The sequence below is a fragment of the Passer domesticus genome, chromosome 7 (assembly GCF_036417665.1).
Source record: "Passer domesticus isolate bPasDom1 chromosome 7, bPasDom1.hap1, whole genome shotgun sequence".
In the NCBI taxonomy this organism is placed as follows: domain Eukaryota; kingdom Metazoa; phylum Chordata; class Aves; order Passeriformes; family Passeridae; genus Passer; species Passer domesticus.
In genome coordinates, this window is record NC_087480.1 from 32765672 (window position 1) to 33040518 (window position 274847).

The 274847-nt window shown below is 50.9% G+C and overlaps 14 protein-coding genes and 1 long non-coding RNA gene across 37 annotated transcripts in view; 9 read left to right on the forward strand and 6 right to left on the reverse strand.

Moving 5' to 3' along the window:
• The first annotated feature begins 931 nt into the window (after window positions 1–931).
• NOTCH2 (notch receptor 2) lies at window positions 932–83389 on the forward strand. 3 transcript variants are annotated; one of them, XM_064427485.1, is made up of 33 exons: window positions 933–1088; window positions 10447–10528; window positions 20216–20475; window positions 21147–21482; window positions 27212–27334; window positions 40322–40555; window positions 41348–41503; window positions 42541–42729; window positions 43875–43988; window positions 45077–45190; window positions 48421–48654; window positions 49140–49250; window positions 50895–51087; window positions 52552–52697; window positions 53201–53320; window positions 53414–53566; window positions 56340–56568; window positions 58922–59123; window positions 61649–61802; window positions 62732–62916; window positions 63714–63846; window positions 66392–66637; window positions 68559–68671; window positions 69203–69732; window positions 70467–70814; window positions 71044–71186; window positions 71967–72177; window positions 72799–72895; window positions 73399–73567; window positions 77750–78051; window positions 78368–78515; window positions 78772–78869; window positions 79750–83389. In XM_064427485.1, exons 1-33 carry the CDS (start codon window positions 1007–1009, stop codon window positions 81088–81090), a joined length of 7296 nt encoding a protein of 2431 aa, XP_064283555.1. In that variant the 5' UTR covers window positions 933–1006; the 3' UTR covers window positions 81091–83389. The 3 variants fall into 3 exon arrangements, 2 of the variants coding, with proteins under 2 accessions (XP_064283556.1, XP_064283555.1); XM_064427486.1 differs by lacking the exons at window positions 52552–52697; window positions 53201–53320; window positions 53414–53566; ... (15 more) ...; window positions 78772–78869; window positions 79750–83389 and having other exon boundaries at window positions 932–1088; window positions 50379–51022; XR_010366011.1 differs by lacking the exons at window positions 49140–49250; window positions 50895–51087; window positions 52552–52697; ... (17 more) ...; window positions 78772–78869; window positions 79750–83389 and adding an exon at window positions 47211–47528 and having other exon boundaries at window positions 932–1088; window positions 48421–48554.
• Window positions 83390–86164: 2775 nt separating this feature from the next.
• Window positions 86165–88032, forward strand: REG4 (regenerating family member 4). The gene is made up of 6 exons (XM_064426361.1): window positions 86165–86314; window positions 87019–87094; window positions 87216–87313; window positions 87394–87531; window positions 87611–87716; window positions 87864–88032. The coding sequence occupies exons 2-6, from the start codon at window positions 87031–87033 to the stop codon at window positions 87935–87937; spliced, it is 480 nt and encodes a 159-aa protein (XP_064282431.1). The 5' UTR covers window positions 86165–86314; window positions 87019–87030; the 3' UTR covers window positions 87938–88032.
• A 493-nt stretch (window positions 88033–88525) lies between these two features.
• HMGCS2 (3-hydroxy-3-methylglutaryl-CoA synthase 2) lies at window positions 88526–92375 on the forward strand. Its single transcript, XM_064426394.1, has 9 exons — window positions 88526–88616; window positions 89399–89815; window positions 90076–90201; window positions 90473–90637; window positions 90708–90876; window positions 90961–91131; window positions 91645–91751; window positions 91841–91966; window positions 92047–92375. Exons 1-9 carry the CDS (start codon window positions 88526–88528, stop codon window positions 92151–92153), a joined length of 1479 nt encoding a protein of 492 aa, XP_064282464.1. The 3' UTR covers window positions 92154–92375.
• Window positions 92376–92843: 468 nt separating this feature from the next.
• Window positions 92844–96482, reverse strand: PHGDH (phosphoglycerate dehydrogenase). The gene is made up of 12 exons (XM_064427487.1): window positions 96244–96482; window positions 95845–95996; window positions 95600–95665; window positions 95470–95524; window positions 95295–95393; window positions 95072–95204; window positions 94846–94994; window positions 94485–94637; window positions 94231–94363; window positions 93895–94022; window positions 93471–93699; window positions 92844–93145 (listed from the first exon to the last, which is right to left on the reverse strand). The coding sequence occupies exons 1-12, from the start codon at window positions 96379–96381 to the stop codon at window positions 92988–92990; spliced, it is 1593 nt and encodes a 530-aa protein (XP_064283557.1). The 5' UTR covers window positions 96382–96482; the 3' UTR covers window positions 92844–92987.
• A 3589-nt stretch (window positions 96483–100071) lies between these two features.
• PDE4DIP (phosphodiesterase 4D interacting protein) lies at window positions 100072–136302 on the forward strand. 10 transcript variants are annotated; one of them, XM_064427498.1, is made up of 44 exons: window positions 100072–100318; window positions 107490–107668; window positions 108112–108222; window positions 108651–108727; window positions 109542–109665; window positions 109742–109896; window positions 110177–110294; window positions 116151–116270; window positions 117759–117878; window positions 118119–118211; window positions 118310–118525; window positions 119038–119196; window positions 119567–119680; window positions 119894–120031; window positions 120321–120500; window positions 120703–120897; window positions 121220–121363; window positions 122347–122425; window positions 122938–123026; window positions 123221–123337; window positions 123789–123926; window positions 124244–124359; window positions 125023–125150; window positions 128988–129076; window positions 129192–129340; window positions 129430–129745; window positions 129837–130005; window positions 130126–130242; window positions 130322–130796; window positions 131031–131266; window positions 131482–131533; window positions 131801–132018; window positions 132179–132373; window positions 132928–133152; window positions 133307–133438; window positions 133535–133654; window positions 133743–133920; window positions 134002–134126; window positions 134350–134451; window positions 134584–134756; window positions 135003–135146; window positions 135222–135360; window positions 135461–135507; window positions 135736–136302. In XM_064427498.1, exons 1-44 carry the CDS (start codon window positions 100072–100074, stop codon window positions 135766–135768), a joined length of 6591 nt encoding a protein of 2196 aa, XP_064283568.1. In that variant the 3' UTR covers window positions 135769–136302. The 10 variants fall into 10 exon arrangements, with proteins under 10 accessions (XP_064283568.1, XP_064283562.1, XP_064283567.1 ...); XM_064427496.1 differs by adding an exon at window positions 107273–107331 and having other exon boundaries at window positions 100147–100318; window positions 134584–135146; XM_064427492.1 differs by having other exon boundaries at window positions 134584–135146.
• Window positions 136303–136487: 185 nt separating this feature from the next.
• PRKAB2 (protein kinase AMP-activated non-catalytic subunit beta 2) lies at window positions 136488–141534 on the reverse strand. 2 transcript variants are annotated; one of them, XM_064427511.1, is made up of 7 exons: window positions 141373–141534; window positions 140972–141138; window positions 140035–140128; window positions 139360–139474; window positions 138057–138190; window positions 137716–137784; window positions 136488–137367 (listed from the first exon to the last, which is right to left on the reverse strand). In XM_064427511.1, exons 1-7 carry the CDS (start codon window positions 141532–141534, stop codon window positions 137290–137292), a joined length of 819 nt encoding a protein of 272 aa, XP_064283581.1. In that variant the 3' UTR covers window positions 136488–137289. The 2 variants fall into 2 exon arrangements, with proteins under 2 accessions (XP_064283581.1, XP_064283580.1); XM_064427510.1 differs by having other exon boundaries at window positions 139354–139474.
• Window positions 141413–149595, reverse strand: LOC135304747 (flavin-containing monooxygenase 5-like). 2 transcript variants are annotated; one of them, XM_064427501.1, is made up of 9 exons: window positions 149446–149595; window positions 148126–148314; window positions 147889–148051; window positions 147089–147231; window positions 146650–146849; window positions 146211–146560; window positions 145796–145868; window positions 145242–145713; window positions 141413–141550 (listed from the first exon to the last, which is right to left on the reverse strand). In XM_064427501.1, the coding sequence occupies exons 1-8, from the start codon at window positions 149590–149592 to the stop codon at window positions 145356–145358; spliced, it is 1623 nt and encodes a 540-aa protein (XP_064283571.1). In that variant the 5' UTR covers window positions 149593–149595; the 3' UTR covers window positions 141413–141550; window positions 145242–145355. The 2 variants fall into 2 exon arrangements, with proteins under 2 accessions (XP_064283571.1, XP_064283569.1); XM_064427499.1 differs by lacking the exon at window positions 149446–149595 and having other exon boundaries at window positions 148126–149414.
• Window positions 149596–149673: 78 nt separating this feature from the next.
• On the reverse strand, window positions 149674–156039 carry LOC135304748 (flavin-containing monooxygenase 5-like). 5 transcript variants are annotated; one of them, XM_064427502.1, is made up of 10 exons: window positions 155268–156039; window positions 153766–153923; window positions 153380–153568; window positions 153143–153305; window positions 152759–152901; window positions 152227–152426; window positions 151605–151954; window positions 151217–151289; window positions 150664–151005; window positions 149674–149797 (listed from the first exon to the last, which is right to left on the reverse strand). In XM_064427502.1, exons 2-10 carry the CDS (start codon window positions 153895–153897, stop codon window positions 149761–149763), a joined length of 1629 nt encoding a protein of 542 aa, XP_064283572.1. In that variant the 5' UTR covers window positions 153898–153923; window positions 155268–156039; the 3' UTR covers window positions 149674–149760. The 5 variants fall into 5 exon arrangements, with proteins under 5 accessions (XP_064283572.1, XP_064283574.1, XP_064283573.1 ...); XM_064427504.1 differs by having other exon boundaries at window positions 154102–156039; XM_064427503.1 differs by having other exon boundaries at window positions 153766–153985; window positions 154102–156039.
• A 430-nt stretch (window positions 156040–156469) lies between these two features.
• Window positions 156470–160183, reverse strand: PLPP6 (phospholipid phosphatase 6). Its single transcript, XM_064427512.1, has 2 exons — window positions 159689–160183; window positions 156470–158015 (listed from the first exon to the last, which is right to left on the reverse strand). Exons 1-2 carry the CDS (start codon window positions 160059–160061, stop codon window positions 157645–157647), a joined length of 744 nt encoding a protein of 247 aa, XP_064283582.1. The 5' UTR covers window positions 160062–160183; the 3' UTR covers window positions 156470–157644.
• Window positions 160184–160324: 141 nt separating this feature from the next.
• Window positions 160325–166372, forward strand: FAM78B (family with sequence similarity 78 member B). The gene is made up of 2 exons (XM_064427507.1): window positions 160325–160743; window positions 162283–166372. The coding sequence occupies exons 1-2, from the start codon at window positions 160481–160483 to the stop codon at window positions 162803–162805; spliced, it is 786 nt and encodes a 261-aa protein (XP_064283577.1). The 5' UTR covers window positions 160325–160480; the 3' UTR covers window positions 162806–166372.
• A 1301-nt stretch (window positions 166373–167673) lies between these two features.
• PRDX6 (peroxiredoxin 6) lies at window positions 167674–175922 on the reverse strand. The gene is made up of 5 exons (XM_064427513.1): window positions 175766–175922; window positions 173841–173997; window positions 169437–169583; window positions 168821–168967; window positions 167674–168286 (listed from the first exon to the last, which is right to left on the reverse strand). The coding sequence occupies exons 1-5, from the start codon at window positions 175855–175857 to the stop codon at window positions 168155–168157; spliced, it is 675 nt and encodes a 224-aa protein (XP_064283583.1). The 5' UTR covers window positions 175858–175922; the 3' UTR covers window positions 167674–168154.
• TADA1 (transcriptional adaptor 1) lies at window positions 175905–189784 on the forward strand. Its single transcript, XM_064427508.1, has 8 exons — window positions 175905–176042; window positions 176250–176341; window positions 177367–177432; window positions 183402–183499; window positions 185560–185769; window positions 186718–186869; window positions 187721–187883; window positions 188830–189784. Exons 1-8 carry the CDS (start codon window positions 175969–175971, stop codon window positions 188980–188982), a joined length of 1008 nt encoding a protein of 335 aa, XP_064283578.1. The 5' UTR covers window positions 175905–175968; the 3' UTR covers window positions 188983–189784.
• Window positions 189785–217143: 27359 nt separating this feature from the next.
• Window positions 217144–226139, forward strand: TNFSF4 (TNF superfamily member 4). Of its 2 annotated transcripts, none has more exons than XM_064426362.1 (3): window positions 217144–217341; window positions 223043–223085; window positions 224999–226139. In XM_064426362.1, the coding sequence occupies exons 1-3, from the start codon at window positions 217144–217146 to the stop codon at window positions 225334–225336; spliced, it is 579 nt and encodes a 192-aa protein (XP_064282432.1). In that variant the 3' UTR covers window positions 225337–226139. The 2 variants fall into 2 exon arrangements, 1 of the variants encoding a protein (XP_064282432.1); XR_010365551.1 differs by lacking the exon at window positions 217144–217341 and adding an exon at window positions 220729–220892 and having other exon boundaries at window positions 224999–225091.
• Window positions 226140–248166: 22027 nt separating this feature from the next.
• Window positions 248167–253247, forward strand: LOC135304114 (uncharacterized). 5 transcript variants are annotated; one of them, XM_064426364.1, is made up of 4 exons: window positions 248167–248278; window positions 248589–248835; window positions 251060–251090; window positions 252375–253247. In XM_064426364.1, the coding sequence occupies exons 2-4, from the start codon at window positions 248674–248676 to the stop codon at window positions 252722–252724; spliced, it is 543 nt and encodes a 180-aa protein (XP_064282434.1). In that variant the 5' UTR covers window positions 248167–248278; window positions 248589–248673; the 3' UTR covers window positions 252725–253247. The 5 variants fall into 5 exon arrangements, 2 of the variants coding, with proteins under 2 accessions (XP_064282434.1, XP_064282433.1); XM_064426363.1 differs by lacking the exon at window positions 248167–248278 and having other exon boundaries at window positions 248447–248835; XR_010365552.1 differs by lacking the exons at window positions 248167–248278; window positions 248589–248835; window positions 251060–251090 and adding an exon at window positions 251185–251271 and having other exon boundaries at window positions 252375–252514.
• A 20651-nt stretch (window positions 253248–273898) lies between these two features.
• The window catches only part of LOC135304115 (uncharacterized), a 1129-nt gene continuing 180 nt past the window's right edge, over window positions 273899–274847 (forward strand). The window contains exons 1-2 of the long non-coding RNA XR_010365555.1: window positions 273899–274308; window positions 274389–274847. The exon at window positions 274389–274847 is cut by the window's right edge and continues 180 nt beyond it. This is a non-coding gene — a long non-coding RNA (uncharacterized LOC135304115). The remainder of the gene's footprint in view (window positions 274309–274388) is intronic.

The window sequence follows — 274847 nt, forward strand, 5'->3', positions numbered from 1 at the left end:
TCTTCCGTGGGAACACAGGTCTCCTCTGGGGCTTTTGCAGCAGGAGCAGCTGTAGGGGTGAGCCGTGGGGCAGTGAGTTGTCCGTCTGCTCCAGGAGCTCCCCTGCTCACTGGGGTGAGCCTCGGTGCCGAGGCTGGTTTGGATTTCCCATCCCGCTGGCACACTCCAGATCTGCTGCCTGCACCCCACATCTGAGCAAAGGGCAGCGCAGCGTGTCTGGTGGAGAGCCCACTGTCCTCTCCTGTGGGCACCTGCCACCGCCGCCATCCCGCTGGGGCACAACGTGTGCTGCTGCCCTCGCTCTGCGCTCCCCCGCCCTTGCTGCCCTCGCTCCCATCCCCACCGCCCCCATCTGCCGTGACCCCCACGGTGCAGCCCTCAGTCCCCGTGGCCCCCATCGCCTCCATCCCCGGGTCCAGTCCCGCTCCCTCATTTCCCCATCCCCGGGTCCATCCCGGGTCCATCCCCGGGTCCATTCCCAGTCCATCCCGGGTCCATCCCCGGGTCCATTCCCAGTCCATCCCCGGTCCATCCCCGGTCCATCCCGGGTCCATCCCCGGTCCATCCCGGTCCATTCCCGGTCCATCCCGGGTCCATCCCCGGGTCCATGCCGGGTCCATCCCTGGCCCATCCCCGTGTCCATCCCCGGATCCATCCCCTGGGTCCATCCCCGGTCCATCCCCGGTCCATTCCCGGGTCCATCCCGGCCCATCCCCGGGTCCATTCCCGGTCCATCCCGGCCCATCCCCGGGTCCATCCCGGGTCCATCCCCGGGTCCATCCCCGGGTCCATCCCCGGGTCCATTCCCGGTCCATCCCGGCCCCGCTCCCGCCCCGTCCCCGCCCCTCAGTCCTGGCGGCGCGGGCGCCCCCTGGCGGCGGGCGGGGCGGGGCGGGGCGGGGCGCGGCGGAGGAAGCGGGGGCGGCGCGCGCGGCCGTGTCCCTCCGCGCGGGGCGGGCGCGCAGATCCCTCCGCCGAGCCGGTGGCGGCGGGAGCGGCCGTGGCCATGGCCCGCCGAGCGGGGCCCGCGCTCGCCGCGCTCCTCGCCCTGGTGCTGGCCGTGCTCCGCCGCGCCGAGCCCGCCGCCGGTGAGTGCCGGGGGGCGCGGGGGCCGGGGGAGAGGCTGCGGCGGGGCGCCGAGCGAGGAGCGGCGCGGGGGGGACCGGCCGCTCTCCGCCGGTCGCCTCCCCCGCGCTGCCGCCGGGGAAGGGCAGCCGCGGCCGGGTGACATCGCGCGGGGGGCCCGGGGCCGCCGGGGGCGGCTGAGCCCCGTGGGAACGGCGCTGCCGGAGCCGCTGCCCCGCGGGAGCCGCCCCGGGCCGCCCGTGCCAGGGATGCGCCGGCCCCGGGGAGCGGCACCCGGGGGGCAGCGGAGGGGTCACGGCGCCCGTCGGCTCGCATACCTGCGAGCAAGGCTGCTCAGCCGTGTCTCATCACGCGAACCTTTGTTGGGGACATTCCTGCACACGCGGAGGGAATCTCTGCGTCCCCTCCTGCTGCTGCTAATCGGTCCGGGCGCGATAGAGCCATGTGTGCACATCTGAGGGAAGTGCCGCTTTTTGTCGCTGTTCCCTCTTGCACGCTGGGTGTGAAGCTCGTCCGGAGCGCTGGTTCGCAGCCGAACCGGGGGTTCTGGTGCACATCTCGTGGCGTTTCCAGCGGCTCCTGCTCCCGGAGCAGAGCTTGTGCAGTCTCGCACCGCGTTAAAGCTATCGAGCACCAGCGGTCATTGATTAATTGCGTGCCTTCGCATTCCTTCTTTTTACTCTTGAGAGGTTAGATTGGTCTTCGGATGACTTGTGAAGAGTGTAGCGATGGGAGAAAGTTAGTGCAACTCGTTTAGGGATGAGCAAGGAAGACACTGGGGTTTTCAGTACTTTTGTTGTTCACTATGGTTTTGGAGTGGAAATTGTTGAATGCGGAGTTTTGACCACTTCTTGCTGGTTTGGATGCGGAGTAGTTGGGTCGGTCAGTCGATCTGTTTTGACTTTGAAATGGTCACATTAAAAATGGTCAGTATTTGTCGCCTGGGAGAAATGTTGCTGGGGTTTTTTTTCCAGTAATTCCCTCTGAAAGCCGATTTCATTTTGCTAATATGTTGCAAGAAGGTGGTTGGAGTTTAAAAGAAAAAACTGTTTCACAAATGTGTTTTGGCTAGGTTTGTTCAAAAGGAGAATTAAAGGGCCTTTCAGGGGTAGGTATCTTAGAAACATGTTTTTGTGGTAGCATGGACTTGTGGTGCATAGTAGCACTGTCATTTCTGGAAATGGCTTACACAGTCCAGTATGATGGCAAAACACTGATTTTGCAAAGACTAAATGTCTCATCCACTTAGTGAAACTACACTTTCATACAAACAATTGAGCAGCTTATTGCTGGCCCTTTCCCTGAGGGGCCGAGAGAAGTAGCTGTGGCATCACCTGATGTCACTTGCCCGGGTACGCACACCTGAGGTGGCTGCGGTCCTCCCATGCTGCCGAAAGTTTTTGCCTTTGTTCGTGAAATCCCTTCCTGGTGCTGAGCAAAGGCTGCTCGGCAGAGGTGACAAATCCAGGCTGAAAGTGACTCCTGCTGTTGTGAGATCCTGACCTGCATCTGGTCAGTGTCACTCCCTGGGAGTGGGAGCTGTGCCTGCAGTTAATGGGAAAGGGAAAGATGAAGTCACCGAAAGGGTATTTTCGGGTGCATATTCAACCGGCTTGATGCTCTTGTGCAAGAGAGGGCAGGTACCTGATGTCAGCCCTCTTGGTCAATAGGAAGGAGGCTCCTGGATGCACGGAGCGCTATGGTTTGGACTGCTCAGCCTTGTCTCATCATGCAAGCCCCATGGTGCAGCAACTCGCTTTTCCAGTTTGGTTTTGCAAAGGGCTGCACTTGGAGGTGCAGTAAGCTGGGGTGGGGCAGCAACACCTGCGCTTTTGGTGAGGATACTTACCTGGTAATTGCTGTGAACCATTCCCTTCTCTCCTGGCAGAGGGATCCCGGCTGTCAAGCCCACCCTAATTACCGCTGTAGTTAACTCCGGTGCTCTGTTTCACCAGGCTGCTGCCTGCCAGCCCGTGTTTCTAGCAGGTTACAATCCACTTTTAATCGGTGCTGTGCTGGCGTGGACTGCAGTTTGAGATCTTCAGTGAAATTTGGAGGACTTCAGATAACGCTGACAGTGCTGCTCTGCTTGATATGGATTTGCTTATGGGAGAGCAAGTTCGACTTGATTTTTTGAAGGTGTTGCCATCTATCAAATTTGTTCTTATCAAAGATGCTGATTTAGACTTTCAAAAGAAAGCGTTATGAAAATCTGGCTAACTCGCATCACTTCCTGCAGGGCATCACTTAGTCAGATTATAAATACGTGAAGATCCTCCCGCTCCTGTTCTCAGGACTTGAATCCTTGGGAAAGGAGGACTCACGCCTCTGGTGGCATTTGGCATTTGAATCTCTTTCAGTGGATGGGTTGGGTTTTGTCAACTTCCACAGCTACTTCCCTCTCTATATATATTTTTTAAATTATTTGCTGCTGTTGCAATAAGTGTGTGATTGCCTTCAGTAGATCCTGTTTGGGTTCTCCCATTTCCAAAACTGGTGTCTGTGCCATGAGAGAGTATGGGTGGCTGGCCTTTGAACCCAGGGTGAGGAGTAGGTGGAAAAGCAGTAGCAGGACTCTGGCAGCCTGTTTCTTCTGGGAATCTCTCAAAATCAAGCAGTTATTGTAACTGTACAGGTAGTACAGTAACTGTGCAGTAGCTCCAGGTGTAACATCGTTTCCTTTGAGTTTGTACTCTTGGCTAATGACTCTTCAGTGGAGCATTGACACAGTGATTATTGTCACCCCTCCTTTGGACACCTTAGGGAATCATCATCCACGTTGTGAGAAAAAGAGCTTTCCTAAGCACATGTTAAAAAGTCATTTTATGGATTTTTTTATGTCTTCAGTTTCTCTGAATTCACTTTGAAATCGTCCCTCCAACAGAAGTCGAGGTCTTAGTGCTTATATCATTCTAAGCAGGGTCATCTGAGAGCTGCAGAAATAATCATTGGTTCTGTTTAGAAAATAGTCTGTTCCTAGGGCACATGTCCTTTTTTTAGACTGCCATGGGGATGAAAAAGGAGCTTTGTGTCTCGGCATGGCACGGGCGCCTGCTGTTTGTTCCGTGCAGCAAGCCTTGCTCCCGCTCTCTGCAGAAGCGCTGCCCGGGATAACATTTCTGCACGGGCAGACATGCTCGGCGTTCACATTCATAAAGATTTAGTGCTGCAGAATGACGGAACACTTGGGAGAAGAGGCGAGCATGGCTCCCGCCTGCCAGATTGCCATGGAAACACCAATACCTCTTCAGCTCTTTAATTGCCTTCCCTACACTTTTTTTGTTGAAAACTTTTTTTTTTCCCCCTCCTAACTAAGTGCTTTATGTTGCAGTTCTGGATTTTAGGCATTTTGGCTTTGTTTGGAAAGCTGCAAGTGGGGGAAGGCAGAGAACAGTAGCTGTGTGAGGAGATGGAGAACATGGCGACTGATAGTCTTTCAAACTGTTACAAGTTTATCCTAAATTCAGTATCTATTACAATGTGAGTTTTTTATCGATAGTTTTTCAGCAGCAGCAGTGTCACATGAGCTGTAGCTGCATCTGATATACATATCAGCGTTCCTGCAGCTTCCTGGGCTTAAGACCCCAACAGTGAAAGACTTCAACTGTACCTGTGAATCTACAGGATGGTTCCCAGCTCTGTTCTTAGGAGGGTTAATTAGTCATTTTTGCTGGTCCTAGGTGTTTGGAAGAGACATTTGAACCAGATGATGACAGGGCATGGGGTTCTGCATGTCTGAGAGCTCCGTGTAGTCAGATTGGCTGTTGGCCTCCTCAAATTTAAAAAAAAAAAAAAACAACCCAACAAAAACCCCAAAACTGATTAATTTTTTCACGTTTGCAGGCTTGTACTTCTTAAACAAGTGGAATTCTCTTCTGAAATCCACGTAAATATTTTAATTTCAAATTTTTTTGCACTTGTCTGGAGTGTTAGTGAAGGAAACCAGTTTAGATATTAAAGTTTTCTCTCCCAAAAGGTGCTGGGTGTTGGTTGAGTGCCTTCACACTTCTCTGAGCTCTGCTTTGCTTCTCAGTTGATGAGTCTTGCATTATCCAATTGATTTCAGGCTTTTGTGTGTAAAAACAGTGGAGATGTCTTAATCTGATTAAAGCAATTCAGTTTACAGACTGTTTCCATGCCCTGTAGACAAGCTTTGTCTTTAACTACTACCCTCAGTGTGTGAAGTGCTAACTGGTCAGCTTGTTTAAATTCCCCAAATGTTAATGGTTTCTAAATCTGAGCTGGGTATAAAGCTTCACTGCTTTTTCACAGTAAGGATTTTTACCAGTTTGCTTCCTTCCCCCTCCATGTGCCTGCCATAGGATGATCTGTTCTTCAGAAAAAAAAAAAAGAAAAAAAGAAAAAAAAAAGCCATTTTCCTATTTTCAGCTAGCTGGTATTTACTAGTGGTTTCTTTCCTGCTATATAATCTCACTGGAGCTGTAATCTCTTGAGGTTAGTGAACAGCGTAATTAGTCCTTTGTGGTTTTCCTTCAAAATTTGGTTATCTTTGGTTATTCTCCCCATATGTACAGTGCTGCTTACTCCTTACCAGCTCTTCCAGCAGTTGTGTGTTGTGCTGCTGTGGAAGCATTTTGTCCCTTTCTGCACATGGAGGACCCTCCTGCAGAACGTACCTCATGTTTCAGCATTAACTGCTTTTTTCACGCTCTGTTTTTCCTGAAGGGAATCAGCAGCTGTCTTTCTCTCCCTTGGAATTTGAGAGCCCCCTGATTTGTTGTGTAACTGGTGTTTCTGGCCACGCTGATGGTCGTCCTCTTCAGAGCAGATCCACCTCTGACAAGCAGCCCTGAGCATGGGATTTTCCATGCCTCATCTTGTGTTGCTGTTGTTTGAGGGCTCCAAATCCTTTTTCCTCCTCTCCCTTCACACATAATGGGTAGCACAGTTGAACTGACAGGCTGATTCTCATGAATCTCAATCGAGACAGAAAATTCACTGGCTGCATGAGGGTTATAGAAACCTATTTTGTCCTTTACTTTCTGTCTAGTCTTAAACGCCTTTTTAGCTTGACTTTTTTCCTATGTTCAAGTAGGTTGTTTTCCACCCACTCCCACAAGAAAGCTTTTGAACCTATGGGCAAGCTTTAACCATGTAGGACAAAGGTCTTCGTTCTGATTCTGAGTTTCTATGAATGTAGTGAAACACTTATGGACAAAAAGAGGAGAGAAGCACATGCAGTGTCCTCCCGGGAGAAAGCTGTACCAGCAGCTCAGCTGTGTTCTCTTCCAGGACATCGCTCTTCCCTTACTTAAAATAAAACCTCTGGTCAGAGCCTGCACCTTCTGAAATGCAGGATAATCAACCACAAAGCTACAGGAAGTCAGCTTTATATTGTCTCTTTCTCACAGCATTAATTGTTTTGGTATTTTTTCATATCTGTTTCTGCTTGACTTTCTCTGAACTTGTGGGCAAGGAGTTTATTGGCATTACTTTCCTTTGGGTAGTTAGAACAAAGCCCTTTCAGACTTGCTCTGGTTATGGCTTGAGTTCCCTATAGCAAAGTTCTCTCAAAAGCTGAACTCTGACACAGCTTCTGATCTTAATCCTACACTATTTCGTTTAAATTTATAGCCCAGAAAATATTTGAATTTATGGTAGGCAGATGACGTGTGGAAACCAAATCACAACATCCAGGTCATCTTGGCATCGTAAAGAACACTAAGGCAGAAACAAAACTTTTCCCCCTAGATTTTAACTGTCTCTTTAGCCAAAAAGAAAAATTAAATCTAGGCATCATTGTGCCCCAGTTGTGAGCTTCAGAATGTCAAAAATTGCAGCATTCCCTATAGTGTATCTTGTGCTCATTTTACAGCAGTGGTTATGTGGTTTTTCCCCTGGCCTTGGAAAATGGTCTTGGTAGGATGTGAAATGTCAGGTTTTGAGTTTGCATCTCAATGCAGGCAAGGATTGGTATGGACTCCAGGCTGGGTGCTATCACTTCAGGTGTTGGTCATGCCTGCACTCAGGAGCCCTTTCCTGAGAAGTCCTCCAGCCTTGGCTGCAGTGCCTGCTGCAAACTGGGTGCTCCTTCCTGGGGTGGCCTGCTCTCTCCAGGAGAAACCAGTCTTTTGAAGACAGGGGCTGTCTTACCAATATCCCTGTAATATGCCTAAAATTCATGAGCCTAACCTACCTTCTGGCAGGCTATGTCAAGCCAGAAAAGCACCCAACAATTCGCCATTACTGTTTGTGTTAAACACAGAAGAAAACTGTCAAAAGCAGCTGTCAGAGCCTTGACAGTGTGCTGATGCTGTCTATATACAGCTTCTAGAAAAGTGGCTTTATCTCTCCCTGGCAAGGCTGCCTTCTCTCATGCTGTACACACCAGAGTATTTCCAGTTCACACAATGCATGTAGCAAAACAAACTTTTTGTGCTGGCTGAGGTAGAAGGTAGTTTCTGGCACTTTCGACTCTTGATCTCAACGTGGTAGGGTAGCGGAGAAGTAGCTTTTGAAGTGATTCGTGTTGAAATGCCTTGGTTTTGCATGTATTGTGAAATTTTTATGAAAGATATAGTGAAATACAGGAAGACAGTGCTTTGTGCACAGAAATGCTAATTTTACTGTGAGAACTGTAGTCTTCTATTTCCCTTGTGATTTCTTTTTTTTTCCAAGAGGTCACATGACTCTAATACTTATTTTAATATAGAATATGGCTACATTTACATTCACTTCAGCTGTAGTTGCATTTCAAAGTATTTCTATTCATCTAAAGCTGAAAAAGTATGAAGTATTTTTGTGTTTGTTTTCTTAGCTTTTTTCACTTCTGAATTACTGTAGACAAAATGTATCCCATTGTCTCTGTGAAAGAGCTCTAAAGGCTGGTAGTAGCTTAATGACCTGCTAAACAGTAGTTCAAGGTGGGAATAATTTGTCAAAAACTCCAGGAAAATTAATCATTACTTTGCTAAAGCCTCTCTGCTGTGTCTGTATTTGCAAACCAAGTTGGAATCCTTGGTTGGGATCCTTGCTGTGACCCCATCAGCCTCTTGTTCCCCTCTGCGTGGCTGTGCTGGAAGGTGTTTTTGGCCAAGTGCTGGTTAAGCTTTTACTATGTGGGTTACAAAATCAACTGGCTGCTCAGTTCTCACTGGGGACGGGGGTACTCGACGAGATTACAAAATTGTGTTTGAAAGCATGAGCACAAAAGAAATAATCCTCTGAGTATTTGCTTCACTGGCTCGATTGGTGTGAAAAGAATGGAAATTCAAGGTGGTGAGATGAGAATACCAAGGCTGGTTCCCCTCCTGGCTCTCTGAAACGTGGCAGGGCTCTCTTCAACCCTCCTCCACCTCCCTGGAGTGGCCTGGGTGGTGGGAGCCCTGGAATCCCCACACTTTCCCTTGGACACAGAGCAGTTTCTCTTGGACACGGTGTAACCGAGCCCTGCTAACTAGAGCTAATCTTTGCTGTGAAAACAAGCTGCTGCAGTGTTAGACAGCAGCAGATGAAGTTTGGAGTCAAAGCCGTGTGGATGTTGCGGTTAAATGGGATAGAAATGGTCAGACAGGTGCAAGTCAGCCCGAGTGTTCCTGCCTGCTGTGGGGGGAATGCCGTGCACAATCCCTGTTCATATTTCTGTCGCTTGGTAACCCTGACCTCGGGGGTTATCTGAAAGGGGCTCCGAGTGGAATTTTGTTCATTTCCTGAGAGCTCTGCAGAAGCTGCACCATCCAAGTGCCCCTTTTTCAGAAATCAAGTTAACAGCAACAAGCATACTTATATTGTGGGAAACACTGATAATTTTCCCGGGATCTGGGTTGAATTTAACTGTATTCTCTGTAGGGATTGCAAGCATGAAACATTCCTATAGTGCCTCGAAGTGTGTGTGACCTGTTTATGTGCTCCAGGGTTATTGAGAAATAACACTTCAAGCCCTGGACAGCAGAACCAGAGTCTGTTCCAAGCTGTCCAGTTGCTGGACTGAATTTGGTAGGGTTGCAGGGAGAGCTAGTGGGACTGCTGTGTTAACTCTTCCCAGTCCCAATCCTTATTCACCAGCAGTGAATCGACCTCAGTGGTGGTTTGCACCAGTTTTCTCTGATGCTCCTTGCTGAGTTTGTATTGAAAATTTAGTACCACTCGAGGAAAGGAAAACCATCTTTATTAAAAAAAAAAAGGTGGGGGGACAGTCAACCCTCCAACAGCTGGCTGACAAGTGGGCAGTTTAGGTGGTTGGATATTATTGATGCCTTTAGGTGCCTTTAATTAAGGTTGGTTAAAGGCCTTCCCAAATGCAAAAAGGTTATGGAAAAAGAGGGTCTGTAAAGGCATGGAAGGGCGTGAGTTTGGGGCCAGGAGACAGAACTGGAGGCTGGGAAGAGCTTGTAACTTCTTGGTCTGTGGATAAGCTCAGGACAGGACCCAACTGATCTGGTTCTGAGAGCTTTATCTGGTGGTTTGGTGCTATTCAAATGGCAGGCTGTGGTCTAGGTGGAATGGCTCAGTTTTTGTGGTTCCAAAGTGCCCTTTGCTTCTGCAGAGTTTCCATAGTTCCCACCCTTCTGGTCACTTTGGAGTGCTGCTTCAGGTTCCTGTGAAGGGAAAAGCACTTGCCAGAGCTGGAGGTTCCATCAGGACAGACCTCACTAGAGCTTCCTGTAGACTTGGATAAAAACTGGGGCTGACCCTGAGCTGTGTCATACTTAATGCCTTTTTAAAAACACAGTAGCAGAAATGTCAAGTGTGAGTTACAGAGGATCTCCTTAGAAATACCAAATTCTTTGCTGAAAGTTGTCAACTGCTCTGGTGTTTTCCACTTCTTTGCAAACACGATCCTGTCTGAAGTCAGAGGGCCACAACAGTACATGTTGCAGCAAATTCTGGGTTGCTGGTGACACTGAGCAGGTCAGCTCATGAGGGACAGATGCCCCTGTTTCAGTGCCAGGAGCCCCTAGAGACAGTAAAGCAGAAGGAAAGGCTTTGAGATTAAATATTCTGGAAGAAGGCTTAAGCGTAGCTGCTTTGTATTTCAGAGAATTTCAGTCCAGAATTTTGATCAGAAAGTAGTAACTGAGGACACTTAACCCCAAGTACGCAGGTGCCGACACGAATGTCTTTGGAGCTTGCTGAAATTCCTGCACACTTTGCTTTGAAAACCTACCTTCAAGAAATTCTGGAAAGATTTGGTTGCCTGATGAACAAATCTGTATTTGATTCTTCTTTCAGTCTGGCTCTTTTGATGCTGCCAGAGATGAAATTAAACTATGTGATAGTGTCTTTGTTTTTGTTCCAGTCCTATAAAATTTTCTTTCCCCTGAATACGCTAATGAAGCTTTGACCTGACATGTATTGTAGCTATGGGTTTGATGGTTGTTTTCTTTTCTTCTCTTTCAGCTCTGCAGTGTATGGATGACTCCAAGCCATGTGTTAATGAGGGAAAGTGCATTCCGTATCAAAATGGTACAGGATATTGCAAGTAAGTTGGTTTCATTTCTAATCAATTTAATTACCCACTTTCTTTCCTTCAGGACCTTGGCCAGAAAGAAAATGTGAATTTTTAAGCTTTTCTTACAGGGTTCTTTCAGCACAACAGTTTTAGCACAGTTGGTGTTTCTTTATACTGCATTAGTTCTTGTGTGCTAGCTTTTTGTAATAGAGGAGATCTGGGTTTCTTGTTCAGTATTTGGGTTTGGATCTCGTCAGTTGGATTTCTTTGTGCTAGGTTGGGAACTGAGGCCAAGCCCATCGTAGAGGTAAACTCTGTACCTTGTTTCCAGTCCCACAAGCTAAGTTGAAACTTGCTCTCCATCTTAATAGCTCACCTTACTTTATAGAACTCCAGCCTCAATTTAAATATTTTTGAGGTTTTTCAGAACTATTCTGCACTCTGAAGTGTGCCAATTCCCTTCTACTGCTTGAGAGCAAGTAATTAATGTGAGTTGCTAGAGCACTCTTAACAACCCCCCCAACCAAGCATCCACATTTGTTTGCATCTTGTAAATTGATTTTGGTAAATGCTGACACCCATCTTCACTTTGTTGCTGCATGGGAAGCTCATCAGCAGGAGCTTTGGCGGGGTGTGTGATATCTGGAGAACATCACATCTATTTAAATGCAATTCACCTTTCAAATTGCAGCACTTAGATTTTTTTTTTTCTTTTTAAATAAAGTGCTATTTTGCCAAAAGATGAATTCTGTTTGTTTGGTTGGGTTAATTTACCACGTCTGCAGTAACTGGTTTATTTTCTAGAGGTTGTTTACTTCATCAGTTCAAGTTGTGTCATTGTCTAGCATGCTAAGACATTATCTTAGTGCCACATTCTTTAAATATTAGTGAGTTTTCTCCTGTTGATTTGGCTTGGCTAACACAGAGCTGTGCTCCTCACACTTCTTTACACTTCCATCTTCCCTAACCACAACCTTTAGTTCTCTATTAATGTGGTACACAGAGCTCAATGTACTGAAATTGCACCTGTGGCACACAAAAGGGAAGTCATAATGTAATTGGAGGTTCTCCTCAGGTTCAAATCAATACTTGATGTGCAGAAAGGCCACAGAAAAGCAAATATGTAACTTGTTATTCCCTGTAAGTTTCTTCTGAAATTTCTAACTCTTGCTGGTTCCTAATTTTTCCTTTCCAGGCTTTTATATTGATGTCAGCTTAAAGAAGCTGCCCTTCTGAAAAGAGAGCAGGAGATTTTCCTGGTTTTCACTTGTATTTTAAGACTGGAACAAGAAATAGTTATCTTCTGTAGGTCTTTCTGGTATGTACTTAGGCTTGTTAGTCTGGAGCCAAAGTATGTAGATCACAATAAAGGTAATAAACAAGACTGGTATTGATGTTGGTGCTGCTTTTACCTTCCTCGGGACATTTTCTCCAACTTGCATGTTCCTCTTAGCCATGTCTTAACAATTGTTTTTTACAGCCTCTGTTGGTTCATCTGATTAACTTCTGCACTATTTGTAGTGCAGTCCAGATCTTGACGCATTTCCCTCATTACAATGGCAGCTTTGACCAGTGTTACATTTTTTTAGCACACATTTACAATAATAATGTTGCCTTCCTCCTTGTTGTGCAAAGTGTTCTTGCTGGTTTTAAACCTACCCCTCCTTCAAGAAACAGCTCAGCTCCTTTGCAGGTGCTGTATTAACTGGAAAGGCTAACAAAGAGCTGTATACAGAGATTAGTAAGTGTCTTTTAGTTCTGGCTCAAGAGCGCATTTTTGCAGAAAGGAAGGAACAAAGTAGCAAAACCCACCTCAATTGTGCAGTCTCTACCTTTAGCAAGCTGACTCTTAGCATCCTGTTTTGGTTTTAACTTTTTTTTTTTTCTTTCCTGCACTATGAGGAACTCTGAATAGGGGAACTTTCTCTCTGGTTTAGTAACCTAAATGGCTTTCTAAATTTTTGATGGTTGTGACAGTAGAAATGTTTTGCTCAGGAAACTGAATTTATTACTAAAGCAAGTGGCTTGGCTTCGAAGTCTGCAGGATCTCTCAATGATTAGCAGCATCTCCACCCCTTCCACTTTCTTAAAGTTATCTGCAGTACTTCCTTTGCTGGGCAATAAGTTATTATAACTGGCTCTCTTCCTCTTTCTGTGTCTCCTCTTGGCTGAGTTGTTTGTTGTAGTGTGTGGTCGGGCCATCCCATCGGTCTTGCCGTCTCCTAGGTGAGCTGCTGAGGGAGAACCTGCATCAGCAATAACCAAATGTGATAAGATATGAGTAAGCACTGATAACAAAACACCTAGTCTAGATATTTGGCCCAGCAGTGGATGGCAGCATGTTGCTGAAGCAGCTTCCTTTAAACATCCTGTAGTATCTACTCCATTAAAAGAGAAAGCTGTTCTTCTGCTGAGAAACCTTCATGGTGGTGTGTCTGGCATCTGTTATGGGAACAGTGACTGTGACCCCTGTAAGGAAGCTGGGGTTGGAGCTTTATCAGATTGCTCCTGTGAGTGCCCTTTAAGCAGCTCTGTTCCCCTGGTGATGCTGCTGGCCCATGGCTGTCCTTCTGTGGCACTGCTCGATAAAGTTCCTGACCTCCTCTGACCTTGATTTTATATTTAGAAAATTACACATTCCTGTGTTTGCATCTTCCAAAGACAGATTTTTTTTTTTTTGTGTGGGAGCTCTTTTCTACACTCATTCAGTGACTCCCATGGTGAGGATGCAGGCCTTATTCCACAGAATATGCCTTTATCTGCAGCAGCACTGAAGGGCCCATCCTTCCAAGCTTTCTTGGTCCTGCTTTGACAAAAGGCAGGTTCAGTTTGGACTTTGGCTTTGCTTTGCATTGTGATGGGTGGGGTTTTTTTTCCCTCAAAGCATCTCTAAGCAGCCTTTTACACACTGCAGTGTCAAACGTTTAGGAACCTTCTTGTATCCTCTCATCCAAGGAGAAACAGGGTAACAGGACCTCGTTGCTTAATGCCAATTGTGACCATCACAGCAAACCAATTTCTTGTCTCCCTGCTGCTGGATGACTGGGAAGCAGTAGTGGGAAGAGTCCATGGGACAGTGCTGTGAGCTTGCAGCATTTCTGCATTGCAGCAGGCTGGGGAGGAGGGTGTGGGCACAGGGAGCTGCTTCAAGGACACGCAGAGCAGGGATTTTGGCATCGCTGCCTGCTGTTTTCTGAGCACAGGGATCTGCTCTGCTGCAGGTGGACGCAGGATGGGGCAGTGCCTCTGCTTGGAATGGGGCAAGGCCCAAGAGCAGAGAGCCTCTTGACTAATTTCCCCGTGTTCCACAGCTGTGGCCTCTCCCAACTTCCCACGCCAGTGGCAGGGAGCAGAAGCAGAAGTGGGAAGGGAGTTGACAGAGGGGTGCTGCAAGGTGTAGGGAGGAAACTGGGCCTTGCTACTTCTTGTGCTTGGCAGGCTTTGAGGACTGAGTCTTTGACCTTAGGACTGTTGCAATTTGTGTATCCAGAAGGGATAGCTGTGCCTCTGTGAAGCCAAGTGCTGCTTTGACACTGAGGTCCTCTGTTACTCCTGATGGTGTGAATAACCCCAGAGCTGTGCTCAGTCAGATGGGGATGCTGGAGTGCCAAAAGGACAGTCTCCTGCAGCACATCCTTTCCTGCCCCAAGCTGCCAGGGTTTGCACAGGTTTGTGTGCCTCTGTGTCTTCAGTGAGCAGCGTTTCTCTCACTGTGTGCTGAAGTTTGTGCACCTTTTCCACAGCATAATACAGTTTATGTGTAGACTGGCAACAGGCAGACCTCTAAAAAATGCTGAACTCAAAGCAGCAATGGCATGGCAGCAAGGGGCTCCTATCTTAATTCTAGCTGCCAGTAACTTCAACCCCCTTGCAAGGTTTTTGACCTACCTTTCCTTCAAGATGGACCTTCATAAATGAATTTTAACTTGTATTTAAGAGGACTTCTGGGGCTGAAGGCAATAATCAAGACTGCAGAACTGCTTCTGAGACTGCATCTGATATCTGCTTAGGATCTGTCTTGAGAGACTAATCACTCCTCGGCTAGTGAATGGGGAATACCCATAGGAGACCTTGTAGCAGGATGAGGTCTGAGAGTTTTCCAGAACAGGCTAAATGCAGAAGTTGAGAAGTTGTCCCTTTCTGAGAATGGTCTGCCCTTTTCTGTTTCCATCTGTCTCCTTTCAGAAGTTAAAGGAGACCCTTGAGACCAAGGCAGAGGAAAAAGGGCAGAGTACATGCACTGCTAGCTTAGATTCTGGGAACAAAGTAGTGATTTTCAGTCACAATTTTTTATTACCTGTGCGCACCAAAAGCTCTTCAGAGCTCTGATGGGCCAAAATAGCTGAATTAAACCGTGTCTGTTCAGACTGTGGCTGCTGTTGCTGCACTGTGGAGTGGCTCTCTGCAGAGGCACTTTCTGTGGGCTGGGAACAATAGCTGTGTGCTGCTTTAAAGGCAGGGCAGGGAGGCCGTCCCATCCCATCGCTCGCATTCAAAGTATGACGCATAAATGGGCGCCTTGAGACATGGGAAGGAGCGTTTGTAAAGCTAACCAGAGAATCCTGTTCTCCCTCCTGAGAGGAGGTGTAGGTGTGGGAGTCAGAACCCGGGAGCCAGAGGGAAGTCTGGTTAAAATCTGTAACAGAATAGCTGGGACCCTTCTCGCCTCAGTCATCAGAGGGAATTTTTTACCCTGGTCAATGAAGCCTCTTCCAATCAAAGTGGAGGGAGAGTTGGGTTGGAGGGGGGAGAGGCAGGACTACAAGGAAATGCTTCCCTTTGCTTTTTAAATTAAAACCATCTGCTTTCTTCTGTGCATCTCCAGATGATATCATGGGCCTGAGTAGAAAACTCCCATGAAAATCAAACATCTGGAAGTCTGGTTAAAATTGTCTATAAGGTGCATTTGAAGAGACTGTCTCATGAATGTGCCCAGGCAGACATAGCACAGCAGATGAGGAAGTTTTTCCAACAGACCAGACATATTTTCCAGAAGTCTATTGAAAGCAGGAGAAAACTAAGTTTTGGAAGGTAACTTTGGTGTAGCTCTGTCGCAGAAGAACCAAAAGCACTGCTTTTGTGAGTCTTCTACTTTGATCTGCAGCATTAGGTTGTTAGAGTGAACGCAGCTCTCTGGATTTGTGGATACTTCAAATTTGGATAAATACCTTTGTTTTGTTCCTACGTCTCTTGTTTAGCTCCATGAGAGCCTGAGCTAAGGCAAATGCAGGCTGGAGCTGAAAAGGAGGAGGGGAAAAAAAAAAAAGGCTGAGCTCTAAAGTATTTGTGCTGGAAAGTAGCCCAGAGAGAGTAAAGGAGAAGCTTTAATTAGAAGCAGCTGCATAGCTGATGCAGCCCACAGGACATTTTCCCATTTCAAACTCTCTAGCTTTCAGAAATCATGATTTGAATTAAGTTGTATGTGAAATTTGTTCTTAAAAGATTAAATTCCTGTTGAAGTAGGCTAAGAGACCTCATGTGCTTCCAGAAAGTGCCAGAACAAACTTCATCTTCCTGTTTCTTTTTCTGAGTGTTAAATGGAAAACTGAGGAGAAACAGTGGCTTTTATTTGGAAAAGATTTGGTTTCCTGTTCTGATCATGTCATTTGGAGCTGACACAAGCTGCTACAATTTTAAGCTGCTCTGTAGACAAGTGGGGTTTTTTTCCTCTCCTAAAGAGAACTTGAAAGAGTAGGTTGGGATGAGAGCAGAGCAGGGGTGGTGGGAAGCTGGAGCTGCTGTTGAGTTTAATCATATCCTATAAAAATGTCTGGACTTAGACTGCATGTTTTCAGTGTTTGCCTCTGTTCTTAGAGAAACGCTGTGGTGCCCAACATGAATCAGGAGCAAATACTTGCAGTTTTGTCTACACCAACATTTAGAACTAAATTACTAGTATTTGTGCCTAGAAATGTTTTTGACAGGAGACATGGTTGAAAATCTGGACTGTAGGTTTTTTGTTCTTTAGCGTTCAGAAAGGATTGCACTGAATTGCTGGAGGGCAAAATTGCATCACTCTGTGACCAAGCACTTCTCCAGGAGGAGAACAAAATGGTGGGTTCAAGGGCCATGGATACCTGACCTACCACCTTTCCACAGGCAGGCATGTTCCTCCTTCCAAGTAAAGAGAGCTGAAGTTAAAAGAGCTTTTGCTGTTCCCTGTCGGGAGCACTCCCCCATGTTTTTCTGATTAGCCTCAGAAGATACCAGAACAAGCCTGGTCTTGGAGTGCTCTTCAACTTTGTACCAGAACATTTGTGTACAAAATGCTGGGCTGTTTGTGGGTGATGGTTGTCTCAGAGCACATATCTCAGCTTTCCTTTTAATTCATACCAGTAATACTCTTAATCAGTATTTAGGCTGCCTTCTCCCTCTTGTCTAGGGGCAACAGCCAAATGCACCTTCCAGTGTCCCTGAGTGTTAGGGGTTGGAGAGAATACATATTTTGGGAGTTTATTTACTTGTGGACAAAACAGAGATGTTCCTCTAGACTTTCTGGTTTGCTTTACAGCCTTTCAATGAAAAAGCGCTTTAGCACTCAAATTCTAGGTGTGTTTTGGTTTATTTTGTACTTGCTGGTGGAGTTGGAGGAGCTCTGATGAGATGGCCTAGGCGGGTTCTGTGAAGCTCTGGTTTGTTGCTCTTTCCCTCGTGGCAAAGAGAGCTACAGGTGCCTGTGCTATCTGAGGAGCTTGGTGCAGTGATGACCCCGGGAGAAATCCCTGTAACCAAGGCTTGTGAGGCTCTGGGGCTGAAGTTCAGCTTGTCTTGACACAGCCGTGGGCTGCACAGCCATGTCCAGAGAGGTGGCTTGGCTGTGGCTGCCCAGCCAGCCCCTGAGCAGAGGCAGAGCTGTGTGTGCAGGCTCTGGTGCCGTGGGAGCTGAGCCGTGCTCCAGCTCCTGGCACAGCTGTCTCTGCTGGCTGCCAGATCTCGGTGGGATCCAGCTCCTACAGAGCCGTGCTGTAGCCCGCTGGCGTTTGGACTGCTTTCCAGCCTAAGCAAGGGAGGTTTTGGATGTTAAAGGAAGCCTATAGCCCGCGTGGTTTGGGCCCAGAATAGCCCAGGACTGCTTCTCGTGTGATGTGGCTCACGCTGACCCACAGCCTTGGGCTGCTCACCGAGCATGGCACAGGAGGCAGAGGCTATTCTGCATTGCCACTGTCTCAGGATTTGCTTTCTGTGACTTCATTAATCCTGCCGTGCCCTGCAAAATCTCTCCTTTCATGTCTGCTCTTGGGTATGAAGTTGAAAGTATTAAGGTATGGTGAAAGGAGCCTAATTTGGGTGTGTGCAATGGTAAATTACAATTGTGCATGTATGACTTTCCTGCTTTAGACAGATGGCTAAAGCTAGTTAATAAATTTTAACATGAGAAAAAACAGTTGTGGTCATCTAGTAATGACCCCTTGCATAACTTGGATAATAACCTCTCTGAATAGCTTTGTTTGAACTAGCGTGCATACTCTCCCTGAAACAGCCAATCCTGGTGTTCTTTTAAACAAGCATGAGTGATGGAGAAATTCCACTACAACCTTAAATGCGTTGTTCCAGTTGTTTCTCTCCACTGCTGAGAGACTGTGTCTGAAAATAAAGATACTACCCTATTTCTAATTTCAATTAATCTTAAAGTTTTAAATGCTCAGTTCTGTTATCCCAGATCTTGTAGATTAGGAATTATTGTTAAATCCATGGATTTCATAGTGGACACTTGGAGCTTTTGATCAACTGTCTCGTTCCCTTTTCCCTTTGCTAAATAGACTGAGCCACCTGAGCTTTTCATTGTGGCCAGAGTTTTCTATTAATCATTACTCTTGGCTTCTTTGAATTCATTTGAGCTCTTCCCTCTTAAAGAGCAAACTCCAGAACTGATGCAGTGGCTGTACCAAGCATTTATCAGGTGTAACCTAATCTCATTTATTCCTTCTTGATATTTGCTGTTTGTACATGTAAAGTATCCCTGGCCAAACTGTCGCACTAGAAATTCACATTTATTGGCTGTTAGGAATCCCCAGAGCAAGTGTTGTTGGCAGCTCAGTTTCCTGTTTTGGGGGGGATGACCTGTATGTTTTGTTTCTAGGTGTATGACTTTGCAGTGCTAAAGTGCATTTTGGGTGCTGACTGCCTTGTTAAGCATGTTGCTACTCTCTATCAACAACTTGTCTTCTACCTACATATTTAATCAGCATTGATGTTTTCCATTGTTAGTAATCAATAGATGTGTTGAATAGCATGGGAACAAAGGCAGATTCCTGTAGGATTCTGTTAAACACAACTTCATGTCCATTCTTTGATTTTTCAACTGATTTTTAGAGCCTGTCTGGGTAGTTGTGGAGTTTTGTTGTAATGTTTTTTGTTTGGGTTTTATTTTTCTTTTTTTTTGAGGGGTTTTTTTGATGGTGGTGGTTGTTGTTGATGTTGATGTGGTTTTGCTTTTTTCTTCCTCCAATCTACCATACACTTTTAAGTGCATAAGGAAAAAAGCAGTCTTTTTACTGTTACATTCCTGCTTGGGGACTGGAGACTTTGTGTGTTTCTAGCAGTTGGAATCTCCTCCCTTCAGATATGAGTAACTCACTGATTTAATAATTACCCCTTTCCTGATCTGGAACAAAGCGTATCTGATGTTCATCTCTGGGGTTTTTTTTACAATTACATACATGTTCTCTTGGGTTACTCACCAGTTACAGCAGGCAGCTGTGCACTACAGAAAGAGCTGCTAGGGCACAGTCCTGTGTGTTAGATGCTATTTTTATCCAGTATGTACCCTTTCTGCTACCTGGGAGAAGCCAGTGGACCTGGGGGGGCCACGGAGGTGGGCTTTGCAGGCTTGCTTGCCTGGATCCTGTGTCTCTGGAAGTTAAATGGTAAATCTATAGTACAAAGGCCAGTTAAAAGATGGATTACAGCTGACAAGCATAGTCAGACTGTATTGACATAAGTTTAGGTTAGAGAGAAGTAACTGCAATTATTCTGCAGTTGGAGATCTTTGTATAAAATACTGCCCTGGCTGTAGATAGCGTGTGTGTACTCGTTTTTCTGTGGGAGACAGAGGAACAATGACCTTGTCGTTAGGGTGCTCGCCAGGGGCGTGGGAGACCTGACTGCAGTGCTTGTGTTGCTATTTGAGTGCAGGCTGCAGCCAGCCCCAGTCCCAGATGCACTTATCAGCATGAGGATAACAGTGTATTCCTGTCTCACGGGAGCCTTGTGCAGAAAGAGCTGCTGCACATCTCCAGGTCCCCAGACACTGCATTTGTACAATGTTTATAAATATTCTTGGAAGATGGATAATACCTGGTGTTAATGCCTTATTAAACTGCTTGGTTTTCTTCTAAAAAAGGGTGCACGTTAGAATGGGAGTAGGTGCAAGGAATTGTTACTCAGCAGTTCTTTAACTCTTAGGCTTTTACTGAAGCTTTGAAGGGAAGTGCAAAAACAAGGTTCTGCATTTGATACAGCCCTGATTGAATGTGGTATTTATTTTGCAATGAGCGATTTCACCATTTGCCCTTAAGTTTTCAGTGGTCTCATTTGAGACGGTCCCACAGGAAGTCCCTGTTACACGTGTGACGTCAGCCTTTAGGTTTGTTAGGGTCACCATCAACTATGGCAAACTTCAGGACTTTTGGTGGTCGTGGGACTTCATTCCTGGAATCTTCCCAGAACAGCAGGGCTTCAGGTGGGATGGCTGCATTCATTTATCTTCTCTTGCAGGTGTCGAGAAGGCTTTCTGGGAGACTACTGTCAGTACAGAAACCCCTGTGAGAGCAACACCTGTAAGAACGGGGGAACCTGTGAAGCTGCATCCCTGATAGGAAAACCAACCTGCAAGTGTGCTCCAGGATTCACAGGGGAGGAGTGCCAGTACTCGGAATCTCACCTCTGCTACGTGTCCCAGCCCTGCCTGAACGGAGGCACTTGTCACCCCCACGGCCAGGACACGTATGAGTGCGTCTGCCTTCCAGGTTTCACAGGTGGGCTTCTGCAGCTGTGCTCCAGACCCCCTCCTTTGGGAACAGCTTCACCCTGGAGTATTCTGGGGCAGTTGTAATATGCTCTCAAGTTTTCTAGCTCCAGCACAGGAAATGAGAGGAAGTCTAAATGACTTCATGACCAAAAAAAGCAAAGGGGAATAGGGAATCAGACTCCCTACCCTTTACACGTAAGCACAAAAATATTTGGATCTTGTGGGGTTGTCCACATGGGAAAACTGAATGCAGAAACTACTCTGGAGTGGCTGTTAAACTTTGAATTCAGAGTCCAGTTTCTAAAAAAAAAAGGCAAATTTGGCCAGCAAAATCTCTCTGTGGGAAAACAATATTTTGATGCCTGAAGGGAAGTATGGAGATTTATTCCTTTCAGTCTTGAAGGGGAGGTAGAAGAAGAGTGACTGTCAGTGTGTGTAGTATGACTTCAGGTCATTTTTATAAATCACAACATTCTATATATTGCTGCAACCCAGTAAATGGCTTCATACTGTAACCACAAATTCATTTCCATTTCAGATATAATAGGGTAAAAAGCAGACATCAGTTTTCCTGTAGCAATGTAAGGATTTAATTCAGTAAAATTTTTGAGGCAGCGTTAAAGAGGTATTGTGTTCTACAGAAATAACTTCTTGTTAATCTGCCTTGATTTCCTAAAGGAAAGGAATGCCAGTGGATTGATGCCTGCACATCTCAGCCTTGTGCCAATGGAAGTACCTGCACTGTGTCAGGGAATAAGTTCTCCTGCAGCTGCCTGGCGGGCTACACTGGCCAGAGGTGCGAGACGGACGTGAACGAGTGTGCCACGCCGGGCCTGTGCCAGCACGGTGGCACCTGTGCCAACCTGCCCGGCTCCTTCCGCTGCCACTGCCGGCCGGGCTACACGGGCCACCGCTGCGAGAGCGTCTACGTGCCCTGCTCCCCGTCCCCCTGCCTCAACGGGGGCACCTGCCACCAGACCAGCGACTTCACCTTCGAGTGCAACTGCCTGCCAGGTGAGGCTCCACAGAGCTCGCGTTCGTAGCCTTGTGTCTGCTCTGCCAAGAGCTCCTCTGGGGTTTCTGCGTGGTGTCAGCTGGAAGGGACAAATCTCAGCAAGGTGGGGAGCTCTGCAGGAGGTTAATTGCTGACAGGACACAGAAAGGAAGGAAGGGGAAGACTGTTAGAAATTACAAATTTCTTTGGAGCCCAGTTAGAGTGAGAGGATCATGGGTAAAGACTGCGAGGTAGATTCAAGGAGATTAGGGTGGTATATCATAACACCCATTTAGAATGTGAAATTCTATGTACATAAGCATCTACAAGTACGTAGTTTTGTGTCAGTGAAGGTCTCAGTTAACTTCAGTGTTTGAAGAACGCACATGTGTCTTTTCCCTTCTCCATCTATAGCCCTAAGACACATTAAGTTCTATTCTTTTCTGTTTTTTCCTTCTCCAGTTCCTCCAAATCTGAGAGGATATCAGTTCCAACTCACCACACCCTATTTGTCTCTGGATAAATTTTGATTGCTTGTTTTCTGATGCTGGTGGCTGCCCTGAGTTCATGCACAGCAGGGATGATATGCTAGCTCAGGATCAGGGGTTGCACTGGTTTTGTCACCTCTGCAAGTGGCCATGTGTCACCTGGTTGGGATGCTGGTTTCATCCTGTCCTCCTCCCTGTGCACTTGTCAGCCTTGACCACAGGGCCCTACTAGTTGTCTTTGCATATTCAGAGTATTTTTAGGCTGATATTTTTTTTACTGAGTAATTCAACTCCATGGGAAACTGACTGTTTGGAAATGCTTTTGACTAGACTTCCTACTTGAGTGTATTGCAGTTTGGCACACACAGACTCGGTGTGTGGTAATCTAGAAAAGTAAACTCTCTTCCCTTAAGCATGTCTCTGCTGTTATTGGTGTGAAAGATTCAGCTGCCCTATACTGTTTGGGATGAATATAGAGTGGCTGTGTTCTCATGAGGATCATCTGGAGTCACAGGTCTGTGTGGAAAGGGCATTTAGAACTTGTGAAAACTCTTCTCTTTTTGAAGACCCTTGTCTTGAGGTGTTGGCTCAAATGACCTTAAAATGTACATTACCAACCTTAGTGTCTGCACAATGACTTTCTGGGTTGTCTGAGCAAGCATGTGACTTTGAAGAATTTAGCAAAGTCAGTCTAAAAGTAGAAGGTGGATCATTATTTTTGAAAGCAATTATTCAAATTATGCTTGGAGGGAGAGTGCTTTGAAAGAGTCTTTGAAAATGCAGTATCTTAACTAACCATTGCCCTGGAGGAATTTATTGCTTCTCTGATTTGCATCTTTTTAAAATGAAATTATAAACCAAGTATCTCTGGATTAACAGTCTTGTCCAGAAATTCAGCATTTCCTTTAAAGTCAGATCTGTTTAGGCAGTTCAAGGACTTAAGGCCTCATGCAGGGGCAGTGTGGTGGGAGGAAGAGGAGAGAGATGAAGTTGGAAGGACTTGATCTTGTCAAGCTGATGAGACGGTTTGCTTTAGAGATTCTCTTACAGGGGCACGAGACTGAGTAGGAGCAGATTTTCCCTTAGACAAGTGTGTGGGCTGAAATACGGTCAGGAAATGGAAATGAGATTGCTGTAGTAACAGTTACACACCTACACTCCTCACACGTTTTGGATTATTAGCTGTCTTTTTTGACTTGTTACACAGTGTGTATAGTGGGGGTGAGTTAATGTGGCTCTGAGAGCCTTTACTTTTCTATTTCCTGTATTTGTTTAAGTTGGCCATGCTGTTTTGCTAGCTCGATTTTTTTTAAAAACAGTCATTTGAAAAACAGCAAAAAAGGGAGCTGTTGGAGAGGCCCAAATGCTTACATTAAACTCTCTGATAAAGGCAGGGCACCCAGCCATTTCTTTCCCCCCTTAGTGCAGAGCATGCAGAGCAGAATTTCTAAAGTGTTGGAAAAGGTTCTGTCTGGGAAGGAAAGGTCAACAGAAAGAGAAGAGAAATGGTGGCTTGTCACGCCTGGGGAGGATGTGAACAAGGCCTGCTCCTCTGGAAGACAGTGCCAAGATTATGGACAAGAAATTCCACTTCAGACTCCCTCTCTGAATTGGAGCAATGCCCAGGATACTGTGACTATAAATGGAATTGCTCTGGTCCTTCTGGACTGCCTTAAGATGCTGCCATCCCTGAGTGTTCTGGCCACAGAGGCAAGAGACAGTTACATCTCAAACTGCTGGAGTGGTTCTTGATAGGATTTTGCGTCTTGTGACCTGTAAAAGTACTTTGAAGAAACTGTGCCCCAGCAGCAGTTTAGGCATAATTAGGCTACTACTGCACTGGCCTTGAAATGGGTTCTTGTTTCCTGAAAATGTTTCCTTCTTAGCTTTTCAGTGAGTTTAATTTATTTGTAAATACAGTTAGGTGAGAATGAGAGCTTGAAAAAGTAGGAAGGACCTAGAACCCAGAGCTGTGTGTCACAGCTACTTTTTCTGCTGTCACACGAGTACTGTTTATGTACAGTGTAGTCCAGCTGCTATTTAAAATTCCCAGGTTCCCATGTCACTTGTGGATGTACACAAACAAATCCTCCATTAGGTAATCCATGAAGTCATGTGTGTTAAGTCAGCATTTGGTGGCAAGCATCAAGTGAAGTTACGTATATGCACTACTGTTATTGCATCTGTCTGGAAGGTATCCTCATTTTTTATCCGTTTGGCTTAAAAATTTTTCCTCTGGGCTTTGTTGATTTAGGTAGGAGCAGGATTGTAGGCAAGTGAGCCTACAATGTTAGGTCAATCATAACAATGTAGTAGTGAAAAAAAAATTCATTGTAGGAGACGTAACCTGAAGCATTACCAACTCCTTTGAATATAAGAATGAGCTCGTAGTTATAAATATTTGACAAAAAAGGACTTCATTTGGCAACTAACCTTTAATGGAATGTTAAACAAGTCAATAGAGGAAGTTCTTAGCTGGGAAAGTGATTATTCATTGTTATCCATCAAAATAATTACCCATTAACTAAGATAAGGACCCTAGGGAATTCCAAGGGCTTGTTCAGGAAGCGATCTGTCAGGCTGCAGGAGCTGTTTGTGAGAGCTGCAGCACTTCCTGGCAAGAGGAAGTCACCTCACGCCGGTTCCTGGCCAAGCATCATGCCGTGCCACCAGCGGGACCGACGCACACGGAGCTCCCCGTGCTGGGGCTTGGGCATGGGCATCTTCCCCTGAGCTCTGAGCTTCTCCGTGGCTGCAGCCCTGGGGTTCCAGCTGAGGTGGGTGCCCCTCTGCTCCAGGTGAGCAGCCCAGCTTAGTTTTAGCTCCTGCATCCCTGATTTGCTGTCAGCAGGCTCTAAGTCTGGAAATAACATGACATTTTTCAGGCATGATTTCCTGTCCCCGGTACTAACTGGCCCTGAAACCGGCCTAGAAAGTGTGAGGTGTAATTGATAGGTTGAAATAAGGCTAAAGGACTAAGGTTTGGAGGGAATTGGATCAGATGCTCTGCAACAGGGTGGAGATTTCAGATGACATAGGACTAAAGTTATCTGCTTGTGTCAGTCTGTGTACTAGGGGAAGAACAACATGCTGTTAGCAGTGGGAACACTTTTCCCCTTGAGATTCTCATTCCTTAGTTTGATGTGCTTTGAGATATGGAGCAAAAGTCAGGATATGGATTGCAAAGTGCTCTCGTGCAGGGAGAAAACACAGGACAACATGTGAGTCCCAGCACAGGGGGGAGCAGGAAACAGTGTCAGGTGTCCAAATACATTAAAACAGTGAACTCAGTGGTTTTCTGGAGGAGAGTCAGGTTATATAACTGCAAAATTAGATACTGGGACCCAGCTAGAGAAAAGCTCACATATCTCAGAGCAGCTCTTTTGTAGTATAACTGGTTAAGATGTGAAAATATAGAATGGCTTGGTGAGATTTTAGTAGTGGGGTGACTTCCATGCTTTATTCTGCAAATAGTTGAGTCTTTTTAAAATATGTGTGAAGTGCAGTGAGAGAGTTTAAATGCCTGCTGTCAGAAATTTGTTTACTAGAAAGTAGGGCTGGTCTTCATATTATACAAACCAAAGAGATAAGAACTTAAACCTTTTGTCTTTGTGGTTGTGGGTGTATTTCCATGCTGATCACGTGGTGGCATGAGTGCAATATGTGGTCAGTGGGATGATTCCTCCCAAGTTGAAACACAAGCTGATAGGACACCCCTGTGTTTTACAGCTGAGCCTTTGCTCAAGCTTGGTAGCTTTATACACTTTTAAACATGGGGATCTAAAGCTAATTGTTTTCCCTGGTGGTTGTTCCTCAGCAACTTTTGCCAGGAATGTGCTGCTGTAATGACTGGGACTCTGGGAAAGCATGTTATATTTCCTATTTGTTTTAAGCTTCTCTACTGTCATGAAATTTCTAGGATCTTGAGTGGAGGTTGAAAGGGCATAGAAGGGATGGAGTAATATTGAAGGTCTTGTAGTTTGGGTGTGTTTTTTTTGTTTGTTTGTTTGGTTTGTTTGTTTTGTAATGTTGAGTCTGTCATTCCTTGCTGATGCTAATGCACTTGATACAGCTTGGAACTTCCCAGTTCTTCTGTAGAGCTGGAGGAGTTCAAGAGGTGGGAATGCACATGAATCACCTCAAGTCTCCTGAGAGCAGCAGCGGTCTGGAGAAGCTGGTTCAGGGCTTTATAGTCTCCACCTCATCTACCACACAGCATGATCTATGTTGGACCAGATGTTACTGAGAGGGTCTGTGTGACTTGACACAGATGTTATGGAAGCATCTGGAACAGGGCCTCAAAAGTAGAGGGGTTAAAGCATGATTTTGGATGAGAGAACTGTGTCATGTTAATATTGCATTCCAAAGCAGTGAAGAGGCAGGGCTGGTGTTTTAAATTAACATGGGTGTTCTGGAATCATTTACTTCATCCACATTAGCATGCATTCCACTTGTGCTTTGATAAATAGCTCTCTCATCCAGCAGAAATGGCAGGTTTATTTAATGAAGCATGAAATAAATCAGCAGGGGAAATCAAGGGGAAGACACATCACTGACAGCTCCCTTCCCTAATGTCCCCACTTCTCCTTCTTTGAAAAGGAGAGGGAGCTCTAGCAAGAATATTTTGTCAGTGTGTTCATTAGGAGCCTGGATTTTCATTGGGGAAGGGTATCTGATTTCTTCTGTTTTTCAGACAGGTTTAGTGTGTAAGCATCGCTTGGGTGGTGGCTGATTTGTGGATTGACTGACTTGTCTAACACTGAAGAGAGCCAGATCTGGACTTTAGAAACTCCTTTTCAAAGGAAAGACTTTTCTTTGACGTATCCAAGGCAGACTGTGCTGAGGTATCCATGAAATGAATGCCAGCACTTTTTTTTGCCATGGGAAAAACTTGTCCTGGCTGATGCTTGGTGGGCATTGACAAGTTTATCTCATGGTAATCAAAATGTCTTGGTCTTCACTTTGTTTGCTTTGAATGACAGTGCTCCTCAGTCACTGAAAGAGAAACTCCTCGTGTCCTTTGGGTTGTGAAAGCACAGTTGGCCATCTACCCATGGTGGAAGTGTTTTAACTGTGTCACCTGACCCGCATGCTGTTGGCAAAGGCATTCAGCAAAGCCCTGCTGGGGGGGGATTCATCAGGATTAGGTGAACAGGGCAAATGTTTAAGGAAAAGAAAAGGAGGGGAAGCTGCGTGAGGGGTGAATTCTCCTCAGAAGAGGTTGGGAGCCTCTTTCAGCCTGCTGTTGTTTCTCTGCCCAGGTTTCGAGGGGACCGTCTGCGGACACAACGTGGACGACTGCCCCAACCACAAGTGCCTGAACGGGGGTGTCTGCGTGGACGGGGTGAACACCTACAACTGCCGCTGCCCGCCCCAGTGGACAGGTACGTGCAGGGCTGCTGGGGCAGGGGCCAGTGCAACCCTTCAAGGAAAAGCTGTCGGCATCAGAAGCGCCACAGCAAGGGAGAATCTCCGCACGAGTTGCGCTTCTTGGGTGGATTTGCACTTTGTAAATGGAGAAATGTTTTCCAAAAGCACAAAGCGTGGCTTTGCTGTTACAGCTGTGGGCATTTGCTGATACGTGTAGGGGTATTTCTAAGTTGGGGTAATGATCATGTTGATTATAGTAGTGCTGCTGAGAAGCAGGACAAATCTGAAAGGTAGGGGAAAAAGGAGAGAAAAGCAGTGTATATATGGGAAGCTTATGGTTTTGCTACTGTTATTTTCCTGCTTGAGTTATTTTTATCTAGCGTTCTCTGACTAGCAAAGCTCTTTTTGTTTCATAAATGAGTCTGGTTTTACTCTGAGTCTGAAGGGGAAAAAAGCATGAATTTCAAGAAAGTGTTATGCACAATATAAGGAAGCAGCTTACAGGAAACTCAGTGTCGTATTTAGTTGCAAAATGTGTCCATACCTCAAAAATAAACAAACACCTCCGGTTATGGGCTGATTTTTTGAGTCATACTAGTCTTTCTTAGCTGACGCACTTTTTCAGCTGAGTGTGGTTTTGCCCTTATTTGAAAGTCATAGGACAAAAAAAAAGACCTAAAACCAGTTTTTTAAATGCCTTTTTCCTCAGAGAACATTAATTCTGGTTGTAAAAATTTTGTCATTAAATGCAAAGGAGGCTGCCAGTTAAGAACCCTCATTAGCTTAAAACAATTATGTATTCTTAAATGAAGTGAAAACCATGTAAGAGTGAAGTGCTCCACAGCTTGCATAGCTCTTTGAAACTATGTGCAAATAGGAGAAAATGAGTCCTTCCCTCAATGAGCAAGTGTCCTTGCTTCTGTACTACTTCTCCATGTCCTGAAAGCCTGCAGAAAGTGAAACCTGTAGAGGAAAACATGAGAGCTTGGGTGTGGAGACAACAAACCCTTAGTGACCCCTATAGTCTTGCTCCATCCCACAGAAATTATAACCCTTGTTATGATTTCTGGCGCCTGTCAGTAGCAAATTAATCTGTCTTACTCCCAAGCACAGAGGGTGTAATGATCATGAGTATACAGTCTCCAAGGGATTATTCTGGCATCAAAAATTTAGCTTGGCTTACAGGATTTACGTGGATGTCTTCTGTCAGCTAGGGATGATTTCTGCAACTCCCCTGGAAGAGACCTTGGTCTCTCTATCACAAGCTATAGGCTGTGATTCTGTTTGGTTTTGTGGTAGATTGTCTCCCCAATCAATTCTTCGCAATGCAGTTGTGGTGGTTCCCTCTCTGAACCTCTCATGGGTTCTGAGTAGCAATGGGAAAAGTTATGACAGTGTTGTGGCCTTTCTTGTGCCGTCTTTCTCCTCTGTGGATGGCACTTCCAGAAAACCTTGTGTGTGTGAAGGATGCTTCCTTCCAGGGAAACCCTGGAAAGAGAGAGGAGCTCCCCCAGCATGAGGTTCCTGTGGCTCTCTAGCACAGTTTAATGGAATGGGCTTTCTGAGAATTCCTTGTTTATGGTGCAGCTGAGGTTATCAGTGCAGCAGTGGTTTTAGGTGATGGCTTCTCAAGGCTGTTGTCTTTCTAGGATTAGGTCAGTGTGGAAATAAAAATGATCTCACAATTTAGGAAGCAGCAGCTTGGCTGCTTGAACAATGAAGGTTATGGAACTGTCCTGTCTGAAATGCACAGTGCAAGTTTCTATGACTCCTCTCTGTCATCTCAGTAGCAATTTTTGTGAAAGAGGCTTTTTTTTTTTCTTCTGAATGTATTCAAATCCCTTCCCTGCATCTTCAATTAGAGATCAGGGAGGTAAGGAAAGCACTACACATCCAGCTTGGAGACGTGAGAGGTGACACTGAGGCAGGGCACAAACCTGGGAGGATGGATAGAGGACTTCTGCAGTAGTTTGGAGAGAAAGATGATGTTTTTTAAAGGTTGAACTGCAGTTGGTGCTGACAGGAGTATACAATAAAACATCAGTTATTCAGCAGTAAGGAAATGCATAACTGCAGGTCCATCCTTTACACACAGGGGGTTTATAACATTTTAAATCATCTCTAAGGTAAGTAAAGAGGGGAGAGCTGAGCAAGCAACTCTTTTGGAGTCTGTCCTGATAAATGTTATAGCTCAACAGGGCTAAACTGTGAGAGTAAGCACTTCAGAAAAACAAAAGCTTCCAATGAGATCGTGAGGTTAGAGGACATTGTGTAGTGTTTTAAAAAAAAAAATCCCAAATACCCATATCTGTAAGGAAACATTAGCCAAAGATGAAAGATGTTAAATTTTCTAAGAATACCTGACAGTGTAGATGTGCTGTCTTTGTAACAGTCTCTGCTTTGAAATACTTGTCAACTCTTATTGGGGAATATTTGTTTGTAGTTTTAGTCTCAATCTTTGTGCTGTGGGTGATGTTCTCTAGTGTTTATTAATATGGTTGGTGCTTCATGGCACAGAGAAGCAGTCCCATTCCTTGCTAGAAAAATCAAGAAGTTGTACTGCATCTGATCAAGACAAGTTTTGTGTAAAGTAGGATTGAAGCAACCTTTACTGAAACAGAATCTGTCCCAATTCTTTTTGGTAACCATCTGCCTCTTGTAATTCCCTGACAGGTGGTAGGCTGGGCTACATAACTATGCATTTTTTTTTAAAAATACTCTTTTTTTCTGCTTGCTCCTACCCTTTGTGATGCTGTTTGCCTTCAGTCTTATTTCCTGCTCCTCAAACAGAGCTCACTGCTCCTTTTCTGTTGAAGTGCCTGCCTTCTCATTCTCATTTTGCTGTTTTTTCCGGAAAGATAAAATCTTGCCTTTCAAAAACAATGATGTGAAATTCCTGCTGTCACCAGTGGTTTTGTCACCTTCAAAGTTCTCATATTTCTTATGTTTACAGTGATTATCAATCTCATAAATTTCGAACTGGCAGGGCAGTCTCGGGTGTGCTTGGGTGAAACTGCCCCAGATCTTTCCTGTTGCTGAATGCTAACTGATTGTGGGTTTGTTTGAAGATGGCTTTATCTTGTCCCAGGACAGGGCCTTTGTTAGAACCTGTGTGTGTTGGGTCCTTTCAAAGCACAGTGGTGCAGATGTGTGATGGAGCTCCTCCTTTCCTTGGAGACAGTCCTGGATGCTTTTGTGAACGTGTGAAGTCTATTCCCTGTGCATGACAGGCCAGAGAATTTGGTGTAAGTGTGCTTTGAGTCAGTTACCCAAAAATCCTGGCTAATATCAGGATAAAGTGCCATGTGAGGACTGTTTTATGCTGCTGTTCTTCAGCCTCATTGTGGTCTGAGGAGGAATGTCATTACCTTCTCTCCCTGCTCACAGACACTCTTCCCTTTCCCTTAAGCCAGCTCTGGGGTTTGTTGGAGTGTGCCACTTTCTCACTAATCTAGTAAAAAATCCTTTCCAGCTGCTTTTTCTTCCCCCCTTTCTTGCCTTTTATCTTCTTTTTTTTTTTTTTTTTTCCCCCTGGGATCAGGAATTCAAATTCACAGAGCAGTCTCACGGTGAGTGGGTGCAGAGGGAAGTGATGGCAGTCCAGGGCTGAAAGTCATATGGAAGATTAGGGTGTCCCTCTGCACACATGGGGGAACCATCTGAGAATTTAAAGGCTACTCAGTCATTCTAGCTACAATTCATCTAAAGAAACAAAGCAGGTTTAAAATGCACCTGTTGATTCTGTTGACTAACCTGTGCAACTTTGGGTCTAGAAAGATGTCTTGGGTGCCTAAGTGATTATCAGTACTAAATGCTATGAATGCTTATGTTTTTCTTGTATGTCTAAGAAAGACTCCTGCTCCCCTGGAAAGTCTGCAGTGTTTTCGAGGCTCACCATGCATCTGGTTTTGGCCCAAATCATGTTTCAGAAGCAGTGCACAGTTAAGTCTCTTGCACAGTTTGCTGCATCAGAAGCTGGGGGATGAGTCTCTGGCTTTGGGGGACTCTGTGCCACTCTCAAGTGGGTTTTGGAAGATCTGCATTATAGTGCTTCAGATGCAGGCTTGGCCTGCTCACTCCCTTTCATTATTTCTACCCTGTGGCTGGGAAGGCGAGACTCCCATGGCAGTTGTATTTATTTAGGCTTTGTTTTCCCCTGAAAAGAGGGCTCCAGTGAACTGTATATTTTAAAATCTAGGCGACCTTTGTCTCTAAGGGAAGCACACTGTGCTAACAGCTGACTCCACCAAAGAACTCCAGCTTAAGCAGCAAATGTTTGTCTTGAGCAGAAAAGCTCTTCAGGCAGCAGTGCTGTGCTTTTTAATTAAAATAGCTGTTAGCTTGGTCATATGCTCTTAAACACTAGCACAAGGGTTACTTTTTCTGCAGAGCTTTAGGCAGGAATTTTCAAAGTGGGGTGTTAAGAGTTTTATTCCCATTTAATTAGAGTAATATTTGCTCCCTGCCTTGGTTTTCTTTGAAAGTCCCAGTCTTAAACTCTAGGCGCACTGACTTTTCTAAGAAGGGGGATAAACATCAAAAGGCCAATATATAACATTTTAATGTAAGGTCACGTGCTCTGGTATTTTGTTTCTTAAAACTTTCTTTGCCAAATACCACTTTCCTCAGCTTCTGTGTCACCAAAGTACACAGTGACAAGTCATGTTAGTTTAGTGTTCCAAAAATGCTGCCTTCTTGGAGTACTTAAATGTAGAGGAACTAACTCTGACAATGGGTGACATGGATGATAAATATTGAACATGCCAGTCTCCTAAATCATTAAATATACATACTTGCATTTTTACAGAGAGTGTTGATGGTTATGTGCCAGAGGGCCCTGTCAGGGCTGTTCTCTTGTCCCTCCTGGTGATCCTAGATGACGTCCCAAGACCTTTGTGTGAGCTCAGGGAGGCTGGGTCACGCTCCCATGAGAAGTGCCGTCATCTTCCCCAGCAGTGCAGCGGTGATCAGCTTTCTGGTGCCTTCCAAGCTTTATTAAAAAGCAGAGTGGCCTCTTTGGTACTGGCTGGGATCTGTCTCTGCCGAGCTTGATGAGTTGGCTGGTGTCACTGTGGTGGTGTCTCCCAGAGACAGCTCTGACAGAGGCCAAGAGGGATCACGGTTCGCTTTCTTCTGTCATGTTTGAACTGGCAGATACAAAGGGAGCAGGGAGCACGTGGCAGCCTCCAGAGCTGGCAGCTCCAAGCTTGAGTGTACAAATGATTCGAAGTGCTGGACACAAACAGACTTTATCCTTTATGTTGTTGTTTCTCTTGTGGCCCTTGATCTCGGTGTCGTGCGGAGGGGGTGGATTCCAGAGGCATTAAAAGTTACACCCTCAGTCCTTGATCCGGTATGGATTCTGGAACACCTACCACAGCCTCCTGTTTGCTTGGTGCTGCTTTTCATTCCCTGGCCTTGGGTGGGAGGCAGCAGCAATAAAACACCTGAGGTGTGAACAGCTGAGCTGGTCTGATGACAGACTGCCCTCACGCCTTTGGTGCCCTTCCAGCTGGGGAAACTCTCAGCAGTCAGATGTGCCAGATGATCGCTTGTGGAGATGTCCTTGGGTTTTCAGTACCTCTTTTATGTGCTTGGCACTAAAACAAGATGGGCCAGACCCCTCTGGTGAGACTGGGTCGGTGGATGTCTGCTGTGAGACCAGACTAATAGGTAACGCTTGTTACATCTCCAGCTGACTTGTTTCTGGCAGTTTCTGTCCCTTCCCTTGTACTTAAAATGAGGTGATTTGTCTTTGTGTAATTACTGAAGATGGGTTGCTGAGATAGCTTGAGAATATGAAGCTTTCATTGTAAGTTTTGGCTCCTGCTGTCAAATTTTTTTTGCCTTGCAGATCTTTTCACTTGTTTGGTATTTCCCTGATTCACTGGATTTTCCAGAGGAGGTAAAGAGAAGGACAGAGCAGAGAGCAGCTTGGTGATGTGTATTTCCTGTGGGTTACTTCTCTGTCCTGCTGCTGTCCCCAGTCACTTCACCTGCCACCACCATACTAAACCAGTCTGTCATTAGTGCATCAGTTTTAATGAATTTTTAATGACTTGTGTTCTGATCATTTGTATTGCTGCCTCTGAAGAGCTTGGTCAGGACTGCTCTCCCTACCCAGTAGTCTGTGGGGAGTGATTTAGGGCAGTATTTAATGGATCAGGCCGTGCATAAGTCTCTTAAAGCCCAGAGTTTTGTATTTGGGGCTTGTAAAATCCCTTGTAAAAGCCCATTAGTTCCACTGCATGCTTCCCAGTGTGGTTATGAAATTAAACTCTTTTCTCTACCATATTAGCCTAAAATAAACACAGATGCTTGCTGTGCTCATTACAATTATATATTTGTCTTCAAGTATCCAAATTCTATATTAAACTATTAAATTTTATGGTTTCTTTGATGGTATTTGACATCTATTTGAGATCAAATGAAAGCAAAACCAAAACCCCAACACCTAAGGTTTGGGAATGGCTGCTACTGCTTTGCTGCTCTGGAAGAAAGATGCTGTGAGATCCTGGGGAAGGAGTATATTTTTGAGAGCTGAGATGCTTGTTCTTTTAGAAAACTCATGAAAGGTGAAAATAGTTTGCTTCAGTCCTTTTTTCTGGGGGAATGACTGTAAAACTCAAGCAGGGAAGACATTTACTAAACACACATGCGACTCTGGCAGGTGCAAACAGTGCAGTCCATGGAATTCTGTGTGCCTCTGAAGCCATCCTTGGAACTGAAAATATCAGTCTCATTTGCTGGATTGCCTGCAGGGAGGTGTGGAGGTGGCTTTGTTGAAGGGGCTAGAATTTGGATGTGATCCGGGCATCACATTTGAGATCCCTTTTGGTATTGCTTGTTTATTGGGACATTTTAGTCTGGATAAAGACTCTCTCCTTCAGAGAAGTTTGCAGTTCTCTGCTTTGAGATATCTAGTGTCAATAAAGTAAATTATGTAAACAATCAAATATTTTCTTTTGTAGACTGCCATCTTCCCTGCAATAACTGATATATTGCACTCTTTATTAGCTCTCTTTCTCCCTTTGTGGGTAGCAATTTCTTTATAAATAGTCTCCTAGGAAGTTCTTCTCTCCAGTGGTCTGTCAGGCTATGAACTCTACCTCTTTTTTATTCAGAGGTGGTGGCTCCAGTACTGCAAAATGTATTCCTGACAGAGGCTGTGCCATCCCCGTTGCACAACCAGTGTTTGCATTAGTTATTGTTCCTTGCAGTCAAATGTCTGCTCAGCGGTGTTTATTTTGCTGATTAAAGCTGTGATTGAGCAGAGCTCCCTGCTGAGCTCTTCTAGGGAAGCTGGTGTTTCCTCAAGGAGTGCCTAACCCAAACCTTCTGCAGCAAGTCTGCTCGCCTTTGTATTTTGCTTGGTGTTTGTGCCTCAGCCTTGCCTGCTGTTGCACTGCCCAGCAGTGTCACTTGGTTGAATCTGTCTGAAATACCTGGCCTCCTCTTGGAAAAGAGAAATGTTATTTTGTTAAAGCCACCACTGCCTACTGTTTCATCACTTCTAGGTCACTAATTAGACACTCCAGTGCCTGTGTGCATTAAATGTTGCTGAACTGTTTCAAGGAGTATGGATAGTTCTGTGGGTTATGGATTGAACTGAATGCTTTTACAAATACATAATGCAGAAACATGGGAGCTGGAGTATTTTTCATAGATACCATTTTCCTGGAAGGCTCAATGGTTCCATGCAATTTTTCCCTTTCTGTTTGCCAAGAAGGCTCACACAGGAGCATGAGGAAACTGAGCTTTGAGCTGCTGGATGCATGTTGGGTTACACTGTCAATGCAGGCATTTTTCTTGCATTGCAAGAGAGAACTGGACAGAGGAGTGTCCTTCTCCAGCCAGCAGTGGCCTGCCAGCTGGCATCCTCCATGTGCACACGTGTGGTTGGAGAGGGGAAGAAACTGCCTGGTCCTTTGGAGTGTGGCACTGATGACCTTCTGCCACGATTAGATTTGGTCATGTATACAAATAGTGTTCCTTATCTCTTAGCCCCTTCTTGAGTCTTGATAAGGTGCCATTCACTTTCTCACTTAGTAGCCTTTGAAACTTGGATTAAAAATACAAACTGTTCTAATGAGCCATGCCTTTTTGAGCTACACTGGTTGTATTCAAAACCCATACAGCAATCTTTGGAATACTTCATGAATTAAACTACTCTTTCAAAGAGTTTTTGTCTAGATGTGGTTTATAGTTCCCAGGTAGCCCTTTCAGGAGAGCTAGTGACCTCCTCCCTGTGTGCTGTGTCTGACATAAGTGACAAACTTCTTGAGCTACGGAGTGGATGAAGACATAAAAGCTTCTTGAAACCTGATGCTCCTTTTCCAGTGAGTCTCTTAAGACCTCAAGCACCAGTTTGTGATTCTCAGCAAGTTGCCTTTCCAGTATCACTAAACTGGTAAGATGTTCTGACTTCCAGTTCAGTCTGAGCCCAGTACTGGGATGGTTGTGATTTTGAGAGAAATGGGATATTGCCATCTCCTCTCAGCTCAGTTTTCAAGGAGCTGATATTTTTTTTTTTCAGGAAAGTATTTGCACCCTTTGCCCTACAAAATGTTTTTAGTGATTAAACTGTATTAGATCTGCTGTCAGGAGCTTTAGCCTCTGATATTCCAGCTGTGCATCGGCAGACTTTCCTGCTGTTAAGAGGCCAAGAAAATGTTCTCCTTTTTGGAAAGTGTTCTTCCAAAGATGAAGTCCTCTGCTTGAACTGTCTGAGGGTCCTGCATTAGGCTACAGGATCAATGCAGGTGGAGTTGAGGTTAATGCAAGCCCTCTGAGGTTTGGTAGAATCAGCTTTTTGGAGATGTCTGGTGCTGCTTTCCAGGGTGGCTGTTTCACTGGCTGCTTTGTTCAAGCTAATGCTCCTCACTTTCGGTGTAGCATTGTTCTAATTTTGTCTGCTGCTTTACCTGTATAAATCAGGCTTTTTCTTTCCAACATAAAGAAGGAGAAGGGCTGGCTGTTTCTCATCAATGAGATCTGGTACAACTACTTGAGGGAGGCCTTGAACCCTGTGTCTGCCAAAAGAGAAGCTCCTGGAGTTCCTTGCAGTTCCTGAGGCTCTGGAAATGGGAGCAATCAAAGCAGCAAACATGTCTGACTTACTCCATATGGCTTTTCTGAGGGGAAATATGCAGGAAGTAACTTAGTTTCATAGTGGGCAAAAAGTGCTAAGAGTTGAATGCTGTTCCCTTTTTCTACTTCTAGTTTTCAATTTTGAAATACCACATGGACTTGCTGTTTACTTTGTACAAGGTCACTTAGAACCTGAGTCGGCATTTTACTGATTTCCCAGGCTCTGCAAATATCAAGGTCAGGCTAGGTTTTCATTACCTTCTTGGAGTAAGTTGTGTTTCCTTTCTTTTTGTCTTTTATGTCTGTTTCCCCATTTCCATCAAAATATTGTACTGTAAGTTTATTCACACTTCAGTAGTTCAGCCTATGTTTACTGTGTGTCTTTTAGAAATGTAATTGAAACTAGTGAGAGCACAAGGAAAGAAATACCTGCACAAACACACAGCTAGATGAATTAACATTCAGTGGTTGTAGCATTCAGAAGTGGCTTGGGCTATGGACATGTGCATTACACTGTGCAGTTTGTACAATCCATAATGGACTTTGCCCTTGGAAGTTGAATTTCTGTTTTGCGAATGAAAGACTTGATTCTTCCTAAAACTCTTAACAAGCAGAAAACAAACTTGCCAGCTACATGGCTACAAATAAATATATTTATTTTGTTACAGTTAAGACAAAGCAGCATGTCATAATTAAATTGTTTCAGAAATGAGAACTCTTTCCGCTTTATTTTAAATCTAACTAACCTGGTAGAGAGAAGTCTTCAATAAGGAACAAGATATTTTCATTAAAATATTCAATAGTAAAATGCAATAGTTAATTGTTCATTTATGCCTCTTAATATATTGAATTGGATTTCCTTTGTTTTTAAAACAAATTGCATTAAGGTGCAGCTATGATTCATAGTCATAATTAAACACAGATACAATTGTATTGCAAGAGGGGCATTAGAAATTGGAGAAGCCAAGTGAGACCAGATTCAAGGAGCTCAGATCTGGCATATCTTTAAAATACAGTTCACATTCTTGTAGAAGTTTAAGGTCTGTGTTCTTCTCTTGTGGAGACATTGATGAACCTTTTAAAAGTTTGTTTTAGTTTAGGGCTGCAGAAAAATGGAATAGCCAAGAACATAGGGTTATTGCAAGGACATCAATGATGTCACTTGGTGCTGTCCTTGCTAGAAGCAGAGAGTGAGTACTAGTAAAAAAAAAACTAAAACAAGGCCTAGGTGTTGGGTATTACCAATGACACTCGAAATGGGAAGTCAGAACCAAGCCCTGATAGTTTATATGGGTGATTAGTCAGCCCATCTTTGCTTAAAAAAAATCACAAACAACAACAAAAAACATTCCCCGACAGCAAAAAAGATACAAATTAACAGCACGTACTCCCATGCTCAATCGCCCTTGCCAAAAGCCCAGAGAATGCTATATTTTGTATATGGAGTTGTGGCATTTTCTATATGGAGTTGTGGCATTTTGTATATTTAGTTCTGTTCAGCCAGTCAAAAGGCAAATGATCTTTTGAGGCACCACCCTGTGGAGTGCTATGGCTGAAAACCTCTTCGTGCTTTGGTGGCAGCAGCTCAGGCTGGCTGAGCCAAAAGGATGTGAGCGCTGTGAGGCCTCCTCAGAGAGGGAGTGCTTTGATCTGGGCTGGGCCCCCTCCAAGAACAGAAGGAAAATCACTTTTACAATAAGCAAATAACGTCTTGATTATTTTTTCCTGACGGGAGTGGATTGTGTTGAGCTGCGCGATACGCGTGGCTGCTCAGAGCCAGCCCCGGCTCTCTGACTCTTTCCAGGGTGGCCACTGATAAGCCAGCACTGAGAGCTCCTGAACAAACCACTTGTAGTGTGACAAATGCATGCTTGATTTGTTCATAATGCACAGAGGTGTTTTGCAGATAACAATAGCAAGGGATCAAGTTCTCTCCAACTCTTTCGCTGAGCAAACTGGGAATTGAAGATTAATTCTGGAAACTCTACTGTAATTATCATGGCTGTCAAAATTTTGTTATGGTTTTCCAAGTGATAAAATTGTTGTTGTGGAGTAGTCCTACCAAAGAATGGAACATAGGCACAGAACGCAATTGTGCAACTTATTCAACTTATTCTTTTAATCATTTTATTTCTTTGCCCCTAAGTGGGAAAAAAAATAATTCCAAGTCTCACAGGATCAAAGGCTAGGATGTATCTAAGTACTTTGAAAACAAAAGGAATCATGAGTGTAGTAGATGGAGATGGTTACATTTGGACGCTTTTGGATTCCTGCTCAGGATAAATGTTTGTTTGGTGTATTGGAGGAGGGTGTGTCTGTGCTCTTGCATCATTATTTCTGTGCAATTAATAAACAATGTGACTTACCAACATCTGATAACTATTTTTAATTTGGAAAGCCTGAATAAACTGGAGCCCAGGTGCATTGGCAGAGAAAACTTGTGGCCTGCTCTTGAATTTCTTATTCTTGGAATACCAGGGGAATTCCATGCAAATGTAAATGTGCAGCAGATAGAATAGCTGGGGAAGAGAAATCTTGTGGTAGAAGCACATTTACTGAAGAGCGTTGAAACAAATAACAGAAGACCAGTGCTGCTGGAAGCCAGTGAGAGATGGTGTCAGCTGGGCAAGAGGGGAAGGTCACATCAAACAAATCAAATCTCGCTCTCTGACAAAGGGCCATTTTCTGATGCTGTGTGTATCCTATCAATGTTTTAGGAAGGGTGGCAAAAGCAAGTTACCAAGAAGTGTTAAAAAAAAAAAGGCAAACTTGCAGTGCTTAGAGAGTTTTTAATGTAACTGAAAGGAGAGAAATAGTTTATCAAGAAGAAGATTGTGGACTGTGACCAGTACTCTGTGGTTGCACATGTGTACCCATATGCCAGCCTGGGAAGAAAAGGGCTGGTGCTCGTGAGGTTTTATCTGCTCAGGAAACTCAAAATTACTTGAAACTTCAGCTAAACAATTTTGGCTTAAAAGTAAACTATGCAACTTTAATGGGGAAGATGAATAATTGTTGAAGCAAAATATTATTGCAAGTGGTAGGTTCTCCAGATTTTGATGTAAAAGCAAGATGGACTTCAGAAAAAAAACCCCAACTTCACTAAATGTGAATTGCAGAGCTTTCTATAGATGTGTCTGTAAAGTTCAGCATCCTCTGAAAATCATTTCATTCTTACTGGTCCTTTGGTCCTTTTCCTTAAATCTCCCTGAGAGTGTACATTTGTTTTCTTCTCTCTAATATCTCCAGTAAGAACATTTCTAGACTACTTATTTTGTTACTGGAAAAAAAAAAAAAAAAGAAAAAAATGTCTCAACAACCAAGAAACCCCCAAGTATTTGTGGTTGTCTGTACAATACCTGGGGCAAGGCAAATTAATATTTCAGCTGGAAGAGTTTTAAGAATTCTGTTCTTCCTCACTGAGTAATCATCATTGAATAATTATACAGGAAAGAATTAAGTTCTCCTGACAGGTGTGACCTTGCTGCTGACCTATTGATTCTCTTTGGCCAAGATTTTCTTGTCATGCCATCTTTTCTCTTAGTCCCTCTGGCTGCCCTGCAGGCAGCCCTTCGTTCTTTTTGCTTCTCACCTCCTCGCAGATGTATCTCCAATGTGCTGCAGGCTGCCTGCCGGCTCTTGCACTGTGTGTGTTTAAAGTCACTATTTTTAAAATCATTCTTTCAAAGTCATTTGCAGCCCAGCTCCTGCTTTGGGGTCGTTTAGGAATGCTGGTTGTCTTTGCCTGATTTGATGACAGTGCTGTGGAAGTTCTGGCACTGGAGGTTGCTGAATTGAGGAGCAGCAATCAGGGGACTGAAGCATTCCCTTTGGTCACATTGTCTGTGCAAGAACCTCTGTGAGTCCGAGCATTTGAGGTGCCATTAAACCTGCTTGTTTCTGTGCCCCAGGCCAGTTTTGCACCGAGGATGTGGATGAATGCCAGCTCCAGCCCAATGCCTGCCAGAACGGGGGCACCTGCACCAACCACAACGGGGGCTATGCCTGCGTCTGTGTCAACGGCTGGAGCGGGGACGACTGCAGCAAGAACATCGACGACTGCTTCACTGCCTCCTGTGCCAATGGCTCCACCTGCATCGACAGGGTGGCTTCCTTCTCCTGCATCTGTCCAGAGGGGAAGGCAGGTGAGGGCGCATGACTTGCACAAGTCTGGCACTGGGGTTTATGCTCTTGTTTAAAGCGGTGTGGGTTTTTTATGCACTTCGCCACCAGGAGGGAAAGCACTGTCTGTGAGCAAAGAGCTGTTAAACCCCTCTAGCCTGGGACAAAGAAATATTTGTGCCAGACTAGAAGACAACCTTAGTACAATTTAGGTTGCAAGGAAAAATCTTTTTCTAGCCCTTAGCAGAATCTGTATTTGCTTGAGAAGTTGCACATGAGTGTGACTTGCTCTATGGTTATTATAATTATTGTCTGAATCCAGAAAGCAAATGTAGATATTTTTACATGATTGTGTTTAGGACCTGTGCGTCCTAACTGGTATAGTGGAAAATTTTCTGGTTTAGGTTAGATGAAAGTGTATCTCCTGACTACATGGAAATAAAAGTGATCTGCATATCTGAATTAAAGTGAACTTCATGTGCACCTTTTCAGATGTCAGAAAAATTATCATGCTGCTTTGAGAGAAGAATTAGTTAACTGCTCCAAGGCTGAGATTTTGATAATGGTCAGCCATTTTCCTGCTTCAGAAGTGCTGGAGACGCCTCTAAAGTAACATAATTTGTATTTAAATATGGTGTTCTATAAGTGTGTGATGAATTCCCTATGGTGGCTCATGGGCTCAGGCCTGTAAGATATTTACTCAAGTTTCTCACTGTGGCAGTCTCTATCTGAAATACCAGGACACAGAATTTATGTAAAATACAGTTTGACTGCTGTGTCTCTCTATTTTAATAAACTCTTGGATGCTTCTTTAGGTCTTCTGTGCCACTTGGATGATGCCTGTGTTAGCAATCCATGCCAGAAAGGTGCTCTCTGTGACACCAACCCTGTGAATGGAAACTACATCTGCACCTGTCCCCAGGGCCATAAGGGAGCAGACTGCACTGAGGATGTGGATGAATGTGCAATGGGTGAGTTCCTGTTTGCTCTCTGTGAGTGAAGGAATACACATTTTGTCATAGCTTCTCCATATACTTGTGACTACTTCTGTGCCCTCCCCCTTCCTTTTCAGTGTCTTGAGATGCATTTTAAAGCTTGTGTGAGACCTGGGGGAAAGAGATGAGCTGGAATAGTTGTCCATGTTTGAGCTGGAATACGAAAATCAGGGGGATTCTTGAGCAAGAGGGCTTTAGCACTGTGTGGGGAGTGCCTGCAAACAGATGTGATAATTAAGCTGTCCCTTAGAACTGCAATGAAAGCACGGCAGTTCGTGTGGGAGCTGTTGCAGCTATGGCCTGGGTAGGAATATATCAAGGCTCTTTGACAGCCAGAATATGGCTGGATCTTTTGAGTGCCTTCCAAGACTGGTGACCACGTGGGCTTTTAAAGCTGTAGTTCTCTGATAGCATGCTGTTGTGTTGTTTTGGGGATTAACTGGACTCTTAGAGACTTACTTACAGTTTTGTGAGTGCTCGTTCATGCTTCTAGAGAGTGATGCGTGAAGGTAATGCCTAACCAGCACATGGAAGGGTTGGAAAGAAGCACTTCTTTGAATTTCCTTCCTCAGTCTGCCTTGGACAAGAGTGCTGTTCCCTTTTGAGAACACAAGAAGGACAAGTTTGGATGTTTTGTGGCTGTGGCGGCATCTTGTCGGCCTCAGGAATGAAGTAAATGTAAAATGTGATCTGGAAATAAAGCCTTAAAAACATTTAGTTCTCTAATCCCTGCTAGCTGATACTTTACTCTTAAGAGCTGTCGCTAGTAATATGGAGCAGAGTTACTCCTCTGGCCCCTGATGGTGACAGCAATCCTTCTTTTTGTCCCTGACAGACAGGAAACTGCCACTGTTTTCTTCAGTGGCCTTGCCCCAGCGGGATGAACAATCTTTCCCCAACATTACTTGCCAGAAAGGAATGCCCATGAAAAGACCACGACTAATAAAGAATGCTGTGGCTTTCCTGCTCTGGGGAGAGGTTTTGACACACACCCGTCTTCACTTTCCTTGCAGCAAACAGCAATCCCTGTGAGCACGCCGGGAAATGCGTCAACACCGAGGGCTCTTTCCACTGTGAGTGTCTGAAGGGCTACACGGGACCTCGCTGTGAGATGGACATCAATGAGTGCCACTCAAACCCGTGCCAGAACGATGCCACCTGCCTGGATAAAATTGGAGGATTCACGTGTCTCTGCATGCCAGGTGAGGCAGTTCTGACAAAGTGGGACTTGCAGCATGGGAAGAGAGCAGGAGGCAGAGCTCAGGGAGGGCTGCCAGCTCTGCTCACGTGGAGCACAAAGCTGCAAAGGGCTGAGGCTAAATGGTGGCAGAGAGCCTGCTGTGGTGGCACCAGCCAGGTGGACCTGGCATTTGTGTGTGGGAGGGAGAAAGCAATTAGAGGGCTGAGAAAGAAACCAGTCTCTGCATCAGCAAGGAAGTTAGCCTTCTGAGCTGAGCATGTGTGAAAGTGTTTGTTACTACACCTGGTAAAGTGCATGTGCAGAGTCTTCTCTTCGGGAAAGCAAAGCAGGTGCAACCTTTAAAAGAGTGACTGTGTTTTGAGGTACGCATATGATGATTTTGGATAATGGTGTTTGGGGTTTTTCTTTGCTTAAAATACCCCAAATAATGTGAGCTCCCATTGAACTGAGGAAGTCATTGTAAAAAAAGCTACTCAATTGAAATTGCACTTGTAAAACTTGCATGGCCAATGTAACCAATGACCAATGTTAGACTTCTGTTGTGCCCTCTGATAGAAATGGGTGAAAAAACAAAAGGATGCAAGTTCGCAGTTGCGCAGACTTATGAAGTACTAAAAACATAAATATAAATAAAGAATTGTGACCCCTGCAGGAGATCAGATGATACCCTGACAATTAGAATGAGTTTTTATTAATATAGTATTTATTAATATATAGTATGTTTTGAAAGGTGGAACAGGAAAGGCTAGTACCAAGTATTTCACCCTTCTTAATGTTTTTCTTGTACTCTACCATTAGCTAAAAGCCCTTGAGCTAAAACTATCTGTTGTATTTGTTTATATACCTTTTACAAAGTAATTAACATAACCCCTTCTCAAGTGGAAGAAAACATTAGATGTGAATTCAGCTTTGACTTCTGCTATTGCTGGTTAGGTGAGCATCTTCAGCAACAGTGAAACCTACACAATCGGCATCCCTTTTTAGCCTCTGGTGTGTGTTCTTACTTCATAGTTTCTGTCCAGACTGCAAACTTGCAATCAAACTCAGCTTAGACTTTCAGCACTGATATAAGAGGCAGTTACACTCTCAAGGGCACTTTCTACAGCCTTTAGTCACCTCTTCTTACTTATTTTTATTTTTTAACAGGTTTTAAAGGAGTTCACTGTGAAGAAGATATTGATGAATGCCTAAGTAATCCCTGTGTGAACAATGGAGTGTGTCTTGATAAAGTCAACCGCTTCCTCTGTGTCTGTCCTCCTGGTGAGTTCTCATTTCTGGAAGCTTTTCCTGCTTCACCCTACCAAGAACTGCACAGATCTTGTGGGTGAAATGTTTCTTGTGAGTTTCTGCTGTTCTTAGGGCAGTGAGTGAGCGAGTTGCAGTCACTATGAAATCAGAATAGTTTCATGTTGGTTGCAATAATATTGTTCCTGTAACTGGGTAAGCACCGACAAACACACACTTGGGCAGCTGGCAACACGAGCTTCTCTTGTTGTGGAAACTATAGTGAGATTCTCAGCACATTTTAAAGATCAGACCCTCTGCACATTTTTGTCTTTTTCTGAGCTTTTTAGGCAGAAGATGGTTTTGCATCAGTATAGTTTATGGTGCTTGCATGAGGAGTGAAATTAATTTGGCTCCACTAGAAAAGAAAAAGAGCTGAGCTGAGGGATCAATGTTAGCTGTAGAGTGAACATCACCTGTTTTCTTCATGGCTTACAAGAAATTTTGAGTTCAGAATTTACATGACAAAAGCCTACTCTGCATCCCTTCTTATTGACTAATGATGTTCAGGCTCTTGCTTTGGTTCCTTCCTCCAAGAAGAATTCCTCATGTTTTTTTCCCCTCAAACTGCCCAAGGATCTGCATCACCTGACATCACCTGTCAGTACTTTGGCTATTTCAAGAACTGTTTTGAAAGTTCCAGTACTATTTTGCAGCACATTCCACACTGCTGTAGTAATTCTAGTCTGAAGGCTCTAGTGATGTATGCACTGTTGTTTTATTTTTAGCCACTTCCTTTGATTGCCTTAAAGATTTTTATTAGTGGGCTCTCAGCTTTACAGGCGGGCATACTGTCCAGTGGTGGGACACCACTTGAGCTCCATCTGCTTTATTTCTCTCTGGCTTGGCCATCTCAGTTTTCAGGCTGACCTGGAGGACAGAACCTTTGGAGGGTGGGTTGCAGTGCACGCAGGGCGTGGTGCCTGTGCTTCATGATGCCACTGAGTGTAGATTGGCTGAACTTCTGTTGGGGTGGGCTTGGGGATTGGAGGGGTAATTCCTGACCGTGCAGCTGCCTAGATGAGCTCCTTACAGTGTCTTCCACGTGTTTGTGCTCCTTTCAGGATTCAGTGGGGCCGTGTGCCAGATTGACATAGACGACTGTTCCAGCACGCCGTGTCTCAATGGAGCCAAATGCATTGACCGCCCCAACGGCTACGACTGCCAGTGTGCCACAGGTCAGTCTGGTGTTCAGAGCCCCTGGCTGCAGAGAACAAGGAACCTAGATACATGAAAGGCTGGTCTCAAAGATGTCGCTGTTTTTTCTTTCTTTCTCTGAAATGCTGCTTGTTTGTTGCAGAGCTTTGTCCACTCCTTTGTGCAGGGAGTAGTATTTAAGTAGAGGAAGCCTTTCACTTGTGGCAGTTCACAGTTGATGGGAGTTCTGGCCTCCCTCTTTCAGCACCATCTTTTGCTTCCCAGAAGATGACAGCTTCTTCTCTATTAGCTATGGAATACACATATGGGAAAACATCAGTGTGAAAGCTCTTTTCTGGGGTTTACCTCCCTCTCTCCCAAGACAGATTATATCGTGTGCACTTGAAAAACAAGAGATGGGCAGAGCAGTGCTGCTGTGCATTCTGATTTCTGTTGCATCTGGCTATTTTATGTCAAAAGGCTAAGATTGAAATGCAGTAACAGTCATGGAAGAAATTCTGCTCAAAATTTGAGTGGAAATTATTTTAAATGATTTGTCAGGTACCACACAGAAATTTTGGCAGAGCTGTGGCCAGAACTCAGGTGGTTTTTAATGCCTGGTGAATTACATATTCAGAAGCGTCAGGTTTAATTATAGGATTTTCTTATCTTCAGACCTCCAGGGGTGATGTAGATATGTTTTTATCTTCATTTTTACATCTGGTCAAATAAGAGGGTTAAGAGCTGTTATATTCTAATTCTCAGTGAGGAGCTACGCTTGCTTGCTTTCAGGTCCCTGATACACTGCCCATGATACAGATTCAGGTATGAAATGCCTTGGCTTTAGCTCTTCCATTAGGGAAGAAGCTGAACAATTCCTGGAGCTGTCTTAGTCCCAGTAATGTGCAGTGAGGTTGGTTAGCTTTATGTGCAAATTTTCTCATTTTGAATCATTCCAATAATCAAATTATTTAGGCAAATTTGACTTCACTGCACAGAATGTAGCAGAGTTTAGCCTAAAAATAGCCTGGTTTTTCTCACATGTGGTCTCCACCATTCTCAAAGTTCTTGAAGAGGCATTGAATTTGTTGGAAGAAGGAGAATGCAGTAGTTCTGACCAGGAGAGGAATAATTACTGTGGTCAGAATTTTCCTTTTTGACTACTTCATGTGACAAACCAAGCAGACACTTGCAAAAAGAAGGAAAAGCTCAAATCTTCTCTAAACTTGGAAACTGTTTTAGTCTTTCTCAGGCTGGGGTGTGTTCTGGTTGCTTTTGTTCACTGAGACTGCAGAGCTTACCAGGCCTGGGGTGGGTTTGGGTAGTGTAGAGGAGGACAGTGTGGAGAGCTGTGCCTTGAAAAGCAAGTTCTGAATTTGGCACCAAAACTGCATAAATCACTTCAATACAGAAATTCTAGGTATCCCACCTGAGGAGGGAAGGCAGTTGCTTCCATGAAGGTAAATAATGTCATGGAGCATTTTCAGGCTGAAAGCAACCAAATGCATGTTACTGAAGCAGCAGTTCTTAGTAAAATCTGTGGTTAAATATTTCACTGAAAATGGAAGAGGGATGCTGTATTAGGGCTGTTTTCCATCCTGTCTGAAGGATTATCATATTCTATATTAAAATGTTTTTTTCCTAGTCTAACTCTTGTCTGCAAAAAGGGAAATCGTGTTTTGGTGAGGTATGTTCAGTTAAGAGATCCAGAAACATTCCTGATCTCTGAGTGGCTCAGTTGAGCTGTAATAGCAGGCAAGGTAATGACTTTTGAATGAATGTGTGCTAAGTATTATATTTAGTACTAACAGCCTTCTGTAAGACTGAAATGTGGAATTCTTCCTGGGGCAGGAAGTTACTGGACAATAATGTTTGAGTATGTTCTTGCTCTGCTAATCTCATGGTCTGAGGGATGTGGTGTTCCCTGAACGGTAATCGCCAGCTGCCGACGTGATTGAAAACTGCAAAATGTTTGGCCAAATGCTGTACAGATAGCTCTATTTACTGCTTGCTTTTTGTCTTTTCTTTCCCTTCCGGCATTATTCCACTTCTCCTTCCCAGTGGTAGATCATGGCTTTTCTTTTCTTGGGTTGTTTCAGGTCTTTCCTCTTTTATTTGTGTCTGCCCTCTTTTTTTTTTTCCCCTCTGCCACCATTTGTCCCCTTATCAGTTTGTTTTTCCTCCTTCCCTAACATCTTTTTATATCCATCTCTCTAACTAGCTTCCCTTCCCTCTCCCCACCCACTTCCACACCCATTCATCCAAGCATACGTTCGCAGAACTTGGAAATGTTAGCCGTCACCTGGTATGTTTGACCACAGAAATAACCACAAACCTGTATGAAAAATGGGGAGCCTCTTATCCACTTGTAATACTCAGGTGAGAACCACTCTTCAGCTGTTGAAATTCCCTGCAGCTTGGTTTGTATCAGTCTCCAGTTGGTGTCTTGAAATCTCAAGTTCTGCCTTCCTGATCTTCAGCTGCTGGAAGGCAGTGTGTTGCTCCAAAACCTCAGCTCTGAAAAAAAATTATTTGAAATCTTCCCTGTCTTATATAGCTCTGCTCCATCATGGAGAGCAGGGCTCTTGAGGGACTTGTTTGCTGCCCTTACCTTCCTGAGCCCTCTAGCCCTTTTAGTGCATAGGTTCTGTCCCTCTCTGTTGCTCAGGATGTTTCCCAGCTGAAGCAGAATGAAACAGGCCAAATTGCTGCTTGTTTCATTGCTCCTAACCAAGAGGTTGCATGCAGCCTGCAATGAGTTTGCAGTTGGTGCTTGATTGCAGTTACTGAAAAGTTTCCCAGTGAAGGAGGCAAGAAACTTTCTAATAAGCTGAGCTGCAGCAGCTTTGACATGAGCCAAGGGAGTTCCCTTGGGAAGGCTGCAGCAATCTTTGCAGTAATTTCTCATCCTAACAAGGTCAGCCCCACTCTGTCCCCCTGTTACTGTACAGAAGAAATAATGGCAGGAGTGTGCCTTCAGACAGTTTATACAGATGCAAGTAATTATTTCTGATGGAGATTTAGATGTTTCCTCTCATGGCTACTGTTCCAAATAAACTGAAGGTGACCACTTCCAGTGCCAGGGTTCTCTGTGCATGCTGTGAACAGTGGAGAGTGTTGTGTTCCAGGGCTGAAAATGAGTTGAGGTGCCCAGTTACCCTTTGTGCTCTCTGCCACTTTGCTGATTCTTGATACAATTCTTTCTATACCTGCATTATATTCACTGCAGCATCCTACCTAAGTGAACTCCTTACTTATGGCTTTTCCTCAGGTTTTACTGGCTTTCTGTGTGAGGAGAACATCAACAACTGTCATCCTGATCCCTGCCACCATGGGGAATGCCAGGATGGCATTGATTCATACAGATGCATCTGCAACCCTGGCTACACGGGTGTCATATGCAGTGAGCAGATCGACGAGTGCCACAGCAATCCTTGCCTCCATCAAGGGCGCTGCATCGACCTCGTCAATGGCTACCAGTGCAACTGCTTGCTGGGCACCTCAGGTGTGTAAAACACCAGTGGAAGGCTTGGATTCAAGCAGAATTCAAGCATGTAATTATTTCTTGCCTCTGCTCTGGTGTGTGCTAAGTTGAGAGTATCGTTTTCACATTGCTTTTCCATGCTGAACTTTGGTGTGTTTGTGTGGATTGCCCAACCCTCACTGGTGCTGCAACTGATCTTGGGAGAATTTGCTTCCTCTTTACTCCATAAAAATCAGACCTGCAGAAAAATTAGGCATAGTGTTCAAAATGTTTATGCCTCTGTTTAAATATTTAGTACAAGTTCAGGGTCATATTTAGTCAGCACCCAGTGGCTCGGGTGACATTCCTTGGTGTTGCTTCTGCATCATCACCTTGTTTAAGTTGCCCCCAGCGTGCCTTTGAAGCATGTGGGATTCTTAATTTGGCTATTTTGGGAAAACAGTTTTGTTGTCTTCTTTGTAAAGTTTACCCTCCTTATTCCTCTAACTCCTTTATTTTTAATCCAGGACTAAACTGTGAGAATAACTTTGACGACTGTGCCAGTAACCCGTGCATTCATGGGGACTGTATCGATGGCATTAATCGCTACAACTGTGCCTGCAAACCTGGATTTACAGGTAAAGTCAGCTACCCAAGGGCTCTGAATTGTTTTCAAGATGGTTATCCGAGTAGCCAGGGAAGTGTTCTTTGCATACTGACTGCAAAGGATTCGGTTGGTGTCTCAGTAAATCCTTCTAATCTTTGGATCTTAGCATCTTACATTACAGCCAGTTCTACCAAACAGAAAAATGGCCTAATCTGTGCTGTGAAATGCCATTCTTGTTAGGTAATTAAGTCCAATTCATGGTTCTTGGGTTTATAACAAATAAACCCACGTGACTTTGGTTTATTATTTACAGCCTCTTTCCAGGGACTGAGAGATTGTGGACAATATGGAGAGGTGTTTGATTAGACTCTGCCTTGGGCTTTGACCATGAGCAGTATTTCTATGTCTGTGAAATCAGAACATTAACTTGGTGTTCTCATGAGTTGCTTCCCACTCTGAAGTCTTTAGATGGATAACCTGATTTTTTCAGTACTTCTCTGTTATAGCATGGTCTGTTCTGTTTTCTTTTTAAACTACAAAATTTCTCTGGTACAATCAAAGTGGGGCTGAAAAAAGAAGTGGTTAAACACCTCTGGATCCATGTTTAGAGCTCTGAGCCAACATCAGGACTATTTCTGATGACAAGAGCACATCTCACCACTGTTTGTAAGGGCATCTGTGTTTTGAGCCATGTAGGGTAACACAAAATAATCATTGTGGGGCAGTTGGTACTGTTTATTACAGCTTTCTCATCACGTTTGTTACTGTTTATTACTGAATGATTCTGGTTAGAATAGATCTGAAATGCATTAGAGCACTAAAACGTTTCATGTGTCTTGTGCTTTTCTCTTGGGGTCTTTCTAAACTCCTGATGCTTCTTCCTTCCCTCCTATGGCTCTGGCATGATGGAACTCTCTAGTTCCAGAATAAGATGAGGGATGATGCTGATCATTCATGCCTGCCACTCTACTAGGTTGCTGGCATTCCATATTTGTTATCCTGCTGGATCTCTTACTGTTGCACTGTTAAAATAATGCAGTAATGTGATGAATTGGCATATTCCAGTCTTTAAGGAGCTGGCTTGCATGGGGTCTTGGTACTTTGTAATTTCCTTCTGTTAAAAATGCTTTCAGCTTACTGCATCATTCACTCTGTTTAGCTTTCCAGCCTTACAAGTCCTTTGGTCACTGCTTCAAGGATCTTGCAGTCGTAATCAGAGGCAGGCAAAACAGGAAACGGTGTTTTTTAGAGCCCCTTTTGCGCAATAAACCACAAGAACTGTATTTACTGCAGACATTTGGGCACTATTGGTTGTTCAAAGGGTAGGTACTTCAAAGCAGAGGAGCAGGGCTACGACAAGTGGAGCTCAAGAGGTTTGTTGCAAGCATGATACAGCTGAGTGGTTTTTGCTTTCCTAATCAATATTAACTGGTGATTTTGGTGGAGATTCTGGAATAGTTTGTAAATACTTGCTGAGTGTAAGTGCTGTTTTCCAAGCACAGTGAAAGTGCTGCATCTCTCAGAAACGCTTCTCTTGGCTTGAGTTAAAGCACGGAGGCATGTGAGCTCCATGCTGCTGCCTTGGCTTCCCTGAGCTATGTGTGCTCTTGCAGAGGTGCAAAGCAAGCAGTGTTCTAAGAAATGCAGCTCAGGAAGTGCTGATTTTTCCCTCCAGGCCCCCGGTGCAACGTGGACATCGACGAGTGCACGTCCAGCCCGTGCCACAACGGCGGCACGTGCATCAACGAGGTGAACGGCTTTCGGTGTGTGTGCCCCGAGGGCTTCCACCACCCGCACTGCCAGCCCCAGGCTGATGGCTGCCTCAGCAGCCCCTGCGTGCACGGCAACTGCACACACACTGCCACTGGGTGAGCCCTCGCTGAACCCCCCTGCCGTCCTCTGCCTTCTCTGTCCAGACTTCCAGCTCTAGATTTTTCTCTCATTTCTCAGATTAGCATCCCAATTTATCTCATGCCTATGACATAATCACAGTGAGGTGTAGATCTTCATTCACCAGCTGGTGTTTCAGCATAGGTTTTTCTGTCCTGCCTTGTGTTGTTTGCTGGTTTTGCACGGGCAAGGGGTGCAGGGTGTACTGCCACCATCTAGAGGGAGGGTTTGGTGATTCTAGTGAGCTGAGTGAATGCAATTAAAATAAAGAAATTATTCCAAATTAAATCTTTGGGGAGCAGCAGCAATCTATTCCATCAAAAGTTAAAGCATTGAGCATGGGGTCTGTCTTTATTGGCTAGTACTGTTCTTCCTATCCAAACGCTGTATCAAAGAACAGGCTGACAACTTTTGCTCTAGGGATGGGTATTTCACCCAGGACACTTTGTGCACTGCTGAGATCTTGTCAGCTGTACTCATATTGTTGCATGTCTGCGAAAAGAGGAAAATTCTCTCTGGGTCTTTTGATGGCAGTGGTTGCTTCTGAATTTTCCCATCCAGGAAGACAAAATGCTGATTTTTGGGAGCCCTAAATCAGATTTCTTTTTGGTAATGGTGAGTCTGGGTTTGTGCAAGTTCCCAACTGTACACAGAATAGCCTCTCAAATATGTGCTGTAGCTTGGGAAGTGTTGTCAGCACTTGGGCAAGGAAGTGATTTGCTGCTGCAGGTAGCTCTCTAAGGCAGGATGCAGCACCTTCCCTGGAGCTGACAGGAAAGCTGCTTTTATTGCTAATTGAGCCTCCTTGAAAGTGTGGAAAACAGATTTTTGTTCATCTTGTGTGTTGTCTGTCACTTTGCATTTGTACCCACATACACCTGACACTGTGCCAGGTGAAAGGAGCTGTGTTTGCAGGGCAGGAACAGAGGCCAGGGTGTGCTGTGTGCCCTGAGCCCAGGCTGATTCACCAAGTCCTTGCTTCTACATCATGTGGGTGAGGTGCTCAACTGCAGAGTTTGAAACATGATGGAGAAGATTGCTCCTGCTCCCAGCCAGCTGTTTTTATTTGAAACCACTATTTGGTATTAAATCAGTCTAGTTATCTTTGGAACCTATTGTTCTCCTCCACTTCTTTTTTTCCCCAATCTTTTTTTTTTGTTTCTGTCTTTGTTTGAATATGTTGAGATGGTCTTATCAAACCAGAAACATGCTGCTGGTTGACTGAACACTTTGTGAAAACTGTAATGAGGGAAGTGTGGTTTTAAGGGAGGGTTTATTTTCAGTATTTTCAAAACTATAAAGCTGGGGTAAGCAATCCAAAGTAACTTAGGGCTCTTCTCAAGAGGGTTCCTCTGGTTTTCTCTCTAAAACTAATCTCCAGGAGAAACTGGTAGAGGAGTTACTTCAAAATGTCCTAAATAAATGCTGGTTTTCCTTTCAAGGTACAAGTGTGTCTGCGACCCAGGCTGGATAGGAGATTACTGTTCAACAGAAGGGAATGAATGTAAATCAAACCCGTGCCAGAATGGAGGAACGTGTGAGGATCTGTTAAATTCATACAGATGTACCTGTAGGAAGGGATTCAAAGGTGACAATTCAGAGAAAATTTTTTATCTTTTCCCTTTTTACTTCATTGCACCTTTAGGGTAATTTCTTTTCATTAAACTTTGTGGAAATAGTAATCAAGGTGGGAAATGCCATGGCTCTATGAAGTTAAATTAGTCTGTTCCTGTAGACATGATACAGTAATAGAATACTTGGCAAGGACTTGTCTAAGCCTTGGTTGGAATCATTAAAAAATGTCCCATTGGAAGCTTATCTTAATTTTCTTTGTAAATTATGAAATTTACATAAATGCACTGGAAATTGGAGGGGCATTAAACTCAAACTATGGCTGCTTCTACACTGAGCCTGTAAAAAGTGCTCTGCTCTCCTTTTCCTTCTGCTGAGATTTTTCAAAATGTGGCAGTGCTGTCCACTGCAGTGTGGGATAATCACACAGTGTGAGTTACAACCTCTTTGTTCATTCTTCCAAGAAGCACCAAGCTCTTAGCAGCACATTCTTCTGCTTTTTCCCATTCTGTTCTCCAGGTGTGAACTGCCAGGTAGTGGTTTCTCCTTGTTCCCCTAATCCTTGTGAGAACTCGGGAGTCTGCCAAGAATCTCCTGACTCTGAAGGCTACACCTGCCAGTGTGCCCCTGGCTGGGAAGGTGAGGTGGATGGGTTGTGCTTTCAGCATGCTGCTCTGAGCCTCCTGGCCATTGCTTTGGGAGGGTCTCACCCTCGGGCTCTGCACCTTTCAGGGGAAAGATGCACAGTGGATATTGACGAGTGTCTCTCCAAGCCCTGCAAGAACCATGCCCTGTGCCACAACATCCAGGGCAGTTACCTGTGCGAGTGCCGGCCTGGCTTCACCGGAGCGGACTGTGACAGCAACATCGACGACTGCCTGGCAAGTGGGTATCAGCACTTGGCTCTGGGTTTCCCTGTCTTTCCCAAAAATAAATTTGCTGACTGCTGTTTGACAGGTTGGGAACGGTCTTTTATGATCTCTTGCCAAAGGGAAAAAAACCCCAAACTTCAGCTTTGGAATGTTTGAGGCAGTCAAATTCCATTGTGTTCGGCTGCTAGAAATGGACCACGGTGTCCCAACTGATGGCAGCTGTTGTTCCCAGATCCTTAACTTGAAAAGGCCCTTAGAGTTTACATACCTTAATAAGAAGCACTGTTAAATGCAAAATTATATTTGCCTGAAATTTTAATCCATCAAGCTGAAGTGCCACTGCAGGGCTTACCTGTATTTCAACGTTCAGTTTGATTGAGGTGTGGTGGGAATCTGGGGAGTCCTTCCGGAAATGTCTGTCTGACATTAATATTCTGGGAAGAGTGGGTCCTGTTGCAGTTCCAGTTAATCCATATTTGAAAACAAATTAAGAGCAGGAAGGCCCTCTGTTCTGGAATAGGTATCAGTTGCAGGAGGGTAGCCCATACACTGATGAGTACTGGAACAGCTCAAATTGCAAGAAAACAAGTATTAATTTCATGTCCTTGACACTGCTGTTTGTAAAGGAAACCAAATGCATAGTAGCTTCTTTTTCTTACTGGGCATATTTTATATCACCATCAGATAAAATCAGAGTCTCCTGAGAAATACCACGTGTTTAAAAGTTCATCTGTTACTATTTGAAAAGTGCTTTATCAAACCTTGGAGGAGTTCACAATGCTGTAATTCTTAGATTGGCCAGGCCTTTAAAAAAACCCAACCAAATGAACAGAATAACCCAAAGAAACCACCCTGAAACAAAACAAAACAAAAAAAAACAAACCAAATCCCCTGTTTTTTACTATCAGCTTAAAACCAAAATGGAGTTTTGAAGACTTTAGGCGTGAATTTAGCAAATTGTGTTTTGCATTGGAAAAAAAATGTAAATTCATGACTGCTGTAGAGAGGGATCCAAACAAGTCTATTAGCAAAAGTTACCGTGGGAGCCCCCAGAGCAGCATTCAAAGAACTTCTGAGGTGTCTGGCTCAGGCTGAGCTTTTAATTCCTTCTTTCTGAGCAGACAGGTACAGCACAAAAAGTGTCACGGTGCAGTGACCCAGAGCTTTGCTTACTGAAGCCAATAAAATCATTGCCTGTCCTGTTAGTTTTTGTGTGGGTGCCTGAAGATAAAAACGTTCTCCAAGTGTTCATCTTTCCCTCTGGAACAGCTGGGACATCTCTCTCCCTCCTCCTAAGCGTTCTGAGAGCTGTGGGATTCACCCCGTGTTGTCTTAGGCAGCACACCCATGAGGCTGAAGAAGCATTTCACATTACTGCCACAGCTGATTTCATTTAGCATAACAAAAACCTTCCATGCCTTGAGCCAAATGTCTTTAATCTATGAAGCAAACAAACCCTCCAACACCAGGAACTTATTGAAAAGTTGATACCCGAGTCTCCTTCTGTCAGTAAATGTGTGGCACAGAGAATTAATGCACAGCTTTTGGCTTCACTCATACATGGCTGACTGCCACAGACACAACATTTTATAGCTGCCAGGGGTCTTGCTTTGAATGTGCTTTTTCTCTGCAGTAGTCAAATGACCTTTAAATGGATGCAGGTGTGTCTCATAATACAAATTCTTAACATGTGAGCATATTTCTCAGTCAATAAATGAGCTTTAATTACCTTTCACATTTCTTTTCTTCATTTCCCAGTAAACACAATTAGCTTATGATACTTACGATAAACTGCAAATTTTTGGTGGAGTCTATTTGTATTTTCAAGTTCATATTTTAGTAGTACTTAAAGGTAGTCCTAAAGCCAAAAAAAGGCTCGGTAACCTATTTTTCAACCCCTTTGCTTTCTCCTTTTTTGCTTCCCCCCTCCCAGTTTCCCTCTCTGCCTTCCTATAGTAGGCTTTTGCTCTGTGGAATGCAGAGTAGAAAAGGAATCTGGCTTCAGGAATGTGGGTCTTAAATCCAAAAGTGGAAGGAGAAAAGCAGGAAAAAATTACTGAACGGCAGAAATCTTTCAGGCAGATTGATACTTGTGGAAGCAGAAGAATACAGTAGTAGGAGATGGCTTAGACCAAAAACAGTAATATGCAAGTAGCAAGAGTATGGCAGGGATAAGGAAAATATCAAGAAATGCAGTGATTGAGGAGAATCCTTGGTAGTGTAGGAGTTTGTGAGCCTTTCTGCCAGCCTTTCCCCAGTCAGTCTGTGATGCTGGGAAAGATGTCAAGTGCTCAGTAGTGCATAAGTGCTCATATGTGTGCTAATATACAGATGCAGGTTTGATTTGATGGGACTGCTGTCATGCTGAAAATTAATCACACAAGTTCTCTCTTGTGTTAAGCAGAGTCTGTGCTGAGTTCTCTGATAAATAAAACTTGGTAAGGAAGAAGAAACAGTTGCTGCTCTGTTTTTATTGTATCAGTAGGCATTTGTCACAAAAGCAGCATGTGAATTTTAAACCAAGAGGCTTTGGGTTTTGGTTGAACAAATGCCAGCAGAGAAACCTTTAGGCCCTGAAGGTTGGCATTGATCCACACGTCCTTGGAAATTTCTAATTGATAATGCTTTGCAGTTATCCATTCCATAAAATGGCTGAGAAAAACCTGTCAGTACTCTGTCCCACTCTGGGCTGTGTGATCCCTTTTTTTCTCTGTATAAACAGCTGCTCTAGGCCTGGCCCTTCACTGTCACCCATGCTAACACTTTCTGTGGTGCTTCTGTCCTAGATCCCTGCCAGAACGGAGGCTCGTGCGTGGATGAGATCAACTCCTTCTCGTGCATCTGCCTGCCCGGCTTTCAGGGGGAGAGGTGTCAGACAGACACCAACGAGTGCCTGAGTGAGCCCTGCAGGAACGGGGGCACCTGCACCCACTACGTCAACAGCTACAACTGCAGGTGCCCGCCGGGCTTCCAGGGCATCAACTGCGAGAGCAACATCGACGAGTGCACCGACAGGTGAGGCACCTGCACCCTGCCTGCCCTGCCCTGCCCTCCAGCCAGTCCTGCTCAGGAGCAGCTTCTCACCATGGCAGTTCTCCTTTCCTCCCATTTGGCACAGGCACACTTGGGATTCTTGCAAGGAAGGCTTAGCTGAAACACAGTTGCCTGGTCCTCAGTTTCTTCTGACGTTCTTCCAATGGTTCCATTACAGCATAAATGTGATAGTGTTTAACAAAAGTTAAAACAGGGGTGCTAGCTTATTGAAATATAAACAATTCATATTTTTATAAGACCACTATCACATAGGGGAGGGGAAATAGTTGGTTAGGAATGGTTACTCTGTTGAGAAATACAAAAGCTGCAGAAATGGAAGGAATAGCCAACTTAGAAAAGCAGCAAAAATAAATTAGTCCTGAGTTCCTGACAACAAATAATATGAAGAAGAACCAGGAGAAACACTAAATCCAGTAAATTCTGTATTGGAAAGATTTAATAATCTTTTAGATACGGAGCTGTCCAAAGATCTTTTAATGCTCACAAAAATAAAAAATTTGATGTGGTTTAGCAGTGTTGAGATAAAACCTGAGGTCATTGTAAAAGGGGTGGTATGGAACTGAGTTAAAATGCTCAGCAGCTGGTCCTCATAGAAATGGTTCATGTGGTAGTTTTAAGAGCTCTTTGAGAGTTAAACATGTGATTCCATCATCTGCCTGCATATTTATTTTAAGCTTTGTTCGGATTGATGTAAGTGACTTCAGATACTCAAATGGGAAAAAATTCTAACAACTTCTTTAAAACTTGCAATGGTTAAAAAATAATTAGAAGTACTCTGTTCTAGTCTAATTACCAGAGACAAATTATGCAAAACTCTTGGTTTTATCAAGTATTTTCTGTACAAATAGAAAAGATCTTTCCTACCTTTCATAAAATTGCATTTGAGGAGGAGGTATTTTAATATCTTTTTCTTAAGAGCAGGATTGTGTCACCAGTGAGGGTGTGTTTCATTTGCACAACAGTTGTTGAATCGAGTGGAGTATGCTGGGTGTTTTAGCAGAACTCCTGGCTCTTCCTTGAGGTTCATCCTGTTTTTGTTTTTGTTTTCAGTCAGGACAGGAACCAGTCTTGCAGGTATGAATTAAGGATGTAGCAATTTTCAACGCTCTGCCAAGCTAAACCAGTCACACCTTCTCAACCAAAATTACTGAGCTGTTCTTAAGAGCACTGTGGTGGTTGGCCAATTTGAATTTGGGTCAAATGATTCTTCCTTGCGTTGTGTGAGAAGCTGCCTGTGAGAGACTGCCCTCTCCTTTTGGTACCTGGTTTCAGTGAAGCATTCCTCTGTCTCCCCTGCTTTGCCATGAGTGGAAACAGCAGTTTGCTCTCCCTCTAAAGCAGAATTCAGCCCCCAAGACAGAGAAGCTTCTCTGATGAGCAGTTCAGTGTTTGATAAGTAGGTTAATGCTGGCTTCTGAGTTGGAATTTCAATATTTAAAACTTGCTTCCCAGCACTGGGAGTTCAGGGAAGTGAGTCAGGGGCTCCTCTCATGGAAATACCCTTTGACAGGGCACAAAGCAGAGAGCAGGCATGAATTTGGTTTGTGCACTTTATCAAACTGATTATCTCAAGTCTGATCTAGCATTAGTCTCGGAGGAGCAGGAGTTCCTTTACAAGGAAAACTGAGTCAATTTTGCATGAGTCAATTCCCCAAACTTTCCCAGTCCCTTCTCCCTAGGACACCTAATCTGGCAGAATTTCATATGATCAGAAGATTTGGGGGGAGGGGGATAATTCCTTTGATCTGAATTCTGCCAGGGCATGTATGAGTAGTTTTACAAATCAGGATTTAAGATTCTCATGAGAAGAGAAGGAAGGGATTTAGCAATACCAATACTTTCACATAATTTCAGTGAAGAACATGCTTGTGTTTTGCATGTTGTATAAACTTTTTCCTTGAGAAACCATACCCCTGATTCCTTTGAAGACTTTAAAAAAAAGGCAAATTGTTTTGTTTCTCATAATTTGTAATACAACTGTAATTTGTAATAAAATGTATCAGTTTGAGCAAGCCACATGAGGTAGTGTTTGTGGTCACATTGAAGCTGGCAAGATTTCATTAAATTAGTTGCATCCATCACTAATGACTCATTAAAACCCTGCTTTACTTTCTTGGTCTGCTGAGGTAAAAGTGAACTGGAATTCCCTAGGATTGCTGTTTTCTGCTTGATGCTTCTTCAGCCAGAAGTTAGCAGTGATCACAAGATCCTGTTATCTGCTTTTCTCCCTTATTTCAGTCATGTTTATGTTCCCTTTTGTCTGTGAGCTAATTGCATTTTGTCTCAGCTTACCTTTCTTCCTCCTCCCTTGCAGCTCCTGTTTCAATGGAGGCACTTGTGTGGATGGAATCAATTCCTTCACCTGCCAGTGCCCCGTGGGGTTCACGGGCCCCTTCTGCCTGACAGAAATCAACGAGTGTGACTCCCATCCCTGCCTCAACAGGGGCACCTGTGTGGACAGCCTGGGCACGTACAGGTGTATCTGTCCCTTGGGCTACACTGGCAAGAACTGCAAGGTGGGTGACTTCTTGTGGCGTTGTTGTTTGAGCTGTCCAGCAGCAGAGGTGACACTGGAGAGGTGTGGGGTGGCTGAGCTCTTGTTCCTTCAGTCCTGGTGAGGGTTGGTTGGCCTGTTAGGTGCCCCTGTTCAAAACTGGAAATCATGGAATGGGCTGGGAGAAACCTTAAAGATCATCTAGGTCTGCATCCCTGTCTGTTTGCAAGGAGGAGAAAAGTGGTTATTTATGAGAACAGGTGCCACTGGAACTTTCTAGATTAGTTTTCTTAAATGAAAACCAGCTGTTACCCTGGCAAATGGCTCCATTTCATTCAAAGCATAAGATTGTCCTGATGGAATACAGAGTCATGTATTAAAAAAAAAACCAAAACAAAAAAAAAAAAAAAAAAAAAAACAAAAAAAAAAAAAACAAAAAACTAAACAAACCAGCAAACAAGCACAAAGCAAAAAGAGAATATCAGTCTGGTTAGCAGGATTTAGATTTAACTGGTTCATTTCTTACAGGGAGGTAAATTTTAATCAGGGTTGATTGTAAATTTTTTTTTCATGAAAAGCCAGAAAATGTTTTGGGGCAGTAAATGACGTGCCTATTCACAACCTCAATAAAAATCTCCAGCCTTACTTGCACACTGAAGTTCAGGCAGTTTCCAGTTTTCCACAGGAGCTGCAAACCCTGTATGCTGTAAATGACTGACTAGTGCCTATTAAAAACTCTAACTTGGCATGGCACAGTGGAAACAGAATGATGTTTTTCAAATCTGAATTCTTTTTTATTCTGTTCTTATCAAAACAGCAATAATAATTTGAGACTATTTTTGGTTTTGGAATGGTAAACTTGGTATTGGCTTCCTTTACCAGCAGTCTTGAGTGCTTAAAAAAAACCCAAAAAAACCCCAACAAATGGTGAATTTCTTAAATTGCTGGAAAACACTACAATTTTGTAAGAATTTTGCAGGTCTCTTTCATGCCATCATGTCTTTGTAAAACAGTGAATGTTGGAAATAAGCATTTTAGTGGCAGTGGGGGAGGTGCTTTTTCAGAAGTATGTTGCTAGACATTAAATTGTCAGGTCTGCTTCTAGGTATTGCTAATGGAGGAAGTGAATGCAAAGTAATGAAGTGACAGAAAAAAAGCAACCCCTCTGCTACCCTCATTATGCATTCTGGGCACACCACTTAAACCTCATTGGGAGAATTAGCATTGAGAGGGATCTGAAGTACTGTGAAGTTCAGTAGTTCCTCTTCTGTTATGTTTGCTTTGTTTTTACTGGAGAAAAGGATTAATGTTCCTTTCCTCAAATTAAATGCTGTGGATTCTCAGAAGGTCTGCTTTATGTTCAGAGAAGCTTGATTGTAATGTATTACCCATTTTATACAAGGAACCAGAACTTTCTAAATTTAGATAAGTACTACTCAAAGCTGTACTGGGGAGATTTATAGATTACAGCTACACTGTAGTTCTTGTCTTAGTGGTAAACTGGCTTGACCTAATTAGCAAAGCTAAATAAGCAGGACAAAATCAGACAATGATTCATAAGTTTTAGAATTTGCATGTAAAACAGTCAGCTACTCATTACAAATGCACAAGCAAGAGGCTCGGTGTTTTTTCTTCTTCACGCTCAACTACATGTGATAAAACTTAATTCCAAGTTTCCTTTTGGTTGCCTGTGAAAGCACAGATTTCTTTTTTTTTTTACTTTAATCTTTGTGAGGAGACAGTTTGCATCTGAAAAGCAGAACTTTCTTCAATTGAAATTGCATTTTTCAGCCAAAATTTGGTGCTACTCACTTTAAAAACCTCACCCTTCCTCAAGTCATCTTGAAATCAATCAAATAGCTGTATCAATTTGAAGATGAAATGCTTAAAAAGGGAATTATGGTTAGTGGCCGGTTTATATTACATCAGACAGTTATTTTTGGTCTTCACTTTCATATGATGATTTACTGAATTTAAGACTCTTTGTTTCTATATGAGAAATCAAGAAAAGCAATATGCTTTGCTACATCTTCAGTTCATAAAACTGTTGTGGGGTTTCAGTTGAATCTTGGAAGACACAAAAGGGCAGAGAAACCACAGTGCAGCAAGTGGGGCCAAAAGGAGGTATGGTGAGCTAATGATAGAAAGGAAAAGTATGGACCAAAATGTGGAACACATCTGTCATGCTCAGAAAGCAGTGAAGATGGGGGGAGTTAGGGAGAGTAGCTGGACACCTCCTGCTACCATGGAGCTGAGATAAAACCCTATTTTCCCAAGCTGAGCCAGTAAAAGATCCAACTTCATGGTTGGATCATGGTGAGGTGTGAGGATTTTGAAATAATGCTGCCATCTGGGGTTTATTCCTGTATTCACTTGCACTTTCCCAGGCACGTGAGACTGTCAGTATAGTACCTGGCTTAGCTTGGGAAGGACTGTCCTGCTTTTTCCAGTGCCATGGGGAACCTGTGTTGCAGAGCTCCCTTTCCTTGCATCTTGAGCTTGTTCTCCTGCATTTGCCGTGTTTCACGTGGGTTGTTTGCCCTGCAGTCTCTGGTGGACCTGTGCAGCAAGTCTCCCTGTAAGAACAAGGGCACGTGTGTGCAGACTCTGGCCCAGACGCGCTGCGTGTGCCCGCCCGGCTGGACCGGCGCCTACTGCGACGTGCCCAACGTCTCGTGCCAGGTGGCAGCTTCACAGAGAGGTAAATCAGCATCCTCTGTGCTTCAGCATCTCTGGACCTAGGCAGCTCCTGTCCCCCTGCACTGGTGCACAGCCCGCAGAGCTTTGCCTCTGGGTGGTCACTTCTCAAGTGAAAATACTCTCTGCAGCGTTGTGTTTGGGAGTCAAGGCTTCCTTGGTTCTCCCCATCACAGAAATAGCAGAAAGGAAAAATTAAGTATTTCATGGGGTCTCAGTTTCAGTAGTACTGTTTTACATCGACTGCCTTTTTGGAAAATACATCAGCTCTTCATGCTAAACACCAGGTTTCTGCTAATACCCAGGCAGGCTAGGGGTTAAGGCCATGCCCTTCTACAAGAAAGGCATCTTGGAACTAATGATAAGTATTTTTGCAGAGAATACTGATTACTGAGTAAACTATTCAGCCTTATAGGTTATACCATGGCCCCTCAAAGTAATAATTTTCTACTTCAGATGATGTATACTTATAAGATTTGGCTTTTAAGTGAATTTTGTCTGGCAACATGGCTTGTAGCCCAGGCAGATGGACACTGTCAGGCCACTTTTGTCCAGGAGATCCAGACAAGCAGATTCAGTGTCGAAGGAGAAAGGTGTCAAGCTCCCATACTTTTTGGGGACATTCTGGGTACAAACACTGAACCTTTGTAGAGCAGCAGTAGTACTTCAGGTATGTATTCACCAGCCAGTGCTAAAGTAACACAGCAGTACAAATACTTCATGCCAGTGTTGAATCCAACGATCCAAAGAGGACAGAGCAGTGACTTCATTTGTAAACCTGTTTCGGTTCTCATCCACTGTAATTTAAGGAGTAACTCTTCAGTTTTAAAGTTGCAACTGTTCAATTTGTTGGGCCTACCCATATCCATTCCTGTCTGAGCCGCCAGCACTGGCAGCAAATGTGTTTGCTCACTTGATTTAACTCTGCTTCAGGAGTCCCTGTGGACCAGCTGTGCCAGAACTCTGGTCACTGCCTCAACGTAGGGAACAGCCACCACTGCCAGTGCCAGGTGGGCTACACGGGCAGCTACTGCGAGGTGCAGCTGGACGAGTGTGACTCCAGCCCCTGCCAGAACGGGGCCACCTGCCGGGACCACCTGGGCGGGTACCAGTGCCAGGTGAGCTGGGGTGTGCTGGGAACGGGGCGAGTGCTTAGGGCACGCTGAAACAAAGGCATCAGGAGAAATCAGAAACACCTGCAAGTGGTAAAGTGCCCTCAAATAGGGGATAAAAGCAGCCTGCACCTGAAAGGAGTTTTTAATTTGGCTGTAGTAAAAACAGTGCTCCTGAGAGGTTTTTAAGAATGAATTAAGAGGTGTGGTTGGAAGGAGCTGTGGTTGATGAGATTTGAACTCTTTGTGTCATTGGAGAGGGGGTTCTTATCTGGAAAGGCTTTTTGCCTGAGGTGTGGTTTATATTAAAATATTTGTAAAATCTATTAAAGGAATATTGTATTTTCCCTGTTGGATGGGCAAAGTATCCCTTGCCTCCCGGGGTGTGAAATGCTTTCCACTGCTTTCTGTTTCCTAATGCTGATGCAGAGAGCAGTGTAGGCCATGATATTGTTGTATATCAACCTCCCTAAGCTTTTTGGAATGGTAGAACACCTTGGAAGCCCATGTCCAGAGGGAAAGGATGAGTTTTATGTAAACCTTAAGCCAAAACTACTAAGCCAGTTTCGGTGCTGGAGGGTATCAGGATTTGATCTGCTGTGTTTGGCAGCAATCTAATCACTTGAATTCAAATTTGCAGTGCCCTGTTACGTGTCACATGGGGAGCTGTGTGCTAAGCTGCTGGCTGTGCAGCCCTTGCAATCACTTGCAGTCCTCATCTGCCCCACTGAGGGCTCTTGTGTCAGTGTTAGCCTTTCTGAGATGTCTGCTAACACCATTGACCCTTTTTCCTGTGCTGGCAGTGTGTGGCTGGATACCAGGGTGTCAACTGCGAGTACGAGGTGGATGAGTGCCAGTTCCAGCCCTGCCAGAACGGGGGCACCTGCATCGACCTGGTCAATCACTTCAAGTGCTCCTGCCCGCCAGGAACTCGGGGTAGGAAGCTCAGCAATTAAGTGAATGTTACTTAACTTAAGTGAATGTTAAGGGGGAATTTTCGTCTCTGCTGGTTTCACGAGACACAGTTTAAAGGGAATGCATTCTGTTCTTTGAAGAATGTTCCCAAAGTACACTGGGTCTCTTGGGATGCATATTTTCTCTTTAAAAATAAATGCTGGTTTTTTCCCTCCCTTTTAATTTTTTTTCTTTTAAAGGAATAGGTCATGGCAGTGTCCCTTGGGAATGTGTGAGCCATCTTTGGCAATGTGGATGCATGAGATTGCTGTTAAGGTCTCTCCCAAACCTATCTGTTTTGATACAGTAAATCCAAGGTTTCTTTTTGGCTAAGATGCTATGAAATAAGTAGGAAGCTTTCTTAGTTCTTGCATAACTTCCAATGTTCCACTTGCTTAAATTTTTGCCCTTCATTGTCCTCTGTTCTGGAGTCTTTTGTGGAAAAGAAGCTGAGCTACTCTAGGCTACCCTAAACTATTTCAGTATATTTGAGCTCTTTTATTAAAAGCTCCTTCAGGGGAAAAAAGTTGAAAAAGAAAAAAAAAACAACAGGAAAAAAAAGTAGTCCACAGTTTATGTCAGTAGTTTTCAGTAAGCATGATTCCACAGCCTGTTTGTCAGGTTTCTTAAAACATAGCCTTCCCTTTTATATATTGCCTATGAACCTGGCTTCTATCTTTGAAAATATTCAGAATTTAATATTTTAACCCATCAGTAAATGCTTTCTCATTTTATGTTCTTTTTTGAGCTTATTTCCCAAGTCAGTTAAAAATTTTGAATTGCTCTGAACTTTTTCTCTCTGAAGTGTGTCACCTCAGTGTTGGCAAAATCTTCAGATGTCAGATAGAACTAAATTCTTGTTTCATAAAGCAAATTTAAGTACAATTATAAAATAATATATTTGCCTCTTGCCCATGCATATCACCAGTTCATCCACTTCAGTGTGGCTCTCAGCACATCTCTTCTCTCTGAATAAGGGTTTATTTCATTGTAAATCATCGCTCTGCCAATTCTTCCTGTATTGATCTTAATATTATTCTTCAATTATTAAAAAATAAGGCAAAAAATTGCAATAAAACAAAAGCAGAAACAAACCTGCTTTTCAGATCTCTACATCCAAGAGTGTATTTAGGTATCAGTACCTGCATTGCCAGAATTTCTGTATTCCACTAAATCCCCCACCATCCTCTTGAGAGATTCTGAGTGTACTGCTTTTAATCCTTCAGTCTTTCTTTGTTGAGATTAATTACTTTCTGGATGGGACAGTTTTGTTGATTTTTGGGGTTTTTTTTTTTTTTTTGGGGGGGGGGGTTGGTTTGGTTTTTTTTTGTTTTTGTTTTTTTTTTAATGAAAGGAGTTGAAGGAGACTTGATACAGTTATTTAGAATAGTAAAACTTAGCTTTTGTCCCTGGCCCAGTTTGTAATTAGTACTTTACTGATGCCAGTATAAGCATCCACCATATTTAGGTGAAGGATTTTATTTGCCCTGGGTAGAGCAACAGCAATAAACTTGCTCAGCCTCCCCTCTCTGCCCTTGTGCAGTGAAAGCAGAACCAGCACCAGACCTTGTCCCTTGAAAGGAAATCCCACAGGGAGGAGAAGAAATTGCCCTCCCTGGCTGTTGGTGGGGGTTTGCTGTAAGTCCCCAGAAGGCAGACTGGAGGAATCAGTGTTTTATCACAGCTGCTTTTTTTGTTGATGTGCTGTTGCTTGTTTTAGTGCTCTTTGCCCAGTTCCAGGGTAGCCTGGTGGCAGCTTGTGGCCTGTCAAGGCCAGCATGGGGCTCCCAGGCTCTGCTCAGTCTCTGGGCTAAATCAAGTGCATCCTTTTTGGGCTTGGTTTGGTTTTGTGTTTTTAATTATGCCCTTAAATTAAGTCAAGTATGAAAGCTGCCAAATACCAGGACAGCCTAGCACTGAGGACAGCCTGGATGTAAAACACATGTACTGCTCTGAAGCTGGCTGGCTGCAGAGAGTGTGGAATGTGTTAAACTAGGATCTTTACCTGCTTATTTCAGGGACTGTGTGTGACATGGCCTTAAAACTTGATGAGCAGTGTAAGTGATGCCTGAAGAGGCTCCCTGGAACAGAGGCTGGGCAGAGCTAAAGGAATAAAGGAGGGATTTATTAAAAGGCCTTCACAGGATGCACCTTGGGCAGTACAAGCCAGGGCTACACCCAAGATGGACCCTGGGTCACGAGTTCTCACACTTTTATAAGTTTTGGTCCATTTCCATATTGGGTTTCATTGTCTAGTTACAGCTCGGGTGATGCAGTCCCACCCTCCCAGTCTGCCCTCCTCCATTCCCTGTTGTTTGCACTTTTTGGGCCTGAGGCTGCAGCGGTGTCCTTGGTTCTGGGGCTGGAAAAGGATTGGTTTGTGTGACTGAGCTGTGGAGAGACCTTGCTAACACTTTATATGAAATTCAGAGTTATAAACTAATGCAGTACAGAATCTGGAAGATATGAAAGCTCAAGGAAAGGCAGCCCCAGCACTGTGTCCCCAAGCTGTCCCTCTTTCCTGCAGGCCGCCTCTGTGAGGAGAACGTGGATGACTGCGTGTCGGAGTCGGGCGCTCCGCGCTGCTTCAACGGGGGGCAGTGCATCGACCAGATCGGGGGCTACAGCTGCCTCTGCCCCCAGGGCTTCGCGGGAGAGCGCTGCGAGGGCGACATCAACGAGTGCCTCTCCAACCCCTGCAACCCCCGAGGGAGCCTGGACTGTGTCCAGCTGACAAATGATTACAGGTGCATCTGCCGAAGTGCTTTCACTGGTGAGTAGTCATAAATGTGCTTCTGATGTCATGGCAATCTCGTGAGAAATGGTGGTTCTATCCCTTCCTGGCAGTGCTGTTATCTACCCACTTCTCTTCACGATTTCTGATTGTTTCCCTACAATATGTTTCAATTTTTAAACTGGTCTTTCGTCTAAGAAATTTGGCTTCCAGAGCAGTCTCAGATGAAGGAATCTCCTGAGACACTTGGCTTCCAGGACTTCTCTTTCCTTGTGGTACCTTTCTCGCCTTTGTAATTTCACATTTCTAATATTGAAAGTGTAACAGTTCATGTGTCAGCTTATTTGTGACTTCTCCTTTTGCAAAGCAGCCATGTGCATTTTCTCTATAAATCAATGTCGTGGTATCATAATTAGCTTTTGGCCTCCTTTTCTACTCCTCACTGCCTTTCCTCCTTGCATTGGTGATGTGGTCAGGATGGAGTATTCTATACATAGACAGGCTGTACATTCCGAGCTTGGTGATCCTTCCACAATCCAGCTTTGAATCACAACTTTGCAAGAATTTCATACTGTGCAGACTTATGTCTCACTCTCTCTAGACCTCCTCTTTGTTAGTATTGCTGCTATTCTGCTTTCTGCCTCCCACTGGGCTTAAGTTTGGTCTAATAGTCTCCAGATGTGTCTTAACTTTCAGCTTTCCATTTTCCACGTCAGTTAAATTTCTTATGCATTCAGTTTTCCTCCATTAAAACCTTTCACTTTTTCTGCTTACCAGTCACCTTTCCTGCATGCTTTACCAGCAGTTTTTACTCTTTTTTCTTAAAATTTAAAGATGCAATGATTTTCCACTAAATTTGTGGGTTTCAGATGCGAAGAAACCACAAAGATATATGTTCAAAGAATTAATGTAATAGCTTTTGAATGCATTACATATCCTGCCAAAAGAAGTTCCTGAAAGAGTGATGTATGAGGGAAGTGGAGCTGGTGGGACACTGGTGCAGGCCACCAGATGAGTTTATTTTAAGCCTGTCTGTTAAGGTTGCTTTTATGAATTATGCCTCATGTGGCTTCTGACCCTCATGGAAGGGTTGCTGGATCTTGTGCTGTGGGAAGTGCAGGCCTGCTGCACCCCAGGAGGAGCAGGGAGAGCTGCTGTGTCTCAGACATGAAGTCTGTCTGGAAATGTTAGGCACAAAGGGGGAGCATGCTTCTTCCTCTAGCTGTCTGTCTTCTGCACATTCCCCACTGACCCTTCTGCCTGGGAGGGAATGGGGTGGCTTTGCTGTGGTCTGTGACTGGTGGGATGCCAGAACTCTGTGGGCCATCCTGCCCTGTCTGCAAAGTCTTGGCTGCACATGTCTGGAGACTTTGATTAATGTTTTCCTAGGGGGTCCAAGTCATGTTTAAATCATGCCCAACTTTTAGAGGTTTGGTGTCAGCTTGACTCTGGGAGTGCTGCAAAGCTGGTCAGTGCAGTAGGATCTCTGTCTGGCTGATCAGTCTGAGGAGACTCTGCTTGGTTCTCCTGTTCACTTGGGGTACGTCTGGTCCTGAGGGTTGTCCATTCATGTTACAGTGTGAGTTGCCATTGGACTCACTGAGCAGCTCCCAAAAGTAAAGAAGTCTTAGGAACCCCCCAACTGGTGTGGTACATCACTTTCACCCTCTGTGCCTGGCTGACTTGGGGATGACAGCAGCACACTCTGTGCTGTGTTGTGTGTGTTTTTGAGGAGGCAGGCATGGTCAGCTGTCTCCAAATGCACCTTGTAGATTCTGGGGCTGTGCCTCCCTCTCCACTGCTTAGGCAGCCACGTGGAGACCACACCTTATCCAAAGGGATGCTCCCTCCTGAAAGAGCGCTCAGCTCGCTGGTTATGGCAGGAGTGTTTTGTGTGGTGATGGTTTGTGGATGATCACACACCCGTTTCTCTGCTCTCTCTCGCCGTGCTCCGTGCCAGGCCGTCACTGTGAGAGTGTCATCGACGTGTGTCCCCGCAAGCCGTGCCAGAACGGCGGCACCTGCGCTGTGGCCAGCAACATGCCCGACGGCTTCATCTGCCAGTGCCCCCCGGTAAGCACCCCTGCCCACGCTGCCCTGCCTGCCCCAGCTCCACAGGCCTCTGCCAGGCTCTCACTGCTTACCGCAGGTGAGCATTGGACGCTCTTTACCCACATCCCTCAGTTTGTCTGCTCAGCAGGGAAACCCAGGGCTTCCAGCTGCCCCAGGAGAGTGATGCTGCCTGTTGCTATCCCAAACAAGTATGGTCTTCAAGTATCACAGCTGGCTTTTTTGTCTTAAATCCACCATTAAATTACATTAGCTCATTTAAATTAACTTTTTTTTTGCAGTTCTGTGTTTTCTGTGCTTGCTGCAAGTTTCCACTTGTTTGTGGCTCTTCTAGGCTGTTTTCAAAATGTAACAGAGCCTTGTGATTTCATAGTTTATCCATGAGGTTAAGTCCAGAAAGTCATGGCTCCTGCAGTGAGGCTAGAGAAGTTACAGGGGGGAAAGGATTTGCACATGACGCCTTGCCTCCAGCCCTCAGAGTGCTGAAGAATAGGTTTGTGACACTGATTGTTTTCCCTTTTTTCCACCCCACAGGGTTATTCTGGAGCAAAATGCGAGTTCAACAGCCACAGTACCTGTGGACAAGTGAAATGCAAGAAGGGGGAGCAGTGCATCCAAACGTCTTCTGGTCCACGATGCTATTGCCCCAAGCTGTCTGTGGGAGAGGAATGCCAGACACACCCAGGCTGTGCCAGTGCCCCCTGCCAGAATGGGGGCAGCTGCCACCCTCATTCTCAGCCTCCCTACTATTACTGCCAGTGCCCTGTTCACACCCAGGGCAGCCACTGTGAGCAGCCTGTGACTTTCAGCCCGGAGCCCCGACGATGCCTGGATTCCCAGTGTGCAGAAAAAGCCAGGGATGGCTATTGTGATGAAGACTGTAACACCCATGCGTGCCAGTGGGATGGAGGCGACTGCTCCCTGACTGTGGAGGATCCTTGGGCCAACTGCTCCTCCTCCCTGCCCTGCTGGATGCTTTTCAATGGACAGTGTGACGAGTTCTGCAACACGCCCGAGTGCCTGTTTGACAACTTTGAGTGTCAGCAAAATAGCAGGACATGCAAGTAAGGCTCAATGCTGAGAACATTTTCTCTGTGTGACTAACATAGCTCCTGCCTGCTGCTCCCTTCTCTCCCATTGTTTCTCTTGCTGTCCTTGCTGAAAGCTTGGCATCCAGCAGTTTCTGCTGCTTTGTGTACTTCTCGTCTATTTTTCGAATTTGTGTACTGTGCACTAAGTTGATAACCTGAACAATGCTAATGCGTTAACCTGCTTGATGGATGTGCCCTGCTTTCCCTGGAAATGTAAATAGGAGGCATTTTGCCTTGTACTAGGTTTTAAGTGTGCTGCCTGCTAGCCTGAATTTTGTTCCATACGAGCAATACCTGTATTTTAATCCCAACTGTGTTTGCTACCTCTGAACATGTTTTCTAGCTTCTTTGTAGTGGCGCTTTCTCTTCAGTTGTTTTTGACAAATGCTACATTTGTAGTGAGGATTCTCCCTCAGTGAGGTAGGAGGTGTTAGATATCTTAGTAAACAGAATAAGCAGTTCTCTCATACTGTTACCAGAATTAAATAACTGGTTCTTGGGGGTGCTGTGCTTCCTATGTTCACCCTCTCAGGCTGCAAGCTTACAGGATAAGCTGGGTGGTATTTCTTCTCCTGCTACCCTGATTATGAGTGTCATTTCACCTCAAACGATGCTGAAGAGTGTAAAACCCAGGCCCCTAAAGCACAGATGTGCTGTGCAGAGCACGTCAGTGCCGTGTGCTGCCCGTGAGCCTCTCCCTGCTGCAGGTATGACAAGTACTGTGCGGATCACTACGCGGACGGGCGCTGCGACCAGGGCTGCAACAGCGAGGAGTGCGGCTGGGACGGCCTGGACTGTGCCGGCGACAAGGCCGAGAAGCTGGCAGAGGGCACCCTGATCATCGTGGTCCTGATGCCCCCTGACGAGCTGCTGGAGGATGTCCGCAGCTTCCTGCGCACCCTGGGGACGCTCCTGCACACCAATCTGAGGATTAAGCTGGACTCCCAGGGAAACCCCATGGTGTTCCCCTACTACGGGGAGAAATCGGCAGCGCGGAGCCGGCGGTCGCTCGTGGTGGTTCGCAAGCACAGAGAGCTGGAGCAGGAGGTCATTGGGTGAGTGGATCCCTCTGTCTCACTCCGGCCTTGTTGTGCTTGTAGCTGTGTTTCTAGACTTTCTAGGGCTGTAGGCTGTTTTTTAAATGGGAAAATGCAACGCTATTGCAGCTGCCCGGTTCAGCGTTGGGGTGGGAAGATTAACGTAGAATGCTGCTGCAGTTTAACCTACTGATTTGGCATAGGTTTCTGCCACTGACTGCTGTGCCCTCTTACTGTGTCTCTGCAGCACCAAGGTGTTCCTGGAGATCGACAACCGCCAGTGTGCAGAGGACTCGGAGCAATGCTTTCACAACACAGAAGCTGCTGCAGCTCTCTTAGCTGCTCAGGCCATCAAGGGCATGCTGCCCTATCCTTTTGTGTCTGTCCAAAGTGAGTAATTGGAGAGGAAAAATTGATTATTGAGGGGGGCAGTTATCAAACCTGGGCTTGCAAAATACTCAGATTATTGATCATCATCCTCTTGCTGTTCAGTATGGTTTCTGGGAGGTAACTTGTTTGTCCCCAGTTATAGGGGTATGTTTGTGCAAAGTACACAGAGGGGATGTCTGGCTAGTAAGGCAGGACATTTAATTTAGAGCCCAGTCATTTTAATACTTGTAGAATCAGTAATCTCTCATGCTACAGCACGGCAGTGGTGATCTCCACACTAAAACCATTCATGTGCTTTAAGCCATGAATTCAATGGAAACGGTGCTGTTTTAGACAGAAAGGCTGAGAGGCATTCCTTAGTCCAGTCTACTAGATGTTTTCTCCTCCAGCAATATGTAATCTCTTTGATTTCTGCTCTGTCTCCCTCAGTCTGAGGCTCAGCTGCAGACTTGTTCTAGGCTGGCATTATTGCTTTTCCTAGTTGGGTTGTGCTTGTATCTTCATGTAGATCAGCTCTCTCTGTGCCGAGTGAGCATGGCTGGAGGAAGGAGCAAGATCTTTGGTTCAGCAGCCATGTACTCTGAAAAATACTTTGAGAAACCAGACTAAAGGAAGTTAAAAAGAAGTGATATGTGCTTACAGCAGTTTCAGTGGGGCCTAAACTCTGTAGAGACAATATGCTCCCTGTGGGAAGGACTGTGCTGAGGAAAGAGAGTCTCTAGGTTGAGGATTGTTGTCTCCACTTTGTTAATCATACTGTGTTTTATCTGGAAATTTTAGGTGAGCCCTTGTTACCACCAAAGACCCAGCTGCTTTACCTGCTTGCTGTGGCAGCTCTGATCATCCTGCTGATCCTCCTCCTGGGGGTGATGATGGCCAAGCGCAAGCGCAAGCACGGCTCCCTGTGGCTCCCAGAGGGCTTCATCCTGCGCCGGGATCCCAGCAACCACAAACGCAGAGAGCCCGTGGGGGAGGACGCCGTTGGACTCAAGTGAGTTTGCATTTAGACCACTGGCACTCTGTTTACTAGTGGCTTGAGGATTTTGAGAATGTGGCTGAAATATGTTTCATCAAAGGCACTTAACTCCTTAGAGAAAGCTTCCTTTTAACTAGAATTTCTTAGGCTATTCCTCTAAATTTGAAAACATCTGGTTTGGACAGAAGAATTTTAATTAACTATAATGTATAAAATGCTAGCAAGGAATCTGATCTCCTGGCTTTGTTTGGTTTTCTGACACTGAGCAGTATAGATCAGCAGCCAGGCACTGTTTGCCTAATTTTCTCCTGGAATAGGTGAGACATTTTTAGGTTGATAGATGACAACGAACTTCTGATATCTCTAGCTCAGTGCATCAAAAATGTGACTCAGAAGTAATGGCAAGTTTCAAAAGTTTTATGAAGTTTTGGCTTTCCACTGAATTAAGCTATTTTACAGATCTAACTGCATTTAATGCCACTGTTGACTGCCTGAAATTTGTGATTTCTTGGTTCCTCTGTTTGCAAGCTACCAAACTTAGAAGCACTCCTTTGTTAGTCTCTGCAGGGTAGTGTAAGTAGCATCAGTAGCACCTGCTCAGGCTGCAAAGGCTGATATCTTCTCCTTGTTTGTCAGAAATCTGTCAGTCCAGATACCAGAGGGTAACCTGGCCGACCCTGGGACGACCGAGCACTGGGCAGGTGATGGTGGACCTCAGCCAAAGAGAGCTAAGGTAAGGGGCTCCAAGACTTAAACACATCTGAAACTGCTGGTGACACAAGCATCTGCATCGCCTTCCCTTGCTCAAAACCTTCCTTGGCCTAGGGATTGGTAATATTTTATCAATTGTATCTGAGGAGCAAATCCTCAGGTTAACACTGCCACCACAGGCTGGTGGAGAAAGCAGAGAAAGTCAGTACCTTCTGCTGTCCCCCCCTACAGCAGCAAAAGGGACAAGAAGGTTAATGTCATGTCTTGCAGTTCAGGCCTGACAAAGTATGGTGAGAGTATGAAAGCTGAGAATGCCAAGCAGAAGTAAATGTAGACCACCATTAGCTTAAAAGAAAACAACCCCCCCTAAAACAACAAGACAGCAAACAAAAAACCAAACAACAACAAAAATCCCCACCCAAACCCTGAGAAACCCCACCAAAACTAAGAACACCCCAAGAACTTTTGAGTGTCTTTGGCCACTTGCTGGGTGTTTTGAAGCAGCTGCTTGTGTGCTGTGCTCAGGCTGAGGACCAGGCCTTGCTGCCAGAAGGGGACGAGCAGATCGACCAGCGCCAGTGGACACAGCAGCACCTGGAGGCAGCAGACGTCTGTGGCAGCACCTCGCTGGCCCTCACACCCCCTCAGGCAGATCAAGAAGTGGATGTTCTGGATGTCAACGTCAGAGGGCCAGGTCAGTACTTGGAGTGTCTGTGTGTCCTGCCAGCCCGCCCTGTGTCCCATGGCTGGGGCTGCTAGTGTCACAAATTAAATGGAGTATGCAGGAGCACCAGCAGGGATTTTATGGTGCTCAAGGAAAGCACAGTGTGCACTTCTGAAAAGAAAAGCTGGAAAGGTTAAACCGTGGTTTGTATCACATGGAGCCAATAGGAAAAGTTCACTTAGCAAGCACCTTTAAAATCTCATTTATAACAGTGTGTGCCTAAGTGATATTGTCAGAAATTTTGGAAATAACCCCCAGTTTCTCCAGTTGTTTCACTGCAGATATCCATGCCAGACTTTTCTAAGGACCAACTAAGCAGAATTTATACCTGAGGTGTCTGTTGTCAGTTAAAAAAGTAAGAATGGCCTTTTCCTGAATAAGATGACTTTTTGGCAAACAGTCTGCCCTCGTTAGCAGTGTGTGATCTGTCTGTCCTGAACAGAGCAGCGGTGCAGCAAGATTGTTCATGATTTTTTTTTATTCCCTGATTTATATCTTCAGCTTATGTTGATCCAAGTCACTGAGTTCATAACAGAACTGTGGACTTGGAAGGTTTCTTTAACATGCAGGCAGGTTTGCTCTCTCTCAGTCCCAAATGACTAGATGCCCTGGAAACCCTCTGCTGCTCTTTATGAGTGTAGTACTAAAGCTGTATAAGCTGGTAAGGGGCTGGGTGGGTCACCTGGTAATAACTGATCTCTGCGCTCTGAGAGGAGACAGTTGACCAAGGACTTTATTCTGGTTGGAAGAGCTGCAAACATGGCTCTTGTTCACATGCAGAGAGGTGATGCTGATGATATTGCTGCAATGCCTTTTTCTACTGCGTTTTGTGGGAATATTTCCATGCAATGTAAGGATGACTGGACCCATTCTCTCAGTTCCTTTCTATTGTCGTTTGTGCTCGTTGACCTATTAGCTCTCCTAATGCAAAGGGAAGGAGGGATTTTTGTGTAACGAGTGTGAGAACATAAACCATCACTTTCTGCCAAATTTAAGCTTTTCTTTTTTTTCCCCTATTGAAACTTCTGGTTGTGTGGCAGGGTAGAAGCTTTCCAGGTGCAGGCAATAATGTTCTTAAGACTCCAGTTTATTTTCACATTCACCCAAAGCTTTGTCCAACAGCAGCAATGAAATAATACTGACTTGTGAGTAGTTTTCCTGCCATCCAGATACAATTGTAAAGCTTGCAGCAAGCTGCTCTAAGTTATTTCTTGCTGTGGCATCAGAAGCAAGCAGCTGTCAGGGGCAGAAATAATTTTAAAAGTCTGAGAGATGTTGGAATAATGGGTTAGTAAGGAGGGGTAGGATTCCTCACAGTTAAATGTGGCTCTTTCTCTGCCCTGGCCACCCTCATTTTTGCAGGCAGTTGGAAGAAATGGGCCCTTCTGAGAGGTAGTTGCCCTCTGTCCCAAGAAGTCTGAAAACTGGATTTCACACCCCAGTAATGCTTTGCTGCCCCTAATTAATTACAAAGGGTGTTCAGGCTGACTGATTAAGTGCAGGTGTCTGGGCTGGAGCCACCTGAGGCTGGGTGAGTTAGATCCTGGCTGCAGGTGCAGGTTGAACAGCAGAGGTCTCTTCTTGACAGAGGAGAAACACTTCGGTGCCCCAAGGGTTTGTGCCCTCTCTTAACCCACCACCTTCTGCAGTCTCTCAAATCCAGGGGGATCCAAGATCTCCAGTGTCCTCCAAAACTATTGCCTAGAGATTTTTCCTGTGGGTTCCTTATATCCCAGCTTTCAGTACCTTGTGCCTGACCTTCAGGAGTAGCTGTCTGGTGAACTCCTGACTTTACTACCTCACTCTGCATTTTATATGTACTCAGGGGCTGTCCTACTGAAAGACAGCTTAAAAAAGAAGAGTTTTTTATAAAATGCTGCCACCACCTTTGTCTCCCCATGCTATTCTTTTGCTGTGTCCCCCAGAGCAGTGAGGACATTCTTTTCACTGGAGTTATTGTGAGTGTGTAACCAGGGTAATGCAATTATAGGCATAACTGGTAACACCACCTATAATTAAAATTGATGAACTGTCTCTATTATATGCCCCTCTTTTTTTCAGTTACTAAAACTTCAGTGGTTTAGACTGGAATTTTCCATGCTGGATGCCTGCCTCCAGCTGGATGCTTTTGGGTTCTTTTCCAGCTCTTTGAGAGAACAAGCTGGAAGGAGGAAAAAAGACATTGTGTCCACAGTTGTTTTTTTTTTCCTCTAGTAGTCCATCAAGCACTTAATTGTGACTGTCTAGCTGGATGTGCTTTTGCTAGCCTCATAAAACCAACCGTGTGTGGCCAACTTGCACGGCTCTGAGAAGAGCTGCACGTACCTGAGAAACTCTGTGGAGGGTGGCAGCATTAATTCCAGGGATTTAATGCTGTGCTGTCCCTGTGGAGAAGCTAGGCACGAACATCCAGGATAACTGCAGTGATTGAGCAAGCCAGACCTATCCTGTGAGTGGTTTTTCCCAGAGCTGTGTTGCTGGGGGAAAGGAAAGCTCCTTTCTGTGCTCTGTCTCTCTGTTCTTTGTGTTGTGGCAGTAGGAAGGAGACCACAACCTGACTGGAATACTGAGGAGTGCTCATTTGGGACAAGGGAGCAGAGCCAGGAGCAGGAGGGAGAAGCACAAAGGGAGATATAGCTTTGGAGAGCAGCAGAGAGGGTCTGCAGACAGGGCTGGATCTTGGAATTGAACCCGTGCCCATACCTCAGCAGCACTTTGCTGCTGTCCATCCAAATCCTGGGAAAGGAGCGGGCTGGAAGGGAGGCTGTGTGTCCTGCGGTGAGGAGCCACTAGGAGGAGCGTGCAGGCTGTGGAGCCGGGGCAGAGCCTGCTCCTCCACTGCCCCCGCTGGAACTGTAGATTTCTAGAAAGTTTTGGAGCTGTCCTAAAGCAGAGAGCCAGAAAGGCTCAGTGATCAGAAGCTGGGCGTTAGGGCTGTGTGTGTTATTTCCAGCAGGAGGTATCACCTTGTTTATGTGCACAAGACCCCAGTGTAGCTTTGTGCTCTGTGATTGAGAGCTGTGCAGGCAGAGAAGCTGTTGTTTGTCCCCTGCTTGCCCATGGGATAAATCAGGCACTTGCTGAAAAAATTGTCTTGTATTTCTGCTGGTGGGCTGCAGTGGAGCAATCAGCAGAGTGAGGTTCCCCTCTGCTGCCATCTCAGTCCCTCTTGCTTTCCAGGTGCCTCTGAAGGGTGTGCAGGAAAGCATTAAATCAGCAAGGAAGCATCAGTGTCTACAGCTGCGGTTTTGGGGCTTTAGGGAATGTCACTTAATGTTCAGAGGCTGCTGGAACTGAAGCACTCAGCATTTTTATGGGTTGCTGAAAATATATGGAGATGTTTTAAGTCTTAATTATCCTGAATCAAGGAGGGTATAACAAAGGTGAAAAATCAGCAGCATGAGGTGGTCTTCTGATTGGCAGAGAGGGAGATTCATCAGAGGGAGCTAAGTTAAATTAGAGGTTTAGAGAAGCCTTTCTCCTTCCACTGACACTGCAGGGATCCTGGTTGGATGCGTGTGACTTTAGCCTTTGTGGGCATCCCATCACTGAGGCTTGAGGAGAGTAAGACCAGTATCTCCCGAAGTACTCAGACTGTGTGAGAGTATTCATCCCGGGGCATTTGTCAGCTTTGAGTGCTCGACTGTCACAACTTCAGGATTCTTCTCATTATAACCTTGCTGTAGATTTGGAGGCTTTTGCCTGCATTTCACTTCAGGTTAATATCTGAAGTGAATGTCACCAATAAACAGTGGCTAGTTGTTGAATAATTTTACCTTCAACTGTTTCTTTTCCCCAGGGATGTGATTAGAACATCTGTATGGACAGTTACACTAAGTGGTCAAATTACTTTGATTTTTATAGCCCTTGCTTCTTTCAGCTACCCTTTACTTTTTGTGGAAGTTTTACACTTCAGCAGCAAAGTTTTTTGTTTTATGATGCTCTTAGTCTTTAGAGGAATATCTTAATTTCTGTTGGGTTTGCAGTAGGTTACTCATGCTTGGAAGGAAGACAGCTCACTAACTGTGGGGCTTTAAGAAGAGGTCTGTGTTAAAGCAACTGGAGGGACTGTCTGTAGCTCAGGGGAGAAGGGTTGTAGGAAGGTTTCCATGCCTTTGCCAGGTTACTGTATCCCCATCTCCCCCTCTGCAGATGGCTGCACTCCGCTGATGTTGGCATCTCTGCGTGCGGGCGGCTCCGACATCAGCGAGGATGACGAGGACGGGGAAGACTCCTCAGCAAACATCATCACGGATCTGATCTACCAGGGGGCCAACCTGCAGGCGCAGACAGACCGCACCGGGGAGATGGCTCTGCACCTGGCAGCCCGCTACTCCCGAGCCGACGCTGCCAAGCGGCTCCTGGATGCCGGGGCGGATGCCAATGCCCGGGACAACATGGGACGGACCCCTCTGCACGCAGCCGTGGCTGCTGACGCCCAGGGGGTCTTCCAGGTATGGCCACTGGAGAGCTCTGTGTTTATATGAGCCTGTGCAAGCTCTGCTCTCATGCCTTCCCCAGTGTGGTGGTGAGGCAGAGCTATTTTACATCCAGTTTCCTTGGGTATTCACAGCTTGAAGAACTCAGTGTGCATAAATCATCTGGCATGTATTTATTTGGTCTGTTTGCCCCTGTCATCTGCTTTCTGGGTCCTTGCATTTCAGCGCTCAGGCTGCTTTGCCATTGTAAAATTTCTCTTGAGATTCTGCCAAATCCTCAGATTTGGTCTGTAGTGGTATTGAAAACAATCCATCTTCTCCTGTTGTCCAGATCCTGATCCGTAACAGAGTGACAGACTTGGACGCTCGGATGAATGATGGGACGACCCCGTTAATTCTGGCTGCACGTCTGGCTGTGGAAGGGATGGTGGCCGAGCTCATTAACTGCCAGGCTGATGTGAACGCCGTGGATGACCACGGTAATGTGAACACCATGTGCCAGGCTGGGAAAATATTTGTTGTGGTGTGAGCAGGGAGGGGTGGGTTCTGCTCTCCCAAAGTGAGAACTCTTCATGAATTCTGTAGCTAAATCACACACTGGACTCTCCTGCAAAGTCCCCCAGTGGTAATGAACTACAGGCTGCTGCACAGTGGCTTGGTTAAACAATCCTGGAGGAGAAGCAAAATAGCTTTTCCTCCTTGGTTTGTTACTGACGTTGTTGTGTTTCCCTGCAGGTAAATCTGCTCTTCACTGGGCTGCTGCTGTCAACAATGTGGAAGCAACTCTAGTACTGCTGAAAAATGGAGCCAACAGAGACATGCAGGATAACAAGGTATGGTGGGGTGGTGCTCAGCAAGCTTGTGCTTCCTATCTCAAAGCATCTCTTCACTGTTGGTAGTGAGCTAAGTTCAGATTTTCTGAACTGGATGCTCAGTGCAGGTCTTCCAAACCCAGGCTGTGACTGGAGCTCTCCCCAAGTGCTGAGTGTCTTACAGGGTTCCTGATATGGAAGAGCAGTACTCTTCCTTGTTTGGCCAAGTGCTGAGCATCAATACTGTTCTGCTTTCCTTGCAGGGAAGGAATGCAAGACACAGTCAGTGTTGTGTGAAAGCAGCAGGTGAAGTGCTGCTGGTGTCAAACAGCTGGATTACAGTTAGCAGTTAGAAAAATACCTGGTGGCACAGTAGCAGTGGCATCCTGTGACATTTCCAGGGATCAGTGCAGGGTGGAGATGAGGGATAAGCTCCTCTGTTTGACAGACTGCACTGTTCTGTAGCTTTCACTGTGTCTTAATACTTGATTTACCTCCTCTGCCTAAAGCATCTTTTTGGATTATTATGTATCACTCAGTGGATTTTAGAGCTACTAACAAGCTCTTGTTTCTTACTGGGCTGTTTAGCCTTTTGTACCTTTCCCTCATAAGAGGCAATAGGAGGAAGGCACCAGGTGCTTTCATGGTTCCTCCAAGGATCTATTGCACAATAGTGCCCTTCCTGGTGGGAAAGTTCAGCCTGTGCTCCACTGCTGTGTATGAAGTTATTTGTAATCTGCCTTTTTCAGTGGGCAGCTCTCAGGGTGGAGGGCTCTTGGAGGCTGTTATTGTGACACTGCATTATACAGTGCTTGCCAGGCTGCCACACCATAAGGGATTATGAGTTGTAAGTCACTCTCCCCACCCTGAAGCTCCTAAAACATTTACTCTGTGTTTCCAGGAGGAGACCCCACTCTTCCTTGCTGCTCGGGAAGGCAGCTTTGAAGCTGCAAAAATCTTGCTGGACCATTTTGCCAACCGAGACATCACAGACCACATGGACCGGCTGCCGCGGGACGTGGCCCAGGACCGGATGCACCACGACATCGTGCAGCTCCTCAACGAGTACAACGTGGCCCACAGCCCTGCCGGGCACCCCGGGGCCATGCTGAACTCTGCCCTCTCCCCAGTCATCTGTGGCCCCAACAGGTCCTTCCTCAACCTGAAACACGCGTCACTAAGCAAGAAGTCACGAAAACCGAATGCCAAAGGCATGCCCACCAGCCTCACCAAAGATGCAAAGAGGAGAAGGAAGAAGTCCCTCAGCGAGGGCAAAGGGCAGTTTTCAGAGAGCTCCGTGACCCTGTCACCAGTGGATTCCCTGGAGTCTCCCCATGCTTTTGCATCTGAACCAACCTCCTCTCCTGTGATGCCGTCGCCAGGGGTGCTGCACTCGTCACCCAGCTCGCTGCTGGCAGCTCCATCGGTGCAGGCTGCGCACACCATGTCCTTCTCCAACCTCCACGAGATGCAGCCCCTGGGCCGTGGGTCCAGCACGGTGCTCCCGTCCGTCAGCCAGCTGCTCTCCCAGCACAGAACCACCCCTCCCAACAGTGGGCTCGGCAGGCTGCGGCCAGGCAACGTCTCCACCGAGTGGATGAACCGCATGGAGGTGAATGAGTCCCAGTACAACGAGATGTTTGGCATGGTGCCCCAGGTGATGCATTCCCACCCCAGCGTTTCTCAGCAGAGCGGCTTGGTTCAAGCAGACGCGAAGCACCTGGGGGTGTCCAGGGAGTCTTTGCCCCCCATCATGACTTTCCAGCTGGTTCCCAAGGGCAGCATAAACCAGCAAGCACTGCCGCAGCAGGCCCAGTCAAACTGCGCTCAGAACATGGCTGGCCCTCTTAGCTCCATGTACCAGATCCCAGATCTTGCCCAGCTGCCCAGCGCCTCGTTCTCCATGGCTGCCATCCCTCAGCAGGACGGCCAGGTGGCTCAGACGGTCCTCCCGGCCTACCACCAGTTCCAGAGCTCGATGGGGAAGTACCCCACGCCTCCCTCCCAGCACAGCTGCTACTCCTCGGCCACAGAACGGACTCCTAGCCACAACCGGCACTTACAAGGGGAGCACCCGTACCTGACTCCATCGCCCGAATCTCCGGACCAGTGGTCAAGCTCTTCCCCACACTCTGCCTCTGACTGGTCTGACGTGGCAACCAGTCCCAGTAACAACCAGCGCGGGCCAGCGGCCGCCCACATGACGGAGCAGCAGCGGAACAACATGCAGGTGTACGCCTGAAGGCTGCCCACGGTGCAGCCCCACTAAAGCGGACTCCAGAACTCATGAAGGTCTTCCAGGATGAAAATGAAGAACCATTTTAGTATCCAAGAGTCTTAATGAGCCTAGGATGTTCTTTCGTTGGAGGGACTGTGGTTGCTGTAGACTTGTATGCTTTCATGCTAAATGGAGAACTGTAGAAGCTGGTGATGGAGAAGACCAGCTGGGTCACTTCTGACCAACTGTACGTGACTGCTGTCTGCACTGGATTCTCCAGTCTGCTTTTAAACACGTTCCACCATTGCTTTGGGGAGACAGCTCTTCAGCTTAATACATCTTGTGGTCATTTCTCCAGAAATTTAGCCAAAACCAGCTTTGTATCCTTATTTTGTTACTCCTCCTGTTACCCACGTAACCTCTCTCTGAAGCACCTTCTACTAGTTCTCCTTGAGTTCAAGTTGCCTTGTCTTGACACAGCTCAGAGCTGCACCCACATTCCTAGCCCCGCTCCTTCCCTCGTCCACTCTTGCTCAGCAAGCGAGCCGGACCTCCCAAAACACCTGCAGGTCAAGTGACGCCTTCTGTCACGCAGCTTCACCTGTTCTTCAGGAGTCTTTGCCTTGTAGAGACCCACTAACACCCCTTAGTGTTCTCACTGCCTGCTCCCCAGGTATTATGAGATTATGTATACATATAGTCTTTTTAGGTTGTTTGTTTTGTTATTTTCCCTCCCAAAAACGCTGGTCTGACCTGGTCTTCCCGCCACAGTGGTCCATGGGCCCATCTCTTCCCTGAGACACCCCTGACCATTTTGACACACTACCCTCTCCATGCCCCTGTCCTGCCAGGAGTGTCCATGGCTGCCTCCGTGGGCTCCCATGCCAGAAGAGATGCACTGCAACTGATACAGGCCTTTTGGGATGAGCACGAGTGTTTCAAAAACTGGTAACACAAGCTCCCAGCGTTCTTGCACAGTAGTCCCCTCCATCCAAGGGTAGCTGTGTGTCCTGTCCTCCAGATACCATATGCTGCCTCTTTATGGTGTTATCAACAAGTGTCAAACATGTGGTTACATGTTTGCAGTGTCTGTCCTTCTGCGTCAGGAATGACATCCAGCCCTTTGAAAAGTGTCCCTTTTGCTGCAGCCCTGGGTCACAGCTGCCTCGTCTTCCCCTCACAGCGCACAGAGGCCGCAGCACTGACTGCCCAGCAGGCCTCGAGCAGCGTGCCAGGAGCTGGGCTGTGCCAGCAGACCAAATAGCTCAGAAACCATTGCCTGCTGCAGCTTGGTGCCCAGCTTTGGGGCTGTCCTCTGCCCTCAGCTCCAGCCTGAGCGGAGATCTCCCAGCCGAGGTGGCTCATGTGGGACAGTCGGGCCGCTCGTGGTGCAGCTGCCCCCGTAGTTTTGGAGCTGCGGAAGCCAGCTGTCACTGACCTTAGGCAAACAGCTCTTTCTGCTTTGTCTGCAAGAGCAAAGGGCTCCAGACCGGCCAGCAGCTGAAGTGAACATTGTGGGGATGGTTTGCTCCTACCTCTTCAGGGGAGTGCTGCAGACACGTCTTCCAAAGAGCTCGGGGTGCCGGCTGCTGCCAAAGGACTGAAGGCCGCTCCCCTGCGAGCAGGCCATCCATCACCCTACCGTGTACAGTATTCTCTGGTGTTCCTTTCCATTCTAATCAAGAGTCAAGGTTGCTTTTCTGGTTTTTTTGTTCTGTTTTCCAATTCCACTCAATGGTACATGAAGGCAAGGCCTCAGGAGGAGCTGGTTCCCGGGGCCGTCGCTTTGGGCTGAAGTTTTTAGATGTGTGTGAAGTTCTGCTTTTCATGGCGCACACAGTGTTCCCCGGCACGCTGCGGCAGCGTGGCCGCCGGAGTGCAGCTGACTCAGACCTCCAGGGGGTCTGTCCAGGTACACCTTTCACTGCAAATAATGAAGTGTTGCTACATCGATGCTAAAGAAACAAAGGGCTTTTTGCTCGTTAGCTCCAAATAACCAAGTGCCTTTTTATATATGTGGCTACCTTTTACAAGATGAGTGCTTTCTGTGGAATGAAGCCGGTTCCGTGCCTGGCTGTTAATACGATGGCCCTCTGCCTTTCTTCTCTATTTTTTTTAACTACTTGTAAAGATAATATCTCCTTAAGGTGGTATTTTATCTCTTTAAGTTGTAGAGTAACCATTCACACAGCAGCATTTTCCTATATTAATAATGGAAAATATTTGCTTATTTTTACATTTTTATAAAAGTCTTTTATGAAAATAGTTGCTGCCAAATGTATAAGCAATTTTTATCCCCAGAATAAAAAGTATGTGCCCAGTGTCTGTGTGCTGCTGTTTTCATTTTGTTTTCCTGGCTACTGTGACACAGCCACATTATAAATGAATCAGGGGTGCTCTGACTCAGCACCACATGAACCCCACACTTAGCTCCTCCCGAGGGAGCTGGAAGCAGCCTGGTGTGGGTGTAGCAGGTGGATTTTGGGTCTCTTGGTTAGCTGAGGAGGGGGCAGTAAGCAGCAGCCAAGCAGCTGGGAAGGATGGGGAGGGACTGGGATGGGTCCTTTCCTGGGCACTTTGGGTGAGAGCTGTGGGAGCCAGGGAAGGTTTTCAGGAAGGTGGTGAGTGAGTGTGGGCTGGGCAGTGGGCAGTGGGGAGGTGGATTCACTCACTCTCTTGGGTCCTGCTTGCTTCCCTGTCCTTCCAGTAGGGAAGAGGACCCTGATCCCTGGAGCTGGGGCTGCCTCCCTGGCTTTGTCTCAGCGGTTGATGCATGGAATCCTTAAGGTTGGAACAGCCCTCTAAAATCATCGAGTCCAACTTGAACCTGGCACACCCCTTAAGCATGTCCCCAAATGCCAGATAGAAATGTTTTTGGAACATTCCAGGGATGGTGATTCCACCTCTTTCTGGGCAGCCTGATCCAATGCCTGACTGCCCTTTCATTGACAAAATTTTCCCTCATACCCTACCTAAACCTCCCCTGGTGCAACTTGAAGCCATTTCCTCTCATCCTGTTGCTTCTTACCTGGGAGAAGAGACCAACCCCCACCTGTCTACTGCCTCCTTTCAGATTGTAGAGAGTGATAAGGTCCCCCCTGAGCCTCCATTTTTCCAGACTAAGAGCATGAAGATTCTCCAGCCTCTGAAACAGGGAATCAGCACTCCTCTGTGCTGGTCTCAGGCTTGAAGAGTTTGACTTGAGCAATCACAAATCACACTGTCAATAGCTGCTGAGCTGTGTTTGGAGCACAGAGGTGCCTCTGAAGCCTTGGTGCACACCTGGCTGTTCTCCAGCTCTTGCTGTGCACTCTCGTGGAGCCAGTAGCTGAGTTACAATGCTGAGCTGGGGTAAAGTTGCTGGGGGCATTTTAAGGGTTTAATATTCAAACAGTGCAGCTCCTTTATCTCCTGGTAGAGCCAGCTGGATGAGTCCAAACCTCCGGGAGGCATTCATCCACGTTCTCCCACAGCTTGCACATCTGTGCCAAAGTTTAGCGAGCTCTGCCGAGCCCCTGGCACAGCAGCATCGAGCTCCCTGGTGCTCAGGCTGAGACTTGAAGCTGTCTCCTGGGGCTGCTCATGCCTCCTCCCCAGCCCAGGATGGCCAGGGGCTTGTGGAAACTTGCTGTGTTGCATCCAAACTGAGCCATCCAGGCAGGGAGCTGCCACATCCCATATCTAACTGAGGAGTACTGGAGAAGCCTCAGGCTCTCTGAGGGAGCTTTTTCACTGTTTTTCCATAAATCAAGGGTGGAGTCCTGTTTTCTGGGAGTTGCTGTGTTTGCAGGGTTTTGCCATTGATCAGGGCAGCTGATGTGTGGCGGGTTCTTTCTTTCAGAACTGATAGCAGGCAGCAGCTGTGTTTGGACACGAGAAGGTTTCACCCCAGAGGACGCCTAGCAAGCAGCAGCAGCTCTATGCTGCTGTGTGGGTGAGGGAGAGGGGTCTGATCCCCCTCCCTTCCCGGGGCAGAAGCCAGACGTGCCTCTGCACGCCGGCAGGGAGCTGCTCCCTGGGTGTAGCAGCGTTCACGGCTGCGTGTTTCAGCAAACGCTGCCGCAGAGGAGAGCCCATGGCAGATCCCTGGGTTGTGCGTGGCTTGAGCCTGACACAAAGCTACACGTGCGGGGGAAAGCAGGGCTCAGCGCTGGGTCTGGATCCTCTGCGGGTCACACAGCACCAGCCCCTCAAGGGCAGCTCCCTCCTTCCCACCAGCCTCCACCAAGGCTTTTGGGGAGGGAAAGCCCGGCGTTGGCCGGAGCTGGCGGCAGCAGGATGATCTTTCAGAGCCGTCCTGGTCCCTCGGGAGGCAGCGAAGCGACGCTGCAGAGCAGCGTGTGGCAGAGGAGCGCGGAGAGCTCCAGCTGCCTGCCGCAGGTGCGGAGCACACCCCGGGGCGAGGAGCAAGGACCGTGGCAGAGAAGGCTGTGCCAGACCTTGCCGGGAGCTCATCCCTGTGGCTCCATGCCGGCAGCAACCTCGCCGGGCTGGGGCTGCAGGGAGCGGCCTGGGGCAGGGGCAGTGAGGGGCTGCTGCGGGAGCTGCCCCTTCCTCCCGCGGGGACACAGAGTGACGAAGGCTTGCGTCAGGCCGGGCCCGAGGGCTGGGCATCCTCCCCGCTATCTGATGGCATCGCCAGCCCCCGGCTGCAGGCTGTTCCCACATCCCGGCGTCCCATCCCGCTCGCAAACATCCCCCGGCAGTTCAAACAAGGGCGGTGTGTGGGTGACGCATGGCAGAGGGGGGCAGGGCGCGGGGCCCGGCCGGGTGCCATCCCTCGGCTGGGGACAGGGACAGTGCCAGGGGGTCGGACCCACGGCCCGACCGCTGGTGGCAGGGATGCCCTGGTCGGGATCGGGGATCACCCCCGGGGCTCACGCCCGCCAGCCTCCGCCTGGCCCAGCGGGCATCCCTGCCAGGTGCCAGGCTGCTCTAGGCTGGAAGATTATCTCTGTATCGCGGGAGCAATTAATCATGATTGCAGGGGTTTGTTGACCAACTAGGACAGGTTCTTCCTGTCTGTTTCTGGAGATATGTTAAATGCAAACAGACTGGAGATCTGGGCAATTTTCCAGCCAAGTGGGGGGTGATGGAGGGGGGTCAGCAGTAAGATTTTTATGGTGAGAATCACCTGAGTAGGGCAAACAGATACTGGTGAGCACCAGGCTATAAAGGGCAGCTCCTCTCCTCTCCTGTCCCGGTGACCCGCGACAAGCCGCTATTCCTCACCATCTCCGGACAACAGGTGAGGAAGGGAACCCTCACAAGGCAGCTGGGGCTCGGGATGCTCAGAGCTGGCTCACGGGCAAACAGGGGCTGGTCCCTCTCCCTGGCTGCTCCCGCGGGAGCCGGGCTCTGCCCTCGCTGGATGGGGCAGGCTGTGATGCTGCATTTTTCAGCCCTGCGTTGACTTTTGTCGCTGCTTCTTTGAGGGGAAGACGAGCTGAATCGGCAAATCGGCCCCGCTGCCCAGGGATTAGCCCAGATAAAGGGGAATTGCGCTGATGTGGCCAATTTGCCTTCCCAGCCTGGGCAGCGCTGCGAGCCCAGGGTGCGAGAACGCCGCCGTGCACGCAGTGCTCGCAGCCCCAGCTGTGCCATTGCCTGGCTGAGGTGCCCCGACCCGTGTCCACTGCCCTCCCCTTGTCCCCACAGAGCGGCTTGGCTCTCCCGGATGGGTCCTGCCGGGTCCGGGGCTGGCAGGGCCAGGACAATCTGCTGCCAGTGTGGGCTGGGGACTCCAAGCCGTGCCTGGGACACGGGGTGTGGGCATGGATGGGGCAGGGACCTGTGCCGGGGGCAGAGAGGGAGCCGCAGCCCATCTGCTCCAGGCGGCTCACAGGGGCCAGGCTCGGCCCCAGCGGGGCAGGTCTGCACTCTCTGGGCGCAGGTAGTAGGGACCTCCTGTGTCCCCGAGGGACCTTGTGTGACCCTCCCGAGCCTTTACAGGGAGCAAGGAGGATGGCGGCTGCGGCCAGACTCGCCCTCCTGCTGCTGGGCTGCGTGGGGCTGCTGCGGCCAGTCGGTGAGTGCCACGGCTCGGGGGGCAGCTGCTTTTGTAGCTGGACAGGAGGGAGCCCCGCTCCTCTCCAGGCAGCGATGCTGGCTGTCCACATCCCCGTCCTCATCCCACTCTCCCCGAACAGACAGCAGGTACATAAGCTACTGCCCCGACGGCTGGTCCTACTACAAGCTCAGCTGCTTCAAATACTTCTCCGATCTCCGGACCTGGGACGAGGCTGAGGTAAGCCCAGCGGGGTACACAGGGGAACAGGGACCCGCTGTCTCTCCGAGGCGCCCTGGCACTGACACCTCTCCCTGCAGAGTCAGTGCCAGGAGGTCAGGAAAGGCGCCCACCTGGCCTGGGTGGAGGACCCCCTTGAGGAAGTCACCTTGCGCAGAACCATCTCCTACCACCAGCGTGTGCAGCCCGTCTGGATTGGACTCCAAAAGAATAAAGAGGTGAGGTGTGGGCGGCAGGGGTGATGGGGGACTAGGGGACATCAGGGCCATGCCGCTGAACTCCCCTCGCCCTGTACAGAGCCAGGCCTGGCAGTGGACGAATGGGAAGGACTACAGTGCCACCAGCGATGTGCCTGGGAACGGTGCCGGCGGGGGGAGCTGCGCCGCGCTGACCCATCACAGCGGTGAGTGCCCGGCCCCGCACCCGCCCAGCGCCTGGGCTCGGCCGGCACTGCCCCCCTCGGTCCCCTCCCCTTGCGGGGCTGCGGTGGCACAGCTGGGGCCCGTCCTCGCCGTGCACTCCGCCAGCCCCCTGCCTGTCTCTCCCGCAGGCTTCTCTGTGTGGTCCGGGGCCGACTGCTCCCGGAAGCATCACTACATCTGCAAGTTCTACCCCCTGAACTGAGCGCAGCCCTGGCACCCGGCGGACCCCGCGCCGGCCACGTTCCTCCCGTGCCACCTCCGTGTCTCTCCCGCAACTCCTATAAATACATTTATCTTACAAAAAAAGAAGCACGCAAGTGCTGTGTGAGCTTGGTGCTGGTCCGTGAGAGAGAGAGACGGCTCAGCCTCGGCTCCCCGAGCTTCCCGGCTTCCAGAGGCTTCTGCGCTGCCGGTGCAGGCAGAGCTGTTCGGGGATGAGTCCCCGGGAGCTGCGGGGACCGGCGCTCTCCTGGCTGAGCACTCGGGCTTGCTCATACCAGCCCTCGGGTGCCAAACACCACAGGCGTCCCTGGGGAGCAGGTCGGGGGACAGGAGTGTCCCCAGAGCGCAGACACGGAGATCTGGGACACAGATGAGGGTGGGGACGGGAGCTGTCATGGGTGTGCAGGCATGGGGACAGGTGGTCCCCCGGGTGCAGACAGCTCCACAGGGATCCTGGGCCTGCAACACGGCCCCATGGCCATGTTGACAGCAGCACCGGGACCAAAGGTCCCTTTTGTGCCACTGTTATCTTGCCACAGGCATCACGTGGCTGTTTGCTGCTTTGAAGATGGCTCTACCCCCACCCAGCTCACGGGGTTTTACCCCCCCGGAGCTGCGGCACGTGTCAGGCGTGGACTGCGCCCCGGGCAGCGCGGATGGTGCCGGCCCCAAAGCCCGGCCGCCCCCTGCTCCCTGCCCGGGCCCGCGGGCCAGCCGGGGAGAACGCGCAGTGACCACAGCCAGCCTGGCACCGGAGCTGCCCCTGCCCCCGGGGCTGCGGGACAGCCCGTCCCGCTGCTCGGCTCCGGCTCCGTGTCCCCAGCTTTTGGGGCACACAAGACGAGGACACCTCGCAGCTCCCCCCTCCGAAGCTGCGCTGCCCCTGCTGTGTTGGCTGGCGCTCGGTGACCTTTGAGCGCCAGGGTCCGGCAGGCTGATAAAGGCCGGGAGGGCTGTGCCGAGCTGCCCACGCAGTTTATAAAAGCACTACGCAAGGCACACTCCGCTGTCCACCTGTCCGGCCGGCCGTCCCTTCGTCCGCGCGGCGGCCGGGGCGAAGATGCTGCGCTTGGTGGGGCGTGCTGCGCGCTGCTGGGGGGCGAGGTGGGCACTGCCAGGGCCGGAGCAGGCACCCCGGGGCACCCAGCACCCCGCGGCTTGGCAGAGGGCATGGTGAGCACCCACATGGATCAGGGGGCTGGACACATAACCAGGGTAGGGCTGGGGAGCTGGCTGAGCTCTTAAACCTTGCTGGGGAAGGGGAGCCTCTCCCTCCTCCCTGCAGCACTGCAGGCACAAGGAGCTACCAGGGATCTGGGGTGCCCCCAGCCTGGGCTGCTCACTGGTGGCATCTCTGCAGGGCCACCCTCTGTGCCCAAAGCTGCCATAGGATTGTTGCCACTTGCTCTGTCCCACAGCCTCTCCAGTGCTGCTGGGACAGGTGCCTGGCCCAAGGATGTGGGCATCCTGGCCCTGGAGGTGTACTTCCCTGCCCAGTACGTGGATCAGGAGGAGCTGGAGCGGTTTGATGGCGTGGAGGCCGGCAAGTACACACGGGGCCTGGGCCAGAAGCAGATGGGCTTCTGCGCCGCCCACGAGGACATCAACTCCCTGTGCCTGACCGTGGTGCAGCGGCTGGTGGAGCGCGGGCGCCTCTCCTGGGACGCCATCGGCCGCCTGGAGGTGGGCACTGAGACCGTCATCGACAAATCCAAGGCCGTCAAGACCGTCCTCATGCAACTTTTCCATGACTCTGGCAACACTGATGTGGAGGGCATTGACACCACCAACGCCTGCTACGGGGGCACGGCCTCGCTCTTCAATGCAGCCGCCTGGGTGGAGTCCAGTGCCTGGGATGGTGAGTACAGGCAGGGACCATGCTGTGGGCTGGACGCTCAGTGAGTGCTGTGGGATAGGGGAGGGAGGCAGGAGGTGGCCTGAAACCCAAAGATGCTCCAACTGCAAAGGGAGCCACTGCGCCTCCAGGCTCTCCGTCACCCCTGTTTCTTGCCCATCTTGGTGTGACACCTGGCAGCATGGAGAAGGGAACACACAAGGGCCATGGGATGGAGGCTGCCAGCCGCTGGTGGCCCTGCCAGTCCCTCTGTCCTCGCTCAGGTCGCTACGCCGTGGTGGTGTGTGGGGACATCGCTGTCTACGCCACGGGGAACGCGCGGCCCACGGGAGGTGCTGGTGCCATTGCCATGCTGGTGGGACCCAACGCCCCGCTGGTGCTGGAGAGAGGTCGGTGCCATGAGGCGCTGGGGGTGGCAAGCTGATGGGTGCTGTCCCTAGGGGCCATGCATCTATGTCCCAGCCCTGGGCAGAGCTGCTCAGCCACACCCTGCTGGGTACTCCAGGATGCTGGCTGGCCACATCCCTGTGGGCACCACGGAGTGACTCAGGGAGGCTGCTGGATTTCAGGGGTGCAATGGCAGGCAGCACCCCTGGGTGTTTGCCACCGGGCTGGGACCTCCCGACGCTCTCTGACAGCTGGCTCTCCCCGTGCCCCCAGGCCTGCGTGGAACCCACATGGAGCATGCCTACGACTTCTACAAGCCAAATCTGTCCTCTGAGTACCCGGTGGTGGACGGGCAGCTCTCCATCCAGTGCTACCTGCGGGCGCTGGACCGCTGCTACGCCGTGTACCGACGGAAGGCGGAGACCCAGTGGCAGCAGGGTGAGTGACAGTGCCCCTGAGGTGCCCAGTGCAGCCCCTTGGATACTGATGGCCCTGTGTTGCCTCCCAGCTGGCATCCAGAGGCCCTTCACCCTCGATGACTTCAAGTACATCATCTTCCACTCACCCTTCTGCAAGCTGGTGCAGAAGTCGGTGGGGCGGCTGCTGCTGAACGACTTCTTGGCCTCCCCCAACCCCGACACAGCCTCTGGCCTCTACAAGGGACTGCAGTCCTTCCGGTGGGTCCCTGTGCTGTGTCCCCATCCCTCAGCCCCGCCAGGGATGCACTGGTCTGGGGTTTCAGCTGGTCTCTCTCTGGGCAGCGGTGTGAAGCTGGAGGACACCTACACCAGCAAGGAGGTGGAGAAGGCATTCCAGGCTGCCAGCCAGGACATCTTCAACCAGAAGACCAAGCCCTCACTCCTCCTCTCTTCCCGCAATGGCAACATGTACACACCATCCATGTATGGCTGCCTGGCCTCCCTCCTGTCCCAGTGAGTCCCCCAAAACGCTGGCTTGGGGAGAGGGAGGAGGTCATTTTGGGGAGGGCATTCTTGGCTGGATAGAGGGACAGAACTCATCTCCCAGCCCTCATCTCCCCCTGCCTCAACAGGACCTGATCCTTTCATTGCACACAACCCCCAGTGTGGATGCATCTTGCTCCAGGCCATCTCCGTGCCAGACTTTTCATCCCAGCTTGCTGGAGCTGGGCCAGTGCATAAAGCCCTTCTGTCATCACCAGGAGGATGAAAACCCTTGTTGTCATGCCCAGTAGAATGAGTGACCCCCTGGGAAAGGAGTCATGGGAACAGACAGGCTCTGAGGGGAACAAAAGTCCTGGGGCTCCCTGGCACCACCACACTCCAGGGCTACGCTCCCTCAGAAATGTGGCCCCAAGGATCTGCCTGCCTACAAAGGAGGCAGCCCCCTACACTGCCCCCACAGCCCTGTATCCCCATCTCCCCCTCATCCCAAATGTCCTGTAACCCCCTCACCCCTTGCTGCAGGTGCTCAGCACGGGACCTGGCCGGCTCCCGGATCGGTGCCTTCTCCTACGGCTCGGGACTGGCGGCCAGCATGTTCTCCTTCCGTGTCTCGCAGGATGCAGCCCCAGGTGGGCCCCAGGGCAGGGAGGGGCTGGGAAGGGAGGGCAGCGTGGGGCTGTCAGTGCTGCCATCTCACACGTGGGGTGCCCCTTGCCAGGCTCACCCCTGGACAAGCTGGTGTCCAGCCTGGCTGACCTGCCCGCTCGCCTGGACGCCCGCAAGCGCGTGGCCCCACAGGACTTCGCCGAGATCATGAAGCGACGGGAGGAAACCCACCACTTGGGTGAGTGGGGCTGGGAGGATGTGAGCCTGCCCTGTTGGGACCCCACAGCACCCCTGAACATCGTTGCCCTCTCCCCACAGCCGACCACGCTCCCCACGGCTCCCAGGCGGATCTCTTCCCCGGAACCTGGTACCTGACCCGGGTGGACTCCAAGTACCGCCGCGAATATGCCAGGAAGCCCATCTAGAGTGGGATCACCAGAGTGGTGAGCCCTGGGGAGGGGGATGCTCTCTTTCCCCCTGTTCATTCCCTGCATCTGGGCTGGCCTGTGTGGGAAAGTTCCCTTTGTATGGGTGGGGAATGGCCAGCAGTGGCTCAGGCCCCAGAGCTGCTGGAGATGGCAGCGTCTTCTGCAAACACCTGGGCAGTGCAGGGGAATAAAGGTGCAGATGGGAGGGGCAGCAGTCCAGCTCTGGCTCCTGTCTTGAATGGTCTCCTCCCACCCCGGTCCCTCCCAGTTAACAACCACCAGTCTGGATCACAGCTGCTTACGGGATTTATTCCATGGCCACCTGCCCTGCTAGACATGGGAGTTTGCCCTGACAGTCTGGGGGACCCAAATAAGCCTCAGCCTCCCACACATCAGTTTTTAGGGACAAGATGGTGTTTTCCCCATGATGTCATTAAACTGAAACATCCTCATGGTAAAACCCGTGGGCAGGAGGGCACAGGTGAAGTGGCTCACAGGGGGGCTCGTGCCCCTTGCAGTGCTGCTCTGTGGGCCATGTCCCATCACGGGACTGTGGCCAGACAGGACCTCGGCAGCCACAGGAACCTTTGCACCCTTCAGCAAACAGCAGCAGGGCCGAGGAGCAGCAGGGGCAGGAGGGAGGGGGTTTGGGGTTGAGGACAAAGGACTGCACAAGGCACCACATGCTCTCTCCTTCTAGACCCTTTATTGAACATGGGGCCACCCCAACCCCAGTGTGGGGCTCAGGGATGGCCATGTGCAATGCTTCCCCAGCTGGGGGAGGGCCCAGATGCTGTGGCTGTGTGGAGAGTCCTTGTTGGCAGTCGGGGTCTACGGCAGGTGGAGCTGGAAGATTTCCGTGACACGCGGCTTTAGCTCACCGAGGCTGGGCAGGGGGGCTGAGAGCCCCACAATGCTCCACTGCTCCCCTGCCACTGTGCTGGAGCTGTGGTAGGACAGGAGCTGGGCCCCTGCCTTGCTCAGCAGCCCTGGAGAGGAGCACAGGAATTAGGGACCACAGGCTGCCCACTGCCCCAGGACCCAGCAGGGAGCTGAGCCTCTGCTCGCCTCAATCCCCTGCTCAGAGGCCCACGATGCCATTTCTTCCCCCAGCCCAAGTCCTTTGCTCAACATCACACAACCCCCTGCCCAAAACTCCCATCCATCCATCCATCCATCCATCCATCCATCCATCCATCCATCCATCCATCCATCCATCCATCCACCATGTGCTGCAGCAGGGGCTCAGCTCTGGGTTGGATGCGGGGGTTCCCCAGGCTGTCCCTGCAGCTCAGGGCTGGCACAGGGACTCACCGGTCAGTGTGGCCAGAGCGCTGGTGTCAGAGGCTTTGGCTCTGTAGATGAGGAGAGGGCCGCACAGTGGGGCTGGCAGCTGGAAGGTGGCCCCGTTGATCTGCCGCAGGACCGGGCTGCTGCCCTGCACCGTCCCCGTCACCTGGTGTGGGGTGCCCTGCAGGGACACCTGCACCAGACCAGTGCTGCTGTCGGGCTCGGGGGCCACATCACTGTGGGTGCTTGTGACCTGCCAGAGAGACACAGCTACTCAGTGCCCAGGTCCTGTGTGTGGCTGGGGCGGGGAAGGGATGTCCTCAGAAGCACCCCAGGGAACACCCAGCCTCAATGCTGCATTAGCAGCCCAGTAGGGTGTCCCCAGGTTCATGCTGCTTGGTGGGGAAGGCACACCAGGCTGGGCTGCAGAGCCCGGGTGTCCACGCACCTTCAGCCCAGCCTCTTGGGCCAGCAGCGTGGCATTCACCAGGGTCACCTCCTTGTGTGTCCCTCCAGCCAGCATGCCCGCAGCCACAGCAGGGGTCAGGTAGCTTCCAGCCTCCTTCAGGGGTGTCCCTGGGGTGCAGGGAGGAGGTGTGCATGAGCCAACAGCAGAGAGGTCAGGCCCGCAGTGGAGTGGCCAGCCTGGGGCTGGTCCTTCCACCCACCCAATCCATCCACCCATCCATCCCTGCACACTCTAGGGCTCCAATCCCACTGTTAATCACCTTCCTGTCTATCTGTTCTCCTGCCTGCCCATTGGGGTCCCCACACCCAGGCTCACCTAGGGTGCAGACCTGCACGCTGCCCTGTGCTTGCTTGCCTGCCGTGCACAGCACCGTGCCCAGGGCCCTGGCCAGGGCGATCCAGGGCTTGGTCTGGGGTGAAAAAGCCTTGCTGAGAGCCTGTCCATTAACCTGCAGGACAGAGTAAGTGGTGAGAGCCTGCCAGGGATCCCCCATGGAGCATCTTTCCCAGTGCACCCATGGGTTACAGCTGGGGTGACTGAGGCACGGAGATCAGGTGCTGCAGACTCACTACGCCGGTCAGCCCCTTCCCCGTGGCCATGTCCACGATCTGCATGGCGATTTCCTTGCCACAGCGGCTCTGTGCCTCCCGTGTGCTGGCACCCAGGTGTGGGCAGGAGATGACGTTGGGGTGGTTCACCAGGTCACGGTCCTTTGGGGGCTCCTGCAGACACAGTTCCATCGTGCCATCAGCTCCCAGCACCTTCCTGGGAGCTCGGAGCAGGGGGCATTTACCCCACTTTCATTGCAAGGAGAGAAGCTGAGGGCTGTTCCTGCTCCCAGCCCCACAGGGTTTGCCAGGCTGGTTTGGGCAAAAGTAAGGTGGTGCTGAGAGGAAGCCAAGCTCGGGGGGTCCCCACAGCCCCATTCACCTGAGTGAAGACATCGAGGGCGGCCCCACCACACTGCCCCGACTGCAGCGCCCGCAGCAGCGCGCCCTCGTCCACGATGCCGCCGCGGGCACAGTTCACCACCTGCACGCCACGGCGGCACTTGGCAAAGGTGCTGTCGTTCAGGAGCCCTGTGGAAGGAGGGCTGTGAGCAGAAGGGGGCTGCCCCAGCTCTCCCCAACCCTCCCTGACCGTGCCCGCTCCGTACCCGTGGTGGAGGGCAGCAGCGGCGTGTGCACCGTGATGAAGTCGCAGCGGGGCCAGATCTGCTCCAGCGGCAGCTGCTCCACACCAAAGGTGGCTGAGACTTCGGGGGTGATGATGGGATCGTAGCCGATGGTCTGAGGCAGAGCAGGTGCTCACTCTTACAGCTCTGGCCAGGTCAGGAAGGTCGATGCTCCCCATCATTCCTCCCTGCCCTGTCTCCTCACCTTCATGCCAAAAGCCTGCATGCGAGTGGCCACCTCCCTGCCGATGCGTCCCAGCCCCAGCACGGCCAGCGTCTTCCCGTTCAGCTCCATGCCCATGTACTGGGGAGTACAGGGACAGTCAGTGAGCACACCCCGCATGGACACCCCCACCCAGAGGGGCTCCACTGCCTCCTACCTTCTTACGGTCCCACTTGCCCTCCTTCATGGAGGCAGCTGCCTGCGGGATCTGCCTAAAAAGGAGGCTGTGGTCAGCGTGGGGTAGGGGGCTGTAGGGCACACCTGTCCTCACCCTGCCTTGTGCTCACCTGGCCAGGCACAGGATCATCCCACAGGTGAGCTCGGCGGCGCTGAGGCTGTTCCCAGTGGGAGTGCTGGGGGTGGAGAATGGTGTCACTGGTGTGTCCCCCGGGCTGACAGGGATCTATGCCCCGTGAGGACGGAGGCACACGGGGTGGTGCCAAGGGTGCCATGGGTGGGGAGGGCACCCTATTGAGGTCTCCCCAGCCTCCCCGGTTCATGGGCACGGATGTCCTCACACTCCTGCTCTTACTTCATGACCAGGACGCCCTTCCTGGTGGCTGCCTCCACATCCACATTGTCCACGCCGGTGCCAGCTCTGCCCACCACCTGCAGCCTCTCTGCCGCCTCCAGCACCTCGGCCGTGACTTTGGTGGCCGAGCGGACGATGAGCCCATCGCAGTCCTAAGGGGGGACAGACACGGCGAATGGGACCGGGGTCGGGGCGGTGACCCCGGGTGGGTGACGGGACGGGGACAGCCGCTGCCGGGGTCCGGGATCTGCCGTGCGAAACCGGCCGGGCTCTTGCATCAGACGGGAGGCGGGGACCGGTCGAAGGGGTCCGCTGGCACCCGGGACCGCCGGCCTGCAGCTGTGCCCACCCAGCCACGCACTCACCCACCCACCCACGCGTGGTGCAGCCCTGCCTCACCCGGATCTCCCGCAGCAGCTCCTCCTTGCTCAGCCCGGGCTTCTCCTGCACCCGGAGCCCGGCGGCCTGCAGGATCTCCCGGCAGCAAGGGTCCAGGCTTTCGCTGATCAGCACTTTCTGCAGCTTGCCCAGTGCCATGGCGGGAGCGGGCCCGGCGGGACGGGGAGGGACTGGACGGGACGGGGGTGCCGGCTCTCTCCGCACGCCGCCGAGAGGCTGCTGCTGCCCCTCCGCCGCGCTAAAAGGGCTGCGAGCGGTGCACGTTTTTCGGGCTCATTGGGTCCCGTCTCCATAATCCCACCTCCTTCCCTTCCCCTCCCCGCCCCAGCCCGCCCGGTCCCCCCCTCATCCCCCCCGCCCCACGGGGGGAGGGAGGAAGGGTGCGGGGCCGGGTCTGGGCCTGGGCCTGGGCCTGGGCCGGGCCCCCCCGCAGCCCCAGAGAAAAGCAAAAAGGTGCCCTGCCAGGACCCCGTGGGTCGGTGAGCCACGAAAACCGCGGCCAGCCTGTCCCGAACCTGCGCACCCCGTTCGTGCCTCAGTTTCTCCCTCCCGCATACCACAGGTCTGTAAGGCAGGAGGGGGACGGCAGTGGCAGCCACGATGGCGCGGGTGGCTCCCCATAAAGCTGGAGGTGCCGCTGGCAGGGAGCAGCCCAGCCCATGGCGAGCCCAGACATGCCCTCCCCAGGTCGCCCAGGAATGGGGGTTCCCCAGACCCCAGAAGTGAGGCAGTGACGCGGCCCCTGCCCACCCCCGACTTCGTGCCTGCTGTTGAGCAATGCCCCTGATAAGGCGCCGGGGACACGGGCCAGCCCTGGCCACTGGCTCCCAATGCCGTGGGGTGCATGGGAGCCACCCAGCAAACGCCCTCCATGCAGGAGAGCCAGGTGGCTGCGTCAGTGACCTCGCCGTGGGAAGTGCCGGCCCTGAGACACGATGGCGAGGGGGCCAGAGGCCGGGCATGTGGACAGCAAGGGATGCGGCCAGGCCTACACCGGGCACCCGGACAGACACACCCCAGATCCTGCCCACGGGGAGCAGGGACTGGCCCTGCCGTCCACCGCTTTCCACGGATGGGGGGTGGGCAGAACCCACTCAGTGCTGCCAAGCCAGGTCCAGATGGGAGTGGGCCCGTCCCCAGGCTCTGCGTGTCTGGACCGAGCTGCCCTGTGTGAGACCCGGCGGCCCCGGAGGCTGTCAAACCAAGCAGAGCCCAAGTGACCGACCTGTCCTAGCAGACAGGAGGTGGCCAGAGTAGGATGACTGTCCTCGCCACAGGCAGCGCCGCCGAGGTGGGAGAGCCCAGCGCTATGCACAGCCTGGAGCTGTGCACGGCCTGGCACCACCCACAGCCGGAGCTGCCCTGCAGCCGCGGCCAGGGAACAACCGTGACGCCAGAGCGGGGAAAGTCCAGGGCGGCCGGCACGGGGTGACAGATGCGGTCAAGGGCAGCGGCTGGTGAAATCTGCAGCGATCCCGAAACGGCCCCTCGGCAGGGAATGTGGCAGGGCAGCCTCGCCACGGCCGTGGCGTGGGCTGGGGACACCGGCCCTGCGGGACCGGCGGCGGCCGGGACACGGCCCCGCAGCCCTGGCACAGCCGGGCGCCGGCCGCTGTTTCAGCCATTAGCACCTTGCTCCGGGTGCCCGGAGGACACACCAGGACCTGCCATCCCGGCGTCCTGCTTCCCGTGCCGGCATCGCCCGGGCTGGTCCAGGTTCTCGGTGGCTCCTCTCCCCCGCCCGTGGCACGTTTGTGCGGAGGACACGCGTGGCCAAGCCGTCGCTGCCGGCGCCAGCGCATTTGCGGCTTTTCCCGGCCGGCTGGTGCCCTCTCCTGGGGATGGTGGCCAGAGGCACAGCCCCACGGCACCCCGGCACACCCGGGCCTGCTGGGACACTGGCAGTGTGGCTGTGCCAGCAGGCATGTCCCCCCACTCCCCAGCCCCGAAGAGAGCCGGCTGGAGGGGACCCAAAGGCTGGAGGGGACCCAAAGGTGGCAGGGCCAGCGGGATGGGTGCCAGGGGATTGGGGCTGTGGTGGCTGATGAGTCACAACAGGGATCAAGTGGGAAGTTAGAGGGGCACAGCACCCCTCCTGCTGACCCCATTTGTACCAGGTGTTGCATTTAGAGTAAGAAATTTGGCAGAAAATAAACGCACCTGTGTTCCAGCCGCTCTTCACAGATCAGAGGGCTGGGGACAGCTGAGCTGAATTTCTGAGTATAACCAATTTGGCACTATAGGTCTGGTCGTGTTCAGTAGGAAATTCCATGAGTGCAGCTTCACAAATAGTGCAGTTTATTAATTCAACACCATAGGTTTGGTCACATTCCATAAAAACCTTCCTAATCACAGATTCATGAATAGTGCAGTATATGGAAGCAGTAGAAATAGAGATACAGAATTGCTGGTGATAAATGCACCAGCTGCAATAGAGTTTTAACAGTAACAATAATGTTGTGTGATGATAATAACAATTGTATGCAGAAACTTACCATGAAGGTATAGGGAGGAGGGAGAGGAAAGTAGCCCATTCTGTCTCCCAGGTATTTTTGTGTCTTCCTCCTAATCAGGTAAAATTCCTACCCTTCTTACATCCAGCCCAAACTTTTCCCCCTACTCCTATGTTATGTAGAGCATAACCTAAGTGGAGGGTATGGAGCTATGGATGTGGTACCATGTACCATTAAGCTTATTAGCATATGCAGGGTGTGTGTTAATATTTAAATGGCCCTTAATCAGACAAAAAATACTTTTTTTGGCCACCATGTACTCCAAATTCCTGGTCATATGACTTTGATCCGTTTGCCAGAGCCAAAGCAGAATCACCCCATCACCACAGGACCTCCTCCTTCTTTCTTGCTGCCAGCTCTGTGGTTCTCCATCCACACAGGTAACACAGAGAGTATGGAGAGGAACCCTGAGCCCTCACCTGGCTCCTTGGTCATCATTCCACACAAGACAGACTCTGCTTGGTGGCAGGTGGGCGGCCATGGGGACAGTTGAAGGGCTGTGGCGGTGCAGGACAGAGGAGAATGGGGCCAAGCAGCAGGGAATTAGGGGGAGGGTCCCTGCTCCCCAGGGTCTGGGGGAGCAGTCAGGGGCAGTGCTGGTATGGGGGTGTCCAGCAGGTAAAGGAGTTGGGGATGTCACAGGGGACTGGGGTCATTGGAGCTGGGATGGGAGTGGCAAAGAAGAGGAAAGGGGTGGGGAAGTTTGGGGGTGTTTTGTTGGGATGGTGGGTGTTCAAGCGGATCTATGGGGATCAAGGGCTGTAGGAATGTCCCAGTGGAGGACTGAGAAGTCATGCACAAATAGAAAGCAAGTGAGGGTGTTGAGGGACTGGAACAGTACCCGGAGACTGGGGCTGTGGGGTGGCAAAGGGAATTTGTGATGTCAGGTTTGGATGGAGGCACCCAAGGATGATTGGGCAGGTAATTGGGGTGTCAGGATGGATGTCTGAGGGTGATCCTGGCTAATTGGGTGTCTTTTGGGGAGACTGTGAAGTTGGAAGGATTGAGAGGGGAGAGGAAGGGATCAGGGATTGCTCCTGGGGGACTGAAGTGTGAGGAAGGGTTGGGGCTCAGTCCCGAGGGACTGGGTGGAGTGGGGAATTGGGGCGGGGGGGGTGTGTCAGCCGGGACAGGATGGTGCCTGGGTGGGGGGCGGCTGGAGAGATTAAGGGTGGATGGACAGAGGGATCAGGGAGAGGGCAGAGGGAGGGACAGGGGAAGGAAAGATGGAGGGCTCAGAGGGAGGGATGGAGGGAGGGAAGGATGCGGGGTCAGAAGGAGGGAGGGAGGGAAGGATGCTGGGAGCCAGGGAAAGATGAAGGATGGAGGCAGGGAGAACGAGGAGGAGGGGAAGCAGAAGCGGGCGGAGCCGGCCGGTGCCGCAGAGCCGCCTCCCCGGCGCACGCTGGGCCGTCTCGGCAGCGCCTGCGGGGACCCGGCGGCCCGGCCCGGTGCTCCCGGTGTCCCCGGTGGCCGGCCCGGTGCCGCCGGTGCGTGGCCCGGTGCCGGCCGGGCCGGTGCGGCGGAGCCCGGCGGGGCAGGATGCGAGCCCCGGGGCGGAGGTGAGGAGCGTGTCCGTGCCGCGGTGATGCGGTCGGGATGTCCCGGGCACGCGGGGGCTGCCCGTGCCCACGCTGGGCTGTGGCGGTGCCGCGACAGGCTGGGGCCCAGGTACAGCCCCGGCATCGGTGCCACCGGGATACGGGGGGATCAGCGTGCTCCCGCGGGGCGTGCAGCGCCGGACGGCCCTGACCCAAACCCCATTCCCTTGGGCCGTGGGTCCCGCGGGTTGGGGCCGGTGGCCAGGCTTTGGGACCCCGGATGGGGGCTCTCTGGGCCCTGCACCAGGCAAGCCCAAAAGAGCTCGGGAGCCGCTGGTGTGCACGAAAGGGACCAGGAGTCCCTTGTCCAGCACCGGGGGCACAATGATGTTCGCTGCCCTGTACCATGGGGACCTGTGGGTGTCAGGGCAATGTGTGTGTGCCAGATGAGAGGGCAGGAGCTGTAGGGTGCTGTAGGATCCGGGGCTGGTGCCTGCACCATCACTAAGCTCTCCTCGGTGCGCTGGGCACGTGAGGTTTGCTGGGAGGTGCTGGCCAAGCACAGCCCTGAAGGAAGGAGCTCAGGGTGCCGGTGTTGGTGCGGGGAGCTTGGCTTGCCCCATCTCCCCAGCCCCGTTTTCATCACCCCGGTTGTGCCCATCCCCGATTCCGCTCCGAGCCGCTGGCCTGGCCGTTTGTGCCGGCAGCCCTGCGGGGCCGCGGGAGCTGCCGCGGCTGCGGGGCCGCGCCGGGAGCCCAGCCCGGGGCGCGGGGAACGCCAGCCGCAGCTCCCCGGCCGGCCGGCTCAATGGAGACCTTGTTGCCGTGCCCCGTGTGCAGGACGGCCGCTGGCCGCGCCGTGCGCTCCGTGCTGCGCTCGCACACTCCGGCAGCCACCGGGTTTGGAGCCGGCTGTGCCCGCTCCACCTCCTCCGTGCTGGCACTCCGCCCCTGCTGAGACATTTGTGCCACCGAGTCAGCGGGGAGCTGGATGTGCCACGCTCGGCATCTGAGCTGCCACACTCTCCCTGGCCTTGCCTGGCCCTTGCCACAGCCCCTCTTGCCAGCCTGGAGCCGCTGGCACGCAGTGGCTGCTGCTGAGCACGGGGCTGGGGCCTGCGTCCATCCCTCCATCCATCCCTCTGTCCATCTGTCTCCCTGCAGGAGGTGATCCAGCAGCAGGAGGAGGTGAGTTGCTGTTGCTGGGTTCTAGTGCCCGGTGCTTTGGGGATGCTTTACCCCAGGATGCTTTCCCCATGGGCAGCAGCCACTCTCACACAGCCCATGTAGCCTGGCCCTGCGTTGTCCTGTCTCCCGCTGGCACCCCGGGGTGCCAGTGCTGAGGAGTGGCTGCAGTGGCCCTGGTGTGATGCTGTGAGTCACTGAGTGTTCTGAGTCAGGGCCTCATGGTGTCTGGTGCCCCTCCTGCCAGGGCTTGGAGGTGCATGGGGGTGTGGGGGCAGTGCTGCCCAGCGAGTGGGGGGCCCCAGGGCTGAGCCCCCTCATTCTGTGCTGTGCCAGCAGCTCTGCTCCGTGCTCCAGGCTGGCATGAAAGGGCTCTTGTCCTCCTGCAGACCCAGCAGCACTGCAGCGGCCTCCCCTTCGCAGCAAACAAATTCCCAGTGTTGGGCACAGGGGCAGGGAGGGGGGAGCTCCAGTCAGCCCGAGCTGCCCTGGCTGTGGCAGAGCCCTGGGCTCCTGCTGGCCCAGCACTGCCATGCCCAGGCTTGGCGCTGCCACTCTGGCCATGTGGCTGGGCAGCTGCCCTTTGGGAAAGCGGGTGCTTGGCTCATTCACCCCAGAGCCTGCAGGCAGCCACTGCCCTGGGATGGCCCCGCCTCAGGGTGGCCCTGAGCAGTAACATTTTGTTTCCCAGGCATAAGGTTATTTTTGGGTTGTTAAAACCACTGTCAGGGTCCCAGTCTGAAGCATTGTAACCAGCACAGGATGGCCTGGTATCAGTCATTGGGTATTCCCCCGAATATTCTCACTCTGTCCTTCCCTTTGTTCTTTCCTTATCTGTTCTGCTTGTGTCACTGCCCCACCAGGGACAGCAAGCCCTTCTCTAGATAGGAATATCTTGTTCCAGTGTCATTGAAAGAGTGGCAACTAATGTCTAGTGCTCTCTCTGGCTCTTCCAGCCCCTTTTGACACAGATTATAAAGGGAACCTTGTACACTGAACCCCCATTCCCCATAAATATATATGATATATATTTATGGTATATGGGATCAAGCTGATAGAACAGCTTCAGTTGTCTTAATAATAATTCTAAATTTCCCAGAACTTGCTGTCACTCCTTTATGTTAGGTAGATTCTGCCTGTATTCTGTTTTTTCCCTGGGGTTTGCAGGAGTACAGAAGTGGCTTCTTTAATCCAAAAGACTCACAGGAACTTAAGCACCTGCTTGGACCCCCTGAAGCTGGGATGTAGGATTGCTGAAGGCTCACATTTTTCCTTGTGGGCAAAACCACTAAAGGGTATTCTCCAACCAAATTGATTAGAGGGATGGAGCACTGTAGCAGGCACAAGGCCTGCAAGGCCCTGGAGATCAGAAGCCTGAGCTAGGAAATACCAAAGTCAGCATGACTAAGGTTTTAGAAGCCCCTCTCTTCCGCCTTTCGGACCCTGTTATCTCCCTGTATATCCATAGGTCACTTTTCCCCTGACCCTTACTATTGGACAGTTTTCAATACCCCTGTAAGGTATAAAAACCCCTAAACTCTGCCCGGTTCGGCAGAGGAGAGCTGTCACTGGACCCTTCGCGGAGACCCCAATAAAAGAACCCTGCGGAACCCACACAGCGCTGCTCCCTCTCTCTCTGCGTCTACTGCTGTGATACCTAGGGTGACGGCCCCAGGCAAGCTGAAAGAGCTGAAATCACTAAAGAGCTGACTGCAAATCACTATAGCTTGCCTGGGTTGCCTGAGCCCCCCGCTGGGCGATCCTGGACCCTCGTTGAGCTATCCTGGCCGGCCTCCCCGCTGGGCTTCTGCCCCTGGGGGCCATAGCTGGCGCCCGAACAGAGCACCTCTCTGAGGGAATTCGAGAGAATTCTCTATGAGACAATTTGCTTCTTCAGCGTGGAAGAGAGAAGGCTTCAGGGGCATGGAATTGTGGCCTTCCAATACCTGAAGTCTCCCTCCATCTTTCTTGATGAAGAAAGATGGAGGGAGACTTTTTACAAGAGCATTAGTGGCAGGACAAGGGGAATGGCTTCAAACTGACAGGAGGTAGGTTTGAATTGGATAGTAGAAACAAATTCTTTACTATGAGGGTGACGAGACCTGGCCTGGGTTGCCCAGAGAAGCTGTGGAGGTCCCGTTGCCAGAAGTGTTCAAGGTCAGGCTTGATGGGACCCTGAGCAACGTTGGCTGGTGGGAAGATGTCCCTGCCCATGGCAGGGGGGTTGGAAGGAGATGATCTTTAAGATTCCATCCAAACCAGGCCATTCTGGGATGATTCAATGATGATGGTTATATTATTGATCTACTGATATATTGTAATGTTTGGTGGGTCTCAGCTGTGGCTAAGATTTTGCCAGGGCTTTATGAGCAACACTGGGAGAGTGTTTATATCCCTGGAGCAGCCTATTGAAAGCATGCTGCATTCCCTTCCAGGTGAAGTGAATGAAGCCTTGTTGTGTTCTTGGAATGGAATCACCAAAACCACATATTTTGCATCCAGGGTTGCCATCCATGAGTGGGGCACTCCCTGAAGCTGACTTACCAGTTCCTTGATATTTGGCACAGCAGTGGTTAAAGGCTCAGTGGTTAAAGGTTTAGCACTGGCATTGGCATCTCTCTTTTCTCCAAATCTGGTCCCACCCTGTCTATGTGCCAGTAATCAACAGGCAATTGCCATCTCCGTTCCAGTTTTTAGCCAGACTAGTGAATTACATGGGGTGAAAGTTTGGCGAATTACCAGTCGGTGAATTACGTGGGGCGTGGGCTCTGGAGCCAATTTGTAAAATTCCAAACCAGGTGTAACTTCAGGAGTTCAATTTCAAGCTGCAGCAGAGAATTGTATTGTGGTAAGTTGGCAGCTTTTGAATGAGGGAGGGTTAGCGCCCTGTGGGGTGAATGCACTGTGGGATCTGGATTTCTTTTAGGGTCAGGGTTGAATGGGAGGGCCAAATGTTGCTCTGCATCAGCTGCCAGGTTTGGCTGCTCAGAACATTGAAAACCAAAATGTTTTCATTGTGATCTTTTGTTGCAAAGTAAGGGGAGGACATGTGTTTATCGCCTGGGAGCCATAAATTAGCCTTGGTGGTTTGGCACGTAGCACTTGCTCTGTTCACTCCAGTGATTTCAACTCTGTCCAGTTTTTCAGTGTCCTGCTCTGTTAATACTGGAATTTGTGCTCCTTTATCTATTAGAAATGTCATTAATAGGTGAGGAGGCCCACCTGGCATCAGAATGTGTGGGCTGTAATTATGTGTGCACTGATAGGAATCCTCTTGCTGAATTTCAGTCCAGCCTGGCTTATGGCCACAGCACTTTTCAAACAGAATCAGATTGAATGGGATTGTTTTTCAGCTATGATTCCCCACGATTCACCAAGGTTCAGTTGTCTCTTCTGTTTCTATAATGCATCTGCCTACGTACTCAGGGGGATTTGAAGGAGACAAAGAATCATCTTCCCCCGGTTTTCTGTCATTCGGGTCACCCCATATGTCTCCATCCTGTTCCTCAGGGAATATGATTAGTTCTCTAATCTGTATGATGTCAGGGGGAATCAGGAGCTCACACAAGCATCATCTCTACCTTTTCTTTCAAAATTTTTTTTCTCCTTCTCTTCCTCTAAAAGTTTCTGCAGTTGCTTTTCCCTATTTTCAACTGTGGCCATGTACATTTTAAGTTGCTCCTTTTCTGATTTCAAAGCAGTATATTCTACATCTGCCATTTTTTAGGAGAGAGGGTGCTCTGATTTCCTTTTGCACACAAGATCAGCAAGCCAGCAATACTGCACCAACAATTACTTTATCGTTGTTTTTCCAACATTTTTAGGCCCATTCTATTCCTTCTCAGGATGGTGCACACTTGTGTTAAGCCAAGTAATAGCAATAATATGCAGAAACTTAGCAAGGTGTCCCTGGGACAAGGGAGAGAGGAGTAGCCCATTGACTGTAGCCAAGGTATTTTTGGATCTTCCTCCTAACCAGGTGAAATTCTTATCCTCCTTATGTATAGCCCAATCTTATCCCCCTCCTCCTATGTTACATGTGGCATGAACTAGGTGGAGAGTTGGGTAACAGAGTAATTTATGTGGCAGCGTGTATTTCATTAAGCTTATTTTCCTGTGCAGTGTTGTGTGTTTCATTATTTAAATAATCCTTAATCAGGAAAAAGTTACTTTTTTGGCCATGGTGTCCTTCAAAGTTCCAGTCACAGGACTTTGTTCCGCTCTGTGCAGTTTTTCAGAGCCAGGGCAGGATGATCCTATCTCACAGGACCTCCTCCTCTGACCAGCTCATTCTTTCTTTCTGTCAGCTGTGCACATCTCCCTCTGCAAAGATAACAGTGCATGCTGTAGATGGTAAGCCTTAGCCCTTGCCTGGCTCCTTGGTCATCACCCCGCAGCATCCCCAGGATTTGGGGTGTTGTACTGCCTCGATGGGTATTCTGCCTCTGGGCATTGTGCCTCCTTGTGCATCAAGTACTTGGCTGTGATCCCTCCTTGCTTGTTGTACCTCTGGGCATTGCCCTCCTGGGTGTCAAGCATGGCATATTATGTCACTGGTTAATGTGCCTTTTTGGGTATTTTGCCTCCAGGGACATCATGCCTTGGGATATCATGTCCCTGAGCACCGTGCTTCCTTAAGTGTTGTGCATCCTTGTGCATCTTGGTTGGATGTTTTGCCTCTGGGTGTCACACCTGGGGCACTCGCTCCTCCTGGGTTGTCGTGCCTCCAGAGGTCACACCTCCCTGGATATTGTGCCTCTTGATCTCCTCAGGCATCACACTTCTGGTTATTGAAATTTTGGTGCCTCTGGGGTTCCACGCTTCTGGGTAAGATGCCCCTGGGCACTGCACCTCTGGGTGCTGTGCCTGCAGGTACAACACCTCTGGGTCCTTTGTCTCTGGGTATCACACTGGTTGTGGTGTCCGGCAGGGCACACAGCCACGCCTGACCATTGCTGGTGTGTTTAAAGTCATCGTGCCTCAGTTTCCCTCCATGACGGGTTGTTGCTGCAGGGTTTGTGGCACCCTGTGTGTGTCTCTCCTGCTCCCTGCCAGGCTGGCAGTGCTGTCCCTTGCTGCAAGGTGCTGGTGTGGTGTGCAAGGCTCTGGGGACATGGTCCCGGGGCCCCTACCATGGCTTGTGTCACAGGAACGTGCTGGCCCTCCTTGGCTCCTGGGGCTCAGCCTTGTGTGTGTGGGCAGGGCACTGTGCCCACACTGATGCTGGGACAAGTGCCCACCTCTCTGGGACCCCACCAAAAAGCTGTCAGGCTGAGATCAGAAAATAAACATTCTCATTTCTTTAAAAGGAGAAAAACCCTCAACAATCCAGGTGGATTTTTTTATTTGTCGGGTTTCTCTTTCTTTCTTTTAAATCATGAAATGACTCACACTTCTGCGCTGAAAATAAACCCGATTACGAGCTGGCGAGCCATGGCAGCACAGAGGCACAGGGTCCCTGCAAGAGCAGCCAGGGCCAGCCATGCCAGATCCTCCCTGGGGGCTGTGGGCTCTGCTCTGGGGGCTCAGGTGGCCCTGACAGGGCTGCTAATGGAGCTCAAGTGCTGCTGAGGGGACACGCCATCTGCACAGCCCCCAGGGCCTCGTGTCTGCACTCAGAGCCTCTGCCCGGCGGCTGTGGGGACACGCACGTGTGTCCCCACGTGTGGCAGACACCAGTGGCACCCCGTCACCCTGCCCGGAGCCCGTGGCACAGCGCGGGGTGGCACAGGGGGCCCGGCCTGGACCCCCGGTGCTGTGCGTGACACGGCCACGTGCTGCTCTCTGCAGGGACCCCTGCAGCAGCGACACTGTGCCAGCCGTGGTCCCCGGAGCCAGACGCATGGCGGGTAAGGCACCCGAGAGCCCCCGGTACCCCGCATGCCCCGGTCCCGTGCTCCGCATCGCCCGGGGAGGGCGAGGGGCTCTCTGGGCCCCGAGGCGTCCCTTGCCTCTCCTCTCCTCGGAGGCACACGTCTGACTGCTGCTCGCCCTTGCTCCCTGCCAGCTTCCCAAGAAGGGCTGTGGGGCGAAGGTGATGAGGACCCTGTGCCAGCCGAGCCCAGGGGGTCCAGCGGCCCCCCGGGCGCTCAGCCCCAGCCCGACCCCTTGGTGCAGACGTGTCTCCCCCGGGATCTGGAGATGGGTCCCCTCGCCCACACACAGACCCTGCGGGACTTTGAGCAGGTGAGACCGCGGTGCGCTGGGACCCCGCATGGCACCGCCAGGGCCCTCCCGGGTGCTTGCAGGATTCGTGCCGGGTCCCCTGGTCACGCCAGCGGGTGTGGAGCGCAGGAGGGGCGGCGGGGCAGGTGGCGGTGGCCGAGGGGGCCGAGCCCGGCCGGGCGCCACGCTCCCCTCACCGCCCTCACGGCTGCGGCGCGTGGGGGCCTCCGGGGCTCGGGTTTCACCAACCCGCTGTCCCCGCTACAGCGATTCCTCAAATAGCTCTGGGAGGCGGATAAAAAAAAAAAAAAAAAAGAGGAAAGGGAGAGCAGCGGGGCCAGCGACGGGAGCTGCGGGCGGGCAGGGAGCCTAGGCTGTGTCTCGGCGGCGCCATGTGAGGGGTGCCGGGATGCCCGCCTCATGGAGCGCCGGCCATGGCTCACGGGTACCGCACGCTCTCGCAGCACCTCAATGACCTCAAAAAGGAGAATTTCAGCCTCAAGCTCCGCATCTACTTTCTGGAGGAGCGCGTCCAGCAGAAGGGCGAGGACAGCCGGGACGATGTCTACCGGCGGGTGAGTGCCTGTAGGGGACGGGCTGAGCGGGTTTCCTCTCTTTTTTGGGAGGGAATGGGGTGCGGGGAGTGTAGCCGGGGGGGATGACAGGGAGGGCTGCGGACACTGGGGCTGGGGGAGCTGCTGTTGGGAGTTTGCCCCTCATTTCCTTGGACAGGAGCGGGGAGAGGGTTGGGGAGGGCATTCCCAGCCTGGTGGGGCGCCCGGGGTGGGTGACAGTGCAAGTTTGGGGGCACACAGATGGAGTGGGTACACCCCATCCCGTTGCCGACAGGCTAAAATACCACCTGTGCCACTCACTGACAGGAGGACCCAAAGCCCTGCCATGGCATGGGGGTCCCCCATGCCACTTAATTCCTGTGGGTAGTGGGGCTGGGGTGTCCAGGCGAGCGTGAGGGCACCCTACCCACCTCCTTCCTGCTCCATAGAACATTGAGCTGAAGGTGGAGGTGGAGAGCCTGAAGCGGGAGCTGCAGGAGAAGCAACAAGCCCTGGACAACACATGGTGAGTGGGGCTGGCCAAGCCCCTCAGCCCGGGGCAGACATGGTGCCCATGCCCTGCCTAAGGTGGCTTTGTGGGCACGGGGGATGTCTGCCTGCACCCTGCCCATAGCAGGCAGTAGAAGGGTCTGCAATGGGGCTGGAGGGGTTTGCAATGGGGCTGGGCACCCACAGGGGCTCCTCTTACAGCCCTGGCGCCAGCCAAAAATAAAGGACAGCACCTGTTTGGTGGGGGAGGGCAGCGCCGTGGCAGGGGCCATGGCATGGGTGTCTCACCGTGGGGCACCGATGGCAGGGGGGCCAGTGGCACAGCAGCTGGTGAGGCCCTGGTTATGGGAGTGTGTGAGGAGTGCTCTCATGGGTCAGAGCCTAAACATGGCATGGTGCTGCCAGAGGGGCGGTGTCCCCAGGGCAGGACGTGGGGGCAGCCAGGCTGAGGGCACCTGGAGTGGTACAGATAACCCAGCCTGGCTGGTTTGGGGTGGAGGCTGTCACAAAGGCTGTGCTATGCTGTGCCATGGCTCACACTGCCAAGCCACGACATACTGTGCCAGGCCATGCCATGCCATGGGAGATGCCATGCCATAGCAGCTGTGGCACACTGTGCTGTGCCAGGAGGTGCCATGCCGTAGCAGCTGTGGCACACTGTGCTGTGCCAGGCCGTGCCATGCCGTAGCAGGTACTGTGCTGTGCCAGGCCGTGCCATGCTGTAGCAGGCACTGTGCTGTGGCAGGCCGTGCCATGCTGTAGCAGCTGTGGCACACTGTGCTGTGCCAGGCCGTGCCATGCCACAGCAGGCACTGTGCTGTGCCCGGCAGGGTGGCTGCGGAGAGCCAGACGAGCCGCAGCCAGGCTGCGCTCCGGCAGCACTATGAGGAGCAGCAGCGGGAGTCGGAGCACGTCTATGAGCTCCTGGAGAACAAGATCCAGCTCCTGCAGGAGGTGAGTCTCAAGGGATGGTGGGGGCCAGGGAGGAGCCCGGGGCTGCTGCCTGGGGACTCACCCTGGTGCCATGCAGGAGGCCAGGCTGGCACGGAGTGAGGCCGAGCGGGCCACGGCTCTGGCCAGAGCTGAGGCGGAGAGATGCCGGGAGCTGACAGGGAAGCTGAAGGAAGCAGCGAGGACAAAGGAGGAAGACAGGAGTGAAAATGGCTGTGGCTCCATGGCCCAGAGGTAGGTGTCCCCGACATGTCTCCTCTATGCTGCCAGCCTGTGTGCTGTGCCAGTTCTTGGGGACTACTGAGGGGCTTGTGATGTGCACGGCTGAGGGGCTGTGCATATCTGGTGGGACGCAGAGGTCCCCCAATGGGGGAGAGCTGGTCTGTGGAGGAGGGGGGAGCAGTCCCGAGGCTGCTCTGCTTTGCCCCAGAGACTGACCTCTGTCAGCTGTCCCCAGTGTCATCCCAGGGCCATCCCAGTCCCTGAGCATCCCAAGCCCTTTTGTCGCTTTCAGGAGGATTGAAGAGCTGACCCAAGAGCTGGCTGCCAGCAACCAGCTCGTGGAAATGCTGTCAGCAGAGAAGCGTGACCTGCAGCAGTGCCTGGAGGGGTCTCCGGTCATGGAGGGGCAGGTAAGTGGGCAAGGGTGGGGAGGCCCCAGGGAGGAGCACGTCTATCCAGGGCTTGGCTTGTTGTCATCCCTGTCCCCTTCTGGGGCTGTGGCCGGGGCTGTGCCGTGCTCAGCCTGGCAGCGTTGGGTGATTGCCAGGAGCTGGGAGGAGCAGGGGGGCTCAGAGGACACGGTGTGAGCTGTCAGGGGACAGGCCACCAGCCTGTGCAGTCCTTCTGAGGGTGTTGGTGCCGCTTGCTCCCGTCTGCCATTTAAATCCCAAGTCTTAAAATACCGCTGGCAGCCTGGCATGGTGCCAGGCAGGATTTCGGGGCTGTGAGAGATCAGAGCGGCATGTTCCTGGCAGCTGCGCAGCTCTGGCCCCGCTGGGTGTTGGTGGCACGGCGCTGTCCCCAGCCGCGGGCTGCCTGTGCGGTGCTCCTGCAGGGACCCTGCTGTGTGCCCACCGGGTGGCACGGGCTGCCGTGCGGGTGCTGCTGGCACCGGGGCGTGGCACTGGCACTGCGGGGGCTCCTGGCGCTGGGACAGGTGCTGGGGCAGGTGCTGGCGCTGGGACGGCGACGTGGCACAGGCACTAGGGTGGGGACCTGGCACTGGGACAGGGACTGGCAGTGCGACGGGGACGTGGCACAGGCACTGGTGTAGAGACGTGGCACTGGGACGGGCACTTGCATTGGAGCCAAGCACTAGTGTGTATGTGTGTGTGGCTGTGGCACTGACACTGGATCCCTGCGCTGTCGCGTCCCCATCCATCACTGTCGTCTCTGTCGCGACACCCGGTGCCCGGGCGTGGCGCAACCCTCCACTACGCATGCGCAAGCGGGCGTGGCAACTACATATCCCGGTCGGCGTTGCGGGCCCTGCGCATGCGCGGGAGGCTGGGCTTGGTCGCCATCTTGAAATCTGAGCCAGAAGCCGGGCGCCGCCGTGGCAGGAGCATCCTCGGCGCGGGGCGGTGGGGCCGGGGCGGGACGGGCAGGGGCAGCCCGCGGTGAGGGGCAGCCCCGGGGACCGGGACTGTGAGGAGGGACGGGCAGCAGCGGGGGCTCGAGCTGTGAGGCGAGGGAGCAGCATCGGAGGGGCCGGGGGGCCAGCCTGGACCAGGGGGCAGCCCAGGTGTGGCTGCGGAGATGTGAAGGAGGTGGTGCAGGGTGGGATGTTTCTGTTGCATCAAGAATCGCGGCGTGTGACCACTCCGAAAATAGGGGATTGGTGCGGTGAGACGTGCCGCGGGGCTCAGGGATTGAGGGAGATGTGCTGACCTCGGGAAGGTCTCCCGAGAGCCCGTGGGAGTGGGTTTGGGTGCCGGGAGGGAGGGAGCATGAAGGAAAACTGCCGGATCTGCGGCCGGGAGCTGTGCGGCAACCAGCGGCGATGGATCTTTCACACGGCGGCCAAGCTGAATCTCCAGGTGCTGCTCTCCCACGTCCTGGGCAGGGAGCTGTGCCGGGACGGCAGGTCCGAGTTCGCCTGCAGCAAGTGTGCCTTCATGCTGGACCGCATCTACAGGTTCGACACCGTCATCGCCCGCATCGAGGCCCTCTCCATCGAGCGCCTGCAGAAGCTGCTGCTGGAGAAGGACCGGCTCAAGTTCTGCATCGCAAGCATGTACCGCAGGAACAACGACGACTCCAGCACGGAGGACAGGGCTGGGGAGGGCACCGTGGACCTTTCCAACCTGCCCGATGCACGGTACGCTGCCCTCCTCCAGGAGGACTTCGCTTACTCCGGGTTTGAGTACTGGATGGATCAGGAGGAGCATGGCCTGGAGCCGCACAGCTGCCACGGCTCCGAGGGGGCCGGGAGCCGCCCGCGGCGCTGCCGGGGCTGTGCTGCCCTGCGCGTGGCCGACGCCGACTACGAGGCCATCTGCAAGGTGCCCCGAAAGGTGGCCAGGAGCATCTCCTGCGGGCTGTCCAGCCGCTGGTCAGCCAGCATGGGCAACGAGGAGTCGTCTGTGTGCGACGTGGCCGAGTCCACCAGCTCCAGGGTGGCTGTGGATGGGGACAGCATGGAGGAAGGCACACCTGCATCCTCTCTCGAGTCTCTGGACACCACTGTGGAGGCCAGCCCCCCGCAGCAGAAGGATGAAGATGCAGATAAGGGGGTGAAAGGGAATGGGAAATGTGACGATTTCTCCGAGGATCGCATGACCCCGAGCTCTTCACTGAGCGGGAACAGGCTGGAGCTGGCCCTCAATTTGATCAAGACTTTGGACTACAAACCCCTTCAGAGCCCCCGAGGCAGCCGACTACCCATTCCTGTGAAGTCCAGCTTGCCCCCTCCCAAGCTCAGCCATGACCTGGCAGATGGCAGTGCTTCTGCTAGCTTAGCATGTGCTAGTTCTGCCTTCCTGAACACAGACAGAAAATCGTTTTCCAGAGCTCCTTTGGGCCTTCCCCTGGAAATTGCAGAGCTGCAGGAGCTGTGGGATGACCTCTGTGAGGATTATATGCCACTGCGGGTACAGGTAGAGGTCACAGTGCCGCCCTTCCATTGAGCATTGTCCTCATGGTCCAGTGCTGAGCCCACTGGGGATTCTTCAGTGCTGAGATAATGCAGACAGCCACGTGTGGCTGATCAGGGGCTAAGAATAGGCAACTCGGTCCTTTTTAGGTGTGCTGCCTCTCTCCTCAGTCATTCTCTTGTCTCCTGTTTCCTCCCAGTGTTCTGGGAAATGAACCTCCCCCCCTCCCTGGCAAAGCACCCTCCTAGGTTGGTCTAAGCTCTTTGTCATTTTCCTGCTGAGAAAACACCAGTTTCACTTCATCTTTAAGCTTAAAGTCGTCGTGGCTTTTATCCACAACTGAAGGGAGTATTTTAAGCTTCTGGGCATGTGTTTTCCAGCAGGTGTGTTTTCTTTGTGCCTGAGTAATGGTTGGAGCGTGGGGAACACCTGCCTCCAGCCCTGCCTCTGCAGGTCAGGCCTCAGACCTGCCGAACGTGCAGAGCCACCCAGGCAGCTGTGGCGTGTGCCCTGAGGACAGGGTGTTTTCCTTGCAGGTGGATTTGTGCCATAGGATTACTTTAGGGTTGGTATTCAAGATAATTGGTTTATTTTCTGATCCTTTGAAAAGATCTATCAATTAGTGGCAGGTGTTGCTGAGAGGGAATGAAAGCTCCTGCTTTTGGGATGCTGTTATCTCTCTTGATAACAGTCCTAGTTCCAGGTTGCCTCTGTTTCGCTGGCTTTAATGAAATGTCCTTTAGTATGCAGTCAAAAAGCCAAACTCTCTTCTTTACCACGTCCGGTAATGAATAGAAGGCTTCAGTCAGGTTCAATTCTGGAACATCCGAGTCAGCCTAATTGCATTCCCATTAGCAGCCTTAGTGCTGCCTGATGCTGTAGGTAGCCCGGGGGATTAGGAAAATGCTCCTTTATTACTATGGCAACTGTGGCAGTGCTGAATTGCTCCTGCTCTTTAGCCGGCGGCTTGCTGTCCCATCTGCTCGGGCGTTTCCCGGAGCTGTGCGCTTTTTTCCATAAAAGCCTGCTCGAGAAACGATGCTAGGGAGGAACGTAGGAAAATCAGTTTTCATCTGGAGCACAAAGGCATCACAGCTGAGGATGTGAACCAGAGCATCGTGTCTCATTTGCCGATGGTTCTCTCTGCTTGGGGTGTGTTTGCAGGGTAAAAATGGGCTTTCTTTGAGCGGCGTGGTGTGTTTACAGGTCAGCTTTGTGTCATGCATGGCCATCCTCTTCTAGGAACTGTGTTTTGAGGAGTTTCTGCAGCCTCTGCCATCCGAGCGGCCCTGCCAGGATTTTATCCTGCGGGATTTTTTACTGCCGTGACAGCAGCAGCTCTTCAGCGCAGGGTCTGGCTGAAGGGGGAAGGGCTTAATCCTTCGGATGGTTTTAAGAGCGAAAATGGGAAGGCAGATGCAGCTAGTAGGCTGAATACTTCTTGCACAAATGATTTTTCTTTCGGTTTGTAAAAGCAACACCCTTCCTGTAAGTCAGGTGCTGCTGCTGTCTGGCGATTCCTGTGCATAAATGTGAGGAATATCTAGAATATAGAGGACCACAGTTCTCTTGCTGCTTTTGCAGTTCTTTAATTTTATGGAGCATTCTGGTGTCAGGGCATGTGACCTTGTAGGTACCGTCTGCCCGGGCGTTTTCTTGAGCCAGCAATTCCTCCCCTTCCCACCACAGCCCCAGGGAGGTGGCACCGAACGGAGCCTTTTGTGAGACACTCCCGCAGTGCCCTGCTGACAGCCAGGCTCTGCCCCACTGTGCTGGGCAGTCTGAGCTTGGCAGGCTCAGAGAGTGCCGTGATTATTATTTTTTAAAGTGTCTGTTGGGGTCAGTGTGTGCTGGGGCTGCTGCGGCTGTGCTGAGGAGAGGTTGGCAGTAAAATGCTGATGTTGGAGAAGTCGACATGGCTGCAGGGAGGCACAAGGGAGGCAGCTTGGGCTATGGAACTTTGGACTCTAGAGCTGACTCTGCATTTCTCCTCCCTGCTCTTAGCTCTTTCCAGGTTTTCAGCCCTTTTTTTTTTCCTTTCTTTTATTTTTTTTTAAATGTGAAAATTGAGGAAATGTATTTTCCTTTTCCCCCTCTGTTTTAATCAACCTTATTTCAAAATAGCTGCTGTGACTGATTCCAGCAGCTCTCCCTGTCTCATCCAAAGCCTTCTGGCAGAGAAATTTTGTAATCACCATGACTGTAAGTGTTCACTGAAATCCTAACTGAACATCAGGGTAAAGGGAAGTGTTACCTCTGTCTGTGAGAGGCAGTGCACAGATCTGAGGGAGCTCCCCTGTGCTGATGGCTTCCCCACAGACAGCATTTCTGTGGCCACTGAGGATGAGGATTCAGCCTGACAGGGCTAATTGGAACTGACTGTTCTGGCTGTGCTGCACTGCCTGGAGCTGGTGCTCGTGTGTGTGCTCCAAAAAGCCCTGCCACATTTCCACAGTCTCTGTGCTGCATCCCTGCAGCCCTTTCCAGGGCTCCCATCTAGAGCAGTCACCAGTGCAGTCAGTCTTGTGTCACTGATAATATTCAGGAATACTGAAGGAGCCCTGTGAGGCTACAGAGGGTGCTGGGATGGAGTGCTGCCCTAAGGAGTTAACTCACTGGGCGGGGGCCAGCAACATTGTAAGGAGGGATGACAAGGGATTAGTGTTGTGCTCAGCCAGCTCTGGCAGGCCACGTGTCACAAAGCAGGCTGTTTACATTCCCAATAAATGGGTATGTATCATGAAAAAAAAAATCTCAGCTGTGGCGCTGAATTTGCTCCTGTTTGAGGATCTGCAAGGAATTGTACACGGTGTGGGTGCTGGAGCACGGGAAGTGGTGAAAGGGAGCCCAGAAAATCACAGTGGAGGGGTTCAGAGCAGGGGGTGATTGCCAGCTGGTGGGAAGGATTGAAGGTTGTAGGCTTGATAAAGACACAGGAGCTCAGCAGAACATGGGGACCATTTCAGTGTGGGTTTTGAAGCTTTTTTAAAATGCCAGCAGGGCACTTGGGAAGGAGAGCAGGTTTCAGGGATATGGCTTGGGTGTGGGGAGAAAGATCCATCATTAGCCCACAGACAGTGGTTAGAGCTAAACAAGCTGCTGGGCTCATGGTGCAGCAGTGAGGGGAGGCAGGGAGCCCATTCAGAATGGTGCCCATTCTTGTGGCACCAGGGCACTTGTGGCAGATGAGGCAGAGAGCTGCCAGGTGCCAGCCTGCCACCCTGGTGAAGGGACACACAAGCAGAATGATGTCTCAGAGCCAGTTAGAAAAGCACAGGGGGTGTTTTTAAAACCCGTGCTGCAGGGTCTGTGACGGCTGACAGCTGAGGAGAAGAAGGCAGTGCAGGAGTTGAGCCATTCTCTGATTTTTCACCGTTTTTCTCCTTTCAGGATTTGCAGGATGACCGGCAGCAGGCAGCTCCAGGCAGTGCTGCAGCAGGGGAGCACGTGGCCGATGTGCGTGCAGCAGAGCTGCAGGGCAAACTCCAGCACTTTGAAGCTGCCAACAAGGTATTTCTTCATGCAGAGCACATCCAGTGCTGTGAGTCTGATGTTGTTAGTGTCAGGCTGCCTCCTGGCCTGGCTGGAGGCAAGTACCTGCACATCTCTCCCACCAAGGGTGTGTGGTTCTCAGTGCTATTGTCTGTCACATTCAATTAAAAGCATTTGCTTTCTTTTTTCTGTGGCTGAGCTGTGTAAATTTTCCATATTTAATTTTTCAAATAATTAATTTGAAGGAACTTTCCACTTGCCTGGTGAGCTTTCCAGGAGCTGGTGAAGGAGATGCACAGGGCTGTTTCCCTGTCTCTTGGATTTGCATGGGCTGAGCCTGGTGTAGGAGAGAGGGAGTCCTGGTTTCATTTCTGTTTGAATACTTGGGAAATAAACATGTATCTGAGTTCTCTTGAAGCAGATCAATAGTAACACATGTTCAGAAGGGTATATGTTCTTAATTATGCTCCTGAACTCTAAGGTAAATTATATCCTCTGGAAAAACAGGTTAAATGTGGGAAAAAAAATTATGATGGAATATTTATTTAAATCTGGGGATGACCATAAGGTGCTGCAGCTGCCTGGACTGCAGAGTTTGATGGAAATGGAGACCCAGGGCCCAGTAAATGCAGTTAGAAGTGCTTAAACAGGTTAGGGGGAGTGTCTCAGGGAAGAGATAACAGGGCAGGTGTGTCAACGGATGAACAACAGGAGGAAATTATGTGGCAGCACCAGCTCCAGAAGTTGAGTCCTGAGTAGCTTTATAGGAGGAGGTGGAGAAAGAGGTATATCATCCAACTTTGAGAATGCCAACAGGCAGCATGTTTAAAAATGCTAATAAGCACTTGTTTAACTGCACAGCATATCCTCTGTCATGAGCTTTATGGTGAAAGCAGCAAACTGTCTTGAAAGTGAGTGGGTTGTGTTCTCTTTAGGGTGAGAGTGTCAAAGGGAAAGATTTCTCAGGTTGTAAACCAGCCGTGGAGACTGGTGAGAGGTTGCTGGCAGTGGCCAGGGTCTTTTGTGCTGAAACCAGAACTTAATGCTGAATAAGCCAAACCACTGATTTGATCAGTGAATGTGTAGCTTCTTCATGCTGATATTTTTCTGTCAGATTTTTGGGAGGATTTTGGGCTGAAGCAGCCCCTTTCCTTTTGAGTAAAGAGAAACAAATGGTAGAAACTGGGAGGGAGGGCTGCAGGGCAGCCTGAGAGAGACTCTCCTGGGGCATGTGGGAGGCAGTATGGTCTGTGAACCCAAGCCTGGAACCTCTGCCCTGCACCTGAGGGAGCAGAAGCACTGCTGTGAGTCCCGTGAAGGGCCTTTGTATTTACTCACCGGTCTCCACCCAGCTCCAGCGGTGTTTACAGACTCTAGAGGGAGCCACGTTGATCTCGATGTGGTCAACACCAGGGCTGTGTGGAGTAAGGAGTGGAGGGAATCTTAAGGGTGTTTACATAGAGCATTAAGCAGGATTAAATAAACCCAACCTATTTCTGTCTTCAGTTGCTACAGGAAAAGCTGAATGAATTGAATTTTGAATTAAAATCTGTTCAAGAAACATCCCAAAGGCAAGATCGTACGATTCAGAGTCTGAACGAGGTCCTGAAGAGCAAAGAGAGTAAGGTAATAGTTCAGGGTGGGCAGGGTGGTGCTCACAAAAACAGGGAACTGTGCTCTAGCCCTGTGGGCAGTGGCTGAAAAGGAATGCTTGAGCCACTGCTTGGCATCCTGCATCTCAGTAAATTATTTCTTGCAAAACCTCTTTCACGTGGTGCTGAGGTGTCATAATCCAGGCTGGAGGCTTGGGATGGGAGAGTTTGGGCTTGGTTTGCCACTGACTGGGCTTCCTGTGCTTGGGCTCAGACAGAGGAGCTGTACCACATCATTGAAGGGCAGAATGAGACCATGGCCAAGCTGCGGGACATGTTACACAGAAACCATCTGGGACAGCTGCAGGTACATCCTGGAAAGGTTTCATTCTGCAGGGATCCTGGTTTTTAATCCCTCATGTGAAGAGAATCTCTTGAGTTTCTCTGAACCCTGCTTTTTGGTAGGTGTCAGAGAGCCCACTGTCACCCCAGGAGCAGCAAATGTCACCGCTCGATCTTCAGAACGCACTTTTCTGCACCAAACTGGAGGTGCAGAAACTGAAGAGAGCTCAGCGCCACAAAGAGCATCAGCTGGCTGAAGCCAAGAGAGCAACCCAGCTCCTGGAGACCACGGTCCATGAGGAAGAGCAGCAGAAAGAGGCAACCTGGAAACACAATCAGGTATGACAGGCACTTAGCCTGGAAGTTCCTGGGTTGACACGACTAAGAAGCACTGAGGTGGTCAGTACTCTGCTCTTGTTCATCATTTCTGCTGACAGCAGCCTGGGCACTCTTGCCTAACCCCTTGTCACATGTGGCAGGGAGAATTCTCCAGCCTCCTCAGTGTCATAGCTGAGGATTAAGAATCAGCAAAGCCCCTTGATAGAGGGTATGTTGTCACTTGTACATCACTGGCTGGTGCAAATGTCCCATCTCTTTTTGTGATGTTCATGTCTCCTGCTGCACAGCTTAGCTGTGATTGACTAAAGCTCTGCCTGTGGCCAGACCAAGGGGTTTAGATGGATGGATACCCTGGGCAATGAAATAAATTCAAACACTATGGCAGCGTGTTTTGAGTTGTTAAAGTTGTAGCATTGCAGATAGCTGTTCCCACAGCCCTTCCTCAGACTGGCCTACTGTTTATGGTTGTGTTGAAGACTGAATTCCAACAGGTATTTGCCTTTTCCTTGCAGGAGCTGCGTGCTGTGGTACAGCAGCTGCAGGCAGAGCTTCAGGACAAGGCTCAGCAGCTGCAGACTTTGGAGTGGGAGAAGAGCCGTGAGCTGCAGGCCCAGGAGCAGAGAGTTCAGCGTTTGACTCAGCAGCTGGCTCACAAGGAGCAGCTTCTGCAGGTGAGATCAGCAGAAAGATCTGACTGAGCATAATTAAATGGAGTCCCTGATCCTGCTTTGGTATTTGGCCATGCAAAAGTCTGTCTGTAGCTTTCATGCATGTCCTTTGAAGAAAAAAAAGGAAGGAGAGGCTTCTGGGCCCCCAAGGTGAGGAATAAGGCACAGGTATCCACGTACCTCAGCCCACAGCAGTGCCTGGTGATCCCTGGCAGGGCTAGTTAGCCATTCCCAGGTGCTGGGACTGTCACCCTTTAATGTGGAGGCTAGAGCAAGCATTGGGTGGAGGTAGATATCCCTGTGTGCTGCTCTTGGGGGTGGAGGAGGTTTCTGTACTGTCAGTTGTACTAGGGGCTGCGTGTGTGATCTCTAGGAGTCCAGGGAGCTTCTGCAATGCCAGCAAAGCCTGGAAAAGAGCCCTGCAGCCATGAATGCCATGTTGGAGAAACTGCAGCAGCGTGTCAGTGACAGGGATGCTGCTCTGGAGGTGAGCACATGTTGTAGGCAATGTTTCAGCTGTCCCTGAGGCTCAGCCTTTGGGTTGCCATCAGCCCCAGGCTGACCCTATCTTCTGCATGCTCTTCATGGCTCATCCTTTGGGAGGAGTCCCCCTGGCAGGGGGAGCTGAAGTCCAACATGCAGAGAGTGCTGGCTGCAGAGCCTTGTCACCCCGTTCTGAATGCTCCCCTGTGTCACACAGCGAGCAGTAGATGAGAAGTTCTGTGCCCTGGAGAAGAAGGAGCAGGAGCTGCAGCAGCTGCGTGTGTCCATGCGGGAGCGCGGCAGCGACCTGGAGAGGCTGCGTAGTGTCCTCTGCAGCAACGAGGCCACCATCCACGTGAGTGCTGGGACTGGGCACAGCCAGCATGGCTGTGGGGACGTGGTGTTAGACACACCTTCCTGTGGATGCTCTGGGGACAGTGTCTGCAGGTGTTTGGCTTTCTCTGGCCTTGTGTGTGGGGCAAGTTCCTCAGGCACTCTTGTTTCTGGGCTCGGCATAGAGGCCACCTGGAGCAGATGGGTGAATCTGTGTGACTCTGCTAGCAGTAGAGAGAGTACTTCCAGTTTTGCTTAATTTGGAATTAAGTTTGTGTCCCTGCTTGAGCTGCTTCTGTTATGATACTCAGAGTCTGGAGAGCCTCCTGAAAGCCAAAACCCTGGAACTGGAGCAGGTCTCAGCAACCTGCCAAAACCTCCGCTGGCTCAAAGAGGAGATTGAGGCCAAATCTGGCAGCAGGCAGAAGGAGCAGGAGGGGATCATCCAACAGCTGCAGACCTGCCTGCATGACAGGAACAAGGAAGTGGAGGTAAGGCCTTAGCTGGGCTTCCTGAGCCTTCAGCCATAGAGAGGCTGCCTGCCTCACCTGAAGCTGTGCTCAGCGTTTGGAGGCTGGCTGCTTCTGGCACTTGAACATAGCTGTGCCTGCTGACACTGCTCCCTGAGCTGCACCCAGGCTGGAGAGTCCTTGAACAACTTCCAGTCTCACTCCTTTCCTCCCCCTTGCTCAGGAGCTTACAGCAACTCTGCTGTGCAAGCTGGGCCCCGGGCAGAGTGAGGTGGCAGAGGAGCTGTGCCTGCGGCTCCAGCACAAGGAGAAGATGCTGCAGGATCTCCTCAGTGACCGGAACCGTCAAGCCATGGAGCACGATGCTGAAATTCGGGAGCTGCTGCAGGCTCTGAGCACCAAGGAGCAGCAGAGCAGAGTGAGTTTTGTGCAGTGCCACAGTGGGAGGCTGAGGTGGGTGGCACTGAGTTCTGTTAAGCAAAGAGAAGCCCTGGAGTGGACTGGGAGAAACGGAGGAGTTTGTTCCTCTGTATGTGAGAGGCTGGTGAGCAGAGAGGGGAGGGCTGCACTGGAGTGGGTGTGAGGGGCCAGGAGCAGTAACTGCCACCCTGGTTTGCAGAGCACTTGGAGTCTCCAGTGACAGATGAATATTGAGATAGTTTCCCTTAGTCTCCAAGGAAGAAGAGGGACCAGGACCCTACTCTATCATGGCCCTGTCCCTAATTTTGCCCTTCGATCAGGTGGCTGCAGAGAAGATGGCACAGGCTTTGGCTGAAAGGAGCCGTGAGCTACAACTGCTGCGCCAGCACGTGTTGGGGAAGGACCCTGTTGGGACCCAGTCAGCTGGTGCCAGGCCATTGAAGCAGGACAAACAACCCATACAAGTAAGAGTCATGCACTGTGTTTCTCTGCCTGTGGCCTTGGGGCTTCAGAAAGAACTGATTATTAGAGAAAGAAATAGGAGAAAGAAGAGCACCACAGAGAATGATAGAAATGGAAGTGGGATTACCAAAAAGACTTCCTATAGGAGGAGAAGAAACTGAGGAGCAGGAATGCTGTTCTGATATTGATTTCACCAGCCTTTGTCACTCAGTGTCTCTTTTTGTTTTGATGGAGCAGTAATTGAATCCCTGGGGCACATGAGAGTATGAAAGACATCCACCCTTTGACCTTGTAGCATTGACCCACTCCTTCCTTGGGCTGGGCTGCCTTGCTGTATTGTAATCCCCTCCCTGACATTGTCACATTCTGGAGGGGACAAGAGAGCTAAATTTAGGTCTCACTAATTCTTGGCAGAGCCTGCTGGCTGTTTGCTGTCTCTTCCACAATTGGAGTTGGTATTTTTAAAGCAGCTTTGCTAAACCCCCCCTTGAGGCTGAACACAGCTCCAAGGCTGCATATGCTGTGGCTCCTACTTGAGCAGCTGTTAATGGTTTATTGGTGAGCTGACATGTTGAATGTTTTTAAGCAGCTGTAAACAGGTTTCTATTCCCAGCTCTAGAGACCTCCAGGGATGTGTTTTCCTTCCTGCATGGTCTCTTTGGGCCACATCTGAGATAAAGATGAGTCTCAGTTTAAAGAGGGTCTTGCTGCAATTGAGTGAAACCTGTTTAATCTTTACTGTGAAGACACTTGCTGCCAGCAGCTTCGCAGTGCCAAATAAAACAAGGCCAGTGCCTCTTCCCCACAAGTACAACTTCTGGGTGCAATTCGCTTGTTCCTGCTGCCGGGCTACATCCCCTTCATGTTTTTTTCACATTTTAGAGGTGTCCACAGAACAGCCAGCAGCTTTGCTGTAGTCCTGGAATTCTGGGGAAGCTGTGTGTTCCCCATGCAAATGCAAACCTGCAGACTTCTATGTTTTCAGGAGATACTGCGAAGAGCTTATGGAGCTACAGTCATTGCTGGATCCCCACAGGAAGACAGCAGCTGCAGGACAGAGGGAGGTGAGTGTGGGACAGCTTATTTTGAGGTTCCCAAATATGACCAGGGCTTTCTGCTGTAGGGAAAACATGATGACATAAAATTATGGAAGAGTAGAGAACTTTGAACAAGAGAATTTTGAAATAAAGCTCTGCCTCTCTTCTGGGTGATGTCTGAGAATGGGAGTAAGGGAAAAAGAAAGGCTGCTGTTGGGTTTGAGGTGAGGTGTTTCTTCTCAACATCTGATGCTGTCCACTGGAGAGTTTTTGACTTTGTTTCAGGCTGAGCTGAGACAGGTGCGTAACTGTTCTGGGTGTTGCCTTGGGACCAGGACACGTGAACTTTGCTAGGGGTAGGACAGCAGACCTGTGATGTTGCTTTTGGCTGCTGTTGAAAGATCAAGCAAGGAAGAAGAGCATTTACTGAGAAAAAGTATGATAGGGAGCACAAGCATCAGGGCCAGACAGGGATTGTGTGTGATCCTGGGGTCTGAACTGCACATGGTGTTCCTGCAGTAACCAAGTTGTCTTTGCAGTTACAATGTCAGCAGCAGAACTGGAGAAGGATCTTGTCAGTGCCAAAGAGGAGCTGGAGCTAATGGCAAAGAAGGAAAGGGAAAGCAGGGTGAGCTTGTGATGGAGCCTGTGCTGATCTCCCTTGCTTTTGGGAGACCTTAGGGCTGCCCCTCACTGGAGGTTTTGGACCCTGCTCTTGTGAGGGTACCTGCAGTGAGAAGTGGAGGGCAGTGTCCTGCAGGGGGGTGTTGGCTTTCAGAGGGCTCTGACGGGCTGCTCTCCCCTCCGCTCTCCCCTCTGCAGCGGGAGCTCACTGCTCTCCAGTCTGTCGTGGCCACACAGGAGGAGGAGCTGCAGGTGCAAGCCTCAGATATTGAGTCCCTGACCAGAACCATCCAGATGAAAGAGGACCTCATCAAGGTGAGATGCTGTGCTAGGCTGGGGGAGTTCCACCTGGCTATGCTGCAGAGGAGTCTTTGTTCCCCACATCCTCGGAGCAGTGTAGCTGGCTATACAGATGCTATTGCTGCTGGTTTGCCTACAACTCTCTGGGTTCCTTTGGCCAGAAGGCAAAGGCCCCAAACCCCCAGACTGTTCTTATTTGGTGTTTTGCTCTTTCTGTACCAAACACCCTCCTTCAAGTCCTTTCATCAGAATGCACCTTTTTGTGTCCCCTCTTGCTTCTTACTGAACACTTTGGTCTGTACCTAATCCACTCTCAGTGCTTTGGCATTTTTTCCTCAGAAGACCCGGATCTTTCCAAACACTGGAAACTTCTGGCAGTGCATTCCAGGGAGGTTTGCAAAGGTCCAGCTGTCTTTGTTACTGATCCCTTCCTCACTGAGCTCTCCTGCTGTTTGTTGGGTTTCAGGATCTGCAGATGCAGCTGGTGGATCCTGAAGAAATTCCAGCCATGGAAAGGCTGACACAAGAAGTGCTGGTGCTTCGGGAGAAAGTGGCCGTAGCAGAGTCCCAAGGACAGGAGGCTACTGGAAACAGAAGGCAACAGGTAGTGTGCCAATGGGGCAAGATTGGATGTGTTTGTGTTTCTGCTGGCACTCAGTTATGAGGCTTTGTTTTCAGCCTTTAGATAGGCCAGGATGTGCTTGTTCTTGGAAGCTGGCCATGTGTGGTTGTGGGAATACAGAGAAGATCAACTTTCTTTAGCACTTGTCCAAAGAGCAGAGGCTTTTGGGAGTCCAGGGATGACATGAACCAACTTGGACATAAGCAGCAGAGGAAAGGGAGCCCCCAGTTTGTCAGGGACAGCTACATAACCTCCTTTGATTTCTGTCTAAGAGCTGCACCTTGTCTCTTCTCTCGAAGCAGTTGTTACTGATGCTGGAAGGACTGGTGGCTGAGAGGAATCGGTTAAATGAGGCTCTCCAGGCAGAGAGGCAGCTCTATGGCAGCCTGGTGAAGTTCCACACACACCCAGACAGGTAAGTGAGGCTGCCTTGGCTCTGCCAGGACAAGCATGGCTGGTCCAGTGGGGCAATCCCTGAAGCAGGGATCCCTCTGCAAGTCTGAGAGTTTTCAGTGGAGGGAGAGGGAGTCTAGGCAAAGGATCAGCCAAATGCCTCTTTGAGAGTCCAAGTTTTAGGCTGCCTTTTTTCACTGTGAAGAAGCTGCAGTGCCCAACTTTAATAGCTCCTTAAATTCCCCCCTTGCCATGAGATTTCCATCTCTGTTCCTGGGCTCATCTTTTCCCAGCTCAGTTTCCCACCCACACTTGGCCACCTTTCAGAGATTGCTGTCAAATTCTCAACCAACTGTTGGGTTGATAAGGATCCCTCTAGGTGCTTATCCAGGCACTCGCCTGTCCCCTGGTTTAATCCCCTGCCCTTCACAGGGCTGCAGCCTCTGGGATATTTGAGCTACCTGATAGCAAGGGAGCACATAAGTGGAGTGCTTGGGAAAGTACTGCGGAACAGCTGTGACTCCGAGGGCCCTGCCGCGGGCTGGGGCCTTTTTTGGGGGTGGCTGCGCTCTGGGGAGGTCGGAGGTGAGGCAGGAGGTGGCGGAGCCCCGGGGCTGTGCCTGGCTCGGTGTCCCGAGGGCGGGGCTGCTCTAACCCTCTTCCCTCCTGTGCCGCGTCCGCTCAGCGCTGCGAGAGACCACGCCCTGCAGGCGGAGCTGGAAGGGGTCCACGAGCTCCGGGGACAGCTGGAAGAAGCTCTTGGAAGAAGCTTGGAGTGTTTGAGCAGGCTGGAGACACAGGGCGCCATAGGAGGTGGGGATCAGGAGCGTGTGAGAGTCCTACCCCAGCATGCCTTCTGAGCACTGGCGCTCGCCCGCCTGCCACGGAAACGGTTCACTAACCCGACTGACACTGGGCTTTGGTACTTAGTCATGGTACGATAGAACTGGTGCAGGGCTTCTTTTTTTGTTTTATTTTTGAGCTGCTTTGGAAACGGCGATCAGTGCAATCCACCTGTGTCTCGTGTGTGTTCCTGTCTGACCCACCCTGGTGGCCACTGATGTATTTGCACATTCAAATCATTCCATTTTAGTTTTTCCCCCTCTATCTCCCTTCTCTACCCACCACCATGGGCCAAATAAAGATTCCCTATCTCTGAAGGAAACACCAGATGTTTTCTATCATCTCCCAAGTGCATGAGTGTGAGTTTTTGTATTCCCTCACCATTTTTATTACCCAGTGACACCCACCCTTTGGGTTGATGGTGGCTGGCCCAAAGGGAGACAGTGTATATGGAAAAGTATGTTCCAGAGACAGAGAATTCAAGACCTGGGGACACTTGCCTGGGCCTTTTACTCAAGACTTGAGTGTAGAACCAGCAATTCAGATTATGCTTAAACCAAATCCTACTCCAGTGTTGATGATTTTACTGACTGGCTTTTTTTCCGTAATTGTAAGTTGTTTCAACCTAACTTGAGAGTGCCTTCATGGGAGAGCTTCCTCCTCTTTTTGACAGAGGGTTTGGGGGGACTGAGAACTGTCCCTGCTCCCAGGGTCTGGGCTGGGTCTGCTCCCTTACTCATATGTGTACATATCCCTTACAAGCTCCACATGCCCCTTGAGCTGAGCCATGGACAGGACCCTATTTTTGAGGTGCTGGGCTCTCTCCCCCTCAGCACCACTGCATACCTTTTCCAGGCACTCTTCCACCTTCTCTGGGAAAGTGGGAGTTCTTGTCAAAGCTGAAAAACAGTAGCAGCAACCCTCCAATGACCAGGGCTTCCCGTGCACAGTGGGCTGTGGATCTGCTGCCTTGTACTCAATCGCGTCTCAAAATGGCAGGAGCAAAGTTTGCACCTCTGAGCATCTGTGTGTGCTTGCTGGGGAGGCTGAGCTAGGGGCAGGCAGAGCAGAAGAGCTCTGTGGTGCTGGGCTGCACACCTGGACCTGAGACTGCTCTGCTGCATGGCTCCCTGCAACTGCTTCAGCTGGCACTGCCCGTGCTGTGCCTTGTGCTGCCCTGGGGGCTTCTCCTCCCTGTGCCCCTCGGGCTGGGAGGCAGCAGAGCTCCCTTTGCCTGCAGCAGGGCAGCACTGCCCCTCGGGGTCAACACTCAGCTGTGTGACCCAGCAGTTCCCCTGTGCCTTGAAGGGACGCAGCTGGGAGCTGCTGGGCACCTCTGGACTTTGTTAGCTTTTCCTTTCTTTGTTTCATCTCATTCCCTTCTCGCTTCTCCGTGTAGCACCGTCTTCTCTTCACCCTTTTGCTTCCATAGAAGCCTTTGTGTCCCTGTTCTTACCTTTCCATTTTCCTTCTGCCATCCTGGCACTGATGCCCAGCTGGCCCCCTGGTCCCTTGGGCACCATGGAGCCCAGGACCCAGCCCAGACTCCTTGGCATGGCCTGAGAGGAGTCTGGCTGGTGCTCAGGCATCTCCCTTCTCTACCTGTGTCTGTTTTGCTGTCAGTCTGTCCCTGCCTCTGTTGGCATCAGTGCTGTGAAGTGCCCTTTAGGGCTCAGGTGCCCCAGCTTTTCTGGCCTGTTCTTCAAGGCCTCCTTTTGTCCCTGATAGTCCTGGCTGAGCATTCCCTGCCTGAGATCACCCTCTGTCAGATTGTGCAGTGCTTTGTGCTGTCTCGTAGCTCTTTGTGGAAGTCTTTCCTTCTTCTCTGAACTTCCCTAAGGACCTTGCTTCCTGTCCCTTGTTCCCAGCAGTGTGAAGGCTCCTGTGCAGCCCGTGTACCCCCGTGTCCAGTGCTGGTGGACTGTGTACAATTTGCAAGCATGTAACTAATTCTCTGTGCCTTCAGGCTGGGCTGAAAGCTGGAGGAGTCTGGAAAAGCAGAGCTGTGGTTGCATCTGTCTCCTGTGCTGGTGGCACACAGAGCTGAGCTCCTGCTGTGCTCCTGCTGTGGTGGGGGTCTCAAGCACCTGGTGACCACCAGGGCCCAGCTGCCCTGCGTGCACGCATCTCTGCTCCTCAGCCAGCTCCCTGTTCTGCCCCTTGGTTTTAATTTTTCCTTGAGCCCTGCGTGCACGCATCTCTGCTCCTCAGCCAGCTCCCTGTTCTGCCCCTTGGTTTTAATTTTTCCTTGAGAATTTGTACTCCTTTTACTGCTTGGCCCCAGAGCCATGTGGAGCTGTGGGCAGTGGTGAGAAGTGGGATGCTGTGCCCTGGCACAAGGGCTGGTTCTCCCACGTTCCCAGAGCAGCTCTGTGTCACCGTGCTGTGTCCTTCAGCCACGGTGAGCCACCTTGAGAGCCTGGTGGCCTTCAGCCCCCAGCAAAGTCGGCGGCCGACAGTCTGCATCCCCTCACCCTTCTGGCCCCCGCAGGCACTACTGTCACCCTGGCTGCTTCAGCCAGCAGCAGTGTCCCTGGGGCTCCGGGGCTGAGCTTTGGCTGTGCCGAGTGCCGCCTGCAGGAGCTGCTGCTTCCCTGCGCTGCTGCTGGCGCTGAGCGATCCGCTCCCAGCACAGCATTTATCCGTGATGGCTGTCCTTGCTCCCTGGGCCAGTGGTGGCTCTCTCTGCTCCCCGGGACACGGCTGCTTCTGTGGACAGCTCCGCCATGCAGGGTGATGTCTGCCCAGCTTCAGCAGTGAGCTGCCCCACATTTTTGCAGCCTCATGGCACACGTGGGTCTCCTGAGTGTGTCCCCGTCTTTAAGCACAGTGCAAACGCCTGCCCTGCTGCAAGGCACGTTCCTGGCTGGTCCTTGGCTATTCTTCCTGAGTGTCAGATGCATCCCTGCTGGCTTCCCCTTCAGCAGGGATGTTTGGCATCACTCCTGGCAGCATCTCTCTCTTCCACTGCTCTGTGTTCTGCCTTGCCTGGCAGCTCCAGAGTTGATGGTGATGGATTTGGCCACAGGCAGAGCAGTTCCCTGTCCTTTGGTGCACAGGCAGCTGTGGAACCTGGCACTGCACAGCCCTAGGGGCTAGTCTTGGACCCTGTCTAAACACCTCTCCCTCTGGGGAGAGGAGGGACTGGGGATACAGCCATCTCCCAGCTGCTCAGACCAGGGGCTCGGGTCCGCAGCCAGGGTTTGGCACCACGGGGACAGGGGCAGAGCTGTGTGCAAGCAGAAAAGCATGATCCCAGCTCTGCCCAAGCTCTCCATGCACACGCAAGGACACAAGTGTCCCTTTAGCTCTGCAAAGCCAGCACAGGGCTTGCAGGGAGCCCCAGGCCACGCCTGACAGCACGGCTTGGGCGCTGCGGGCAGGATGGCTGCTCCCGAGCTGCCCCTGCCTGGGCAGGTGCTGTGGGGTGTGCACCCCAATCCTCCCACCGGGCTGGGCCAGTGCAGCGGGACTCCCTGCCCAGGCTGCTGCTGGCCCTGGCTTGTGAAGTGTGCCTGCCTGGCAGGGCAGCGAGCACAAGGCGTGGATGGGGCAGGAGCTCCCATTCCCGGGGCTGTCCCCTCCCTCCGTGATGGGCCAGCACAGGGTCCAGTGTGCAGGGAGCGGGTGGCAGCACCCAGGGACGCAGGGAGAGCTCGGTCCAGCCGGGAGTATCCCCGCAGCAGGTGTGTACCAGAGCAGACATTGCCCTGGGGCTGCCCGCAGAGACCGTGGGTACCAGCGGGGAGGAGGGGAGAGGCAGTGCTGCCAGTGCCGCTGCTCTGAGCGTTCTGTGCTGTCCCCTAGGTCAGGCCGCAGGTACACACAGCGGTGCCAGCACCAACTTCACCGACAGCATGAAGGAGGAGGCAGCCCGTGGCTTGGCAGCCCAGCAGGTGAGCCGGGGCAGCGCCACGCCGGGAACAGAGCGGAGCTGGGCACTGCGCTGCCGCCAAACTGTCCCAGCCCCTTGGAAAACATCCCTGTCACCCTCTGTCTTTGTGCCTCCAGAGCAAACCCCGGGCCCGCAAGGAAAATGGGGGCACCGAAAGGAGCACAGCAGCCACCGGGCGCGAACAGGAGCTGCGGGCTGAGGAGGAGCTGCGGGAGCTGAAGGCGCAGCTGGAGGAAGCCGGCTTCTCCTCGGTCTCCCACATCAGGCAAGAGCTCTGGGGCTCTGGAGCCAGGGGTGGCAGTGGCCGGAGGGGGCACCCTGCACCCCGTCCTTTACTGTGCCTTGTGCCCCCAGGAAGGCGATGCTGAGCCTGTGCCTGGAGAACGCGGAGCTGAAAGAGCGGATGGGTGAAGCCACGTCGCTGCTGGAGAGCGCGGAGCAGGAGGAGCCGGGGCTGGGCAGCCCTGTGGCCCCTGAGCCCCGCAGGCTGCAGCGGAAGAGCCGCGGCTCCCTCGGGGACCGCCCGGCCGGGGGCAGCGGGGATGGCCCAGGGCTCCCGGCAGAGAGGGGAGCTGTGCCCACCAAACGCCCAGCGCTGGAGGCTCGAGCCCAGGACGACATGCCCAAGAGACCGTGCCCTGGCAGCCCCGGTGGAGGGGACGGGAGCCATGTAAGTGCACAGGGAACCGGGATGGAGATGAAAATAGAGATGGGCATGAGGGTGGAAATGAGGAGCTGATGGTCCATCTTCCCTCCGGCAGGTGGAGAGCTCGGTTCCCGGCGGGGGCTGGCCAGGGCTGGGCGCAGAGCTGCACTCCCAGGTGGCACAGGGCCAAAGGCAGTGCCAGGAGCTGCAGGACAAGCTCGCTGCCTCGGAGGCCACAGTGCGGGCACAGGCTGAGCAGCTGCAGAAATACCACGTCCTGCTCCGTGAGTTAAAAGCCAGGGTGGGGTGGGGATGTGTTCTGAGCCCTGTGCACCGTGCTGTGCACGGGGCAGGGGTGGTGAATCCTGCCCGGGGGCCCCTGAGCTGATGATGCTGCCCAGCAGGTGAACCTCAGACACAGCAGCTCAGCAAGCAAGTGCAGGTGGACTTCCAGGACCTGGGCTATGAGACCTGTGGGCGCAGTGAGACCGAGGCTGACCGTGATGAGACCACCAGCCCTGGTAAGGAGAGCCAGGCTTCCAGGGATCCCTGTGCTCTGCCCCCCTGGCACAGAGAAGTGACACACTGTGCTCTCTGCAGAGTGCGAGGAGCCAGATGTGTTCAGTGAGACCAGCCTGGGTGAGGAGCTGGGGTCCCCATACCAGCCAGGGATGTCCAGAGTGGGCAAAACTGCCCAGAAAACCATGGCCCTGGAGGACGTGGAGGCCCTGCACCAGCACATCCAGGACCTCAAGGCCCAGCTGCTCAACGCCAACAAGGTGATCCAGAGCCTGCAGCGCCGTGCCCGCTCCATCTCTGTCACCAGTGGCTACACCTCGGGTACGGAGCGGCCCCTGCCGGCTCCCAAGGCCTTGGCGTCCCCAGCCCACAGCCTGACTGACGAGGACGAGGGCTGGCAGTCGGATGGCCACGGCACGCTGTGCCCCCCTGCCCTGCGGGCACACCGCGACCTGCAGAGCCTGGTGCACCGCGTCGCCCTGCTCGAGGCACAGCTGCCCGCGGCCAAGCATGGAGCCACCTTGCCCAAGGAGCTGCAGTCTGCCACTTGGCCAGGGTACGGCCCCGGGGGCTGGGAGCAGATGGGGAGATACGGGGATTTCCAGGAGTTGCCCGAGGCTGGTGGCTCCTCGTGGCATGGTTTCCCTGCAGGCAGGCTCCTGGGGTGTTTGTGTGGTGGGGCAGAGTTTGTGTGGATGATGCACATACTCTCTCCATGGCACTTCATCCCCGCTGTGTTCTCAGTGAGTCTGGCTGCCCTGTGAACACCGTGCTTGCCCATCTCTCCTAGGAAATACAACTCCTTGATCCAGGCACAGGCTCGGGAGCTCTCCCACCTGCGGCAGATGCTGCGGGAGGGCCGCGGGGTGAGCCGCAGCCTGGCCCAGCACCTGCGGGATGCCCTGCGCTCCTTCGAGGACCTCCTTCGGGGCACTGACATCGACTACTACCTGGGCCAGGGCTTTCGGGAGCAGCTGGCCCAGGGCAGGCACCTGGCTGAGAGGCTCAGCGACAAGCTGGGCACCAGTAAGCACCTCCAGGGGGGCAGTGGGGCTGGGTGTCATGGGTGTGTGATGGGTCAGGAAGGGATGCTTTGATGGGTGAAGAGCAGGAGACACTCTCACATCATGGGCTGTGTGGGTACCTGCTCTGGTTTGTGCTGTCCTGTCCTGCTCTGTGTGGGACCAGGCATCCTGGGGCATGGAGACACTGACTGGCTCTTCTCTGGCTTGCTTTTTCAGGAGATCGACAAGATGGGGAGGACAAAACCAGTCATGAACTCCTGGCACAGAGGTACCTCTTCCCAAGGAAGGGTTTGTGGGATGCGTTGGCACAGGCATCCTGAGGTCTATCACAGCTGTTGGGGTGGGGGGCCAGGGTGCCCTTGGGGTCTCTGCCTCAGGTGGATGTCCTGGGGCTGCCTCTGCTCTGGGGATGGCAAGCCCCACGGGCACTCTGTGTCTCTGAGCAGCCTCGCATCACTAGTGGGACATGGCACGTGGGATCGTAGGAAAGGGCTGTGGGATGGAGGTCAGACCGAGTGATGGGCCCCCTCCGCAGGCTCAGCCGGGAGCTCCAGGAGAAGGAGAAGGTGATTGAGAGCCTGGAGGTGAAGCTGCAAGAGCGCTCTGAGTCCCCGGGCAGCAGCTGCCCACCCTCGGAGTCATCCCACTCTGCCAGCAGTTCATCCTTCAGCTCCGAGGGGCTGGAGCCCTGCTCTGATGGGGATGCGGCCAGCGAGTACAGCCAGTGCCACGAGGAGCCTGTCCAACATGCAGGTACCACACGGTGACCAGGGCTCACAACTGCAGCTCCTCTGGACAGGGATTTGGCTTCTTGGGGTGTGCCAGGGTCCCCAGAGCACCAGGGAGGAGGGGTCTCTGCCAGGCTGAGCCAGAGCCACTGTGACACCTCTCTCCATCTCTCTCCTGTCTCTAGGCCTTCACTTTGACTCCTTGTCCAAACACATTAGTGCCCCCCTGCCTGCCCTGGCCCCCAGGCTGTCCTCCTTCCTCCCTGCCGGGGTCCCTCCTCCTGCGGCCCCGCCGCTCCTGGGCTGCTGCGGGAATTCTGTCTGCTCCCTGGCTGAGGCACAGCAGGAGCTGCAGGTGCTCCGGAGGCAACTGGGAGAAAGTGAGCACACTGCCTCTTGGCTTGGGTTTGGTCCTGCCCACCCTGCATGCTGTGCTCTGACACGCCATACCCCGCCCTCTCCGACCTGCATGTCCTGCCCTTGATCTTCTCTTCTTCTCAGGGCTATGGCTTTGAGGTTGGGTCCCACTGCTCTGGCTGGGGGATGATGGGAATATATGGCTTTCATGTAGAGAGGACCTGGGGGGTTGGAGGGAGGATAAAACCAGTCATGAACACCCCAAGACAGCATTAGCGCTAGGTGTAGACGCTGGCATATTCCAGGTTTTCTAGGAAAAGGCTGATTTGGTAAGGTGTTGTATAGGAGTGGGGCTGAGACCTTCCACCTTGTGTCACATAATCATCAAGTTCTGGGAGAGCCCCTGCTCCTCAGGAGGAATAGGTTTGGTTGGGACACGAGGTCAGTGATGGGGGACACTGGACTGCACTGTTGTGCAGAGCAAGTGGGGGGAAAAATCAGATGGAGGGAGTGTGTTGCCCCATTCCTACCTGCTCATTGTCCTTCTCTTCCTTCCTGCTTTGTCCTGTGTGTGCAGGTGTGACACTGCCCATGGCACCAGCAAAGCCCACAGTCCCACTGGGCCCCTTTGGAGAGGGCAGCAAAGCCCCAGCACCGTTCTGCCGACACGGAGCCCTGCAGGGCCCAGCTGAGCTCCCTGGGGCCACCGACACCCGCGGCCTCTGGGACGTGCCCCCGCCCGGCCAGCTGCTCTATGGGGGGGCCCTGCCAGCGGGGTACCCCTGTGGCCAGAAGCTGACAGGTATGGTCCATGGTGGAGAGCCCAGGGCCATCCCGCCTGCCTGTGGGGTGCTGGGAGGAGATCCAGCACCACAACAGCTGTGGGACAGGGCTCTGCTATGGAGAGAGGCAGGCACAGCCTTTCCTGCCCTGAGCTGTCTCCCTGGGTGTGGCAGGGGCTGACTTGCTGGAGGAACACCTGGTGGAGATCCGCAACCTGCGCCAGCGCCTGGAGGAGTCCATCTGCACCAACGACCGGCTCCGGGAGCAGCTGGAGCGCCGCCTGGCCTCCACCGGCAAGGGCAGCGGTACGGGGCTGGGGGCCGGGCCTCTGCACATCCCTCTGCTCCCCCGTGCACAGCGGGGCCCTGGGGACAGAGACTCAGCGCTGGTCCCCTCCACAGGATTACCCAGTGAAGTCTATGCCCAGACACCGGAGCTGGGGCTGCAGCTGAGCAGGGAGAACCAGGCTCTGCACGAGGAAAACCGGACCCTGCGGCTCCAACGTGACCACCTCTCCCAAGGCAGGGCTGGCTAGGATCCTGGGGCTGAGTCCCAGAGGGCACCGGCTGGGTGGAGTGGTGCTGACACCTCCGTGCTCTTTGTTCTCAGAGCTGGCACGGGTGCAGGAGACTCTCGTGGCTGCCTGCTCCCGGGCACGGGAAGCTGAAGCAGAGCTGGGCCAGAGGCGTGGGAAGCAGCGGAGGCTGGCAGAGGAGCTCTCCGAGTGCCAAGAGAGCATCCGGCAGCTCCGGGATGAGCGGCACTCTCTGCAGGAGGACAACAACAGGTAAGATTTGGGGCACTGTGGCCTTGGGGCCACAGGACTGGGAGGAATGACTGGCACCGGACCCACGTGTCACCTCTGCAGGCTGCAGCACTCAGTGACGCTCCTGCAGCAGCAGAGTGAGGAGCAGCGCCTGCTCCTGCAGACCCTGCGTGCGGAACTGCACGTCTACGAGAGCCTCCCTGGCCCCTCTGCTGAGACACGAGCAGGTATGGGACCCGTGTGTGGCATCCCTGCCCAGCTCCTGCCATTGCGGGGCCTGGCCCCTCTACAACCCTTGGGTGGTCCCAGACACTTCTCCTGGGGCAGCAGGTTGCACCCAGTGGCCCTGCTGGCAGGTAGAGAGGGAGGGAGGGACAGAGGGCAGGACCCCAGCAGCCACAGGCAAGGAGCTCCATCTACCTACAGGGGCTCAGATATTTCTTGTTCCAGGCTGCTTCCCATCTCCTCCAGTGCGCGATGTTGGCACTAACTCAGCAGCTCCCCTCCTCTCCCCACTGCCCTCCGGCACGTCGGTGCTCCGACGGATGGACGGTGGGTTCTGCTGAACTCGTGGCAGCACCCTTGCTGAGCAAGAGAGAGAGCTCCGAGCAGAGCCAAGTGCCCGGGATGGGGCAGGGTGGGTCACGAGGGCAGTGGTCCTCACTAACCCAGCTTGCTCCGCAGACATGCTCCTGAGGAAGAGCGAGGGATTGACGGGGGCTCACGTCGTCGGCCGCCTGGACACGTACCGAGCCCTGGAGCAGCACATCGTGGAGGGAAAGGCCTTGGCCCGGGAGCTGATGTGTCTCACACACCCAGCACTCGGGCTGCCCAACTGCCCGCTCTCGGGAAAGGAGGTAAAGGGCGGGCAGGACGGGGCAGGCAGCAGCTGGGGGCCAGATCCTCAGTGCACCGTGCATTACGTGGCACCCGAGCCCAGACCCAACCCCGAGCGCTGCAGGGGCAGCTGGAGGCAGGGAGCCTCCAGCCCAGGGAATGCTGCTGGCACTGCCCTGCTGCGCCGGGCTGAGCACGGCCGCTCCCCGGGTGCGGCGGGATGGGGGAGCCCCAGCAGCACCTGCTCCCGCACCCTTCTCCCGCAGGCCCGGGGCTGGACAGGCACGGGGCAGGGCCATCTGTGGGGCAGCGCCAGCACCCTGCACGGCATCCTGGAGGAGTGCGTGTCTCTCCTCACCGCCTTCTGGAGCACCGTGCTGCCCGTGAGCCCTGCCCAGCACCAGGGCAAGGTGAGCAGGGGCTGGGGGCCGGCAGGGCACTGGGGCCGGGTGCTCACTGCTCCTCATCCCTGTTCCCTGTCCCAGGAGCAGGCGCTCCAGGGCGAGATCGCGGCGCTGCGGGCCCGTCTCTCCGAGAGGGAGGATGCTCTGCAGAGCACGGCCAGGCGGCTGCGCAGCACAGCGCAGCTCAAGGACAGCATGGAACAGTTCATCGTCAGCCAGCGTACGTGCTCGGGTGGCACGGCCAAGCTGGCCTGGTCCCACGTGCCCCACGTGGTTCCGTAGCACAGGGACCTCACTGACCCCGTCTCTCTCTCCTGCAGTGACCAGGACCCACAATGTGCTGCGCAAGGCCAGGACAAACCTGGAGGTGAGTTTGCCCTGACAGCCAGGGGTGGGTGTCGCGGTCCTGATGCCCTGGGGATGGACACAGATGGCACACACCCTGTGGTGGCTGTCGTGGAGTGCTGAGGACTAGCTGGGTGAAGTGTGGGGGGGACACTGGGACACATTTGCCTTTTCTGTCCTCAGCTATCATGTCCATGTCCCCAGGGCACAGTAGTGCTCTTCCTTATTGCCACGTGTCATCTCTTGCCAGGTGAAGGCCCAGCAGGCCCTGCCTGTTGCATGAGCCCCGTGCAGGGCAAGGAGCAATGGCCAGCATGGAAGAGCCCACTGGCTGCTGAGCCGAGCCGTAGCAGAGGGCTGGAGTGGACCCTGTCGCTGCTGCTCTGAAGGCCAGGGTGAAAGGGGTCTGGGGCATCCAGTGCTACACAGTTAGTGGGTTTGGGCTGCTGTGGTGGTTGTGTGCCCTCCACCAGCCTTTGCTTGGCATGGCAGCAGCAGCTGCTGGCTTGGCCATTGTCTGGCCCATGCTTCAGCACTTGCTCCCTTCCCCCCTCAGTGGTCAGAGTGGGCTGACACAGCCCCCATGCTGAGCACACCTTGCCCCAGGACCTGGTCCCCTCTGTAACCCTGCTGAGTCCCCGTCCCTGCTTGTGGATGTATGTATATGTACATAGACAGAGGTATTGGAAATGCGTTTTGGGGACTCCGCACATGTCGGGGCCCCAGCGCAGGAGGAAGATGTAAGAAATGCCATATTCTGTTCAGTGGCTGAAGAGTCCCCAATAAAGGTTTCCCTTGGGTTGTGGTGTTTCTGGCATGCCTGTCTCTGCAGCTGTGCTGCCCCTCCCCAAATCACCTGCAGCACAGGGTGCCAAAGGCCCCAGCTGTGCCCAGGGGGTGGCTCTGTGCCCTACCCTAACAACCCAGGGGCAGCTCTGTGCCACACTGGGTGCTCCCTTTCCTCCTCTTGTAGACCCTCTCTCCAACACCAGGCAAGCAGCACCGAGAACAATAAATACTGTAATAAATAGAGAACCCCCTGTCCCAAGGCACTGCTGCAGCAACAGGCGGTGCAGCCGGGGTCCTGGAGTGCCTGCCTGGCTCTGCTTTTCCAGGGCACGTGCCACTGCCCCTCTGGCTGTGACAAAGTCAGCCCTGTCCCACAGCAGGAGCTGATGTTGGGGACAGGGCGTTGCAGTCCTCGATGGTGCTCTCACAGCAGCAGGTAAGAGTGGCTGTGTCCAGATGTACTGTCCATCATGCTGGATCGACGCTGAACCTCGCAGAGGTTCAAAAAAGCTGGGGGGGCAGCCCCACAGCCAGGGCTGTGGAACAGGGGGCAGGTGTCAGGCTGGAGTGTCACAGAGCCCCTAGCAGACAAGGTGGCCTTGGAGATTCCAGGGCAGCAGCACAAGCTTCAGAAGAACAGGATGTGTGCCTGGAGCCTGGACTGGGTGCAGTGCCAGGACCACCTTGAGGCCCTCACAGGCTGGAGGAGACAGGCAGGGTGAAACCCTTTTCGTGTTGGGCGTGAGGAAGGGCTGTTCTGGTGAGCAGCAGAGTGGTCCCAGAGACTCACAGAAGCCAAGGGAAGCTGCAGGTGGGTGGAAACCAAGGGCTGAACCACACCGGTAGGATGGGACAGCGTCACAGGCCCCAGTGGCCCTGAGCTTGTTGCCAGGGCCCGTGTCCCTGCCAGGCTGGAGGCTGGAGCCAGTGGCCAGTTGTCACACAGTCCCGTGGCCCAGTGTGTGCAGACAAGCGGCATTTGGTGTCCTGCGTGGGGAGCGCGTGAGGCCCCAGCTCAGATGGGCTTGTACAGCAGCGTGGTGACGTACTTCTTCTTGTAGCGGTGTGTGGCACTGAGCACCATCACGCCATCCTGAGGGAGACAGCGTCAGCATGTGGGGCCAGGCACCCCTGAGGCTCAGGGAGCTGCCCCAGCCTGTCCCTGCTGTCCCCAGTGCCCCAGCCAGTACAATACACAACAGGGCAGAGGGCAGAGCAAGCGCAGGGTCTGATACATGCTTAGCTCCCCCACGCCGAGGGAGGCAGCTGAAGGGAATTGTCAGGAAGTCACACCCTCTGCCCCCGTGTGTGCCACCCCTCACCAGGCAGCCAGCTCTCATCTCCACCCCCCAGCTGAGCAGGTTCTGCTCCCTGCAGGTGCTGCAGGCTCCTGGGAGCCACAGCAGCTCCTCACCTGCAGCCTCGCAGGACCTGCGCTTACCTTGATGGAGAGCGCATAGAGGTGGTTGAGCATGACGTGGTTGGGCTCGGGCAGCAGCGCTGGGTCACACTAGGAGGAGAGGAGTGTCACAGGGGGGCAGCAGAGCCCTGACCCCCCCGACGCTGCCAGCACAGGGAGCTGCTGTCTCAGGCAGCTGGAGCTGCCACTGCCTCTGGCTGTTCTGAAGAGCAACAGAGCTCAGCTAAGCACCAGAGGCCAAATCCGTGTGGCAAATGGGTAAAGTGATGCTTTTCCTAGGAAACAGACCCCAGGCTCCCTGCAGACAGGACCCCTTTCTGACCCCAGCGTGCTCTCTCAGTGGGCAGTACGCTGGTACACACCGAGATGTTGGTGTCCTTGTTGAGGATGACCTGCAGGAGGTGAGGCGGGAGGATGGGTGGGGATTTGAAGCGCTCCTCGGGCCGGTACACGTACATCTCCTGGCCATAAGGTCCCGGTGGGGAGCTGGACAAATCTAGAGAGAAGACAAAGGCACAGACATGAAATGACTGAAGCAGGATGGGCGAGCATAGAGCAGCTCCTAAGAAGCTGAGAAGATCTCAGCAAGGTCTTTCAAGCACAAACATCCTCCACAAGCCATGGGCAGGGATCTATTCTATAGCAACAGGTCAGCCTTTTCACAGCAGAAAAAGCAGCTGGGCGAGCCCATGGCAATTCCAAGCAGGGCTGTAAGCTGGTACATGCACTGACAGAACACAGGCACCCCGTGCTACCCATCACAAGACCCCTCAAGCACAGCTCTCAGCTCAGCCAGGTCCTTCTCCCTGCAGGAAGCAGCTGGCTTGCTCCAGAGCTGTGCCCTCAGCAGCAGGGGCACAGGGAGCAGCTGGCTCTAGGTGCTGCCTGATGAGGAGGTCCAGGGAAGGCAAACAGGAACTCTACACTGAGCAGCTGTTCCAAACATGGGAGAGACCTCGGGAGCTCGTGCTGGACTCCAGCATCTCCCAGACACATCTGATCTGAACCTTTGGGAACAGCCAGCCCCATCTCCTTGGGCTGCTGCTGCTTGCTGGCTTCTCTCCAGCAGTGTCCCTTGCCCAGGCTGGGGAAGGACATGGAGCTGAGCTGTACCTGAGATGGGGCTGTACCAGGGACAGACGGACAGACACATGACTGAGCTTCCTGCCAGCATTTCACACTGAGCCAGCACCACCAGTGCTGTGTGGTAACCTAACCTGCTGCTGTAACACAAGCAGACAGGGAGGTTTGCAATGTGCTAGCCCTGGTACAAATTACCTTGGCATGAAAACCAAGAGCAGCTGCTGAAAATAAACTGGATCCTGCTATCACCTAGCTTGCACCCTGGATCAGATGACTTACAGTTGACCAGACAGAAAGGGCTGATGTTCCTGGCATTTCCCAGTCCGAAATGGCTCCCTCAGCCACGCACTGCAGCAGCTCTGCTCTGGGATGGTGCTAGCACAGAACAAGTTACACCAAGATAGCCCCTCCAGAGGGACGAGGCCGCAGCTGTGGGCTGAGGAGGACACGCTGCCCAACACTGCTCACCCCCAGTGAAGGCCCACGCCTCTGCCCAGGGTGCACCCAGAGCAGCGAGTCTCGGAGCAGAGGAGGTGGAAAATAGCACATGCAAAGCTGTAATGCCACAAAACTCACCCCGACCTGAGGTTTCTGAGCTTTCCAGGGAATCCACCTTCAACGCGTCAAACACCTCGAAGTCAGACTTCTTGACATGGATGAGGTTGTTTATTGTCCCCATCTGGCTGGTAACCACAGGCTGGAAAGAACTGGGGTAAGAATCTTCCTGTGTTCACCTCCAACTGAGGCACACTCAATGCTTCCTAGATCCTCCCAGCCCAAGCTGTCTTTGCTGCAACACTACCTCTGAGCACAGGTGGCTGGTGTCCCTCTCTGCCCTACACTGCTGTTCACCCTGGGAGGATTCTCCTTTATCACAGGCTCCTACATGACCACCTATTTCCATCCTCCATCCTGCTACATGCCCATGGGTAGGTGTGTTGTCCTTCCTAAGCTGCTCCCACATGATTCAGTTTGGAAGACAACCTGTGAGTGCTGACCTCATGGCCCATCTTCCCATTGCCAGTCCTCAGTGGGACTTGAGGGCCTTCTGGCATTTCCCTGCCCTTTCCCAATACTTCTCCATAAATCATGACTATGTTCAGAGGAACCAGCCTCTGAAATGAGTCAGGGGATGGAGGGGTGCTTTTTGTTTCAGGAGATAGTCTCTGCTCTTCCTGTTCCCCCTCTGCTGCAGTTACATCCTGTCTAGTTCCCTGAAAAAGACAAGATCTGCAGGGATAAAGCTTGGAGCATTACCTCAGAAGGATCGTGGACCCACTGGCCATCCACAAAAAATTTGTACTGGTGCTCTCCTTCTGGAAGGTCCAGGATAGCAACGAAATCATTGTGGCTGTGCAGAGAGAACAGATGTGCAACAGCATCAGCCTGTTGATGCTCTGAATGCTGCTCTTCCAAGGGGCCCCAGGAACCAGCACTGCCCAGCCCCTCTACCCCAACACCTTCATCAGGGTTAGGCTTGCTCATCATCAGTGACCCAAGGCACAGCCTCGACAGGCACGAGCATTCCAGTGCTCGTTTGAGCATTCTGTGGCTCAAACCCCTGGCAGCCCAGCTGCAAGTGGCAGGCCAGCCCTCCGTGCCCCAAAAAAGTGGATGTGACAGACATCCTCTGCCAGAAAGGCTAAGAAGAACACGTGGGCAAAGCTCCTGCCCTGTGTTGACAAGCAGAACAGGAGCAAGTGGGACAGCTCTGTTTGTCAAATCTGAAATTGAGATAAACTCATTCCAGATTGATTGCTAGAGTCCTTAATGAGCTTCCATGTAAGTCACAGATGTGCTGCAGAACAGCGAGAACATCATTAGGGCAGGAAGATACGTGAGGGACAAACAACTAACACCCACTGGCACCAATACAACTAGGCATGGGGTAATGCTGCAGCCAAGGGAAGAGCTGACAGCTTCCAGAGGACTGCTGCATACCTGGGCAGGGCCCTGCTGCCAGCACTGGCTGCTGTGTGACATCCAGCAGGGCATGCAAAATGGCCCATCCTGTCCTGTCCCTGTTTCACAACTTCCTACTGGCCTGCAGCACCACGCAGGGAAGGAGCTGACTGTGTATTTGCCTCAGACCCACAGCTTGAGTGAGCAGAGAAAAGCCAAGAGAGTAAAGAAAAACCTTCTCTGTACTGGAGCAGACATGAACACAGAGTAAATGACTTGAGGGACTGGCTACCTCTTGATGAGTGGGATCTTGGTGCTCCAGTTGTTGAAGGATCCGGAGATGAAGACCTCCTTGCCTCCATCAGCCCAGCGTATGACAGTTGGACGAGCCTGTTGGGATGGTTTCACTGACTCCTCCAGATCTGGCTGCCATGACACAAACTCCTTGTCCCCAGAAATCTGGGCAAAGAAAACCAGAGATATGTGACCGAGACACAGAGGTAATAGAGAACACATTCAGACAGCTGGTTTCTACACCTGGCCTCCAGCAGGCCACCTGCACATCACACACAGGAGCACCACAGAGCTCCTCCAGGCCCCCAGAGACCCCTCGCATGGCTGGGAACACAGCCCCACACAGGCAGTGTGCTGAGGCTCTGGAGGGCAGGCAGGGAGGGGAGCAGCCAGCCCTACCTTGGAGTCATGGGAGCTGAAAACGCTGGGGTCGTCGGTGCTGCCCACCATGATCTTGTGCGGGTGCTCCTTGGCGGGGTGGGAGGCCCCGGAGCCGTCGGAGCGCTGGGCCTTGGAGCCATGGCGCTCCCCAGACACCCGATCGCTGGTGGTGTTCCCCATGGCAGCTCAGCAGCCCCTGGGATGGAGACAAAACAACACTGTGCCTTTGCCCACGGTCCTGGCAGCAAGAAGAGGAGCAAAAGAGCCTTCTCCCAAATGTTTTCTGCCAGTGGAGAAGAACAGCAATCCTAAAAAAGGCCCCAAGTTCATTTTCACTACCAAGTTTGGGAGCTGAATGGGAATTCAACAAACAAGACAGCTTGACCTAATTATAGACACATCCTTAAGAACCATCATTCTAGTTAAGCTGATAATTCTTAAGATCCAAAACCAATACGACTTCACATGTGTCCCACATCAACCCTTGGCAGCCAACAGAATAGAGCTGATGGGAAAAATAAAGCCAACCTTTATCGGCAAGTCAACTGCCTGGCGTTAACAGAGCCTCTTTCACAGTCCTGCAGTCAGGCTTTACAGACAACCCAGCAAGAAAACAGCCAGGGACTGAAAGTAGCAGCTGTTTTACAGTCCCCAACAAGTCTCCAAGGGCTCACAGGCAGAAGAGCAGAGCCTTGTGCCTGCAAAGGCGACAGGGAGCATTTAAAGTGTCCGAATGGAATCGCCCAAGCTGGAGCCTGTCCAAGGAGCAGGGCTAATGCTGTGGTGTCTGCAAAAAGCTCAGCTCTCAGCAGCATTCACTTATGATTCACCAGCCAAGTCACCGTGTCAGCTGCAGCACAGCACAGTGAGGAGGACCATTTGTTGTGACCTAGCCAGCACCTGTCCGGCTGTCTGGAGGGACACGGTGAGGGAAGGGCAGCCCTGGCCACCTCAGTGTCCCTCTGCAGCTGGAGACAGGCCCCATCCCCAATCTCACCCAGCTCAGAGAAAGCAACACAGGAGAACTGACCAAGCCATGAACAACTACACATCTTTTAGGATAAACAACAAAGCCACTGCAAACTACAGAGGACTCTTCAGGCCTTACCCTCTTTTCAGGAGCCGAGATGGACTGGGGTTTTTACCCACTTCCAGGCTTATTTTGCAGCTCTCAGCTTACTGCAGAGCAAGCAAGGGGACAGCCAGCCTTGCTTCATGTGCTCACTTGTGACATTTGGAGGTTTGTTTAAAAGATCAAGTTATATGAAGGGCGCCAAGTGAGGCTGCCAGCCAAAGCCAGGCTTTAGAACACTATGGAGCAATTACTACAGTATTTCTTAAATCCTGAGGGCTAAAAGGAAGCTCAAGTGGGCAGCTAAGGCATACCCCCACCCCTCTCAGTTCAGATCAAGTATACCTGAAGATCCAGGTCAAATGAGCTACACCTCTTGCTCTGACATCTTCCCCCTCTGCTGTGCAGAGGCTCAGACAGCTCCTCACAAAAACTGCCCCTGTACCACCAGACCTGCTGTGAGGAGCTTCCTCTCAGTATCTTCACTAAGGCTCCCTCACTTCTCATCTACAGGGAGGAAGGTGGGAAAGGCTGAACTTCCCTTGTAGCAGGACAGACCTGGGAGATACGTGCAGGTGTTAACAGGTGTGAATCCTCCCTTTCTCTTCTCTAAAAAAACTCCAGTCCCTCTGTCCCTTGCAGGTCATACTCTCCAAACGCTCCCTGAGGTTCACCCAGGCTGTGGCTCCTGTCTGGCGTGTGCCATCTGAGTCCCCTGTATCACACACACAGGCACCCAGCCTGTGCCAGGACAGGTCTTTGTGCACAGCCTGCAATACCTGGCTTTGCTGAATTAACTTTTACAGCTCAAACCCTCCTGCATCCAGACCAGCCCTTGTAGCACTGGGAGATGGTGTGACACAGGTACACGCAAGTCACGGATGGAAATGCTGCCCACACCACAGCCCCAGCAAACCTCCACGGCACCTCAGCACATCCACTCTCAGTCTGGCAGCAAGCCCCTGCCAGCCACAGCCCACAGCAAGGCTGCTGCCTGCCTGCCCCATCACCAGGGCCCTTCGGTTCCCACCAGCCCCCGCTTCTCATGTGGAAAATGACACGTGAATTACACGCGTTCCCTTCCCCGGGATGTGCCACGCGTGCTGCCTCTCCCACCCAGCCAGTGCCCACCCTGGGAAGCACTGGCAGGCAGCCCGAAGGGGCTCTGCAGAGGGACAGGGTCTGTCCGGCAGCACCGGGAGCGCTGGCAGGCATTCCCGGGGGCTCTCAGGGGGAACGGGGTCCAGCACCTCGCCAGGCGTGTCGGCCCTGTGCTGGGGTGGCCCGGGGAGCCTGATCCGCCCGGACTCTCCCTCTTTGGAGACGGGAACCAGAGCCGAGCCCTGGGCTCGCCATGAGGTTGAGGGGATGAACTGGGAAAGCAGGGGCGGAAAATCTCCCTCCGAGCAGGCAGGGCTGGGCTGGGGCTGGGGATGAGCTGGGGCTGGGGCTGCGCTGGGACTGGGATGGGGCTGGGGATGAGGCTGGGGCTGAGCTGGGGCTGAGGCTGGGCTGGGGCTAGACTGGAGATGAGCTGGGGCTGGGGCTGGAGATGAGCAGGGCTGGGGCTGGGGCTGGGGATGAGCTGGGGCTGGGCTGTACTTGGGGCTGGGGCTGGGGATGAGCTGGGGCTAGGCTGGGGATGAGCTGGGACTGGGGATGAGCTGGGGCTGGGGATGAGCTGGGGCTGGGGCTGGGCTGGGACTGTGGCTGGGGATGAGCTGGGCTGGGGCTGGGCTGGGGATGAGCTGGGGCTGGGGCTGGGGTTGGGGCTGGGCTGGGGATGAGCTGGGGCTGGGGCTGGGGCTGTGGCTGAGCTGGGGCTGGGCTGGAGCTGGGGCTGTGCTTGGGGCTGGGCTGGGGATGAGCTGGGGCTGGGGCTGGGGCTGGGCTGGGGATGAGCTGGGGCTGGGGATGAGCTGAAGCTGGGGCTGGGGCTGGGGCTGGGCTGGGGATGAGCTGGGGCTGGGGCTGTGGCTGAGCTGGGGCTGTGCTTGCGGCTGGGGCTTCGCTCCGCTCCGCTCGGCGGGGGCGGTGGCGGGGCTGTCACGGCGGGCCCGGCCCACGGGCACCCGCGGGTCTGCCCTGGCCCGGGGGAAGAGCGGGACACACCGGCAGGGCCGGGCCCTCCCGAGGGGCTGCCAGACGGCGCCTGCACCGCTGCGGGGTCCGGGACACCGCTACACCGCCGGGACGCGCAGCCACGCCTCACCCACCGCCTCCCGCAGAGGCGCCCGGGGAGCCGCCACCCTCACACCCATCCACCCGCCCCGCCGGCCCCGAGCCCCGGCCCGGCCCGACCCCACCTGCCGCCGCTGCCGCCGCCGCCGCCCCGCTCTCCGCCTCCGTCCAAGATGGCGCCACCCCCCGCCGGCCGCTGCGGGGCGCTCTGACCCGCCCCCGCCGCGCTCCGCGGCCGCGCCCCGCCCCCGCCCCGCCGCCGGGCTCCCGCCATGTTCCGCCGGGCCGGGGCGCGGAGCCGGGGCAGTGCCGCCTCAGCCGCCGGCGGCCGTGCCTGTTACGGGCAGGGCTGGTGGGGTGCTGCCCGTGGGCCGGCGGGGCCCCCAGGCTGGAGCTCAGACTGACGCAGCCAGGCGCTGTGCTGTGCGGTCCCCACAGCAGGGGACGAGCTTTATTGCCATTTCCCGAGGCCCCCCGCTTGGGCACGTTCCCACTTTCTCCACCACCTCTGACCTGACCCAAAGACAGAGCTCGTGGGGGCTGCCTGGCCAGGATTTAGGGAGCTGTTCCCAGAGCAGCCCGTGAGCAGACTTGGTGGTATCACAGCGGGAAAGCGCAAGAGGCCAGGCTGCACCTTCAAGGAACGGCTCCCTCCGTGCTCCGGCGCAGCTAGCGAGAGATAACACACACAAGCCCAAGGGAAAAGCAGAATGCTGCCGGCAGGACCCGCTGTCTCCTTCCCTTGAGGCTAAGGAGAGAGCGAGACGTAGAGCAGGGTGGCCAGAATCACGCCGATGCTGAGGAGCAGGGTGAGGGCGCGGGGCAGGGCGCGGGGCCGCGCGGCGCGGCGGGCGGCCCGCGGCTGCAGGGCGCTGACCACGCGCTGCCGCTGGCTGAGGATGGCGGCCCTGGCTCCCGCCCAGGCGCCCGGGCCCCGCAGCCGGTACTGGTACGGCGTGCACGGACCGAAGGCCACCTCCATGGCCAGCCTGGGGTCCGTGAGGAACAGCGTGAGCAGGTTGGGCTTGACCCCCAGCTGGCGGGCGAGGTCGTCCATGTAAGGGATGTAATCCACCTGGATGGTGTGCCGCTGGCTCTTCACGTACCTGCGGGCAGGGAGGCAGGAGGGTTTGACAGCGGGAACAGCGGGGGTGAGGGTGGCAGGGCCGTGCGGCACGGGGGCCTTACCGCTGAGCCATTCTCTGCTTGGTCTCTGTGATTTCGGCCAGCATGTCGGCAGGCGGTGGCAGGCCCTGCAGCCCTGGGCAAAAGGAGGCTGGAGCTGGAGGCGGGCTGTGCTCCTGCCATAGTCTGGATGGCTGTGCAGCCCAGTTAGGAGCAAAGTGGGAGACACGGGCAAAGAAAGTAACAGCAGGAAAGGAAAGGGAGAATGTGGTTGCAACAGGACCAGTTAGTGACCCCCACAAGAGAGGAACAGTGCAAGAGTCGTAGACAAACGCAAAGCGGGGTTTTGTCCTCATGAAGAAGCCAAAGGAGGATAAAAAGGTGAGTGTGGAGAGGCAGCATGTGAGGGGATGGAACCAGCAATGATTCAGTTGTGGCTGGGGGAGCCCAGCTGCATGCCCCAAACTGCCCAACTCACCTTTGAAGACGTAGGCGGCCCAGCGACTCTGGAGCTCTGAGATGGGCATGATGGCTCCCCAGGGCTGGATGAGGCCGATGAAAGCCAGCGTCGGCTTCTCCAGCTCAGGGGGGAACATGAATTTGTAGAGGGGAATCTGGTTCTCCACCACCTTCACGCAGCTCTCGAGGAACGGGAAGGAGAAGCTGTAACCTGTGGCAAAAACTACAGCATCGACATCTTCCCTGGTGCCATCCTCAAAGATGGCCGATGTCTCTGTGAACTCCCGGACGTTTGGCTTCACCCGCACCCTGCCCGAAATGATGCGGTTGGGCAGGTCATCGTTGACAGTGGGGTGCTGGTCAAGGATCCTGGAAGGCACAGACAGGACTCACTCAGGCCCTGGCAGGGGGACAGGCATTGCTGGGGCACGTACCTGGGGTGCTGCTGGGCCACTCACCCGTGCTTGGGCTTTAGGCCATAGAGGGTGTGGTCAAAGCGGGCATTCAGCTTCCACTCCATGAAGAAATTCCTGATACTCTGAGGCACCAGGTCCTGGAGGAGCTGCATGAAGCGACTGAGGTAGCTGATGTCAAAGGGGTACCCATTGTCTGCCACCCGGTGCAGCACCCAGGACCCACGCCTGGTGCTGAGGAAAACCTGGAAGGAAGGTGAAGAGCGGTGGTGGCACAGCAGCATGCTCAGACTGGGCTGGGCCCCAGCTGTGCTCCAGGGACAGGGAAGCCAGCACAGCTACTGGGACCACAGTAGCCACCCCCACAGAGAGGGGACAGGGTGCTTGTGCCAGGTGCTGGAGGTTGGGGAGCCCACAGGGGACGGCGGGTGATGATCGGTGCCCTCTGGGGTCCCGTCCCTGTGAGCTCTCCCTGTGAGCACACCTGCTTGGCTGTGTGGCTCAGCTCCACTGCGATATCGATGCCTGAATTCCCAATGCCAACCACGACCACCCGTTTTCCCCAAAAGGGCTGAGGGATCTTGTAGTCCCGGCTGTGCAGGTAGGAGCCCTCAAACTTCTCCAGCCCTGGAAGACAGAGGGAAGCCATGCTGGGCTGGGATGTGGAGCAGGAGGATGGCTGCCTCCTGTTCAGACTGGTGGTGTGTTTTGGGAACAAGCTGGCACCAGTGTGACCAACTGGAGTTATGCAGTCCTGGGGTGGTGCCCAGAGAGGTGGTGGCATCACCAGCATGGAAGATTCTCAGTGTAGCCCTGAGCATCCTGCTCTGGCTTTGGGACTAGCCTGGCCGGGAACAGGGCTTGGACTGGAGAATTCCATGCTTCCATCCCAAAATTCTGCTGCAGATCCTGTCTAGTGCCAGTAGAGGAACAACCAGGGTCTGTGCCATCTCGCCAGACCCTGGTGACAGTGTGTTCCAGCCTGTCCCCCAGCCAAATAGGGTCTCCACAGCTGAAAGCTCTCCAGGCTTTTCCTCCTGGCACCCGGAGGCAAGACCATCACCAGTGCTGAGCTCTCCAGCCTTGGTGAGGAGCTGGAGGGCCCAGCAGGTGCTTGGCCAGCAGCATGGAGAGGGAGCCTGTCTCAGATGGGAGAGACACGCTGGCAGTGGTGACATCTGACAGCAGGATGCTTTGGACACTCATGCAATCCCCACTGGTGTGTTGAAACTGCGGAGGCATTTAAGGATATCAAGGAGCAGGCAAGCAGCCCACAGGCAGTACCTGGGAAGGAACTGAGCGGGAGATGAGCGTTGGTGTGGTGCCCACTGCACACCAGCACGGCATCGAAGACGGCCGCCTCCTGCTTCCCCTCGCTCTCCGTCACCACCTCCCACTGCCCGCTGCTGGCGAAGTCGGGGCGCTTGGACACGCGGCACACGCTGGTCTGGCACAGGGAGCGGGGTCAGGCACCCTGTGCCCCGCTCCCGCTGCCGCCTCCCGCTCGGCCCCAGCCCTCACCCTGAAGCGGATGTGGCGCAGCAGGTCGAAGTGCTGGGCATACATGTGGAAGTACTCCATGATCTTGGAGTTGTGCATGTAGTTGGGGAAGTCCTCAGGGATGGGGAAGTCGCTGTAGCACATCATCTCCTTGGAGGTGTTGATGATGACGGAGCGGTAGATGCTGGCACGGCCGTCCTCGGGGTGCTCCTGTGGGAGCAGGGCACAGCTCAGCCCTGGCCAGGGAACGATGGGCCACCTGCCTGCCCCACCTGGCACCTCCCCCGTGGGTGCAGGGTTAAGCAACAGGTTGTTGTAGCACCCATCCCTGCGCCCAGCAACTCTCCTGTGGTTGAGACCCCACCCACCCCAAAAAACAGGGATGTATCTCTGGACTGACGGCAGTGGTGACAGTGAGTCATGGTGGTCTTGTGCCTCAGTTTCCCCACTTCCACTCCTTGACCCTATGAGGTAGTGCATTCCCAGAGCTCCTGTGGTGCCATTGCCCTGGCTGCCACATCAGGTCTCACCAGCTGTGGAGTGAGCTCCAGTGCTTCCTGGTGAGTGGTTGCTTCTGCTTACCAGGTCTGTGCCTTGACAGCTGGGTGCTCCTGCTCTGGTTCTGCTCCACCAACCCTGTCCCTGACAGGTGGAACTAGTGGACTGTGACAGATCCACCCCAGACCCCACTCTGGCATGTTGCCACCTGTGTCCCCCCAGGGCTCTCCCACACATATATCAGGGCATGGTGGGAACACTGGTCATTTTGTTGGTGGGTCCGTGGGATTCAAGTCAACAGCCTCATTAGGTGGGGCAGAGACGAGCTCCAGGATTGCTCCAAGGTAGGGAGAGCCAAGGCACAGAGAAGGCAGAACACGGTATCTCTGTGTAGGCAAGTGGCACAGAAGCAGAAAGAGGAGCAACCATGATTCCAGGAAAGGGCTGGGCAGGACAGGGACAGACAGTGGGGTCAGATAAGACAAAATAGGTAGGCACGGGCTGCTAGTGACCAAGAGCAAAACAGCAGAGGAAGGTGTGGATAAGACTTGTGGGGAAGGGAGGAATGGGAAAGGGGAAATCAGCGCTGGGGGAGCAAGCCATGGAGTGAAGTCCTTGGGGAGGCTTCATCCTGCTGCTGGTGAGCAGGAGCTGGGTCCTATGCGTCTGGCACACCAGCTGGCACCACCCTGCCAAATCAGTTTCACTTTCCTTGGTTTTCCTTGGAAACCTGCCTGCCGCACACATGCAAAGCAGCGGAGCACCGCATCATTATCTGCCAAGGACTGATCCCAAGCCCGTCCATGCTGCTGCCAAGGAGCAGGCTGGCTGCTCAGGGCTTACCTCGAAGCGCCAGAGCCCCCCGATGTCCTTGCTCCTCTCAAAGCAGGTGGGCTCCAGCCCCTCATCCAGGCAGCATTTCAGGGCGCACAGGCCGGAGGCACCGGCACCGATGATGGCTACTTTCCGAGCAGCCGTGTCCCCCGGCATGGTGGTGGCAGGATGTGGGAGAGGCTGTGGCCAGGAGTTGGAGAGCCAGGCAGGTCCCTCAAGGGAGGCTGCCTGGTGCTGCTCGTTTTGAGGGTGGCTGCCCCTGTACTTCCGTGGGTGGCCAAGCTGTCGCAAGATGTTCTTCCAGACATGATCTACAGGTTTCTCTCACCTGCCTGCCACGCCTTCTGGCCTGCCCTGCCCTCTGCAAGAGGCATATTAAATTCTGTAAGCGTTTAATGATGCCGACACTGCCCCAGGACTTCCTGGGCAGGACAGAGATGTGGCTATGCTTTGGATTTTGGCAGGTTGTGGCATGGAAGACAAACCTAGGGGATGGGGGGGGTGACTAGCCCAGGCATCTGATGGACAGGACAGGACCCCCATCTGGGTCCCAGCCCACCCAGCCACCAGGAGCTGTGTGCAGGTGAGCAGGGTGGCACTGAGCCATGCCATGTGACCACCAGGACCCGCTGTGGCAGGATACACCTTGGGAGAGGCTGTCTTGCTGTGGAGCGTGTGTGCATGTCAGCCTGTGGTGTAACAGGCCAGTGCTACAAGGCCGATCTCAAACTCATGAGCATTCCCACAGCACACCGAGGGTCATGATGGTGTCAGTAACAGGACAGGCACTTGGCCATTTATTGCATTTATCCACTTAGAAAGTGTGCTGTGCCTTTGCTGCTTAGCTCTGGTGCGCATGTGGCAAAATTGGCACGGTTGGGTTACAGGGGACAGAAAAGCCTGGAGCGCTGGCTGAGGGGGACTGGAATTTAGCCTGCAGTGAGCAGGTTTCCTCCTCTGTCCATGACAGCATTCCCCAAGGGGAGGTGCAGAGCAGGAGCCCGAGCGTTATTTTGGCACCTGGGGAGGTTCTGTGCATCCCAAGTTCATGGTGTGGTCACAGCTGAGCTGTGCCAGGCAGAAGGAGGTTTCTGCTACCACTGGGGTGCACAGGCTGCCAAGGGGCAGGGGTGGCCAGCCAGTCCCGCAGCACATTGCAAAGCTGTCCTGGTTTAGGGAGTCACCCCAGGACAAAAGCCTCCCTTCCTGCGCTTGCAGGGCACCTACAAGTAAGCAAATACAGCTGCCAGGATGGCCACAGCCCCGATCAGCTTGAAGATGAGGGGTATGGCAGGGGCTGAGGTGCTCTCTTCCACGTGTCGTGTCTGCAGGGGCTTGAGGATGCGCTGCTGCTGGCTGAGGATGGCCTCCCTGGCACCTGCCCAGGCGCCCGGGCCCCGCAGCCGGTACTGGTACGGCGTGCACGGACCGAAGGCCACCTCCATGGCCAGCCTGGGGTCCGTGAGGAACAGGGAGAGCAGGTTGGGCTTGACCCCCAGCTGGCAGGCGAGCTCGTCCATGTAAGGGATGTAATCCACCTGGATGGTGTGCCGCTGGCTCTTCACGTACCTGCGGGCAGGGAGGGAGGGCAGGTAGGTGCTGGAAGCAGAGCTGGGCAGATGCTTTGCACACCTGGAAGGACTGTGGGTAGTGTGGCCAACGACATCGCTGCCCTTTGTTGGCACACACAAACGTGCCAGGATGCATCCATGGGACAGGATGGATGCCCATGAGCAGCAGTGCCGAAGGCAGCCCCTTGGTGCTCCCGCAGGGATCTTACCGCTTTGCCATCGCTTCTTTCTTCTGCTCAATGTCAGCCTCCATGTCGTGCTGCAGGGGCAGCTCGTTCAGCCCTGGGGAGGATGAGACACAGCGGCCACTGTGGTGCTGGCCTTGCCTGGGTGCTGTGCCTCTGCCAGCACCACCATGGTGTGTGGTCTTGCACCTGAGGCATGTCCACGGGATGGGAAGGAGCAGCCTGTGGAGCTCAGGGTATGGATGTGCCTGTGCCTCTCAGAGAAGAGGCCATCTCATTGCGACAGCTGCAAGGCAGCAGTGCCATCACCATGCCCAGGATGGCACAACCAGCTGCTGCCTTCTCAACGTGGCTGGGCACCACCTGCCCTCACTCCAGGACTGCATCCACAGGGCAGGTTTGCCTGACTCACCTTTGAAGACACGGGTAGCCCAGCGACACTGGAGCTCTGAGATGGGCATGATGGCTCCTAGGGGCTGGATGAGGCCGATGAAAGCCAGCGTCGGCTTCTCCAGCTCAGGGGGGAACATGAATTTGTAGAGGGGAATCTGGTTCTCCACCACCTTCACACAGCCCTCGAGGAACGGGAAGGAGAAGCTGTAACCTGTGGCAAAAACTACGGCATCGACATCTTCCCTGGTGCCATCCTCAAAGATGGCCGATGTCTCTGTGAACTCCCGGACGTTCGGCTTCACCCGCACCCTGCCCGAAATGATGCGGTTGGGCAGGTCATCGTTGACAGTGGGGTGCTGGTGAAAGACCCTGGAAGGTGCAAGAAGCCATTAGGGCACTGGGAAGGGAGTGCCTCTGCTCCATGTCCTGCTCCAGCTGCTGCTCCCTACTCTGCGGCAGCTGCCCCTACACTGCTGTCTCCAAGAGTCCTTGAAGGGGCAGTGGTGGCTCCCTCAAGCATTGCCTGGGCACAACAAAATAATAACCCAGGCCAGGCACAGGGAGCAGGGAATGGCCAAGCTGGGCAGGACACAGAAGGAGGCAGATGATCCCTTCTGGGCAGGGGGAGTGTTTGGTGATACCTGTGCTTTGGCTTCAGGCCGTAATGTGAGTGATCAAACCTGGCATTCAGCTTCTTCTCCATGTAGTCACATGCCATGGATGAGCTGAGCAGCCCCTGCAGGAATGTGTTCAGGCGGGTGGTTAAGACGGTGTCCATGGGGTAGCCCTGATCTCCGACACGGTTGAAGATCCACGCACCCCGGCGGGTGCTGAGGAACACCTAGACAAGGAAGAAGGATCACTGGCTGAAGGCAGTGGTCATCCTGGGAAGGCTGTCCTTTGGGGGATGTGCCCTTGCCCTGGGATCACTCTGCTTTTTGCTGTCCAATCACTGGGTGAAGACCCAGAGGGCTGCTCACTGGCATGTCACAGGGGAGTGGGACCAAGTCTCAATTGCCTGGCAGCTGGGATTGGCAGGAGCCAGCATTGCCAAACACAGCGAGTGCTGGCATGGAGAAGCAGCTGTGCAAGAGTCTTGGTCCTGGTGTCCCTGCAGAGCTGACAGTGTCCCACAGGGGCAATCCTGCCCACCAGGACCCTACTCCTGCTTACCTGCTGGGCTGTTTGGCTGATCTCCACAGCCAGGTCTGACCCTGAATTCCCGATCCCGATGACAACAACCCTTTTGTCTGTGAAAGCTTGAGCATCCTTGTAGTCTCGGCTATGGAGGTAGCAGCCCTTGAACTTCTCAATTCCTGTGAGCAGAAGGAGGAGGAATGCTTGGCTTCCTGGTGCCAGGTTGGAGGATCATCCACTAAAGACGAGATGCTCCCTTACCTCACCAAAGCACTCCTGGGGAGCACAGGAGCACTCCTGGGGTGAGAGCGAGGCAGGGAAATGTTGGGGCTGGGGGGAAAACAGCAGGGAGAATAGGGACTGGCATGAACTAGCTTTCTAGTCTCTGGTGTCTGCTCACACCAGTGCACAGGGCAGTACCTGGGAAGGAACTGAGCGGGAGATGTGCATCGGTGTGGTGCCCACTGCACACCAGTACGGCATCGAAGACGGCCGCCTCCTGCTTCCCCTCGCTCTCCGTCACCACCTCCCACTGCCCGCTGCTGGCGAAGTCGGGGCGCTTGGACACGCGGCACACGCTGGTCTGGCACAGGGAGCGGGGTCAGGCACCCTGTGCCCCGCTCCCGCTGCCGCCTCCCGCTCGGCCCCAGCCCTCACCCTGAAGCGGATGTGGCGCAGCAGGTCGAAGTGCTGGGCGTACATGCGGAAGTACTCCATGATCTTGGAGTTGTGCATGTAGTTGGGGAAGTCCTCAGGGATGGGGAAGTCGCTGTAGCACATCATCTCCTTGGAGGTGTTGATGATGACGGAGCGGTAGATGCTGGCACGGCCGTCCTCGGGGTGCTCCTGTGGGAGCAGGGCACAGCTCAGCCCTGGCCAGGGAACGATGGCTGGGGCTGATGAGGTGCTTCTCTTCATGGAGCCCCTGCCCTCAGTCTCACCCAGAGGATCCCACCATGGCCAGCTGTTACCCTACCAGCCACCACGGACCCCTGAGGGTCACCGTGCTGACCCCAAGCAGACACGTTGCCAGCAGGGTTTACCTCAAACCTCCAGAGGCCCCCGATGTCGCCGGTCCTCTCGAAGCAGAAGGGCTCCAGCCCCTCCTGGAGGCAGGCTTTGATGGCGCACAGCCCGCTGCTGCCCCCGCCGATGATGGCCACCTTCTTTGCCATGCTGCGCTCCACCACCGCGCTTCTGCCTGGGGACAGCGTCGGACAGGGGACTGAGCTGCCAGGAGTGCGAGTGTGCAAGACTTTGATCCTGGCCAAAGAGGTCCCAAGCAAGAGAGGCAGCCCCTCAAAAGTGTGTCTGGGGTTGCAAAGCCACTGCTCACCCCACCAGGTTTTGCACTGGCCAGTGCTGTGTTTTGCACTTACTGTGGTGGTGCCTCTGGTTGCCTTGAGGAGAAATCCTACCGAAGGTCAGGGAGCCTCAAAATCTCCCCGCCCACGCCAAGTCCCGGCGATGGAGGTACCCTGAAGTGCTGTGCCCTGCTCTGGGGACCGACAGCTCCCTCCCGGGTGGGTGACAGCCCCTCTGCCTGCGCTTTGCCCTCTCCCTTCCCGGGGAGATTCCTGCTGCGCTGTCGCGGTGCCGCTGGTGCCGGCAGCTCGGGGACACCCTTCACCGACCTGCGGCCGTGGGACGAGCAGCCCGGGGCAGGCTGGGGCGGGCACGGGGCCGTGCGGGGGTCTCTGCCGGGGTGCCCCGGCCCGTGACGCCGGCCCGAGGCCCGGCTTTACGGTGCGCGGCCCGGGAGCGCGGCCTCCCCCTCCGTCACTCCTCCCACGGGCCCGCGAAAGGAAGCCCGGAGCCGGCTGGCTCCCGGCGCCTGCTCGGCTGTTCCGGCAGCGGCCCAAGGAGCCATGCCGGGCGGAGACACGGACACGCAGCCGATCCTTGTGGTTGCGTGCTTGGTAAACAAACGCTGTCCTGGACTTTGGCGCTAGGATTATCAGGATCAGCCCACGCCCGCTTCTTATTCTGGTACCCGGGATGACACACCGCTCTGGCTGCTCCAGTGGCGGCCGGCACTGTATCGCCCACATCCCCCGTGCCCCTGGGCTGGGCATGTCGGCACAGTGTCCCCATAGCCACGGCTCACCCTGGGCCAGCAGAGTCCTTGGGGCCGGTGGAACCCTGGTGAGAGGAGCACCAGGTGATTGGGGTGTCCCTGGTGTGAGGGTGGTGGCACCAGCAAGGAAAAGGCTGTCCCTCACAGCTGGAGGCACAGACCAGGGGGATCCAAACTTGCTGCTGGCTCCTGGCACACTCACAGCCAGACAGCCCCCGAGGCTGCAGGGGAAATTTGCTCTTCCATAGGCAGAGAACTTTGCTGTAGAGTTGAGCAAGGCAGAGGGGCCAAGCTCTGCAGCTGAAATGGTTTTAATCTTCTAAAACTCTAGTATGTTTGCAGTAAGCTTAATAAAGCTCCTTCTGTCCCTTGCTGTCAGCAAGGGCTGATCTCTGCCCAGGGCAGAGATGCTGAGCTGCCAACCCACACTCTGTGCCTGCCTGTCAAAAAGCATCAAAAGGATCTTACCAAGCAAGGGATCGGCACAGGAATGGAGAACTGGCAGCACTGGCAGTGTTGCTCTTCCTGCTCTGCTGTCAGCTGGCTTCTGGCTCTTGCAAGCTCTGCACAGACTGCTCAAAGGCAACAGCTACAGGGGACTTCTCTGAGCTCTCCAGTGCTCTGCTGTTGCTATGAAACCTCTGTGCAGCTTGCCTCTGAACTGCCCTTCTCCCTGCAGGAGGCTGTATAGCCTTGGACTTTACCCCCCCGTAGCTGGACTCAGTACAGACAAACTGTGCTGTTGGGCAGCAGGGTCATGCCATGCCATTTTGGTTGAGGTTGGTATTTGGTTGGTTGATGTCTGTGGAAATTCACAGTTCCCCATACCTGGCAAGCACTCAGGATGTAGACTGTGTGCAGCAGTGTCTGCTGTACAGTGTCTGCTCTGGGCTTCCACAGCGGGCAGAAATGCCGTGGGACAAGTGGAGCAGAAAGCTCCTCTGTCCTATCAGTGACCTGCACCCATGCTTGGAGGTGGCAAGCACAGGAGAGCAAAGGTTTCTCTGGTGGCGACAAGCATAGAAGAGCTGAGAGGGTGGCCAGGCAGCCTGTGACCCAGCAGGGCTGTGCAGTGGTGGTGGTGGATGCTACCAGGACCTCAGAGTGTCGTGCAAGTGTCATGAGCAACTTTTTGGCACACACGTGTGTGGGAGCCACAAATGAAGAGGTTGCTGCTGTACCCTCCATGATGTAGAGAGGAAGACCCCAACAGCTCTAAGAAGAGACTCTAAGTGCAGACAAAAAACACACTGTGTTTTGGAAAAGGTAGAGCAAAGATGTTTCGGCACAGCACAGCAAGCCCTGCCCACCCAGAGTGCCACCTGCCTGTGCTCCCACAGCCTCCACAGGGCTGGTCTCTGCCTGGGGGCAGGAGGGCTGTCCAGTGTCCTGGTGCTGTGTGCAATTGCCAGACTGGCCCAGCTGGCTGCCAGGCATGCAGTGCAACCCAGGGGATTATTTTTTGGTTACTGCAGCACCAACCCAGACCTGGAAGCTTCACTGGCTCACCCTGTCAGTGGGTCAGGGCTCAGCTTCAGGGGAACCTTGTCATGTCAAGCACTTCCATTTCAGCCCCTGTGCGAGTGACAGTGACAGGGTGCTAGTACCAGCAGCCATCAGGCTGCTCCTGCACACTCCACCCAGGAGAACGGCACACTTAAAACACTGCCTGGTTTTAATATGATTTAATTGGTGCTTTCCAGAGCCTGTGTGCACTAATAGACCTCAATGACCACAAAGAGCCTCACCTGGGCCCAATCCCTTTAGCCACATGCCAGGAGCACTGTTGAAGTTGATTATTTGAGCTCAGTCTAGAGCCCTCACTCCCTGCCTGGCTGTGGTCTCTGCTGAAATGTGTTCTGATTTTCTGGCTCAGTCGCAGCCCCAGCTCATTATAGAGGCTCCTTGTGTTCCCCTCCTGCCAAGGACCAGCAGCCCTTTGTGAAAAACAGGCTGCCGGTGGTGCCAGGGGAGGAAAGCCAGCCTGCCTGGAGCACAGGGAGCCGTGGCCGTGGTTGGCAGAGCCAGGCCTCTGGCTGCAGGAGGTGCAAGCAAGGCTCAGACCTGGGGCTGGGTGTATTTCTGGGCTCTGGGAAGGGGCTGGCTCTGCAGGACTCTCTGCAGCCTGGAATACTGAAAAGCCTGTGGAGGGAAAAAGGATTTGGGAAGCTCTGGACAAGAGCTTCAGGAGCACGCTGCTGCTGGGAGCTGCTCACCCTGTTGGCCACAGAATGATCAACCCTTCAGTGCCACTATCCTTTTCCAATGACCCTGGGGGCCATGTGCTCCACATCTAGCCTTAGTGCAGCACTTAAACGAGAGCAATAGGGAAGAGACTGCTTAGGGAGGCAAAGCTCTGTCTAACTCTGAGGACAGAGCCCTGTGGGTCCCCTCCAGGCAGGTGTTGTAGAGCAGGCTGTGCAGGGTATGGTTACAACAGCAGCATGATCAGTGTATTTATAGGATACAGATACAGGGGTCACTGCAGAGAAACCTCTGCAGAGTCACAGCTACCACACACACCATGGGCTATGGCAGGTGCCCAGCGAGAGCATGCAGATTCACAGTATTAGCAGTGAGCTGCCGGAGGGGTGTGCTGAGCCCTCCCCAGGCTCTGCAGAGACTGCTTTTGGTCACCAGAGAACAGCCAGCGCAGACCCTGCCCGACAGCCGGCAGGACAGCACCGGACATCTGAGGGCAGGCCTGGAGCCTGCAGCACCGCTCGTGTGGAAGTCTTGGCCGGGCTGATGGGGTTCAGGATGCCAGCTCAGCCCCACAATCCCCTCCCGTGCGCGCTCAGAACACCAGCACAGGGCCCCTGCGGGGTGCCGGGGCAGCGGGCGGTCAGCGGCTCCAGAGCGCGAAGAGGGCGGGCGCGGTGGCCGGGGACAGCCAGCAGTGCTCCACCACGCCGTAGAGCGCGTAGCCCAGCAGCAGCCCGAAGAGCACGTCCGTCATGTTGTGCCTGCCCAGCATGACCCGGGAGATGCTGACGATGAGAGCCCAGAGCACCACGAGCACGCGCAGCGGCACGGCCAGGACCAGGTGGCGCAGGACGAAGCGGCAGACCAGAGCGGCCCTGGTGGCGTGGCCCGAGGGGAAGGAGTACTTGTCCACCGAGATGGTGACGAACATGTCCATCTTGTTGTGCGTGGGCCGCGGCCGCTTGACGAGCCCCTTCACCACCGCCACCATCACCAGGTCCAGCAGCAACGCTGGAGAGACAGCAACAGGGGTTATGAAGGCAGAATCATCAGCTGAGGGCCATCGGCTGTCCAAGCTGCCCAAAGGGGATGTTTTTCCCCATGGCTGCAAGACCCAGGCAGGGAGAGCACAGCACGCAGCTGCTCTCGGCCTTCTGCAGCAGAACGAGCACATCCTGAACCTCTGCTCCTCGGCACTCACCCCTCCTGCACCACCAGCCCCTTGGCCTGCCACGGCCTGCACCCCAGGGCTTTTCTCTCTGTGCAGAATCTGACTGAGGGCCCGATCTGCTCCTTAATCTGAGGGCAGCAGAGGCATGAAGCCCCCAGAGCTTCCTGCCAGCAGTGCTGACTCTGCATTGCCCTGCTGACCGGGGTCAAACTGACCAGGTGAATGATCAACCCCCTCCCCTCCAGCACAGGCCAGCGGGAAATGCTCAGGGCTGCTGGGCTGCCAGGGCTCTGGGCTCTGCCTTCTCCCTGCTGCTCAGGGAAAAGTTAACCCTGCTCTGGTTTTCCAGACGTGAATCAAGGATAATTGATGGTGGCTTGCCCCTGAGAGCTAAAGGCTGTGGTCACAGAAGAGGCAAAGTGCCTGTGATAAATGTTCAGACAGTATTTGGCAAGAGCAGCTCCTCATGTAGGGCAAAGGGTGCTTTCTCCATCCCTGTTAGCTCAGCTTAGCACAGCACCCACAGCCTGGGCTACTTCTTGTTGTGTAAGAGATCAACTTCTGTTTGCCCTAAGACCCATTTCTGGATGCCAAATCTTTTGGTCACTTCAGTTCATTTCCTTTGGTTAATCATTTAAGACCAAATTTTCTTTTTTTTTTTTTTTTTCCCCACATGTAAAACTAGATCAATTGCTTTTTCTACACAGGAACTGGGAGATTCAAGTTGGACATGAGGGAATCCTCCTTCCCCACATGGGTGCTGCAACCCAGGGGCAGATCCCCAGAGAGGTGGGTGGCTCTTGCCCAGAGCACTGAGGTGCTGGGACAGCTCTCCCTGGAGCAAAGGGTAGGCTGGAGGCATCCAGTTCTGCTCTGGGGCTCCAATTTAACCATGTGCTGCTAGATGAGAAAGATGCACAAACCTATGTTTCCCACCAAGCAAATTTCAATTCAAAACTGGACTGTGAGATCCTAATTATTTGCAGCTTCATACAAGAGTAACATCAGGGAACCAAAAGGTCTGGTGCCCTGGAGCTATTACAGTTCCTAAATAAGCAAAAATTAATCCTCTTAACTATACCTAGGCTGTTCTGTGTGTGTGTGAAACACTACACCACGCAGGATTAGGATGTGAGCTTTGAGCCAGGTTTCCTCACTGGCTGGTGCACAACAATCCACGAAGGCCCTGCAGGCAGGGAGCCACGGCTCCGTGTGCCAGAGCAGCTTTTCAGGGAAATGCCTGGTGTCTCAACCCTCGGCCGCGCACCGGGAGCGCGCTGTTGCGAGAGGCCCCGGCTCCCAGAGCGTTTTGCAACCGCGGGAGCAGTTTGGCAATCGGGGGTTTGCCACTTCGCGGTTGCAGCCGTGACAAACGAGTCGTGTCGGTGCCACCGCGCCCTTAAGCGGCAGGGTCACTCCCGTGCCCGCAGGCACCCCGGCTGAGCCTGCACGGGCCGCTCCGCCCCATCCCTCGGGCCGCCCTCCCCCGCCGCGGGGCGAGCCCCCGCCTCACCGAAGAGCAGGTTGAGCAGCACCTCGCGGGCGGCCGAGCTGTCAGTGTGGCAGAGCCCGTAGCAGGTGCCGAGCAGCCAGGGGATGCCGTGCCCCGACACCTCGATGACCTTCATGAGCGGGCGGGCGCTGCCCCAGGCCGAGCCCTCCCCGGCGCACACCCCGAGGCGCTTGGAGGCCCAGAGGTCGATGGCGAGCAGGGAGCTGAGCGCGATGCCCACGAAGGACGGGTTCAGCTTCATGCAGTCCTCCTCGGGCAGCGGGGCGGCCGCGGGCTCCCTGCGCCGGGACGGGCTCTCGGGGGCGCCGGGCCCGCGCTGGCTCAGGGACAGGAACTCCGGGCGCCCGCCGCGGCTGCTGCGGGGGCTCGGCATGGCGCCGGCGGGCGGCCTGCGGGGGGCGGGCGCCGGTCACCCGCTGCCAGGCCCGCTCGGGACCCGGCATGTCACGCTGCCCGGGGCCGCTTCCCTCCGCCCCGCCCCGCCCCGCGCGCTCCGGGCGCGGCCCCAAGGGCGCGGAGGCCGCGGCGCGCCCGCGCTGCCCCCGGTACCGGGCGGCCCCGGCGCCGCTTCCGCTTCCGCTTCCCGTTCCGCTTCCGCCCGTGACGCGCGCGGCGCGCCCCGCCCGCCGGCGCGCACGTGCCCGCCGCGGCCGGCGTACGGCGGCCGGCGAGGGCCGGAAGGGAGGCGGCGGCGGCTTCGCCCTGCCGGCGCCGGTGCGGGCGCCGTGCGGCGGGCGGCGATGGGACCGGCCGCCCCGCCGGGCCCGCGGTGACGGCGGCTCGGCCGCGGCCATGGGGTGCCTGCAGAGCGTGGCCTGCAAGGCGCGGGTGCGCCGCGAGCAGATCGTGGTGTCGGACGTGTCGGCCACCATCGAGCCGGCGGCCACGGCCATCGAGGAGAGCTCGCCGGTGGTGCTGCGGTACCGCACGCCCTACTTCCGCGCCTCCGCCCGCGTCCTCATGCCGCCCATCGCCCGGCGGCACACCTGGGTGGTGGGCTGGATCCAGGCCTGCAACCACATGGAGTTCTACAACACCTACAGCGACCTGGGCGTGTGAGCACCGCGGGGCACCGGGCACGGCCCTGGGCACGGGCTGGGGGCGGCGGGGCTCCCCGGGGCGCGACCTTGCCCCGCTCCGCCCGCGGGCACCGGCAGCTGCATTGCTGGCATTGGGAACTGCATCCCGGCACCGGGAGCTGCATCCCGGCACCGGGAACTGCGTCCCGGCACCGGGAACTGCATCCCGGCACCGGGAACTGCATCCCGGCACCGGGAGCTGCATCCCGGCACTGGGAGCTGCATCCCAGCACCGGGAGCTGCACCTTGGCATTGGGAACTGCATCCCAGCATTGGGTTCTGCATCCCAGCATTGGGTTCTGCATCTCGGCACTGGGAGCTGCACCCTGGCACTGGGAGCTGCATTGCTGGCATTGGGAGCTGCACCCTGGCACCCAGTGCAGCCCCAGCCCCAGCACCCCGTGCTGCCCCTCTGCCCCACCTCTGCAGGCACAGCCACCCATGGGCAGCACCTGCACCCCAGCCCCGCTCCCCGACCCCGCAGTTCCTGCTCCTCGGGCCCCACAGCTGGTCCAACACCATCCCACTGCCGGGAGCTCGCCCTTCCCAGGGCTTTGCGGCCGCTGTCTCCCACCAAACATCGTTTCTTCTTTGGGACTGGGACTGGAGCATGGGCAGTGCCGGGGGAGTTGTCCCCTTGGCTTGTGTTAGAAGAGGGGAAGGTTGCAGTGCTGGGCAGACGTGGCAGCTGGAAAACAGCCTTTCCCAAGGCTGAGTGTGCAGGTGGCTTGTAATCCCTTTGGGGATGCCGAGGGGCAGAGCTGTTGGCTCTGTGTCCCCTACCTTTGGAAAGGGGTGCTGCCAGAGGGGAGATGTCCAGAGGGCTGTGTTCTGCAGCTCACAGGTGGGCTCCTTGTCCTGCATCCTTGGATCGCCACAGATTGGTGTGCGTGGGGCACTGGGGCACTTGGGGACGTTGGAGTGGAGGTGGTCACTGGGAGGGGTGGCAGAAGTGTGGCCCCAGCCCCTCTGCTGTGTTATTGCTGCACAGGCCTCGCCGTAGCCACATGGTGCTGGTGGCACGGCCAGCAGCAAAGATCTGGGCTGCACTCCCTTCCCCCCAGCCACATTGCAGGGATTTCATGGTGCCAGGGGCAGGCAGAATTGTGGGGGTCAGTTGTTGTACGTGTCTCGGTATTTAAGGTGTAGAAATCACAGACCTCCTGCGGGAGGGGGCTGCTGCTGGGCTGGGCTGTGCCCTAGTCACCTGGGGGACAGGGAAGGCTGTTCTCCAGCACTCTCTCCTGATTAAGGAGAGAGTGACCCCAAAGAGACTCAGCAGTGGGTTTTGGCCGAGTCAGTTTAATTGCAGGTTAATTAAAATGGCATTGTGTTGGCAGAGCAAAAGCTCGAGCTGGACGTGCTCAAGAAACCGAAGCTGAATTTGTTCTTCAGGGCTGTCCCTGAGAGTTTGCTGCAGGCAGGCAGAGGGTCCCTGTGCTGCTGGCTTCCCCATCCCTCGCCAGGCACCGTTGCTGCCATTTCCCTGCTCATCTTCCTCTTCCTCTTCACTAGGTCGAGCTGGGAGCTGCCCGACCTGCGAGAAGGACGAGTAAAAGCCATCAGCGACTCGGATGGGGTGAGCTACCCCTGGTATGGAAACACCACAGAAACCGTGACCCTGGTGGGGCCCACTAACAAGATCTCCAGGTTCTCGGTGAGCATGAACGACAATTTCTACCCCAGCGTGACGTGGGCCGTGCCCGTCAGCAACAGCAACGTGCCGCTGCTGACCAGGATTAAGAGGGACCAGAGCTTTACCACGTGGCTCGTGGCCATGAACACCACCACCAAGGAGAAGATCATCTTGCAGACTATAAAGTGGAGGATGCGAGTGGACATTGAGGTGGACCCCATGCAGCTGCTGGGGCAGAGGGCCCGGCTGGTGGGCAGGACTCAGCAGGAGCAGCCGCGGATCCTCAGCAGGATGGAGCCCATCCCACCCAACGCACTAGTGAAGCCCAACGCCAACGACGCCCAGGTGCTCATGTGGAGACCCAAGCGAGGGCAGCCCATCGTGGTGATACCTCCCAAGTAGGGCGTGCAGCTGAGGACCTGGGTGCCCCCAGCCCGCTGCAGACGAACGGGACTGCTGAGCCAGAGCAGACCTCTCGGGTTCTCCTGCCTTTGTTGTTGTGCTTGCAAACGTGGCTCCTCCTCGGTCAGAAATAGAGCCTGGCTGGTACAAGGGCACAGAAGAGGGTTTGCTGAGCTGGAGGATTTCCCAGGAAGCGGAATGGAGTACTTGCAGCTGGCACAGAGGCTGTCTGACACAAAGGACTCGTCTTTCCCTGCGGGGCAGTGCGAGGAGCACGAGTGTGGCTGAACCGTGCCCGGGCAGATGCTGCTCCCCACCCTGGAGGGAGAGGCAGAGGCTGTTCCTGCTGGCAGCGGGGGCTCTGTGGTCCCTTGTCCCGTACCTATGCAGTTCAGATCCGTGATCCAGCCCTTGCCTGCCCGCTGGCACCGGGCGGGAGGGCCGGCAGCGGGGCGGGACCGGGCGGTGCTGGGGCGGGCAGAGCCCGGTGCTGCCGGTGCCACCGCCCGGGAGGGGTCTGCTGCAGCCGCGGGGAGCGGGACACGTTTTGCATGCGTCTGGGTGTGTTTGGAGTAGTTGTGAGTGTAGGAGATGCCATAGCTCTTTTCTGTCTTGGAGTGAGGTCTAAGGGCAGGTTAGATGTCCTTTTGTTTCAAGGTGCACTAAGTCTTTGCGTTCCTCAGCCTCCCCTCGGAGTCCCACTGGCCCTGCTCTTTGGGAGCAGAAAGGAATCTCAGCCAGGTGGGAAATGAGGGCAGTGCTGTTCTCCCAGCCCTGTGGGTGCTCGGTGTGTGTGTGGTACCCAAACCAGCCCAGAGGTACCCTGGCCTCACTTCGCTTCACCGCTCCCTCGCTACAAGTTGGGTGCTTGCTCATTTCCCACGCAAATGCTGGCTCACGTGGAGGCCTCTTCCCCAGCCACCCATGGCTACTGGGCCAGCACGCTTTGTGGTACCTCCCCAAGCTCTGTGGAGGGCAGGGATGTGAGTGGAGGCTGTTCAGGGCAGGCCTGGGTTTGCCTGGGAAAGAGGAGGTGAATGTGCTGCCGGGGGGCTGCCTCCTGCTGCTGCCGTGCTTGGGAGGGGTCACAGGGGGATTTATTTGCCTTTCTCCTCACTCCTTGCTGCCTGGATGGCTGGCATTGGCTGGTCTGTGGGACAGCACGGTGCTGTGGGATGCAGCTGGCAGTTCCCAGGATCTCACCCTGGAGCTGCAGCAGAGGCATGAACCATGGCTGTGCTGCTGCTCTGGGTGCTCCATCGTTCCTGGGCAGGTGGTTACGGCTTTTGCTGCTTTCTCTGCTCTGTCCTCCCTGGCACGAGCCCTGCAGCTCCTCAGCTCGCAGCCCTGCTTTCTTCACACTGCAGGGAGGTTGTGCTGCCCTGGGGATGCAGGTCATTCCTGCTGGGAAGGTCCAGCCTGGGGCGAAGTGCTGGGTGACACTTCATGCACCCCGGGCCCTGCCAGCATTGGGGCTCCCGAGGCATCTTAGACCAAAAATCCCTGTGAAACCCCCGTGCTATTTATTGCCCTCAGTAGTGTTTGCTGCTGCTGACCCAGTTCTTTATTTATTTTTCCTCTGGGAGCGTTTCCTTTGGACGCCTTGGTGCAAGAGTTCCGTGTGCCGGGGCCAGCGCTCCTGCTCCTCCCGCCCGGCCTCGCCCCGGGCTGGAACCTGCTGCTTTCCGTGCCTATGTCGGGTTCTGCAGGGGCTACAGCTTCCCCGGGGAGAGGGCTTTGAGCTTTGGTTTGCTGTGTTTTCTGCAGCAGAGCTCCCACAGGGAGCTTGCTGGTGTGGGAAGATGTCCTGCTCTTGTGAGACTGTGGTTTTGTCCTGGTGTGGGACCGATGGCGGCTTTTGCCATCGCTGATGTTTTGTTTCTCAAAAAGTGTGTGTGGAGAGGGGTTAGAAACTTGAAATACAATTTTCCTTAAGGACTGGGGGAGGAGGGGTAAGTACCTTTTGGTTTGAAGTAAGGCAGGTGTATACTTTTGACCCAGGGGGACAGAAACATCTCTGGCAGCGTCAGAGCTAAAATGCCAGAGGAGGGGGTTCCCCAGTGAACAGGCAGCTCCAAGGTGGGCTTCCTGCTGGGAGAGGATGCTGTGTCCAGAGGCTGCGTGAGCCAGCTCCCCAAAACCCACGGGAAATGGCTGCATGCTGTGTCAGCCAGGGGAGCTGCTGTGGCACTGCCGTGGCTCCAGTGTCTGGGAGAGCAGGGACACTGCTGCAGGGATGCTGTTCAATTCAGCATTGCCACCTCTTGGGATTTGCTGGTCAGTCTGAGCCTTGGCACGTGGCTGATGCCATGACAGTGAGACAGCGGTAGCTGAATTTCTGTCCATGAATGTCTGCAACATCCTGGTGCCAGGGTCAGGCTCCATGCCTGGCTGTAGCCATGTGCCTGACGCCCCAGGGCTGCCCCAGCCTGCAGGCAGGCGTTGGGGCTGTGCCTGTGTTCATCTCTCCAGGCTTCTGCCAGGTTTCCACTCCCACTCCTCTGACAGCTGGATTTGATGCACTTGGTTTGGTGCATGGGTTGTCTTTGTGGGCATTTCCCCATTGAAAAAGAAGGGGAAAAAAAGAGTTTGCAACAATTGTTTGCAAAGAAACACGTGCAAACAGCGTTTACAGAAACGTGCAGGCATTGTGCATGTTGGCAAAGGAGGGTGTTCACACCTGGGTGGAGATGGAGCTCTGGGGCTGTTGGTGCTCAAAGGAAGGAGGGAAGGTGTGGGGGAGAGTTCCCATGTACGAGTCTGAGTTTGGCTCGTTCCCTGTGGCTGGATGAGCACTCAGACCCCTGGGCTTCACCCCATGGGATGCTTTCCCTGTGCCCCCTTCCCAACCAGCACCCCGTTATCTCAGGGAGGGGCAGCCCATGGAAATGCCCACCCTCACACTCCCTGTGCCCTGAGCCTCGGGGTGCCCCTTCCCCTCCTTCCCAGCTTCGGGTCACTTATTTATTTATCTATTTATTTATTTAAGTTATTTATTGGTATTTATTGACAACTGGAAGTCGGGGTGGGCTCATTTCTGCTGCACAGTGGGGGCAGCTGGGTCTCCCCCACACCCAGCCCCCTGCCTTTTGGGGTGCTGCTGGGAGCACCTCTGGGGAGGGATGCCTGTGGGTCCCCACGCTCCCGTGCCCTTTTTGAGAGGGAGGGGAAGCAAGGGGAACCCCGCCGTGCCTGCAGGGAGGGCACCCCGTGCTCACCCCCTCCCTGCAGAAGCTCGGAGCCCCCGGGCTCCCTGCCCTGCCCATCCCTGTTTACTGACCCAGCCTCCTGCTGCTTCTCCCGCTGGATTTGCTGTTTCCAGCTCCTGGAGAGGAGCCAGGATGGATGAATGTCACTATGGAGAACAGACCAAACCAGGTATTCTGCTGCCGTGTGGGGAAAATCAGAGAGAGGAAAGCTGGTTTTGCAGAGTGCCTTAAACACAAATGACTTTACCGAGTAGGGGGCTTGGACTCGTGTCTCTGGATGTTATTACCAACTCGAAAAATGTTGCATTTCACTTCTCTGGGATTAAAAGAAAACTACTCGAGCTGTACTGGAGCCAAACCTTGTGTTTGAGTGTCTCTGGCTGGTTTGTACCTCTGGGGCCATGGCAGCACCAGGAATTAATGGAATTTCCATCAGCCCCTACCTGCCTCAGCAGAGGCACCAGTGGCTGTCCCTGCTGTCTCTAAGCCCTTGGGTCTGGTGGAGGATTTGCTCCACTTTGTCCTGACTTGCAGGTGGCTTCTGTGCTGTCCCAGAGGGGTTGTGCTGGCCCTGCAGTGCCCTTCCCCAGAGGATGCTCTGAGCAGGCTCTTGGCACAAATCCTGCCGTGGGGCTGTGTCCTCACACTTCAGCAAATTGGGCAGTTGGTTGGAAAGCCTGGAAAGTTCCTTTTTCCCTTGGGAAACTGGATCACAGTGAGGGAGCAGCAAGAAGCCCAGGAGTTCATGCGGCCCAGCCATGGGAACTAGGAAAGCTGCCCAGCTTGATAAAGCTGAAAAGCTACACTGAAAAAAGATGTTTCCCTTTGGAAATTGTAGATTCCCTTTCCCCTTTCTTGCAGAGTGGAAGAGTGAGAACAAAAGTCAGCCCAGAGACCAACTGTTCCTATCTTCCAGTCAAAATAATACATGGGAATAATATGGAGTTTCATAACGAAGGTTCATTTAAAAGCCATTTGGGGAAATACACCAATATTCACTGCATAGTTCCTGAAGGCAATTAAAAATTAATAAACCTCTTTTTTTGGTGGGGGAGGGGTAATGAAAGAGGGTTGTGGGTGCTGCCTGAGGTTTAGCCTGGAGGGGGATCTCATTGCATTCGGTGTTTTGCTCACCTTGAACATCAAACCCACCAGTCCCACTTGCTGGGGGGGTACATTTGTGCCTAAGTTAGCTGATTTCTTGAACAGCTGCTCCTTTTGAGCATTGCTGGCTGTGCTGGGCACTGAGGGATGCTGGCAGCCACCCTATGAGCTATCCAGTGAGCAGCTTTCTTTCCTTCTGTTATATTAAAGCACTGCTCATGTCTTGACAAATCCCTGAGGTGGAGGTGTGGGAGAGCAGGCAGGAGTCTGCACGGCTCCTGTCGTGCCTGCTCATGCCCCAGGAGTGGGGAGGACCCTCTGCCCACAGCCAAGGGCAGCCAGGCTGAGGCACATTCTTCCTCCCCTTGTGTGAGACCGTGTGCCCTGGGACAAGCTGTCTTTCCAAAAGGCCTTCCTCAGCAAGAACAAGGGCAGTCTGTGCTGCTGCCACCCCCCTCCAGAGCCCGGGCACAAATCCCAGCTGCGTGCCCAAGGGAACACAGCAAATGCTGCAGGGTGCCCTGGGGGCAGCACACACACAAGGGACACTGCAGGTAGTACTGAAGGTCAGTTTATTTGCTTGATTCCCTCTTCCACAAAACCTGGAAACCATCACCTTCCAGCAAGAGACAAGAAAGCAGTTAAGAGGTGAGAGATTTGGCTCTGCAGCTCCTCCCCTACTCACAGGGCCAAAGGTTAGACGGCTGCTCTGAAAGGCACGCAGCAGCTTGGGACCCCAGAGCTCCCTGTCCCAGCAGGACACCCCTTCTCATGGCTGTCACCAGGCGGCAGGGACAGCACAGCAGGAGCCCCGCAGTCCCCACGGGTGTGCTCGTGTCCTGGCAGGGCTGGTCCGACGCAGGAAAACACCCGGGCACGGTTCAGAGGGGATGGGCTGGAGGGACAGGGGGGCTGGTTCAGTGCTGCCGGGCACTGGCGGGACGAGGCCGTGGTCGTGCGGTGTCAGAGGGGCAGGCGCTGGGCTCGGGAAGGCTCCGGCATCCCAGCAGGACGCACAGACAGACAGACAGACGCCTCACTCTGGCTGCGGGGTGTAGCGCAGGTACTTCTTGCCCGACGGCAGCTCCTTGGTGAAGACTCCTTTGGGGAAGAGCTTCTTGGCTTCCTCGTCAGGTAAGGTGGGCACGACCATGACGCTGTCACCGGGCTGGGGAGCAGAGGGGGACAAATGGGGACTGTGAGCAGCTGGCAGGGCTGGACACGGGTGGCACTGCCTCCCTGTGAGGGCACGTCCCAGGGGAGCCAGCAGTGAGGGCAGAGTGGGAGCTACACCAGGAGCCACGGGAGATGTCCAAAGGGAGAGCCCCAAATCTGCCAGCCCTGCCAATGGCATCCCACAGCCCTGGGAACAGGGAGTGAGGAGGGGGCAGGTTGAGCCTCTCTGGACACAGCACAGCTTGCCCATGTCTGCTCAGCCATTCCTATAGTTCAGGCACCCCTGGGCAGGTGGTGCTGGCTCCCTCTTGATGCCAAGCCCTGGGGAAAGATCTGCTTTCCTGGGAGGTGGGTGAGCTGGCCCAGCCCACTGGGAGCTTATGCTGCAGGAAACAGGAGCCTCCAGAGGCAGGGCTGCCTCCAGCTGCTGCTTGCCCCAGCCTGGGGGTGCCCCTCCAAGGGAGGCTGGCTGCCACTGCAATGCCTGTTCCCAGTGCCTGGCTGTGAGCTTTGCCCTGCTCCTCACCTTCCAGTCCACAGGGGTAGCGACCTTCTTGTATGCTGTGAGCTGCAGGGAGTCCACCACTCTCAGGATCTCATCAAAGTTCCTCCCGGTGGTGGCTGGGTACAGGATAGACAGTTTCAGCTTCTTATCCGGGCCAAAAACGAACACCTGAGCACAGGGAGACAGTGTCAGGGGCTGGGCACATTGGTCTGCCTGCTCTGCTGGATCTGCTCGGCCCTGATGCTCCTTCCTTTCCCGGGAGCTGCCTGACCACGGGTGTTGGGACAGGGGAGATGCCATGGTGGGGATCTAGAGAACAACCAATGCCCAGGGAATGTGCTTTTGCTCTGGGAGCTCCTGTGTCCAGTGCCAATGTTTTGCTACCTGTGCCCTTCTAGTGTAAGCACATGAGGGGAAAGGGAAAGTCCAGCAGATCAAGCACTGACAAAAATTAGTTTGAGACAGGCACAACCAGGTTCGGTGGGTCACCGTAACAGAATCCATGGTTCCAGCCATGCCAGCCCCTGAGGATGGCCATGCCTGTCCAGGTGAGCTGCCCCACAGCCACAGGGCAGGCTGGCAGGCCGTGTGTCTGTGCTGCTGGGCAGCCCCAGGTGCTGTGGGGACAGGCACTCACCACACGGGCGGTCAGGGGCATCCCATCCTTGTCCAGCTCGTCTGGGTCCAGCATGCCCAGCTTGACAGCCAGCTCCCGGTTCTTGTCAGCAATGATGGGGAAGGGCAGCTTCTCTGCAGGCTGTTCCCCGTTGTAGGCATTGATGTCCTGCAGGGACAAAGCCATGGGATGTTCCTGCGGCACAGCACAGAGACAGAGGCCAGGCAGAGCCAGGAGCTCCAGGCTGGACAGCACAGCCAGGGCTCATGGCCTTCTATGAAGCTTCCAGAAACCAGGTGACAAACCAGAAACCTCTGTGCCAGGCTGGGCTGTGCCTTGTTCTTGAGGTCAGTTCTTAGGCTGGCTGTGCTCACAGCCCATGCAGCAGCTGCTTTGCCCAGGCAGTGTGTATGGAGCAACAGGGAATTCCTGCCCGTGCTAACGACACAGAGAGCTTTAACCACCTTCCACTGAGAACTGTGCCCCTGCTCCAGCTCTCTCCTAGCTCTGCTGACAGGTGTCACAGCTGAACTGGACTGTGCTCCTGAGGAGTTGTTTCTCTAGTGGCAGAGCAAACCAGCTGGCAAAGAAAGGTCTGACACTCCACAGGTCTCGTGCAAGGGACCAGTTCCATCCAGTGAGTCACTCGCAGCTTACTTAACTAAAGGCTCTCAAAAAACTACAGTGGAAGCCTGAGTGCAGATGCTGGGACACTGCTCACTCCTTTCTGAACCACACCTGGTTCAGAAGAAGAGAAAACCATCCCCCTCCACAGCCCTGGAGGCTCTGCCTTGTGACCACGGTTTATGAGGCTGTACTAGCCCAAACTGGACCTGCTTCACAAATACACACCAAAAAAAAAGTATTTTGAGCATCTCCAAACTTGGTCTGGACTCGACTAGAGCATTTAAGTTGTCCCTGGAGTCTGCAGCAGCACCCTCATAGGTCACAGGAGCCCCAGCAGCCCTGGGAGGAGCCTGCTGAGGGCAGCACAGGCAGGGCAGCTGCCAGCAACAAAGCAAGCAGAATTCAAGGCTCCTGCCCCAGAACAGGGCAGCCTGTTCCTTCCACCCTTTGCATGCTACAAGCAGACAAAAGTGGCTGCAATCCTGCTGCGAGCCTCCCTCCCACTGCTGTGCTGCACCATCAGCTCAGCTGATGCCCTCCATGTACAAACCTCTCTGCCTTCTCCAGGCTCTGAATGTGGGGGAGCAGGCTGGGCCCTCAGAGGGAACCCAGGGAGGGCAGCATTGGAGATGCTGCCCCTTGGCACTGCTCAACAGCAGCAAGAGCAGGCAGGCCCTGCAGCCCTCCTCAGCCCCCCATGGCTGCTGGTGCTGACAAAAGGGGCTGTAGCCCTGCCCCAGCTGCTCAGGATGCTGCAAGCAGGTCAAGTGGTGCACACGTGGCCAAAAGTTTCCTTTCCAGCTTTGCTCTTTGCTTGTTTTCTCCCCAGGCTTTTCTGTGTCACCACTCTGGTTCTGCAGAAAGAGGCCACTGGTCTTGGCTGGGCTGTGGCCAGGCCTTGGAAGGAAGCAGGGAATTGGTTCTGCTGTCCTGCAAACCTGCCGTGGCAGAGCAGAGCAGGGAAGGAAAGCAGAGCTGGAGAGTTGAGCTGAGAAGAAATGCAGCTGAACGCTCCACAGAGTCACAGGAGGCTGCAGATGGACATCAGCAAATGAGAGCCACCCCTCACCTCTCTTTAGAGCAGGGCTGGAGGATGAGGAGAATTTCTGAGAAGTATTATCTGAATCCTATGGACTGTGACTTGTTCCAAAATGCACGTAATTTCCTGGCCTGGGGAGCTCTAGAAACAGCCTCACAAACCACACTCTGTGTTGCAATAAACACCCACTACTCCCTTCCCTAGTCACTGATTTTCTTTCCAGAGTCCAAGCTGAAACCAGACATCACTGGAGGGATTGATTCACCACTGACTCACCAAGGTGCAGGTATCCCTGGCCAAAGAGAGCCCTGAAACCTCTGACAGGCACAGCACGTGCCAGCCAGAGCTGCTCAGGGAGCTCAGGCATTCCCCCAGCCCTTGGAGAAACAGCAACCTCCTGCCTGGGGAGGTAGGATCAATCCCTGGCTGATCAGAGCTCCCAGTCCTGGAGCAAGCCTCTGTTTTGTGGCTGGAGATAGCTAAGAATAGCTGTGACATCTCTGGTGCACAAAGTGACACAGGGATTATTGGCTGCACTCTGGCCCCCTCTTTCCAGGCAGATCTCATCTGCCCACTGACATTTGGCAGCAGAGCAAGCAGAGAAGTTTCTCTGTCGTTTCATGCAGGAGTTCAGCCACCCCTCTTGCCCGCTTGCTTCCTTGCAGGCTGTGCTCCAGGTAAAAGCAGCTTCATCCAGACAGGAAGCAGAGCTGTGTTTGGGAATGCTTCACAGAGGGTTCTGCCCAAAATTTTGCTCACTTCTGGGTCTTCTGAGTTCAAGCCAGGCTGCATGGGACACTCCAGCCTTCTGTGGATTTGTCCTCACCAGTTGGATCTTTGGCTCTGGAGGATTTTCACCTGTTTGTCTGACAGGTGCTGAGCTGACACTTCCAAACCTCTGGCTCCAAGGCTTCTCCCAGCCTACAGAAAGCTCACCACAGCTTCAGTCACTGCCTCTCCGTGGTTTTCCTGGAAGGCTTTCCTGCTCTGCCTCCCCTCAGCCAGCATCAAGGCTGTTCTGCAACTTCTCCTGGTCTCACCTGAGATTCTGCGGTGTGAATAACTCCACAGGATCAGCAGAGTCAGCTCGCTGTTCATCTCTTTCAGATCACCTGAGTCTGCTGAATCCCACACCTCCCTGCAGGCCCTGAGAGAGCTCAGCACTTCCCTCCCTTGACACAAATTCCTGCTTTCCTGCAAGAAAGAGCCTGCCCTTCACAGAGCTGACTTCATGGAAAAGCTGCTTGCAAATTCAAAGGCTTTGCAGAAGTCAGCAACACCCTAACACCTCAGCTTTGGCCAGCCAGCAGATGAGTCTCCCTTACAAAAGCACAACACAAATGTTCTGTTCTGGCTAATGACATGTTATTTGCTAATTGGACTGCTGGTTTCAGCCAGTTTGAGCAGCCCAGAAATCTCATTTACTGGGATTTGTACATTGCTTTTCCCAGGCCCTTCTGAGGCTTGCTGGGACATCAGCCATGCACCACTCAGGTACAAAGGTTTATTTAAGCAATAAGGCAATTAGCTAATTTCTAAAGCCAGTCAGTCATGAACTAATGTTCAACTGAGTGTAGAAATTTCTCCCCTATAATGCCTCTTATAGCAAGCACCTCTCACCCCTGGAAAATATGTGAGAACATTCCCAATTTTAAGAGCTAAGAGGGTGGCAGGTAACCCACCCAAGGATTTTTGCACTCTGGCCATTTCTGTCTGAAATACTCATTTTAGACCTGTAGCACCTCTAGCCCTGGAACCATTCTCCCTGGTAGCTCACACACAGGTTTGCCTTTGAAGTTTTTCTTTAGTTCCTTGCAAGTTCCTTCACCGAGTTATCCATTCCCATATTTTTTTAATGCTGCCTCATGTTCTCCTATTTGTGGCTTTTTATTTAACATGTCTCTGTTTGTCCTCTGTTTTCTCCTCCCTGACCAAGCATGAACTGCAATTTTGTCCTCACTTCTGATGCCTCTTTTCCTTTCCTATTACAGAACTTCCTGAGGGCCTGTGGGTAAGTTGCCTTCCTCTGAGGTTCTGGCATCACCTCCACACGTTTTAACCCTTTCAGTAGTGGTGGGACAGCAGTAATATTGCTTTCCTCTTGTATTGATGCCTCAGGTTTTAGCTTTTATATTTTTCAGATTCTGTCCTGCTTTAATGTGTGGGTCTGGAATTCATATTAGGGGATGGTGAGCTCTCTGCACAGAGTAGGGAGACAAAACAATTCCTTCTCTAGCTGGGGACCAAGGACAAATGATCCAAATCTCAGCCCAAGAGCACAAACAACGTGGGCTGAAGAGAGAAAAACAAGAAGGATGGGACTGCATGGGCTAAAGCTGGAATTGGACAATTAACTCCAATATGCAAATGGAGCAGAGAGAGATCCCTCATGACCATTTGTGCATTTTGTGACCATTTTGGGCCCATCTTCGGTGCAGCCCCGGCTGGGCTCTTGTGCTGCCCAAGGTGGATCCATTGACGCCTTTTAATAAATCCCTACTTTATTCTTTAACTCTGTCCAGCCCCTGTTCTAGGCCAGCCTTCTCAAGGCATCAGCATCAAAGTGCAAAGAGCGCCCTGGACTTTGTGGGGTGCTCCACAAAGATGGAGAAGACCTTCCCCACTCCTGCTCTGAATTTCAGCACTGCCACGCTTTGGGATGTGACACTTGTACCCCCAAGCCTGCGTGGGCATCTCCTGCAGCCTTTGGAGCGAGGCAGCAGCACAAGCTGGCCCCGAGGCCTCCCCAGAGCCCGTACCTTGCACCAGGAGAGGTGGTCCTGGACGCTGTCGATGGAGAGCGCGATCATCTTCACGTTGCGCTTGCTGAACTCGGAGGCCAGCTTGGCCGCCCGGCCCAGCTCCGTGGTGCACACAGGGGTGAAGTCCCGCGGGTGGGAGAACAGGATGCCCCACCTGCAACGGGAGGGAAGCAGCTGCTGTGAAGGTCAGGTTTGTGCTGCAGACACAAGGCTGTGCAGCCTGCACGGCGTGGAGTGCAGGAGCAGCTCGTCTCTCTGATAAGGCATTCCTGCCCCGGCAACTCTTCCTTCCCTATCACTAGAAACTTCCATGAGATAAGCCCGGCTCTGAGAAACTCCCTGCACCTCGCTCCCCACTCTGCCTCCAGGACCCTGTGGGAGATGCTGGAGTAGCCCCTGGTTGTTCACATGGAGGTGGACACCGTGATGTGTGAGGAAGTTTGGGGGAGCCACGTGTACAGAGCAGCCCAGAGACCCCAGGTGTGAGGGATGCCTGGCCAGCCTGCCAGCCAGGTTACTGCAGACATGGTCACTGATTCACCAGCCTGGCCACTACCCCTGCACCTCACCTCCACCAGGAGACACACACAAATGTGTGTAGTGCAACTCAAGAGAATGGGACAGGACCAAGCCTTAGCCCAGCTGCTGCTGTGAGCTGCACTTCATTAAAAGGTAAGAATTAATCAATAGCAGGGGAGGCCAGAAGTTAACAACATCACATTCTGGCTCCTGTTGCCATGACACAGCCATCTCGCTGCTGCCCACAGCTTGGCAGCAATGGATTTTGAGTCTTTAGAGCAGGCAAATGCTAATCCTACTCTACCCAGGTAAGGTAAGCAGTGCACAGAGAAAGGCAGCAACGCAGCCCAGCAGGATGAGCTGGAGCAAAAAGGCTCTCAGGACTTCCCAGGGCTAAAGCAAAGCACTTCGAATTCCCCACCAGAGACTCCTTCCACAATTTCTCAGCTCAAATGACACAGATCTTACTGCACTGATTTTCACCCAGCACCACAGCAGGCGGGGGAAAGCCCTGTCTGAGAGACTTGGGAATGCAGCTGGAGGGATCAAGTGAGGGCCCTGCAGCTCTGCCAGAGCCGTGTGACTGCCACGGGTCACCAGGAATTCACGGGGCAGCCGCCTGCCCACTGGAGCTACGAGCCTCTTCGGACAATAACTGAGCAAACAGCAGCGAGGAGAAAGAAAGGTGTGTGCTCAGGCCGGAACAGCCAGTTCAGAAGGGCTCAGAGCGTTCTCTGTTCGCCCTCTGCTCACGACGCCGGCAGAAGGGGCCGATTCACGCCTGCCAAGCGCTGCCGGGAGCGCGTCCCGGGGGCGCCGTGCCCGCGCCGGGGAGGGAGCGGGGCCGCAGGACGCGAGCCCCGTGTCACCTCCGTGCTCCGGCGACACCGAGCCCTGTGTCACCGCACACCTCCGCGACACCGAGCCCCGTGTCACCTCCGTGCTCCGGCGACACCGAGCCCTGTGTCACCGCACACCTCCGCGACACCGAGCCCCGTGTCACCTCCGTGCTCCGGCGACACCGAGCCCCGTGTCACCGCACACCTCCGCGACACCGAGCCCCGTGTCACCGCACACCTCCGCGACACCGAGCCGGCCCCCAGCACGGCCCCGGGAAGCGCCGCTCTGCCAGGCCGGGCTGTGCCGCGCTGCCTCCCCTCGGTTGCTCGGCTCCGCGGACGGGCGATTCTGCCCACCGGGAATCCCGCCGTGCCCGCCCCCCCGGCTCCACGAGGAAAACCCGCATTTTGGAGCGGGTCCCCGGAACGGCGTGACACGGGACCCACCGTGGGGAGGAAGGAACAGCGCGTTCCTTCCTGAGCGGTCCCGCTGCGCCCCGGCCCCCCAGGACCCGGCGGCGCGGACACCCCACCCCCGCTCCCGCTGCATCCCCGAGCGCTCACGAGTCTCCCAGGAAGTCGTGGAAGCGGATGCGACCCTGCGTGGTGTCCGCCTCGAAGTTGGGCGCCTCATCCCCCAGCAGCAGCCCCGGCATGACTGCGGTTCCCGCTGCAATTCCCGGTGCTGCTCCCGGAGCCGCGCGCTCTGCGCCTGCGCGGGCACGTGAGCGCGGGCACGCGCAGGCGCTGAGGCGGCGGCGGCCGTGATGGCGACTTACGTGAGCGAGCTGGAGGCGGCCAAGAAGAGCCTGAGCGAGGCGCTGGGCGAGAACGTGAAGCAGTGAGTGCCCTCGGGGAGCGGGGGGAGCGGGGCCGGGCCGGGCCGGGTCCTGCCGTGCCCGTGCACAGCCCGCGTGTGGGAGCAGCGCTCCCGCTCCGCTGCCCGCGCCTCCCCGGAGGGGCTGGAGGAGAGAGCCGGGGTCGGGCTCCGTGATCCCGGAGGTCTTTTCCAGCCGCATTGATTCTGTGCTTCGCTGCTCTTCCCGAGGTACTGGGCCAACCTGAAGCTCTGGTTCAAGCAGAAGATCAGCAAGGAGGAGTTCGACCTGGAGGCGCGCAGGCTGCTCACGCAAGACAATGGTAAAATAACGCCTGGGGTTCGTTTCCCTGCCCTGCCAGGCCCGGGAAGCTCCGCGGTGCTTCCCGAACCGGGAAGGTGCTTGCGAGGGAAGAAGCGGTGGCCAGGCTCCGGCAGCACTGGGGTTAAAGTGGTGGGAGGTGCCCTGGCCTGCATGGGGAAGTCCCTGTGTAACCCCGGCACTGACGGACAATTTGGCCTTGTGATAAAAATGTAAAACATGCTGTTCGAGCAACCAAAAAGCCATTTTTAATGCCACTGTGGAGATGCAGTCCTTCCTGCACTTTGCCTTTGGCTGCAGCTGGAGCAGGGAGGGAGCCCTGGATCCAGCAGGGTGCATTTGCAGCAGGCAGGTCCCTCCTGCCCTTTGGCACTGGCAGGTGGGGTGCTGAAGGGTGAGAGTCCTCGGTCCTTGCTTCTCTGTGTGGCTGCAGACATGGGTGGGCGTTGCTGAGCTCGTTGTGGTTTCCATGTTTGTGATCCCTGTAGGGAAGGGCAGGGAGTTTTTTGGTGCCCAGACTCCAGAGAGGATCCTGGAGCCCTCTGAAGTTGTTTTCACTTTCTCTTGTGCACATTTACTCTATATTCCGGAAAACCTCTGCAATTAAGTTCTGTTTTGTTAGAACCTATTTGAGTTGACTTCATCTTTGTGGTTCTCATTTTGGTGTGTTTTGTGGCAAAACCAAAAGCACTACAGCGGGGTGCCTGCATGGCAAGAGGGGACAGCTGCTCCTCTGACTGGCTGAATACACCAGACTTGTCAAGTAGCTGTAATGCACTGTGTGTGTGTGTAATACTGAGAAGTGACCTCATTGTTTCTGTGCTGTGTGTAGTATCCTCTGTGTTGTTGTCATAGTAGTAGAGTCTCAGTCCAGTAGAAGGAAACTCCCAAAAAACTTAAATTGAAAATTGACTGAGCAGGTGGGGAGGACACAACAGTGGGAAAGCTTACAGGATGGCTTTGAGGGGGTGCCTCTGGGCACTGATGTGCTGCTAATGAGCTCTCTCTCTCTCTCTCTCTGCACAGTCCATTCTCATAATGATTTCCTCCTGGCTATTCTCACCCGATGCCAGATCTTGGTTTCTGCCCCAGGTGAGTCCTGAGAAGCCTCATTAAACACTTGGTGTAACACTGTGCCTGCCACTTGTGTGTTTGGGGGTGTGTGTGCACAGTACCCCAGTGTCCTCAGCCTTAATATTCATGGGGTTTTTTGCCACGCAGGTAGAGATGTAGCAAAATGATGTTTCAGTAGAGATGTTTCTATGACTAAGCTGTGTGTGCTTGGTTAGAGGCTGTTGCTGGATTGCTGCCTGTGATAATCTGGTTTGATTTCTGGGTTGGTGTGTGCTGTCAGCTGAAGGGTCGAGGCAGATGCAGCCTTCTCTTTGATGTGCTTTGCTTACCTCTTTCCCTCTCCTCTGAACTTTGTTCCTGGTCGTTGTGCAGAGCTGACTTTTCCTGACTCATCTTGATTTCAAGTACATATCTGATAGAAAAGTGCTTACAGGGAGCCTTGGTTGAGCTATGACATATATTAACCCAGATATCTGCAGATAGTTAACATCTTAACTTTGTGAGCATCTAGAATTACATTTTACCTTTGTGAGTGTCTAGAATGGCTGTCCTCAGGGTTGCAGGTGTGTTTTGTTTGGTCTCCAAAAGATCTCAATCCAGAGATGTAGTAGCAAGGGCAACTGAGCTGCAATTCAAGATGTGGAACTGCTGTGTAGGAAGGGAGAGAAAATGGTTGCAGCTCATATGGGCTGAGACCTGAGAGATGAGTTTTTGAGAGAATACCTGTTACTGAGGCACCTCCAGCTAGAGAAAATAATGCAAAATTCATAGATGCCCACAGGTTTTTGCGTTGCAGCTGGTCCTTAACTCTACCAGCTGTGCTGATTAAATGTTAATTGCCCCCACCTCCAAACTTGCTTTGTTTGCTCTTGATTGAACTGCAAAAACACCTTGTGTGTCCTAGACTTGTTCCCTGTAGGGAGCTGGACTTGTGTAAATCAGAAGGTTTATGTCTGAACCTGCTGCTCCTTGCTTTAACTTTGAGCAATTAATTACAGCTGGATTATAAAAAGAGCACAGAGGAACAGTGATTCCCCTGATGATCACCAGAGCAGCTGAGTCTGAACGAGGAGGGGAGGGAGGCAGTTCCTGTTCTCTCAGCTCAGCAGTGAGCTGCTGTGAGTGTTGGGGTGCAGCTCACAGCTCAGAGGTCTTGCTTCTCAGAGGCAGTGGTCAGGTTAGAGCCTGTTACCATGTGGCTGAGGTTGGGGTTTGTTATTCCTGTGTGCCTGCTCTGGGCTCAGCTGTCCTGATTGTCATTTGTCTGTGTATTAATTCCCTTTATGCCCCTTAGTGATGGTGTGCAGCTGTCTGGCCAGGATTCCTCAGCAGACTCTCCTGGGTGTCCCTTTCCAAGGCTGGTTGGGATTGTGTTGAAGGTGGGAGCCCCAGCACAGAGCAGGGTGCTGCTCCACTCGTGCTTTCCATATGCTCCTTATTTCCTGCCTGACCTTCTTTAATTTCTAGTTCCTGGAGGCTGTTTTCTCTTGTCCCATGGCAGCTGCTCTCTTCAGAGCCCTGGAAGAAGCCTGGCTGTGGTGGTTCAGCAGGTCAGTGGCAGCATGTGGTGGTGAGCCAGCTGGCCACCAGTGCTGGTCACCTCCAGGGCTTTCAGGCAAGCTCTGGCTGGCTCTGTGTCCACAGACTGCATAAGCCAGCTTGAAAAAAGTCACTTTAATCATGGGTGTGGGGTCTTAAAGATGTGGTTTGCTGCTCTGGAGCTAACAGTGCTTTCTGCTAGTCCCCTCTAGCAGCTCAGCTGTGCTGTCCACAGGTCAGTGCAGTCTCCCAGTGATCTGGGGGCTGATCTGTGCTGAGGTACCTCTTTCTGGGCCACTGACTGGGAGATCTCTTACAGGCAAGAGCTCCCTATCAGCTGTGTGTGGTGGAGGGCTGTACATGCAAGCCCAGGAAAATGCAGTATCAGTGGCATACTAGCTTTTGACATCTAGATAGATTTCTTTTTCTTCCCCTAGATGCCAGTCTGACACCTACTAGGTGTTTTTTTTTTGTTGTTGTGGTTTGGTTTTATCTCTGTTTTTTTCCCCTCCATGTAAGAATGGAAAGCTAACAGGCTTTTGTCCTGACCACTGTCTTTTGGGTAGAAGGTGTTTACTTCATGATTCATGGAAATAAGTAACTTTAAAGCAGTGTTTGTGAGGCACTTGGATGTACTTTCCACCCTTGTGTGAGAGGCAAGGGGAAAGTAACCATGTGGTCAGTGATAAAGTTGTACTTGATACTGTACTGTGTTGGAATAAGAGCCCTTGGGGAAGGTATTTTTCAGGAGTGATTACAGTAAATGTTGAACCATGCAAACAAACCCATCTGATCCAAATTTTGCTGCCTCTTGTACTAGTGGTTCCACCTGGGATTTAGGGGAGCACTTGGCGAATGTCACCCTTTTTGAGGATGCTTTGCATTTCCCCCTCTTCTCCGCTCAGGCTGTCGCTCACCCAAACAACTTGAAATCCCAGTTGCACAGCCTCTGGCCTGGGGCGTTTAGGGCTAGGTGGTGCAGAGGCAGGGAGGTGTGTTGTCTGTTCTGATGTGAAGGATGACCATCCAGCTCTCCTGACTGTGTCCTCTCCCAGGTCCTTGTGCACTGCCAGGCTCCCAGCTGGTAGGATGGGGTGAGGATCAAAAAATCCCTTGGCTCTGTGCTCTGCAGGAATGAAAACATCTCTGTGTCACCAGCATTGTTCTTGGCACACATCCAAAACTTAGTCCTGTGCCATCTGCTATGGAAGAAATTAACCCTCTTCCTCCCCAAACCAGCACACTGGGATTTTTTGCTTCCCCAAAAAATTCTGTCCAAAAGGACTCTGGTTTAAATCCCTTCTTAACCTTGCATGGAGTTGCTTACTAAGCTGACCTTGTTGGTTGGACAGTTGCAAGCTCTCAGGGTAGCTGGGTTTCTTGAGTTAATATGTATCTTGCTTGAATTGTTACCTCCTTTCTTAGCTAAATGTTAGCAAGGAAACTGAAACAGTTGCAAACACTTGAGTTACTGGTGTAAGGATTTAATTTATTTAATAGTAGTCTGAAGCCAATTAAAATGTGGTTCAGTGAGTTAGAACTCATGTGGAATAACAGGAACATTGTATTTCATCATTTGTCCATAGGCTTTGCTTAGAGGGCTTTCAACTGTGAGATTGGCTCGGGTTGCTTGTGTTTGCTTCTCTCCAGAGTACTGAGAAGGGAGGAAAAGTGAGAAAATGGGAGTGTGAGTTTTTGGCAGAGGAGAGTCAGCAGAATATTAACCAAATATCAGCAGAATACCTGACCAAAACCTTATTTCTGCAAGAAGATTAAAACAAACAACCCCCTCCAAACTGAAGATGAAGAAGACAAGCGTGGGAAATGTGTGTTTTCTCTCTGTCTGCTTCTTTCTGTGGTGACTTTCCCTGTTTCTTTGTCCTTTCCTCATGTAGGTAAACCTGACAGGCTCTATCTGGACTGGCTGGTGCCATCGTGATGGTGCCATGCAGAGATGTGGCAGCTCCTAGAAAAATCTTTTTATCTCTTGCTGATCTTTGAAGGCAGAGCAGCAGCTGTGGCTTCTTAGGGTCTGAGTCCTTTGCCAGCAAGATTAAATAAAAGCTGCATTCATCTCTGAAGTTTCATGTCTGAGCCAACCCAGCCTTGTCATTTGTGGCCAGGAAGGCAAGTACTGGTTTCTTAGAATGCTAGAGGGAAATTTTGCTTCCTTCATCTCCTGCGAGTTGGGCTTGGTAATATGAAAACCTGGAAAAGGAACCAAAAATTGTGCTATGGGCTCGTTATACTGGGGAATAGGAGATTGTATTTCACCTTTTCCTTGTTTTAAGCTGAGTTTGGCTAAGTTCTTGTTAAATGTGCATGTTAAGATTCAATTAAGTTGCATCTTTCAGATCTACTGTCAAAGCCTATAAATTTAGTTGCCATTTAATTTAAAACCTACTGTATTATTTTTCTTAAAAAGAAGTATTTTAAAAATTCAGACTTAGCTGTAACCTATTATATCTGTAGAATATTGTCAGAGAAAAGAGTGTTTGCAATTTCCACCTCCTTCCATTGCACTTTCTCTGGTCACAAATGAGGCTGTGAAGGAGCTGTGTGAGACTTGATTTGGTTCTCCACAGTGGTTTCCTATGCTCCATTATTAGGGCCTCTCCTGTGATGTATTGATGAGCAGTGACACCAGCCTTACAGTTTTTGGGGAGGTTTTATTTATTATCTTTTAATTTCTTAAATTGACCAGTGGATTTTGATAACTGGGTTTGCAGGCTATGAGTTTCCACCCCTCTAATAGGTTGTAACTAAACTTCTTGGTCAACTTTTTTTTTAATACAAGGAGAATTTACCATCTCTGTGTGTGCAGGGTGTTTCTAATCCCTTCTTAGCAGCTGACCATTCAAAAACTTCACCTGAATCCTCTAGCTGAGCCTGATCCTGTTAGAAATTATTTTTTTTTCCATAGCAGGGGACACGGTGCTTGTGCTCCAGCTGTGAGTGTGGGAAGCTGCCCATAGCCAAGGACTTCTAGCCAGCCTCATTCCTTACAAACAGGGCTGTGGTAGAATTGCATTTATGAGTTCCTGACTACAGCAAATTAACAATAGTTAATTCTCCGTTACAGCAGATTAAACGTAGTTGGGACAGCCAGAGATAAACCCACAGATTGGTTAGAGCTGTGGCAGCAGGAGAGAGCACAGCTGGGTGTTGGTCAGTGCTCAGTGAGGCCTGCCAGGCTGTGGGTGGTGAGATGTGGAAAGCTTGCTGTCACTTCTTGTCCCTCTCTAGAGGAAATGGCAAATTGTGGCTGAGGTGTGGCCAGGGAATGCCCAAGGCATTGCTGTGCTGTCAGAACTGCCTGGCAGCAGAGCTCCAGCCTCTGCTTTGGGGGCAGCTGAAGTGCCTCAGAGCCGAGCTGCCCAGGCTCCCTGGGCTGGGACATGCTCAGGGCATGCTGTGCTCCAGAGGAAGAGGATGCTCACTTGCAGTGAGCTGGGGGAGGAGGGTGCTGGAGGCACACAGCACAGGCTGCTCTGCAGCCACGAGAGGGCTGCCCAGTCTCTAAGTTGCACTTGTTCCCTGCCAGCGAGCACACGCACATCCAGTGCAGTGCTGTCCTAAGCCAACGTTCCTGAAGGAATTAATTGCTCACAGATACTGTAAGCCTGTCAGCAGGAAATTTGCTAGGCTGTCCTTGCCAAGAGCTGTGTGATTATCAGGATGTGGTTTGGCCTGCTGTAGGGGTAGCTGGCAGACAGCACTCAGTGGACTTTTGAGCTGATTATATGACCTAACGTATTTATTTTTTTATTAGTACTAAACAGGAACCTCTTTTTCAGCTGTTTTTTCACTGGTCACATTAGTGACATCCTGCTCCTGAGCTCAGGGGCCTCTGCAGTTCTTCCCCCCTCTCCTTCTCTTCAGTGTAACAGAACAGTCAGCTTGATGTAGTGATGCTCAATAAGTATCCATGACAAATCTTGCTGAAGCAGAAGGAGAACTGGGGAGTCAGGCTGCTCAGTTCAGATGGTTTAGCATCTGACCTGATCCAGAAGTGGGTGAGAGGAGAACCCACCTCCAGGCAAGAGCTCCAGGCAAGCTCTTACCTTCCTGATGGAACAAACGGCTTGTTCCTTTCGTTTGGATTTTCTTACAGGCTGTGCTTATCTCTCTCCTTCCACTCTGGGTTTTGTGTGGTGTGTGGACAGAAATTGCTACATAAGTCATGGGTGTTGTGAGTGAGTCAAAGTAGCAAGGGGCTGACAAAGGAAGGGAGGGGCTACCAAAGGTGTTCTCCCCTCTTTGCTATGGCTGTTGAGTTTGGGTTGAGGCTTAACAGGTGGGCTTAACATTTAACCCTTAAATGTTAAGGGTTTCATCCTGGCCCTCAATCAGCAACACTGAGTGGGTGTTTTGCGGTTTTTGGTTTATATTTTGTTGTTTGTTTGTTGGTTGGTTTGCTTTGGTTTCTTTTTCCTTTTGATTTGTAGAAGGTGCTGGATCTCTGCCGTGGCCAGGTGGCTCTGCAACTAAACCTGGAAAACCCAAAGGGAAGAAAAAGATTTCTTCGGTTCGCCAAAAGTTCGATGTAAGTTCCAGATTACATCTGCCAGATTCTTAAAACAAGTGATTTACTGTTTATTCAGGTGGTCAGATGGAATTCTCTGACTAACTCTCCAAGTGTTAGAAGTGAGATCCTGGGTGTAATGTTTTCAGAAGGTCAAATTGTTTCAGAGCTGAGAATGCCTTTTAAAGGTGCTATTTTCTGGTAGGTGGCACAGAAACGTGCAAGATCCGGTTCACTTTGCAGCAGAGGCTCTGTACATCCACCCAGCACTGTCACACCCCGTTCTGCACTTGTTTCTGTGCTTCCAGACCAATGTGGAGGGGGCCTGGTGAGACAGAGATTTGGGATCTCTTCAACAGGCAGGGTTTGATAAGGTGCATATTGCCCTTCTAGGGACTATGATTAGGCACTCTGTGTGTGTACTTCAGAGGCCAGTGTTCCAAAGGGATGCAAGTCCAGCTGAAGGCTTCTTGTATTTAGGAATTGTCAAATTACTTTGTAGTGCTCACAGCTGCAACCTGTATTGTGATGTTTTGAATTCAGTCTGTATTACCTTGCCTGTCTTAAAACTTCACTGTAACTCTTCAGTTCAGCAGTGAGTAGATGAGAGTTTGAGAAGCAAGTTGTGATGTAATGGAATCTTAGCATTTGTTTTACTCACTACCCCTGGGATACACCAGAGTTCTGGTGTGTGTTTGTACACATGTTCAGGAATGCTTGGCAGTAAGCACTGTATGAAGTGCATGTTATGATTAATGGGCTTTTTTGGTACTAGTGGAATTCCTGAGTAGTGTGAACTTGGAAGTGCCTTGGTATTTCATAATGTTTTCCTCACTGGTCAGAAGAACAGCTGTGAATGACCACAAGTCCATTCCAGCTGGCTCCTGCTCTCCCAAAGCACATTCCTCTCGAGAGCTGCTTACATTTTGAAGGTCTTTTTTCCAGGCATGTGACTTTCCTGTAATGAAAGCATAAATCTTTAGAATTATGAGGAGGGAAACCTGCTTTCACATCACCAGTGGGTGGATTGGTTTTTCACTCTGAGTTAAATGCCACACTGTCCTTTGACTAAAGCAGCCCCCCTTTCTTGCCTGAAACTAAGATGTGAGAAATCCACTTTGCTGCATATTCATTGTTCATATTTAGAGTGTGTTTGTCCTGGTGCCCCATAAAAGCCTTGCAGCAATCTCCATTCCACAGCCACTGGAAAGTAGAGGGAGTGTGATGAGTCTGTTTCCTTGTGGGTCAGAGCTGGGCCAAGCACATGGCTGGGCTCAAGGATCAATAATTTCCATTTGCTTTGGTCCCCTCTTTATCTGGGTACTGAGGAGCCATCACAGGCACTCAGAGCTTGGGACACAATGCAGCCAAGGATTTGTGCTGGAATACATATGGCCTGGGAAATGCCACCTTCTAGTATGAATTCGTGTTCTGTGATGAGTATTTTTGCCAAATTACTGAGTCATTTCTGAAAAATAGTTATAATCCATCTCAGTGGCTGTTCTGTAGCACAGCTCTGCTTAGAGTAGTGAAAGTACACAGGGAGCCTGGAGTATGAAATTAGTGCTGGAATTGGGCTAAGTTTAAAGCATTAGAGAAATGTAAGAATCAATCACACAAGTTTAGGATCATGGGTTTTAATCTGGAGGGTAGCTGTACAGATAGTAAGTAAAAATACACCCTTCTGTACAAGAAATTACTAAACAGATGAGAACTCTTCAATACAGAAGGTGTCTGAGAGATGTGGTAGCCCAGTCACTGGCCTCTGTGAAAGGAGATAAAAAGGACAGTCACTGACTGTATTTAAGGCTCCCAGGAGACTCAAACAAATGAGACCAGAGAAGGTGAGTCTTCATGTGGTGTGTAGATTTCTGATTGCAGTGTGTTGTGGATACCCAAAGTTCAGGTGGTTTGGGGTGCTACTGGACAAGTCCAGTGAAACGATACCAACACTGACTTAATAATTTCTTCAGTCAAAAGCCATTGAGGAGGATTTTTTAATGGGTGTAAGTTTTCTGACTGGAGAAGGGGTGTCCCCTGAATGAATGTTATCTTATTCTTTAATGTTGTGTCTCTGCCAGCACCGGTTCCAGCCTCAGAACCCGCTGTCGGGAGCCCAGCAGTTTGTGGCAAAGGATCCTCAGGAGGATGATGATTTGAAGCTGTGCTCTCACACCATGATGCTCCCAACACGTGGCCAGCTGGAAGGAAGGATGATTGTCACTGCCTATGAGCATGGGCTGGACAATGTCACTGAGGATGCAGTGACAGCTGTTGTTTATGCTGTGGAGGTGAGGCTGCGCTGGGGGGCTGCAGTGGTCTCATGAACCAGCAGCAAAAGGCTCTGTCTGCAGTCTGGGGCGTTGTCCCCCTGCATGGGGTGAAAATGTGCTGCTCTGATTGTTCTCCAATTGCCTTTCTGCCCCCAGAGCAATGTGAGAATGGAGAATCTCGTGCCCTAGAAGTCTTGCACTTCTGCCTGCAAGTGTTAATTTTGATGTACTTGCACAGTACCCCAGGCACAGAATGGGAATGCCAGTTTGACCAGTTCTATTAAAAGCAATCTGTTACAGGCACAGAGCCTGGCCTGGCCATGAAGGGACATGATCAAGTGATATCTGATCCAGGTGAAGTCTTAGTTTGGCTTTGGCCATTGGTGGTGCACCACTGTACACATCCCAGGAGTGACACAGCCACTGCTTGGAGCATTGATGTGTGGATGGTTTTCTACACTCAGCATGTGGAGGCCAACCCGAGTTCCCCATCTGGAATGAGGCCAAATTAAGAAGTTGTCTGCTTGTTTTTTTTTTTTTTTCAGGCAGTTCCTTCTCCAGCACTGTTCAGGCAAATGATAAAGATGAGTGAGGGGCTTTTCACTGTCATTTCAGGGTGTATTTCAGTTCAAGTGTAACATCTAGTGTCAGTTATGAAATCTTAACCTGAATCAGAAGGTGGGAATTTCCTAGCATTGAAGACACCCCTTTGACATTTGAAGCAGGACTTCACATATTAAAGTATAGTTCACAGGCTGATGCTTACGGTACTCATAAAGTGCCATGTTCTCTGTATCCAAGGGTTGGATAATGAAAACCTCCTGTAGCTTGTCCAGATATTGGTTCCCTTCCATCTTTAGGTCCCTGTGGTCATAGCAGCACTGCTTCTGTCTTGCCATTTGCCTTAGCCCTTCTATCCATGAGTGAATGTATCAGCACATGTTACAAGATTGGTTTTCCTTGCAGAACCACCTTAAGGACATTCTGACCTCTGTGATATCCAGGAGGAAAGCCTATCGTCTGAGGGATGGCCATTTCAAGTATGCCTTTGGAAGCAATGTTAACCCTCAGCCATATCTGAAGAACAGTGTTGTTGCTTATAACAACTTAATTGAGTGGTAAGGAGCTGGCAGCACACTGGTTTTTGTTAGTCTTGGAACTACTCCATGGCTCAGTTGCATCTTTTATGAGTATTGATGGTGTCTTGCTTTCACAAACTAGCAAGGTATTGGTATGGAGGATTGTACAGCAAAACAGGGAGTGAGAATATGGGAATTTCCCAGCACTGGACTGTAGGGACAGTGTTTCCTCTCTCTCCCTTACCTCTGCTTGTCCAGGAGTTTATTACTGCTTTTTGGAAACCTCAGCAACACAGCAATTCTCTGCCTTTGTGGAGGCACGGCTGTTGTGCCATAGGATTAAAATGTCAGTGAGGACCTGCAGGACACTGCCATCCTGTCATTTCCTGCATGCAAATGTGTTTATGGTTCTGTGGCACATCTTTCCAGTTAGCAGGGCTTTGAGGTCCTTCTGTTTGGAGTCTCGGTGTCAAAGAGTTTGTGCAGTGCATCTGGCAGTGTTTGTGTATGAGAAGGCAGTTTTGTTTGTCTGTGGCAGCTTCTAGCAGTTGACAGGAGGTCGTGGGTGTTTGAAGATTTTATTGTAGCACTACAAACAACTCTGCCTAACGGCCAGTATTGCAGCTTCATGTTGTGTGTGCCTTAATTTTTATGCTGGGTAGAAGCTATTGGCTGCAAGTAACAAAACGTTGCACAGCCAAGACCATTTAAGCAGGGCTGCAGTACACTGAGGGTCAGTACACTCTCCTTGTTAAAATAAATTTTTATTAGAGCTGAAATAATTTTACGTACCACATCAGGTGGTGCAGAACAGCAAGGCTCCTGCTGTATGACAGGCACAGCTGGTGCTGGTTTTGTGACTGGGATATTTCTGCCTTCTCTGCCCCCAGCCCCCCGAGCAGCACAGTGCCCTCGGCGGGTCAGAGCCTGGCCCCCCCGCCTGCTCCTGATGATGCTGAGCAGCAGGCAGCCCTGCTCCTGGCTTGCTCTGGGGACACCCTGCCTGCATCCCTGCCTCCAGTCAACATGTATGACCTCTTTGAGGCACTGCAGGTAAGCTGGTCATGTCACACCTTCGTGTCACATGCAGCACTGCCCTGGCTGCCAGCTGCCAGTCTTAGATGTGGTTTATGTGCATGGAGGGGGATTTGTTTTGTCTTCCCATAGTCTCTTTCCTTCTTTGCCTCTCAGATTCTTGGCTTTGGTTTGTTCCCACTGTTAACTCCTGGTTTAATGCCTGTTCTGATCCCCTTGGTCACAGAGCTGATGAGGAAATCCCTATCTCACAGCTTGCACGATGGGTGAACTCTTCCTCAGCAGCAAGGCTGCAGTGATTATATCAGAACTGAGCTGGACAGATTTTGACAGTGCTGCAGCAAAATACCTGTCATGTCCCTTCTTTCTCCTCATGTTCCACCTGGGTACTTAGAGGAATACTTGGTCCTGGCATGCAGGGCACTGCAGTGGGTTGGCTGTGATCACCCCAGCCCTGGGGAGGCATTTCAGGTCAGCTGGGTGAATTTTCATTGGCAGTATATGGCTGTGGTTCCCTCCCTCTCTGGCAGCTGTGGGGGCATTGCCTACTTTGAATGTCTAAAATTAGTTGTTAGAAATTCCCCCTTGATGATCTGTGCTGTTGTGAACAGGCCTTGGGATTTTGTCTGACAGCTGTGGATACAGACCACAGAGCTGTAATCAAGCATTCATCTCCCGTTTAGTCAGAATTGTTATTTCTATGGTTTTGATGATCAATTATTGATTGCCACCCCAGGAGCAAAATTACAATTTCCTTACCATGGCACTCCCTTAGCCAGTGGTGTGAGAGGTGGTTGTGCTGTGCTGGTGCTGTGGCAGTGCTGGCAGGGGCAGCTCTCCCTGTGGGACTCCCTTTGTTCCCACTCCACAGAGCTGGCCCCTGTGGTAGAGGGAGGTTATTCCCTGGTAACACGGGCAGATGTGTATGGAAGTGTGCAGCTCATTTCCCACCATGCCTTTCCAGGTGCACAAAGAAGTGATCCCTGCACACACAGTCTATGCTCTCAACATTGAGAGGATTGTCATGAAACTCTGGCACCCGAACCACGAGGAGCTGCAGCAGGACCAGATCCATCGGCAGCGCCTGGCCGTGAAGGAGGGGCTCCTGCTCTGCTAGAGCTGGCCAGCCCTGCCAGCCCTCAGCTGGCTCCAGCCTGCTCCTGGCACTTGTCATTCAGGTGCTCCTTACAAACCTGTGTCAGCATCTCCAGGATGATGTGATTTATGAGAGAGCTTTTCCTATGGAAATGGGACTGAGTTGTGGGACACTAACTGTGCTTCCCCAGAGCCACGTGCTGTGGAGGACTTGCAGCAATGCCACTGAATTGGGAAAGAGAAACAAGACACATCTGCAAGGACTGTTTTTAGGAAAAATAAATGTGAGAGTGGAAAGACTTGATTTTAAAGAAGGTGTGCTTTTGTCTTCTTTTGTGAGCATGGAGAATCTGTCTCCTTGCCCTCACCTCTCAGGTAGTTTCCCTCCTGAGCTCAGACTCCAGAGGCCTTGTCCAGCTTCTCTTGCAGTTGGTGGGATCCTTTTCATTAACTGGTTATGGGGTGGGCTCTTGTGAAGATGAGCAATTCTGTAAGCTGATGTTCCTCTTCTACTGGGGGAACTTCTGATTAGAAACTGACTAAACAAGGCAAAAAGGGAATTGTCTTGGTGTTGAACACTCCTTGGATTTGCAGCATGAACACATCTCTCCTGTCAGTTCCTTGTAAAAATATGTAGCCTTATATTACTTCATTATGAAATTATGCAGCCACACCTCTGCACATGGGAGATGTGCAGATGACTGTGTAAAAGGACAAATTCCACCTTCTGGATTTCAGGTGCTCTGCTGTATTCCTGAGTCAGCTCTGGGAACTGGCTTATTATAACAAGAGAATTCCATTAAAGTGTCTTAATTACTACATGACCTGGGTTTGACCTCAAACATGAAGGTACCTGCTGAAGTGTGACTCACTTACTGTGCCTCCAGATGAAGGGAATTGAAACAGCTTTTTCTGGGGGAATATGAAAGGGGAAGCTCATGCTTCCACGTCATTCTGGTTTTCCTATTTGGAAGGTCTTTGGATGGGAGACTTGTCATATTTCTTGTGAAGTTTTCTCTGCTGTACCCCCAGGCCTGAGGAGGGTGCAGATCCTCAATGTTTCTTCCCAATTACTGTTTTTATAACTTCCTTTCCTGACTGCTGTGACTGTTTGTGTAGCACCAGTGTTGTAGCAATGGGCTGTGCAGCTGTCCCTGTGTTCCTGGCTTTCCTGCATCCCCTTTGGGATGTGCTGTGGAGTCAGGCCTAGCAAGAGGCAGTATCTGGACAGGTATTGGTGGCTCTCTTCATGAGAAGATCATTCCAGGATTATGAAGAAACTGGGAAAGGCAATGAGACAGAGCTGCAGCAGGGCCTGGCAGGATGGGAGCAGTTGTAGGTAGGTCTGGCAGTGTATGGTTCTGAGGAGAGTGGGTGAGAAAAGATGGACAATTCCTTTTGGTCCATTTCTTTTAGCTGCTTTTTTTTCCCCTGTATTTAAGCTGGTCAGAGTGAGTCTGAGCTTAAAAGTTCACCTTTTACATGAGAGTACTTAAAAGCAGTGTTTAACCTTAGTAATTGTGTGGTGGTGAGATCATCAAGCCACCCAAAATACAGCCTGGGGGGTGTGGGAGGGAGATTTCCCAGATAGTTGTGATGCTTCTGGTGTAAAATGAAAGCAATATGTTTGTTTGCTAGAAACTCTGGGGCAGCTCTGAGGATCTCACATCTGAAGAAAGCACCCAGCCTCTGACAGCATCACAGGCGGGTTCTGAAACAAGTTGCTAAGTGTGGCACTAGAATCTCCCTCCTGTTTGCCTGAGGCATGTTCTGAAGAGCCAACTCATCTATTCCACCCTGACAAAGCGGGGTGTTTGGTACAGCTGCTGCACAGCAAAGGCTCCAGCAAGGAGCTCATGTCAGCTGCACTGCAGAGATCTGAAAACTGAAAGACACACGTTCTCGAAGCACTTTCCCATGAAGTGTGTTTTTGTGAGAAACAATGCTTTACAGGCTTCTTGGGTCATGGAGCTGCAAGGAATTACAGAATATTCTGAGTTGGAAGGGAGCCACAAGGATCAGGAGTCCAACACTTAAGGAAATGGCCCATGTGGGGATCAGACCCATTATGAGCACCTTGCTTTAACCAACTGAGTTAATCCCTGTGGCTGGCTGGAGGCTGCTTTTCCACCCCCTGCTGAAAGAGGGGCCAAGCTCAAAATTGGAGCAGGTTGTTTATTTCCAGAGATGTGACCAGAGAAGCAGTGCCATCTCCAGTTCTGGTGTGTGACCATGTGGACAGTGGAGGTTTTCCTTGGACTGCTGAGAGCAGGGTGCTGGTACTGACAGGTATCACTGTTAGGCTGTGACATGACATGTCTGTCTTCAATACAGGAGTCAGCCCTCTAAAATGAATAAATAACACTGCTGAACTTCAAAGCAGCACAGAAAATAGTTTGGCAGGGTCTGGCTTTTGCCCCAAGATCCACCCAAAACCTGCCAGCTCTGTGTCAAGCTTGAGCAAAACTGTTCCTGACAGATATTAGCTCAAAAACCTTCAGTGGAACTTCAAAGTTACCTTGGGCAACCTGGTGTGCTTTTAGTGGCCTTCACCATTGAAGGCTTTTTCCTCTGACCCCTGCCTCTTGCTGCAGGCCTGGAATTCACTACAGTCATGCCAGAATATGGGAAGATTGAAGGGAAGGGATAAGACATCACCTGCCATGTCCTCAAGAGTGAGAATTGCATCTTATGCTCTTAACCCCATAGGAGCTATGCAGTGTACTGAAAGTTGCCACTTTTGGAGTTTCTATTGCTTCTGCTTCCACTTCTAGATCTGTGGTGAAAAACCACTTGCCACCTCCTGAAGGGGGAGGAAAATGTGCTCAAGATCTTCACTGGGCCTGCTTCATGGCCTGGGTTGGGGTGAAATTGTTCATCTCATCCCAGAAATGATCAATGTGATCTGCATCTCTGTGAGTGTAGGAGTCAGAAAGAAAATCTGTTACTTTTCAGACAGTTTCAGCTGCCAGGCCTGGCTTAAGTCTGACCAAACCTTTGCAGTTGTGCATTGTATTTGCAGGATCCCCAAATGAAAGAAGGAATGATGAATCTGACTCCATGTTCTTGAAGGCTAATTTATTCTTTTATGATACTAGATTATATTGAAGAATACTAAACTATACTAAAGAATACAGACAGAAGGCTAAAAGATACTAATGAAATCTCATGACTCTTTCCAGAGCCTCGACACAGCCTGACCCTGATTGACCATTAAGTTAAAACAATTCACATGAAACCAATGGAACAACCACCTGTTAGATAAACAATCTCCAACCACATTCCAAAGCAGCAAAACACAGGAGAAGCAAATGAGATAATACTGTTTTCCTTTTTCTCTGAGGCTTCTCAGCTTCCCAGGAGAAGAATCCTGGGCAAAGGGATTTTTCAGAAAATATGAGTGCCACAGTTTCGTGCCAAGCAGGATGCCAAGGATGTGAGCATAGCCCTCCTCAACACCCCCAAACAGCCAAACCCTTGCTCCCCAGACTTTGGCCTTGCCTCACTGGAGCTGTGTTGGTTATAATTAAAAAAGCACTGTTTCCATTTGAATTTCTGAAACCAGTTTCCCAGCGGTAGGCTGGGTTATAGTTAATTAAAGGCTCCCACAATCAGATATCTCCTTCTGTGCAACGACAGCCACTTCTGAAATGCCACTGCGGTCAGAGCAACGAGCAGGAGCTGGGGCCACTTTCTTCTCACAGGAAGGGCTGCTGGCCTTTCCATGGAGCACCCTGTAACCTCTTTGAGTCCTCTAAAGGCTTTTAAACCCTGTTTTGGAATGTGTCAGCAGGGCTCCTGCCCAGATCCTGGCAGCTGTGCATGTTCTTCCCTGCTGCTCTCTCCATGTGCACAGCTGGCCAGCTCTGCATCTCAGGGGGTGGTTTGGTTCTGGCTGAGCAATCTGCCCTGTACTTCTATTTATATCTCACAGAGATGCTCCAGATGGACTTGGCAGAGGAGCAGCAGGTGCTTGTCTGTGCAGTGTAGTCTGTCTGTGGAATGGAGGCTTGATTTTCAGATATTTATAGTTTTTTGGTGTATTATTGATGGGAGCAGCCACTCTGTTTTTCCCTAGAGCAACATAAATATTTCAGACTTCTTTTTCCCACTGAAACTTTAATTTCTCAGTAAAATGCTGTTTTCCCACCACAAAGAAAGCAAAAGGTATCTCAGCCTGCTTTATTTTCACCTCTGTCTCTAGCCTCTCCAAAACACTCACCAGAAGGTTGTTCCAAGTTGTCAAATGTGGGTTTTAGCTCTGTAATAAATAGAGTATTGAATAACTCCATAATAAAAGGCTTCAGAGTAATTCTTATCCATTCTCTGCATCCCCAAAAGGCAGGAAAGAGGGGAGCAAGAGCCTGGCTCTGCTCCTGTGCCGTGGGAGTGCCTGGTGCAGGTGCAGCCTTGCTGTTTCTCTGATGGCTCACTAAAGGATTGATGCTGCAGGGTCATTCTCCTTTCTTGTGTGTTGAAGATTCATCCCTGAATTCCTCCTGCTCTGCAAAATTTCTCAGCTGGACTCCATGGTTTCCCCTGGGACCTGTGAGGGAGTGTGTGAGAGCTGGGCTGGACCTCCACTGCAGACAGCAAATGAGTGTGTGGTTCCCTTCTTCTGCCAGTACAGCCACCAGCAGTGGAGGGAGCAGGGCAGAGGTGTCAGAGCAGAGCTTTGTCTTGGTGTCCCTTCTGGAGCTGTCACTGGGGACCCATCCTGGGGAACAGCAGCAGCTGCTTCTCCCAACTCTTTGTGTTGATAGTGCTAAAAGATGGGGGTAAAAAGCCCTTGGAGCAAAAAGAAAAAAATAAAAATCAAGTATTTCCTCTGCTGCCCCAAACACTGGTGCAGCAAGTCCTAAATCCTGTCAGAAGAGAGCCAAACCATGTGTCCTTGCCCCTGGGACAGCAGGGCCCTGAGCAGCACATCCCAGTGTGGTGAGGCTTCTTTTTTTTATTAGAAGTGTTGGAAAAGCTAACATGGGAAGCAGACAGGAAGGAAGGCTGGAATCCAGTCTCCAAAGCCAGGCTGCAATGGGCAGCCTTTGCTGAGCCAGCTGGGTGCAGGGAGCAGCACAGGGCTGTGCAGCAGCTCCTGAGCTTTGCCATCCCTGGGTCCTGCCCTGCCAGGGACGTGGGGAAGGCTGGGAAACCCATCACCCTTGCCAAAACAGTTCTCTTGCAATTTCCTGCAGCTTCCCAGCAAAACACAGCAGGCAAGGCTTGACTTAGGGTGTTCTCTCAGGGGAGACCCCTCGAGCCACGGTGCAGTCTCTGCCAGAGAGACACGTCAGAGCAGCTGCTCCTCTGACCTCGTGGCTTTGTGGGCTCCAGCTCCCCTCACCTTGCTCAGACACTGCTGGGGTTTGTGTCATTTGAGTCTTCAGCATGCCCAGGAGTGGATAAAACAAGAGAGGCAAAGACAGAAACCCAGCAGCACACACAGACGGGTTGAGAAGCCACCTGAGCACGGCCCAGCCGTGGCTGGTCAGCAGCCGTGGGTGACAGACACCACTGTGCTTGTGTCACCCTGAAAGTGCTGTTTGAAGGCTCAGCCTGGCTGTTCCCTGCTCTGTGGGGATATTGCAGCTCATCCCAGTCTCCTGTTTCCAGCTCCCCAGACTTGCTGTGCAAGGAGTGGATGTATTTGCAGCTTTGGCATTGTAGAGAGCAATCTATGCTCTGGATCCCTGTAAACTGGCCTCCTCCACACCAGTGCTGAGGGAGGAGCTGCCCTCACACACTGCTGATCTCATTATAACCTAACTTACACATCCACAGCCAAAAAAATAAAGGAATAAAGCAAACAAAGCCTCAAGTGTATCGTTAATAGAGAGCAGCCCTGGCTATTTGGAAATCACTCTTTGAAATACTGAGTCCCTCAAGACTTGAACCAACTTTGCTATTTCTTTTTTTTAGTCATTAATCAGTGGCTATAGCTACACAGTTACGATTAAACAATCGCACTGTGAATGCTTTAGGCTTGGCTAATCTTTTGTTTTGAGGAAAAGACAAGACAATCCCAAGATGAATGGGCTGTCCGGATGAGAGACACCAGGAGTGAGCTCAGCAGGACTGAGCAGTAACTTGGGGAAAGGTAATTCTGACCACCAATGACCCTGCAGCATCAATCCAACCCATTCTGGCCTATCTTGCAGAGATGACACCACAGTGTGAGCAGAGGAAGGAGCAGCCTCCCCAGTGCCTCCCAGCGTGTGGCCTCCACCCAAACCTCATGGCTCCTGGCAAGGTGGTGATGGACAAGCTGGCCCATGCCCCCGGTGTGCCACACTGCTGCTGGCTCAACTGGCACAGTGGGGACAGGGGGAGCAGGCACCCCAGCAGAACCTGACTGCGACACCAAAGTGCCAAGGAAAGCACACAATGCAAATGAGCTGCACCTCAGAGCTGGTGCTAACCACAGCTGGGCCTCTGCCTGGGCTGCACCAATTATCTCTGATGGCAATTATCCCTTCTGAAGCTCCTTGCTCGACCCCAGAGGTGCTCAAGGTCCACTGGGCAGAGGTGCCAGGCCAGGCGTGGAGCCAGCATGGTGGAGGCAATCCTGCATGTCCTGAGATGCTGATGGAGCACAGTTCCCATGGGGGTCCTTGTTGGCATCGTGGTGAGGACACACATCTGCTTCCCCAAGCACTTCATGGCTCTTGATTTTGCTACTACTAAAAGGGAATACGTGACAAATAAAAGCACGGGCCTGACTGCCTAAACACCAGATTGTCCAGACCATGGAGGAGCATCTTAACACTCCCAGAACCCTTCCCTCATTGTCTGGTCTCATTCCTATTCCTGTAATTGTTTTTCATTCTGATATAAACTTGGAGGAAACTTGAAGACCATTAGTCATGGCTTCTGCTTTTCTGGGGCTTTAATTGCTTATTTGTTAATATTTTCTGAAAATGATAACCACACGGTAAAATGTGGTCCTTAGCCAGAGGCTGGACTGAACTGCTGTGATGGTTTTGACTATTGCAGTTTTTTATGAGAACAAGATTTCCGGTTCCTGCAGAAATATGTCCTTGGTGTCATGCTGCCCTCTCTGCTGAGCTGATATCAGTGCCCTGGGTGAGTCCAACACCCATGATCCCAGCGCCCTTCAGCATGAGAGTGCCCTGGGCACGGGTCTGTGCTCCCTGTCGGTGTCACGGGTGAGAGGGAGGAGCTGGAACTCCTCTCCAGACTGAGACTGAGGAGGAAGAGAAGCGTGAAGGATTTTTGTCAAAGAGCAGAGCATGAAGGCACGTGTGGGCCATGTGTGGGCCCTGCCTGAGGCACATTTGCTCAGGGTAACAGCACTGCTGCCTTGTGCTGCTCTAGTGGAGCAGGTGAAGTTTGCCCCAGCTTGTTTAAAGCCTGGAGAAGTCCAGAGGCTGAGGGAGGAGCAAGAAGTGCTCCTGCTGGCAGCCATGCAGGAAAAGGCTGTGGGCAGTCAGGTTCCCAGGGGCTGGGATCTGGGAGGCTGCAGCTGCTCTCCTGGGGCACAGAAGGTGGTCCCAAAAGGCCCCTTTTGCTGCAGTGCCCAGGTGGGAGGTGGGGCCCAGCCTGTCCCCCTGGAGCAGCTGTGTTCCCTGAGCCACCACCGGTGTCCTGGCTGCAGCAGCAGTCCCAGGGCTTGTCACAGCTGGGCACTGCCTCACAGCTGCATTGACCCAAACAACCCAGGGGCAGGTGTGGCAGCCCCACCTGGCATCACTGCCAAATCCAGAGCTGCCATTCCAGGGACCCCAGTCCATTCCAGGGAAGTGGTGGGCACACAGGACAGCCAGGCACAGAGCAAAGAGAGGGAGCAGCCACCCCACCACCATCTCTGAACAGCTCTGGGCTGTAAACCTGGGCATGACTGCCCAGAAGCAGCTGTCTGGATGCTGATGCCACATCACATCTCCTCCAGCCCCTGGGGGTGCCAGGCTATGCCAATGTCTCCTCTCCAAGGTGCTCAGCTCGCTGAGTGGGCACTGTGGGGCCATCACCAAATGTGCAAAGGAAAAACAGCAGGGCTGTGGGACCAGCACATGGTGTGCTGCTGCCTGAGGCTCCTGTCTGTGCTTGGGTCTTCTGGAAATCCCCTGGCACCGTGGTGGCTGTGTGAGTCTGGCAGAGGCTCAGGTGGGGGATAAGGGAGGTCGGGGAGGGCTGTGGCTGCCACCACATCTCGCTCTGTTGGGGAAATTCCTTGGCGGTTTAACAATATCTTTACATCATCCTTATCTATGGTTTTCTGCTCACTTCAGGAGTGAGTTTTCTATTTAAGGCACATCATCTAAAGTCTAATTCCTTCCCAGGATCATTAGGCAGAAGCCCATCACCCTTCAAGCACAAAGGCTGATGTGTGTCCTTGGTCCCACTCCCCCAGTTAAGAGCTTGCCTGGGGAGGGGGTCTGGCAGCTCACATGGCATGAGGATGCTGCTTCTGCCCCTTGCTGGGCTGGGCTCAGTCAATTACACATCCATGGAGTAACAGAGAGGATTGGGTGTTAGCTGGGTAAGTAAGATCTGTGTGTGCCTCGTCCTGTAGTGTTTGTCAGAACCACAGCTTCAGTTGGGTTGGGAAAGAGCTCTGAGATCAGCGAGTCCAGCCCATGACCCCGCAGCACCTTGTCACCCAGACCATGGCACTGAGGGCCGTGTCCAGTCCTTAAACACCTCCAGGGGCGGTGACTCCACTACCTCCCAGGGCAGCCCCTCCCAGTGTCCCGTCACCCTTTCTGTGTAGAAATTCCTGTCAATGTCCAACCTGAACCTCCCCTGGCACAACTTAAGGCTGTGTCCTCTTGTCCTCTCAAAAATAACTTGTGAGAGGAGGCCAAACCACCCCTGGTTACAATCTCCTTTCAGGTGGTTGTAGAGAGTGATAAGGTCACCCTGAGCCTCCTCCAGGCCAAAACCCACTGATCCCTGGGGACACCCCTGATGCCAACTGGATGTGGCACCAGCCACCACCACTCTCTGGGCCTGGCCCTCCAGCCAGCTCTTAACCCAGCCAAGGGTGCTCCTGCCCAAGCTGCAGCTGCTCCAGGGAATGCTGTGGGAGATGGTGTCAAAGGCTTTGCTGAAATCCAGGTAGACACATCCACAGCCTTCCCTGCCTCCACCAGGCAGGACAGCTGGCCATGAAAGGAGACCAGGCTGGCGAGGCAGGAGCTGCCTTTCCTAAGCCTGTGCAGGCTGGCTCTGCCCCCTTGGCTGTCCTGTGTGTGCTGTGTTGACTGCACTCGAGGTGATCTGCTCCAGAACCTTCCAAGGCCATTCCCCACATCCTTCCTGTGGACAGCCTCCAGTCATTTGGGACCTTCCCAGAATGGATCATAAATGAGGGAGAGCAGCTTAGCAAGCTCTTCCTCCAGCTCCCTAATGACTCCAGGATGGAACTGATGCCTTGTGCAGGCTGACCTAGAACAGAGACCGGACAGAGCTAAAGAATAAAGGAGGGATTTATTAGGAGGCCTCAATGGATCCACCTTGGGCAGCTCAAGAGCCCAGCCAGGGCTGCACCCAAGATGAACCAAAATGGTCACAAAATGGATGGCCGGTCATGAGGTTTCACACTTTTATAAGTTTTGGTCCATGTGCATATTGGGGTTACAACTTTAGGTTATGTAGTCACATCCTTCTTGTTTTTCTCTCTTCAGTCCATATTGTTTATGCTTTTTGGGCCTGAAGCTCCTCCTTGGTCCCAAGCTGGAAAAGGATTGTTTTGTCTCCCTACCCTGTAAAGAGGACTTCCTAATACTTAATATGAGGCTCAGAGCTCCACACCTAGGCAGGACAGAATCTGAAAAATATGAAAGCTGAAACTTAAGACATCAAACCTACCCAGTCCCGCTGCGCACTTGAGCTCAATTCATCTTGGTGGGTCAGGGAACCACAAGGGTACAGGAGAGTCAGCACCTGAATGGGCCCTGAGGCTACCCCTGGCCAGGTGCTCTCACACCCCAGGGCACTCACAGTGGTGGGACATGCTCCTCCAAAGCCTGAGGAAATGCAAATAGCTGCCTGGGGAATCCCCCCTGGCCCACCCTCACAGCCCATCTCTGGTCACCTGCAGCCACCAGGACTTTGCTGCGTGTGTGTGTGGAGAGCTGGAAGGGACAGTGGGGATGCCTGGGGGCAAAAAGGACTGAAAAGGGGAAACTGCAGTCAGGTACAAGCTCCTCCGAAGGTTCTGCACCCATGAATAGGGTCCACAGCAAGCTTCATATGGTGGATGCATGACAGAGCAGTTGCCCTCCCACCACTGCCTCTCTGTGAGCTCATTTCCAGCACTGTATCTCCCCTTGGGCAACTTGTGTGCCGTAAATCATTTCACTTGGAAAAGAGCTGTAAAATCAGATGATAGCTTGGCACTGCCTCACAGAAATGTTGCATCCAGTAACTCCAATGAGTTAATTTTGTGGGACCACACAGGAAATCTGAGAAATGCAGAAATATTTCTCCTGGAGCCAGCACCAACTGGGCTGTGTGAGCTGATGGCCTCCTGGCACGTATAAGGCCCAGAGAGGAGATGAAATGCTGCTCCCACAGGGGGTTAAGGCATGACAGACTGCAGAGCTCTGCTGTCAGTGACTTGGACCTAACCCTAACCCTAACCCCAACCCTAACCCCAACCCAAACCCTAAACCTAAACCTAACTCCAACCCTAACCCAAACCCTAACCCCAACCCCAAACCAAACCCCAACACAAACCCTAACCCTAACCCTAACCCTAACCCTAACCCTAACCCTAACCCTGACCCTGACCCTAACCCTAACCCTAACTCCAACCCTAACCCTAACCCTAACCCTCACCCTAACCCTAACCCTAACCCTAACCCTAACCCTAACCCTGACCCTAACCCTAACCCTAACCCTAACCCTAACCCTTACATGTTGGTTTTCCAGCTGAAATCCACTGCATTAACTTTACTCCCTCCGTTTTCCCCCCACGACCGTTAGGAATAAATCATGCTCTGCTCACCATGTGGTCACCAGATGGCAAGGGAAGCTGATAAAATGGTCCCGAAGTTTCTCAGCTGGTGCTGGTTTTGAGCCAGGGGAGGGCACAGGCAGCCAGCTCAACAAAGCCTGCCAGGATATTGTAACCACAGGTGGTGCCACACTGTCGAGTCTTAACTTCTTTTTGCCAGGGTTGGGATGAAGCGTGTGAGATGGTATTTCTTGTTGGGACTCAGGTGTTTATTAGTTCTTACCTATATTACAGTCTCACAAACCCTGAGCTCTACAGCACTTCACTCTAACAAACTAAAAATGGAGCCCTGTCTCTCTCTCTCCAAGGCCTTTTAAGGATAAACTGTCCAATTAAGAAATGACACCTGAATTATTTTCACTTTTAACCCAATAACCAACCACCCATGGCCTGCAATGTGGACTTTTTTATTCAGTTATACAAAACCACCTAAACCCATTGAAAAGAAGGTGAAGAAGAAGGACCAGCCTCTGCCCCAAAACCTTCATCTTGCTTTGTAGATATTACTATATTCTAACACCTTAAACTCTAAATTTTCCACCATGTGATATTACACACTTCTAATCAAACTCCACACCCATAATTCCAGTTCTATCATTCCATTTTGGAAGCCTTCTCCATGGCCTCAGGTCAAATGCAGTGTTCTCTTGGGGATTAGAGCCTGTCCGCACAGAAAATCTAAAATTCTCAGCAGCCAGGGTTCCAATACCACATGGCACTTAGCAGTCATTACATTTGTTTAAGCTGATTATTTGCTGGATTAGCTGGCAGACAGCAGATTGCCAAGAGACTTCTTGAGCCCAGGAGGCATCAGCTTGAGAAGAGATCTAAAAGAAAACCACAGAGATCCGGACTGGGGAGGAGGAGAGGGGAGACAGGCAGGGTTGGTTTGTGGGACATGGGTGGAGCAGCAGCAGCTCGCAGGGCTCACTCCAGGGGTTTCCCTGCCACTCTTTTGCTGGAGGCATCACTGGATAATGGCTCCAGGGAAATTTTTCCCTTCTCCCTGCATAGCAAAGCTGCTGGTTGTGGAAACCAGCTAGTTATTCTTCTTTCAGCTCTCATGAGACCCAGCAAGCAGAGACACAGGATTGGTATTTCTGCAGAGGCAAGAACTGCTCCAAAATAAAATCTGCCCAAGCAATTTGTGGTTTGAGACAGCAGGTGCCTGTGGCACCAGAGAGTGCAGCTCAGATGCTCTGGGCTCTCTGAGACTCCGAGGCAGCTCTGGACACACAGTTCCTCCAGCTGCTTGCCTCTTTTCTGAGGCTTCAGAGCAGTGCTGGGTTCCTCACAGGCTTTGAAGGTGACATGGGGCAGCTCCTGCAGCAAAGGCAGGGTGAAGGAGAGCACTGGGACAAGGCTGTGTTGCTGCTCCACAGGCACTGCTCCTCTCCAGGACCTGGTGTCCAGCACAGAGAAACCCTCTACCCCACAGGAGTGTCAGCATCTGGCAGCTGGGGTTCTGGTTTTACACCTTTAAAGATTTCAAAAGCCTTGAGGATGCCAGCCCTGGGTTGCTTTGACTTTGGGAAAATCACAGCCTTTAGCAGCACATTTTTACCCCAGATTTGACTACATGCTGTGCTACTGAAAGCCTACAAAGGGCTCTGCATGGGGAGAAGAAAGGACACCAACCCACATCTCCCAGCACCAACCCCCCCTGCTCAGCTTGAGACAGCAGGGACCAGTTAGCACCCACTGTCTCTGGGGTGTCTGCCTGAGAATCCTGGAATGGTTTGGGACCTTAAAGCCCATTCAGTTCCAACCCTCCTGCTACAGGCAGGGACACCTTCCACTCGAGCAGGTTCTCCAAGCCTAGGGTGGAGTATCTCCCCTGGGCAACCTTTGCCAGTGCCTCTCTGCCTTCACAGTAAACAATTTTTTCCCTAATATCTAGTCCAAATCTACTTTCTTTCAGTTAGAAGCCATTCCTCCCTTATCCTTGCAAAAAGACTCTCTCCATCATCCTCGTGGGCTCGTTTCAGGTCTCTTTTCAGACTGAACAATCCCAATTCCCTCAGCCTCAGGGGAGCAGTCCTGCCCAGGGCTGTCACATGAAGGGGCTGCCAGGCTCTCTCAATGCTCCCAGTGCAAAGGCACGGGGAGCTCTGCTCAGGAGTGCACATTTCTGTACCTGCAACCAGAGTCAGGCAGAGACTGACAGACTCCTGGCCTCCATCTGCCTCTCTGGCACCCCACAAGCCCCTGGCTTTCATTCCAGCTGAAGGAGAACCTGCCATCTCCATGTCAGAGGCTGGAATTTTCCCTCCACCTCTGCTTTCTCCATCCCAGGGTCTCTGTTGGGGTTGGGCTCTCTCTGCTGCTGGGATGTTTTTGTGGTGTGGCTGTCAGGCAGGGGTGGTTCTGCAGCTGGGGCTGCCCATTGTGGTGGGCTCCTGGGAGGCAGCAGACACACACTCCACCTAAAAATTTCCAGCTGACTTGAGCAGTTTTTCCATCCTATCTCCTGCCCAAGTCATAGCAATATTGATGATATGGCAGGGTGGGGAGACATGACTGCACTGCTCCTGGCACTGTGCAGATGGGACTCCTCCACATTATCAGCTGAATTCCTCTGGGATTTTTTTTCCTTTTAACTTTTTTCTTTTTTCTTGTTTTGATTTAGCCATCCAATACCAGAAGACATTTACAGGAAAAAAAACCCCACAACCCAAAACTAAACTGGCATTTTTTGCAGTTAAGCCTAAACCTAACCCTAAACCTGTATCAAGCTAAGGCTAGGAAGCAAAGGGGCCAAAAGGAAACTCTTCAGACACTCCTGCTGGCATGATAACATCCCAGGGAGACAGTGGTTTTAAAAGTCTCTCCTTCATTCCAGTGTCCCTGTGGGAGGCAGGGTGGGCCATCAGACAGGTCTAAGAGCATCACAACCTTGGGACAAGTGTGAGTGCCACAGAAAGCCATGGGGGCTTTGTTTTCCAGCACTAACCAACATCTCTGCCCACATCTGCAAGGATTTTGTAGATGGCGAGTGTGCAACTACCAATGAGTCATAACCACAAATACTTCTATCCATTAGCAAAATTAGCCTGCCAGGATTAACGGAACCACAGAAAAATCAGTGGAGGGGGCAGAAAACTGGCTGAGAGAATCTTCGCCTGCAAGATGGGCATGAAACCTGGCAAAGCACGGCCCAAACCCTTTGAGATGTGGTGGCAGCTGGGTCTCCTGCCACAATCCACCATCTCAGCAGGATGGGCCAGCTGGGAGCAGTGGCCTGCCTTCCCCTCTGTCCCAGTGCCTGTGGGCTCGCTCCCAGCGGGACCCACACAGCTTTCAGTGCCAGGGGGATGTGCAAGAGCGAGTGAGGACAGATTTCCCACCACTTCCTCCTTCAGCCCAGGCCTGGAAAAGGTCACAGATGGGCAGAGCTGCAGCACTCAGAGCAGAGAAAGCCCCGCTGGCAGCGCGGCGGCCTCACCCTGTCACCGCCGCCTCGGTGACCTAGTTGAGTCATGGGGGTGGCAGCCAGAGACATCCTGCACTGTGGTTGCACTGCCACTCTGGGGAGAGCCAGGGGCTCCTCCACAGCCCCACAGAGGGCAGGGCAACACGGCACACCACATCTCAAAGGGTTTGGGCCGTGCTTTGCCAGGTTTCATGCCCATCTTGCAGGCAAAGATTCTCCCAGTCAGTTTTCTGCCCCCTCCACTGATTTTTCTGTGGTTCCGTTAATCCTGGCAGGCTAATTTTGCTAATGGATAGAAGTATTTGTGGTTATGACTCATTGGTAGTTGCACACTCGCCATCTACAAAATCCTTGCAGATGTGGGCAGAGATGTTGGTTAGTGCTGGAAAACAAAGCCCCCATGGCTTTCTGTGGCACTCACACTTGTCCCAAGGTTGTGATGCCCTTAGCCCTGTCTGATGGCCCACCCTGAGGCAGGGCACATCCTACTTGCACCCATGGCACGCCAGCCTGCTCCCCATGCTGCAGTGCAAGGGGTTTTTGTGATTTATCTTCCTTTAGCCAGAGGTGAAGAGTGAAGCATGCAGCTGATGTGTGGGGGAGAAATGGCTCTGATGCCTTGAGAAGGCTGGCCTAAAACAGAGACCAGACAGAGCTAAGGGAAAAAGTAGGGACTTATTAGGAGGCCTCAATGGATCCACCTGAGCAGCACAAGAGCCCAGCCAGGGCTACACCCAAGATGAACCAAAATGGTCACAAAATGCACAAACGGTCACGAGGTCTCTCACTTTTATAGGTTCAGGTCCATTTGCAGATTGCAGTTCATTGTCCAATTCCAGCTTTAGCCCACGCAGTCCCATCCTTCTTGTTTTTCTCTCTTCAGCCCACGTTGTTTGTGCTCTTGGGCTGAGATTTGGATCATTTGTCCTTGGTCCCCAGCTAGAGCAGGAATTGTTTTGTCTCCCTGCTCTAGCTGGGAGCTCACCAACCCCTAATGTGAAGCCTAGACCCACACACTAAAGCAGGACAGAACCTGAAGAATATAAAAGTAAAACCTGAGGCATCATTTCCCCCCTTTAGAGGCGAGTCTCTACTCTAGTATTTATTAATAATAGATATTTAATAACAGATGAGTATCTAGCAATAATAAACAACTATCAATACAAACATCTAATAATAAACATCTAATAACAGATAAATATCTAACAGTAAATGTCTAACAACATTAATGTCCTGCACAGTCGGGTATCCTGCAAAGAAGAATAATGATTACTGTGAACAGTTCTTTGGGCACAGAAGAGGAATCATTTAAAACAGGTTTTCCTCTGCATCAGCCTCTGTTTTTACAGTAGTCTCAGGCACAGCACAGGCTGAAGGCCAGGCTGAGGAAAGGAGCCAGGCTCTGGGCGAGCTCTGCAGGGCCTGGCTGGGTGCTGAGCCCGGGTCAAACACGCTGAGCCTGCTCGGATGCGCCTTCGGGGCTTGCACGTGCTTTCCTCACTGAGTTTCACAGAAAATGGATCCACGTGTTGAGCTGTTGTGTTGGTGCTTTATCATTGTCACCCCATGGCTGCCGTCCCATTCCCACAGGGAACACCCTCCCCAAGGGGACAGGACACGTTTGGCCCTGGGCAGCACGAGGCATGCGCTGCTGCTGCTGCAGCCCTCCCAGCACCCCCACACACACAGCATTTCCTGGGAAAAAGCACAGATCTACTGCTGTTCTTGGCACTAAATGTTGCTCAGAATTGCGAAAGAAAGGCTGAGACAGACGTTTTAATATTTAGTGTTTTTCCTCTGAAATGTTGTTTTGTTTTGTTTTGTTTTGTTTTATTTTGTTTTGTTTTTTATGTGCACAAATTTTTTTTTTAATTTTTTTTTCAGGCTGAAGGCCTCTCCAGCTATAAAGGGAGCAGGGCTGGGCTGGGGCTCTTTGTGCCTGCGGGTTTCTCTGAAGCAGAGGCAGGACAGCGAGGCTTCCCCTCCCCTCTGAGGTGCCCCAGGTGCCCCTGCAGCCGTGCCCTGTGCTGAGCTGCTCCCATGGGAGCTGCTGGCTCTGGGCACCACTGCACCCCTGCCTGGCACTGACACCACCAAAGGAGAGGAGATGCTCTGAAAAACGAGGTAATCTGGGGATCTTTCTCCCATGCCCAGCCTTGAAGGGGGCTGAGAACATTGGCAAGGAAAAGTTGTTTTAGGAGAAGAAACTGTTTTGCTCAGATGTGGGTTCTCTGTCATGTCTGTACTGAAGATGCAACTGGAAGAATTCATTTTTCTAGGTTCTGTGTAGCTGCAGACACTGAAAAAGCAAAGAATCCCTAAACACAAGATGAGAAAGAGATAAATTATCAAGATGGAGATGTTGTCAAATTCCTGAGTTATAAGTCACTGATTTTGCAGTCATGCAATGAAAACATTTAGGAGCTGTTTGATGTCAGCGTGGGAGTCTGTCTGAAGGACTCTCGGAAGGAAGATGAAGGCATCAAATGCTCCAAGGATCTGTTCCAGCTGTGAGCTCTGATGGGGAGAGGACATTGCCTGGGTTAGTGCATCTGCTGCGGTGAGGAACTGGGAAACCCTTCCCAGCTGCCAAGCAAAGAGGGAGATCAGCCCATGGAGCTCATTGCAGCATGCTGGGAAGAGCCTTCAGGACTTGTGGGATGTGTGGGGAAAGGGATGAACCAAGGTGGGAGGAACCAGTGGGGGAAAATAGAGGGGAAAGGGGACAAAAGGGGCTGCTCAGGTGCCTGTCTGGCCACTCCCTGTGCCGGTGGTTATAGCACATCCTATCTGCTTTCCAAACTCTCTTCACTTGTTTCCCTGCTGAGGATTTCTGTTTGATGTGCACAGGCACATGTGGAGGTTGGGGTATCCATGGTCTGGTTCTTGGCTTCTTTTCTGCCTCTGTCCAGGTCGGGATTGAAAGCACTTGACAGGATATTTCGTGTTCAGACTCAAATGTTTATTTTTTCTTATCTATGTTACAGTTACACAGCTCTGCAGTATTCCACTAACAAGCTACAAAATGCCTGTCTTTCTCTACAAGGCCTTTTAAGGATGAACTATGCAATTAAGAAATGACACCTAAATTATTTTTACTTTTAACCCAATAACTGATCGCTCGAAGTCCACAATGGGGACTTTTTTATCCAATTACACAAAACCACCCAAAGCCATGGAGAAGGTGAAGAAGGACCACCCACTGCCCTAAAACCTCCATCTTATTATATAATAAATATAAACCTCCATCTTAATATATAATCCATATATATTGCTATATTCTAAACCCTTAAACTCTAAGTTTTCCACCATGTGATACTGCACACCCATAAACTCCATACCCATAATCCCAGTTCTATAATTCAATTTTTTTTTCTCCACGGCCTCAGGTCAAATGCAGTGTTCTCTTGAGGGTCTGTGCCTTTCAGCAGAGAAAGTTTTAAATTCCCAGCATCCAGGGTTCCAACAGCCATGGTGGGAGGGACACCAGGGGGCAAAGCAGGATGGCAGCATTCAGAGAGAGGGGCTGTGGGTGGGTGTGTGGGCTAGCAATCAGTGAGCCAGGCCGGCTGGAAACCAGGATGAAAGGCTCAGGAGTCAGGAGGACAGAGTGCAGAGACTGTACATCTAAGACTAGCAGCTGGAGGAATTTATATTTTGTGTCTGTATCTTCTGGGCTTTCATCCTGATAAGCCAGGGAGGGGAACAGGATGAGGCCACTGGTGTTGTTTGGGGTGGGGATTGTGCATTTTCTGCCAGTGGCACACCGGGGTGAGCTCCTTCCAGATTCCTGCTGCAGAGAAGTGTCCCCTCTCATCCCAGGGGTGCAGGCAAGGAGCCCCAGCCACGCTCCTGAAGCCCAGATCTGTCAGTGTGCCCAGGGAGAAACTCGGCTGGGCTGTTTTTCACCTAAGGACTGGTGAATGTGGCAGATGGAGAAGAGAACAGAGGCAGACCCGGCTGTGAACAGCCTGGGGAGGGGCTGATGCTCAGCCTGCCCGGGCTTCACACCACCAGCACCCCCTGTGCTCCTGCCGTGCCCCTGCAGGTTGGGAAGGATGAAAGTTTGACAAGAAAGTTTCACAGATATGGATGCCTGGCAGAAAGATTTCTGAGCGTAGAATCTGAAGAAGGAATAGAAATGAAAGCAAGTTTTGATACAGAAGAAAAGAATTGCTGAGCCAGTCTTACTGGATAACCAAGGAGACAAAGGGTGTGTTAGTTAGAAGGGGGTTTTTATGACTTAGAGCAAAGGATGAACCCACCTCAAATAAGATGTTTTTACCAAGCAGAAAGATAGCACAGGCAAACAAGTCAGCAGATGTTGGAAGTAGAAAAAGGGTCTCAGAATTTTCTACTGCAAGAAAACTGAAAAACACCTTCTAGCTTAAACTGCAATGTACTAACTTTTAATGATTGGAGAATAGTAACATGAATATGGTAATTGTAGTAGTTATGATAGGCTATAGATAAAAGTTAAGGTATAGATTGGTTCTACTGTATTGAGATGCTGAGCAGAGAAATGTATGTAATGCATTTGTAACCTAAACTCAGGGTCTCCAGGCCTGCCTGCAGCTGCAGCTGACAGCTGTGGGCACAGGCTCTGTCGCCCACGACCCTGGACTGCTGTAACATCTTGGATGCAATAAACTGCATTTGGAAGAGCTGCCTGGAGTCCCGCACCTCTCACTGTGGCTCTCCCAGCTGGGGCAGGCAGCCAGGGCCCCGGGGCTGCACAGGCGGCCGAGCGGGGCTGCTGCAGTGTCAAACAGAGAAACCTCGGCCAGGGTTACTCATCTGGGGCTCTCGGTGCCGCCCCGAGCAGCCGAGCGCACTCATCCCTGGATGAGCCACGGGCTGCGGGGCTCTGCTGGGCTCCCTCTGGGCTCCCCAGCACACAGCAGGAATTCATGACTCTCACTCCATGTTTTCACAAGGCTAATTTATTATTTTATTATATATTATGTTAAAGAATGCTATACTAAAACCGTACTAAAGATAGAGAAAGGATACATCAGAAGGCTTAACAAGAACGATGAAGAAAACTCATGACTGACTCCTCAGAGTCTGACACAGCTGGATGGTGGTTGGTCATTAAGTAAAAACAATTCACATGAAACCAACGAAACAATCACTTACCACATTCCAAAGCAGCAAAACAGGATAAGCAAATCAGATAATTATTATTTAAATTTTTCTCTGAGACCTCTCAGCTTCCCAGGAGAAGAATCCTGGGCAAAGAGATTTTTCAGAAAATATGATGGTGACACTCTGCCTGCCAGCTTTACAGCTGGGGAGAGCCAAGCAGCAGCTGGGAAATGCCCTGTAGCTGCACAGATGAAATTGGCTATAACAGACCTCTGAACCTGGCCAGTTTAGTTCATTAAAGAATAGAAGTAAACAAGGCTGTGGGTAAGACAATGATAAGTTAGATTCAATCTCAAACAGGGGACCCCAGCCAATCTTATTTAATCTTGAATGCACACATCTAGTTAGGCTGGGCACTCACTAACCCTAAAGTGTTGAGACTTCCACTAATTCAGTGTTCAAGCATGGGAATTTTGAACCCCTAAAAGAGGAAGTATCTAGTAATAAACATTGGCTGTTGTGGCATCAGCTCAGTGTGTTCAGTCGTGTGCCCATCTCCAAAACTGCCACTAAATGTAACAAGGGGCAAAAACACCCAGAAGAAACCAGAATAATTTGAATTTGCAAGACTCCCTTGCAGCCTCTGGCTTGCTCTTCTCCAGGCTGGAGCTGTCAGCCGTGGGCTCCCTTCTCCAGGGAGGAATTGGCAACAGCAAATCAGCAGGAGTTGTTCTGGTGTTGAGAGTATAACTGGGTAATGTTGAGCAGACAGTGAAGTTTGAAGATTGAAAACCTCAAGGACTGATCTGCCAGGGCACCCTGGGCTAAGGGGCCAAGGACTGCCTGGTTTTTGGAGATGTGGGCCCTTCCTCATCCCACCCAAAAGTAAACTTTTAAGCCTACAGAAACCCTGTTGTGGTGAGAATTTTTCAATCATTCATTAAAGCTGTACCTAGATGATTCAGTGTTTTGCAAATGAAAGCACTAAAAAGAGAAAACTGAGCCCTTTTTTTCCTGTGTGCTGTGTTAAAACTGAGATTGGCACCAGGTCCCAGCAGCCCTCCCCCTGCAGGGTGCAGAGAAGGGAAAATCTCCATCAGGACTAGTGTGAAACCAAGGAGAACATTGGGAGAGTTTACAGTGGCTTCAGATGGACATTTCCTAATATTGAAACAGTTACAGTGGAACTGTTATAGAGGATGCAAGTGCAATATTTGGTGGGTTTTAAGTGCTGAAGTTTTTAAACTGCTGAATAAGTGGTCAGGGCTTAAGGATTAGTGACCGTGATCTGACTGTAGTCAGTGTGAGCAAAAGGAGGGCAGCCCCAGCCAGTAATACAGCTACTAGATATTGCAAAAGAGCTAATATAAGTTAGGGGAAATTATGAGCCAAACTGACCAGGTGGAAAGAACAATAGCTAAATGACTGTGAATGGAAAGTTAAAGAACTCTTTAACATGTATTTGAGAGACACCAAAGGAAACAATTTAGCCAGAAGCTTAACCCAACAGCTGTTAGAAATGAGAAAACAATGTTGAGAAAACAGAAAAAGAGAGAGTTCACAGTGTTCATGGAGGTGAAGCATCGCTGTAACCAGTGAGTTTTTATTGACACCAGATCCTGACTCAGTCTCTGAAGTTCCACAGCGAGTGGATTCACTTTGCTGGTGAAGCTGATGGTGAGAGGCACCTGAAGTGGTGTTGGATGCATCCTGATCAGCAAAGGATGCTAAAATATCATCCCAACAAAACACTGGCCAAGGGGTGAAGGGTCTTGGGCAGGAAATGGCACATGGATCTTTCTTGCTGGGCTTGGCTGGGCCAGGAATAACTTCTAACCCTTCTCCACCTCTGCAAGGCAACAGTTTGAAGTAAATGCAGGGCCATCACCACTGGTTAAAAAGCACAAGTCACCTTAAAACAGAGGCTGGGATTTGCAGACAGAGCTGTTGCAGCCTCCAACATGTCTCTGTCCCAGAAAATTCAGCAGCTCTTAACTCCCTTTCTTCCTGCTGCAGTCTTTACCTGGCCACCACCCAACTGCTCATGCTTCAGCTCTATTTAAGGTAATTAATAAGGCTAAAAAAGGGAAGCACCTCTGCCTGCAAATCCTTCCTCAAAACCTGCTTGCAATTTCGCTCGAGTTTAAAAGAAGTGAAGAGGTTAGAAACACACAGGAAGACTCAAGAGCTGCAATAAAACCTCATTTTCGGAAGGGATGACTTTGAGACCATCTTTGCTGTCCAAAAACTCCCACAGGGGTGATTAGGGGAAGCAGTCAGGTCAATGATGGCAGGGCCAGATAGGAAGAGAAACCACTTCCTTACCCCAGAGCACAGCTGTATCTGGGGCATCAGGGTCTTCATGTCCCTCTTGGGGATTTCTGACACCACAGGAATGAGTGGGAATGGAGCTGGGCTACCCAGATACCTCTGCAAGAGCTCCACTTCTGAATGTCAGCCGTAGAATTCTTTCTTTTCTTGTCATACAATGTTTATTGTCTGTACCAGAAAAATGTCAAAAGATGTATTTGGTTTTTCTCTGCTGATACCTTACAGCAGGATGGTGAGTTATGGTGGGATTTCTGGCTGAAGCAGTGTAAGACAAAGGAAGGAAGATGTGTGTGACTAAGTTCGCCTCGACCTTTCAGAGGTGCCACAGTGAATGATTATGTGCCTTAAGCTTTAGCTTTCATATTTTCCAGATTCTGCATTAGTTTATAACTCTGAATTTCATATAAAGTGTTAGCAAGGTCTCTCCACAGCTCAGTCACACAAACCAATCCTTTTCCAGCCCCAGAACCAAGGACACCGCTGCAGCTTCAGGCCCAAAAAGTGCAAACAACAGGGAATGGAGGAGGGCAGACTGGGAGGGTGGGACTGCATCACCTGAGCTGTAACTGGACAATGAACCCCAATATGGAAATGGACCAAAACTTATAAAAGTGTGAAAACTTGTGACCCAGGGTCCATCTTGTGTGTAGCCCTGGCTTGTACTGCCCAAGGTGCATCCTGTGAAGGCCTTTAATAAATCCCTACTTTATTCCTTTAATAAATCCCTGCTTTATTCCTTTAACTCTGCCCAGCCTGTGTTCCAGGGAGCCTCTCCAGGCATCCCTTATCCCTGACCCACTCAGCTGATGGATGACAAGAGGAGTCCCCTCCCAGGAGCAGAACAGCACAGAGAGAGACAGAGCCCCACCAGCAGTGGGAAATCTCCTGTCACATCCAGAAAGGGCCAGCAGCTGCCCTTGGGACCCCAACACATCTGCAGTGGCTGGTGGTGGCTGCCAGCTGGGGTATTGCTGGGAGGGCTGCACTGCTGCCCCTCGGGCTGGGCTGACAACCACAGAGCTGACCTGGAAAGCCAGCACTGAGCCCCAGGCTGGTGTCCAGTCACAGATCCCACCTGGCCAGGCGCCAGAGCAGCTGCCAGCACTGCCAGGGGCCAGCTCCTCATCCTGCCTGGCTCTGCTGTGCCCAATGCACATCAGCATTGTGTCCTCTTGGCCCTTCTCTTGGCCCAGGGACTCTGACAACCAGTTAAAATGACTGTGCTCACAGCAGCTGCTGCAGGTGTGCCCTGGGGAACCCATCCCCTGCCCATCTCCCTGCTCCCATAAAGCAGCTTCCTAGGAAAAGCACCAGTGCAGCACTGTGGGATTCACCCCAGCGAGGTGATCATGATCCTCTTTGGGATATCTGCACACAATCCTGTGGAGATCTCCCCCAAATGTCAATATGTCTGATATTGACATAAATGTCAATATTTTTATTTGTGATTTCACAGCGTTTCCCCCTTTTCTGTCTCGAATTTACACCTCCCACGCCAGCCTGACTAAAATGAATTCCTCCTTACTGGCTCAGTGCCTTTGCTGTCAGAAGCCCTCGGCACATGCACACATCAGCCAAAAGGTGGCTGCACACAAGGAGAAGGAAAGGCCACATGGAAGTGAAATTAATCACAGAATCATAGAATATCATGAGCTGGAAGGCATCCACAAGGATAATTTAGTCCATCTCCTGAATTTTTAGAGGGGCTCCTCCACCTGCCACCTCCAAGAATAATTTTCAGCTCAGATTCATATTTGATTTTAGCAAAGGAAACATATATATTTTTTTCCAGTTTAGCAACTAAAATCAGCCAGAAATCATCAGTTTCTTAGTGTGCCCAATGCGAAAGACATTGGTGTTTTTTGCTCTGATCATCAAAGGAGACAAATAGTTAATATGGTTCAGACAGTGGAGCAGGACTCCACAAACCTGTTAGGCAGAAGTCCTCAACTTTGACAAATAAATCTGCCTTAATTATAAATACTTTATTTCTGGAGTGGACAGAAACATTAAACAGCAGTTTCTGGGGCACACAAAAAACCTTGCCTTTGTAATAGTTTGGTTTTCTCTCTCTGAAAGGCTTCCTTTGCTATTCTCTACTGTTTTATTAAATCAAACCAGTTATTCCTTGCTGGAAGACAGGCACCCACAACAAGAGGACAACCCAGCATCCAGTGTAAGTTTTACTGCTTGACTGCAGCTGAAATTGTAGGTAAAAGGTAAATCATAGATAAAAGCTGCCATCAGGAGCTGGGAGGCCAGATCCCACCTGTGAGCACGTCCTTCTTCCTGCTTGTCCTGCCAGAGGATCCCCAAGGAAAAGGGCAGTCCAGGGGGACAGGGTGCATCCTTCCATTTTGTCAAAAATGTTTTATTGCAAAATTAATTATACACAATTAGAAATCACTCCATCAGCTCCTCACCTGCTGAGCAGCAGTTTCACACAGACCGTGCTTCACAGGTGTTATGAAAAAGGCAAACAAACAACTCTTGCTGAAGATGCTGCTCCTCTGCCCAAGGGCTTTCCTTCACCCACTTGATTTTGCTCTTGAAAGTCCACACTGCTACTTGTTTCCTTTTTCCTTGTAGCTGTTTGCAAACAGTTTAATTGGTTCTTCCACTGTTCTTCTGAGAAGTTAAATTCTCCTGTATTGTCTGACAATACCCTTTTCCTGACTCAGAGGTGGGGCAGCTGAGAGGCGTTTTTCATCTCAAAGCTTACATACAAATACATGCTGTGTGAACCTTCTGTCAAACCCTAAAAGCTCTCCACAAATCTATTTCCTACACTGTATAACTCCCCAGTTCCTCCTTTTGAGGAGATCCCAGAGAAACAGGGGTTAAACGAAGGTGGGTGCAGTAAGGGCAGCCCAGTGTGGTGAAAGGCTTTGCTCTGTGACTGTCACACCCTGAGTGTCCCCATGGGCCAGGGGCTCTGCTCTGTGCCCCTTCCCAGTGATCTTGGGCACTGCCAGCCTGGGGCTCCAGCTGGGTCCTGGTACAACCACGACACTGCAGGATTTAGCCTTGACCGTAACCAACTCCCTTCAGCCAAAGGTTTAGATCACTCAGCTCCCAGGCTGGGAAAGCCCAGCAATGACAGACTGATGGAGGAGATACTGGATTGTTGTCAAAACCAAACAGACCGGCGTGCCGGGGTACCAACCTGCCCTGGTTTCCTTCAGTCCTTGCTGGAATGAAGCTCCTGTGTGTGTCACCCAGAGGCATTTCTTTGGAAAATGACGAGATGACCACAGTGTGCCCAAAGCCACCCCAGCCTGCCTGCTCCCTGTGACTGCAAAGGGTTCAGACAAAACCCCAAGAGACTCCAACTTTAGGGCACCTGTGGAAGAGGGACCATCTTGGGTTTCCTGCTGTTGGGATGACCTGAGTCCCTTTTTCCCAGCCTGATGGTCGAAGTAAGAGTCGGGATTCTTCAGCTGTGGTTCACAAGGTTGTTTATTATCTATTATCTAAACTATTTTTTCTCAAACCCGCAGAGGTCTGCTCTGCAGGTCTGTCAAGGGCACACTGCCTGCCCCTGGGCTGGTGTCCACATTTTATACTATGAGTTACGTGTACTTTATTTATCATTATTTTCCAATACCTATCACCTCTGTCTACTTCAACTCTAAATCAATCCAAATGTGCCACCATCACCCAGAAGATGGGGGCTAGGAAGAAGAAGGAAGAACAAGACAACACCCAGATCCCTCCATCTTGCCTCCTAGACCCTTATAGTAAAAACCCCCAAAACTCCACTTTTCACCCTGGGATTAATTCATTATTACTCTACTTAAACTTCTGTGACTTGTGATTCTTCATACAGGGTTGGTAATTTGCTCCATGGGTTAGGATGGAAATCCCAAGTGTCTCTGGCCTCCTGCCAGGACTCCCCTGCCAGGGGCACGTGTCACCCTGGGCACCCAGAGGGGCGTCCTGGGTTCCAACAGGACCAAAGTAATTTGGATGAATTATTCTGTTCTGATGAATCATTCTGTTCTGATGAATGCAGCAGGTTTTGGGAAATGCTGCGTGTGTGCAATGGGTCTGGGATGTGCTGGGATTCCAAAGGCCTGGGAGGTTTCAGAGGGAGAGCAGAGCCTCTGAAAGCCTCCAGGTAACATGCACTTCCCTGTGCAAGGCAGGAGGAGAAGCTGAAAGCAACCAAAGCCATGGAAGAGTCTGTGCAAGGTGTTTGTGATGGCCCTGGAAGTGTTGTCCTCTCTCCTGTTTTGGATGCCATGCCAGGGACATTGCCTGAAATGCAGCTCTCCTGCTGCCAGTGCTGCTAACTCAGGCTGAGAGGCACTTGCTCTGGGGGAGTACAGAAATGACAAGATCATTCCAGAAATACATAAGCACAACCTTCACACACAAGTTTTTTAGAGTTTTAGGAAGAAAACCAGTGCAAAATCCAGGGTCAGGGAGAGAGGAGATGGAGACAGGGAAGAGCTCGTGTCTGATTCCTGTGTAAAATGTGAGAATTAATCATAGCCTTCCAAGGGTTTGAGGTGTGTTAGCTCAGCATCCTGGTGATTTTGCAGAAACTGAGCAGTGAGCAGGGAGCCCAACTTTCTTTTCCTGAGGGAGCAGGTTGGGACCACTCAGAGCAGCTTTCCTGAGCACCTCATAATCCCTAGACATGACACTGCAGATCCATAGAAGCAAACAATCCTCCTCACATCCCTCCAGCCCCAAAAGGCTTCTGCAGCACCCTGAGGCAGTGCTCCATTCCTCTGCAGGGCTTGGCCAAGGCTGGGTCCCATCCCAGCCCGTGTTCCCAGGGGCTGTGCGGCACAGAACACCAAACCCAGGCTCTGCATCCCAGGGAGCTGCTCTGGGGCAGCCCCAGCCCTCCCTGCTGTGGCTGCAGTCGTGTTTCTGGTGGAGGAAGGAGGGTGAGAGCTGTTTCCAGGAACAGGAGCTCCAGCACACCCAGGCAGTGACCAGGGGTGGGAAGGGAACAAGACTTTCCACACCAGTGGAAGATGTGGAGCTTCTTCACTAAGCTTCCATGACCCGTGGTGTGTTCTGCAGCCAACACCAGAGTGTATTCCTGACTCACCCCACCCTCAGCTCAGCATGGGGTGTCCTCTCAGCAGCTCCTGCCCTGCTGCTGCACTCCCCTCTTCATCTGGTTTATGTTCACATAAAGATCCCTGCCTAGATGGGAGAACCCATCAGAGACCATTGCTCCTGCTTCCTCTGCATGCAGGTTACATGACAGGACATGTGCCTCGTGACAGGTTAAGAGGGCACATTTTGGGGAAGGGAAACTTTCTGACAGCTCATTCCTAGAAGGCAGGCAGGTAATTATACTCCCAGTGGACTCCATCCTCACCAGGAGAAGGCAGCGCCTGACTTTGGTCACGATTTGGTAATTTACAGCAGAAAAAAGTCCAGCAAAAAGAGCAGTGGAAAGAGCAGTGCTGGACTGCCCCCAAAGAGTGATGCAAAGTCTGCCAACCAAAATAAGAACAGGAGGTGGACCCTGCTTCAGACAATTGACATTTGGCAGCTCTGGCTGTCACAAGCAGAAGTCACAAAGAGATCGGCCAAAGGCATCCCAAGGGACAGGCTTCCCTCTGCCAGGAGAGAAGCCTGCATGGACAGGAAATGCCCCTCTGGGGGCATTTTATGGACTACAGGTTTCCAAGTGTGCAAAAGGGCAATTTGTTCTCAAACAGTTCTCAGTTTTCTCCTTCCAATGCTTTGCACAGCATCCCAAGGCTTTAAAACCAGAAGAAAATAGTGAAAAGGGAAGTGCATGTTTTCTGTCCAATCCCTTATGCTATCCACCTGTCCCACATCCTTTCCTATTCATTGCTTCTTTACAGAAAAGGGATTTCAGGAGCATTATAGGATGCTAGAAGGGAAGGAGCCAGCCCTGTAAACTCCCCACCTGAGGGTGAACAGAGAGGTGAGAGCTTTTACTGACAAAAAACTGAGTGAAGACAAGCACTGTCCACCAAACTCTTCGTTATTATTGGAAAGAACACGTATCAAGACATCCACAGCTAAAGCTATGAAAGACATAAACACCTCTCCTTTGAAGGGCCCTTACTCAAAACTGAACTGGGATGCAATAAATCAGCCCCCACATTCACACAGAAAACCAAAAAAAAAAAAAAAAAAAAAAAGAAAAAAAGAAAAAAAATAAAGAAAAGAAAGAAAGAAAGAAAGGAAGGAAGGGGAAATTTAGATTAGTCACAAAGAAGTTCCCCCGCCTGCTTCTGTGTGCATAAAGCAATCTCCTGAAGGCACTGTGTGCACTTCAGCTCTGTCCTGGCACGGCAGCCCCAGCCCTGCTCCCTGAAGGACAGGCTGCCATGGAAGGACAGGCTGCCATGGAAGGACAGGCGGACGCCGAGCCGGGAGCTGGGCAGCAGCTGCAGCACCAAAGGCAGCGAGCAGAGGACGAGCAGAGGCTGTGGCAGGGAGGCCAGGTCAGGAACACGCTGCACCTCATCTCCGCCGTGGCTCAGTGGATTTTGCTGCTTGCCTGCCTGATTTACCTGGGTGTACATTTTCTGCGGCCCTCAAAGGTAAGAACTCATGTTCAGCCCTCTGTCTGCTGGCCTGTAAGGGCTTATTTACTTTTTTTTTCCTTTTTTTTTTAAAGAAAACAAAAAAGCTTTTAAGTTTATCCCTATCCCTATCCCTATTCAAGATTTTAATCCCGTCTGTATGATAGTATTTTTTTCCATTTATTTTATTTTAATTTTAATTGCCTGTCCTCAAAATGACATTCAGTGTTGCCCAGTGCAGGGTTTGGGCCCAAGTTTCCAGTGGAGTGACTGTTCCAAGAATGCTTTTATCACTGACCCCTGGGGGAGAGAGGTCTGACTCCCTCCCACTCCTGCCCCTCCCTGCAGTGACTTGTGCGTATTTCCATTTAATTGAATAAGATTGTGTGCGTGAATGACACCCCAGTGTGCTCATAAACACCTCCTGGACTTCCAGACTGTGCTGAATGGCAAGCAGATGTGTGAGAAAGCAAGCCACCCTTGTGACAGCTGTAGCAAGACCTTTGGGTGCTCTCAGCCTGCCCTTAGAGCAGGGTTAGGAGCAGTCAGCTCCTTCTGTGCCTGCCTGAGGAAGGCTGGCGTGTCCAGAGAGAGTTTTGTGTGCCCACAGCAGCAGAGCAAGCAGGACAAATAGCAGAGATGCTTGGGGCTCACAGTGCTCCAGCACAAGCTGCAGCACAGACGTGTTTGGCTCTCACGTGCTTGCAGGCTGCTGGATTGTCAACAACCTTTCACTGCTGCTTCAGAGCTGCTGGTGCAGCAGCGATTTCTCCTCCCACTCCTTCTCCAGGAGCTTTGCACCACTTTAAAGCTTGTTGTGCTTTGTTTTACCCCAGTTCATTCTTTCCTCCCACCCAGGTTTGGCACAGAAGCAAGCCAGGCATGTAACCATGGCCTCACGCTCCTCATGCTGCTCAGTGAAAACCCTTGTGCTCTGCACAGCTTTCACTGCCTTGAGGCTCACAGTGGCTATTAAACTGCAGAACAACAATCCAGATAACACTGAAAGATAACAATTGTCATTCAGGCCAGTCCTCTTCTCCTTCCCCTGCTTTGGGAGAGAGGAGCTGCACCCTAAGGCAGCAGCAAGCAACCACAGCGCTCAAGGTGCACAAACCTCCCCCAGGTGACACCCGGGCCGTGAAGGCTCATCTTGCAGCCTCTGGCTCTTCTGTAAAAATGCTCCAGAGGAAGACAGCAGGGCCTGGCATTGCTGCCTGGGAGCCTTACAAACCCAAGGCAGCAGCAGCAGCTGAGGGACACAGTACATGTCTGGAGCTTCCCTTCCTCAACAGAAATTACTGAAACAGGGGGTTCCAGGAACAGCAGTGGCATCAGATGAGAAGTCCAGGTCCTGAGAATTCCCAAAGGACCTTTTCAATTTTAAACACTTGCTAACTGCAGGGTTAGGACTATTATTTCTGTTATTTTAACAGATAACCCTGGTGCCCTGTTTGGAGTGCCCTGCCCTGTGCAGGAGTGGTACGTGGGGAGATTTCATTGCAGTGCAATCCCAGGGCTCAGCTGGACAATCATGAACTGGCCCTATAGATGTCCCCTGAAGGGGCAGCAGCACTTGACTGATCCTGAAAGGGATCTGACTGGACTTTTGGGGCAGTTTAGGGATATTTCTGGAAGTAGGAGCACAGCAGCGTGGGAGAGGCAGGCTTGGGAGTGCTGGCCCGTGCAGTGAATGTCCTTGGAAGAGCCTCCTGCTCTCCAAGGTGCAGAGTGCCATGCTAACTTTATTTGCAAGGGCATAACTGTGTTTTTTTCACAGAGAGACAGTATTTGATTAATTTCCTTTGTCCTCATGGAAACATGGCTCTTGAAAAAAGCCCTCCTGGACTTTTCTGTGAGCACAGAGCATAAATAATGTCATAGCACATCCTCAGTAAAGGCAGCATCTGCAGCCTAGACTGTGCTTAACAAAAAGGGACAGTGATCTCATTTGTCATGATACTGCTTGGAGAACAAACCTCAGCTGAGATTTCCAAATGAGGAAGTTAAAAAATAGGTCACTGATAATCTGCTTTTGTATCTGCAGTTTCCACCTCTGCTGGAATTGCCTTCTCTTGCCACACCTTTCCTCTTGCTTGGGAGGTAAAATCCCTGATCCTGGTGAGGAGAGGGACAATCCCCTTCCAGAGGACTGTCACCTGCCAGCTGTGGGACACCTCCACGTGTGAGGTGCCCTCAGTCAGCCCCCTGAGGTTTGTGCTTTGTGCAGTCCAAACTTGTTCCTGAAACTGGTGCCAGTGTCATGACCATGGGCAGTGTCCCCGCAGGAGGAGTCCCCTGCTCAGGGATCCAGAGCAGGCAGGCAGGAAGGGTCTGTGTGTAAATGGCACGGGGAAACCTGAGGCTGTCAGGAAGAAGCACCTCTGTGTCCTCAGCCCTCTTGGCACATTTCCCACGTGCCCTGTGAAGGCAGAGCAGAGAAAGAGAGGTCTCTGACTTTTCTACAAGCCCCCAGAGTCCTTCCAGTGCCACCAGTGCATCGTGTCCCCAGCAGGATTTACCAGTAGGTACCCGCACAGTGCTCTGAGATCACACAATAACTGCAAGAGGGACACAAAACAGGCAATTTGCTTTAGTGACCATGGGGTTGATATAAGTGCAACCATTCTGTCACCCGGGCTGTCAGAGCTGGACACTCTGTCCATCAGTGGCAGATCACACAGACTGTGGCAGACCTTGTTTGACCCCAGACACGTGCTAAGTGCTCTTGTCTTTTTGAGAAGCTGCCTGGAAACCCCGGCTGTGTGAGCCAGGAGAGAAATGCTCGTGCACTCAGGAATAAGATCAAGCATGCGATTCGAGCTGAGGCGATGGACGGGGACGGTGATGCCAAGGTTCCACCTGATCACGGGCGATTAAGGCTTGTGCTTGCCAGCGGTCCCATCAGCCGTGGCAGCACTAGAGGGTGCCAGAGCGGACCTTTTCCAGCTCCAGCTCCCACCTCAGCCCCGCACAGAGCGCTCCCAGCTCCCGCAGCCTTCCCCGGCCTTTTCCCGAACCTGCAGGCAGTCTGTGCTCACACCCCGAGCGTTCCCTGTGCCCCTGTGACACTGAGCCCAAATCCACGGAACCAGCCCAATGCCCTCTCACACCTTGTCCTGTGACACTGAGCCCAAATCCACGGAACCAGCCCAATGCCCTCTCACACCTTGTCCTGTGACACTGAGCCCAAATCCATGGAACCAGCTCAATGCCCTCTCACACCTTGTCCTGTGACACTGAGCCCAAATCCATGGAACCAGCTCAATGCCCTCTCACACCTTGTCCTGTGACACTGAGCCCAAATCCATGGAACCAGCCCAATGCCCTCTCACACCTTGTCCTGTGACACTGAGCCCAAATCCACGGAACCAGCCCAATCCCATCTCACACCTTGTCCTGTGACACTGAGCCCAAATCCACGGAACCAGCCCAATCCCATCTCACACCTTCTCCTGTGACACTGAGCCCAAATCCATGGAACCAGCCCAATGCCCTCTCACACCTTGTCCTGTGACACTGAGCCCATGCCCATCTCACCCTTCTCCCTCAGGGAGCCTTTGGCACAGGTAAGGAGAGGAACACAGGGCACAGAGCCCAAGATTCACTCTTTAATGAGGAAAAGGCTCAAGATCTGTGGTTGAGTAGAGACTGCAGATTTGGGTCTCCTGTGGTTATGATGAGAGATGAGTTTGAGATGCCAAGTTCAGATTTAAAAATCCGACACAGAAGCTCGGTGTTTTGCATATCTGAGCAGTAAGACACACACTTCTATATTTGCATTCACTTTCTCTGTTACATTCATGAAATACAAATCACAGAGTCACGGAATGGTTTAGGCTGGAAGGGACCTTGAAGAGAATCTCTTTCCAACCCCTCTGCCACAAGCAGAGAGGGACACCTGCCACTGTCCCAGGCTGCTCCAAGTCCCTCCAAGCTGGCCTTGGACACTTCCAGGGATGGAGCATCTGCAGCTCCTCTGGGCACCCTGTGCCAGGGCCTCACCACCAAAATTAGGAAGAATTTCCCCCTAATACCTAACCTAAACCTGCCCTCTGTCATTTTAAAACCATCCCCCATCCCTCATCACTCCAAGCCCTTGTCAAACTCTCCCTCCAGCTCTCTTGTAGCCCCTTTTGGTGGGTTTTTTTGATGGCGAGATTTTTAAAAAGTTTTGTGCTAGGAATGAGAGATGGATGGGATTTTTGTTTTTTTGGTTTTTGTTTTTTTGGGGGTTTTTTTGAATTAGAAGTTTTATACGTTGTTATATTTTAGATTTAGTGTATCAAGAGAAGGTATTAAAAGTGATAAGATATATAGATTTAAGGTTTTATAAAGCTATTTTGTTTATTTAATTTTTAGAATGAGTTTTTATAATTTCTTTTCTATTATTAATTAATCTGGGTGTATGCAATATTTGTATTGTATTTTTTAAAATTAATTATTTTGTGGTTTTAATATTGTAGAAAATGGAGTAGATGAAGAATAAAGAAATTAGATAATGTTTGATTTTTTTAATTTTGTTTTTATTTATTTTTATATTAAAAACTTAATTTAAAAAAATTGTGATAAGTCATAATATTGCTTATTTTATATATTTGATTTTAATTTATTTGAAAGGTTTGGAAGTTTTTTTATGGATGAAAGTTAAAAATAGTGTTTTTTGGGGGATTAGGATATTTTAGGATAGGTAGCGAAATATCTTTATGTTTTCCTTGTTGCTTGCTCTGCCTTGATGCCCACACCAGCGTGATTTTCCAAACAAAACCAACCCTGCCCAGGGTGCTCTGGGGGGCTCAGCTCTGGGCTGGAAGTTGCATTGGCTGGGAGCCAGGCTGAAATAACAATCTATAATAATGAAATAATATTCTTTAATAATGAAATAATATTCTGTAATAATGAAAGATATTCTATAATAATCAAATAATATTCTTTTATAATGGAATAATATTCTCTATTAATAAAATTATAATCTGTAATAATGAAATAATATACTATAAGAATATAATAATATTCTGTTATAATGAAATAATATTCTGTAATAATGAAATAATATTCTTTCATAATGGAATCATATTCTATATTAATAAAATTATATTCTGTAATAATGAAATAATATACTATAAGAATGGAATAATATTCTGTTATAATGAAATAATATTTTCTAATAATGAAATAACATTCTATAATAATGAAATAACATTCTGTAATAATGAAATAATATTCTATAACAATGGAATAATATTCTCTAATAATGAAATAGAATAATTAAATAATATTATGTCATAATGGAATCATATTCTATACTAATAAAATAATATTCTGCAATAATGAAAAATATACTATAAGAATGGAATAATATTCTACAATAATGAAATAATATTTTCTAATAATTAAATAGCATTCTATAACAATGGAATAATATTATCTTATAATGGAATAATATTCTGTTATAATGAAATGATATTCTGCAATAATGAAATAATATTCTCTAATAATGAAACAATGTTCTGTAATAATGGAACAGCCCCGAGCCCAGGTCGGAGCTGGCTGGCAGCAGCTGTGGTGCCCAGGCTGCCGCCGTGCCCTCGGGGCTGCAGCTGCTGTGCCCCTGCAGGGCGTGCAGGGTCCTGGCAGGGAAATGAAAGGGCAGCAGCAGCAGCAGCAGGGAGGTGCCAGCCCCGAGCCTTACCGAGGATTTATCTGCTTTGTTTTGCAGCCCCAGAGTGACAAAGTGCTGTGGACCTACATCCGCTACTCAGGTGGGTGTTGGGTGGGGGACCCGGGGGGACCCTCGGGGATCCCCAGTGCAGCAGCCACCACCCTGCCACATCCCCCTGGCGCACTGGGAGGGCTCCCCACAGTCCCCAGGGGCTCCGTGGCCCCCGAAATACCCAAATGGCTCCCATGTGCTTGGTGCCACAGGAATGGCTGTTTCTTCTGCTGGAGGACAGTGCCAGGAGAGCTGTCAGGGGCCAAGCCTGCCCCGGTGCTGCAAGGGGACAAAATCAAACAGCTGGGGTTTCCCAGAGCAGAACAAAAAACCTGAAAATCTGCGTGGATCCCTGCATGCCTCACCTATCTCCTGAAACACCCTTTCACTCTGTGAATGAGCAAGAAAGGCATTTTTGAGAGTTTGCTAAATGCACGCTCTTGGGTTTTTCTGAAACAAGTCAATGGTTTCCTGATCTATGAAAAATGTAAATGATTTCCTCAGGAGGAGTGGGTGAGAGCACACACCATATCAGATGTGCTGCTCTGCATGCCAGCTGCACTGGAGGTTTGTCTGATGTCACACCTCAAAGATACAACCAATCAGTAAAGCTTTTAAAATAATACTGAAAATATTATTGACGGTTTTACTTTCAGGTAAAAGCGTGAGGCAGCAGGGAGCCCAAGCTAATAGAAACTCATGTCCTTTAGAGGAAAAACTTGAGAAATTTGGCCCCAGCCCAGAGGGGCTGTGCTCCCTGCCTGGAGACCTCCTGGGTGCCCTGGTGCCAGGGGTTTCAGCTACTCTGCTGGGAACCCAGCCCAAAAACATGGCCAGCACAGCCTGGGAACTGTTGCTCTTCATTCCCCGGAAAACCCTTCTTGCCAAGTTCCTGTTTAATTTCTCCTTTTTCTGCTCTGTATTAATTAGTTCCTTCTGCTTTTGTTTCTTTGCTGCTCTTTCATCTTGTCTTCTGGGGAAAAAAAACCAAACAAACCAAACAAAACCAAAAACCCACAACCAAACCCTAAGACAAGGGCTTATGTTACCAGCATTTCCACAGGAAGCACTTTTTATCTTCCAGCTCTGGATGCTTTTTCCTCATCTTATTTATTGTCTTAATTTTCCTGTTCTTTTAATGAACCTGTTCTTTCTAAACTCACAGTGATGCCTTACTTGCTGTATTTTTCTGTATTCGAAGACACAGAGTAAGTAAATTGTGCATAAATAAAAATTTGGAGGAACCATCCACATAAACCATGTGCCAAAAGGCACAGCTTAGTCGAGAGTGGTAATCTGTAAATTTCCATGGTAGATGATGTCTGGCTAGGGTAGATAATAGTCTAGCTCTGGTCTGTTGGATTCAGCTTTTTTTTTTACTTAGAGATGGGGTAACGGAGAGGTGTTTTAAAAACTTTTATTTTCAGTCTTATGTGAAGCGTGAGACAATGCAGATGTTATAATTAATGTCATTATAATTAGAAGTTAATTATTTCTTAATTACAATATATTATAGATTTTTCTTGTTTTATTAGTTTTTATTACACTATGTTGTAAATGTTTTAAAGTTAATAATCTAAAATTACTCTTTGTGGGTTTACTACAATGTATTTTTCATAGTTTTATTTCTTTAAAATATTTAGTCTTACTGGTAAGGCTATCTTTTGAAATTTGTTTCTAGTTCTATTTATTTCTCAACAATGTTTGTCTTATTCTGTGGTATTTCCAAGTTAGTATTTTTTATTTCAGAGTTTGTGTACAGATGTATACTATGTGAGTCTCTTGTTAGGCTTTGAGAATTCTTTACAAATCTATTCCTCACGTTGCTCTGCCCATTTCTCTAGTTTACTCTTCCCTTTTTTCATGCTTTTCAATCTCCCCTGGTGTCAGGTGGTGTAAACCAACGCATTTCCTAGAAGACACTTGTCACCAGGGGATCATCTTTGCCTCCTTCCGTTGCAGGCAGGAGCAGCAGAGGAGCAGCCGTGAACCTCAGTGCGGAATCCGGGCCCATCCGGATCCGGAACGGCTCCATCCTGGTCCCCTGCGATGGCCTGTACCTCGTGTCCCTCAACAGCTCCATCGACCTGGAGGAGGAGGGGGACTGCCTGAATCTGACCCTGCAGGGCACCAGCAGCGTCCTGTGGGAGCAGATTGTCCAGAGCAACAACAGCAGAGTGAACTTCACCTCCGTGCTCTACCTGTTTGAGCAGGACAGCGTCACGCTGTGGACCAGCGCCAACGCCATCATCGCAGACCTGTCCCTCAGCCTGGTGCTCGTGGCTGAGAACAAGTACTAGCTGCAGGGGCTGGAGCAGGAAGGGCAGCACGGACAGCACAGCTTCCCCATCAGCTGTAGGTTTTGGACTTGCACAGGCAGACTGCTCTAGAGCCCCTCTCTGGGGCTGTGGAGGGCTCGGTGGGAGTGCAGAAGAACCACAGGTTTTATACAGTGCACTCAGGATTCGCCTCTTTGGAGCTCTGTGCAGCTGATTTGCTACCCAGGATGGATCTTTCCAACACTGGGGAAAGGGATGCGTGGAGCTCTTGAGATGAACAGAAATGAAAGCCAAAGAAAGTCACCCAAGCTTAGCTCATATTCAGAGAAACCCCAGGTTTCTCTATTTACTTGACAGTATCTGTATATAGTAGGAATGTGTTGTGTTTTCTCTCTGGTGAGTCAGGAAGAAACCTCAAGTGTCCTGAAGCCATTTGGAGCAGGAGGAGAACGAATCTGCCTGCCAAGATGGAAAACAGGGGAAAGGCAGCAGGGAATGCCTTTGGATTGAGCCAGAAAGGCTGTCTGAGAGGAAGGGCTGTGAGAGAAGGTGGAGTGTGGAAATGAGCTCGCAGGAGTGCACTGGGCAGCAGGAGCACTGACTGTGGAGTTTTGGGGAGCAGCCTTTGAGAACAGAGCCCCTCTGGCTCTTCCAGCTGTCTGCAGACTACTGAAGCCCGAGCCCAAGGAGCATCTGCTGGGACATTCACATCTTGAGATATGAGGCCTCAGAGGAAAACCTCCTTCAAGCACACACACGCTGGCTTGACCCAAAAGCAATCCAGGCACATAAAAAGTTGGGCAAAAGTGAAGACTTCTGGATGTGGTGAACTCTCTCTAACGGACCAAGGGGCAGCTGCAGGTCTGTGCAGCCTTTCCCCAGGGAGGATGGCTCCCATGACTGCCCTTGGCTTTGTCCCACAGGGGTGCAGCAGAGATTCCCAGGCACAGCCTCCACTGCTGGGCTCAGTGACCCTGGGCTGCTCATCCCTGCCCATCCAGCTCAGGGCTGCTGGAGCAGGTAGCCCCTGACCCCAGCACAGCCAGCAGCTGGGGGGTTTTTGCTTGCAGCAAGGCTGATTTTAACCATGTGTCAGTTTTTGACTTCGTGTCTCCCAAGGAATTCCATCAACACTTCAGCATGTTGCTGCTGGATGCACACTCCAAAGTCTTCTGTTAGAAGTATTTATGTATTTAAATGATAGGCATAAGAATGTTACATCAGATTGCTGAGAAACACTGGGAAGGGTCCAGACCAGGTGGTCAGCACCAAACTCCTCTTTGAAAATGCTCCCAATGCTCCGGGCTGGTCCTGCTTTGTGGGCACCCAGACCTGGGCTGATGCACTCATGGCTGAGCACTCCAGCAGACCCAGGTGCTACAGGCAACCAAGGACATCCTCCAGGCCTTGGAGAGCTTTCCTGGGCTTTAGGCTAAGGAGCCTCCCTACCTGGGCCAGTTCAGAGCCCCAGGGGAAACTGGCTGCAGCAGCCAACTCAGGTAGTGCCAGGAAGCAGTAAAGTGCCTTTTCTCCCCTCAGCTGTGGCTGGCTTGCACCCACAGGATGCTCATCATTAGGGATATTTTGGGCTTTTAACCCTGGCCACACTCACCACCACGGGGACTGAAGGCAGCTGCACCTGCCCCAAGGCTGGGGATTGTCACACTCCCCAGCAGAAGTGAGAATGTGTTTCTCTTCCTAAAAAATAATAAATTTTTCCTTTGCAACATTTGGACTTGTAGTGTCCTTTGGAGGTGGGGTCTGGGGGAGAAGGAGGTTGGAAGTGACTGCTGAATGATACATTTGAGCAGACATTTCCAGTGCTATGGAAAGTATATTGAATTTTCACATACTTCCTTTTTTTTACAGTTCAGCTTTTGTTGCAGCTCTCCACGAGGGTGTGCAGGGCTGGTCCTTCCCAACATGTGCTAACACAGTGCAGACTGTGCCAGTGGTGTGTGCAGGGCTGCACAGGACGGTGAGAAAGATGAAGCCTGGAGAGCACAAATGGATTTGTTCTTTGGAAGACTGCACCCTTTCTTGTTTAGAGCAAAGAGGGCTTTTCTCTCACTGATCCCAGTGCACTTCCAGGCTGAACTGCACTGACCTACATCTATACATACACCTGCTCTTGCCTTGAAATACAGGCTGAAATGATTCAGCTTCTGACATTGATTACTTGATGGACTGACTGTCCTCATCAGTAAGTTTCCATAAGTTTCCATGCCTTCAGTTTTTGTTTGTATCCAGAGACCCCTTTCTTCCACCAGGTTAAAAGTCTCTTTGATATGAGAAACATCTATTTCTGTTGCTGGGGTTGTAGAGGCCTTGTAGGAGCTCACAGATGGTGCTAGAGCCCCACCTCACAGCTCTGGTCAGCCAGCCCAGTGCCCCCAGGGTTCAGGTCACCCCTTGAAGCTGGGGCTGTGGAAGTGCCAGGCTGGACCAGGCAGTTCCTGGAGAAAATTCCTGACTACAGAGGGGCAGCACATTCTTTTTCCAGTGCTTACTGTCATGGAAAGGGGACCTCATGGTGTGTCCTCTGTGACAGATGACAAATATAATGTGTATAGGTTAAGAAAAGCTTTACAGTTATGTTTTACCCCCTTGTGCTGTCATCAAGGGACAACCTGGGTTTGGGACATCTGGGAGGGTCAGCTTGTCACTATGGCAGCACCTGACCTCCAGTCAGGATTGAGGAAGAGATCTCCACCACTGGACAGCCAAGAAGGACAGAATTTTGGGAGGGGCTAAAGGGTTAAAAGGCAAAACCTCCATTGTGTGGGTGAGCACATGGTAGGGAAAATCCTGTGATATTTCCTCTATTCAGTGTTCTGTTGTATTTTTGATAAGGTTTAATAAACCTTTCTCAAATTCTGAAAGTGAGTAGCATTTTCTCACACCTCCCTTTCCACGAGGCCATCTCACAGGACAGCCATCAGCTGGGCCATGAGTGTCCAGGCAGCCTCTCTCTCTGCTGTGGGTTTGTCTGACACACACTGCTGCACAGGCTGCAGAGGTGGCCACTGTGAAAAACGCCAAACACTTGTTTAAAATTTTAAAAGTGTAATAGTAATAAAATGGTTATAAAAACAGTAATAGAAATTAGAGCAATAAGAATTTGGACAATCACCGTTAGGACAATAAAGGACAATAAAAGCAAAGAATTTTGAAATTTGGGATGCTTTCCTCTTGAAAGGATTAACCCTTAAAAGCAACAGCCTGTTGCAGATTCATATATCTCATACATGATTCAAAAATTCATTTCAAACAAAGGGTGTTTTCTGGTTATTGTCATCTTCCTCCCTCATCTTGTAAATCAGTCATCTTGGTCCCCACCAAGTCTGGTCTTTCCCAATAAGGAGGCAATAATTCTTCTCTTGGAGATTTTGGTGTCTTGTTGCTGTTATCTCTGTGCAAAGAATTCCTTGAGTGAGTTAGAAAAAGTACCTTACATCACATAGTTTCTATTTTAATATTATGTTATTATGTTATTATTCTAATATTATAGTCTAAAACTATATTTAACACACTGCTTAAAAGGATTAATACAGTACAACTTTCTAACATAACACATATAATCATTTTAATATTTGCAAAAAGCCAATCATATAATATGCATTTGTGAAAAATGCACATTTTATGATTGGCTTTTCGCAAATATTAAAATGAATACTATATGTGTTATATTAGAAAGTTATGCTGTATTAATTTTCTTAAGTAGTGTGTTAAATATAGTTTTAGGTTGTAACATAATGTTAAAATAGAAACTATGCTGTGTAAGGTACTTTTTTTTAAAGAAAGGAATGAGGTACTCACACCAAGATAACAGCCACAGGACACCTAAGTCTTTCAGAGGAAAAGAATTTATTGCTCCCTTAACTTCTTCCCGCCTCGCTCAGCCATGAAGATGGCGTCAGGATTAAGAGGAAGAAGGTGACACTGACCAGCCAGAATCCTTTGTTTGAATGGAATTTATGCATCATGTATGAGATGTATGAATATGCAACTGTTGCTTTTAAGAGTTAATCCTCTGATAACGTGGGTCCTTTTTCGGGCTTATTTTGCTCAGAAAGAGGTACCCAGACTGTCCCTAACTCTTTGTTTTTATTGTCCTGTATTGTCCTAATCCTAATTGTCCAAATTTTTATTACTCTAATTTTATTACTATTTTTATAACCATTTTATTACTATTAAACCTAAAAATTTTTAAAAACAAGTGATTGGCGTTTTTCACTCCACTGTCTACTTCCTCTCTTCTCCCTCTCCCTTCCCATCTCCCCTGGCTCACGTCAAGGGTGACAAAGCTGATGTGCGAGCCACGGCCAGCCCTGGGAGAGGAGCAGAATGGGATGGAGACTGCCTGTCCTTACGCCAGAAATGATGGGAAACATTTACAGTCCATTTCACCATGTGAAAATGACCTCATTTTCTACAACATATGGTTATCAGTAACAATGGCTGATGAGCTGTGGTTTTTCAGACACCATTTACATTTAACCAGCCAGCGTGAGTCACAGCTGTTGCCTGTCAACTTCACTGGAGAGCAGAGAAAGCCAAAGTGTGCTTGGCAAAGTGCAGCTGGCTGCTGTAGAGCCAGCACTGTCCCGCTCAGACAGCAGAGAGCCACAGGAATTGTGTTTCTTATTCAACAATCCAAATGGGAGAGACTCGAGCAGCCTCCTGCAATAACTAGCTGGGAAGGTTTGACTTATTAAACTTTTCTGAGCAACATCTCTGACTTCAGAGCTGGTTTGGAGCTGGCAGTTGGTTCCTGTTTTCCAAGGGATCCAGACCAGCCCCAGGATGCTTGCTTCCAGCTATGGGGCAATAATCAAAATAAGCAAATTGAGCAACACGCTCACTGGGGACTGGAAGGAGTTGGTGCCAAGCCAGAAAAGAGCAGTGGTGAGTGTAGAAGGATTTATCTGCAGCCTTCTGTGCCCTGAGGCCAGGGAGGATCGGAAGGTTGTTTGCTCATTCTCCAGGTGGATGAGGAAGGCAGCTGAGGGCTCCGTTCTCCAAGAGGATGTGTGAAAAATGTGTATTTTATGATTGGCTTTTCACAAGAATTAAAACTAATATTGTAAGTGTTATGTTAGAAAGTTATGCTGTATTAATTTTCTTAAATATAGTTTTAGGTTACAACATAATGTTAAAATAGAAACTGTGCTATGTAAGATATTTGTTTAAAAAAGGACTCGCACCAGATAGAAGCCACAGGACACCTAAATCTTTCAGAGAAAGGGACTTTCTTGCTCTCTTATCAGCAGAAAATTAACTTCTTCCCACCTCGCTCAGACAGGAAGACGGCATGAGGATTAAGAGGAAGAAGTTGACAGTGACCAGACAGAATCCTGTGTTTGAATGGAATTTATGCATCATGTATGAGGTGTATGAATATGCAACAGGCTGTTGTTTTTAAGGGTTAATCCTCTGTTAACAGGTGTCCTTTTTCGGGCTTGTGTTGCCCAGAAAAAGGCACCCGGACGTCCGTATCTCTTTGTTTTTATTGTCTCATATTGTCCTAATTTCAAATGTTCAAATTTTATTATTCTAATTATATTACTATTTTTATAACCATTTTATTACTATTAAACTTTTAAAATTTGAAAACCAAGTGATTGGCGTTTTTCACAATGAGGAAGGCTGCTGAAGGCTCCCTTCTCCAAGCAGATGAGTGAAGCTGTTAAGGGCTAGAGAGCTGAGCAAGCAGAGTGGAGGCTGAGCACATCTCCCCATGGAGATGCCAGCAAGGCCACCTTCAGCATCCCAGGGCAGAGCACACCCCACACGCTGGGCTGGGAGAGGCTCCCTGTGCCCCCTGCACCAGCAAGGAGGAGCCTGAGGATGAGAAAACCCCCAGGGCAGGCCAGGAGAGGACAGTGGGGCTGGCTGATCTGTCCCAGGGGAGCAAGGACACTAGGCACAGAGCCCAGGCAAGCACAGGGAAGGAGAGCTCAGGAGAGATGTGAGGCTGGTAGGGGTCCATGGACTGACTGTCCTTAGGACTTCAGGAATGCAGGACAGTCGGAAGGCAGGACTAAAGGAGTGTTTCTCCTGTAAGCTCACTCTCAGTGAGCCAAACCTCTGCAAACACCTAAACAGAGCCACTTCCTCCTCTTGCTCAATTACCTTTTCTCTGTACCCTTGCACACCTGGTGCCCCAAGGGGGTTAGGAGCCCCAGCTGCTCACAAGCACAGGAGCACTCCCATTCCTGGCTGCCTCTGCATTTCACAGGGGCTGCTAGTCCATGCTGTTCTTTGGTGGCCAGCCTAGGCACAGGACAAAGTTTGGGGCAGGACAAAACTTGATGTGGGCACAGATGTACTTTCTTCATAATTGCTTCCATTGTTCGCTTTGAGGAAAAATTCACACCTATTTCCTGGCAATCCAGAGACCTGTTTCATTTCTTTATATAGAAAAGGTGGTAGTGATCATACTGCAAGGACAAACATTTAATCCAGTGTGGGATCTGATTCATAAAGGAAACAGCAGCCCCATGATTTCATCACCAAGTACATGCCTGAGACAAGACATCACCCCTGTTATCTCATGGGGTTAAAAGGACTCACTTTCCTTTTTCTCATCTTGATTTAAGGTTTCCATTGCTGCCAGTCTGGCTTACTGTCACCAGCACAAAAAGTGAGTTCATTGCATACACCCAATGAGGACAGACAGATGAGACTTGGTTTCAGACTTTTTTAGGGTTTATGTGCAGCATTTTGAATCATTGGTTGATCTGCTTCTCCCTTTGTCACTTCCCATAGGACCTGGAGACACTGACACACCCCCCAGCAAGAAACTTCCTTAATGGCTCCTATGTGCTGGGATAACAGCTGAATTTGACAGTATGAAAGCCTTTTCCAGCCTAAACAAATCTATTGTTCCATGTGTTCCAGCCTGGAAAATGTGAAGAACTAACTCTGGTAGCTGCTTACCCACTCTGAAAAGACTCAGATTATCCACAGTCCCAAGCAGCATCCACACCTGACAAGAAAAGGTTTGTTCCAGCTCGCAGGAGAAAAATCTCACTGCCTTTCCAGTCAGTTTTGTGAAAAACGTGTATTTTATGATTGGCTTTTTGCAAGAATTAAAACGAATATTGTAAGTGTTATGTTAGAAAGTTATGCTGTATTAATTTTCTTAAGTAGGGTGTTAAATATAGTTTTAGGCTATAACATAATGTTAAAATAGAAACTGTGCTATGTAAGATACTTTTTAAAGAAAGGACTCACATCATATAGCAGCCACAGGACACCTAAATCTTTCAGAGAAAGGGACTTTCTTGCTCTCTTATGAGCAGAAAACTAACTTCTTCCCACCTCGCTCAGACTGGAAGATGGCATGAGGATTAAGAGGAAGAAGTTGACAGTGACCAGACAGAATCCTGTATTTGAATGGAATTTATGCACCATGTATGAGCTGTATGCATATGCAACAGGCTGTTGTTTTTAAGGGTTAATCCTCTGTTAACAGGTGTCCTTTTTTGGTCTTGTGTTGCCCAGAAAAAGGCACCCGGACGTCCATATCTCTTTGTTTTTATTGTCTCATAGTGTCCTAATCTCAATTGTTCAAATTTTATTATTCTAATTATATTACTATTTTTATAACCATTTTATTACTATTAAACTTTTAAAATTTGAAAAACAAGTGATTGGCGTTTTTCACAGTTTCAATAACTTCTGTTATGCTTGATCCTTTTCCCAGAAATGTTCTTTCTAGAAGCAGGGCTAGGTGCTGCCTTCCTGGCCCGTGTGCTAAGTCCTGCTGTTTGCACTGACTGTGCTGTCACAGATGCAACCAGAAACCTCACCTGCCCCATTCCAGAAAAGCCAGGATTCCTCCTTGCTGTTGTGGGTACAGTCACACACACCTTTGTCCTGTGCCTGGGTTTGCAAAAATACCTGCAAAGGAACAGAGGGAAGGACAGAACCTTCCATTGACCCTGCAGATTCCCACAGGGATCTACTCACATTTTGGACCAGAGAACTCTAGCTGTCTGCAGGAACTGTGCTGCAGGAGGTGTTGGTCTGAGCTGAACACCAGCCACACCATTCACGCCCCAAGATTTGAGGTCAGCACAACAAAATTGAGTAAAGAAGGCAGTGTTAGAGCAGAGAAGAGGCTGAATGGTGACGAAACCAAAACTGAGTGGAAACAGCTGGTGCTGCATAATTAACACCTGCCATGCTTCACATTGTACATACAGCTGATCAAAAAAGCAGAGAGAGGCAAAATCACCAAAAGGTGAGAGGAAAAGGGTGAGCAGGGAGAGCTCTGAGGGGTTTTCCAAGCAGATTGTGAAGATGGCTTTGCTGAGAGACAGAGGCTCCTCCACATGTGTTGGGTGCAAGCTCTCGACCTGCAGGTGAGCTGGGAGCAGCTCCTGCACACAAACTCCCCAGGACCTTGTGTTTGGGGTCCTGGGAAAACCTCACTCACAGACCATGTCAATGAGGAACACTGGAATTAGCCCTGGAAGGACACAGGCTGGGACAGCTCTTGGCTTGACAGGCTGTGGAAAATGCTTATTATATGATTGGCTTTTTACAAATATTAAAATGAATATTATATGTGTTATGCTAGAAAGTTATAGTGTATTAATCCTTTTCAGCAGTGTGTTAAATATAGTTTTAGTCTATAAGATAATATTAAAATAGAAATTATGTGTTGTAAGGCACTTTTTCTAACTCGCTCAAGGAATTCTTTGCACAGAGATAACAGCAACAAGACACCAAAATCTCCAAGAGAAGAATTATTGCCTCCTTATTGGGAAGGACCAAACTTGGTGGGGAGTGTGATTTACAAGATGAGGGAGGAAGATGACAATAACCAGAAAACACCCTTTGTTTGAAATGAATTTTTGAATCATGTATGAGATATATGAATCTGCAACAGGCTGTTGCTTTTAAGAGTTAATCCTTTGTTAGTGAGCCATGCTTTCAAGAGGAAAGCATCCCAATGTTCATAATTCTTTGCTTTTATTGTCCTTTTTTGTCCTGTGATTGTCCAAATTCTTATTGCTCTAATTTTTATTACTGTTTTTATAACCATTTTATTCCTATTACACTTTTAAAATTTAAAACAAGTGTTTGGCATTTTTCACAAGCTCCCCAGGGCAAAGGGCTAATTCATCCAGCATTGGGAGTCTGTAACACAGCACACCACACCAAATGCACGTAAGCTCACGTTGTTTCAAAGAAGAATTGTTGTGATTGAAAATCAAGCTAGCTTAGTCAGAGAATATAGTCATAAGGGAAGTCCTCTCAAGTAATGAAAAATGACCTTACCTGTTGAGGGCCACCAGCACGTTAATTAAGGTGTTTTGTTCAGCACTGATGCCTAGTAGGTGTCTCACTTCTTGTGCGCACTTTCCTTGGGCCTGAGGCTGTACTGTAACCCCACCCTGAGGGAATCATTTTCCTGCCTCGTACATCTGGAGCATAGCTCTGAAGGAGTGGCTTTGTCTACACCAGTTCTACCCTCAGAGCCAGCACTATCTGGTCACCGTGGCCCCAAGGGCATGTGAGAGCAACTTGGTTTTTCTTCTTTGTCCCATTTCGCACCCTCTGTCCCAAACTGAGCGCAGTGAGTCAGACCTCGAGGTCTGAAACTTTGTTTTTCTCCTTGTCCTCCTGACCACGATCATCAAAAGCATGAGTATGCTAAAATACTTCAAATGAAAGTACATTTGGTCTCGTTCTTGCAACACTTTTACACTTGCACTTTCTCCAAACTCAGGAAACTGTAACAACAAATTCAGACAGATTGAGCAGGGGCTGCGGTTACGGGTGTTGTGTCACAAATATCTGAGGATTGCCCATCTCAGTTTAGCTATTTCTGAGTCTGTTCTGCAATGCTTGCACAGCCTTCACACAGGCGCAGATATGCCAGGTGTGCCACGTTTTCCTCCCAGCTCCTGTGAGACCAGCTTCAGCAAATAGCAGGGCACGAATTCAGCAGCTTGGTGGGAGAATGAACCTCAGGCCGGGACTCACAGTTTTGTCTGAAATGAATGGCTGCCGTGGCTTTGCACAGCTTGAAATACCAGACTGGCCACTGTGGGGGTGCAGGAATCTCTGTGACACTGCCGAGGATGGATAGAGAGCTTTTCTGGCTGCTGCTGCGGTCACAGCCCAGGGGTGAACGCAGCAGGAGGTGACACAAAAAGGCAGTGGGCAGGACAGGGGTCAGGGCTGGTCCCCATCCACCACTGAGCTCAGAGAGCAGCCAGCAGAACCATGACTTCAGACACAGCCTACAGCCCTGCCCCCTAAGCTGAGGGCTGGGAGAAAGGACAGGTCAGGAGCGGAGCTCTGGTGTTGTATTTGCAGGGATCCTTGCGGCAGGGAGGAATGAATCATCTCACTCCATGTGCTCAGAAGGCTAATTTATTATTTTATGATACTATATTATATTAGAGAATGCTATACTATACTAAAGAATACAGAAAGGCTACTTACAGAATGCTAAAAAGATAATAATGAAAACTCGTGGCTCTCCCCAGAGTCCTGGCACAGCCTGGCCCTGATTGACCGAAGAGTGAAAACAACTCACAGCAGAATCCAATGAAACAATCACCTGTGCGTAAACAATCTCCAAACACATTCCACATGAGCACAACACAGGAGAAGCAAATGAGAGAAGAATTGTTTTCCTTTTCTCTGAGGTTTCTCAGCTTCCCAGGAGAAAGATCCTGGGTGAAGGGATTTTTTCAGAAAATGTGAATGCCACGCTCTGGTCTCTGCTCCTGGACCTGGTTGTGGTGCTTACCCAAAACAGGCCCTAAAGCAAAATCCATGAAATATGTGCCACCCATCACAGCCTTGTAAGGAGCTGGGGTCCCTCTGGCTCGTTCTGGCTGCCCCAGCCCTTTGCAGGGTGGCACAAGCTCAGCAGGAGCTGAGGTGGCTGCCACGGAGCAGTGGGAGAGGCCCCACTTGTGGGTACGAGGCTGAACAATGCCTCATGCTTGTCTTTCACGTGGGATTTCTTCCCCATAGAAAAGCAGGCCAACATCACTAGCAGAATTCAGTCTTTGCCTGATTTTTCAGTTTTCCCTGGGAATAAAGGTTTAGGTTATTTTCCATCTCCATCCACATTGCCACAGAACTCGGGCAGGGTGAGAAGAACCCGGCATTGCTGAGAGTACTTGTGGTCTTTTCGGGGTCCTCGGATGGAGGAGAAAGGAATGAATCTGACTCCGTGTTCTTAGAAGGCTAATTTAGTATTATATTGTATTATATTATATTATAGAATGCTATACTACACTATACTAAAGAATAGAGAAAGGATAGAGACAGAAAGCTAGAACAATAATAAGGTAAAACTCGTGACTCTCTCTTCCAGAGTCCGACACAGCTGGCCCGTAATTGGCCACAAGTAAAAACAATTCACATGCAACCGATGAAACAACCACCTACCACATTCCAAAGCAGCAAAACACAGGAGAAGATCAGATCATCATTGTTTATATTTTTCTCTGAGGCTTCTCAGCTTCCCAGGAGAGAAATCCTGGCAAAGAGATTTTTCCAGAAAATATGACACTGACAAGTTTGCACACTGAGTCGTGTCAGGGTGACAAAATTAGCTGCCCAGGGAGTTTCAGACTCAACAGAGAAACTTCTAACTACAGTGCATGGCAGTGAGCTTGGGCAGCCTTGGGAGGAAAAGATGCCTGGGATATCCCTCTGTTTCTGAGGTCTGGATGTCTCCTGATGTGCTGGCAGAGGATGCACACACGGGAAGTGGGAGCTCAGATGCGTGGGGGAACATCTGGATCTTTGTAAACTGTGTGGATGTGGAGGTGGGAGCTTCCAAGGGATTGCTGCACAGCAGGAGAGAGGGAACGACACAGCCCTGCCACCACGAGACCTTTCTCACAGCAATTCCCCGGGATGCCCCGAGGTCAGAATTCCTGCAAACACAAAAATACCCCTCCTTCCTGCTGCACCTCCCTGCCTGCTCCTCCTCAGCTCAGGAGCTCCCTGCAGCACATGAGATCACCCTGCCAGGTGCTGTGTGGGCAGTGGGATCTGTCAGCAGCCTGTCCCATTGCTGAGCCCATAAATGACATCGCCCTTCACCAAAAGAGGCAGGGAAGAAGTTTCAGTTCTTTTGCCTGGGGACACTGATGGGAAGGGCTTCCGAAGAAGGTTGAGAATTAAATGAAGGCAACAGCTCCCAGCTGGAAATGCCAGCTCATCAGCTTCTGGGCTGGGCAGAAAACTTCACTGTGGCTGCAAAACTGACTGAAATCTTAATTTTTCTTCTGCCCAACCCTCAATCAGCTTTTCTGTTCTGATAGTACATAGAAAGGCAGCTGAATGAACAGAGGGGGCTGGCTTTCACTTTCCACACTCCAGGCAGCATCAGGTAAACTGCAGTTCAGCTGCCTGGCTGTGTTCCACCACCCCGAGCTGTGCTGCGGGATTGCCTCATCTCCCTACTAAAACAAACTCCCAAACTGGTGCCTGCACCCTGGAAAGGGCAGAAACCAAGCACAGGTTGCTGTAAAACCTCCCAAATAAAGAGATGATCCCAGTGGTGAGCAGAGGTCAGCGAGCAGGGGTTGGAGGACACCAAGTACTCAAGTGGCAGCTCTTGACACAACCCCTCAAGCATCGTGCCTTTGAAAGGTTAGATTTTAGGATAAGGTTGGTGACTGTCCTTAATCGAGGAAATAGACTTGATTTGGGTGAAAATCCCTTAATTTCTGCCAAATCCTCCAAGGAATGAAATTCAGTAGTTGGATAAAATCAGTTGAAGGGTTGGACTGAATTCTATTAATGTAATTTTGATACAAATAAAGACACATTCCCACAGGCAGTAATTTCCTTTTAATTCCTTTCAAGATTGTTTCCATGTTTCATGTTAAAAAAGGGCTTAATTTCAAAAATAACAGTGTTTTTTTCAAAGACAAACAAATAAAAGCCTTAAGAGCAAAACAAAATGTCACACCCTTACGTCTGAACTTGTAACATTTTTGTCTGCAAGGAAGAGCAAATGTTTTTCTTTCTTGATCTTTACAAATTTTCAGCTCATAAACCAGACAGTCACACACTCCCAGGGAGGCTTTTTACACAAGCCATGGGATCTGCCCAGGACATCTCCCAGATGTTGGAAAGTCTCTGCAAGGAAACACGAATCTGGGGAACTTGGCAGTGATAATGCACAAAGGTGTCTGCAGGGATGGGTTTTTTTTTTTCCTTGCTTCTGGTCTGGGCTGAGGATGACTCCTGTCTTTCTAAGCCTCGCTGGAGACAGCAGCAACAGGAGCTGAGCTCTGGGAAGACAAAAGCAAAGGTGCAGAGGGGGTGGGCAGCAGCCCAGCTCGGGGGGAGGCTGCGGGCACTGGGTGGCAGAGCTGGCTGAGCTCAGGGAGCTCTAACGCTGAGCTCAGCACTTGGATGTTTCTTCCCTGGCTTCTAGGCAAGCAGCAGGGGAGAAGGGACTGCCTCGGGTGGTTGAGAGGGATCCCCAGCCTGCTTTCCTCATGTCATTTCCACTCTGCTCACTGTGGTCTGCACAGAGCTCAGGACCAAGTGAGCATGGGAAGGAGACTCCTGCTGAGGAGCTCTGCCAGAGCCCCGGGTTTCTGCCAGCACAGCAGGGTCACGGGCTGCCAACCAGACCAGCCCAGAGCAGGAGAAGCTGCTGAGGGTCCCAGCCCAGCAGCCAGGGGCTGCTCACAGTGTCACAGGCGCTGGCCATGCGGGCGCTGCTGTCCCCAGGGAGCAGAGGCAGCACAGGGACAGGCGGCTGACACGTGCTGCTGGAGCCTGTGGTGCTTTTGGAGCACGTTTGTGAGGTTGTGGGCCACAGCACAGCATGGCTGCTGAATTTATGACAGGGTTTGCTCACCACAAACCGCATGGGAGGCACTTTTTGGGCTTCTGGATGGCACAATGCTATGGATTCCAAAAAGCCCTGCACTGGGGTTATCCTAACTCCTTATTCCAGAGATTTTTCTCCAGCAGATCCCTGCCTCTGTCCCAGGATCATGGATGGTCAGAGGAGAAAGGAGCATCCTGAGCTGCCTCACTCTGGGAAGACCAAAGAGGACCCTGCAGCTGCAGGACCCTGCACGGACCCTTGGACCCAGGAGCATCAGGAGGGTGACACAGGATCTGGGCTGGCTGTTCCTTTCAAAATGAGCCCACATAGAAGGGAACATCTCATTAAATGGACAGATAGAAGGATTAAATGGCAAACAAGGACCTCCTGAAGTTTTTTCATGCAATAGGCCATATAAAATAACCTGAAGTCATTGCTATAAGAGGAAGCTGAAGGGTTGGACAAGCTCAGAAAGCAGCCAGTTCACACACAAGGAATCCCTCAGAAACTGCTGAAAGGAAAGAAATAAATTACACATCAGACCTGGTGTCTAAGGCAGGATACCACGCTGGATGGGCCTCTGAGCCCACTCAGCTCAGCCACTGTTATATGAGGTGGCTTGGAAAGGGAATATTCCAAAAATGGGTTCCCAGAGCTGAGCAGCCAAACCACAGCAGTGGCAGGGCAGGCTGGCTGTGCCCAGTGTGGGCAGCTCCATGCCACGTGTCCCTGCTGAGCCCCACATGGCACAAAGCACCAGGGCTCAGTCAGAAGGCTGTTTAGACTTTATTGAAGCAACAGGTTGCTTTTATGGTTTTACAAGAGGTTTACATTTACTTGAGGAACACGTACACTGCCTGTTGGTCATAAAGGAGAAACAAAACTTTCAATAGGTGAAAGGAGCCATGGCAATGTGTGAGCCAACCAAAGTCCAGATCTTCTTGCTTACACTTTTTTCTCTCATTCCTCAAGTTGTCATGGTGATAGCCTTGGTAAATTCCTTGAGAGAGATAGGATATCTCCTTGAGAGAGATATTCCTTGAATGAGATATGAGATATCATATCTCATTCCTTGAGATATGATATGAGATATGAGAAGTAAGGAATACAAGATATTCCTTATCTTCAAGAAGCCTTTGCTGGCTGACAAGAACAGCACAGAATTGTCTTTCCCACAGCCACGTGCCAGGGCTGGGTGTCCCTGTGGCAGTGCTCGTCATCTGCTGCCCTGCCAGGGCAAAAATCCCCTCTTGCAAAGCTCATGTGATTGAGGGCAGGGAGTTGTGCAAGGCAGCCCTGGAGGTGCTGATGACACAGCCCCAGCTCCATCGTAAGGCAATGGTTCTTCAAATGCTTGGAGGAAATAAAAGCAGCCTCTGGTGATGCAATGGGAAGAAAGTCTGGAGGGGGAAACTATAAAGACACCCATGCACAAGGAGAAGAGTGTTTAATTAGCACAGGCACCCTGGAGCAATGCTGTGGGGAGCAGGGACAGCTCAGGGCAGGGCTGGGGGGTCACCCCACAGCTGGGCTGTGTCCCTTGGGGGGCACTGGGGAAGGCAGGAGGTGCCTGGCTCACACTGCACAGCACCCTGACATCGCTGAGCTAAAAGGTAACCCAGGTTTTCAGCCAACATTTTCAGAGCTGGGTTTCTGGGCAGGCTGGCCCAGAACGGACACACAGCTCCGAGCTGAGTGACAGCAAGAGCAGGGCAGTTTCATTCTACCAGGGAGGGCAGCAGCAGAGAGAGGCAGGCTGTCAGATGCTGATGCAATGTGAGCTTTGAGCTCTAAGCATCTCTGATGGATTAGAAGAATAAAAATGTCAGTGTCTGGGGGGGTGATGCAAACCCTAGGCTGGGAAAGAACCATGCCAAGGCTTTACAGCTTTCAGAAGGATTTTTTGCTTTCCATCTCAGCAATCTGGGATCTCTGCCAGAGGAGGAGCAGGATGGGTGAATAAACAAACAGCATACTTCACTTTCCTAAAGCAATTTGTAAGGCAAGTAAAAGAGCCAAATGAGGTAACAACTGCTCTTTTCCTCCACTCCTGCCTCTGGGCTGCTTGCCACAACATGCCCTGGGTATGCCAGGCACCCCTGCACTCCACAGTATACCCAAGAGCTCAGAAATGTCACACAAAAACCAAGTCCCATCCTTCTGTACACAACCTCCCACACTGGAAAAGACATTGCTACATACTTGTTCCATGCCACAGCATCACCACCCTCACAGTAAAAAAATTTCTTCCATCTATCTCATCTGAACTGACTTTCTTTTAAAACCATTTAAACCAAAGGTTTGAAACCATTGCCCCTGGTCCTGTCTGAAATGTCAGTCCTCACCATTCTTACAAGCCCCCAGTAAGTACTGAAGGGGCTCAATGAGCTCTCCCTTGACCCTTCTGTTCTTCAGGCTGAACAACCCCAACTCTCTCATCTTTCTCCACTGGAGAGGTGCTCCATCTCCTGATCATTTTTGTGGCCCTCTTCCAACCCACTTCAACAAATCCATGTCTTTCCTGAGCTGAGGGCCCTGGAGCTGGATGCAGACTCCAGATGGGGTCTCTTCCAGCAGGGTAAAGGGGCAGAACCCCTCCCCTGAGCTGTTGGTCACATCTCTTTTCCTGCAGCCCACATTTTCCTACAATCCATTTGGATTAATGTGCTGTGTGCAGGGCTGGGTACAGAAGCAGAAAAGTCTCAAACCTGGGCACAAGAGCAAGAGTGTCACAGAAGGGCAGGGTGAAACTCAAATGGTCTGGAGAGAGTGCCTGAAAAAATGAGGCACAACAGAGGAAGAAGAAGGTGCAAGTTCCTACTCTGCACAGGCAGGAATGATCTGCAGCAGAAATGCAATAAGGAGTGAATAGTTTGTGAGAAAAGAACCTGGGGGCTGCAGAGTCCTGGGACCAGGCTGGAGGTGACTCGCTGGAAAAGGCAGAATCACTCTGTAGGTGGAGGCTGGAAGGTGTGTGTGGGCTGAGTCTAGAACCAAGTATTCCATGTCCTGAAAGGGCATGAATCACTCACACACAACCAAAAGGAAATTGGGATATGTGGAGATGTGGGAAACGTCTCCCAAGAGTCCCATTGTCCTCTGGAAAGATTTGTCCATAAACGACTGATGCAGAGAGAAAGGAACAGCCTGGCCACACTGCACAGGAAAGGGGCCAAGGCTTAACCTGGAAGCCCACGGGAGACTGAGGACAACTCCACACTGTTAAGGAGAATGAAGACCTAGAGCAGAGGGCCTCTTTGGGATCTTGAACAAATTCCTTTCAGGTACCATGCCAGAAGCAGCTGCTGCTCCTGCCATGGGATGGCTGGGGTGAGGGGGCAGAGGACCTCCCTGGGCACACGGTGCTTTGCAGCTGAAGGAGAGAACAAACATCAGGTTTCTGCAACAGCCCTGCTGAGAGCTGGAAAAAAACCCCTCACTCATCTATCTGCAAATATCAAACATATTTTCTGAGACTGGTGCAGAACCACTGTGATTTTCCAGATTAGCCATGACCACTGGTACTGGGTGAGGAAAGTGCCAAATATGTGAACAACCACTTCCCTATTTGGTGTCTTTGGAAGCCCATAATTAGCACTTTTTCATCCTGTCCCATTCACACTGTTTCCACTTACGCTGTCGCGCCACAACCTCCCCACTCCTGCAGCAAGAGGCAGCAGAGAAGAGGTTACACTGCTTCCTCCAACCCCACTGACAAGGGCTGAGACATCAGGAAATACTTTCAAGAGTTTTGAACTAGGCAAATCACTCCAAGGTGCCAGACAGAGGACTAGCTCCCTCTCTGAAGTCCTCTGCTCCTGTTTTGGTTTGAATGCAGGACTTGGCCAACTGGAATGAGACTCTCAATCTGAATTTTGACAAATCTGCACTTGCAACAAGTGACCCAAAGTGCTGTCCCTGCAGTCTGACAGCTTAGATGGCCCTGGCATCCTTCACCCAAGCAAGAACTGCCAAGAGCCTGGAGCAGGTCTCCCTCCACTGGCATCCCTGGCCCAAAGGGCAGCCCTCATCTGTCACTAATTCCAGTTTTCAGCATGAGAATGATCACACAAGGGCAGGATCATACAGGACCAAAAAGGATCTGCAGTTCAACGCTTCCAAATATTGAACAGGCTGGACTCTACCTTGAGTCCAGCTGCTATTACATTTATTTTATATCCATGATGTCATGTTACATTAAGCATGGACACAGTTGCCTGTGTGACCCACTGTTAAGGGGCAGCACTGGAGAGCAGTGGCCAGGGACTGTAACTCTGCCTGTCCATGGTGTTATTTATAAATACACTGCCAGGGACTGTAAATCTGCCTGTCCATGGTGCTATTTGTAAATACACTGCCAGGGAGAGAGCCCTCCACTGCAGCTCTGTGCCAGCATGCCAGTGATGCCATAAAGCACAGCCAAAGACAATATTGCTCTGCAATTTCTTGGGTTTCACTCTTTTTCATTAGGCTGATGAAGACACTCAGCCCTTGTGGCCATACCCAGAAGGCAAATTTCCAGGATCCCATTTAACATGAGAGCATGCCTTCACCCACCCCTCATTTCAGTCACTGTTCAGATCACAGCCCTCCTGGCCCAATCTAGCAGCCAGGGGCTGAGTGGAATATTGTATTTGTGGGAACCCTCCTGGCAGGAAGGAATGATGAATCTGACTCCATGCTCTCAGACGGCTCATTTATTATTTTATAATAATATATTATATTAAAGAATACTATATTATAGAGTACAGAAAGGCTACTTACAGAATGCTAAAAAGATAATAATGAAAACTCATGACTCTCTCCAGAGTCCTGACACAGCCTGGCCCTGATTGGCCAAAGAGTGAAAACAACTCACAGCAGAATCCAATGGAACAATCACCTGTGGGTAAACAATCTCCAAACACATTCCACATGTGAGCACAACACAAGAGAAGCAAATGAGATAAGAATTGTTTTCCTTTTCTCTGAGGCTTCTCAGCTTCCCAGGAGAAAGATCCTGGGCGAAGGGATTTTTCAGAAAATGTGAATGCCACAGTGGAATACAAACAGATGGAAAACAAGGGCAGACAATTCATGAGAGACCAGCCAGGACATGGTGCCAGAGAGCTCCAATCACTCCAATCCCTTCCTTCCCTCTTAAACCCCAGGATTCCCACTGGGACACTCACCACTCTGTCCCCCTCTGGCACTGTGCCAGCTGCACAGCCCTTGGCCCTGAGACTGGGACTCAGAGTGCCCAGGGGCTGCCCCAGAAGGCATCCTGCCGTGCCTTCCTCCTGCTTTTTCCCCCATGGAGCTCCACTTTTTTTCCATTTTTGCCTGTTGGTGTTTACCAATATTACTGACAGGACTGCCTTGGTCTGCCTGGTCCCGGCTGCTGAACCAAATAGTGGCACCTGTGGAGTCTGTCCCCAGAGAGGCTGTTCAGTACCTGTGGTCAAGCTGGGCACTTGGGGACAAGTCTGGGCACATCCTGAGCTCCAGAGCCCCTTGTTGAGGGGGTCACTCCTCAGGCCTTCCCCGAGCTGGAGAAACCCTTAAGGCGAGGTGAAGAAAGGAGTAGGTCCTGATGGAGAGTTTTTAATCCAGAGTTTTTATTTCTGAATCCTGCAACACCTCCAACAGAATCCTGACAGTGTGCTGTTCTTGTCCTGTTACCTGGGGAGAGGGGCAGGGGAGGGGACCCAGGGAGCACCAACCAGGCACAGGGGGAGGGGGTCCCAGGTGAGAGGGACACCTGGGTGGGCCAATGGCCCCCCAGGGGTGGAGAGCATCCTTTGAACCTGCCAATCACTCGATGCTCCCCTGGAATTTCTGGGTTGACAGACAATGCCCAGCAGGGGTCAAGGGTGGGAAAAGGAGAGGTGGTTGACACTCCTGCCTGCGGAAGGAAATTTCAGGGAGAAACCAGGGGAAACCGAGGCAAGCCATGACATCACACCACAACATTTGCCCGTTGATATTGTTGTGACCCCAAAACACTCAGTTTGGGAGAAACAAGGGCAGCAAGATGCCCAGAGACTGGGTGCAACAGAGAGACCTGAAACTCAAATTAATCAATCCTTCTCCTTCTCTGACCCTGTGAACTGGTGCTGAAACTCCTTTAGGGCTTTTCTATGCTTCTTAAGCCTCTCTCGTATTCCTGGAAAGCTGTGGCAGCTGGAAATGGGCCAGCCTTCCCACAAACACACAGAAATGCACCACAAGTAAAGACAGGGCAATCATTCTTTTCACAGAAAACAAGCTGGTCAGGACTTGAGAAACCCACTTTAGGATTAAAGCAAACTTCGTATTCATACCAGTGGTGCCTTATTTGGTGATGAAAAATGCAGATGTGTGTGAGGCTTTGGAAAGCAGCTGCCCAGGGGACAGGCTGCAAAGCCCAGAGGGATGGCATCTGAGCCAGAGGGGCTGGGACAAACCTGCAAGTGAGGGCTGGCACAGTGCCACATACAGTCATGGAAAGTTCCTGCCTGAAAATGTGTGTGGTAAATTTGCTGCTTCCAGTCTCTGCCTGAGACATTACCACAAGTCCCCAGGGCTGGGCTTAGGCAGAGGAAGTGAGGTCCCCAGTGAAGCACATGATAGTCCCTGTAATCACTTCAACAGATATTTTGGATTAAGAAACTGGCAGGGAGTCAAACACCTGCACCTACGCACCTCAACACAATGGAAATTCAAAGGCAGAAATTAGCTTTGTGTATTTTGAGCTGTGGCACTGCCAGTGTGAAGCCTGCCCATACATACTTGTGTTCTAAAGATACCAGAGAAGAGAGGAAAGGGCAAAAAGGCAGGTAAGAGTCACGCCCTGTTCCTTAGAATCATTGAGGTTGGAAAAGAACTCTAACATCCTGGAGTCCAACCATGAATCTAACACCGCCACGTCCACCACTAAACCATGCCTCTGTGTCCCTCCTTGCAGAGCACAACTGCTTCTACACTAAATTTGTTTCCGTACCTCCCTAACAGACTGTGAGGAGGGAGCATAAAAAAGAAAAGGAAGGATGACAACAACATACAGTGGGCATCCTGCCAATTTACACGCTGGTTGCAAAATCCCATTCCGAGAGCTGAGGCTGCTTTTGAGAAGTGTGAGAAATTAGGAAGAGAATGAGCCCAAATCTGGTTGTGATTGAGTATTCTGCTCTGCTTAGCCAGTCTTTTTTTTTTTTTTTTCTTTTTAACTGAGACCAACAAGGTTAATCTCTGGCTGAACAAAAACTGCTGGGGTCTGTAGGCGAGACACAGTTAAGAGGCAGCCATATAAATATTCTTGCAAGTAGAGAGAAAGAACCTTAATTTAAACAGTGATTTCACTGCTCCCCAGCCTAGCTGAGGCTGGTGGGACCTGCAGAATGAAATGCTGCTTGCTGCCTCCTGCCAAGCTCCTCCAGCCCTGCACAGGGCTTGTGGCATCACTGGCATGCTGGCACAGGGCTGCAGTGCCAGGGCTCTCTCCCTAGCAGTGTATTTACAAATAACACCATGGACAGGCAGATTTCCAGTCCCTGGCAGTGTATTTACAAATAACACCATGGAAAGGCAGATTTACAGTCCCTGGCAGTGTATTTATAAATAACACCATGGACAGGCAGAGTTACACTCCCTGGCAGTGTATTTATAAAATAACACCATGGAAAGGCAGATTTACAATCCCTGGCCACTGCTCTCCAGTGTTGCCCCTTAACAGTGGGTCACATAGGCAACTGTGTCCATGCTTAATGTAACATGACATCATGGATATAAAATAAATGTAATAGCAGCTGGACTCAAGGTAGAGTCCAGCCTGTTCAATATTTGGAAGCGTTGAACTGCAGATCCTTTTTGGTCCTGTATGATCCTGCCCTTGTGTGATCATTCACATTTAAACCCTGCTTTTATTGGAGTAACTGGCAGATTCTGCATCCCAGGGCTGACATTTTCTGCCCTGAGCTCTATCTGTGGTAGCAATAATAGCTCTGTGTTTGATCAAAAGTTCTCCCCACACAGGCCAAGTCCTTAAATGATTTCCTTTGGAAGTTGTTTCTCATGGAAAGTACCTTGTGTCCTTGACATCAGTGGTGTGAAATCACTACCAAGTCAGGCAGGAAACCTCCACAGGCTGCAGGGGTGACACAGGAAAGTGACCCCAAGGCTCCCCTTTTCCACAGATTGCCCTAAAGCTGCCCCCAAAGGGTGCCCCGAAGGTCCCACAGCCCTGCCAGGGGCCAGCCCCGAGCAGGCTGCTCCACACAGATATTTAATTTTGGTTTTATGGAGCCAGAAGAGCTTTCACCCACAGGTTGGGAAGAGGCAGAGAAGAACCAAGAGTAAAGTTTATAAATTTTTATGCATTCCATCCCCAGAAAGGGAGTGCAGAAGAACTGGCAGAGATCTCTCAGTGACATCTTTGTGACATCAGAATTTCTTTTCTAAATAAACACCAACGAAGAGCACTTTTTCATATTAAAAGAAAACTCAAAAGAATGTGCAGAATGCAAAAATAGAAACTACTTTTAAGGTTGACAGTTGAAATATTTCTTTTAGTTGGTGGGTTTTTTTTTGTTTATATTTGTTTTTTACTTCTCAAACCTATTTGATTTTTTTAAACTTTTTTTTTTGCCTTCTCCACACAACACTTCCATTACAGTTTTGTTCCCACAATACAGAACTCAAAAAGCAGGTAAGAAAAAAATACAGAACAGGAAAAGCTAAAATTTATTTCAGGAAGACCTTGAAAAAAGCAGGTAAGTAAAAAATATAGGACAGGAAAGGCTAAAATTTATTTCAGGAAGACCTTGAAACCTGGCTCACTTCTAACTGCCAAATTGAAAGCCACCTCCAAAACCCCAACCCTCTTCCTACTCTTCCTTGTCCTTGAGTGGTGTCAGGGGGAAGCTGAGGCTGGCAGTTGGATTCCATTTGCTGTTCCCATTTGCTGCCAAGACTGATGCTTGTGGCGTCACAGTTTGGAGTGAGTGTGGTTTCACTTTTACTGCATGAATCATGTCCCCAGGGAACTGGAAAAATGTCCTGCTGTCATCAGCGGCTCTGCTGTCAGGATGAGAACCAGCTCCCACCTGTTGCCAGCTCCCCAGCCAGGCACCAAGCGAGCACTGGCAGCTCCAGAGACAGCAGCAGGTGGGGTGAGGTTCCTGTGCTTGGCACCTCATCCCTTCATCCCTCGTCCAGTGAACTCTGTGCTCCCTGCAGGGTTTTTAACCTTGACCCCTTGCACTGACATTCCGAGGTGATTTTTGGAGCCTGTTGCCAGTTTCATTTCAGGCCTCCTGGGCCAGGAGCCAGCTGAGAGCTCCCTGCCTCAGTTTCGTGAGGAAGTGCAAACTCACTGCCTTGGAGCCTGGGCTGATGATGAAACCCAGTGGCTCCTCCTCTTGGCCTTATTAGCATGGGGAAATCACCAGTATAAAATCCTGTCCATGTCCCGCAGTGGCAACACGGACCTCGGGAATCCTGGCAGTGCCTTCCTCAGCCCGGTGCTCTTTGCATCCTCATCCTCCCCTCCAGCTGTACCCATGTCAGGCATCATGGAGCCACCAGCCATGCTGGAGGGTGGGAATGCTCCAGAGAAGAGGAGATCCACATGTCTGCGGGTGGCTTTTCATGCTCTCATTTTTGTGTTGATTATTATCTCAGCCCTGGTTCCCATCGCCTTCTGTTTGCTCTATCATCAGCAGGTAAGGACAAAGCAAAATTCTTAACTCTGCAGTGCTCATTCCTAATTATTAACAGTGCTGGGTTGATGCTATCAGCTAACTCCAACCTAGTAATTCTCTCCTCTTTGAAGAGTGCTAATGCTTTAGGTTTCCAAGATTTCAGCTGATAATGTTTTCATCAATCCCTTACTGTCTCACCAATTCCTCAATGTCTTCAGTGTTTTCCTCTTGTTTTCTTAAGCTTAAAAAAAAAGTCAGGTTTTATTACTCTGGTTTTTCTTTTCCTGCACTGTTCCAATGTGATATCAAGTGGTGATGCTCTGTGAAGACCAGCGGGGCTGAGAAGTTGTGGTAATTCACCAGGCACAAAGCCTTTTCACACTTGGTTTTTACAATCTAGCACAAAAACCAGTTCAAGTTTTGCTCTGCATTTCATGAGCTAGTCCCGATGAGCTTTTCCTAACCGCACGCACAGTACTGAACAGAAATACTGGGAGAGCCAAGTGACTCATGGGCTGAAAGTCAGCTTTTTATTTTCAGCTTTCCAAAATGTGAATCTGTGTCCTGGAGGAACCAAGAACTAATTTGGGATGCTGGGTTGATCCCGTTGTAAGGTACCTCCCTCCAGTACTGGAACTGTACATTCCGGTTCTCTAGGGGAAGACACAAGGAAAAAACCCCTTCCTGTTAAGAGGAAAGGTAGTTTGTTCTCATGATCTGGGAGCTGCCTGGGGCATAATGATGCCAGGAAGCCCTCTGAGGACTGATCCTACAAGGCACAGAATTTTAAAAAATAAAATATGCAGTCTGCTAAATTCCCACAAGAGAGAAACGGTCTCTGCACCTTATAGCAGTAAAATATAAAAAACCCAAAATAAATTAATTGTTTTTAATCCACTTTTATCCCCAAACCCACAGCTTCTCCCACCCATTTGGGAGCTGTGAAGCACCATCTCTGTGAGCTGCAGTCACAACAGAATCCCTGTGATGGCAACGAGCACATAGATGTTCACACATATTCCACTCCTTCCCTTCTTTTATTCAGGAAAGTTTTTCTGTTTACTAACTTTGTGTTAGTAAACAGCAAGTTTCTTTAGTAAGTGAAAGGACTGCCTTCAGTCCTGTTGATTCCTGTTAACTGGGGAAAGCAGGACAGGGCAGTGGAAGCCTTTCCCTGCAAGGCAGCCAACAGCCTCCCCAGCACTCAGGACAGCAACTTCCTAAGGAAGGAACGAGGCGGTGCTCCTAGGGCAAATTCAAGCATTTTTGAGCTTGAACTCACTAAGATGTGAGAGGTGTGAGGGAGAAGGAGGTCTCTGGACCTGTAAGCTGATCCCAAATCTGCTTTTTTTGGGCTCTGCCAGAGGGAGAGCAGAGCTGCTGTGCAGGAAGAGCAGGAGCTGCACGAGCAAAGCCCAAGGTGTGAGTCACAGGGACAGACTGAAATCTCTTGCCACTGACAGTTTCCCACCAGGGCACCCATGGAGACACCCTGGGCTGGAAAGGCTCTTCTGGATCAGACAGCTCTGTGCCTGTCACCCCGAGCTCAGCATGTGCAGCAGTTACAGGGAAGAAGGCTTCAAAGCCAGCAGCTGTCCTCCCTGCTCTGCCTGGCTGGTGTGGTAGTGCTGATTTTATTTGCCTGAGTCATTCCACACTCTGCACAGAAGGAATTAATGGGGTTAATGAGGGTGAATTAGCACAACGCTGTGCAGCTTCCCACGTTTATGCACTGGCTTTAAGTCAAGTCCTTGTCCACAGAGCCATCACTTGTGAGCATCCACAAGAGCTGAGTCCAGGCATGGAATTAAATCCTGTCACCCAACAGGAATGTAGAACTTTTACCAGGTCTGCTGCAAGTCACTGCTGATTGGTTGTCTTTTTTTGGGTTGTTTTTTTTTTTTTTTTTTTTTTTTTGTTTTTGTTTTGTTTTGTTTTGTTTTGTTTTGTGATTTTTTTGGGGGTTTTTTTTGGGTTTTTTTTTTTTTTTTAATTCTGTGAAAATGCCACCAAAATGGATATGAAAAAAATTGACCTATTTTAAACATTTCAAAACTTTGTTGGAAAACATCTGTTTTTTCGTAACAAAACAGTGCTTGTGTTTGTAATGGTGGGTAGAAAAATAACTTCTCTTCCTAGGAGAATGCTTTTGTGCTCTTGTAATGATAATGCTCCTCTACTGAGCTCACAGATAAATGGAAAATCACAGGAGAAAACACTGACCAAGCCCTGCTTCTCTCCACAGGCACCAGGGTCATGCTGGGCACATGGATCTTGTAAGTATGGAGATTCTAGAGCTGCTTTCTGGCTTGTGCTGTGACACAAGCTGTCTGTGTCACAGGCCTGGTGCTGTTTAAGGACAGGGGTCAGCACTGACAGAGTCCCCAGGGCACTGTGACAAACAGAGCTGCCCAGCTCTGCACCCAGGGCTGGCAGCCAGCAGCTGCCTCTCTCTGTGTGAGTCACCCAAAGATGGCATGTGAAACCCACAGTGATGCCTTAAGTCTGAGCTTTCGTGTTTTGCAGATTCTGTACTGCATTAGTTTATAACTCTGAACTTCATATAAAGTGTTAGCAAGGTCTCTCCACAGCTCAGTCACACAAACCAATCCTTTTCCAGCCCCAGAACCAAGGACACCGCTGCAGCTTCAGGCCCAAAAAGTGCAAACAACAGGGAATGGAGGAGGGCAGACTGGGAGGGTGGGACTGCATCACCTGAGCTGTAACTGGACAATGAACCCCAATATGGAAATGGACCAAAACTTATAAAAGTGTGAAAACTCGTGACCCAGGGTCCATCTTGGGGTTGCCCTTGCCTTGGGGTAGCCCTGGCCGGGCTCTTGTACTGCCCAAGGTGCATCCTGTGAAGGCCTTTAATAAATCCCGATTTTACTCCTTTAGATCTGCCCAGCCTCTGCTCCAGGGAGCCTCTCAAGGCTCATCACTTTTGCTGGGTGTTAATCACCAGCTCTCCAGGCAAACTCCAGGGCAGCTCTAAACTAATGCCCTGTAGAGTAGCTGAAACCTCCACAGAGGTTTATTTAATGAAATTAAAAACTTCTGCACACATAGAATTTTAGCTATTGACTGTTCCCCTCTTGAAGGGCTATAACCACAGCAGCCAGCAAGATTACTGTCATCCTCATCATCTTCAGATCCAGCTGAAATTCCACCTAGGAATTTTTTGTTATTAGAGACCAGCTGAGACCCAACCCTCAGTGTTGAAGATCTCCCATCTCCAGGGTGCTTTCCACAGCTGAGTTCTTCTGGCAGGGAGCACCTCCAAGCCACCCATGGCCACAGAGGTCCTTCACAGCCTCTCCTGGCAGATTGGGACCCCTTTCTAGCACTTCTTAGAAGTCAGCAAACTCAAAAAGAACGATCAATAATAATTATAATAACAGCAAGTAGAATAACAAGTAAACAATAATTGTTAGAAAGTCAAGAAGTGAATGGGGAGTGAGAGAATGGGAAGCAGTGATAAAACATGCTCATGTACAGAACAAGGTTGTCCTCTGACATAATTACTCACCACACCATTTTGTCTGTGCTTTCCTCAGTAAAGGAGGACTCTTCAGAAGAACCAGGAGTTTTGATCTGGAACTGGAAATTAGAGCACTGCAATGGGATTGTGCAGGACCAAGAGCAGTACCTCATCATCCAGCAGAGTGGCAAATACTTCATCTATGCTCAGCTCTACCGCAAGGAGACACCCAAAGAGTCTTTGACAATGACGCTTTTCCAAAACCAAGGAATTCTCAACATGGCTGTGGGACCTGTGAATGGCACAGTAAACTTTGCAAGACCCTTTTTCCTGCATAAGGGAGATAAGCTGCACTGTATGAAAAATGACAAGAACAAATACAGCCTGCTAGAGAATCTGACTTACTTGGGCCTGTTTAAAATGTAGCAGGACTGCTCTGAGTCAGCTCCTCCCTTATTTCCTCCAGGAAACCTTAGGTCGTGGATGAGGAATCTGGGACGTTTCTTTGGGTGAAATTCAGCTTGCTGGAGTAAGCTCGTGTCCTGCAGTGACAGTGAACAGCAAACTCTGGTAATGATGGATGGCTGCTGATGGACACAAAGCATGAGCAAAAGATGGAGGGAAAAAACCCTCAATGCGCTGTGGGGCTGACTCTGAGATCCTGGAAAAACAAGTCCCTATATTCAACCTGTTCTGAGCTGGGGAGGAGCTCTACTCTGCAGCTGGCTGCTTTTCAGAGCTGGGTACCTTGGTCAGTCCCCTGGGTCCCTTCTAACAAGAGGTGCTACATAAAGACAAGATATTTTATATCCTTCCCGCACAACCTGCCAGTGAAGAACCGTGTCCACAGCAGAGGGACAAAATGGTTCAGAAACAGCACAAGAAAAGCTTCTCAGCCCCCTCCACAGCCTTGGCACTAGCAAGGAAAACACGGCAGGGAAGCTCCATCTCCACGGGCAGTTCAGAGCACGGGGAGCTGTCCAGTGAAGTTCAAGCAGGGCAAATCCAAGGCAGCTCCATGCCCCGGTGCAGACAGCCCCAGCACAGGGAGCTGGGATGCACCCCAGGCAGATGCCAGCAGGGATGGATCGCTGCTGGCTAATCCAAAGCAGCACAAAGCTGAGGCTGCTCACTGTCAGAGAGGTTGTGGAGGAGAGCTGAAGATAGAGGAGAGTGAGCACAGAGTGGAGACAAGAGGACGGAGGCTCGGAGAACTGTTCCCAGAATTTTCTTTTCTCTGCTGCCTAGTGGGTGTTGCAAGCAGGGCAGGGCAGACACGGTCCTGCTGTGAAATGGGGAAGGGTTGAGCATCCCCCCTCTCCGCAGACACAGCTCAGACATCCAGCACAAAGCACTGCCAGCACCACAGCAGGGAAATCATGAGCCAGCAGGGAAGCAGGGCACGCTTCCCCTGCTCACTGCAGGGTCTGTCTGCTGTGCTTCCCCAAATGAATCACCTGCAGATCACAGGAACACCTCAGAACCTCAGCAAAGACCAAGTGCTCTCAGAAGAGCGGGGGGCTGCAGGACAGCCCAGCTGCCTCACAGCCTCTTTCCTCCTCTCCCTTGCCTGGGCAGGCTCTCCCTGGGGCTCTGGTTTTGGCTTTCCTGCCTCCTGGACCTTCGTGGGTGACTACTCCTACCACTAGTCCTACCACCATGGATTTTCATGGGAAAGCAAAGCAACTGAGAAGTTGGATAGAAAGAAATGATTGCTTGGGGTGGACTGAGGCAGTTAGGAGTGCTATTTGCTCTTATACTTTTATATCCTATGTATTGTAACTTCAGAATGTAGAGTCACGTTTTTGCAGTTTGTCTGCAGTCCTGTGTTCAGTTTCATATAAGGTATTACCAATTAAAATTATACTTTAGTTCTTACATTGCTTTGTTGATTCCTTAATTTAAAATTAAAGAAAAAAAAAAGAAAAAGAAAAAACCAAAAAACACCCATACAAACTGCAAGTGTATCTCAGTTCTTTGATACAGGCTGAAAAAAATAACTGACTGACACATTTCTCTACCCTTTATCTGCTTTCACTAAAGGACTTCCTCTTCTCTGAGAGGCTGTGTCAGCACAGAGTGAGATCAGTTTGCACTGCACTGTTCCATGGCAGAACTCAGGCATCTTCCATGGGAGCTCCATGCACCCCCCACCCTCCCCAGTTACTTCTGAGGCAAAGCAAGCCCAGAATGGTCTGCTGGGGATGAAGAACTTCTTGTTCTGCACATCAGACCAGCCAAATCTCAGACCTTGCAACAGCTGGCCTGAAGATCTGGCTCCAAGACCCCTGTGATCAGCTCAGCCTAAGGAGAGGAAAATCCTTACAGTTCACCCGTTCCTCCTCTCTTTCCTAAATGAGGAAATGATCCCACAGGCAGCAGAGCTGGAAGCAGAGTCCTGTGCTTGTAGGCAGAGACAGCTGAGTCCTGCCTGGGCTGAGAGCAGCCCTGAGCATCCCAGGGCCCACAGCCCAGGCCAGGAGCTCCAGGCTCAGCAGGGACAGGGCTCACAGAGGCCCCTTGGGGGACTCTGGTAGGGACAGGACAGTGCAGGCTGCGGGGCCACCAGCCTGCTGGGTCTGGGCCACCAACCTGGTGGGTCTGGGCCACCCACCTGGTGAGTCTGGGCCACCCACCTGGTGAGTCTGGGCCACCCGCATGGTGCAATCTGGTGGGTCTGGGCCACCAGCCTGGTGGGTCTGGGTCACAGCCCAAGGCTTCTGGGCCACCCACCTGGTGGGTCTGGGCCACCAACCTGGTGGGTCTGGGCCACCCACCCGGTGCAATCTGGTGGGTCTGGGTCACAGCCCAAGGCTTCTGGGCCACCCATCTGGTGGGTCTGGGCCACCAACCTGGTGCAACCTGGTGGGTCTGGGTCACAGCCCATGGCTTCTGGGCCAGGATGTTAATGGTTAAATGCTCCAGAAGCTGCCTTGGTGCAGAGCACGCAGCTTTGTCCAGGTGCTCTTCCAGCAGGACCTGAAGCCACCAGAGCTCCTCTCCCCAGCCACCCGGTCCCAGGCTCTCTCCTGCATTTATTCTCCTGTTGGACCCCCACACCTCTTTCTTTCTCCCTCTCCCTCCCAAAAGGCAGGTAACCCCTCCCTTTGTGCCTCCTGGAGCAGCATCAGCCTGCTTTTCTGGGGGCCATCAGCTGCAGAGCTCTCCTGGGGACAGCCAGGAACCCACCAGTGCTGCTGGCACAGAGCACATCCCCAGCTCCTTTCAGCAGGAGACATTAGACCGTGCTAAATGGGTCATGCTGTTAAAACAAATATTCCCAAGGTAAATTTATGAAGGACTGCAAAGGGGACAGATGTGGGAATGCTGCAGCATCCAGAGCCTCTCTGGCAGCTGCAGCATCAGGTGGCAGAGCACCAGCTGCAAAACTGGAATCTGCATGTGGCAAGTTCCTGCTTGTCCTTGTCCATTCTGAACAGTCCAGCCTGGCACTGCTGATCTTTTGGCATGTGGTCTCTTAGCTTGAGATTGATTCTGGCCTTAAAAGAAATCCAGAGACTACAGCACATGCAATCCATGGAGCGGCTGTGTTTTCTGACTCAAAAATTATTGTTGTCCCACAGCCCCAGATTCCTGCTGCAGGCTGCAGGGGATCCCTGAGGTCACAGCTGATTTGGCCCCATTGTTTCCAACCTGAGAGCCATGCTACCAGCAGCCCCACAGCTGGGCACTGCAGAGCAGCAGCAGGTTTGGAGGACACAGGTGCCATCCCCCACTCACAGTCATTCTCCAGCCTGGCCAGTGGAAAAGCCAAATGGGATTGGCAGCTTATGGTTGATGACCAGTGGAAAAGCCAAATGAACATTAGCAGATTATGGTTGATGACCAGCAATTGAATGCCAGTACTAATTGGTTACTCTTCTTTAGGAGTAATCAATGCCAGCATCAACCAAATGCCAGTGTTTGGATTCCTTCAATGTTTAAATGTTCCTCCTTTCCTCGCCCCTGGCATCTGGGAATGCACAGCAGATTCTAAAAGATGTGTTACCCACACACCTCAGGACGGAAACGCTGCCTCCCTGAAAAAAAATCGCTAGGCAGAACTTTCAAATCAACAATTTACTTGAAAGCCTATCTTTTTTCACCATTTTGAAATTAAGACTTGCCTCTTGGAAAGCCTTTTCTCTAAGGTGCAGGATTGTGAAAAAGTGGTGTATTTCTTTATGTCACGATGCATTTTAATTAAAGGGGCTTTCAAATCTATGGGAAGTATAATTTCAAAGAAAATACATCATGAGATTGACTGTATAAATAGATGGTCATGTGCCTTCAACCATGGAAAAAATTGTGGTGTTTTTTTTAACAGGACTAGGGGATTTTTTCTGCTTTGTCAGAAGCTTACTACACTGCACAGCCTCCCCAGGATCAGAGATGCAAATGGCCCTTGAAAGAGACATTTCAGTCGCTTTAGAAGCCGAAATGTAGTCCTAAAAAAGAAAGAATCAGATTTTTAAACAAATAAATACTTGAATACAAGTAACCACAATATAATCATTATTTTTTTTTTTGTTCGACAAACAGCCACAGCCACCTGTCACCTCCAACACCTTGGGGGTTTGCACTCTCCAGAGTCAATGGAGGTTGTTCAAAGATGTTCTGAAAGTTCATCCAGAAAGTGCCACAAAACACATCAAAACCAGCACAGTTGGCAGAGATGTAACAATCTTAAACCACAGTGTGCTCCAGCCAAACCACTTTCAGTTATTCTTACCAGAGCCCTCTAGAATTCATCAAGGTGTCTTGGTTTAAACAGACAGGTGTTGGTTAAGCAAGGCAGGAACCTCCCCTGAAATGGAAAACGTAAACCCCCTCCCTCTGAATTGTTATAATTTTGAAATTAAGGGGCTCTCAGGCACAGATAGGGGAGCAGGAATTACAGTCCTTTATTAGGGAAGAAAAATTTAAAAATAATAACAAAATAAACAATGCAGTAATACAAAACAAACCGCAGCCAGAGTCAGAGCAGGAGCTGACCCTGTGTGTCAGGGTGGTGGCACAGTCCCATCCCATGGGGGCTCAGCCCTCCTGCAGTGCCAGCTGTGCTTCTGCTGGAGCAGGGATCCTGCACAAGGGGGGAGTTTTCCTCTGGAGCCCCAGGGCTGCTGGAGATGGGCCTGCTGTCCCTCTGGGAGTGCAGGGCAGGAGAAAGCTGCTCCTCTGGGAATGCAGTGGGCAAAGGCTGCTGTGGTGTCCCAAAATCTCAGATTGTATCCAGGTAGGAATGCTTGGCTCCTCCCCTGGGCAGAGCATCTCCCCATGGGATGCTGGAATTTGATCAGCCATGCAGGGACACTCACTGGCCATGAGCAGAAGATAATTAATAATTAATGGCCCATGAACAGTAGAGATCTCCTAGAGGGAGGATTGGTTTGTGGAAGAGATAAAGTAACCTGCTTAATGAACAGAGGATAACTGCCACAGCTCTGACAGATGGCAAATAGAATACACACTTGTCTTGGTTTGAAAAGACAGGAGTCTGTGGAGGAAGGCAAAAGCCTCCTATGAAATGGAAAAGGTAAACCCCCTCCTTCCGAATTATCACAATTTCAGAATTAAAAGGGCTCTCAGGCAAAGATATGGGAATGGGAATAACAGTTTTTTACTAGGAAGAAAAAAAACAAACTAAATAACAATGTAATTTAGCACAAGCAAAAAAACCACCGGCAGAGTGAGAAAAACCTGACACCCTGAGAAGTCAGGGTGTTGATAGTAGTCCAGCCAGATGGTGCCTGCTCCTCCTAGAGCGGCGATCTGCAGAAGGGTGTAGATCCTTTCTGAAAATGTGGCGAAGGAGCAGCTGGGCCTTGGTTCCTGATTCCTCTGGGAAATCCAGCGAAGAAGGCTGTCTGTGGTCTCAGAAATGCTTGTTTTATGGTGGCAGGGATGCTTGGCTCCTCCCTCTGGGTGGAGCATCTCCCAATGGGATGATGTAACTAATCTTACCAGCCACAGTGAGTAATTCAATAGCCCATTAGTAGGAGATTATCTTCCTGGCAGTGTCATTGTTCTTGAAAGAGATAAGAAAAACTGCCTAACCCCCAACAGATGGCAAAAATAGAATACATGCTTATTTTACAAGCCAGGACATTATCCACCCCTTATTCTATTTCCATCTGTGTCACAATGAAATCTTATACTCAGTTCTCACTTAAGACCAGGTTTCCCTGTGGTACACAATGGGTTTCCCCATCTTTCTGCATTACCCACCAAGTGTAACCAGGTCCTTGAGCAAAAACAATCCCACGGATGGGTTTGTCTCTGCCTGAGGTGGGATTAATCCAGACAGTTTTCCCTAAAATACCCTTCATATGTACCACAGGGACTTTATCTCCATCTATTGTGTGCAAGGGTTCAGACTGGGCAGGGCCAGCTCGATTGATGGACCCTCAAGTGTTGACCATCCAGGTTGCTTTTGCCAGGTTATTTTCCCAGTTTCTAAATGTTCCCCCACCAAGTGCCTTCAGGGTAGTCTTAAGGAGTCCGTTGCACCGTTCAACTTTGCCAGCAGCTGGAGCATGATAGGGGATATGATATATCCATTCGATACCATGTTCTCTGGCCCAGGTGTTGATAAGGCCGTTCTTGAAATGGGTGCCGTTGTCAGATTCAATCCTTTCAGGTGTGCCATGTCTCCATAGGACTTGCTTTTCCAGGCCTAAGATGGTGTTCCGGGCAGTGGCATGAGGTACAGGGTAGGTCTCTAGCCATCCAGTGGTGGCTTCCACCATGGTCAGCACGTAGCGCTTGCCTTGGCGTGTCTGGGGCAGTGTGATGTAGTCAATCTGCCAGGCCTCCCCATACTTGTACTTGGACCACCGCCCCCCATACCACAGGGGCTTTACCCGCTTGGCCTGTTTGATGGCAGCACATGTCTCACAGTCGTGGATAACCTGAGAAATACTGTCCATGGTTAGATCCACCCCTCGGTCTCGTGCCCACTTGTAGGTGGCATCTCTGCCCTGATGACCCGAGGCATCGTGAGCCCATCGAGCCAGGAACAATTCCCCCTTATGGTGCCAATCTAAGTCTATCTTTGACACTTCTATTCTCGCTGCCTGATCTACCTGCTCGTTGTTTCGGTGTTCCTCATTAGCCCGACTTTTGGGGACATGGGCATCTACATGACGGACTTTCACCGTTAGTTTCTCCACCCGAGAGGCAATGTCTTTCCATATATCAGCAGCCCAGATTGGTTTTCCTTTACGTTGCCAGTTGGCTTTTCTCCACCTTCCCAGCCAGCCCCATAGAGCATTGGCTACCATCCCTGAATCAGTATAAAGGTAGAGCTTTGGCCACCTCTCCCTTTCAGCAATGTCCAGGGCCAGCTGAACGGCCTTGAGTTCAGCAAGTTGGCTCGATCCACCTTCTCCTTCGGTAGCTTGTGCAACCTGTCGTGTGGGGCTCCATACAGCTGCTTTCCACTTCCGGTTCATCCCTACGATGCGACAAGAACCGTCAGTGAAAAGAGCGTAGCGTGTTTCCTCTGCTGGTAGTTGGTTATAGGGTGGAGCTTCTTCAGCTCTTGTCGCTTGTACCTGCTCCTCATCGTCAGTGAGACTAAAGTTTTCACCTTCTGGCCAGTTCGTAATTATCTCTAAAATCCCAGGGCGATTCAGGTTTCCAATACGGGCACGCTGGGTGATGAGGGCAATCCATTTGCTCCATGTGGCGTCGGTGGCGTGGTGGGTAGTAGGAACCTTTCCTTTGAACATCCACCCCAGCACTGGTAGTCGGGGTGCCAGGAGGAGTTGTGCTTCCGTGCCAATCACCTCTGAGGCGGCTTGAACTCCTTCATAGGCAGCCAAGATTTCCTTCTCTGTTGGGGTGTAGTTGGCTTCGGACCCTTTGAAACTTCGGCTCCAGAATCCCAATGGTCGACCTTGAGTCTCACCAGGCACCTTCTGCCAAAGGCTCCAGGACAAACCATTGTTCCCGGCTGCAGAGTAGAGCACATTTTTGACTTCTGGTCCCGTTCTGACTGGGCCAAGGGCTACAGCATGAGCGATCTCCTGCTTGATCTGGGTGAAGGCTTGTTGCTGCTCAGGGCCCCAGTGAAAATCGTTCTTTTTGCGGGTAACCAGGTAAAGAGGGCTCACAATCTGGCTGTACTCGGGAATGTGCATCCTCCAAAAACCTATGGCACCTAGGAAAGCTTGTGTTTCCTTCCTGCTGGTTTGTGGGGACATAGCAGTGATCTTGTTGATGACCTCAGTGGGAATCTGGCGCCGTCCGTCTTGCCATTTCACTCCCAGGAACTGGATTTCTCGGGCAGGTCCCTTGACTTTGCTCTTCTTGATGGCGAAGCCAGATTCTAGCAGTATCTGGATGATCCTCTTACCTTTCTCAAACACTTCTGCCGCTGTGTTCCCCCACACAATGATGTCATCGATGTACTGCAGGTGTTCTGGAGCCTCACCCTTTTCTAGTGCAGTCTGGATCAGTCCATGGCAGATAGTGGGACTGTGTTTCCACCCCTGGGGCAGTCGGTTCCAGGTGTACTGCACGCCCCTCCAGGTGAAAGCAAACTGAGGCCTGCATTCTGCTGCCAGAGGAATGGAGAAAAACACATTAGCAATATCAATAGTGGCATACCACTTCGCTGCCCTGGACTCCAGCTCGTACTGGAGTTCCAGCATATCCAGTACAGCGGCGCTCAGCGGTGGAGTCACTTCATTCAAGGCACGATAGTCCACAGTCAATCTCCATTCTCCGTCAGATTTGCGCACAGGCCAGATGGGGCTGTTGAAGGGTGAGTGGGTTTTGCTGACCACCCCTTGGCTCTCCAGCTCACGAATCATTCTGTGGATGGGGATCACGGCATCTCGATCCGTCCGATACTGCCGGCGGTGCACTGTCGAGGTCGCAATTGGCACGAGTTGCTCTTCCACCCTCAGGAGTCCTACTGCAGACGGGTTTTCTGACAGTCCAGGCAAGGTGTTCAATTGCTTAATGTCCCCTGCCTCTACAGCAGCTATGCCAAAAGCCCACCTGAGTCCCTTTGGGTCTTTGTAATAGCCGTTCCGGAGGAAGTCTATGCCCAGAATACACGGGGCCTCTGGGCCAGTCACTATAGGATGTTTCTGCCACTCCTTCCCAGTCAGGCTCACCTCGGCTTCCACCAGGGTCAATTGCTGTGATCCCCCTGTCACACCAGCAATAGAAACAGGCTCTGCCCCCACATGTCCTGACGGTATCAGGGTACACTGCGCACCAGTATCAACTAGGGCATCGTATTTTTGTGGCTCTGATGTGCCAGGCCATCGGATCCACACCGTCCAGAAGATCCGGTTTTCCCGTGCCTCTCCCTGGCTAGAGGCAGGGCCCCTCTAACACTGGTTATTATTCCTCTCCTGGGTATACATACTAGAGGTCCCTTCAAGGGGATCTGACAGATCGTACCCAAAAGCTTGGTCATGGGAGGTTGAGGCTACCTTCACCTTGGTGGAACTCCCCCGGTTAGAGTTTCCCTCCTTGAGTTGACGGACCCGTGCTGCCAGGACAGAAGTGGGTTTCCCATCCCACCTCCCCATGTCTTCCCCGTGGTCACGCAGGAAGAACCACAGATTAGCCCTTGGGGTGTACCCTCTCTCTCTAGCTGGGGAATGTTTGGCTCTGACTTTGGGGCCTGTGACTCGTACGGGTGCTACATGAACCTTCCTCATTTCCTCCCTCATCTGTTCTTTGAACTCCTTAATCACAGCTGAGATATGAGCCTGCATTGGGCCATTAATCATACTCTCATAATTCCTAAGTTTGTTGGCAACAGAGCCCACTGTCTCTCGGTTAGTGTCAGCATCAATTGTTGCAATGAAAGTGGTGTACTGAGATGGCCCCAGATTTGCCAGACTCCACAGCATTTGCCCTGTGCACCTGACCTTGTCAGGGTCATTATTATGTTGTCCATCCCTCCCAAAGAGTACCTCTAATACTGCCACTTCCCTTAACTGTTGGATCCCTTCCTCCAGGGTCTTCCAACGCATTCTATGGTGGTGCTCCTGCATTCTCTCCCTGTGGACAAACCTCTCTCTGACACTCATTAAAAGCCACTCCCAGAGAGAAAGGGATCCTGGCTCCCTTACAAAAATCTGATTCATACCTGAGTCCTGGGTTAAGGGTCCCAAGTTCCTTGCCTCACCACTGTCCAGCTGCACGCCTGTACCCATAAGGTCCCAGACCCGGAGTAGCCAGGTAGTATAAGCCTCACGCCCTCGTCGCACAATGTCTTTGTGCAGATTACGGAGACTTTCGTACGTCAGGGACTCGGTGATGATCGCAACTTCTGGCTCCCCTGTGGGTTGTGAGGTTCCTCCATTCCTATCTCTATCTGGGTGCTCTGCTTTCATCTTAGACCTCCTTGTTTCTACCGGGGCAACTGCTGCTGGCTGTGACTGCCTTTGTGGTTCAGCTGGAACCTGGACAGTTGTAACATTTGTGGGTTCCACAGCTGTACTATTAGACTGTCCCTCTTCAAGGCAAAGGGCGGGTTTCTCACCAGCTGGTGAAATGCACTCCTTCAGCATCTCTTGCATCTCCTGCATCTCCTTAACCAGCACCCTCACCCAATCTGGGTGGTTCGTTTCTGAGGCAGGCTGTGGGGCAGGGTCAGGCTCTGGAGCAGCAGCATCTCCAGTCTCTGGTGTAGGTGTCAGGGTAGTTATCCAGGTTAATCTTCTCTTATCTCTGAGTGCTAAACATAACAGGCATATCAGCAACACCACCCATTGTATGATATCATTAGCACTTAGAGTGGATCTTAACCCTTCGAAAACTGGTGGAGCAGACCCAAAAAGATGGTTAAAAGGTTGGGAGAAAGTTTCCCCCCGTGTCATTTCCTCACAGTAGGTACCACTATTAAAGTAACTCCAAAAACATGCAGTTAGTGTGTGATAGCTCTGAATCCATGTACCTGCCATCCAGAGGAAATTAAAGATCCATGAATCCTTCACCCACAGGACAAACTTGATAACAAACACAGTGGCCTTAGTTATAGGACCCATATTTAGATAAGGGCCTGTAAATGGGAAGTATACACTTGCGACCACATGCCACCAAAACCAGGGAAAACTAGACCACATGGTGGTACTTAAAAATTAAACTACCTAAGAACTGTTAATCCCTTTTTTTTTTCTCAATGCCCTCGTGCCTCACATTGGGCGCCAAAATCTGTCTTGGTTTGAAAAGACAGGAGTCTGTGGAGGAAGGCAAAAGCCTCCTGTGAAATGGAAAAGGTAAACCCCCTCCTTCCGAATTATCACAATTTCAGAATTAAAAGGGCTCTCAGGCAAAGATATGGGAATGGGAATAACAGTTTTTTACTAGGAAGAAAAAAAACAAACTAAATAACAATGTAATTTAGCACAAGCAAAAAAACCACTGGCAGAGTGAGAAAAACCTGACACCCTGAGAAGTCAGGGTGTTGATAGAAGTCCAGCCAGATGGTGGCTGCTCCTCCTGGAGCGGCGATCTGCAGAAGGGTGTAGATCCTTTCTGAAAATGTGGCGAAGGAGCAGCTGGGCCTTGGTTCCTGATTCCTCTGAGAAATCCAGCGAAGAAGGCTGTCTGTGGTCTCAGAAATGCTTGTTTTATGGTGGCAGGGATGCTTGGCTCCTCCCTCTGGGTGGAGCATCTCCCAATGGGATGATGTAACTAATCTTACCAGCCACAGTGAGTAATTCAATAGCCCATTAGTAGGAGATTATCTTCCTGGCAGTGTCATTGTTCTTGAAAGAGATAAGAAAAACTGCCTAACCCCCAACAGATGGCAAAAATAGAATACATGCTTATTTTACAAGCCAGGACAACACTTATCTTACAATCCAGGACACAAGGTTACTAAGACATAAATTGTACTAAATTAAGAAAAAAGAAACTAAAAAACCCAAATTTCCAAGACCACAAGAATTAAATAAAAGAGAACAGTGAAACACCTGAACTGTAACCAATCACATATCCTGAGAAGTACATGCAAACCACATGAACAAGACAAAAACACCAATCAAGAAATGTGTGATCAGTGTGTACAGTAGTATTAGAAAATGTAAACAAAAAATAATGTAAACAACAAAGTAGCTTCTACTTAATCACATTAGTTAGTTGTCCAAGGGCCCTAATCTCCCATAGAGAGACTTTTCTGATGATACTGTGCAGACCCCCATTGTTGGGGACACTTCCCCTGCAGGGGTTTTTCTGTCATGGTTTGAGGCTGGCACAATGCCAGTGCCCCCATGAAAATACACTTTCCCTAGTGGCTTCTGTGAGATGTGATCAGGAACAGAGCAAAACAGGCTCCAACTTAGGAATAAAGGAGACAAACTTTATTAACTACAGCATCTAAAAAGGAACAGGCACAAAACTAAGAATGAAAACCCTCCGAATACATTCCTCCTCCTCCCCTCCCTTTTCCTCCACAGCATGAAATGACACCACAGATTTCCACTCCGTCACCATCTCTCACATAATCAACTTTTGAGTCCATCATCACCCCTCAAATGATCAACTTTCAAGTCTATCAGGGAGAGAGGAGTCTCCCCTTGCACCATAGGCTTCCCCCAGAAACACAGTTGAAACCTCTTGTGTTTCCATGTCACTCGTGGCACTGCTCAAAGAATGTCTGCTTTCGTGATTTCTTCCCTCCATGTCCAGTGCTCTCACCACTGCACATGGACCAGGACTGCCTTTAGGGTTCCCCTTTTAAGGATGCCCCGCCCAGTTCCAAAAAAAGCAGCAGTCTCTCAACTTCGGGACACCAGTCCCCCCCAAATTCACCCCCTGGGGCCGAGGGGCCTCGTGAACAGAGATCTTCCCCTCCACGGAGACAGAGGGCATCCCACACCCTCCTCACCCATCTCTGTTCACGCCACTGCTTCACTGCACTCTCTTTGGTTTCAAGGCATTGCCTCTCTCTAAATGCAGTCTCTGTGTCACAGGAAAAACATGGGTCTGTCCATGGCCATACAAGAAAGAGTCCAGCTCAAGGCCACTCCATCATCTCCCACCTAGGATTCTTCTCACCTCTTCTAACATCTCTCACTTGTACCAACTTTCATCACACTTGCCCACTGCTTCATCTCTCTCTCCTCATTCAGATTCAGGAGAATCAGTATTTGTAAGGTTTCCATTATTCTACAAAGGGGTTAAAATCTTTGCCTCTGTCTGCCCAGAACTTCCATAGCGGCCGGACAGCGGCCGGGCACCTTCTCGCGCCGCATCCCCCACTTCTGGCCGGCCGTGCTGCCAGTCCATGATATCGAATTCCAAGGCAGCACAGGCACTGGCTCTCTTTCTCTATCTCTCTCCCGGGGGTTAGGAGGGGGGCCCGATGCTTCTCAGGCTCCTCCACTCTTCCATCTTGCCAGGCCTTCACCCCCCTCCTCTGCCCGAGGCTCCGGCCTACCTCACCCGGCCACATGGCTTCCCTCCCCCAGCCAGCCCCGGCTGGGCAGGGGAGCTCTGAGCTCCTTTACAGACTGAAACCAAGAGAGAGTTCTCCTGGGAGTTCTTGCTTTTAACCCCCTGTGTTCTCTGAGGCGGTCCATACCTTCAGTGGCCACACCAGGTGCCAATATTCAAATCCAAGCACTGATTGGTTTGACCACAACTTCCCAAAAAACTCACTTCCTTCTTAACCTACGACACTCTCAAAGCCTGGTGGGGTGAAGATGTCCCAGTTCTGAATTGGACAAAGACACAGTGGTTTCTGCCTGTGTATCAAAAACAAGGCAAACTTCACTGGGTCAGTGAAATGAGTGGATGGTGCTGTCCCTCTGCTCACAAACCACGAGCCCAACCACAGAGGAAAGATAAATGAAAACCTTTAATTTGGGTTGCTTCAGGCAAACTACTGAGGACCCACTTTTACAGAGTAGCTTCTATGTGTAAGCAGAACTATCATTAATTTTGGTTCTAACTTCCAGTGCTCAAGACTTCTGCAGCTCAGTGCAATAACATGAGGCAGATGAGGACGTTGCAGCTAAGAAATCTGGCTTTGGTCCTGGAGGGATGATGGCTGCTCTGAAAAGCCTTTACACTCGATGACACAGCCCGTGCCTCCAGGGCAAAAACAAACTGTCCCAATGGGATTTTTCTAGGGAATAAATTCAGTTTGGCACTACAAATTATGGACTGTTAATTTCAGCTCTAAGGACAAGTGCATGGAAAGTCCAAAACTGCTGAAACAGCCTGCCAAGGGAGTCAGTGGAGACACAACTTGGTTATTCTCATCCCTGCCAAGTGACAACAGCTTTTACCTGTTTAATTATACGTCCCCTAAAGCCTCTTTAGGTGAATGAAGCAGGTCTTTGTTTCACAGCTGAGTGGAGGTTTAATGCTGCAACCCAGAAGGTTCCTGGTGACAAGTCACACACCCCAGCTGAGGCACGGCACTTTGGATTTCTGCTCTTTCCTCACAGATTAGAGAAGGGCTTGCACCATGCACAGCTCCTCCACCTCCCAGGCACACCAAAAACTGCCTCACCATGGCAGATGAGCAGACGCTTTGTGAGGAACCAGCCAGATCCAGGTCTCTCTGTGCTCTGGGGGTTCACTGTGCTGGGCACAGCCTGTTTGCTTGCAGTACAATAGAGCCTGTGTCATCACAGATTTTGGTCTAACCAGCAGAACACCGCTTGGAGAGAATGAGAGTATCACCAGCACTTTAGAGATAGGGAAGGAAGTCACAGCAAGCTGCTGTGATTTTCATAGGGTCACCAGAAGTGCAGATAAGCAGAGATAAAACCCAGCCATGGGACGCAGGGGAAGGCATCCTCGCCTCTTACCAGGAACAGTGTGGCCAGGAGGAGCAGGGACGTGATTCCTCCCCATTCCTTCCCCATGCTCAGCACTGCTGAGGTCACACCTCCTGTTCTGGATCCAGTTCACGGCCCCTCAATTTAGGACGGATGTTGAGATGCTGGAGCATGTCCAGAGAAAGGCAGCAAGGCTGATGAATGGTTTGGAGCCCAAGTCTGATGAGGAGCGGCCGAGGGAGCTGGGGTTGTTTAGCCTGGTAACCAGGAGTGGTTTGTCCTCCTCTCACAGGTTAGTTCTGAGAGGACAAGAGGACATAGCCTTAAGCTGTGCCAGGTTGGACATTGACAGGAATTTCTACACAGAAAGGGTGACTGGACACTGGAAGGGGCTGCCCTGGGAGGTGGTGGAGTCACCGCCCCTGGAGGTGTTTAAGGACTGGACACGGCCCTCAGTGCCATGGTCTGGGTGACAAGGTGCTGCGGGGTCATGGGCTGGACTCGCTGATCTCAGAGCTCTTTCCCAACCCAACTGAAGCTGTGATCTCAGAGCTCTTTCCCAACCCAACTGAAGCTGTGATTCTGAGGTTCTGTAACCAAACACCCTCATCATGGACCATAAACAGTGATAAGAGCACTGAGGAGATAACCCAGAGAGTGCCACAGATGGACTCAATTATCATTTTTTCCCCTCTTTTGAAGAAAATTGTCTAATCAGAATGTCCTGGGAATGGATCAGAGTGCCAGGAACACAACTGTGGTGCAGCCCTGGGTCGTGTTATCAGGCTGGCCAGCACTTCTGCCCTCCTTGGACACCCTCTAGTCTCTGCTATGGATCCCTGGACTTTCTCAAGCTCAAGAGCAAAGTCCACTTCTGCTTCAGGTCTTTTGAAGTAGGATTTCACACTGAATGGCTCTCCCAGCACAAATTTGGCCAATCTCATGTTTCATCTCATTTGAGACGGAAACAGACAAAAGCATTTCTTTCCTCTGCCACACAACTTCAGCCTGTGAAGAAGAAATTCTGATTTCAGGCCATCCCTCCCAGAGCACCTCAGCTGCCAGTGCCCCCACAGCAGTCACTGGGTACTGCTACCACAGGCTTTACTGCACAATGCAGAAAACACATCTGCTTTGGGACTTTTTGAGAAACACTATAAGAGGTCCAGACTGATTTTGGGAGAAACTGCTTCATGGTGAGGCCCTGCTGCTGCAGAAGACATGGCCAGCAAGCTACCTCCTCTTCTGGCAAACCACTGAAGAAGTAGAAGGGATTTGGAGACAACACATCCTGTCCTTGCAAAGTAAACAATTCACAGAAGAGCCACAGAAGGGAAGTCACAGGGGTATGACTCACTCCCAGTATAAAAATCAGAGCAAGAATTCCATTACACCATACTGCCAGAGGGGTCAGCTGGATGCTCTTCCATCCTGCAGCCCCCAGCTCACTTCTTGATGGCACAGGTAACACCTTCCCCCAGCTCCATGCTTGTAGGTTCCCTGGAGGGAGCTGGGTTCAGCTGGAGGGCTTTGGGTCCTTCCATGCTTTCAAACACATCCAGGAGAGGGGTGGTTGGTGCCCTCTCCTCTGTGGACAAGACTTTGGCTCCCAGTACTCCTTAACTCTCCTGGAATGGTGACAGCTCGCTGCCACCTCTCCTCACACAGTGTCACACATTTTAAACAGGAGCCTTGCCACTGACTTCTCACAGCACCAGCTACCAGCAATGCAGGCTTCACTTTAAGGGTTTGGTCTTTTCCTGAGAGGCTTTGGAGGAAAATGAAAAAATAAAACGAGGTATCAAGAGATTCCAAGATAGAATAGCAGAAACAAAGTATTCTGCTTCTGATAGTCTCCAGATTTTATACCTGCTGTCAGTATTTGAGGCCTTTATCAAAATTTTGGAATATTTCAGATTAGCAGTAAGAGAAGATCAAGAAAAGCATATAAAATACTAGCAATATTAAGTAAACACTTAAGTGTTCCCTGTTATGGACCCCATTATGAGATTTAATTTTGAAAAACTTTTACAAACTTAAGAGATGCATGGAAGGTGTTGCAAGATGTGGTGAAGAGATGAACACAAGAGCAAGCTCCAATTTTAGCTCTTTTTGTGCTGATCTCAGCAGCCCAGGAATTTACTGAGGGGGTGTCTTGAAAAGAAAAAGTCAGGAAAAAAAACCCAAATTCCTTCAAATGTGTGTCATGACTGTATAGCTGGAGCTGAATTATGGGAAGATCTTTCAAATTCTAGATCTAAAGCTAATTTTAGGCCAGAGTGAGTAATACCACTGGCTTTTGATCCTCACTGGATTAAATTTAAAAAAAAAATATTTGCAGATCAAATTAATTGTATCTCCAGCCCTTCTCCTAAAAGGTCATGCAAATTCTTCCCATTCTTTCCTCCTAAATATTCCCTTTACATTCAGCAAGTCTACACCCATGATAAGAGAAGTGAAGCAGGGACAGGTAATTTCTCACATGAGGGAGAGGAAACACCTGAACAGCACCTGATGATCTGGCCAGTCCTTTAAACACCTGCCTGAGCAGCAGAACTGAATTTTGGGGATGTATTTAAATACTTTTAAGAAAAGGGACTACAGAAAAGCTAGTGGGGGTGGGGACCAGGGGTGAACCTGTAACAGTTAAGTCTTGTTTGGCACAACTCTTTTTGAGAAAAATCTGGAAAACCTTGCAGTGCACAACGAAAAAATTACAGATGGCTTAACCCTTGGGCACAGGGGAAAAGCTTTGGACTGTGGCAAGCTGGGATCTAATGCTGAAAATAGATACAGCTCTGAGAGAAGCCCTCCAGAACTTGGAGCTTACACTGTCCTGTCAGTGGATTTCAGCTGAGCTCTGTCTTGTACTCATCAGCCCTGCTGTGCCAAAACTACAGCAATTTGGGATGATTCCCCTTTCCAACTGGGCTGATACCAGCTGTGCAAAATAGGTGGATTGTGGTCAGTGCAGAGGGTTCAGAGACACATGCAGAGAAACAGCCCAGTGCCAGGCTCCTTCTACTCCTGAGGAATACACAGCTCCTTCATGTAACTGATGTTGACATCTTCTGGAAACTTGACACTTTAATAAGCATTCTGTTCTCAGCATACATTTGCCTTTTGATCTGAGGTTCCCCTTTATGTGGAGAAGATGACAATTTACAGTAGCTTGGTTGACTGTGAAGAAACACATCACGAGATCAAATATTTGGGGATCTAGAACAACATGCACCAAAAGCTGCTGTTCAGCCACATACTGGTCACCTGACAGTTGGAGCAGGAATATTTTTCTGTATTGTTAAACACACTGCTCTATGAAACCTACATTACAGACTGAAGGGTGGTGAATGTGAATAATAATATTCACATTGATTTCAGAATGATTCCTTTGGTTTTCCTGTACCTGCCATAAAAACCCTGCAGGGAATCATCATCTTACCCCTCTGGAGAAACTCTGTGTGGCCAGGAAGATTTCAAATGTGTGAAACCTGCCACCCCCTGAAGTTCCCCTGATGGGACACCCCTAGAAAGTTCTGTGCCTGGATTGAGACACGAACAGGACTTTTGGTTTTTTTGGTTTTCAGGTTGTTATTTATTTTTTCTCTTATCAACAGTTCAGCACTCCATCTACATCTCAGACTTAGAGTACAAAGAGAAAGGCACCAAAAGTCACAAGACATAGAGGTTCAAGGTCTTTTAAAACTGTTTTGTCCAATTAACTCTTAGAATGTACTTTATTTCTACCTTTCTACCAATAACTAATTATTTTTCTGTCCACACAACATCTGCATTGTGGCTCTTTCTAACCAATTTCTGTGCTCCCAACACTGCAGAAAATGGAGTAGAGATGAAGAACAAGAAGGAGATCAGACAATTCCCCAAATCCTCCATCTTGTCTCCTGTCTACCTCCATACTAAAAACCCAAAACTCAAAGTTTTTCACCCTGTGATAAACTATACTACTGTCTATTTCCCACACTCATAGATTCCACTTCATCCCAAAGTCTTGGAAGCTTTCCCTGTGGATGAAGGTTAAAAGCCGTGTTCTCCTGCTTTGATCAGGACTTCTCAGGAAGAGAAATATTCCCTGTGCCCTGGGGTTCCAAAAAATGACTTGCAGTCACTCTGCCCCAGCCCTGCCAGTTACAATCGTATTTATACGCTCTCATATTTATGCTCCCTTTGTATTCATTCATTAATATGTGTATTTTCTACCCTAACAGTGGAGCTGCTCATTGCTGCTCTCCTTTGCGCCAGAGCCACCGAAGAGCTGCTCAGTTTGCTGAGCAGACACCACAGCCAGACGCAGAGAAACCAGCTCACAGCCAGCTTCCCTTCCCTCTCACAATTGTCTGGACAAGCATGAAGTCAGACCGGGCAAAGAACAGAAAACCCTGTGCCATAAGCTCTTCCTGGCACTGGATAAAGAGCAGACCTTGTTTCTCTGCCACCTGGAGGCCCTCAATGCTGCCCATGGGATGTTCTGCTGTTGCCTGGCAGCTGCAGCAGGCACCCAGTGAAAGGCTCCTGTCCTCCCTGAAGGACACCACCGATGTTCAGAGATGAGAATTTTTGATTCTCACCCCCCCACATGAGGGGTTCCACAAAGAATGGGCTCAGATGAAGCTGCTACCTCAGACAACAGGTGTGCAAGCCCTTAGATGAGCCTAAGAAGGAATTCAGTCCTGCTCATCCCCTCCCTGGGACAGAGCCTCTACCTCCAATACCTCCAAGACAGGAACAGCAGAGGCAACAAGGACAATTTGAGAAAGCACTGAAAAAACAAAAAAAACCAAACCATCCTTGGGACCACACCTACATCACTTGTTGATCCAAATCACCCTGGATTTTTTTCATTCTGAACAGGAGAATGCATGAGGCACTTTAGGCTTTCAAGACTTTCAGGTTCCAGCCACAGGGAGGACATCCAAACCCTGCTGGGCTGGAGGTTTGGATGGATATCCAAACCCTGCTGGGCTGGAGCCAGCTAAGTGCAGACCTCAGCCTGATACACAGCTGGGCTGCTGACAAGGAAAGGGAAGATATCAAGGAATCAAAACACTTAATAGTGCACATACTGCAGGCTGGCTTTATAAAACCATTTATCACCAGTCTAAGTGAAACAATTTGTTTTCACTGTTGATAAAGATCTATTAGGAAATACTTTCCTGGCCACCAACATGTTTATATATACGTTTTTAAGATATAGTATTTATGTGCTGAAATTCAGACAGTTTCACAACAGTCCTGACACTGGAAACACAAGCTGGGTTATACACTAATAGTACTTGGTGGGGAAATCCATATAAACAATTTATCTCTAACAGTTTATAGTAATTCCTACGTAAATGGGGCAGACAGGATATCGATCCAGCCCAGTAACATCATATTAACCATGTGGCCTTTTAATGTGTGGGGGCTGAGGACACTACCCTGCCCTCAGCAGTGCTCATCCTTAGCTTTGTGCTGACAACTCGTCTGGATAACTTAAAAAGGAGTGGGAATTTAAGTATGCCTCCAAGGGCAGAGATAAGATGAATTTTTTACTAGTAGCTATTAAATAATTGTTCGGTTGTTACTCTTAATTAGTTGATACTCTTAATTAGATGTGCAAAGAAATGCAATAAGGATATGGTTCCCTTCGTTACTTCAGCAATTTGTCTTGGAATCCCATTGGAGTACTGCAGCCCAAAATAGAGGTGTCCTGCCTCTGCTGTGATGAACTTGGACCAGTGCTATGAACATAACATCAGAACTGAGAGCAAAAACCATTTCTACAAAGAGTGCTCAGAAATTGGAACTGAATTCCAGAACTGCTGGAATTCACCTGCAGACTTTTGAGTTCCGCGTGTGGGACTAAGCAGGTAACTCAAGTCTCACCTGGTCAGGTCTGCTTATGTCAGTGGTGGGACAGCTCCTGATGTGCCTGGAGGGGTCCCTCCCTTGGGGGTGCCCTTTTCCCTACTCTGGCACTAGTTCTTCACTGCTGCAGTTTCAGTGCAAGGGCTGTGGTAAGTAGGACTGCACAATCATGAACTCCTGCCCAAAATGTCTTCTGTTCTATGTACAGAAAAGGGGAATCACATTAAAGCTCCTAGGGAAACAAAAGTGGTGAAGTGATGAGCATGAAATCAGATGAGCTGAAACAGATCTGGAATTATAGCACATCTGCATCGATTCCTGAGCCAGGACTTCAGTGACAGGGTGATGGCTATTTACCCACTGTCCCCCTTCCCCTCACAGAGCTTCACCTCTCTTGTTTGGAGACAGAGGAAAAATATGGGGACACACTAAGATTAATTTTAATTTTCAGGTGCAGCAGGAATCTGCAGAAGATGTGATCCCTGCAGCACCCTGCATCCAGCCTAGCCATTAATTTTGAGTACAACTGAAAAGCACAGACCACATCCTCCACAGAACATGGCCTTCCTGTCACTGGCTGTGGCACTCAAAACTGGCTGACCAGGAGCTTCAAGCTGCTGTGAGGAGACCCAAGTGCCTTGCAGTAAAGACATTCACATGATTTTTCCCTTCAAGGCAGTGCCTGGGTCTCCTTTCCCTCTCATTCAATGTATTGCCATTATTTCCCTTTGTGCACGATCTCTTGGGGTTGTGTGTCTGGAAGGACTCAAAATTTCCCTTTTTCCTCCTGTACACTTCAGTGTGTCTGTTTCCACTTGAATGAACTAGATGAGCAAAGCACTCAAACAGGGGATTCTGCAAGTCTACCTCCTACAATTTCCTAGGAAAGTAGTTTAATGCAGACAACAATTTCTTCTGAATGCCTGCAGCTGTTCCACATCAGCAAGAGATGTCCACAGGTGGGGAAAAGGCACTGGGGTGGAGCTGTGCCTTCCTGGGGCTTTCCTGCTTACAGTCTGCCCTTTCCAGGGTGGAGGTGACAGCCACAGAGAGTCTCTGCTCTTTATCCACAGGCAGTCAGCTTCTGGCTCTTCATTTGGCCAAAATGGTCTCCTTTTAAGATCCTGAAAACATCTGCTGGATAAAGCCCCCTGGAGAGAGGGCAGCTGGCAGCTCCTCCTCCACCCCAGCACTGCCAGCCCTGTTTGCTTCTCTTTCAGTGCCTGTTGGGTTTGCTCAGCCTGGTTTTTGGTAGCAGGAGGGTCACAGAGGTGGCTCCTGTGGGGAGCTGCTGGGAGCTTCCAGCATGCCCAGCAGAGCCAGTCCCTGATGGCTCTGAAGATGGACATGCTGCTGGCCAAAGCTGGGCCAGTTAGAGAGGTTGGTAATGACTCTGTGACAACAGATTTAAGAAGAAAATCAAAACAAAGTGGGCACATATAGATTTTTTTTCCTTCTAGTCAGACAAGAGGACTAGATGAGAACTTGTGAGGGAAACAACGTGGAGACACCAAGGAGAAGGAGGGAAGGAGGAGCAGGAGATGCTCCAGGTGCCAGAGCTGAGGATTCCTCTGCAGGCTGTGGTGAGGCAGCTGTGTCCCTGCAGCCTGTGGGGATCCATGGGGGATGCAGAGATTCATCCACAGGCCATGACGATCCACCAAGGACGCTAAGATCCACGGGGGATGCAGAGATCCACCCACAGCCCCTAGCTGAGGTGCCTGGAGAAGGCTGTGATCCAGTGGAAGACTCGGTGGAGACAGGACTCTTGCTCCCAGGCTGGAGCAGCCTGTCCTTGGAGGACTGCACCCCTGGAAAGAGCAGTTTTGGGAGCACTGCTGCTCCTGAGAGAGGAGCCATGCTGGAGAAGTTAATGGAGAACTGCCTCCCATGGGAGGGACCCCACAGTCTCACAGGAG

Excerpts from the sequence above, each read along its gene's own strand:
- PRKAB2 (XM_064427510.1), bottom strand. The coding sequence starts at position 141,534 with ATGGGGAACACCACCAGCGATCGGGTGTCTGGGGAGCGCCATGGCTCC. Across the intron at positions 141,139-141,372 it reads TCAGCTCCCATGACTCCAAG|ATTTCTGGGGACAAGGAGTT; the intron begins GTAGGGCTGGCT and ends TTCTTTGCCCAG. Across the intron at positions 140,129-140,971 it reads AAGATCCCACTCATCAAGAG|CCACAATGATTTCGTTGCTA; the intron begins GTAGCCAGTCCC and ends CTCTCTGCACAG.
- PLPP6 (XM_064427512.1), bottom strand. The coding sequence starts at position 160,061 with ATGCCGAGCCCCCGCAGCAGCCGCGGCGGGCGCCCGGAGTTCCTGTCC. Across the intron at positions 158,016-159,688 it reads GCTGCTCAACCTGCTCTTCG|CGTTGCTGCTGGACCTGGTG; the intron begins GTGAGGCGGGGG and ends CTGTCTCTCCAG.
- REG4 (XM_064426361.1), top strand. The coding sequence starts at position 87,031 with ATGGCGGCTGCGGCCAGACTCGCCCTCCTGCTGCTGGGCTGCGTGGGG. Across the intron at positions 87,532-87,610 it reads GACTCCAAAAGAATAAAGAG|AGCCAGGCCTGGCAGTGGAC; the intron begins GTGAGGTGTGGG and ends CGCCCTGTACAG. Across the intron at positions 87,717-87,863 it reads CGCGCTGACCCATCACAGCG|GCTTCTCTGTGTGGTCCGGG; the intron begins GTGAGTGCCCGG and ends TCTCTCCCGCAG.
- LOC135304114 (XM_064426363.1), top strand. The coding sequence starts at position 248,578 with ATGTCCCGCAGTGGCAACACGGACCTCGGGAATCCTGGCAGTGCCTTC. Across the intron at positions 248,836-251,059 it reads GTTTGCTCTATCATCAGCAG|GCACCAGGGTCATGCTGGGC; the intron begins GTAAGGACAAAG and ends TTCTCTCCACAG. Across the intron at positions 251,091-252,374 it reads ATGCTGGGCACATGGATCTT|TAAAGGAGGACTCTTCAGAA; the intron begins GTAAGTATGGAG and ends TGCTTTCCTCAG.
- FAM78B (XM_064427507.1), top strand. The coding sequence starts at position 160,481 with ATGGGGTGCCTGCAGAGCGTGGCCTGCAAGGCGCGGGTGCGCCGCGAG. Across the intron at positions 160,744-162,282 it reads ACCTACAGCGACCTGGGCGT|GTCGAGCTGGGAGCTGCCCG; the intron begins GTGAGCACCGCG and ends CCTCTTCACTAG.
- PHGDH (XM_064427487.1), bottom strand. The coding sequence starts at position 96,381 with ATGGCACTGGGCAAGCTGCAGAAAGTGCTGATCAGCGAAAGCCTGGAC. Across the intron at positions 95,525-95,599 it reads ATGATCCTGTGCCTGGCCAG|GCAGATCCCGCAGGCAGCTG; the intron begins GTGAGCACAAGG and ends CCTCCTTTTTAG. Across the intron at positions 94,023-94,230 it reads CGTGCAGGTCTGCACCCTAG|GGACACCCCTGAAGGAGGCT; the intron begins GTGAGCCTGGGT and ends CCTGCACCCCAG.
- LOC135304748 (XM_064427502.1), bottom strand. The coding sequence starts at position 153,897 with ATGGCAAAGAAGGTGGCCATCATCGGCGGGGGCAGCAGCGGGCTGTGC. Across the intron at positions 152,902-153,142 it reads CCCGCTCAGTTCCTTCCCAG|GAATTGAGAAGTTCAAGGGC; the intron begins GTACTGCCCTGT and ends TTCTGCTCACAG. Across the intron at positions 149,798-150,663 it reads GCAGCTGTATTTGCTTACTT|AGGGCAGGGCAGGCCAGAAG; the intron begins GTAGGTGCCCTG and ends TGCCTCTTGCAG.
- TADA1 (XM_064427508.1), top strand. The coding sequence starts at position 175,969 with ATGGCGACTTACGTGAGCGAGCTGGAGGCGGCCAAGAAGAGCCTGAGC. Across the intron at positions 183,500-185,559 it reads CGGTTCGCCAAAAGTTCGAT|CACCGGTTCCAGCCTCAGAA; the intron begins GTAAGTTCCAGA and ends TGTCTCTGCCAG. Across the intron at positions 185,770-186,717 it reads CTGTTGTTTATGCTGTGGAG|AACCACCTTAAGGACATTCT; the intron begins GTGAGGCTGCGC and ends TTTTCCTTGCAG.
- TNFSF4 (XM_064426362.1), top strand. The coding sequence starts at position 217,144 with ATGGAAGGACAGGCGGACGCCGAGCCGGGAGCTGGGCAGCAGCTGCAG. Across the intron at positions 217,342-223,042 it reads ATTTTCTGCGGCCCTCAAAG|CCCCAGAGTGACAAAGTGCT; the intron begins GTAAGAACTCAT and ends TTTGTTTTGCAG. Across the intron at positions 223,086-224,998 it reads GACCTACATCCGCTACTCAG|GCAGGAGCAGCAGAGGAGCA; the intron begins GTGGGTGTTGGG and ends CTTCCGTTGCAG.
- PRDX6 (XM_064427513.1), bottom strand. The coding sequence starts at position 175,857 with ATGCCGGGGCTGCTGCTGGGGGATGAGGCGCCCAACTTCGAGGCGGAC. Across the intron at positions 169,584-173,840 it reads ACCACCTCTCCTGGTGCAAG|GACATCAATGCCTACAACGG; the intron begins GTACGGGCTCTG and ends TTGTCCCTGCAG. Across the intron at positions 168,968-169,436 it reads TGCCCCTGACCGCCCGTGTG|GTGTTCGTTTTTGGCCCGGA; the intron begins GTGAGTGCCTGT and ends CCCTGTGCTCAG.
- HMGCS2 (XM_064426394.1), top strand. The coding sequence starts at position 88,526 with ATGGCTCTACCCCCACCCAGCTCACGGGGTTTTACCCCCCCGGAGCTG. Across the intron at positions 89,816-90,075 it reads GGAGTCCAGTGCCTGGGATG|GTCGCTACGCCGTGGTGGTG; the intron begins GTGAGTACAGGC and ends GTCCTCGCTCAG. Across the intron at positions 90,202-90,472 it reads CCCGCTGGTGCTGGAGAGAG|GCCTGCGTGGAACCCACATG; the intron begins GTCGGTGCCATG and ends CCGTGCCCCCAG.
- LOC135304747 (XM_064427499.1), bottom strand. The coding sequence starts at position 148,584 with ATGCACTACCTCATAGGGTCAAGGAGTGGAAGTGGGGAAACTGAGGCA. Across the intron at positions 146,850-147,088 it reads TGAGCCACACAGCCAAGCAG|GTTTTCCTCAGCACCAGGCG; the intron begins GTGTGCTCACAG and ends CCTTCCTTCCAG. Across the intron at positions 145,714-145,795 it reads AAGCAGAGAATGGCTCAGCG|GTACGTGAAGAGCCAGCGGC; the intron begins GTAAGGCCCCCG and ends CCCTGCCCGCAG.
- PDE4DIP (XM_064427488.1), top strand. The coding sequence starts at position 111,615 with ATGAAGGAAAACTGCCGGATCTGCGGCCGGGAGCTGTGCGGCAACCAG. Across the intron at positions 133,439-133,534 it reads CTCCACCGGCAAGGGCAGCG|GATTACCCAGTGAAGTCTAT; the intron begins GTACGGGGCTGG and ends TCCCCTCCACAG. Across the intron at positions 135,508-135,735 it reads AGGCCAGGACAAACCTGGAG|GTGAAGGCCCAGCAGGCCCT; the intron begins GTGAGTTTGCCC and ends ATCTCTTGCCAG.
- NOTCH2 (XM_064427485.1), top strand. The coding sequence starts at position 1,007 with ATGGCCCGCCGAGCGGGGCCCGCGCTCGCCGCGCTCCTCGCCCTGGTG. Across the intron at positions 40,556-41,347 it reads CTGTCCAGAGGGGAAGGCAG|GTCTTCTGTGCCACTTGGAT; the intron begins GTGAGGGCGCAT and ends ATGCTTCTTTAG. Across the intron at positions 59,124-61,648 it reads ACACTGGCAAGAACTGCAAG|TCTCTGGTGGACCTGTGCAG; the intron begins GTGGGTGACTTC and ends TTTGCCCTGCAG.